Genomic DNA, 288,358 nt, shown 5'->3' on the forward strand with positions numbered 1-288,358 from the left:
AATTCGAACTTTCTTGCTGATGGCTTTAATTCACTAATGCATCTTAATGGAAAATTGATTTTTTTTTTCTCCATAGACATCACATTTACATATAAAAAATGGAAAATGATATTTTAAGGAAAGATTTGCTAACAAAATGAAAGTGGTATCTTTGATGTGTGTCCTAGGTTTCAGGATTGGGAATAATTTTCATTAAGCAAAGGGGTCATGATAATGCTGTGTCTTTTCCACTCGAAGTCTGCTGTATTGCAAGGAAGTGAGAGATAATTACTAGACATTATCTACTCTTGCTTGACAGAAAACTAACATTATGAGGTGAGGTCTCTATACTTAAAACAAAAAATTTGGGGTAATATACTCAGGTACAAATGGGATGTTGTTCGGGGAAGTTGGATGGGTTATTATATATTAAAATTGGGTTACTCCCAATTTTTCTTTGCTGCAGACCTGTCCCTCTTTGTTTCCACAGGACACTCATCACAGTAGGACCTTTCAGTGTTCTGTATCGGGGTTAAAAGTCCCACTACTGCAGCCTTTAAAATTTGTTTCCCTCCTGTAGGTGGGGCTGCCGTTCCACTGACAGCTGTGCTGTAGATGTGAGCATATGTGCTGGAGAGACAGCCTCTGTTCAACTGCTATGGGCAGCAAGTAACTACCTCCTCTAGAAAACAAAGCAATGCAAAATGACCATAGCTTTAAAATATTTTGTTTTATTAAATGTTTCAAATAACATAAATATATTAACAATTTTATGGCTGAGGTTCACACAATTTGTGGTCTGACCATTTTATCTGATTTGAGAGCTCAAAAGGTTACACCTTAACATTAGAAACTCTGTAATTAAGATTTATAACAGGAAGTTCTCTCATAGCTAACAAGGGGATAGAAATAACAGATAGAACCGCAGAAACTCTGGACAGTGGGAGAGTACGTATTTTACTATAAACTGGGGTCAGCCAAGATCATGTAAGGACAAGAAACCCAAGTGGCTTCATATGAATCCGAAAAAACAATTCATAGTTGACTTTTAAGCAATAGAGAAAAGTGGGATAGTACATCTTTAATTATTCCCCAAATATGCTTTATTTTCTGGATTTTAATTCTCTTTAAGCAAATCTGTATCACCTTCACACCAATATTTAGCATCATGAAATGGGGTGTTCACCATTTACCTTCTGGGGAATGTTATTTGCTCTGTGCTAGAATAAGGGGTCTAATTTTATCAAAGTAGTACTGAATGTTCATCCTTGCTTTCAGCGGTAGTCAATGCTGGAAGAGCAACAGCATGCTTTCAACCATGAAGTTGTAGCTTATTTACAAACAAAAGGATGCCCCCCTCCCTCTTTTCCCAGTTGCTTATTCACGATAATGACTTGATTAACAGCTATAGGTGAGGTTCCCTTTACACTGGAAAGGAGGGTATGTTTTAATTGCTTTGTGGTAAACTGAAGTGGAACAGGGCACTCAAAACAAGCACAGCCTCCCACTTCAGGATGAGGCTCCACTGCTTTTACCATGTTGTCTGGTTACTGTTGTCTGGTGCTGGAAAATGCAGCTGTATGCACGGCAGATGTACTCATGTTTCCTTAGAAAATGTAAAAGAACACATTTCTGCAGGAGGTGGGTAATGGGCCAACAACTTGTAATTTATCAGTGGGTCTGTTACCTCTCCCTCCCTACTGTGGAAAATTGTTAACATAGAACAGAGGAAGGTGGAGGGGTAAGAAATTTAATTTTTTTAGTAACAGACATGCTGATGATAAACAGCTTTGGTTGTTGTTCAAAAGGCAGTTAAAACACAGATTAATTGTAGGGATTTGTTGTGGTTTGTTTGTTTGGTTATCACCATTTAATTAAAAGAAGACACTTGTTAATTGCAAGCTTCTGCCCGTAACTGATGGTGAAATGATATTCAGTGTTTTCTTCCAGATATTTTCCCCAAGGCTTGGGTTTCTTCAGAGCACAAACAAATCCACTGAGGAGCACAAAGTAAACCACTGAATATGAGCCACTGCTTGAGGTGGAAACAAGTTCTTATGCCCAGCTCCCCATGATGACAGTCACAACTGGCACTCAAGGGCCACTGCCACATATCAGCCCTTGCACTTAGGCTTTCTGAAATATGTCTGTGCTTCAGACAATCAGCTGGAAACATCTCAGGCCACAAAAAAATGAATTAAAGATTCAAGTTCCCCTTCATGTTATATCTGTGTTAAAACAAACTAACAGCTTGATCCGCCCCAGGCAAGGCCAGAGGCTGGAGCCAGCTGCTGGCAATGCTGTGTGGGCTACAAAAGGTCTCCAGAAGAGCAGACATCATCTGCAACAACTTTGTTTTTCCAACCCAAGCAACCCCTGCTGTTTTTTAGGGGCTGAGTAGCTTTTCTGCAGCTGTTTCCTTCAGCAAAATGCTGAAGAGCCTTAAAATGTCACACCACTACTGTTCTGAATGCAGCACCTTTTTGTGTGTTCAGAAAACCAGGTCTGGATATTCTCAGGGGAGCAAAATATAAACCTCAGACTTGTGGGGACAATACAGCCGATGCATACAACTGTGAATGCCTACAGGCATATTGTGAGGAATTCCTGGCATGAGTAGGGAAGAGGAAGAAAAGCTCTCTCAGGAGAGCTGACTGATGTAGCAGCTCTGCACCTTTCACTTTTCTGAGACCCAAGCTTTTGTATATCATGTGCACAACCCAAGACTTACGATCCCCTTTAGTGTTGCCTCTCTTTGTCCATAAGGCAGGCACTTAAAAAGACTTTCAGGATAAGTGTTGAAATTATTTCCTAATGTTTGAGTGGAAGTTTGTTTCAAAGTGATCTACAGTTTTGGTTTGCTTTGTGTTTTAGCCTTTCCTATGAGGACTGCAAGCTGCCTGATGACCAGATGATGTAACTGAGGGAATTCACTCTTCCTGGAGGAATCCCTGCAGCAACCAGCCTCAGCCCCACCACGGTAGCAAATTACAATGCCACCACGTTCCCCAAAACATTGCTGTGGCAGCACTGAACAGGGAATGTTGGTCCCCAGCCCTCGAACACACAGCTCCAGGTTTCCCAGGTGGTGACATGTTGCACAGCACGCCCTGAAGCTCGAAAAAACATGCCCAACAACCAGTTTCACTACAGGAAGCAAATTTCCAAGGCAAGAGCTTCAGAAATTTGCATCTTTGTAAACTGGGTGCTTGACCTATTTAAGCACAGACCAAAAGCAGTGTGTGACAAATACAGAGGTCTGTGGCAGGCAATGCCAGAGCCATGCCATCCTGGACACCACATTTCTGCTCAGGTTCTGCTGCAGGAACCCTCTGGCAATTGCTTGGAATCAGACCTCTGGGGCATAGGGGGCAAGATTAATTCCTTGAACCTCTAGAAAGATTTCTGAACCAGCCTGAAGTGCTGAGATATAAATGCACTGTCATAATTTGCTCTTACCTTCACTACCAAAACCAAGTATAATTTCTGAGGAATTCCAGGTTTGTAAATTCTCTGCTCTTCTCAGCTCACAAAAGAGCAACTGTGTCACTTTGTTGTGTTTTTTGTGTAGCATTACTTTTTGAGACAGTTGGCATGACACAAGATTAGAGAAACTGGGTGCTGCATTGAAGACTGATGATTTTAAAAGTGCTTATTCAGTGTTATCTGAATAATAACATTTTGGTGTAGGATTTGACTCTGAAAATCTGTCAACGCAGTACATTTGTTGCTGTTGTTGCACCAGCTACTTTCAAGAAGGTTCTCTATGCCCCCACAGGAATTTATATTTCACTACAAGAAACAAGTTCTCCAACAGCCATGAGCATTGGGAAGGTCCTTGGCTTCCTTTCTAAACTACAATTTAATTATAAACTCTGAAAAATCAAATTCTGAAAATTCAAAACTGCAGGACAAAGTGCATTACCTTCACAGTTGCATGACTGTTCTTACAGAGAAGTCAAAGAATCACAGAGCTGCTTAGGTCAGAAAAGACCTTTAACATCATTAAATCCAACATTTAACCTATTCTCAAGAAAAACAAATTTCAGTCTTTTTAATGCCTCCTGACAGGAATGGCAGCAGAACAGGCCCAATGATGTTTCCTCCATGTGTGTCTCTACACTTTCTTTGCCACTGGAAATGATCAACTGCAAAGTGATTTAGCTGTAATATAAGCCCAGTATCAGGCTGGTTTTGAGCTACAGGGAGAGAGATTTCCTGCAGGGGAAAAAAAGACTCATACTTCAAAAATAATGACAGGTTTCTGTATTCTTCTTCTGATTTTTATGAAGTCTTCTCTTCATTCTCATGGTTAATACAGCATTTTTTCAACACCCTCAAAATGTCCCAAGCAAATGTGATAAATGCAAGACCAGGAATTTTTTTAATAGACTGAAACCTTAACGACATGTAGAAAAAAGACCTCTCTGTAAGAAAGACGCTTGTGAGTGAGCAGAGTTAACACAGGTGCATGAATTCTATGTGTGCCTTCAGGTGTGGCTTGAAAGCATCAGTCCTCAGCAGCAATACAAAACAAGATCTGAAAACTGTTCTGTGTTTTCGCTGGCCTTGTGTGACTTGTCTCCCCCTCCTAAGTTTTGAAAAACTGAGAAGTTGTAATCTTGTTTTTTTAGTAAGGTACCATTTCACTGAATGAGAATGAACGACGAGCTGCTTTAGGAAGACCTCTTACAGGTTAATTTCCTCAGCTGGGTCTTCTCTGGCGGCATCCTTGTCTTCAAAGGTCGTGCTTTAAATTTGCCTCTTTTGAGGAAGAAGATGGGATTAAGATAGCCTAAGGAGTAGTACATGGGAAGACAATGACTTTGGTTAATCCTTACTCTTGCACATCAGACTTTAGATGAGGGGTCTATCCCAGCTTGACCTGTTCCTTAAGCTTGAGTTATGGCTTTAAAAATTGGCTTGGTCCTATGGAAGAAAGACCATGTATTAAAGCATTAGTTAAAATTAAAAGGTGAGCATGTAACAGTGTACAATAAGTGCCAGCTGCTGTTGTAAGGAGTGGATTTTTCTGCTACTTTCAGACCCCGATGCCCACAGCTGCTGATTAGAGGAGATGGAGGTCCTTCTGGAAGAGGCTGGTTGCTGATGGATGGCTTCAGTGCCTGAGGGTGCTGGATGCCCTGAAGTAGGACAGGAACTTGTAGCAGAGGCTCACCACAAAGTACCATATGTTTCGAGCCATCTGTGACCTTGCAATGAAGATGCGCCAGATGATCACAAGGAGGGTGGTGTTGAACGCATATCGGATGTTTCTCAGCCTGGGAAAGAGGCATCTTATCAAGAAACACACAAGTAACAAGAAGCTCACCAGCCCCCTGCATTTCCTACAGGTAGTTCAGGAATAAATCCTATTTACAAGTGGCCCTTGGGCTTTTTGTTATTCCTATTTTAGTAGAGACACTGTGCTGGAGTCCTTGGTCTTGTCAAGGACTGTGCTGAAGCTGGAGCACAGTGAATAGTTCATGGTGTCGGTGGAATAGCTGTACTGGAATTCACTTGTGTTCTTCTCTCATTTCAAACCAAAGTGAAGTCATATGGAGAGGTTTTTCTTTAGGACAGTCGGTGTCCAATACTTTCTGCTTTGGTTTCATATATTTGCTATCTCTCACTTTGCAGTATTTGGGGCAGCCTAGAGAACCTCACAGGAGTTGACAAGTAAGGTTCTCTTATTTGGGTGAAACCCTGTCTTTAGAGTTGTGAAATTATACAATGATCATAAATGGTCTTCACTGTTGCAATACTGGGATATTTTATTTTTTGAGGGGAGTGGGTTAGTTTACAGCATCAATTTCAGTGCTATTACTGAATTCTTCAGATTGTAATGATCCTGTCTTATCTAATTCTCATTTTCCCAGTGCCTGACCAAGCGAAAAAAGACACCTAAAGACCTCAAGACTTGTTTCATTTTTGTAAGAGCCCTTTTAAGGTAAACTTTATCACTGCACCACAGTCCACGGTCTGAGGCAGTCAGCAGTCCATTCCTGAGGTCCCTATAAACTTCCTAAAAATGATCCATCAATGATGAACTTGTTTAGGATTCCTTGCTATGGCAAACTATCCCCTTATTCTATGTTTTTAAATACTGTTCTATGTTTGTAAATACTGACAAATCACTGTGATAAGAAATAAGTTATTTATCTACATTTTAATAATAATAATAATAATAATAATAATAATAATAATAATAATAATAATAATAATAATAATAATAATAATTTTGCAACGTAGTTAGACTTATTTTCCCCAAAATTAGCCAGAAGCTCTTCTCTTTGTCCCTGGGTGTGACTTACTTCCGTAGATGTTGCTTTGCTGCTGGAATTCCAGCCATGTCCTCATTTAGCAAGTACTTCTTAGCACCTATGCAGTAGCTCTCAATGTATTCTGACCAGTGCAGCTGGCGAACATCAAAGTTATATAACTGGGATTTAAAAACAAACAATGAAAGCTGAACACCAGAGTTCAAAACCAGTTCACTTCAAGCATCATTTCTTCATTGATCTCTGTTCCTGACAAGGCCCTCTCTCTGAAATTCTCAAAGTCCCTGAGCTCTAAGCACTGACAGACTGTGTTTCACAGCTGCTGATTAATGTCCCACCCAGCTGGGAATCTGGGCAAAGCAAGCAGAAATGGAGTGCTAGCTGGCAAAAAATAAAGGTGTTTATCTTTCAGGTGGCAACTTTTCCATAAATACTTGTATTTGTACACACACACACACACACACACACACACACACACACACACACACACACACACACAGAGAGAGAGAATCATGGAAGAAAAATGGCATTCCACACAGGCAAACAGATTCTAATGAAAACCTCCACAGAGTTTTAACATGTCACTAAAATTATGTGTAAATAAATTAACTGGACATTGGGTCAGCAGGTGCCTCTGCATCGGTGTTACTCCTAGCTGTGCTGGATTCTTTTTTGGCAGCTAGATCTACAGAAGTCCAGGAAATTGATCACTTTGTTGTTTGGCATAAACAAAATCTTGTTGCAGAGCCAACTACCCCAGTTCATTTTGGGTGCATATATTGAACAAATTGTTAGCAAATTCTCAGGCAGCTGTCTCTGAGAGCAAAGAAAGGCTTTGTCGAGAGGAAGAAGTTTTCATAAAATAGGTTGGGTTGTCAGTGACCTGAAAACATTCTCCTGTAATAAATGGAAAGCTCCTGAAATAAATAATTTCAGATTAAAATCAATTCCAATAATCTAGATATCATTTAAATGCTCCACATTACACCAAAAATAATTGCTGCAGATGAACAAAATCTGAGATTAGCAACTCATATTCAAGACATATTTACCTTTCTGTCCTCTGTGTTAAGGTGACTCATTAACATATTCATATTATCTGAAGACCAGTTCCAGGACTGGGTGGAGAAATACTGCAGGAGTGTCATAGACTTGTGCAGCCGATTGATAATCTTCATCATTCTGAAACAAAGGGGGAGCATCAGAGATGAGCAGGAAGTCTAACCTTATGTAGAAGCTGCTGGTTTGTGTTTCCGCCAATCCAGGTGAATAAACATTCCAATTCCTTCTGAGCACTGCCCTGCTACTCGCTAAGCTGAGAACTTGCCCAGCAAATCCCAACTGCTCCAGCAGAGCTCGAGCCTAGAGCTACCCAGCTTTTATTGTTGGGTACAACATGGGAGCCAACATCATTGCCACTGATGTCCACCTCACTGGTTTGACCTAAGCAAGGGTTGGAAGCTGCATCTACCTCATGTTCCACCACTGTGGAGGGAAGAGCCCATCTGGGCTGGTATGAAGTCTACACCACAAGGGTACAGTGCTGCTGTTCCCAAGGTGGGTACTTCTCTTTCTGCCACAGGAATTTTCTTCTGCTCCCAAGCCTGAGTTGTGTACTGAAGCAAAGCTCAGATTTTTGGCATTAGCACCAGTATTTGGTGACCACATCTGTAGTATGGACTCTGAGTTGAGAAGTCATTTGCTCAACTTCAGTTTTCAGACACAACCAAAGAATCACAGAGTAGTCTGGGTTGGAAGGGACCTTAAAGATCATCTTAGTTCCAACTCCTGCCATGGACAGGGACACCTTCCACTACCCCAGGTTGCTCAGAGCCCCATCCAACCTGGCCTGGAACACTTCCAGTGATGAGGCAGCCACAGCTTCTCTGGATAACCCGTGCCAGGGCATCACCACTGTCACAGGGAAGAATTTCCTCCTATATAATCTAAATGTACTTTTTTTTCAGTTTGAAACCATTCCCCCCCATCTTATGATTATGCTCCATGATAAGAGTCCCTCCTCTTCTTTCCCACTGGTCTCTTAAAGTACTGAAAAACTGTTGCCAGGTCTCCTATGTGCCTTTTCTTCTCCAGCCTCAACAGCCCTGGCTCTCCCAACCTGTCCTCATAGGAAAGACGCTCCAGCCCTCTGACCATCTTTATGGTCCTCCTCTGGACCCCCTCCAACAGCTCCATGTCTCTGCTGTCTTGCTTCAGAGGCATAACTGCTTAAGGACCTGGGAAATCTAAGTTTAGGTCCTCTGTTGTGTGTTGGCCTTTTCTTACTAATTTTTTATACAAAAGTGGATGACAGAAATGCTGTCCTACCCTGCAGGATTATTTTAGTTGTCCCAGTGGTCATGAGTAAAAAAAGCCTCTGACAGTTGTTTTAAAGTGTGATGTACAGGGCTCGGCCAATTCTGAGAGGACACCATGTCCTCTCAGACTGGGTAAGGGCAAGAGAAAACATTAAAAGGCTGATTTTTGTGGAAAAAAGAGCTGTTTTCATGCAAAATATTGAGCTGCCCATGGGGTAACACAGTTGCTGTGACAAATAAAAGGTGGCAGTCTGTGGGAGAATTGTGCTAGGCTGGCCTCTCCCCACGCATATGTGACTGCCACTGTGATAAGCACTCAGCACAGCACATCAAGACACAATGAATCCATCCGTTTAGAGCAGAACTGTGCAGCCCACCCAAAGCAACTGGAAAGAGCACTAAAATGAAAGTGGCTTTCATTTTAGAAGCAAAGCAGAACATCAGCTAAAGGAACCTTCATTCTGAATAATTATGTGCAGGTCGACTGAATGCAGTTTAATTGAACTGCTTTAAAATTATTTCAGAACAATCCTCCTGTGTAGGGCAAGCACTATGGGGCAAAGCTTTGTGAATATTTTAATACATTTAAAGAACTTGGGAAAAAGAAATGCAGCTAGATTGGAAAGATCTGAAGCTGCCCCTCAAGTGGACTCCCTGAAATCTTTAGGACTAATGCTTAGGACTAATGAAAACTGACAGAAAAAAAGAAAGGGAGAGAGAACCAACTCTTTAGTAAGTGGGAAAAAAGCTTCCCTGTGAAGGTGGAGTGGCCCTGGCAAAGGTTGCCCAGAGAAGCTGTGGCCACCCCATCCCTGGAAATGTCCAAGACCAGGTTGGATGGGGCTCTGAGCAACCTGGGATAGTGGAAGGTGTCCCTGCCCATGGCAGTGGTGGAACTGGATGATCTTAAATCTTCCTTCCAACCCAAACCAGTCTGTGATTCTACAATCTGAAGAGGTGTGTGTGAAAACTGCATTTCATGTCAACTGTCTGAGCTCAGTTGATGTGACCACATTCAAAACATTGACTAATAATTTGCACTAAGGAAAGGTCTTCTGCAAAACATCAACTGAGGAGAAACATGGCAAAGATTTCTTACAGGAAATCTCATTCTCCACTATAGAGGAACTGAGAGGAATAAATTGAGTATTAGCTCTCACTGTGGCCACAGTTCAGACATGCATTTTGTATTCTAGAAAACTGTTTAGAGCAAATATTTCTTTATTTGCTCCCCTACAGAGCCTTGCACAAGGAGATCCTCAGGTGAGACAGGACTGCCACAAAGGACTACTAAGGGTATAAAACCCTTAGAGCACATTATGCTCTAAGTCATGGATGGATGTGCAGCACTCACACGAAACCACTTAGGGTGGTTTTGCTTGATATCTGGAAATTTTTGTGAAACGAGCTTACATCTAAAAAGGCTTCTTTTTTTTATTTAATGTGGTTTACTGCCGTTAGACCACAAAGGTCTGATATTCAGGTTTCTGGGAAAAGAAGAAATGATGAGCTGCTACTGTGCCTTCTACCACATTGCAGCAATACCTCGATGAGCCGAAGTAGTGTATAAAAAGAAAAGGAGAACTATATTAAAAAAAGAGAAGACTTGGAGTACTCCCAACTTCATTGGTGAGCCATCTTTGCTGAGGCTGCAAATCTTAAAGTTCAGAAGATCATGCTGAGTTTTGTTTGACATTTAACTACAGCATTTTTTGCAGGCAGTGCCCACTGGGTAATTATGCCAATCAGCTTCATGAAAAGAAATGTCAATTGCAATGGTAGTGCCAAGATTTTACTGCTGCCCCTTTCAACAAAGATTGCAGATTCCAGCCTAATTTTTAGTTTACCTCTATTTCTAGAGTAATTCTTTCCTCCTGCATAACTGGAAGTCTTTTTAGGGACCAATCTGCCTCCAAAGCAGAATGTCAGGCATAAATCAGAGCAGCTGACATCAATACAGTGCTGGCATCCAGTTCTCATACTGCACAACAAATCCTTCTCTGTGGTGTCAGGTAAAAGAGGACCATATCTGGAGCAACGTTACTTACAAGAGGATTCCTTCCACATGGGCCATAGACATTGCTGTTCCTCCAAGCCATACCACTACCAGGGCTCAAATACCACCCGTAATGGTGAACTGCCCTCCTAAATACAATTAGAATTTAATCATACTCAGAAACAATTGCTTCCTAGATTTCAGACCAGTGCTGGAAACAGCTACTTAGGCATCTGATTTATGGGAAAAAATAATGAATTAGCTGGTATGTTCTAAACCTTGCCAAGCTCAAGTCCATATGCAAGCTCATGCCAGATAAGGGTGATCCCATTGGAAAGCTGAAGTGGTAGAGATCTGGATATAGAGAAGACAGAAGACTACCAGCCTTCGTCTGCCTTGGAAACTTCTGAAGTCTGTAAAACCGAGTTCAAAAGATGTGCTGTTCTCCAGGTGGTGGGAAGGGTGCGAACCCTAGGCTGTGATTCACTACAGCCATCCATTTCCTCATTTTCCTCAAGAGAAGGAGACGAGAAGAAACTGAAGGACTCCAGTTCTCATCACTGGTTCAAGCTCTGCTCTCCACAGGAGTGGCAGGTATGCAGGAGGCTGAGGCCACCATTCCTTACCTGGGCTTTCTCCCCGTGAGCCTCATGTACAGGTCATACAGGATGGCGGGTGCCTTGTGGCTGACTGTGATCCAGTACTGGTTAATCAAGTAGCTGGAGGTCATGTGAGCGTTGGGTGTTCGGAAGGCCTGCTCCAGGGGGTTCCTTTTGAAGGTGGACATGACGTACTGCCCTGCAAGAGAACAGGCATTTTTCACTGGCAATCACTCACTTCCAGATGGGCTGGAAGCACAGTGCAGCACGGCCCAAGTTGTTGTGCTTCACACCTCCAGCCCACAGCTCTCTGAATTGTGTCACCAGAGCTTGAACCAGGTTGTCCCTTCTGCCATGAAAACTGTCGACTCCATCTATTGTCTATTTGAAACCCAATCCTGCCTGACAATTAACACTGGCTAACAAAAACCTCTTTGTCAAAGCACCAAAGCATAAAGGAGGAAAAGCAGGAAGCTTTAAGGAACTGCAGTTCTGCTTTCACCTGCAGCAGATGTAAAAGAAATTGATAAGTGCTAACATTTCATTAGATCACTGAAAGCAAACTTTGATCTGCTACCCAAAAATAAAAATGACATTTCTAATTTTCAGTCAGATTTTCCAATGGGCTGATGTCTGAGTTAGTGTATCACTTATACAGGGTGAAAGCTTTAAAAAGACTTTATTATGTCCTTTCAAACCACATCTGACCCACACCACCAAATGTCTGCCTGTTTTCAGATGACCTCTGGATGCTCTAAGGCAGCAAACTGTCTTGCATTCTTAACTCAAAAACAAATGATAGGGTGGGAACCTTCCCTTCCCTCTGCATGTTAAGGCACAAAATATGCTGGGTCTGATTCTGAGCTCTGGCAATGGCACAGTGCCACAAAGTGGTATCTAGATGTGCATATCTGGGACATTTGCATATTGCAGAGGCTTAACAGAACTGCAGTAACTGAGTGTAAGACTATCACCCTAGGGACTGATAAACAGATGATGCTCCTAATCCTGAGTACCAGCAAGCTCCAGAAAGAAGAATATGTGGGCTTTCTTCACTTTCTAAAAAATTTATTTCAGAGTTAACGACATCAATCTGTGCTCATATTATCATTCAGTCTCTAAGCTTATGTTACAAATAGAAAATCAGATGAGAATTTGCAAGCCACAAGAAACCAGATCATCCTCAGATAAGCAGATTCCAATAGTATCATTCAGACAGGACTCTCCAGTGTCTGTGCTCAGCACATTACTGCACTTCAAGTAGTGACTTTTGCTGTACTTCTACTAAGAACACCAAACCAAAAATTTGTCACCTCTATGAGCTACTGCAATGACTTAGTGGGTAGGTGGTCCTTCCCCTCACACCTCAAGAAAAAAATGCTGCAGCAAATCCTACAACTCAAAGGCAGGTTCTGCAGGGGGAGAATTGGACACAGGTCTCACCCAGGAAGACTAACAAGAATAAACTGAATTTAATTTTTGCCACACTGAACATCATCTCCAGCCTGTTTTACGGTTTAGTTTTGAGGAGAAACTGCAAAATGTACTTCACAAAGTCAGACTAACCAGATTCACATTGCAGCAAAGCAGAATATGCTTCTTCAGTTAAAAATTTAGTTGTTTGACCACATCTTTGTAAAAGTAGGCAAAGTACTACTGAGAAATTAAGGGAAAAGCAAAACCCCAAGGCATAGCATTATTTGTAAAAGTTAAGGCCCCTTTTAACACTAGGAGTTTTTATCTGTGTCAGAGGAACTTTAGAATGAACTGCCCTGCAATGGGTGTTTCCTCCCTCCCTCCCTCCCTCCCTTCCAGCTCATTACTCAAAGTGTACTCAAAGCATCACCATCTCCACTACTTCTGTTCCGAACCCTTGGTATCCTAAGCTTAATCCAGCCTCAATTTCTCTGTTTGATTTCTCTCCCCTTGAAAAATCCCTACTCCCTCGTGTACACCTGCCACTCCTACAGCAGGTCCTGGGTGTCACCTGGCCTAACCAGATAGCCCAGGCCCATCCCTCTGCAAAACCCATTTTTGCTTTGCACTAAAATGCTCAGTCCCAGGCCAGGTGACTCCCATTCCATTCCCTGGTTTCTCAGCAGCTTCCAGACACACAGAACCCTCCATCCTGATGATCAGTCACACACCCTGACTCCTTGAACAGACTTATGTGTATTTCGCAAAAAGAAATTGGTAGGAGTCTGAATAAGGATTCAGAGTGGATGCCTGCAGTCATAACATTGTGATGCAGTAAATCCTTCCCAAACTCATTTCTTCAGCCATGCAACATCTTTAAAGGCAAAATTTTGCACTTTTAATATTCCATCCTAATTCTCTGCAGCATGCTGCTCTCAGGAAAACTGTGGCTACAACATGGAGCAGAAAGAGCTTCATAGTGTCACCCAAGGAGAAAATTTTGCCTTCAGTTCCACCACACAGCTCAGCTGCTCATGGAAGCTGCTGCTGCTGCACCCAGATGACTTCATGGCTAATTCCACAGTTATAAGCAGAGGAACAGAATAAAATCAATGAGAATGCACTAAATACATTGCTGTTTTCATCAGCAAATTTACAATGAAAAAGGGTTAACAAAAGCAAACCTCAGAAAGTGGTGCTATGGTGGCTTTTGCTGAAGTAGCAGCATGTGAAGAGCTCTGCATTCCCTCCTGTGAAAAAGCCACAGAAGATCTGACTAACCACAATATTTCATCCCTCATTAAAAAAAAAAAAAAAAAAAAAAAGGCAAGCCAGGAGCTGGATGTGATGTCTTCAGCACTCAGCCAATTGCTGAAACCTCTTCCCTGCTAGGCCATGAGATCAAATACCATGGTTAAAACATTTATTCTGTAAATGCAATTATAGTTTCATTCTCTGCTGACTTAATTTGCCATGTAAACAAAGCAAGGGGAAAAGTAAAACAAAGGTTGAGAGATGGAATAGCCAGCCTCCTGTATTTAAAGCACAAAGATATAAATGCAGGGGTAACAGAAAGTAAACCAGGCCCAGTACATCCATGAATGTAACTGTACACACTATTTCACAGTACACAGCTGAGACAAATTCTGCTGCTTGGCTTCAGCATGAGTTTTTCTCTTCAAGGGTGTCAGGATGTCTCCCTTTCTTTCACCTCTGCCTTGGAAGTACATCCACTTGAAGAAAAGTCAGCCATGAAAATAATTTGATTTTTTTCCCAACAAAACTCATGATCAAAATACAAACTGTTCTTGAAGACCACAAGTCATCTCAATGTTTTCCTCCTATAGTGCACACCTCTTAATTCTGTTCAGAATTTTCTGATGGACAAGAAAGACCACTTCACTCCCATAATATCACAGAATCCTAGAATGGTTTGGTTTGGAAGTACCCTTCACCTCACAGGACCCCCACCCAAAATACAGTTTGAATGGCAGACACTGAATGCCACCTAAATTGTGGAAACCAATTCTTCAAAGTGTAAGGAACACTATGGATGCTCTCCATTTAAATAAGACCTTACCCATTTCTCCCCAGAAGAAAGGGTTGATTCCCCCTGTTGTGCAGTTGTACACCAACAGGTTTTTTGGTCTGGAAAACAGAAAGAAGTATTATTTTGAGATGTGAAGAAACTATTTTTTAGGGATGAGATTACAAAAACAATCCATTTCAAGTAAATTCTCAGTTTAATACCAAACAAAGCTTGCATTTTTTCGTGTGGAACTAAACATGGATCGCACTTGTTTTACTTCTTCCTTCTACAGAAATCAAGAATTAATCACAGTTTTCTTGATCTAAGCATGCTTTGCCAAGGGTGTCAAATGATGAAATCAATACAGCATTTTTCTTACTGTATACCTGAAAATTGCACAATTTTTATTTGATGGATTTCTTAATAATGCTTTGAGGGGAAAACTGGTGAGCTGCTCTTCAAGGTCCTTTTAGGATCCTTATTTAGCTTACTGATGTAGCTCTACCCTCAGCTCAGAGGGCTTACTCTGTCTTTCAAAGTAAAATACTTCTGCCTTTTATTTGCCTGGGTTTGATTTCTCAGAGTTGTAAAAACCTCCAGAATAATTCATGTGGTTTATTCTCTGTAGTCCTACCTAATGATTAAAGGCCAAGCCAAAGGTTCACAGGAGAAGACTTAAATCCTTAGTATTACTTCTACATACTCTTCTCAACAATGCAAAGAAGGGAGATTTTTTTAGATCATATAACCTATAAATCCATAATATATTTACATTGTGCAGTGTTTCCCAAGGAAAACACGCAGAGCTTTTTTACCAAGAAAACTCCAGAAGACACTTGAGAAGCAACTCAATGAAAAGGAGGCCCAAAAACCACTGCGGTAAAACTCTTGGCCTTCAGAATAGGGACTTCTGAGAGGCAAGAAACAGGTATCACTTGTAGCTGTAGAGATTTCCTAACTCTAAACCCTGCCTTTATTACGTCTCCTACGCTCTCAGTCCTTGCCCACCCACAGGGAGAAAAAAACAACCAGAAAATCAATCAACCAGCCTCTTGCACTGATTTTTAATCAGTTCCTGTTTCCCTTTAAAGTGCTGGTGCAGGGAGCAAATATTCCAGGTGTGTGGCCAAAGGGAATGCTACGAAGAGGGATGCCCTCCCACCTGTGCACGGCTGTGTACCACCCAGCTGCTAGAGTCAGGTTGATGGCGACATCGACAGGAATCATGTCTGCCACTGCTTCGTTGTTGGCGATGACGGTCCGCAGGATCCCTTTGCCTGCCTGTGGGACAGGGAGACAGGGAAACAGTTACCCACTTCAGGCTGGGCTGAAATTTAACTGGCAGGACTCCAGCAGCGTGTACTGGGCACAAGCCAGCACTGTAGCAAGTACTTTTCTGTTGCAGATTATTTGGTTTCTGTGACAACAAAGATGGATCTCCCATGGATCCTGCTGTCCTGCATTTCCAGAGGATGCCTGGAAACATGATGATGTCTGTGCTGTGTACAACAAGAAAAGCTGGGACTCTTAATTTAACTCAATATGAAAGAAAATACCCAAGGAGAGAAATGTATCTGAATTTGCTGCAGTTAAGTTGTAAAGTGCATGCCTGGAAGTTACATTTTCTTAAATGACACAGGCAGACAGATGTCTGAGGATACCTCAGAGACTACAGTCACTTTGGAAAAGACACCTGTAGGATTTTTGAAAAGTTGACTACTTTTCCTTTGGATGTATGCACACTCTCCTCTTTTCCAAAGCTGTCTGTTAAGCACAAAGATACAAAGCATGGCCCCTGCCTTGAAAAGCACATCATCAACCAAAACTCATTAAAAGGAGTCAGTGCAAATACAAAGCACTGACAACCAAAAAAAAAGAAAGAGGCAAGAACAAAAAATTTTCCTCTTGCTTCAGTAGGAAGCGCATTTTTCAGGGGATCAAGCTGCCCAAAATATGTACATTTAACCTGAATGCTAATCAGGGTGTTTCCATGATGACCAATGAGGCTTTGGAGGCTCCACAGGAGATTATGGCAACAGCATGGCAGACTGGATTAGAGAGGACAAAGAAAAATAGAGAAAGGTGGGGGTGAAATGGGGTGAAGAACTTTACTTGGTGTGTCATGGATTAGGGCTCAAAAGAGCACGTAAGAGAAGAAACCCAACATGGCAGATTCATGGTTGCAATCAAGTTCTTTCTTGTATGGGAAACAATGCAGTGAAGCTAAGGAACAATGGAAAAAGCTGAGAGGATAAAAGCTCTTGTAATTTAGATCTGTGCAAATATAGAGGGAAGGACTAAATGAAGGAGCAAATGAACATTTGCTACGGATCCATCAATATTTAAAAGGTAGGGGAAAGGAAATGTACAGATTTTCTTAAATTTTTTTCATGCAATCTGAAGTTAGAATTTCATTATAAAATCGATTAAATTTTTCTACAGCAATTAAACAGGAAGCACCTAGTTGTGGAAAACCCCTTGCCTTAAGTCTGAGGAGAAAAAAAAAGTCATTATAAAAGCATTTAAGATTGCTATTAACTTGTAAAGCACATACTACTGTCTAGTGGTCACTGGTGAATTTTAAGGGACAGTGTATCCCCCCCTCTTTGGAAGGTGTTCATCTTTTGGGGTCTTTTGGTGGCTTTTCTCCTCCTCCTTTCCTCGTCTGCAATCAGATGTGTTTGTTGTATTTCACAGCTTGCAAGAAAGGGAATAACACTTCTGACTAATTTAATTTTCAGGAACTAGGACTTCTGAACAGTCCCATCTCATCTTTGGTGCATCAGTCAGAGGGATCACAGATACTGACACTAACAGTGAGATATTCCGTACATGGCTCACTCCATCCTCCTTAAACCTGTGTCATGCATTGAATTCTGCTGCCCTAAGCTGAACTATGGATAGGCTCAGACACGAAAGCTTCAACTTGCAACATCACTATGATTCTTTGTGTTCTAAGTACTGGGTTTTTTCAACGGGGAAAAAAAAGGCAAAAGGAAACAAAGGAGGCAACCAAGCTCAGCTCTGAATTTTCCACTTCTATGAACACATGCTAACTAGAGACTACTGTGTGATTAACTATCACATTTTCACACTAAAAACCTTTCTGAGGTCTTCCAAATGAGGATGTTTGATGGATCTGCTGCAAAATGTGTTCAGAGCAGGATGTGATGGTCATACACACATTAATGGTTTCAAGATTTCCTATGTTTTGCATGTAACAAAGGCTTGAGGTTTAAGTTTTTTCGGTTACTTTTTACATCAAAAATGGTTCAGTGGTACTTCCATCAGATATGGCTTGGTTTCTATTTATAGAAACTGACATTTTTCTCTTTAGTGAAACAGAAGCTACTGCAAAGTGAAGCCTCCAAAATAATTTCCTGGCCAGAGTCTGCTATTTCTGGACAGCCTCTCAGCTGAGGTGCTTTGGACAGTCACTGTCCAGATCACAAATTAAACCAGTTGTGCCCTACAGCTTCACTACCTTGCAGGGAGGAAGGTATCTATCTTTGCATGTAATAGGAAACAGCAAGACAAAATGCGTTAATTACACTCCAACGGAAATGTAATTGATTTCATTTTGTTCCTCAACCAACAAACACAGCTCCACACAGCAGCTGGAGCAACTGTAGGAGAAAGAAACATAATTAGACTATCAAGAACAACTTGGACTCCCATATTTCATTAATATTTAAAAGAAATGTGTCTATTTATGGAATGAAATTATCAGACTTACTGCAACTGAGGAAAAATGTCTTTGCAAGATTTGGAGTCCAGATTCTGCCCAAATGACATGAAAGATCATCTGAACCAAATCTGAACCTGGGGGATGTTCTCCCCGTAGGATGAGCTTGGTTAGAAGTTGAAAGTGAGTATTGGTATCGAGGGACACTTCAAATGCACAAAACCAAACCACCAAAACCACTCCCCTTTTGATTTTTTCAACATTTAATTCAAGCAAATAAAGCTACTCGTCTAATAATCACAGTTTAAAATACATTTGGCCAGGAGAACTGGTTGTACTGACACAACTTTCAGGTAATCAAACTGATGCATCACTCAGATGTTTAAGGATTCATTTTCAAACAACTCCCCACATTCAAGAACATTAATTCATGTACTTATTAATTCCCCCTTCAGAAGAAAAAAGTCTCTTGGGTCCCTAATAATAAACACTTTTCCCTTCCGGAAAACACTCCAAACAAGTTTGTCTCTACACCCTGCATCCTTGTCATTGTTTTTTGTCTTTTTGTTGGCCAACTCTCAATGTAGTTACAGACCATATTTCACCACCCAAGAGCTCAGTGTAGATGACACAAATTTCAAGGTCTCTTCTACTATACTCAAAAAAAAAAAAAAAAAAAAAAAATCTCAGAGCTTCAAACCTGGACCAAAAAATACCACCTATTTTTCAAATTTCAGTGCAAGTCTAATCTTTTTATATATAAAAAAGAAGCCATTTCCCATAGGGACCCTAGAATCTCACAATCTTTGCTCTCCATTGAGCTAACTGAGATCTAAAGATACAGGCTGCATCTGCATACAAAACTTGGCCCAAAGTTTCTTGCAAACCAGTTCTGGATAAATGGTGTGACGGACATCATTGAAAGTTATGATAAAAAAAAAAATACAAAATCAAAAGAAGTCCAAAGTAAAATTCATGTAATTACAAAAGATAGAACCTGACACATGAAAATCTAAGAACTGCAACTGCAAAATTAAGGAATTGAAAAGCATTCCTCGATCTTGATAACATCATAAAAGAACGCACAAACCAGTGCAAGATCCTGGGACTAGAACAGAGAGGCAGTACAAGCTTCTTGAGTTGTCACCAAGGAATAGAAAAATTTCTTTTTTTTGAAGAAACTGACATGATTAGAGGTCAATAATTTGTGAACAAAAATTGAATGCCTCTGAAATGTATAGATGGGGTTCACATGAAAGCATTATTTGTCCTGTGCACTCCATAACTGTAAGTTTCTATCTACACCCTACTTCAGATATAAATGAACTGTTTAAATGAGATCATATTTGGATTTTTTTCTGCTCTCCTATGATTGCAGACCACTAATTCTTTTATACACTGCACCAGGCTGATTAGAACATAGTTTTGACAAAGCAATGAAGTTGGAGATACATGAACATAAATATCTGCCTTGAGCACTACAGCAGTATGGACTGACAGAGAGGCCTAAGGCAATGATTTTAGTTCAGAAAAAAAAATTATAAGGCAGGAGAAAAGGTATGCAACTTTACTCCTTTCATATACTAATTGTAATAATTTTCATCTTACAGGAATATTTTATCAAGTTAGGAAAAAATATAGCGAATTATCCATGTGACTGGCAGAGTCTGAAATCAATACACATTACTTATGTATAGTCTGTAGAGAGAGAAATTCTGTACAAAGCAGTGGCAAGTGGAAGCCAGAATCTTTGGTATTGTGGAAGTATGACAAGTTATAGCAGTAGATTTGGAAACAATACACACAGAGACAAATGGAACAATACATACTGCTGTTTGTATTGACAGTTGTGGTAACCTGGCCTGGAAAATAAAGTTGTGTTAAAATATTCGAGCTGTGATACCCGTGAATTACCCTCATTTCAAGGAGACATCTTTTGCCTTTTCTTTGAAAATTTGGCCACATGTGTCCAAACCTTTAGTTTTTTTAGAGCTTTTAGGAAGTGCAATTCGTGTTTTAGCAAACCAACAACATGAATACTCTCTCAATGTCCTTTTTTGAGCTCAACACAAAAAGACTATCCTCTGGGTCCTATCAGCTGACAGATGTGTGTCAAGTGGGTGACATCTTTCTCACAGACTCAGAAAATTCCTGTGGCCCCTTACTACACACAGTTTATAAGTGGGGCTGTAGAGTAACATTAGAATTATCAGAATTGCTATTTTAGTAACTCAAACTCTGCTTTAAGGGGAGCTTAAATAGTAACCAGACGTACCGCAATAAATATTCCGCTGGTCCCATTGAAGTTGTCAATCCAACCCTGTGGAAAAAAAGAATGATTAGTGTTCCTTTCAATTATGTATTGCTTACAAAGGCTTCTAAATTATGACAGTAGTGTGGTGTAGACAAAGAAGGAAGGAGACACCAGTTTAGATGGATGCCAGCCCATCTGGGACAGCTGCCAGGATGCCAACCAGTAGCAGGGGATGCATTGCCTGCAATTTACTCATCAACAACAGAATCTAGGTTTGTTCTTAGAAAGCACTTCTTTCCTACTACCTGGCCTCAGGAATAAACTTGCTGAAAACAGCTGGATTAATATTTACCCTTGACAGACAATATGCAACTGTCACCAAGGGTGATTTGGTTACTCCAGCTAATTTCTAAAGTAAGGAAGAATAAAACCCCAAAACCAAACCACAACACTCCTTTTGAATCCCATCCTACTTCAGGTCAGGGAAGCTGCCAATTGTGGGAGCTAGAGTTCAGAGCAGAGATGAGCTGTTTGACCTGGAACAGGTTGTGACACCAAACAGAGCTCTTTGTCTTTGCAAGATGGGGACCTTGGCCCAGGGCCTTGGCTGTATCGCAGCCATCTCTGGCACACTGCAGGCTGCATGAAAGCCAAAGGTGACTTTGTGCTGCCTTTCCAATTTGGCTGCAATGTTAGGGCACATTTTTCCTATCGGTATATTTAGCTTAATGAATTATCTCATTCCAAAGTACAGCTCCACTTAATTACTGAGTCCCTGACATTTGTACCTCAACCACAATGCACCAGGAGTATGACTGACCCTCGGATTCCATGTTTTGAGCACCGAAACTCCCCTGGTGCGCCTGAATGGACAATCAATTGCAAGCCCAGCATTCTGCACTATAACTTCCCCATCTCTTGTTATTATTGCTTAAATGTGGTCTTTTCACAGGAGTTCTAAGGTGCTGAATAAGGCTTGCTGTTCTACTCCAGCACAGGATCTCCACCTCTTCCGCACATCTCTCTATGAACTGTGGACACCCATTTCTGAAGACACTGCTACAAGGAGGGACAGATTCCTGACAGCACCACAGCTCCAGCTGCATCCAAATGCTCTCGGTAGGGAATTGTGTATTCATGCTTACTGGGAAAGGTTCATGCCAGCTGGCTCCCACGATGGATGGCCTAATGATAGCAATGTTCAAGTTTCCTTTCTCTTGCTGAATCAGGTACTCTGACAAGGCTTTGGTGTAGGTGTAAGTGTTGGGCCACTCCCCAAGCAGCTTGGGTGTGATGTCTTGAATGATGGATTCATCCAACCACCTACAGGAAACAAGGAGAACATCATCATCCACTGCGCAGGGAGAGAAAAAGATTCAGGCAAAACAGACCAGTGAGACAGGAATCATCACCTGAAACAGAGGATAAGTTAGTGAAAGATATTTAAGGTTTGGATTTAAAAGTGCTTTGTGGGAGAAAGTTACTTTTGTCTTCAAGGTGCAAAATAAACCCTGGTGAGCTTCATGCTACAATTCAGGTACCTCTACAAACTCATTTCAGAGCAATCTCTTGCATGGGTAATGCTACACTGCAATCTGTAACATAAATATTGCCATGGTCTACAGCTCTCCCAGCCAGGAATCCAGTTCTCATCCTCAGCCAACACAATTCCTGCATACTCCCAAATATGTTTCAGGATATTCCAGGAAACCTTGAATTAGCAAGTCACGTAACAACACAAAGGTCTCAAAAGCTGGAAAAATGTCCTACAGGGATATTATTCCAACAGTGGATTTCCATCATTTGCAGGGTTAGATGTTCCTTCTAGCAGGCTTACCACAGGTTTGTTCACACAAGAAACAGCTGGTGCTTAAAAAAAAAACCAACCAAAACCAAACCACCAAAAAACCCCAAAAGAACTCTGCCAAGTTGTTTTTTATTTTTTGAAGGTATTCAAGTACCTAATCCATCAGAAGCAGTTATGCAGATAGCTTTTAAAAAGCATCCTTACCACAATGGAGCTGCATGAAGGGCCTAAGGCTCCAAAGGCTCTTCCCTGGCATAGCACCAGGACCTCACAGGTCCTGCAAGCACCTGGGTGCAAAGCATAAGAACTGCCTGTGCTTCCAAAGCCCTCACAACCAGTCCCTGACAGGCACCCAGTAGCCTGGTGTTACACCACAGAATCAAAGATTAGCTCCTATAATCCAATTTGTAATTAAGTCAATGGACTTACAGTTCAGTCTGAAGGCGTGGACTCTTCCCAGGGGCACTGCAAGGATACTGCTTCCTGCAGATCCTCACTTCACCCCTCCTTGTCTTGAATTTCAGAAAAAGGCAGAGGTCAAGGAGAGAGAAATATGATGCCGACTGTCACACCTGAAAAATTGCTTGATCCTGTCAACCTTTCAAAGACATGGTGGTTCAGGTGGCACAGCACTTTCCAGATGACTCTCATTGGGCACAGATGGGAAGTTGTTGTATGAGAAAGCACTGATTCACAGGGGAGGGCTGGATGCACCAAATCTCTCAGTTTTAGAATGCATTAAAAATCTGACAATTTGTAGTTTATTGGAATTTTTTCTTTAACTAAGAAAGCCCTATGGAGGCACAAACACCTTCCTTTGCAAGCCTGGTCCCGTGCAGCAGAAACAAGGCAGAAGAAAGCATTCAAGCATAAAATATTAACTACGCAGAGGTTACAAGCAGCACATAACATTGACATAATTTGTAAAGTCACTTAGGCAGCCACTGAACCTCAGGGTCTCAGTAAACTGGTATCGTTTGAATCTGTAGAGTAGCTAATTGCCAGCCTACCAAGAGGAGATGCCTATTTCTGTAGAGCCTGGAGGAAGACTAAGTTAATTTGGGAACTCAGGTTAAGCTGTGTGCAAATCTTTTTCCCTTCTCTTTTTTTAAATTTTCATAATAGGGGGTTACATTCTCACAAAGCAAAGACAAGTGTAAAAATACAAGCAGAGGTAATTTCCCCTTGTCCTCATCCTTCCAGAGAGGTCTCTGCATTACCTGAGGACCTGTCCCAAGGGCACCAGCCTGCCAGGTGATTTGATTGACCAACATTCCCATCAGGGAGGCAGAGATGACACTTCAGCAAGAACTGCTCTGTGACCTACTTGGAAGATTCTGGAATGGTAACTTGCAAAAGCTACTGATTCTGTTCACTGCTGCATCCAAGCGAACAATGTAAATTAAACAATTAATAACTTCTCCATTATATGCACCAAATTACTCTGCCACAGGGAAGCAAAACTTTCTGTGTTAATGGCTTTGCATTAGTAAGACTTCCTTGTAAGCAATGATGGATCTGTATTTTCTCAATAACCAACCCACAGCTTCAGCCAAGACTTTGCTGTGTGCTGTGTTCCTTACCTCAGCACACCCTTCAAAGCTGATTTCCTTCAGCTTTAGATTAAGGCAAACTATGTTTGATGCAGCAGATTATATGTTTCCCCTATTGGCCTGGCAGCACTTAGAAGTGTGACTTTTGCTTTACACAGCTTAAGCCTCAGGGTTTACTTGCAGGTTAAGTATCAGAATACTGAAACAGCAAGATGTAACAGGAGGATAAATGCAGAAAAAGAAACAGCTGGGAATCCTCCTTGAGATTTCAAGTGTATAAGTAATCATAAGCATATATCAAGTGCATGGCCAAAAGCACTGTTAAATGGACCTGTTATTGCATCCAGTTGCTCGATTATCCCTCTTAAGCACTTGCAAGAGCAGCAATACCTTAAGACAAGGGTTGGCTGTGAAGGGAATCATCCACAGCTAGCTGATGCAAAACATAATCTGTATTTCTCCCCATTTTTGAAGGCAGTTTATATTTCCTTGTCTGCTTCCCCTCCCTGCCCTTCAAAGGCAAAATTCTGATATCTGTCACTCCCCTCTCTCTGAAACCTTCTGTACCCTGATATCCACACACTATTTCTTTCACTTACATGGCAAATATTAAGGTGCATCTCAAACATTATCCTCTCTGCTTCATTTTCAAGCAATGATAAATAAATTCTTAGTGTTTTATATAAAGCAGCTGAAGTAAAAACCTCTGAGGTAGCCAAGCCCTTCTCCACACTTCTGACCAGCAATCAGACCTGTACTGCAGTCTTTCTTTAAATCTGAGCCGTCAACACTAATTGTTTCCAGAGTTGCTAGTGATGGTAAGCTTTTTAGGACAGTGAAATGGAGTCTTGACAGTGATGAACACCAAAGGATATAAAACTGAGTAAATGGGCAAAAAGATGACAGAGCAGCTTCGCTTTTAGGGAAAAGCAGTCTATCAGAACTGGTGTTAGAGGTTGCTGAGCTTAGAACTGGCAACTGTAGCTCAGAAAAAGCTCTTGAATCACAGCTCTGAAACCTCCATGTCACTGAGTAGCAGCAGGCAAAAAAAAAAAAAAAAAAAAAAAAAAAAAAAAGTAAAAGTGAAATGCTGGCCAGCATCAGGTACTGACAATGAGACCAGTGGTATAATTTTGAAGCTATTTAAATAAAACTTTGAGTGACCGCAACTGGGGTACTGCATGCAGCTCTGTCTGACCCCCATACCTCAAGGAGGGAGTAGAGTTGAAGAACAGGTAGAGAGGAAGGACAACTAACATCAGCACCAAGACAGATCCATCAGCATATTAGGAGACGGTAAAAAGGCTGAGACTCTTCAGGTTTCTGTGAGGGGAACAGAAAGGAGTATCCAGACTGGTTTTGTTACCCTAAATAACATCTCTCAGTGACACTCTTGAGGGCTAGGTAGTGGACCACAGAGCCCGCTGCTCTAATGCACTAAGATATTTCTCAAGTTTCTTATCATTTCCACTTACTAAATAAAAGATAAATGATTGATGACTACTACCTGGAAGTAAACACATCCAAGAATACGGGCTACTCGAGAAATTCAAATAGAAAAAGCAGTTTGTACTAACTTTTCTGGAGTAGTGCTTAGACAGTTAAATTATTTCTTAAGACAAACTTATTTTATTAAAAAAAAAATCAGTGTTTCTCTTAGTGGGCATTAATTAATTTAATCTTCTATTACCCTAAATCAAGAAGAATAAAAATTTTATACCAGCTCTTTATGTTAATAGATCACAGATCAGTTGCTTATATCACCCACTAGAAAATTAATGAAAACACATTAACAGTTGTGGGAAAATTCTTTTAAGGAGAATGTCTTCTAGGACCTTTATCAGCTGATTTTGTTATTCTTTCTAATTATTCTATATTTTGGTAAATTCAGTTAACCAAACTTTTTTTTGGTGTTTCATCAAAGCCCTGTATTCCTGTGCGGGTTGAGAGGACATTGCCTTATGCTGTGCCAGGAGAGGTTCAGGTGGAAATCAGGAAGATTTTCTTCACTGAAAAGGTGGCCAGGCTTTGGAAGGGGCTGCCCAAGGATGCGGTGGAGTCACCAGTTCTGTAGGTGTTCAAAACCCAACAACATGTGTCACTCTGTGCTCTGGTTTACTTGACAAGGTGGTGATCAGTCAAAGCTTGGACTCGATGATCTTAGGGGTCTTTTCCCTGAACTGTGTAAAAAAGCCTCTTTCTTACTCATCTCCATATAAGTCCAGTTAAATACCACAGGATTTCTGAAAGAAGTGGAAACAACATTGGGAAGCTGAAAAGATAAAAGAAAAAAGGTGTATGGAAAAAAATCATTTCCTACTAAGGCAGCATCAGAGCTGAGTGTTACAGAAAGCAGCAACTCCATTCGTGGAAGAAAATACACTCCTGCAGAAATTAATACTGGACTCTCATGAAATCAGAGTCTTTAGAAAACCACAAAGAAACGGCAGTAACAGCACCTCTAACAGAAATTCCACCAAATTTTGTGAACAGCTCCCAGGTCTGCCGCAGGATGAAGGGAAGCCAGCACTGGAAGGGGCAATGTGGTTCCTACTTACTCTACTAAATCAAAGAGCTTCTGGGGCTCAGCTGGGGGTGGGTAGATGATCTCCTCGATGCATTTCCGGACGCAGTTTGCATAGGCAGTGGAGATGTGGATGAAGGCCTCGAGGTTCCGCATCTGCCGGGCCAGCTCAAGGAGCCGCTGCGTGCCCATCACGTTCAGCTGCAGGGCATGTCTAAGGAATGCAGGGGGAATAAGCAAAAGGCATTTCACTGGGAAGAACATATAAAGGCTGAGCTTTATCCAAACCTCATCATGTAAAGGAAAGTCAGGGAGAGCAGGGGGCACAGTGGAGCAGAAAGTGTCACTGAAATGCAAGTGTGAAACCAGCTTTGAAAGCAACGGTGTTGGATTTGCTATTCTGGACACTGAATGTCTCTCAAATATTTTTACTCAATTTGAAGGGCCACAAGTAAGACTTCACTAATATCTCTAAATGTGACATGTTGGTCACTCTTCCCTGGAACATGTATTTCTAAGCCCTGAGGCACTGTGGTTCCTACGGTACACATTCAGTGCTCTCTCGAGGGTCCACTGCTAACCCAGAAGAACATATGGTTTCAGAAAGCAGGAAAGGGTCATTGGGCCCAGAAAAACAGATTCATAGCCTCATAGAATGGCCTGGCTTGGAAGGGACCTTAAAGATCATCCAGTCCCACTCCCTTGTCATGGGCAAGGATATCTTCCACTATCCCAGGTTTCTCAGAGCCCCATCCAACCTAGCCTGGAACACTTCCAGGGATGGGGCAGCCTCAGTTGCTCTGGGAAACCTTTGCCAGGGCCTCAGGACCCTTATAGTAAGGAATTTCCTCCTAATATCTAATCTAAACCTACTCTCATTCACTTTGAAGCAACTCATAATCAAAGAACACACCATTAGAGATAACAGCTTAAGTTCCCAAGGAATGGAGATAAGAAGTGATAAGCATAAGAGAAAGAATGTCCTGGTTAGCAAGGCTGCACTTCAAGCACTCAGCATTGCTAGAAATTGTCTTAGAGACAATCTGAAACACATCTCAGCCAGCAGACTCTGTTGCAACGCTTTGTATTGGAATAGCGACACTTTCCTGCACAGAAGGGAGAAGACTTAGGAATATGCAATCTGCTCAGCCCTGGAGTAGAAGCTTTCAAAGACATGTACAATGTTAGGAATTATGCCATCAAGCAGAGTGTACACTAAAAAAACTTAAATACATTGAAGAGAAAATGTAAATAGTCCAAAGGAATGAAATCATCAGCTGAAGAGTACAGTCAATATTTGGATCACTGTATCTAAAGCTAGAGACACTTTTCTTTTCACATGGTGCTATTAAAGTGAAGCATTTTCTGTAGATTTCTATTTTCTCCTGCCCTTCTATCAGGATGAATACTTCTACCTGAGCTACCCTTCATATAAAATTTACTTTTCCATGCACATTTCTGTTTGACTGCATCCCTTCTGAGAAGTAAAGAACAGAACTGTGTTCATAATATGGGCCTAGCATGGATTTCTGCTGAGTTGCTCAGAGTTCTTTAGCCTTCAAAGGGAATATCCCTAACACTGGCAGTTTGTTGTTTGCTTTATCATTCTTTATTTTTTTTCTATTTCTATTAAACCAGCATCTATTAATATTTCAATATAACACAATTTCTGAGATTTCTGCCCTCAAGAGTTCCATCTGGAGAACTCCCTAAATGTACTGCATGTTGATGCCAATAATTCATTTAGTGTCTCCGCTGCTACTTCTCCAGTATCTTCACAGTAATGCTTTTGCCCCCTCCTTATCTATTGGCTTTATACATTCTATTGTAATCTTCAAGCTTCTGCCATGCTGAAAAAAAAATTTTATTTGTGTCATCATCAAGTTTCTGCTCAAAATTATTAACTAAGTAGCAATATTGTGCTTCCACATTTAACTTGCTAAAACTTCTACCCATCTGATATATTTTATTATTCAGTCAGGAATAATTTGAGTTGAAGAACTTCTCATATTTTGCCTTCTAACCATCATTTTCCTTGTTCTGTGGGAGAGATTTTGACAGATCACATACAATCAGTCTTTCTTTTCTCCACTACCTGTAAGATGATGCCCTTTTAAACTTTCAGCTTCTTTCTATCTATCCTCCATACTAAAAATGTGGTTTCCCTTTGATGTTTCATGCCACTGAGACTTATTTTTAATGTTGTCCTAGGGTGACGTTAGGATGCTTGCATCCCCATTCGTATGTGCTGTTTTATGGTGGATATTATGTTCTGTGCCTTCAAGACTGGCTCTGAAGAGGGAAAGTTCTGTTTTGGCTTCTTATCAGCCACTCCCCCACAGCTGGCGGGACATACAGATGGGACAGTACATAGTGCTGCTTTTGCTTTTTTTTGGCCCTGCTTTTCGCTTTGCTCTTGCTTCGGCTTTGCTTCTGCTTGCTCTTGCTTTCTGCTTCTTATCATTAGTTAGTTTAGCTAAACAGTCCAAATTTCTTCCTGGACTGTTTCTCCTTTCTTGTTTGGACCTACTTGAACCTGCTCCGGACTGGGACCTGGGAAACACTGAGAGTTTGCACCTTGTGGCTGCAGCAGCTGCCCCAGCACTGGAGGGACTGACAACAGAGCAACCCCCCCAGGAGAGACTTTCTGAATTTGTCATCTTTTTCAGAGCGGTGAAAGAGTGGTGTCACGCGGTATTGCTCATTTTGTGTGCTGGGGCAGGGCTGTGCCTGTTAAATAAACAGGTTCTCTCCATCTCTCTCCGAGGAATTCTTCCTGAACCGATTGGGGGGAGGGGCGGTGTGGGCTTGCTTTCTGGAGGGGCCCCCTTTTTGGGGATTCTCTCCCAATTTTGCCCTAACCCAGGACAAATGTGTGTTCATTTGTGCATTGATTTAACAACACTTGTGGCTACTTACATATTGGCTCAAGATCACATCAAGATCTGCTTTCTTTCTGGTGTTTCTCTAATTAGTTGTTCTAAAAAGCAAGTAATTATGGTGGACATAGTGGACATCTCTTTAGCCTATGAGCAAATAAAGACTGATATTACGAATTGTGTTTTCAACTATGACAGCTTTAGTGTTTTTTCAGAAGACTATGAGGATCTGGCAATGCAGATCATCCACCTTGGATTGTTGAATGGATAATCTGCACAGAAGCATTTACACATCTAATCTTGTTTCAGTGGCTTATTTCTGCTGGTTTTTCTTAATGGAAAAGCCTCCCTGGACAGGCACTCCCAAGGGAACTCCTTCAGAAAAAGAGCACTTATTGTAAACCATTAATTACAGTGAGAGCTGGGTGTTTTAAAGGTTGTGATGGGCTGTTTTCTCAAACCACAGCGCACTTCCCTCCCCAGCTACTTAGTGACAAAGAAAGGTCATTAACAAGACCAGCTTTAGAGACAGACACAACACAGTTTCTCTGTCTGCAGCTCTGCCAAAACATCTCCCCGATGACCTAAACCACACTTTTCCTCACCCCAGTTTTAGGTCATACTTAACTCCCTTACAGTATTACAACCCAATCCTGCACTTCTTCCTTTTGTTCCTGTGGGACTGTGCCAAGACAACTCCCTTTTGACATGCGCGCATGAACACGCATGCGCATACACACACACACACACACACACACACACACACACACAAAACACACATGCCATACACACACGCACACACACAGAGAGCATTTTCAGAGCATACCCTTTCCATGTTCAGCACAGAACCACAGGGAGCACGAACATGGATGGGGGAATCAGCACTGCAGCCATGCAAGGGATGCTCTGGGCAGTGCCATGGTGCACTCTGATTCCGCTCAGCAAACACAGAAAAGCAGGACGTACTTGAGGGGTTCATCAAAGCGAACTGTGGCTGCACAGTGGAAGACAACATTGACCCGGGTCAGAAGCTCCTCCTCGTCTTCAGCACTGATGGCCAGCTTGGGCTGAGTGAGTTCAGCATTAATAGGCTTAATCTTCTTGTGGAAATTAGGGCAATCTTCTCGGACTCTGTCAAAGACCTTGAAGCACAAACAGAGAGAGATCAGGTACCAAAATTAGGCTGCTGAGATCGCTTTGATTAACAGCCAGTCTGATCACATCAATCAATGCAACTGGCACAAAAGAAAATTCCTGTCTGGGGAATGACACTAACATTGTGCCAGGCTCAAACCATGACAATAGTCCATTCACTTGTTCCCTCCTAAGGGAAACAGAACAAAAATATGGGTCGTAAAGCATTGCTCTGAAGAGATTAATGAATCTTCTCTGCAACCACTCATTTCCTCAGAGAGCCACCAAAATTCCTCTGTGTCCACATCTCCTGCAACTACTTGCTACTTGACCTCAAGGGCTGCCTGTAGGACCAAAACAGGAGCTAAAGAGCAAGAGGGCAGAGTATGGAGTGGGAAAGCCTGTGCAGCTTAACCCAGGCTAGATGGTTCTACAGAGGACTTGCAGGGAGGAGGGGAACTAAACAGTGTTGCTCCTCCTCCTCTTCCTCTTCCTTTGCTGCTCCTTGTCTACTGTCACTCTTTGTTCACGTCAGAGGAGTCAGTGGGGATCTGCTTTTGGGATGGAAGGATGGTGCATCCCAATCATCCCCACTGCTGAAGCTTCTGAGTGCCATCAGCAGTTTTGCATAACTGAACATGTGTGGAGCTGGTTGGCCTCTCAAGACATCTTCCAACCCTTTTCTTCCTAAAAGTATGATCCATAGCTCTCTCCAAGACACATTTCCGCAATATTATATGTGAGCCATTTCAACTGAATTAACACAAACTATTAAGTACAACAAGATCCTTTGTAAGAATTTGTGCCTGGCAGACTGCTCGGGTCCAATCCGACTAGCTATGGACCCTAGCCCTCACGATCTTACATAGGACAAAAGGCAAAAGACAAAAGGCTCTTCTCCTCTCGGGAACAAAGTCCTATTTTATTAATAGAAGACACCAGGCAGTCCAGGTGACTTCCCAGGTGGAAAAGAGGGGGTGGCCTTCTCCTGGGGGGGAAGGGGGGGGATTTTAAGCTGAGGGGAAGGGGGGCAGAGGAAGGCGGACTACAGCCAATGGGATACAAGTGAGGAGGGGCGACGGGAGGAGCAAACCAGGAAGAGACCACCAACACTGACACTTAGGGGGGGAAAGGGGAAGACCATGTAATGACAGGATACAAATAATGTGAACAGTACAAATTACCAAACACCCAGTGCAAATAACTAAATAACTATTTAGTGCAATACAACACTCCTTCCCTTTTTTTTCTTTTCTTTTCTTTTTTTTTTTTTGGAGGGGGTGTGGAGCAAAGTGACATCATGAAAGGTAGAAAGAATCAATAGAACAGAATGGCTGTGGGATCTAAAGAGGTATTATTTAGATTCCAAAGGATAATCACACCTCGAAGGTAACAAGTCTACTGTCAGGAACACATAATACTGAGAGACTTTACTGAGGGATACAAAGGACAAATCACACCACCTTTGGACACCTTTAAGACCTGTCTAGATAAGCAGTGCCAGGAAAGGCAGGGAACAGCTGGACATTGGGGAAGGAGGATCAACCAGCTGATTTTTCAGTAGCTCTGTTTTTGGGGTGTTTCCCCTCTTCTGTAGCCTATACACCAGTAACACTGAGTTTGGAAATATCTTTACTACCATGACCACTTTCTTGGAGTTTCTTCTGCCTTTGACGTGCCCAGCGCCTATGTACAGGCAGAAATTGTGTGACATAAATTAAACATAGTAAGAGATCCATAAAAGACTAAATTTATCCTAATAGCAGTTCTTTTTTTGTTTGACTAAGGGATTATCATCTTTCCGCTTATCTGACAAGCAAATCTAGATAAACCTTGAGGTTCTTAGGGATAAAGAGGTGATAAAAGAATCATTAGCCTTCTCCATTATGCACCACACTTTACACTTATTTTAAATTGCCACACAGCTGCATATCCTTCATAAACATGAAACTTCAGCCCAAGTTAGGACAAGACAAAGCCATTTCACTGTTCTGAGCTGCACCTGAGTGCACACATCTTTCATCAGTGTGGCTAGGCCTGAAAATAAATCTCTAGATAGAGTTATTAATGGGCATAGGTGCTGGTGAGAGCTGGCTGGACTGTAGGAACTGAATTCCCAGGCACTAACAGCACTAATGTCTGCAAAAAGCTTGTTTTCTAACAAGACGCTACACTGGCTCTCCAAACATGCATCATCTCCTGAGAGATGACAGCAAACCCTAATGGGACACAAAATGGAAAAGTTTCTCAGAAAACACATGTGAGATCAAAGCTATCTTGAGGGACTCTCAAAATACTCATTTGCAATTGTTCTGTTGCAAAGAGAGTGCAAAATGCCACAAAATGAGTGTTATTTTCTACTTGTTTGGCATAAATAATGCAAAGGCAGAGAAAGAATGAATCAGCCCTTGGTCCATTTCCATCACGGCATATAAATTAAGAGTAGTATTTCTGCAGTACCAGCCTTGGAGAGGTAAATTCTTCCTACATCTCCTCCTGATATTCCCACTGCAGATAATATCATCCTCTTCGGCTTCTTTGCCTGCTGCTACCATGTGTCACTCAGCTGCTGCAGCTTTTCATCCCCTCCAATGATTCACTGCATTCCTCTGAAGGATGAAGGCAATTTCCAAATGCAAGCATACAAGTCGGCACACTGCTTTGGAAACCTTCTGCACCACAGGAACATTCAGTATATTGTCACCATTAAACCAGATAACAGGAGCAGCTGTTTAATCAAAGTCTGCTGCTTCTTTTATGGAAGCGGAAGGGTTCAGACTCGTCAGTGCTTTACAGGGAAATGATGCAAGATTTAAAGGCAAAATAAATGCAGCTTATTTTATACTGCTTCCTGCAGTTCAAGGAGTACTTAATATAACGATGCTTAGTCAGAAGGTAAATTGTAATTGCATCTCTAAATTCTGATGAACTCACCAAGAGCATAAATGATAAATCCACAGTAACTGTGCGAGGCCTAAGGATTGTTCTGTCTTTTCTTTTTAGAGGCCATCGGCCAATATAAAACACAGTCAGTGGACTGGCCTCATGTACTGTTGAAATTACACGTAAAGACTGGTCAGGTCAGCAGCACTTCTGAAGGGATACAGGAATTGCTACAAAATCAGTGAAGAGAAAGGAAAGGCCTTTGACTTCAAGTTGTCCAACATTTTTATGAAACAGAGAAATCAGTAATAACGTTACTCTGATTTCAGTGTCTTTTTGAGCATACTTATGCTGCTATTCCCATTTTTAACCTCGAAACAGATGTAAGTTCAGCCTGAGTTGTGCTGCCCCTCAACAGAGGGGAGAATTTCTTATTTCTCATTTTATAATCAGGCAATTCCCATTTATAATACTAATCAAATCTCTGTGTTCTCACTATACATTGTCAAAAATGTGAAAACAGGACATCTGGAATTTCTCCCAGCATTCTAGTTGAGTGCGTCTAATGGAGACACTTTCCCTATTCCTGCCCTCCTAAGCTCTGACCTCCCTTTCCAAAGGACAGCTGCAGCTCTTGGTGTTCCCTGCTCTTACCTTAAAGGATGTAATAATTCAGAGAGGTTTCTGCCTACCAATCCTTCAATCAGAATTTTTTCCATGCCACAAAGATACAAAAACCTTAAAAAAAAGGGCAAATTGCACATCTATGGAACAGCACAGCTGAAACATAAAGGAACCACTGTGCAAAATGCCAAAGGCTTTGCGTCTTCCTCAGGAGGCATTTTCAGTGAAGCAAATACAAAGTAATGAAAAGTAGAGTGCCTAAGCCATGGTCCACTTCAAAAAACAAGCTTGCACAAGTTTAGTCTTGTCAAAGCCTTCTCAAAGGCCTGGGTAGTCCTTTCTTTTTTGGACAGTATTCCTGGATCTCCCTCTATCCCACTGCACTGGTGGGCAGTGACGACTGGTGATTGGTGACTGACTCAGAAAGTGTCAAGTTTACAAGTGGGCCGAGATAGGCAACCGTTTTTCCTTGGGTGTGTTTAATAGCTGCCAGGAACTCAGGCTTCTCTAGGAGGATTGGTAATTTACATTACAACATGAACATTTCAAGGCATAACTGTATGACAACATTTAAAGTGGAGAAAATCCAGAGGACTTTCACAAAATGAAACTCATAAATGGCAAACCAATGAGAACATTAAAGTTGAGAGAGCTCAATTTCAAAAAAAAGGAAAAAAAAAAAAAAAAGAACCAAAAGCTTCCACCTCTCATATAAAGAAATGGAAGGGATTGCTTAGCATGATTCAGGAGAATACAGGCAAGAATTGCTCTTTGTGAAAGAAATATATAATTTATCCTAATAGAGACACAGGCGAACGGATAAAATATCAGGGCAAAAATTTCTTCAAAGAAAAAGGTGTTCACTGGCTGTGTAGAGCAATTTTAAACCCAGGGTGTTTGAAATCCCTCTTCTGAAAAGAGCACTGGTGTACAAATACAGGGGAGCAGCCTGTATATAAATACACAAAATAACACCCCACAGGGTGTGCATCCATACCTTGGTGATTTCAATCAGCATCATAAATATACAAGTGATCATCACAAATTTAAACTACTGAAGACACCAAAGTCATGCAAACAACTCTTAAAAAACCACCTAATGTCTGCAGTTTAGTCCTGCTAAAAGGGTTTATCAGACTTTTGTTTGCCATTGATAAAATCCTCCAATACATTTAAGGAAGGAAGGTACACAACTATTTTAGAATTGCTGTTGCAGCAAATTTGAGATGTAACTGGGCAGCTTCAAAGTAATTAGCAAGCAATTAATCTTTAGCCTGGTAGATTTCTAGCAATAAATACCAGGATTAATCAGTCAAGTAATGTGTGAAAATGCAGATCAGGGAGCTTTAACTGGGACAGACCCTTTTCTTCCCCCCTTTTTGCACTCTCTGCCTCGTTTCCTCTTCAGAAAATAGCTTTTAAGTACAGTTCTTCTCAAGGCAAATAAAGCATAACTCATCTCATCAGTGAGGAAGCAGGCAGCAGAGCATTCCTCATTACAGAAAAACTAACGGCTTATGTTTCAATCCAGAGCTATTACTTTCCCCTGAGTAGAGTTAATGTAGTGGAAATACAGAACCCACCACCAACACCTAGTAAACAAAACAGCGGATTATTTAAAGATGAAGACTACAGAAACAAAGAGAGGGACAGAAAGTTTCAATAAAGGTCAGATAAGACTAATACATATATCCAGCTATTTGGGATATGGTTTTGAATAGCCAGCTTCCTTGAAAATTGGCAGCTGACCAAACCTGCTGTTTCCTAGCAAGAATACTTGAATTACACAGCAGTGAATCTGGAACACTTTCCAAGTCAGATATTGTGGATGGGAGTATGAGGGATTTGAGAGACATGGAAAAGCTTTTCATAGTCTCTAGTACCATCTTATATGTGGGTGGATTATGTATAGAACAAGGAGTTTTCTGATGTTTATCACAGATGTTTCTGGTGCCCCTGGGTGGTACTTTGAGATCAGCATTGGTGTTTGACAGGGAAGAATATAAGTGCAGAGAAGGAGAACAGCAACACTTGGAGCTTTTCCTACAGGAACCACTAAAAATGTTTCTTCCCACACATTTCCTAGGACTAGTTTCCTTCTAACCCTTCTCCATAACTATGCCCCAATGAGGCCATGGGTCAACAGGAGTCAATTGCCAAAGCATTTCTGTAGCAGCCACAGGGCTTGCAAGGCCTCCCTGGCAGTCAGTTGCCTAAGATAAGAAATGCCTAGTCATGATGAGTGGACCAAGAGACCTCTCTTCAGCCTCGGACCCTCATTATTCTCTCTGTAAGACCATAGGTCATATTTACCTTGACCCTTACTATTGGACTGTTTCCCAAAACCCATATACCATACATAAACCCCTGCCTCTGCCCGGTTCGGCAGAAGAGCTGTTACTGGCACCCTTCGCAGAGGCTGCCAATAAAGACACATCTGTGGAACCTCACACAGCTCTTCTCCTCTCTCATCCCTGTGTCCGCCAAGGCAGTTAGCAAGCAGAGAGTTGAAATCACTAAAGAGCTGAATTCACCAAAGAGCTGATCTCACTTCAAGAGCTGAGCTGCTTACTAAGTTTCCCTGTGGCTGGAAGCCTGCCTGAGACACCTGGACAGGTTGTGCTTAGAGGTACTTTGCTACATGGGACACTTACAGCAGCCGGGGTTGGACAGACCTCAAGAACCCAGACCATTATACATGTCAGCAGTCCCAACTGGAGTTAGATCACTGTGCCCTTGCTCAGCTCCTGCTTTGCAGAATTTATTACCACTGGCTTTGAGAATCACTGTATGGACTTGGAAACACCAGTAAGTATAAAGTTATCCAGACACAGGATCTTTATCTGCTTTTCCATACCCACTGCCTTTAATCACAGATCTTCAAAGTTTCACTGCCAGATTTGCTTGGACACCTGGGAACTTCAGGAGTGTTTGTTGAATTCCTGAGGATAACCAGACAGGACTAATGGCTAAGTCAAACACAGACTCCTACTTTTTGGAGATGTTGTTAGAAATTACCAAGAAAGACTTGGAAGGATATTTAAAGAAATTACCAAAATCTACTTTCTAATTTGAGAGCATATTAGCTGTCACACAGACACAGAGGAGGCAGCACTGTATAAAACACAGTGCTAGGATGCAATTCCAAATTTTGCTTCAAGGACAAAACATCTGGGCCATTCAGCTCCTAGGCAAGTCTTGAGATGCAGTCTTCTCAACTTGGGTCCCTCTAAAGAGCTCCTCCAAAGGAACTGCAGTCTAGGGCGGGTGTCCTGCACTTCCTCACCATGTCCTCCTGAGCCAAAAAGCAAAGAACATCACCATTAAGAGAATCGGGGTAATGTGGGCACAAAAGTGCACCTTAATTAAAAGGGTAAAGGGAGTTAGAAATCCTTTAATGTCACACACAGCAGAACAAATCAAGAAAGATGCATCAAATATTTAAAGCTACTCAAATAAAAGAGAAATTTTTCAAACATTGCAGTGAGAGGGCACTCAAGTGTAGAGAGCTGAACATCTGGGAAATGAGTACAGCAGAATAATAATTCACTCTTCTAGAATGAACTGTGCTAGAAGATTACCAGATAAAAGAACAAGTCACTGGTGTTAGTGAGGAACTAGCAAGGAGTTAGCCTGGAACCAGGGTTTTTCCGAACAGATATCCTACCTGTGGCGATGATGTCTTGGAAGGTAAGAAAGCTTTCTGGCATGAGTGAGAGCCATTTCCTGCCAGCTGGTCTCAGTGACAGAAACTCATGCTAAGAATATTGAATTTATGGATGTGTCAAACAGTACAATCAATTAAAGATGGAGGTTTTGCAGGAGGCTCCTGGAACTTCCTTCTCTAGGTGATAGAGGAGCGAATGAGGAGAGGTGCTGTGCTGGACCTTGCTCTCAGCAACCTCTTGTTCTCATCAACAGGTTAAGATGGGATTTTCTTGGAAATTCCTCCCTATGAGGATGGTAAGGTTTTAGCACATGTTGGACAGAGCTTGGAGCAAGCTGGTTCAGTGGAAGGTCCATGGAAGGGAGTGGAACTGGATGATTTTTATGCTCCCTTCCAACCTCAACCATTCAATGATTTTGTGATTTACACAATTAGGACAATTTTTCATTTCAGCATTTTTCTTTTCTGCTCACATCTGACACAAATATTTTGTCAGATATGTCATCCCACATATATTTTTGTTATCTTCATCATGACAATGTAATTTTTTGAGGGATGCTTAAAAGTAAAGCCCTAGTTGGGGTATGCCAGCCTGTTAAAAACCTGCCTTTTTTCCTTCCTATCCCTTAAGTAGGACCATATTCCCACAGTCAGGCTACGGGCAGCACACACAGTGAGAAAACAAATGGGAAAATCCCTAAGAGATTATCAGAAGTTAATGCAATTTAGAAAACTGATAGAAAGAGCAGGGACACTACTAGAAGTGAGGAGCTTGTGAACAAGAGACCAAGCCAGTAAAGAAGAAAACAGTTGATATTCTAAGAAAACATCTAAGAAAGGATGTCTTAATCATTGATTTTCTGTAGTGCCACTATTCCAAGCAAGCAAGGAAGTAAGGCAGTTACAAGTAATCCTTGATTTCCATCTAAGGAGCCTTCAGCTTAGGGAAATTAAAACTTCTTTATGAAGATAGAACCATCTGTCCAAATAGAGTCTGCTACTTACAGCACAGTCTGGCTCTGCAAGTACCCCTGCTACTGGAGACAAACTGCAACCAGTGCCTCTAATTATGGCCAGTTCTCTGCAGAATCCATAGAAACCTTTTGGATATGGTTGCAAAAGCCCCTCTAGAAAAACAGCTCAAACCTTTTCTCTGAATCCAACCTTTTTGCATGTTATTCAAAATATGCACTTTTTTTTTAAGAATGCTTGGCTCAATTAGTTCTGCCCATAGTGAACATTCTTGAAATTCACCAATTCCTGGCCATGAGTAAAAACAAAACAAAACAAAGCTATTAAAAAAACCAATTCCACTGAATTTTGTCAAATTATCTGAATGTAAGGAAAAGGCAGAGTTGTCCCAGGAAGTCTGTAGCAGCCTTTTGGCATGCAGACTCCCTTTTCCAGTTGCTTGGGTCTCATCAAGCAGGAGGTGCTGTCTTGTTTCACAACAAAGATACCTGTTGTCAGGAGGGCCATTTCGCCTCAGTCTGCGATAGTAACACGTCTACCAAGAGCAGATGTAGCTCACTTCCCTGTACAAAGATCAGAGCATTGCCACAGATGGCTCAGCCACACCCTCTGAAGTGTTTCTCCCTCTCCTGCCATTGCAGTTGCACCCCCTCAGAATGTTCTGACAGGCCTGATGGTAAAAGATAAGTCAGATGATGTTTTACACACCTGGCAAGTCTGCTCCTCTTTAAGGCAGGGAAAGATAAGTTTTGTCTGCAGTCAGGTAGGACTTTTATCTGTGTTTTGTTGTTTTTTTTGTGGTATTTTTTTTTCTGGTTTGGTTTTTTGGTTTTTGTTTTTTTTTTTTTTTTTAAACAATAGAGAAATCCAATTATTTTAGTATGGAAAGAAACACACACACACTTCAAACAGGATCAAGAAAGCCGTATCAAGTGTTCTTCAGCCAGGCTCAGGTTTTAGCTTGCTTTGGCATCTCAGAGACTACTGAAGGGTAATCAACAAGCCTAACTTGTCATCTCTGACACTCTACTAATTCTTTCAGCTAAAGCCAGAATATTAAAGCTTTCTGAGCAGAGGATTTGTGGCTCAAGATATCTTTCACACTTACATGTATTTTTCAATACATCTATCAAGAGAAAAGTTGCTTTTCTCTGTAAGTATATTTTCAACTCATACTGCTTTCCAAGGGAGACCAAAGAGGATAATCCATGCAAGCTGAACTGGAATTCATGCTCTCTGTCTTTAGCTTTCAGCTCTAGGTTGCACCAACTAATTTTATGTTATCCAGTCCATACAAGGCAGAAAAGTGAATACTTCGGCTAATTATGCTTCAGGTTTAACAAATCACTTGACCGTGTGTCACCAGAAAGAGAAATGTTTCCAACGAGGTTAAACTGTGCAGGGCCAGAAGTTGGATTTGATGATCCTTGTGGGCCCTTTCCAACTCAGGGAATTCTATGATTCTATGAACAACAAAAAGCTGTTTGTACACAAAAGCCTCCCCATCTGTCTGAGCAGAGATTACCAGTAATGAGCCTGTGTCCTTGGCTGTGGTCCCATAAGACTATAAAATATTTTAATGTTTTAATCTACTAGTGAAAAATATGTGGTTGAAGGAGTAGAGGAGAAACAAACAGAACATACCCCAACCATCCTGAGGTACTGAAATGCACCTCTCAGCTCACACAAGTAAGAAATACACAATGTTTGCAAATACTACTTGCATGAGACTATCCTATATATCCTAACTATGTATTTAACTGAGGCAAGTACAGGTCATTTCTCTACCTGTCCTGCTACAGTTGGTAGGGGCAGCCTATTGGTTTTCCAGATTCCTGGGGGGAAAAAACCAACCCAACATTTAAAGATCTGCCTCAAACTACATGGTTGTAGGATCTCTAGGGCATACAGTACAGCTACCACAGTGATAAGGTGATAAGGTATATGCAGAAGGTCCTGATGAAGCACCAAGAAATGCTTCTCCTAAGAATGAGGAAAGCTGTTAAAAAGGCCCAAGGACAACAAGCTGCAGGAGCACAAAACTAGAGTGTGACAAATGGGCTACTCTGGCACTGTGTTAGGCAGGCTATGCACAAGAGGAGAAACAGCTTGTGTTTAATTAGAATTGGGTAGAAGAGTCAAGAATAAAATAAAATTGTCTTAGTGAGTGAATATGGTAAACAATATGATGCCAGCATGAACTGGATGCTGGCAGGGCTGGTATTGTGGTGCAAAGTCTTCAAAGTCACCAGTACCCAGGCAACCATGTAAGTAAAACTATACAAATCAAGACTGCCTGAGGAACAGCACTGAAAAAATCCACCAAACTTGAGTGTGAATAAGGCAGTAATGGGACCAACTAGGAGAAAAAGTAACTGGGGACACACTGTCTGAGAGGAGTTTGGATAGAGAAAGTGATGTGCAAGTGTGGTCCAAAAACCAAACATCCAAAAATAGAAAATGTGAGAAAATGTGGAAGATATAAGATATAAAATCAGGTACAAAACAAAAGAGGACAGAGCTCTTTTTTTTTTTTTCTGGAACGTGGACACCTATAAATGGTTATGAATCTAAGTCAACAGTGATGTCAAAAAGACCTCCCTGGATAACCTGGTGAAGTTGCTATCATGTCTTCATCTGAAAAGAGCTGGTGTGAGACAGTGGAGAAAGGAGCGGTAGACTTGAAGTGGTTAGGGAGACAGAGTTATAACTCAACAGAAGTTGGATGTGATTCATAATAATTGTAATGATAATTAGGAGCTTTATAGTTGTGTGTGCTTCTAGCTTAGTTATCATTTAATTGCTGTATTGGTCTCTTCGCAGTGTATTGCTTAATTTAACATCATCATAATCTCTTAATTCAGGTTATGTCTCAAGCCTGAACCCTGAAGGGCAGAGCCAAGTTCCTAAGGTAACCTATGGCTACCTGCTTTGGCTCACCAGCCTGAAACACCAGCTCTGTCCTTCTATCAACAAGGACAGCCTTCAACCCACCTCCGGATGGATGCTCAGCCTCACACCCAGCCATTCTCAGTCTTCATCCTTCCACCAAATCACACCTGTAATTCCAAAGCACTTGTAACAGAATGAAAAAACACTAATCTCGGTGTTTTCAGATTTTTTGTGCTCAGCTCATGACATTTCTGCTTCTCACACTTGTACAGGAAAATGACAAGCCCACAGGTATGTTTTGATTGAAGAGAGATTCTGGAACTGCTTTGTGGCGTCATCCCTGAGGGCACCATGACAGCACAAACACACCTTCACCGCTGAAGTTATAATTGTGATCTTGTACTCCACTGGCCCTCCACCTTCCTCTGTGCTTTTCTTTAGCAGAACTGATTTTTGGTGTTGCCACAGCACTGAATCTCCATCTCTCTGGGACCCTTTGTACCACCCACAAGTCGGTGTGAGCAGCTGTATGGGGTGCCCAAGCAAGAAAGGAGAAATACTGCTGTGCTGCAGCTGCAGAAAATGACCTCTGAAGTAGCATGCGCCCCAGTGGTGAATGTGTGTTTTGTATTCTCCAGCAGTATCTGAGTTAATGGCAAAGTATCTCACAAACTGAGTGCTCTAACTGCACAGATAGGCTGGTTTCAGACTCATTTTCACAGCAAATTGGTTTTGAGCCACTAGGTCAGCAGAACTATGACAAAAGGACATGAAGAATGTTATTCCATGCAATTTTCCTTATGTAGAACATTTTATGGCAACTCACCCCTTTCAAATGAAAGGCATTCAGTTTTGGCATCTTCTCTCTGGGATAATAGCACAGCTATTATCTCCCCATCATTTGCCCAATTCATCACTCAGAGCATTTAAATCCTTCTAATTCAGAGAGAGTAAAAACGTACTAAATCAAGAATATCTTCCTGCCTTTTACACTGGAAGAGATGACTCTCCAGAACACTGTTTCCTTCCCTCCCACATGCCTAAAAGCATCTCTTGAAAAGGCTCAATTTATATAATAATATCTGATCATCATTCTCTGAACCAAGAAAAAAAAACAACTAATATACAACACTGACAATGCTGGAGCCATCTGTATCCCATAGGGTATGAAGATCAGTGATGTGCCACCATAAAAACAGCAGCTCAGGAGATCACCTCCAAGATTAAAGCCCGATTCCAGAAGGACACCAATCTACCTTCAGCATTGCAGACATGGAAATCTGTATTTCCTTGCATGCTGCTTAAAAGACCTTGCCAGTTTAGTTATGATTTTACCAGGACAGATTCAATTTCTGAAACATTATTGCTGGCTGTTTTGTACTTAAGGATAGCCCTTACCCCTGTAGTTTGATATCAGTTATTGTAGCTATGAATGGTTTATAGCATGTAAAGTCATTTAATGGACATTTTTACTGTAATGCCAAAGGGAAGGAGAATTTAAGTCTCAGACTGCTTAGTACTACTTTTACTAAACCCAAGTGAAACTCTGCCTTGTCTACTACATTTTTAGTAGCAGCAGCAGCAGAATATCCTGGACTACTGGTTAACATAAGAGGCTGCGAATTCTCTCCTACACTGCAGTCAGCTCTCAACTGAAAAGTTTGCCACAGTTAGGGACTTCTAAATAATCTCCTCTGAGCTGTGCTGGGTCTGCAGGCCTAGCAGACCTAAAATTGCATTTCAATCAACGTAGCAACCAAAGAAGTCCTGAAAAAATACTGCCATATAAGAAAGGGCCGCTCCACTGAACTACTTTAAGATGTCATGCTGGTTAAATTGAGATGCTAACTCCTAGCTGGTGGGATTGTTAAACACCCTGAAAATGAAACATAAGCATATCAAATGGCCGACAAGGAGCTCTTAAGAGATTACTCAGGACTGAGCAGTAGCCCACAGTTCTGGGTACTTCTTTTGAAGAGGAAAACCTGTTTCATGGGGAGAGACTTTAATCCACACACTCAGACATTGTTCAGTATTGGTCATGAAAGTCATTATCAGCACCAATAATTAAACCATGACCTTTAAGGGATAAGTATGTTTTTATCAACATTAATGGACTGAAATGAGCATAAGTGAAGAATTTGTCCAACTGTACATGTTGGTGGGGCTTCCATCCTTAATGGTTTCCACCTTCCAGCAGGCAGACACAAATGTGTGGATGCAAAGTTTCTCCTAGTGCAGAATCCTTTTTTTTTTTCATTCTGAGTTTTGAGTGTCTGGTTTTCTGGCCTCTTGTGCTCAGTTACAAATACATTAGCATTTGAAAAAGAAACAGCTTACAGAATCCCTTCCATAAGAGAGCTTTTAAAAAGCAATTTCTTTATCACCGAGAAATACTGCTGTCAAGCATCCAACAGGCAACCTTCATCATCATTCATTTTTGTGCTTGTATTATGGTCATTTTTCCTATTTCTGTTCATCAGCAAATCAGCTTGGTAGATTAATTCTTTTTTGAGAGTTGGTCTTAGTCACTGGAGTCTGTTCACCAAGAACCATCTGTTCCCCAAGATCTCCCTCCCACACACCATGGCAGAATTACGCCTACAACCAGTTTCTTCTATTAGGAAAGAAAAGACTGCAACAAGCTGGGTGACATGAGTCCCCAGGGAGACAACACACAAACTCGTAACTTTCTTCATTATTATTATTATTATTATTATAAAGCTATACCCTCTGCTCAAGGACTGACTCTGGAGGACAAATGAACCTGTGAAACTCACTTCCTCCCACTCTCTTGCTACAATACCAAAATGTCAAGACCTGTCCAAGAAGTGGGAATGGGGAAAGACTGGATCATGTTGTGGCAGCCCTTCTTGCCCCGCCAGAGCCTGGGCCCCAGTTTCATGGAGTATGTTTATGTGGGAGCTGGGGTGATGTTCCTCAAATTCTTTCCTCTGCCTCCAGCCTTTTCACAATCATGCAGAAGTCTCCTAATCTTTCTGACTCCAACTCATCCCATCTACCTTACCCAAGCAGGTGACTGGAAGAGTTTAATCAGATTAAACTGAACCAGCTAACACATCTATTATGAAGGAATCACCTCACATCAAATCCATGACATCTGCCAAATAACAGCAATGAAGAAGGAGCCCCATCCCAAGTGCAGGACACAGGCAGAAGCTGGACTGTAGCCTGTGCCAGGCATTCCAAGATCAGGATCAAGTGCACCCTTGGGTAGCTGTCACCTTTGCTTCTGTCACTCAAATTGCCAAATTGCAGTGGAGGAGAGAGCGAGTAAATGCATGCCTTGCCTTCCACAGGAAAGACTCTCTCCTGGGGAGGACTGAGAAAGGGAATTGCTGGTTTAAGGTTAAAGACAGCACTTCTCTTCCCTCGCACTGTTGTTTAGGTGCGATTTTCTGATTTTCCTTCAGTTCCTAAGGTGACCTGCTGAACCAACTCCCTGGAGGTGTGCTGCTGGCCTCAGAGAAAATCTCATATCTTAACAAAACATTAATCTTTTCAGAACAGAAATATCATTCCTTGCCACTTCCTCTTTTCAGTGCTGCAGCTCAGAAGTCCTGGCACCTTCCGGGTTTATGGGCTTGGCTGTGCCTTTGGATCTGGAATCCATCTATCCTTGCTGGCAGAATAAAAACTAATGAAAAGAAGGGAAAAGTATTGGTGAGTTAATTAAATGCAGCTCCTGTCAGAGGATGGGAGCACAAAAGCAGGTGTAGGCAGAGAAATTATTCAGGGGCACAAGAACAATCACACAGGAGCAAAGCAAAGATGTATTTGATTTGAGCCACCATATGACAAGAGCTACAAAAACTGTTTTGATGAAAGGCATAATTCAGCAAATTACATCCTCCCAGTCAGGTCTCATCGTGGTTTATAGAAGGAAGGGAGTGCTTTAAGTGTTTAATTTACAACATTATCTTATATATATGTGTATTAAAATATGTATTTTTAGCCATACAAATGCTCAGTACAGCTTAAAGCTTCATTTCATTGACTTCATTGCCTTTCCTGGTCACTGAGCTTATCTTACTTTGGGTTTATTTATTTTTAGCACAGATGTCTCACACTACTCTGGTTTCATGTTCTGCTGATTCTGCTGATGCCAGGGATTTGAACACCTATTAGTACCTGAACAATCTGCCAACAAGCAAAGAAAGCTGACTGCTTTCCTAGAGAGCACCCGCACTCCAAGGAATTCACTGCTTCCATGGGTGCACATGGAAAGCAAACTGACAAAGGATGGTCTCAAAGTTGTATCAAGTGACCAGGGAATGACACTGATTAAATGTCCTTTAACCACCAGATTAGATATTAGGCATAAGGGAGAGAAGGCTAACTAAAGGTCTCCAGACATGTATTTTGGAGCTCAAACATGTTTTTTTAATCAAATATTCCATTAATACCTACTACATAGTCTTCTTCATCAGTAAGTTCTTTATAAAGAAGAGCCACATAATTTTTCACAGGAAGAAAGAGACACATAGATTTGAAGTGACTTACCCAAGGCCACACAAGTAGAAGAATGTAGCTATTTTAAAGCCCTTTGGGAGGCAATATGCCTTCCTTAACCAAGTGCTTCTCTCCTGAGAGCTGCCTTTTGAGGGTCAAATAAACATCAACATTTTGGCACTAACTCAAAGCCTGATCTACGCTTAAAAAAAAAAAAAAAAAAAAAAAAAACCTAAACCACAAGTTTAGGCTCGGGAATATTACCTCTCTGTAACTGGACAATAAGAAATTTTGTGTAAGAAGGGCAAGACTCATTGGGATAAACAGTAGAAAACTCGGGTAACATGCTTGTGGAAAAATCTGCTCTTTTTAGTAGGTTCCATGTGCCCTCCTCTGACATTGTTCATTGCTTTTCAGTCCTGTGAGAGAGCACAGGCCGCCAGGGAGAAGCAAGGGAGAAGCACATGGGTGAGGCAGAGGAATGTCAGCCCCAGAAAGCACCCACCAGCCCTGGGAAAAGATGAAGTTAACTGGAGAATGCCTCTTGCCTCCAAGCAGGCTGGGAACACCACTCTTTCCAGCTCCAATCTTACTAAGAAAGGATACAAATAACTGCTCTGCTCTCCATGCCCTTCCTACCAACCATAAACTGCTTTTGACCAGTTCTTATCAGGGGCTAACATTTATCTGGAGTAAACTGCTCAGAGGTAGCAATCCTGATGTGTCCATGGAGTTAACAAGGATAGGAAACACAGAAATTGCCATGTGGTGATCTGGGGGTTTCATCTAAACCAAAGGAAAGCAGTAAAATCTGTCCTCAGAGTGCCACCATGATATTTTCTGAAAAATTCCTTCACCAGGATTTTTCTCCCGAGAAGCTGAGAAGCCTCAGAAAAATAAATGTAAACAATAATTATCTGATCGCCTGGACTGTGATTAGGAGAATTGTTTACCCAGCATGTGAATTGTTTTTATTAATGACCAATCCCAGTCCAGCTGTATCAGAACTCTGGTCAGTCACAGATTTTTATTATTCATTCTTGTTTTAGCCTTCTGATGTCTCCTCTCTCTTTCTTTAGTATAGTTTTAGTATATAATAATATAACGTAATGTAACATAATGTAATGTAACATAACATAATATAATATAATATATAATCTCAGCCTTCTGAGAACTTGGAGTCAATTCTCACTTCTCACCTCATCCTGGGGACCCTCACAATACCAAAACATCAGAGGACACATCTGAGAGGGACCAAGGAGTGAGTGATGTGTGACCAAAGCAGACACTGGTAAATGGAAAAAAATTGACAGAAAGCAACTAAGTAGAAAATCAAAGTAATCTTCTCTGCAATAAACAGATGAGCACAGAAGAAGCTGTATCAGCTCTTGTTTGATGCAGCACAGACCCCAAATCAGTGCTGGAATGGTACATGAAAAACACAGACAGAGTTATAGATCTCTAAAGCCCCTATTCCAGAGCTTTTCTTAGAGTCCATTTTGTGCAGACAGATGGGTAACACACAATTGGATGAAGTTAAATGTATACCACTGCTATAAACAGCAGCAAGGAGCAATGCCTCGGGATTGCTGGTGCTTGTTTTACCATGCTCACTTCGGCAGGAGGTTAATTTTTATCACAAATATAAGCAAGGCTTCAGTTTAGCCACATCTTTGGGCCTCTAGCACAAAAATGTTTGGTCTTACAAGAGTTGCTCAGCCATCCCCCGTTCTTATTCCAAATAAGCAATCCATCACATTCTCTAAAATCTGGATCCTCCCAAGAAAATTAACATTACATTTAATTTTGACAAATTACATACCAGTGCATTTCTTCTGCAACTGATTCTATCCAGCACAACGGGTAATTTCACAGCATGTATTTTTGTGTAAAAGTTGGGACTTCTACCTGAATTATTTGCTTTCTCCTACTCTTACTAGAGAAATGTTCACCTTTGAATCAAAACCAGTATACAGATCCACAGGAACACAGAAACATATCCCATGTGCACCTACTTCAGGTTATGCCCTGCTATTTAAAATACACAATGGCACACACAGAGAGTTAATATCACATACAACTGGCTTCTCAGTTAAATGGAAAATTTAACATGAGAGATTTTGGTTTTCAGCCTGGTTTCCTAGGAAACATTTCATCTACTGTTGGTGGAGGCTACAGGTTGACAGTCAAGTCCACAATTTCTTTTGTTCCCAGTCCATCAGTTTGATTTCTTTTGTCATCTGGTCTTCCCTACTGAAATACATCTTATACAGGGGAAAGGTTCCTAAATGCATGCAAAATAATCAGTATTTCCCAAACAGCCTCCCTAAAAGAGAGACACAAAGTGATTAAAGAAGAATAAATGATATGAAGTTATTTGAATTAATTTAAAATGTGATATCCAGATTTGTATATGTTGAGTCTGCACAATGTTGATAAATATCTGCTAGAGATAATCTACAATTTTACTATTTATCCCTAACAAACAGATGGGCTTCTGCACTGCCATTTACGAGAGCATAAACAGATTCTGAAAAAAAAAATGAAACAAGGAAGAATTTAGGAATATGTGCACTGGTTTTTAAGCAAATGTGCCGTTACTTATGTGAGATTTTATAACCCTTTAGAACACATGCATTTTCTAAAATTAAAGCATTACAGACAACTAGGGCTGCAGAAAATCTATCCCCAGTGACACTGCTCTTTGAAGACAAGAGACAAAACACACTGGAGTATGTACAGGAGAGAAAACAGGTCCCAACCCCACAGACAGGCACTGACCTGGGCATGGTGCATTAGTCTGGAAAGTTCCTGGCTTTGTTTCTCACGAAAAAAAGTGATTGCCCCAAAGAAATAGAAGGCAGCTGGATATTTTCAAGCATGCAGAAATGAAGCCTTACTTGCAGTGCTTAATGAAATTATGCTGACTCAACGATGTATCACTGCTTCTGTTGTCACTCACATTTCTGCTCGCTCTTTGTGTCTTGGCAGGGAAAAATATGGACAACTGTAGTGCTTCCCTTCTTCTTCCCTGGTGGAAGGAGATTGAATCCCTCCCCTCTTCCCAGGACATTCACATGAGCTCAGGACTGCAGTATTTTTGCAGCTCCTCTACCTGTTCCAAACCCACTGTAGTGGGAGAAGGCTGGTATGGCTCTTTTTAAGGATGCTATTAATAACATCCTTCAGACACCAGAGAAAATTCCTAGGAGCTATTTCCTTTATGCCCATGGAATGCCCAGTCTCCTTCCTCAGCTGTTTTCATCATAAAAAATGGGCATACAAGCAGATATTGTTTTTATGGAGGTTTTTTGTTTAACAGACAACATTTCCAGTGTCTTTCCATCATACTTAAAGCGACTCCTTCAGCTCATGAACCCAGAAATCATTAAGGCAGAGAGGAGAGATTAAAGACTGTGCTTTATGTTAGTAACTGGTGATGACCGAGGCCTAATAACTTCAAAACTGGAGCAAGACCTGCCCTTGTGAAATGGCCTCCTTGATTCCCACAGAGCAACACTTACTCCATGAATTCTTCCTTTAGACATCCATAATTTAGGACTACAAGGATAAAGGTGAAACTTTTCCAATCATGTCATTGAAACAGGAATGCCAGAACACCATAAGGGCTCACCTTTCTCTCCTCAGCTAAACTACCTGAAGATAATACATCATTATGAAAAAACTGTGGGTAGCACAAGAGAAGTACAATTTTTTGGTACTAATCAACACTGAAATTGTTGGAGAAATAAAAAGCCGTCATTTCACTTAAAGCCTGCAGCAAAATTCCCCTAGTTGATAGTGAACATTGCAAAGGTTAATTTATTTTATGCATATCCATTCTCAGCACGACACACCTTCTGTCCAAGGATGTGAACATATTTGCAGTGTACCTCAGGAGATGGAGTATGTCCATCAACAAATTCCACTGTTTATTTATGGTTAATATTTTATAGCAATAAACATTACATACATTCCTATTTGATTAGGTAACAATCTGAGGCCAACACCTTCCCTTTTGAGGCTCCCAGTAAAACGATAACCTTTGAAACACATCAGCTGCCTGATGTAAAAACTGAGAACTGTCTCCATCAAACAACTCAATAACTGATCAATATCTTTATGACTACGACTTCTCATCATGGAGACACATGGAGATATCCCCACTAAGCCACTTCAGTAAGATACAACCAGATGTGGGGTTAGCTCAGCATGTCAAGACACTGATTTGGGGAAGTTCTGTTGGGAAGTCTTCCCAGCTGGACAAATCCCAAACCACAGAGCATTTTCCTGGTTGGTATCCATGGGCTGCATGGCTAATATTCCTGCAGTGCACTTCAGCTATGAAAAGAAAAGGAGAATAAATAGTTAATCCCAGTTGGGAAAAGGACAGACACTCAGGAAAAAGAGGCTTGTATTATGCTGAGAGGCAGCAAAGATATACAGAGCGGTATGGAATAAAAAACTTTGCTTCCTAAAGGGAGATGGCCTTTAAGATCACCTGGTTTAGTGAAAGGCATCTCAGCATGGCAGAGGGTTGGAATGAGATGAGCTTGAAGGCTCTTCCAAACCAAACCATCCCATGATGTGAAGATGGGACTGAGCAGATCATGGCTCAAGGATCTGCAGATCATTTAACAGATATGAGCAGTAGAGCTGCACATTGGATTTGGGGCAGAGCCGACTTGGAAAAGATGCAGCTACAATTGCTGCTGATTGGGCAATGTTCTGACCAAAATCTTCCCTGGAGATTTCTGGGGTTAGTGGAAAGTGGGGAAATGGGCCACTAGGTCCCAAGGCAGCAAATCCTGTCTGTCAGAAAGAAACAGAAGAATTTCCATTTCCAAATGGAAGACAGAGGAAGGGCAGAAAGAATGATCATCTTCCAAGCTTCAAAAGGAAGGGCGGAAGGGCAGAATTTTGGAAGGATGACAAAATTTTTTACTGCTTCCATGCCCTATGGAAGCTCAAGGCCTCCATGCTGCTAAGGATGGTTACCATCCTCTCACTCAAGGTACTGTGCACATAAAAAATCTGATAGGGAAGAATCTAATTACCATTCCCTAAAGGCTCAAAGACTCTCCATTGATATAACTCCATCAAAATCATACAGGCACTACATTAACAATTCTGAATTGCAGCAAACTTGATTTATTCTGTATTCGTTTCCTGTTCAGGCTGCAGTACAGAATCCTGATGCCCTTTGGACATCCCAACAGAACCCAGCCTATTGTCTTTGATCAGTCTGTATTTCTTCTCACCATGAAACAGAAACAATCAAAATCAGTACTCAGGATTTGTGGAGACAACAATCTTTTAAAGGATAAGGTTAAATGGGTTAAAAATATTAGAACGAGACTCATAGCTACATGCAACAATGAATTTTTAGCACATATAAGCGTTCACATACAAGAATCCCCCCAAATTCCATGCCTTGATCTCTTGTGCATTCTTTCTTAGTGTAAATCCTTTAAAAAGATTAGATTTAAAGAAGTATGTATTGGATGCTAGGAAGAGATGCTAAAGCAATATTTTGGCAGGTGTTCATGAAGTGATTAAAATCTTCTATTTATTCTACACAGATATAAAAATGATGGTAATTTATTAATTTATTTTGCTAATTGATATGAAATAGTAAGGACTAAAATTTTAAATTGGTGGAAAGACAGAAATCAGAATCTGATTGTCCTTTCTTCATTGGACAAAGCAAGAGCCCCATGCAGAGAAAATCCCATCCTTGAGGAACCTGTACAGTGACAACATGAAGGAGATGGATGAATCTAAAAGGATGGAGAAGAAAAAGTCTTATCTCTCAGTCTTTTGAGCAAGTCTGTATTTTCCCTGCTTATCTTTCTGCATAACTCCCAGTGATGTTATACCTCCTGCTCCAAATTCTTACCTACAATTCTTACCTGTAGGTTTCGTTTGCAAGCTACTTCTACATTTCAACACACTTATTATGACATTAATAGTTTTGTGTATATTTATTTATTCTTCTCTGCCCTTTCTGGAAAATAAAACCAAACAAACAAACCCATACCCGCTAAAACAAACCAGCCAAACAAAATGCCCTGAACAAACCAACCAAACAAAAAACCCCAAACCTATCTCAGCCTTTCTACTACCTTGACACCTACAAAATAGCAAACTCTATTTTCACAGAGGGAACCTTTGGATGTCTCAGAGAAGGCATGTTTAGGCCTTACCTCTCAAAAAGATGCATCACTTTCCCAATACCACATATGTGGAGAGACTGTGACATGGGAAGTAGTCAAGTAACAATGACATTTTATAAGAAGAAGTTACAAGCCCCACCTCCATGTTCTTAAAAAATTGGGTAACTTGGATAGTGTACCTGGAAAGCTGAGTTGCACCTTGGGCATGAAGTTTGGTAGAGAAATCAGCTAGCAAGAGCATATTTGAACAAGCAGTCACATGAATGAGCTCCCAAACACATCTCTGGCAGCACAATGTGGAATTCTGTGGCTGTGTTAGAACTTCTACCCACAGCATGGGAATAGATTTCACAGCTTAGTATTCTAGCTAGGGAAGACGAACCCTGCTCTTACAGGTTTTCGGATTAAAAAAAATCAGGACTCATGAGACAGAAGTTCCTTGCTTGCTTTCTGCTGATACAGGTCAAATAAACCTTGCTCCAGGAAAATGCCTAAGTAGGTATTTTATTTAAAACACATTTGTTGAAATGGGAACTCACTGCAAATTTTGTAGGAGCTTCTGACACACTTCATCTGTAAGCTGCACATCTGGTTTATTCCACATTAAAAGAGGGAAAACAATTTTCATTTATTTAACAGAAGGGGTAACTGAATAATCTAGATATTTAAACAGTTGTCCTGAAGGAAGAATATAAAGTTTTGATGTATCTCATATCTTCTCGAGACCTTTTTCAGCTTTTTCATGGGCCTCCTTTAGGCACTGGAAGGGCTATGTCCTTCTTAACCTGCCCCCTGGGTGGTTGAAATCCCTCATGAAGACTAGGGACTGTGAACATGAATATTAAGTGCTGTTAATGGCACTGCCTCTGTTTTAATCCCTTTGCTGTCAGCCACTCACTTGCTTCACTATCTCCAAGTGCAGTAATTCCTGTGACTTAAAACACCCCGCCAGGACATGCTGAAGCAGCTGGAAGAACTTATCTCACTAAGGTTTGTTTAGGGAGTGATCTCTGGAACACAGAAACTTCCTTGTAATGAACACAGCCCAGCAGAGGCAGAACAGTAAAAGCCAAAGGATGTATAAAAAGACTAAGAAAGCTACCAGCACTCAGGAGCTCAGAGATCCAGATCCTGTTTCCCTTCTCTAGCTTCCTAAGTTAGATATGACTTCTGACAGCACTGCCAGTTACCAGCAGAGCCTGTGGCATAAAGAATGCACTACAACCTGGAGATTTTTTTCCTTTTTTAAGGTACTAGACAAAGTAAGTTCCCAGACAAATTCTTAGGGAATTCTGCTTATAAGTGACCTCCAGGCAAAGCATGAACCATTAAACCCTTGCAGTCTGAATGTCCAGCCAGGTTTCTTTTCCCCACCTTGACTGTAACATCCTTATATCTGATGGAGACAATGCTGAAAGCTTTGCCATTGACCAGGTAAATGATGCCCATGGCTTTCCCTTCATGAACAGATTCAGTCATTTCAGTCATTTCATACCAGGACCGACTGGTCCAGCTAAGTGTACCAAGGGTAAATCATAAAATCATGGAAGGGTTTAGGCTGGAAGTGACTTTAAAGATCAGGGATCCAGGGGCAGCCACAGCTTCTCTGAACTTTCTGTGCCAGGGGCACATTACCCTAAAAGGGAAGAATTTCTTTCCAATATCCAATCTAAACCTATTCTGTTGCAGTTTGAAACCATTCCCCCTTGTCCTGTCACTCCAGGTCCTTGGCAATAGAGTCCCTCCATCTTTCTTGCAGGCTCCCTTCAGGTACTAGAAGGCTGTAATTAGGTCACCTCTTTTCCAAATCTATGCTGACCTTCAAGTCATCTTCGTTTCCTTCATGTACCCAGAAAGGTGTAAAGAAAATTCACAACATGATTTCCTTTTTCAGGGACAAGAGTGAAGCTGCCTGGTCTGCAGCTACCTGAACTGACCATCTTGCCCCTTCTGACAAAAAGTGAAGCATTTGCCCTTTTTTTTTTTCCAGCCATTAGTGTTCTCTAGAATGTAGAAATCCTAAAGGTATTGGAATACATAGTTCTTCATGCTCTCTTTACCCCCCTGGCAAAGAAATTTCCTGCAAAACATATCCACACACATAGTTCTCGTCAAGTCAGCTTCCTAGAGATCAAAGCAAGGGCAGCAGCTTGGGAACTGCCCACATCCAAGGAGGAGTCAACCATCAGGGAGACAGCGTGCCTCTAGGCATGGATACAGAACAGTAAGGAGCACATCAGCTTTCTGAACAGGTTATTCCTTTCTGCAAGCAACCTCCCCAAGCAGAAATCTAGCGATTAAAATGTTTTTCCCTCCTCCACCACTGAGAATTTTGTCACGCTTTGTATGGAAATGCCCTTCCCACTGCTGAAATTATCCGTGGGTGGATACTTCAGGTGCTTAATTCCTTGGGTGTGGGCACACATACAATGCTAGAAGCAGCACAATTGTATTCACTTGGTCTTCTGAAACATGAGCTTATCACTTGAAGAATGATAAACCCCTTTCTTACCCTCCTGTGTCCCTACTGATGCATTCTCACAGACTGCTTTATACCTGAAGATCTTGAATAATGAGTGAGGTACTTCTAAAAAAGGTTTAAAGAGGTCAGACTGAGAGCTGTTACAGAAAGTATCATGAAACTTTTGAGTGGAGGTGTAATTACCCATACTTACAGTGTGTGTGTCTTAGCAGATTTTGATACATCTTTAATAAATAAAATATTAATATAAACTTCAGACAAGTACAGAGCTCTTGGGACACCCTAACTTTTCAAGATGTATTCATTAAAAAAAAAGAGAATCTAAATAACTTATTCTTGCTTCATCCAAAGGGGAAATTTTCAATGTCGTGGAAAAAACTGGCCACTGACTAGAAATTTTTACTGTAATTTAGAGCTCTAGTTCTGCAATTATAAAAATAAAAAACTGAAGTAGTTAAAAAAGTAAATTTTTACTTTAGAAGAGTATTTTGGGGTTTGGGGATTTCTTCCCCCTCTTTTTAGGGCCCTGGGGTTACAGCTCTACCAAAGCAGTCAAGGTAATTCAAGAAAAAAGTCCATTTTGCTTGCCCTTACCCATATTTTCTTTGCCAGAAAAACATATGGGAGGCATTTTTTTCCCCTCCCAACTAGGAAGGTACTGACTGCTCATTGTAAACATTTTATTATACAGATGAAGTACTCATAGTATTATACACAATTGTAATCCCAGTAATGCCCAGCTTGGAGCCAGATCCAGGCTCCTGTTTTGCTGAGCTCAGCAGTAGATTGAAGGCTTGAAAACACATTTTAGTGTTTGGCAGATACAAAACCAACGTAACAGACCCTTGTTCCTAAACTAAGCTATGAAATCCCACTTTTAGGATGAGATGGCAACACAAGGAGACAACTGGCAGAATAGACAAGAAAGATGAGAAGACGACACAAAAGAATGGAGATCAAAAGTACACACAGATTTAGTATCAAAGGTTTGTTCGGTTTTTAAACAACCCACAGTCAGTGCTTGCTTTTGTTATTCATATTTGCCATTTCTACTGCATCAGTGCCCAGAAGTCCCATCCAGACATCCCACGCACAGTCCCTGCTTTTAAATCTTGATGCAATCAGACACTGACTATCCCAAAGTTTCATGTATGAGGAGATAACTCTAAGTTTTCTCTCTCATCTAAATCATATAAATAATAAGCCACAACACTTGGCAAAACTCACCCAATTCAGATTGTAATAACACAAGGCAAGTTTCTATTAACTCTTCAGTGGCACCCACTTCAACACAATCCCCTTGAATTTAGGATAAGCACAAGACTGATGCACCACTAAAGACACACCGACCTTCTTCAAAGAAAATAAGTGAAAGCTTATAGTAACTGAACATATGTAGGGTCAAAAACCTGTCTAGTAATAATTTTCAACAGAGTGAATAAAGCATGCCTCGATTTTAAAAATATTTAGCTAGACTAGTAACCCTTTCCCTTCACCAACTCAAAATCAAACACAACTCAGGCCAGAGCAGCAGGCTCTGGACAACCACCTCCACAGTCCAGAGTGCAGCAGTGAATCATCCCTGTTCCCAGAATTAATAGGGTTTCCCTTTGCAGAGTCAGACCAGCTCATTCTGGGAGTCTGGCTGCAGTCAGTTTGTGCTGTTTACAGTCACACCATCATTCACATTCAACTACAAATGGAAGAGCTGTTTCGTTTCAAGAAGCAAAATTAATTTACAACACTAATAATACTCTCACTACCAGCCACCTTAAAAGAAAACAAAAGGCCTAATACAAACCTCCAGAAAATTACCAAAGCCCAGTTTTCAGGCTTGGGTTCCTTGGCACAATTCAGACATTTTGATTTATGCATGCAAGGATGCGAGTCAGAACCTCAGAGTTTTTTAAAGCAATCTCCCTAATATATTTGGCAGGTCTTATGGCTCTGGTAAATGTAATAAAAACAGTAGGTTGGATTTGTCAGAGTAAACTGCAGTCAAAGGTGACCTCCAGACAACTTTTAAGCTATGTGTTCCTCTGGAAGACGGATTTTAGGATCAATTGTGGGACATCCAGAACATCAAAAGCTCTGGATTGTGAGTATCAAGATGCACCCCTGTGTCACAAACAAGAGCTCTCTCGGAGGCCCAAACAATCAGAGTACTCCCCTCACTTCTCCCCAGTATTTCAACAACTTGTTTATCAGTGCACTGGCCAGGGATCAGGTTTTGAAAGGGAAGTAAAAACAGGAGTTTAAAGATTCTGCCCCACTCTCTTTAGGATTTCTTCTTAAACTGCTATGTTTTGTTGACAACAAAATTTATTTCTTTGCAGGGTGTCTCACTCAACCCACTACATAGCGTCTTCTGAAAAAACTGGTCCTAGGTTTCATTATTCAGTCACAGTCTGCTGCTACAGAAGAAAAAAATACTGGTAAGGAAAGCCAGAATACAATTTAGGAAAACAGAACAGCTTTCTTAAAAAAAAATTATGGAAGAAACAGCTGAGGATAGAATGGAATAAAATCAGACACAAAGGATAAAATTTAAGTTAATTTGAGTTAACTTTACATTGTGAAGAGCCAGTTCTGCTCTTTGGGTGCTGACTGATGGCTCCATTGCCAACCCACTCCTGAAGAAGATGAGCCTGTGTTCTTAGCTATGATTTTCAGGCCCTCAGAAGGTGTCTGAGGTCAGATGCCCTCATTTAGCTCCTATGCCAAGCAGAGAACCCACGTCGACAGATGAGCTGCAGTACACGAGCAGATTCGCTGGTGCCCACAGTGGTTCTGAAGTGCAACAGTCCAAAAAAGAATTTGTGTGAACTCGCCCACATCAAGAGCCAAGTCTCAGCCTCCAGCAAAATGACAAACATTGTTTAAAAACATGTTTGCTGAAGGCCTTGCTGGTGAACGGGTCACTTGGCAAAACTGTGAACATAAGGCATGCTGTGCAGCTGCCTAAAAGCTCAGCTCTCCTGTGTGCCTGAGCAAAATCAGGATCCAGGAGAAATCAGCAGCTTACAAAGGATGCCCAACAGGACCTCTCTAATGATGTTGCTCCGTGGCCTTGCTGCCAGCAAAAGCTGCTGGGAAACTGCTCTTATTTCTGCTACTGATGTAAAACTCTCAAGCCTGCAAAGGAGAGCTTTTCTCTTCAATACTCTTCGCTCTTTTCCCTTCCTCTTTGAAAATGCCAAGCTGAACTCCTCCATCCCTCTCAGCACACTCCCCCACTTTCTTGACTTTTTCCTTTAGGCTATGTGGACAGCAATAGTGGTGATGCTAGAAGTTTTCTCCTGACAAGGACACTTGGAAAGATGATTGGCTAAAAGTAAATTTTGTGCATTAGAGAATCTAAAGCTTCCCTTTAGTCATATGAAAAAAATTCTAACATTAGGATACTACTTCCATCTCCAACTTGACACACAGGGCTGAGTTCAGAGGCAGTCACACGGGAAAAGAGGTGGATGAGAGCAGTACCAATAAAGGCGGATGGTCAGCACTACCAATAAAACAATTACTTCTTGGGCTTAGTAGCTTGCAAACCCAGAAACTGTCTAGCTTGCTTATGCTCCAAGGCTAGAAGCAGACAGTATTGGTTTCTCAGATTTAGAAGAATGATGAACTTCAGTATCAAACACTTTTCCCTGTGTTTAAGATGCTATCATCTGAAGTTGAGATACTGGCAGGGAAATCAAACTCATATATGTAATTATCCAGAACAAAAAGAAAATCACCAGAATGACACAGAATTAAAAGGATGGCTTGTAAACTACTTATGTGGGCCCATCACCTCTTTGAAATCTACCTTTCAGGAGACATTCAACCAAAGCTAAATGAAGTTACCAAGAGAAATTCCACTGATTCCAGGAACTGGGCCTTGGCTGCAAACCTGAAAATACACAGGCAGAAATGCAAATTCAAGTAATGTTATGAAAATCCTTTAAAGCTGTGACTCAACTGCAATGTAGTTTGCTAACTTCCTTACGAGAGTCCCTCTTTCTTCTGTATGACGCCCTTGTACATTGAAGAAAAATTATTGCAAAGTTACAGGCTGTGTCTCAAAATATCACTGCTTATGGAGCACCTAAAATGCATTTCATTTTACAGATGGCAGGAAATGCAGCTTAACTGCAACCTCTACACTGTTTCTGGCAAGAGAAAATCTTATTGTTGATAGTACTGCATGCTCATTTGCTTCAAGGGCTGAACTTGTATTTTGTCATTTATGAGCTGGTGGAATCTTCACTGCAGAATCTTCACTAACACACAAATCCCTTGGGATACCCACCACTAAATAAAACAAAAATAGCTAGCTTGAAAGACAGTGCCCTTATGCATATGTGTGCATTTGTGTCTATATAAATGTGTAGGTGTTAACTGGGCTGCAGAGCACAGTGCTTTTGTGCTGGCTGCATAAAAGCTTGTCTGTAACATTTCTTGGACCATATGAGTCTCTGACCATAAGAGTTGTCAGACAGCAGCATACTATTAACCACCGTATCTTTACAGATTTAGCAGAATAACTGAATATTAATATTTAAACATATGCATGTCTCTTGTCAGATATGTTATGTGAAACTGAGAAAATTCTCCTTTCTTTTCAGCTTTTTTTAAAGTTTACTGCATGAGCATCACATGTGTCAGCATACAGTCGGCTAGGGATTTTTCTGGAATGCTTCTATTTGAGGCTCTGTATTCTCTTCTGGAGGTGTTGCTGTTTAGATCACCATCTACTTGACATCACAAAGTGATTTTAAGGGGAAAAAAACCCAGACAAACAAAAATCCCCTTCTGAAATCTGACTGATTCATCATGATGCCAGTCCAGGCCACAAAAAAGCTGCATGAAACCAAGTAAAGATAAAAGTGAGGGGCAGCTTGTACAGATTGCTCTGCAGGTGGTGGGTATGTGTGCAGAATGACATGAAGACAGAAACCATTAACCCCCTTGCTTTTACAGCTGAGCAAGCAGGCACAGAGAAAGCTGAGCTGTACAAAATGATCTTGCTTTACCCTTCATACAAGGCACATTTTCTGTACGCACACCTTGTGAGAATCAAGACTCTGCTGAGCTGGCAGCTGCTGCCAGGCAGGTGACCCCTGGTTGATGTTGGACTACCCTGATTCATGCTGGGTTTCTCTTTCCAGGGGAATTGACGTGTCAGGTTTTGACACCAAAACATTTTTCTTCACAGAATGATGAACACACTTGAAATTAATTGAGAAGCATTTTTGCTCTTAATGAATTACTAATTTCAGAATAATCCACCTAATTCCTACAATTTCATATCATACTGTGCTCTTGTTTTTCATTTAGAATCTTATGTCGTTGAAACATTCTTAATTCCTTGGTGATTTACTGTGTATCTTTGTACAACTGGAGGAAACTGAAAACTGCAGTCTGTTTTAAAAGAATTGACTTTACTACTGTGAATACCTGCAAGAACAGAAGGACTGAAGACAGTTTGCAAAGATGGAGCATTACACTGTGACCTCTCCTTGACAGCAATAAAACAGGTTTGAATTCTGTACTATCTGGCAGAGCTTGTGACCTGGAGACAAATGGCATTCCCAAGGCTTGCCTGGGTTTCACCAGCATTGTTTCTTTTAATAAAAGACAATGTATGACACCATTAGGTCATAATCCTTTCTAGAGCTTCCAGTACTCCAAGTTCTGTTTTTAAGGGGCCAGATCAGAGGAACCATGCTGATAACACCCCAGAACTGCATCTCTAAGTGATCAGAGACTGATGTTTTAGGGAGAGAGTCATGCGGGAGTACAAGGAGAAGCTATGCAATATAAGGGGGACAGCTTCTTGCAGAGATGCCTTTGGGAAGAGCACAAGTCTTAAGAGGAGTGGCTTAGAGAGCTGGGTTTGTTTAGCCTGGAAAAAAGAAGGCTCAGGGGGCACCTCATGGCTCTCTACAACTACCTGAAAGGAGGTTTTAACAAAGTAGTGGCCAGTCTTTTCTCCCAGGTAATAAGTGATAGAATGAAAGGCAACGGTCTCGAGTTGTATCAGGGAAGGGTTAGATTGGATATCAGGAAAAAATTTTTCACCAAAGGGTTATCAAGCATTGAAACAGGCTGGGAGTGGTTAAGTCACCATTCCTATAGGGATTTAAAAGATGTGAAGATGTGATGCTTAGAAGTATTGTTTAGTGGTGGACTTGGCAGTTCTGGGTTAACAGCTAGGCTGATGGTAAGAGTTTTTTTGCCAAGATAACTAACTGATTCTATATGACTCTATGATTCTACAACTCATTGGTTCTGCAAACACTCAAAGATAAAAAAAAATATTATTTCAGTCCTGGCCTTGAACACTTCAACGGATAGGGCGTGTACAGAATCAGAGAATCAGTTAGGTTGGAAAAGATCTCTGAGATCACTGAGTCCAGCCTATGACCTAGCACCACCGTGTTCCATCAACTTAAAAACTTCACTAACCTGATCCAAGTACAAGTCCCTCTACAGTGGTCACAGCAAATTTCAGGGATGCCGTTCCAGATGGAGTGACACTGCACCGGTTTGGAATGGAGTGCCTTTATTGTTTATGGTGATGAGTGAGGGGGTGAAGTCATAGGAAGTAGGGAAAGATATTTCTGGAATGATCTGCTGAAATTTACAGGGTCTTGCTGGATATTTACTGATAAACACAGCACATTTCACAAGGAAATACTGAATAGACAAAGGTCTCTGAGAGCATTGCCCATCTCAATGTGCAGCTCCAGACAAAGCTTTACAGGGAAGAGAAGGTCTGTCTGTAGCATCCACTTTAACTAGAAGGGTTGACTGTGGCTGGACAACGGGAAAAAGCAGCAGCATTTTACAGTCACACCCAATTCCCATTTTCAGCAGCCTCATTCACAGCCTCCCCATTTTCTCTCTGAATTATCAGAGACATTAATAAGAGCCTTTTCCACTCCCTACTTTGTCTGATCTTTCTAATTAGGAATACTGAACAAATATATCTGAGAAACAGCCTGGCAGCAGCAAGCACCCTTGGCTCACTGCATGCAGGGCATGGAAAATGTTCTGCTCTCCCAGGGACAACGGGAAAGCTACAATCAGTGACTCAGCATTAGCCCAGTAACTTCTCTCCAGGGAATCCAAGACAACCCCTTCACGCATTCCTGCCTATTTCTGTGCACAGAGGGATCAGACAGCAAAAAATGCTCCTTGAAGCAATTCCCTACCTCTGATAAAGACATCTCTCCCATCAACTAACAATTACACAGCCCTGTCAACCTTTGCCTGACGATCCACATCTCTGGCCACATCCAGGCAGCAGCCCATACTAAAATCCGGGGCTTTTTGTGGAACAGCTGTGTTCTGTGCAAGACAGACATGGCATTTCATTAAGCTTGATTCCCTTAGGGACTTGCTGCTGAAAAACAGAACATCTCCTTTCATAAACAGGCAAGGACACCATGCTTGTTTTGGATTTGATGGTGAGATAATTGAGTATCTGTTCATTATACATTGACTATTAATGCACTAATGCACCTGCATGTAAAACTAATTTTACTAAGGAAAGCAGCCTTATATTAAATTTCAATGTCTATTCAGCTACAGAATGCAGTCAAAGAATTCTGATGCCCAAACTATTTTCTGTATTTTACTTTCCATGTTAGATTCAGAAGTTGAAAAATTCTAAGTAACCAACTGCTGAAAAGCACAAACTAAGTTATTTTGCCCGATCACACTGTAACACCCTTTTGTAACCCACAGCTTCTCTTCTATTTAACAGGAGTCATCTTCCAGCAGATTTACATGTACACACTGTGAAGAAGACAGGACAAAAATGTGACACCTCAGTGTTCTAACCACTGTAGATGTAATAATAAAACCCACACAAATTTCACAGAGATATATGAAAAGGGATCAAAATTCTAGGCAAGTTCTTTCAAAATATTTTTAAGTACTACCAAAAATCAGGCATCCCCAGAGGACATTTCCTGAAGAACTTAAACATTATGCAACTAATTTTAACCAATCTGCTTCACTCTGATCTTACTTCATCCCAAATACCCATTTTATCTCTTTGCTTAGAATATTTAGAAGTTGGCAACCTGTATTTCTCTCTTCATTTGGTTCTTGGAATGCTTACTTTCCGGATGTGCAAACAAGAAAATCCAGAAGCCAATACTTAGTCAAAGCTAAATGTACAAGAAGGAGTTACTTGCAAAAGGAATGTGTCATGGGGCAGTAGAGAAGAAATAAAGTATGCTCTCCTAAACTCAAATACAAATACTATTCTGCATTAAATCAGTAGTTTGTGGGGAAAAGGAGTAATTATTCACTAGAGTTTAGAAATTATAAAGGTACACGTAAATAGCACACATAAATAAAGAGAAAGGGTTTTATTCTGAAGCTTCCTGTACTTAGTCCAATAGATCTCATCAGAGATCATAACAGAAATTTCACATGCAAATGTCGTCTGAAAACTTGGAACAAAGTTTTGCTGCATTTTTATTTGTTATAAACCTCAGGGATTTCCTGAACTGGAGCATGCAAACCAGAACAGTAAAAGAAAGGGCAGTCTCTAGATTGTGAGCAACTAGAAAAGACCTGCAAAAACATTAAGAATAATACTTCCTGCCGTCTTTGTTTGTCATTAAATTAACATCTAGTGGAATTAACAGTTTCATTTTTAGAAAAAAAAAATCTCCAAGGGTGTCAACATTTGTACATGACAAACACCTTTGAGGAGCAGGGTTTCTGCCTTAGGCAAGGGTTTTTAAAATGTAATTAAAAAGTAATTTTAAAATGATCAGCATCAGAAAGACACCTTCTTCCTAAGAGTACCTGGATGACTTGTGAAAGCTTTTTTTCTTCCCAAGGCTGCAGCAGCCTAACTCAAAGCTCTTTTCTTCATTTGAAACACACTGGAGCAGGCTGCCAAAGGTTCAAGCAGAGGTTATCATGTCCTGTTTGCTGTTGGCAAGTCTAAAACTGCTGAAACATGCTAGGAAGAAAAATAGGTACATCTAATACAGCTGCAACAATAAAACAGCTACTAGGGAACCCCACCTAGAGCTAATAATACCTCCAAGTTCTGCTGCCCATCTGAAAAGATAAGCCAGCAGCATTTATACATAAAATGCAAATAGCCCTTACAGAAGTCTTGATAAATACCTAGGTTTATAATTTCCTCAAGTGTTTTAAAACACAAAAGGCAAAACCACACCACACTTGGGATTTTTTCACATCATCCATTGTGATGAAAGCTGGGGGTGGACTTGGCAGTGTGAGGTTAAGGGTTGGACTCAAAGACCTTGAGGATCTTTTCCAACCTAAATCATTCTATGACAGACTTGCAAAAAGCAACTAATGTGACTGCTTCCTTTTACATTACACACAAATTTTCCTGAATATGAAAACAATCTACCCTCTGTTAAAAACACACCAAAAACCAAACTAACTCTGTTCTTGGAAATACGTAAGGTTTTCCTAGCCTAATGCCTCAAAACATTAAAAGGAAAAAACATGTCTTCTGCCAGACCTACTTGGCTCAAAGTCACTTATTTTACTTCTAACTTCTGCAGAAGGAAAAGGATTCTTCCAGTCAAGACTTGTTCAAACATTTACACCAATACTCCATAAAGATATGCTGACATTTCTCAGGTTAATTCCTAGTAATTCCTTGCCTGCTAGGGCCGGATCTGTCCCTTCCTCTCATTTCACATCAGCTATGTACAAATTCACACCAGCATTAGGCATGAGCTTGAACTCTGGCATTTATCATAGCTGGAGGAGTTCTGAGCAAGTTCACAACCTCACCACTGGCTTAAGATCCAGAGGATCTTGAGAGCCTCAGGCCAAGTCAGTGTCTCCTTACAAATGTTTACATTAAATACAGCAAAGGGCTTTGACATCCTTCTTGTCACTATAGATTTTTTCACTGGGATGGCAAACTAAACAGGATCAAGACACACAGGTGGAGGCCACACAAAACAGGAAATAAAAAGATTACATTGTTACAGTGTAAAATGCTGTGGCAGCCATCAAAATCAGACATATACAGGTTTATTCATGTACAATTCTTTTGGCTGTCTGTTTTAAACACAGGAAAAATACACAACTGTTACAGCAGAAGTCAGCATTTTGCTCCTCATGAACTGAGTAAAACAGAAGCCCTTTGCTTCACCCAGCTAAATGGATTTCAGATTAGATTCCAGAATAAACCATATGAACTTACCTTACATTTCAACATGTTGGCCACTCTCTCTTGCATTGACTGTCCAGCCTTTGGCCTGACAAGAATATAAACTGCTTTTACTTCAGGGCTGGAGCGCAAAAGTTTTTCCACCAGTACTTTGCCCATGAAACCTGTAGCTCCTGTGATAAGTACGGTCTTCCCATTGTAGTAAGCTGAGACTGAAGACATGGCGCTTTCTTGTTCTGCCCCTTCCCGCAGCAGGTACCTGAGAAAATGCAGAAATAAAGCTTTGAAGGCTTTTGGGATTACCTTTTCAGTCACCTAGGTAAACTCAAATTAGTTTGGTCAGTGGCAATTTTAAAAACAATTTTTTAAAAAAAGGCTTTATTGTGAAAATAAACTACAAAAATCTGAGAAGCTTCAAAAAATCAAGCTCAGCCTTATCCTCTACGTGACACCACAGCTGCACACAGAGGTCAAACACAGCTCGTGCTGTCCAAGGCTTCCAGCAGGAGATGCTCACTGCAGTGCTGAATAGTGTTTATCTGCTACTGTGAAGTAGCAGCCATGAAGATACCCAGCTTTTCCTACAAGACAAAGGAGGGAGAAATTCCCTCACAAACACTGCTGTGTTTTCCACTTCAATTCTACTGTGCCTACAGCATTCCTTATCAGCCATCACTTATCAACACGCTCAGTCTTTTCCTGTTGCCTTGGCTTGGAATAACACCATGAAGAAGCTTGTCTTCATGGAAGACAGTGCAGTGACACTGCCCTGCACAACTGCAATACCATGTGCAGGTCACAACCCTTCATGAGCTGTTAAGGCCAGAATTCATCCCAGTTCACTCTAAGGAGTGTAGACATGATAGGCTTCCCTTTGGAGATCCACCGATGTGGACCAGGCTCCCACATGACACGTCCCAGTTAAATGTTTTAATAAGATGCAATGGTTTCAGGCGTGAATGTTCCCAGCCATCCTGATTCAAACTCTTAAGTTGATTAGATGCAAACAAAGCTGGACTGAATCCTCTTAGAAAAGCCCTTCTTCCCCTATTAGCCTAATAGAGGCAAACCAGCCATCTTTGAAGTGGGGCAGACCACAGCAAGCACAAAACACACACTGAAAGGAAAAGGCTCATGAAAAATACCAGTAAATGTTTTGAAAAAAGCCTACTGAATTTGAAACAAAAAGAAACAAGAATAGTAGAATGCTGCCAATCATGTATTCAAGAACCAGAACAATGATCTTCAAGTATCCCAGAAAAACTCCTCTAGCAGAAACTCCAGAGACACAAACTAGGGAGTCAAGCCAAACAAAATATTACTTTTCTTTCCCAGTGTTGCCCGGGACCACGGCACTCAGCATCAAACAAGTAAAAATCCCCAAATTTCTTTATCCATGAGAAATCATCAGGTGTAGAATCCAGTTTAGAAAGTGGGTCAAGCAGAATAACCTCTCAGGGACATTATTTTACAAACTAATAGCTGTGGGTATTCTGGCTCAGTGAATTTGATTATTAGCCTACTTTCAGATGTTGTCAAGATTATAACTTAGATGAATACTGAAGGCTCATATAGGCCTATTAAAAAACTGTCCTTATTAAAGAGCTGGCCACCTGGGAAGTTAAATCAACAGGTTAAAACTATTGGATAATTGACTTATAACAAAATGTCATGTCTTGTTCCGGTTCAGAAAAACTGACTCATACTGGAAGACAAGAACTTGCAGGGCCTGGGAGCATGTGAAAAATGCATAGGGCCAGAAGAAGGTTGTAGTTTAGCCAGATGAAAGCAAAAGATCTCAGAAACTTGGCATGACACATGGCCTGCAATGTAGAAAAACGAAGGAGAGAAGTCCTTAGTCACTAGAGGCCAAACCAATCCCAGTGAACAACAGGAAACAAAAAGATAAAATATAAGGACCACTTCCAGCTACGAATTGAATTGGTAGCCAGAAGATCATATCTGCACAAAAAATGGAACAATTATAAAGTACTTAACACCACAAACATGGAGGTTACCAGAGGAGTTACTCTCCTTCCCAAACTTCAGAAGTAGAGGGTATTTGCAATCTCCATCACTAAGTACTACTGCTTTGCCTTAAGAGTTGTAGACTGTGGGAACCCAGGAAATTCCTCTAGCTGCCCTGGAGGGCTCGAGACCCGGCCCAGGGGGCTCAGAGACCTTGGCACAGAGCCCAAGACCCCCGTGCCTTTGATTTAGCCCTTGGAAAAAACAATTACCAACCTTTATATGAAGGATTACAAGCCACAACAGATAAAGTAGAATGATAGTGAATTTATCACAGGGCGATTTTGGGGTTTTTAGAATGGGGATTCAGGGGGCAAGACGGAGGAATCTGGGTGTGCCCAGCCTTTCTCTTTCTTCCTAGCCTCCATCTTCTGGGTGATGTTGGCACTTCTAGACTGGTTTAGAGTAGAAGCTCACTGTCTAACACAGATGATAGGTATTGGAAAGTAATCGTAAACATTGTAGTTTTTAGTATAAAAAGACAACACCACCCCGAGGGGCAGGCAGAGTGCCTTGGACTGTCTTGCTGAGTGGACCTCAGCTGGACAGGAGAAAAACTTTTATAGATAAGATACAATAAACAACCTTGAGACCGAGAACTGAAGAGCTCTGACTCCTCTGAGCGACAGGCTGGGAAAAGAGACTTGTACGTATATTGTGGTCACTCTAACCAGCAGAGATTCTGAGAGTAGACTACTGCACAAATTACTGTGAAATACTTCCACGTGCGGACATCAATTTATTATGTTGTTTCATTTGGGTTCCCGGCTTCAGTTATCTAAAAAGGGCTTCATTTGTTGTGGCCAGATGTTCAATGCCTGCTAGAATAGTAAAGTAAATAAATCACCCTACTTTGAAGTGTCCCTATAATTAACCATGCAGCCATGTTTCACTAAGCATTTCTGACAAGGACTACATGTACATAACTGACAGGTCTTCTCCATCTAGTCTGGGACCATTTTGAATGTCTAAGTCCAAAAAAACCCAAAAATTTCATCTCCCAAGCCATTCTTGTATGATGAAAATGGAAGTACCAAACCTAGCCACTGAAAAAACAAACTTTCAAGGCAATCTGCTGTTACTATTGATTACTGGCTTATCCTCCTAGGGTTAAAAGAAAAGGGAAGAAAAACCCCATCCTTTCTATTTTCCATAATAAAGCAGTCCAAGTTAGGCAGCATAGAGTTAGTAGGGCAAATTTCAGAGCTGGATCCAGTTACTCAGCCTCACCTACAATAAAAAGCCATGAAGAATGAGATGAGATGGTGTTTGCCTGTTATGGGAGCAGATTCATGTCTATTTGCAGTACATTTATTTTTCTATTTCTTAAATGAGCTTCAGAAGAAATTATAAAAATCTTGCACCTATCTGATGCCATGTTAATTATCAGGAAAGAAAATATGTGGATTTGTTTAATGCACACAAACAAATTCATGTTTTGAGATCATGACACAAAAGCCAGAATGCTGCAATTTGGTATGTTTAGACAGATCCCTGAATCTCCACTGGTCAAGCAAATTTAAAGAGGCTTTTATTACATTCCAGGTTCAAAGGCAGATTCCAATTTATATTCAGGATTGCTAAAATATTTTCCTTTCAACCTAATCTTGAATTTTTGATTTTGTACAACTATTTTGGATTTTTTTTATATTTTTAAGAGTGTGATTGATTTTTTTTCTGTTTTTATTGATTTTACTTGGCCTTTGTAAAGAAAGTACTGAAGTATGGAGATTTTAAGGAACCAGAGGATTTCTGAGGTCAAAGGGTGTGACCCAAGTAATGCCTGCTACCCTGACCCTTTGGAGGTCTACTTCAAACCAGAGAGAACTACATGCATGCCTTTTTGGCTTTTTATACTCAAATTGTTTCCTGCAGAAGGTTGTGCTTGGCCTTTCATCTTAAGGAATAAATAGCCAATACTGAGTTCTGACTATTTTCCAGTCAATTAAACTACAAGGCATTAAGTGCCTGGTAGAACTACTTGAACTATGGTCAGAAGTTGCAGAGAGACAACCCTTAGTGAGGTAAAGAAGGATAAAAACTATTTCATAGGCTGAGGTTCCTGGCTCTTCCAAATCTGACTGGAGGTGACAAAGCCACTGAATTGTGGAGAAAAGCCCATGCAAGAGCTTCCTGAAGCCCAGTTCAAGTAAGTATATACAGGCAACTCAGATGCTTTAGGCACTAATTGGAGCAGGAAAATAATCTCTGATGCCACCTGAATTACTGAGCGTAGCATCTTTGCAGCAGCACAAATCTCTCTGATGCTGACTCATCTCCAGGCAGAGCATGAAAAAGCTACAAGCCAGGAATCCCACTGAGCCAGGAACCCCAATGAGGACCTCTGCAGACAGAAGTGCACAAGCGTTCTGAGGGTACTGCTGCCTCTCACAGTCTCCTCCGGACCAAACAGAAGGACAAGCCACAGTGCTGTGTTACAAACAAAGCTACGATCTTGTGCCAAAGGACAAGCAAAGGGAAAAGTGGAAATCCTAATCCTACCAACCTAATACTTCCCTCCTGCAAAAGACAACCCCCGTATCCTCAGCTGAGTAGCACAGGAGAGCTTCCCCCACCAAGAACAGGCACAACCAAGCTGATAATCAACAGAACAACAACTCTATGTCCTCATCTTTCATTCAACTACTCTGTGTCATTATCTTCATGGTATTTTGGTGACGCAAATCTGCATCCAGATTGCAATGGTGTGATGCAGAGTTGGCTGCTACCAGAGCCAGAGGGGTGGTAAGGGAAATGTGGACCTGAACCTCACTGAACGCTGCCACTGCCACTGCCCATGGCAGCCCGATGGCTGCAGGGGGTCAAGGAGGGGCAAGCAAAAGGGAGGATGCGGAATGGAAGAGGTGAATATGTCAGTATGGTTTGGATCACTGCCCTGTTCAAACAGGTTTGGATCACTGCCCTGTTCAAACAGGACAGCAGCCATTTCAGAACCTTATATGTTGAGATATTTGTCTTTTCAACTCAACTGCATAAAATAAAAAAAAAAATAGTTTTGTGCAAGAGCAAAGGACCATATGCCTATAAATGTACATCCAGATTCAAAAATGGTCTTTCTGACATCTCCTTGTATTTAGACTAGTTCTGATGAGCTTTTTCTTGCACAATTTTATGCAGGGATGTAATTTCCATAAAGAAGAGTATCAGCTTCTTCAGACAAGTCTTTCAGACATCATATTCAATGTAATGAACCGGCTTCAACCAAAATTACACTTAACGACAAGCAATAGGTTTTGGAAAAAAGCTACAGACAGCAAGAGTCCTTTGAAACAAAATAACGTTTGGCCACTTTCTGAAAATAAATTTTTCATCTTGGGTGAAAATATCCAATCATACATAAGACAGTTTTCTTTAATCAGGATTTTAGAAAAGTTATAATCAACCTGGAACACGCAGAGAAAGAAAAATTCCTGTTGCTTCAGAGACCTTGTATAGCTGAGGTCAGAAAAAGCGATATAAAGTGGTCACAGACTATTTCTGTGTCATCAATTTAATTCATCAGTCTATTAATTATTTTATGAGTTTTAAATGGACTGAACACTGGGGATACCTGAATAATACATCTTCATAAAATTATTTTCTCTTTTACATTTTGTCCCAGGGTGTATTACAGAGACTCTCCAAAGTAGGCAAGTAATTATAATACATAAAAGAAATTATTTCCAATACGTGTTTTTTGCCTGAAAGCATTTATTGCTTGTTTAATCATCAGAAAATAAATACACACCATGCATGCTAGAAATAGCTGAAATAGTGACTTGTTTTACATCATACCGACTTAACTCCTGGCTCCTCAGTAACAGCAGAAAAAGGTCACTCTGCTCCTTTGATTTTATTTTCTGGGCCAAACTCAGGACCACAGAAGTTCCAGTGTAATGACCAATGTTTCAACAAGGATTAACATGAATTAACTTAGATTTGAGCCTTTGGATTTAAAATATTTCCTGCATTTTCAGTAAGAAGCAACAATGAATCAGTGCAGAAAATGGCTGTATTTCAACACTGCACACCATTTGTGACAACAGCACTGCTGACACTAACAAGCAGAAAGTACCAGCAAGGAGCACTGAAGTTACATAATGCATTTCCAAAGGTCTTTAGGCACAAAAAGATTTGTGTAGCCTATGAAGCCAGGGAGATTTTACTAGTGACAGAAAATGAAGCAAAGAGAATAATAAAACGGCCGTTCTACAGAAAAATTAAAAGTTCCTTACAGTTTGTTTAACTTCCACAGTTATTTATCATCACCTAACACTAACAACAAAGATAAAACTCCTCTCATTTAGCTACAGAATTAAAAGGAAGGTCATAATCCACCCTTTGTACAGGCACTATAGAAGCTAATGCAGTATAAAGAAAAAAACCCCTGTGATTCTAAGATGGGCACATTTACAGCCAGATTGAACTCCTGATGACAATCCTCTTTGCAAAAGAGATTTTGCTTCAAGCAATTTACACCAAATATAAATGTTGTTGTTAGAAGCCTGAAGGTTAAATCACTTTTCTCCAGCTAATACATTTCAAATCATTTTTTTGTTTGCTAACACTAGCAATTCACATCCGTAACAGCATCCCCAAGTAGCAACACTCAAGGAGAAACTCATTTCTCCCAGAAACCCTTCATGCCTTGAAAAACCACACCAGTTTTGCAATCCATTGTAATTTATAGCAGTTAAATCTAAAGAGACACGGAAGTGTGACAGCATAATTAAGAGCTGGAGACAACAAGCAGCATGCACAGCCAGATCCTGCAAACTGCTGAATGCTACATGACAGGCAGACAGACATGGAAAACTCTGGGAATTGTGGCTGCTGGGTGAAAGACCTGCCCTCAGGACAGATATGGGCAAAAGCTGAAACTTACAGCTTAAGCATTACTTACACAGCTTCACAGATGTTCTGGCCCTCCCCAAGTAGTACAAAGTGTTTGACCACCATGAAGAGAGAGAGAAAAAAAGAAGAAAAGAGAAGGGCCACTGATGGAACATAATACAGGAGGAGCCTCTTGATTTTTTAGTGAAACCTGTTTAGTCTATGATTTTTTCTCCAAAATTAAGGAAAACAGGCCTGCAAATATTTTAGAGCTGAGATGACGCAATGACGTTGAGGACATACCCACACGTGTCATGTATGATTTTAAAGAACAAATATTTTTCAGTAGCCCAAATATCAATGTATTCTGCCTCAACCTCATTTAATTATCCACCTGGTAAGAACAGCAGCTACCAGAGACTTCAAAGGTGCAGCTTCTGCAGGCTCCTTTCTGCAACACATAGTCCAGCATATGTATCCACTCTTCCCCCCCCCCCCCCCCCCCCGCTTTTTTTTTTTTAGCTAGTTGTTGCAAAGCCATTGAGCAGGTTACAGGATCAAAGCATAGATCAGAACTATAAGGGGGTTTTTGCTTTGCCTCAGCATAATTAAAGGCCGACATCCTACACCAAAGCTTTTCTGCAAGCAATCCTTTCCCTTATCATTTCCCCAATTCACACTTCACAGCCATTTTCCTCTTGCTATTTCTCCTAGGATCTCTATAATCAGCAGTCCTGTCCCAAAACCCTAAATCAAAATCCCTGCCATACACACTGCACACCAATCATTCTGCACCTCAGTACTGCACAAGGGAGGTCTAAGTGAGGTCAGGATAACAGGCTTGTCTGGCAAATTTATTTTATTTTAGACATCTCATTTGATAAGTTCTTAGAACCATCCAGCAGCTAACATATTAACAAAGATTTTCTGTCCTTTTCCACTACTCGTCCTTGTCCCCCATCAAAAAAAAAAACAGCACCAGCATTTATGACGTTGTGATTTTTTTTCTCTGAAATGATTATCAACCATCCTCATAGACATCAATTTCTTGCTAATATCCCATCTAAACCTACTCTCTGTCAGCCTAAGGCCATTTCCCCTTGTCACTATCTACCCACATGGAAAGTCCCCCTCCAGGCTTCTTATAGGCCCCCTTCATGTACTGAAAAGCAGCTTTAAGGTCACTCCAGATCCTTCTCTTCTCCAGGCTAAAGAATCCCAATTCTCTCAGCCTTTCCTCACAGCAGATCTGCTCCATCCCTCTGATCATCTTGGTGGCTATTCTGCACTAGCTACTGCAGCTCCCTGTCCTTCGCTGGGCCCAGGGCCGGAGGCAGCTCTGCAGGGGAGGGTCTCACCTGAGCACGGCAGAGGGGCAGAATCCCCCTTTCTCTTCCCCTGCTGCCCACGCTGGGGGCTCAGCCCAGCACGGGGGGGGGGGGGGGGGGGGGGGGGGGGGGGGGGGTGGGGAGGGAGGGTGTCACTGCCCACCCACACATTGCAGAGATACATTGAGCTTTGCAGCCACCAACACCCTCCAGTCTCTCTCTCCGGTGATCTTTAAGATCTTTTTCAACCTAAATGATTCTGTGGCTGAGCCAATTTAAGAATACTCACATACAATTTGAGGATAATCAGTGGCTGAGGTGTTTCAGTGGTTTTTTTGTCAAGCCCCACTTTTGGAAAAGTCCAACTAGCACAGCTGCTCTGAAGGACAGCAGCTGCAGGATTGCTCCCTCTCCAGCATTTCCACATTCAAGCACTCATGGAAAACTATCCCATAATGGCCCCAAAAAGGACTGGGGGCCTAAAAACTACCTGCATTTCTGTAACAAATGGAAATGCAGTGGGGATTGACAACAGCAGTGCAAATACTAATGTGATTACAGCAACCACATTCTTCACAAAGGCACTGTCATGATATAAAGAAGAACAGTCTTCATTCAAGATTTAGAGTCACCAGCAATATTCATACAAGTAAACCAGTATCACTGATCATTATCTAGTAAGTAATCTAGTAATTTATGCCATGGAATGATGGAGAGACTGCCTTCCTAAGATTTTTTCTACTGTCACTCCATCCAGCGCTCCTGTCAGGTAAATATCCAAGCACAACGCTCCAAAGTCTTAATGAAATCAACTGAAACTGAATTTCTATACTTTCATAAGAAAACATTAAAAAAAACCCTGCAGAAACCAACAAAAGAAGAAACTGAGGACAATGTACAGGAATGCAGTCAAAATGATGACCCTCCAAATGACCATGCATTTAAAAACAAACAATTATCTAATTGACATAACCTTTCTATTTTTACAACTTTTTTCCCACAGCTATGTCCAGTGGAAGATGTAAATAGAAAAGGCAAGTTGCTTTGTATTCCAGCGCAGATCCATCACTATAAATGTGTATTTTTGTTTGTATTAAGCTTCAAGACAAATGTAAAATAATTAATAATTGGCTGAATAATACAAGCTGAAAGAAAGCAAGACAGCTGCAGGTGACTGCACTAAGAAGTCCTGTAACAGCAAGCAAAAATGATGTTTCAGACCTTGGATCTCAGATCCAACAGAATGGAAAGAATCACCTGCTGTGTTCAGACACAGATTTAAACTTAACTAAGTAACTAATTATTTTTCTTTCCACCAGGAAGTGAAGCTAAGCAGTCTGAGTAGTTGTATATTGGGGTTTTATTAAGAAGTACAGTCTACAAACCTACTCTTGTCTTGGAGCTGAAAGACAAAAATGCTTGAAATATTTCCCACCAGAAGAGTCTTAAAAGGATGACCAGATTAATGTGAGAATCTATACAATTAATTTCATAGCAAAGCATATATATAGACATATACCTTCAAACCCAAAGATTTAAGATACATGCATGTTGGGGTTTTTTTAATTGACCTGAAAGAGAACATTATCAATGGAAAGAGCACAGCTTTGCCTTTTCCCTCATCATTGACTCAAACCTTAGGCTAAATACAAACAAAAGGCTTTTTTTTTTTTTTTTTTTTTTTTTTAAATTTTGTTTTCCCAACATTTCTCTATCTTTCAGGCTTTGAGCATTTGATGGCATCTGGCAAAGTTGTTCTGTCCAGAGCAGGACTGAACCCTGAGTGGGGAAGAAGTGTGACCATAGCCTATTCCAGGAAGTCCACAGGGAATTTTACACTGGTTATTGCACACTGCTTGCTGGCTTATTCTACAGCAAGCTGGGAAATCAGCACCTGTGACCAGCTCTCCAGTAATTCCCTGTATCCCCTGTTTTGTTGAAGGCAGTTCGGGCACTACTGAAATCAGAACCACAACACACTGACGGATTTGCTGTTGGAGTCCCTGGCAGTGGAATAACGAGGCAGCACAAAGTGCAGAGACTAGGGCAGCTTCAGTAACAGACCTGAGGCAAGTCCAGCCTTGGTGTCGCTTTATAATGACTCTCACTGTGCAGATATGATGAACTGACGAACACCTCACTCCCCCTTTGGAAAAGCAAGAAATCACAGTGACGAGAATCTAGGAAGCTGCTTTCTCCTACTAGGATCCAGAGTTGGAGTGCTGGGAAGGGGCAATGGAGACACTGGTATAGGGATGGGGGCTTCTGGAGAGAAAGAAAAAGGAAGCAGCAAAAAAATTAGACTTTATATGTATAATGTAGAAGAATTAAAAAGTGTACAAATTCTTAAGATATGAGCCAGTGAGATACAAGGCACATTTCAGATTATGCATATTTCTGCCTCCCATTACCCCTCATAACTCTGAGTAGACTTTTCCCACTGCTTTGTCTGACTGCCCCTCTCTGGATTCACTCCCAACCTCTTTAATCCTTGATCTAGTGCTTTTATCAAGAGAATCATGGAGTTACACGCACAGGTGATCCCTGCTGCTCTTCCTAAGGATGTGGGATAGCTCAGGGCCAGGGAATGAAAGCTTAAGAGATGACATGTCCAGCAAAACTACTGGTTTCACTTCAGCTCCTTTTAACAGCAAACACTATCCTAAGAGTTTGCAAGTTTTGTTTTTCACTGGGCTCTCAAGCACAGCATGCAGGCCTTCTTCTCTGGAAACTCTGACAGGGAATACAGAAGCGTTATGAGTTTGTTGCAATAATGCTGGGGAAAGAATGGGAAGTTGTTTGTTGTGGGGGAAAGGAAAGTGTCCAGGACTTGGTGAGGGGGGAAGGTGGACAACTCAAAGAGCGATTGGGCTGGAGCGCCAACCAATCACTCGACGCCCTGGGGAAATGATTGGTCCAGGATGAACAACAGTAAGGACCAATCAAAGCGCCCGAATTCCACCAATCGGTGCACGGATCCAAAACTCACCAATCCTGGACTGGGACCTGTTATAAAAAGGGGAGTTTTGTGTCCTTGGCGTTCTTCCTCTTTTTGTGTCCGTGTTTGTTAGTGTAAGAACCCAGCGTGCGCTTGGGACACTGTTTTGGATTTTGAGCTCTTGTGTGAGGATCTGGCCTTATCCTGGATTCTCTGTTCTCTCTGACTTTTTAAATAAACGAGAGCCTTTTTCAACCGTTTTCTGAAATTTGGCCTTGTTCATTTCCGTAACAGAAGCATCCCAACTAAGAACCTTAGTGGCCATATGAAAGCAAGCCAGGTGTTAATGGAAAGCTCCAAGGTAGCTGCTAGGATTTCCAGAGCAAAGCACTGTTTGATCAAAGCAGAAAACTGAAGGAAACCCACTGAGCATAGACAGGGTGAACATGTCTTGGATGCTGCGATTGCAAAACGTACCTTTGGAAAAAAAAAAAAAAAAAAAAAAAAGAAAATAAAGAGACCAGCAAGGAGGAGAGTTTGTAGGACTCAGTGATTAGTATCTGAGTCAGGGTGTTTGGGAAGAACTTTCCATTCAGCTTCTACCAGGAGGCACCTTACAGTGAACTGGGAGTGCCAATCCAAGAGATCTCCTCACCGCGCTACACCCAGAATTACTCACAGCAGCTTCAAACTTCAAGTAGTTCTGAGATCTCTAAACACACAAAGCCAAACTACTCCTGGGAGATATCCTGGCAATCTGCAACACGGATGAAGTAGAAAAGGAGCTCTTCCAGAAAACAATTTCCTCAACACTGAAACCAATAGATGAACAAAATTAAAAACTACCTATAAGGGTCTCTTCACATGCTCTGGAATATTCACCTTTCTCAGGGAATCTGCCAGCAGGCCTGCTGTGGATAGCTGGCAACACAGTCTGCTAGCACGGGTGCTGATCAAAGCAGGCTTTGGTCAAGCAAGACATAGTTCACTAGGAAATGGACCCAGAGCCTCTCAATTCTTGGCATCTGACAGCCACTGCCACAATATTTTATGACAGATTTTAAAAATTTTTGACAGATTCTAAAGAAGATATCAACAAAACACAGAAACCACGGTGTTATTTGCAATGTATTCTAAATGTATTAAAATTTCTTTTTCTAACCAGCAGCTCTTCCCTTATTTGAAACTCAGCTAGGAGTATACAGAACTCATTCGACTGAGAACCTTTTCATAAAATCTTTCACCAGTAACACAGTTTATCCCTCCCTCCTGCTGCTAAAAATGCTTTTTTAAATGCAGTACTGTATTTGTGCGATCCTTGTTTTATACGCCATAATTAATGATCTCTGAAATACCCCAAACAAACAATGTAAACATGTATTTTATTACTCCCATTATCAGAAACACAGCCATTTAAGGGGCTGGTAATGAATTAATGATGCAGTGCCAACCAAACATCTTCCTGGTGTTTTGGAGAGTTGTGTTAAATTCCATGAGATTGTTTAAGTCACATTACTACAGGGATCAGAATCAACATCCATTTCACAAGCCAAAGAGCATAACAGCAAGAAAGACCATATATACTGTAAGATACATTGATTTCATCAAAGTTGTTGTTACAGTATTACAATTTTATCATTATCAACCACATATGTTAATTTTAAGAACTATTTTGTTGTTGTTGTTTTGATTTTTGGTGGGTTCTGGTTTGCTGCTAGTTTTTTGTTTTTTGTTTTTTTTTTTTTTGCCATGCAGTTACTCCTCTCACTCAAGAGCAAAAAGAAAAAATTGTGGATTCAGGAGGGAAATGATAACTATAGGTGGATGAAGCCAAACTGGAAGACCAAAATCATATCCTTCCAAATTAGATTTTCTCACAAACTGCAAGGAAAACACACCTCTAAAATCTCCTTGGTTTCTGTGGAAAACAGGCATCATAGCCTGCAGATTTTTCTGCCTTAAGTTCTCCAAGAAACACAAACATTTACTCTTCAGATAAAGGGAAATGAGCAGGAAGAAGAAACTAAAGAGAATTCCCTGAAGTAAGTGAAAGCTGCATTAAGGAACTTTTCCTCTTCACATCATCAGCTCTGAATAATGAGGCAGTAGAGAACTCTGCAGCACTGGGAGCCTTTGAAACACACTTCTCCAGAAAGAAGAGACAATAAAATGCCAATAGAAAATGCCTCTTGCCTGGCACACACTGGCACAGTAAAAACTTTTCCTCCTTTTGCACATAAAGGGACCAATTATTTTCTTCCCCCCTTCTCCAATATTTAGAAGACAAGCTGATGAGAGATGACAAGGCACATTTACAGAAGTTCAAAAAAAACCAGCACTGAATAAAACATAAGTGCAGCATCAGAAAAGGATGGTCAGACTGCACCAATGTCATTTAATACTGTGCACTGAAATTCAAGCAGAGATCAAAAGAAGAAATTCAATAATGATTTGGTTCTAAACATCTGAAAAAAGTCTGAATTAAGTTTAAAGTACTTGAATAATCCTGTTGTAATCAGTGCCAGATTCAAGTTAGTGTACAGGTTTGTCTTAATCACAAACTTCCTTCTCACCATAAGCAGATCTGCATTCAAAATGTGCATGTTCTTATAGAGAATAAAGTTTTTTTATTACTTTTTAATATATTTAACAATATCTTAATTATCTGATAAAGAAAAGTATCCACAAAGTTTGCTGCTGGCTGACCCACCCTTGAATCTTATCCTAGCCTGATCTATAAAATAAAGGATAAATAAAATAAAGAAATCCTTCTAATTTCTAGAGAATCCCACATGGTCCTAGTAAAATCAACTCAGTTTAAATTTTGAAATAATTTTAAACTTGAAAATGAGGTATGTGTGCTGACTTCAGAGGCCTCAGGAAGCCCAATCCCATGAACAATCCAATGTCAATCCCTGCAGCCTATCTGATGGTAGTGCCTCTAGAGGGACTAGTATGTGCATGCCCTGAAAACTCACAGGACCACACAAAGTTGGTATATTAGCATAGCTTCATGGACCACAGAGAGGTATCAAAATAAATATGCTTCCTGATTATTCTCTTTTTTAAGCCTTTTCTATTCTTGCAGGGACAGAAAATTGCTATGTGTTAATGTGAAGGTATTTAGGACCCATCTAAAGGGAAGAATTTATCCATATCATTTGAGTAATTTTTTTTTCCAAGAAATGATGCTCTCTTTAACTTGTGTATGACCTCATGATCTTGGAGACAAAGCCCACAGTCTGAAGATAGAAATACCAAGCAAGTGGTACTAGTTCTGAAGCACTAGCCCCATCACAAGAAGATGCACAAAGCAGACACATTCTATCTTAAACAAAACTCTCTGTTCTGTGTATTTTAAACTTTGATACTCAGAACAAGCCACATCTCCCTCTCTTAATTAATTTGTGCCAAACAAAATACAAAAGATCTGCATCTTAAGCAAGGTCTCTTAACTCCCTGGATCTCTGCAATCACAGTATCAGTCTGTCCTCAGCCCAAACCCTGGAAATGCTGTGAAAATAAACATTAAGTGACTTGGTGAAGCAACTTGAACAAATCCCTGCTCGTCTGAACAGTAGCCAAAAGGCTCGTGCTGGTGTCACCAACTGAATTATTGTCCGCATTCTCCAGGCCTTCTGACATTTGTTGGCTATCCCTCATCTTGGATTTCGTCCTGCTAATCTTAGGTCCAGATAAGAGTCCTATTAGGAAGGGGTGACATGAGGTACACACAGATTGCCAGGCAGGAAAGTTGCTTCCAAAATACACAGCTCAGTTGGGCAAGGACGTAAAAAGTAGCATGTAACCCCACTAGGCTTGCCACAAGAAAGACAAAAAAAAAGTTTTGTTATTAACAGCCAAAACATACACTGACCTTGACAGAGTAGTCTTCAAGGCAGGATTAGTGGTGCAATACAGAGACATAAAATCTTCACACAGATGAGAGCTCTCACTCAACTATACCTCTTAGGAAAGTAGTAGGTGTTAGTACATGGTAGCAGCAACAATATTTTTTCTACAGTTTAATAGCATAAAGCAACTTCTCTGTTGTCATGAGAGCAAAGAAAAAAACAAAGGAGGAGAGGTGTTTCACTCTGCTCAAAATTTTAGTTCTTGTGCTATTTATTTCCCTCCCTCCCTCCCACTGCCCCCCCCCCCACCAGTACACAACAGCCTGAAACTCAGCCTATTTGATTTTTCCTGGCTGAGTACTCACAGTCTACAGAGATCCTCTGTTAAAATTGTTGCTAGTTCTCTTTCTTGACCCTTTTCCAACACGATGAGAAGAGAAAAAATGTGGCAGTCAGAGAAACAGTAGAACCCAAGTATGCCTGTTTTATCTGAAAGGTGTTTGAAGCCACAGTAAGCAGTGCACCAAGATGGCCCTAATTTGCACTGGAAGCCAGTGTAGGTTTTGGGAGATTGCCACCACATCCATCATAGCTTTTGCCACAACTGAACGCACACCAAGAAACCTGTATTTTAACAACTGAATGGCAGAGATGTCCTGCAAGACAGTCCTTAATGACCAGAAGGGGAAAAAAAATGTCTGGGAATGCAGCGTGAGCCTTTTGACACAAGGAAGTTTAAGCATAGATACAAGAAGAAGATGGTAGGTGATTTGTGCTGGGGGGGAAAAAAATCTTGTTTAGATGATACTCAGGAATTGTTTGATCTAGCTGCAATCTCCTAGAAACAGTGGATAAAATGGTTGCTCTCAAGACATACAAACTGAAGGGCTGAAAAAAAAATGCATAGAGTGATCCTGTCCTGTGTACCCCAACTTCAAAGAATATAAATAGATTGAGACTAAGGAGTCTGGATGATCCATTTCCTACAATTTAAAGTCAGGCATTTTTGTAGATTTTCAAGTCCTTCAGTAAACTTCAGCGTTCAAATTCAGGTTAGAAAGTCACAGTGTTTAGCAGGACAGAAAGAACTTAATGTAAGTTTTTCACAGAACAAGTAGATAATCTTAGAAACAGTGACAGAAGATGAAAACTATTATCTATGACCAAGAAGTCAAATTATGAACTCAAGGAAGAGTACATAATAGACACCTTTGCACTGCCAGGCTTCCCAGCTGGCTGTGGGACATCAGGCTTGCCAGGTGCCAAACACTCCATAAAAGCAGCGATGCCCACAGATGACAATGAAATTCTTAGATCATCTTTACACTACAGAAATAATTTTCTTATAGCAGGTTGATTCTTCCAGATTTAGACTACCTGTAGCTTAACTCCGAGACAGAGCCTGGGCCAATTAATTTATTAAATATGTACATTCATAAGCCTTAATTTCAATATTCTTCAGGTCTGACAACAAGCCTAAGACAATCAATGCAGTGTATTCACAGGGGAAACTCATCCCAATCCTCTGCTGCTTTTATGAAATCCAAAACGCACTATGCTTAAACAGAGAGGTTGGCAGTAGCTTTAAGGTTTTCTAGAAATTCTTACCTTTAGCAACTCAGGCCATGTTTTTCTGGTCCCTTTACATGTGCAGGAATAAATCTCATGGGATCATGTTGTGAATTAAACAAATACACTGGACTGGTTTATGATGTGGCTTGGGAAAGAGCTGTGTCAGCACTGCTGAGGGTGTTGCGAAGCAGCAGTGGGATGAGAGGCAGGAACAGGAAAGAGCAACAATTTGCTGGTCCTGTATCACTGCCAAAGCTTTCCCACAGTGAAACACTGGCCTTCCAGCAGGAACATTTAATGCACCTTTTTTCTGCAAGTACTCCAGTGTTACTGTTTGACAATTATAATAGTTACAGCAACTTTCCCCAGGATTTGCATGATGCCTCAAACAATTTCAGACTATTTCTCCATCTCCTTGTGGATGTTTTGCCAATACTCTGCTAATTCTCCTTCAAATTCTTCCTTTTCTTTCCCCTTATTTACAGAATCATAACTTTGTTTAGTATGGAAAAGATCTTTAAGTCCAACCTGTAGTTTCATCTTCTGAACTGGGAAACAGATCCTCTATGGCCACAAAGCAAGAAGCAATAAAGAAATCCCTGATAGCTACCATCAGCCTAAATCCATCCCTTCTATGAGAGGGTCACAGCTGGTAGTGGAGAAGTGAAGACCAAGGATCACTTAAAAGGGAAAATCCCATCCCAACACTGAAGAGGAGGTCTAGTATCACTTACAGGACAAGGATTTAGGAACGTGACTCACCTGAAAAAATCAGCTGTCACCAAACTTTATCTGCAAGCAGTTAGTTTAGTCCAGAAAGTTAGCCAAACTCTCAGATAACATGGGAACATTTATTGCATAGTGGGGGGATCAGCTAGCCCCTCCTTTCTGTTTGCTGCAAGGGAGGTACTGGGGGGTCTGATATAGAAGCCATTAGTTATTAGGAAATAAAACAGCTCTAAGGACACATGCAATCAGGGCAGACCATGTAGTCATGATGCACCACAAAACACACAAAAAGAATTGCAACATCTACAGACAAGTTCACACTACAGCCAGGTGAGCTTTTTGTTTGACAGCTATTTCTAGAAGACATACCCTGCTCTTTCCACAATAGGTTTAGCATTTTTCAATTTCAGCTGAATTGAAAGGTAAGTTACTTTATCACAGAACAACTCCAGCATAGCTCAGGTTTCAGCCTGTGAGAACTACTGTGGACACAATATAATCTCTTAAAACAATTTGACACTCCTTTCCTAATGCCTAGGAAAAACAGCCCCTTTACTCCAGAGTTTATTTTATCTTTGCTTTCACTGAAATAGCTTAATGCTTTCATGTTCTTCTCCACATATCAGAGCAAACAGATCTCAGGCTGTAAGTCTTCCCTATGCCCTATCTTAGAGCAAAATCTTTCAGTTCAGCAAGAAAGCAGAAAAAACCCAGGATAAAAATAAAAATTCCTTTCTCTCCCCATAGAGAATATACTTATCTCAGCTGTATCCAACATATTTTCTTGAAAAGCATTGTAAAGTCCAAGTAAAAAAAGAATGTTTTACTCATGCAACTTGCCCTCCCACTAACAAAGGACAATATTGACACTGTCAAGATATACAAGAAGAGCTTGCTGCTGTTACTGGAAGGACCTTAAACCAAAATCCTAAACAAAAAGACTGAGCAGCTTTTCACCTCCTACCAAAACCAGCCTCCCTTGACTCCCAGGGCATTGTAGGGAGGAAGGTGGAAGAAAAGGGCACACAACCTATTGAAAAGAAAGATCTTCTCTACCCTGTGTCTCTTCTCTGTTGGCACCAGCGCAAGGAACCTCCTCACTCCAAGACCCAGCAAAGGGCCCTTGTTTCCAAGGAGGCTTCCGAGATCTGCTGCAATGCTGGACCACCCAAACACAGCTGTGGATTGAGGTACCAGCCCTGAGCTTCCTGCACTTCATTATTCCCTGCCCACTGAAAACTTCCATTTCCCTTGCTGGAGTCACTTTAGCCCACAGGCTAAAAACTAATCAAGTAATAGTTTGATTATCTTTGTAGCATGACACCTCAAATGAGCTAACTGGAGTTTCCCCCACCCCCGTAATATTGTGACTACTAGGGCAGGTGTTTTAGAGACTCTCAATGAAGTGAGAAATTTGTGTAAGCTTCTATGGAGGCCTTTCCTCCCTGTAAAATTACATAAAAAGCATCCCAATTAAATTCTATTTCACATGAATAAATACCTCTTTCACAGAAGTATTTGTTGCAGAATAACAGCTGATGGCTATTGTAAAGCCAATGGATGAAGCACACCTGCTGATCTGGAGATCTTCATGGCAAAGATGAATTAAACATAAACTTTATAAAGGGTTGCATAAAAGTCCCGCTTTTCTCTCTCATTATAGAACCTACTTGCCATCTCAATAAGCTTCCAGAAACAATGTATTTTACTTTCCCTTTTCTACCCAGAACAGCAAGTGTGTCATAGTTTCCCTTTGAGAGCACACAAAACCATCCTCCTTTTCTTACACACGTGACAACAATCCCCCTTTGTCACAACCTACATCTATTATCACTATCAGCTGTGCCTCTTGACAGGCTGTATCTCCCAGCAGAGACACCCTCATGCAAAATCCTGGCATGTGCTGTTCCTCCACTCTGCCAGTGTCCTCAGGATGCAGAGCAGGAGGTGCATCAGTATCACTCGTGAGGCAAAATGCTTGGGCAGTGACCCCAGCTCAACAGTGATCAATTCAGAGAGATCTCTGACTTGCCATTCCCAGGACTCATTCAAAGTGGCGGGGGAAGACCAAATGTCAAAATTGGTCCTTAAAAAAAACCCAACACCATCCTTTTGAAAAACAAGATTTGTCATAACCCTCCATCCCAGCACAGAAGTGAGAATTTTTTTTTTTTTTAATTCCTATCCAGCATAAAGATAAATGCTGAAGTTGGGGAGAATTCCCTGAGGGAAGGAAACAGCAAATTTTAAATCTGCTCTGGTTATTCCTCCTCCTCATTTCTTCTCAATCAGTTTGCTATGTCTTCTACTATTAAACTGTTTCACATCTATCATTCCCAGTCAAATCTTTTTGTTTAAGCTGTCCTTTAGAAACTCTCACAGATTTGCTGACTTTATTTGCTGACTTTATCAGAGCGAGATGAGGCACAGAATTACAGTCCTCCCTCAGAGGGAAGCATCACAATGCCTTTGCCTAAACAGATTCATCTTCATTTCATATTTCAGCAGCTTAGGGGTTTCTCCTGACTGTTCACCATATAGCACCATCTGCTTTTTTCTCAGCCATCCCTGCTCCTCACCATCATGCCACAAAGGTGGACTTCATTTTATTACCTTATGTGAATCCTTGCTTTCTTTGGACTGCCTGTGTAGAAAGTAAAAATTGTCTTAGGCTGCTCATAAAACCCATTCTGTCAGAGTGGGATATCACCAGTTACACAGGCTGGAGAATCTTAGGGCAGGACATGATCCAGGCACTGCACTCTTCTAGCACTGCACAATCACAGAAGGAAAAGTAGTCAGAACCGCAAAGAGATTAAGGTAGAAGTCTTCACCTTGGAAGTAAAAAAAAACCCCAACCAACCAAACCTTCACAAGCTTTTTTAAAACCACTTCAGGTTTCCTGCAACTTGAAGGTCAAATGAGTCTCCCCATTTTTCAAGCTGCTTTAGATCAACTCCACGTGAAAATCTCTATATTTAAAATACAACACTTTAAATAGTATATTATTAGGTCTTCTTTTTCTACTTATCACTATTTTTTTTTCTCCATTTTCCCTTCTCCTTCCCTTTGTTTATGCACTGTGGCAAATCACATCCTATACTCCAGTATAATTAAATCTTTAAAAAAATCTGATGAAGTAACAGCTGGTTTTGCCCACTTAGAAGAGAATAAGTCATTATTTGCAAAAATGCCAAACACAGACACATGAGATGTGAGAAAACCAGGGTTCCATCAGTTAGTTCTTTTTTTTTGCTGCTAAATTACCTAAATCCTGATGTACATTCACAGGTATTTGGATAGAAACTGTAACTTCAGTAGAGGAAATTCTCTTAATTTCTGCTACGTCTGTGTAGAAAATATAAATTTGTAAGTCTGCACTCTAGACTGCTCAGGTGTCTGTGTCTCATAGAGGAATCTGATGGAGAAAACTGTCACCCTGGTACAGGACGATTGCACTGGTTGCGAAGCATCTAAGGGACCAGAAAGAATTTGTTGATGTCATTGGAAGTAAACAATCTGGTATTTTGGGAATGCCATGGAGACTGAGAGCAGACCCAAGGACAATAACAGACATATGTCAAGACCATCTTCAGGATGGGCAAGGAGAAAGTAACTTCCAGAGCTGGCATTCAGTTCTGCTTGCTGTAAATGGTATGCTGGCCTCTGGCAAGTATCTCCAAATACAGGCCTTAAAACAGCCTTCATTAGCACTAATGAAGATGAAAATAAAAAATAAAACTCAATACAAACAATCCTGTAGCTTAGGCAAAAACAACTTAGACATTATAGACAGACATAAATACAGATAATTTTTCGAGATAGCTAATTTTTCCAAGCTAAATAAAGAACTCTATTCAGAAAGAAAAAAAAAATTCTTAAAAACCAATGAGTTACACAGAGTTATGCAACTTCTTTATGGGCTTTTTTTTGGTGTGTGTGTACTAATCAAACACCTGAATTCTGAGTATAACAATTTCTGGTTTTGAACAATAGATTACTATGGAGCCCAATAATTATTTTGGCCAGAAAGGCTTTCCTGAGATGTCTCAAGTCACCTGCTTCAACCTGCTCCTCAGGAAACAATTCCTTTTCATTGAGGGAATGCTGTCTGCTTAATGAACACCAAAACCAAATATTTTTATATTTCCCACATTGGGAAAGCCTCCAAATAGCTACTGAATGACTAAAACCAGGGAGTGTCCAAGCAGGGAGACTGATTCAGAAAAAAAGGCTTTGTTTCGGCTTTCTGGAAGCCACAGCCTGTGAGCTGGCTTATTTTACTCCTTTTACCCTGGGAGCAGATTTTTACACCTTTCTGAAGTGTTCTTTTATCAGAATGAAAACCCCAAACATAATCTTACTACTCCAGTGATATTTCCCAAAAAATTTCTGTAGGAAGCTGGGATGAACAGCGGCTGTGTTCCATGCACAGCCAAGGGCTGTTCCTGCTGGCTGCTAATGTCACTCTAGGTCAGTAATGTGGACAGCGCAAATTAAAAAAAAGCAAAAAAACAACGGAAAGAGACTGTGACTCTCCTTGTTGGACGCCCCTCTTTCTGCCCACTGAAAATATGAGGAGCAAGAAGTATTTGGCCCTTAACTTTGAGGTCTCAGATGCAAGAGCAGTGACTACATAATACTACTTTACTGTTACTGACACTAGCTCCAAAAAGGGCCAAAAAGTGAAAAGAGTACAAAAAGTAAGAAATAAATCAGCACCTAGAGCAGAGAAATTATTAGAGATGAATGAGTGTTTCAGATATCATATAAATAAAAGAAACTGTTTAATTGAAGAAGTTCTGGTGTGTGAACAAAACAAAAGCAAAAGGTATTGGTCAGGAAGTTGTTTTTTGAGAGGGTGTCTTGCGAAGTTCTTAAGGAAAAATACCTTCCTGACAACCAAAAGATAAATAAATTTTGTCTTTGTTTTGTGGAATATTTATTACTTGTCTTCATCACTCGCTGTCTTTCCATGATGCTTGTGCTGCTCTTTTTCTCCTTTTCTGCAGATCTCTTTCCTTCTCCCTGGAGTGCTTTTTCCCTTAGCTCTGAAATTTATTTCTTAAAGAAATACAGAGGATCTGCTGCTTCCCTAGAGCATTCTCAGAGGCAGCTGTAAAGGACTTTCAATGGAATGATGCTTCCTGGGTCATCCACCTGACCTGGCCTTTTATACTTTTCTTCATTAAGTCAAACCAGAAAAGACGTAACATTTAAAAGCCCTGTAAAGTGGGAAACCTGCATGGCTAAAACTTAGAATTCTTGGATTCTTTTTAGAAGACTGCAGAGAAATGATACCATAATATAACTGCCTGAATAGCTATGGTAGAGTTGAATTAATTTACTTTAAAATGTATGAAATGCATCTTTGCTGCTAAGTGAGTTATTTCATATAACCCTGCAGCTTTTGACTTTCACCCTCTGACTTTCTCACATAAAAGTAACGTTAATGAATAAGGGAAGGTATGTCCATTTGCATTCAGAACTGTTAAAGGTATAGGACAGCTGGTAGTATTTATTCCAATATGCACAGTAATAATTAATTTAACTTCATTATACAGCTTTTGGTTCAAGAATGGTCTCTGGTAGACTAGACCAAACAACAACTGAACTTAATTTCTAGTCATTGCATTGCTTCTGGACAACCTTTCACAAAGTCAAACCCAGAAAAGCTTTATGATTTTTACTAACCTCTCCCGCATATTATTCTTTTCTAATCCAAGCCATACATAGCAGTTTCCAGCTCAGTGCATCATTGTAAGGTGGAGAAATAGTGCTGTATTTAATTTAGATTTCTTAATCTAACAAAAGAGTAAGGAATTTGATCAAAGGAGATAGAAATCACATGGGGGAAAAAAGGAGCAGAAAAAAACTGCTCTGGTGGATTTCATTCTTCTATAATGTTCATTCAGTGCCTAGTAATTCAGGATGGAATATGGATGCACCTGGGTTTGGGTGCATTTCCTCTGATGTAATAGGAACAGTGTAAAGCAAGAAACTTCTAACAAACCGTATGCAAAACAATTTTAGTTGTTGCTCAGTTATGAGAAAAACCTTGTTCTTAGCTGCTCAAATAAAGAAACTGAAAACAGCTGTTCAAGTTGCTGAAGATGGTGAGTAATTGCTGAGTGAAGTTATAGTGGCAATTGACAAAATCAGACTGTATCCTGCAGGCTGGAGCTGTGGCAGGGAGGTTTAGGCTGGCTATCAGGAAAAGGTTCTTCCCCCAGAGAGTGGTGGGGCACTGAACAGGCTCCTCAGGGAATGGTCACAACCCCACGGCTGCCAGAGTTCCAGGAGAGTTTGGACAGTGCTCTCAGGCACAGGGTGGGATTGCTAGGGTGTCTGTGCAGGGCCAGGAGTTGGACTGGATGGTCCTTCAGAGTCCGTTACAACTCTGGATATTTTACAATTCTAAGGTTCTAAGGTGGGATTCCAGAGAAAACTGAAGGAGGAACAAACCTGAAGTGAAAAGCAGAGGACAAGGCATTGTTGATGGAGCAGTTTAACACACCAGCTGTGTCCTCCAGGGAGCTGTGAACAGAGTGTGCAGAAGGTCATGTGGCAAGAGGAGAGGAAAGGACAGGGTGACTATGAGTTCAGCCAGAGCTTGCTGAGGACTAAAAGCAGCTCGTGGTTTAAGGGAGGACAAGTAAAGGCACTGACCTCTGAGGAGTCTTCAGAAAAGAAAAGCTGTTTTCTGTGCACTTGAAATACTGATTTTCTAACTGTACCAGGATAACCAGTTAAAGAGCCTGTGCTGCAAAGTTAATAACCTCAAAGGATATAATTAAGAACCCAGCTTCTAAGCATGTTAGATCGCTCTGGAGGCAGGAAAATGGAGCAGGGTGATAGCATGACTCACGACTTTCCACTATTAGTTATGACAAATCTGTAGCTGTAGAGGCTGAGACTCACATAACTTCCTTCTTCCAAATTCAAAACTGAAAGAGTCAAAATTGCCAGTGCAGCTGCACACTATGTGAACTGGTTTGTCCATTCTTTCCCCAAAACCCCAGTTAGTTTAGACAGGTAACAACAGAAATCACTGTTAAAGTGCAACCTACACTTCATCATCATCTGAAACAGGATTTCCTCACCTATTCTGGTTAACATGCCACAGACAAGCCATCTTAAAAAAAGCCTTACCTGCTGCTCTTCGTACCCAAAGAGGCTCTTGGTACTCACACAGAGCTTGTACACAAACAGATTTCATCTAATTTAAGAGTGGCAAAATAAAAATCTGTATATCTTAAATATTAAAGCACACTGACATCAGAATGATGTTTCCTTCAAATCCCTCACACAGCATAAAATCTGTTCTTAGGCTGCCTCTCCAGTGAGGGATGATGGGATGAATCTTGGCTGAGTGTTGGGAAGGGAAACTTGCTGTGCAGAATTAAGCACTTAATAGTGCATTAAGTCCAGGGAGGGGGCAGGAAGCATGGAAGGGTAAGGAACACAGGATACATGCTGGAGAGACACATAACAGACATAAAGCAAGTGGTTAATAGCATTCACCTGGAAACTAGATTAATTAGATTTAAGAAGCCTGATATTTACTGCCAGTGAAGCTGCTCTGGAGGCACTGAACTCCTCCCAGAGCTACGCTACAGGCAGGTCTAGGAACACTTTTGATTCAATCAGTCCAACTAATCCAAGACTAGATTTACAGTTCTTCTTATTCACAAGTCAGAAAGGCATCTAGTTAGAAAGAGAATTTGCTGGATAACCACTGGCAGAACCTGTACAAGGCTCAGACTGTCTTCACTTGCACTGAGAAACCAGGCTTTTTCTGTGTCACCAAGTATATACTAAAAATACTGGTTTTATTTTTTTGGCACTGTTATGGGAACATTTTTCTTTAAGGCCCAGCTCATTTATGGTTTTATATGGGAACAGTTAAATAGGGAGCTCTTTGAAAATCCTGATACAATATTAATATTTAATCCTTAAGTAAACCCATTAGACCTTGCTCCTCTGTTCTCAAGCTTCGAATCTACCAAAGGCAGCAACAGAAATTACAAAGTTCTGTTCTAATTCCTAAGAAAACAAAGGAGCTCCTCCACAGGCCAGGTGTTTAGCAAGCACATTTGAAGACAGCAATACACATTGACATGAACAGAGGTTACACCCACACACACACACACTTGTGGACTCAGGGGATGAGAGCAGGAGTCAGAATTCACTGCAAAGGTTTGGGTGGCAGCAGCATGTTTAAGTCAGTGAGGTACTGCTTTTACAACTACTTTCTGACATACAAAAATGGTCAGCTTTTAAAGAAATACTTCAAATATTGGAAAGTTTAAAAATTGACTTGTTTCATAACAGTGCAATATTTACCATTTCAATGTCATCTGGGCATATATTCTCAATCTTTCATTGAACTTTTCTACTCCAAACATCTCTACAAAGTAAAATACTCATTACTTCATTAAAATAATCTTCTTGCTGTGTCTAGAAAGGGATAGAATTAGGATAAAAGCCTATGACTTGCCTATCACTTTTAATTATTTCATAGCTGGGTGCTTTTTGTATTTCTCATTGATTAAATCAGAAGAGTAAAAGTAACTTTATAAAGTTTTCCATTCTTAAAATATATTGATTTCTCTGACATAAAAGTCAGAGCTATTAAAACGTTGATCTGATGTACTTTCCATTCAGAGGAGCTTTCCAAACTTGTTTGTGCAAAGGAACATCTGTTCAGGCAGGGCAGCTTTCCAAATCTGCTCATGTATCTCGCTGCCCTAACAGCTATGCTGCCATCTGCCACCAAAGCTGCAAATGATGAGGAAGCTCATGAGGGAAAGTAGTTCCTATCGTACAGCCACTCGTGGACAATTCTCAACTGTAACTGCTAAATATTGGCAATGCTTTCTCTCCCAGTCCCAGATGGTAAAAGATATAAAACCCAAAAAAATCCTGGCTCTGATGCAGACATTGGCAAAGGACTGCTCTTTCCAACAGAAGCGAGGGTTCAGGCCCTAACTCCAAGCAACCTGACCATCCTGTCACCATCAGAGGCACCTCCTCATTTGATCACAACAGCCTGGAAAAAAAGGCATGGATTTGCCTATTTTTAAGTACAAGAAATCTTTGTTGCCCAAGACATCTTATGTGTCACAGAAGGTGTTACCCCCTTCTCTTCATCAAGAGAACGAGGTAACACCCTCACCTCCCCCCATGGTCCAGGAGCCTTCTCTCCACACACCTTTGACTGTTCCTGTCAGAGGATGCACTTGTTTTGCCAAGCACCAGCTGCACTCTTCAGAAATCTGATGTCACCAAAAGTGACTGAATTACTGCCACTCTCTGCCATGAATCTCTGCCACCCCTCCCAGAGCAGGGTAAGGCACATCCCAAGTCACTGCATGGGAGTGACCATCATGTTGACTGTTGTGTCACTGGCCAGTTTTAAAATCTTTCACACAAATAAAAATGATTTAATATGTCCCCTTGCTGCTGGCAGCCCTGCCTCCTCTGACTGCATACCTGTAACCTTCCTCCTTCTCTCCCAGCTATTAGGCTTTTTTTACCTGTTTCAGCTCAAAACATGGTGAGGTATGGAGCAGAAGTAGCAGGAAGCATCCAAGAGTCCTGAGTAACTGCAGAGCTAAGAAGGAAAGCACAAAGCTCTCTGGCAGTGAACAATAAATATTCTAAAATATTTCTAGATTACAGGAAGAAAGGAAAAAAGAGAGATGAAAGCTGACCTTGCTTCTTCAACTCAATCAGCAGATTGCAGCTAGAGAGGAGGGCATGTTTGTTTCCAAACAATCAAATGCAACAAGAACACATGATTCTGCAACTACCATTCTTAACAGCACTCTTCACACAATGCTCTTCTGTCACACACTAAAACAAGATCCTTTGTTTTTACTAATAAAAAACCAAAACACCAGTGTAAGAAAACAACAAGCCAACCCCCAAAAAATTCCTTCTTTCCACAACAAAACAAAAATGCCCGCAGGCAATCCCAATATTGTCAGTACTCTTAAAGACATGATACACTCACCAAAGCAGAAGAGTAAGAAATGTGTTTACCAAACCTGTTTATCTCTAGCATCCAAACTACCAGCCAAAGGGAGAACATCCTGAAATCACCCTGAAGCAACAGAGGACTGTAGGGATAACCTGGTCTAGCTGTGATCAATCTGCTTCCAACACCAGGAGTGCTAAAATCCCCTCCAGACAGCACTGCTCTTCAATTAATTAACATTGCTCCTTTAACTCATGTGCCAGCTGACACTCTGGATGTCCCTTTGAAGCTCTCAGCTCATACCATGCTGCTGTGCTGCCAGACTAAGGTGCCTCACAGATGTATCCCTACCTGACCTCTTTGCTCTCTTTTTTTTTAACATCTCTATCTAACAGCAATCTCCTCGCACAAGGGAAAGACAGCACCAGCAAAAGCAACAGGCTTGAAGCAAACTTATTCGGCTGCTTGCCCCAAGCCAAGCAGAGCAGAGGATTTGAATGCTGGGGCAGGCATTTTGGATCTGCGTGAAGAAGAACTCCAGGTGGCAAGCAAACAGATGTGATTTGAAAGAGAGAACACAAATACAAGTATGTGCAACATTTAGGGCTGCAGAAGACTTAAGAGCTGTGGGCAGTACTTCTTATTTGACCATTTTACATTCAGGGAAATGGGTCCTTGCAACATGGAGACATTTCTCTTCCTCACCAGGAAGACTCTTAATTTTCAATTAGTCAACCATATTTTGACTAGATGAAGCTGTTACAGTATGAAAGGTTCAAATCAGAATTCATGCCTCAGCCATTTCCTGTGCCTACCTGTTGATTGTCAGCTTGCCCTATTCACCAGCAACACCAAAGAGCAGAGTTCTGTAAAGACAACTTTAAAAAACCATTAATACACACAAAAAAACCACCCCAAAACTTGTCAGCTTCTGCCAGGAACTTGTCCAGGAACCTGTCAAGACAACAAGGGGATGGGGGGGGATGTTTCCTCCTCTTTCCATTGTCAGAACATATTTTGTCAGCAATTCAGAGAAAGTTTAAATAACACAAAACTTCTTTTTGCTTTGTCACAACTTAGTTTGAATCAGTGTTCTGATGAGGAAGAGTGTGTGACTACAGGAGAAAATTCTGCCTACTAGAAGTCCTACCACATGGGTACTATGGCAATGAGACAGCAACCTAAGATTCTCCCAAGGAGAACAAATGCAGCTTGGTTAGGGGAAATGCAACCAGAAGAAAAGATCAAATCCATAGCATTAATATTATTAGAAACTGCCAAACAACTGAGTTTTACTCAGTGCTGGTACATAAAGGGTTTTGAAAAACATGTCATTTCCTTTCTCAAGTCTATGATATTTTTAGATAAATCTATTAGAATTTTGGTGGTTTTCTCATAACAAAATGCAAGAGAGAAGGCTTGTTTCATTTCTGGAATATACAATTAGGAGGAGTTTTCCTATGCTAAAGGCTGCATTCCAGTTGGCAGCAGCGTAAGAAGTCAGTGTGTTAAGCTTAAGATAATGTCTACTGTCTTATCAACAGCACGGTGGAAAGAGGCAGTAAAGTTTGTCATTACAGGTCAGCCCCTCATCCTGAGCTGTCCCCTACTTGATCCACCTGGAATCAGGTATCTCAGCTATTGTGCCTAATCTAGATGGATATAATCTGATTTTGCTACACAGACTGAAGTGCTTTGTACCCACTGCAAACTGATACTCCACCAAAACTGACCTAGGACCTTCTTCCTAGTTTGATTCCTTTAACAGGAACCAGTGCTCTCCTGACAAGAAAGCAGGAGGAATCCCAAGCAAAAGTGAGAGGGAGATGAAGCTTTGCAAGAAAAAAAGGGTGTAGGAGCAGGAAGGCATCTGTGATGCACTCTGTAATGAAACATCACTGAGGTGCAGGAAGTGAGACATACGCTCCAATTCCCAGCTGTCTGACAAACGTGTTTCCAGCCCTGAGGCTTAGGACTGTTTCAAAAGCAGCTGACTGGCAATACAGGAAGTTCTCCTAAGGTGAGGAGAATTTTTCCAGGACTGACCAAAGACTAGAACCGATGCTCCTTATTACCTGCTGGGAAGAGTCAGGTCTACAGTCTTGATTTAACGCAAAACCTGGGTGATGTATTTACTAGAGCAGCCACAACATTGTCCTGGTGTGGAAGGAAGACACCCCAACACATAATGCTACCACAAGACTTGGTATCAGCTCCTCAAGCAGAAATTGAGAGGCAAACCAGAGAAAATCTTAGTCACAATCTCACCTGCAAATCCAAGACAGACAAGCAACTGAATTGTCACTGCTGCCTCTGTTAAATGAACAGATACATGTCATAGGTTTAGTACTTCAGGGTGATGAGCAGACTTTCAAAAGGACAGAGAACCATAATTTTTTAGTTCAAAATTTAGAAAGTAAAACAGCTTTGCTTTAAGTATTATCACTCTGGTTTATCACTTGGGGAGAGCGGGGCTGACAACCTAGATAGTTTAACCAGAACAGTTTTCCTCCTCAAATTCACAGGCCAGTAATTTTTCCTCTCTGATTTTTCAGACAGCAGTGAATTCTAATGGCAAATAATCTTTATACAACAACTCAACTGCACCTTTACCAGTGTAATCTGCCCAGAGATGATCTGTTTTCTTTCAAGTTTCAAAATACCGTAGAAAAGCAACTAGTCCTTGCTTAGGAAAGAAAAAGAGAACTTTTAGAAACAGCTTGTTTTTGTTCTGCCCAGCCCCCACCTGCACTGCAGACAAAATTCAGGAGCAGAACTGGGGAAGCTGGCCCAGAATGAGGGATAAAAATGTTTCCAGCCACCCACATCTGAGTTGCAATGTGCTCCCCTCCTCCTTGCCAGATGGGTGTGAAAAATCAAAATGTGAACTAACTGCTCGGGTTCTAGCTTCTCTCTCCCAATCCACAAAGGAATGCAGCCTCCTTGTTTATCTTCAGGCTTTTCTTACATGCCAGTGAATGTGTTGTGGTGTAGCAAGGTGGAGGACACTTAATAAATGCACTATTATCTGCAATCTTTACAAAATGCTATCAAGAGGAGGCCTCTCCCTTTCTGCATCTCCTGTGTTAATGGAACATTCTGTTAAACAATGGAAAATTTAGAAACTATACAACTGCTTGTGCTATTTTAGCTTCTTGGAATAACAAGCTTATATTACATATGTGCCTTCAACACTAGTTTAAGACTGCAGAGACTCCAAAGATGCAACAATTTTAATAATAACTTTAAAAATGCTCTTGATTCCAAGAGTATTACTCTTAAGTATCATTAACACAGCCTCAGTGACATTTTCTGTTGGACATAAACAACCAGAGAAAAGAAGGACAAGACTTCCCTCCCCTGGAACAAGATGAAGTGTTACAGGGACCTATCTAGAGACACTGATTTTGCCTTTTACACTGCAGCCTATGACTGCATACCCCACAGAAGAAACTCATTTTTCATGTAGCTTTCACTGACAGAGCTACCGGAAAATGAACTGTCTGCTCCCAATTGTTACATTCTTCAAATTCTCTTAGCCTCCTACAAGAAAAGGCCAGGAGAATTGGGATTGTTCAGCCTGGAGAAGACTTTGAGGTGACCTCAGTGGAGCCTTCTGGTACCTGAAGGAGATGACATGAAAGATGGAGAGAGACTACTGACAAGGGCCTGGAGTGACAGGACAAGGGGGAATGGCTTCAAAATGACAGAAAATAGGTTTAGATTAGACAGTAAGAAAAAATTCTTCCCTGTGAGGGTGATGAGGCCCTGGAAGAGAAGCTGAGGCTGCCTCATCCCTGGAAACATTCAAGGCCAGGTTGGTGAGGCTTGGAGAACCTGGCCTAGTGGAAGGTGTCCCTGCCCATGGCAGGAGACTGGAACAAGAGATGATCTTTAAGGTCTTTTCCAACCAAAACCATTCTATGATTCTTTTTTTCCATATCTAGTATCTGGGAAGCATCTGCTGAGCAAAGCAGATGGCTGGCTAGAGACCCTCAGAATAATACAACAGTTCTCCCAACAGTGTTCTCACTTGGCATTACAGGATTCCACAACCTGTATTTGGTAACAAGAGCAGCATTTCCCCAGGAGGCTGCAGTAAGAAGGGGCTGCTGGAAGCAGGTTCCCTGGCTGCATTGCTTCTCCATGCCATCACGCCTTTGACACAAACCTGACTAAACCCTTTACATTACATGAGCAAGGGAATGGTCCCTGATTGTGACACTGCCCTCAAAAGCTCCAGAGAGGCACAAAGAGTACTCCAGAGCTCACCTGCAGTTCATCTAACTTGTTTGGTCTGCACATATCTTGCTGTCTTTATTACATCCTCCAGTGTTTCACAGGTGCGACAAATTATGTTAGGAACTTTGCCTTATCATGGGTGTGTGCTGCTGCACTCCCAGGATGTGAATACAGAGAAAGGCAATTTTTTTTCTAAGCAATCCCAAGGTGGGCTTTTTAATGTAGTTTATAGTGCACTGCCCGGTGAAGACATCCTTGTCTTGCTGGTATGCAAGGATGAGCAGTTTCTTTCTGACAGCTATATCTAGATCACCTTCTCTTTTCATGGAAAAGCAGGATAACAAACCCCTGCATCACACAAGGATTATAGTTCCCATTTAAGAGCTGCCTTGGGGCTCTTGCCTCAAGGAACAGCTGTTACCCTCACCTATCCTAGCAGGCCTCTGTACTGCAGAATTCACTTGGCAAAAGGAAGGCACTGTGGCATGGAAAATGTAAGCAACGAGTACATCAAATCTGCAGATTACCATTTTGAGGCCAATACAGTTGGCTGTGATGACGGCAGCTGATAAACCAAGAGTTTTAAAACCATGTGTAGCAACCAGTGATTCTTATGGAATGGCAGAGGATGACGAGATGAAGTGTTTATCACTTTGTTATTGCTGTTGCCTGACCTCAAGAGGGAAAAAAGGGTGGAAGAATATATTACAGGTATCTGATACAAGATGCAAAAGCCTTCCCACCTTACAGCTCCAACAAACTTAATTTTTAATTACAGTCTTATTACTAGATTGATCAGATTGGAGAGGAAAAAGAAAAAGAGTTGGCAGGCAGAGGTTTTTATACTAACACATATCTACTGATATTTTAAGAAAAAAGGACAGAGAAAACAACAGGAAAAATGTCAACTAAGTGCACAGTGTTCATTAAACATAAATGGGCTTTTTCTAAATGAGGACCTTTAACTTGTAGGTCTTTCTTAGAAGAAATAGAACGTACAGCTCCAACCTTGTTGCTACTAAATTTTTCAGTGATTTAAGAAGTTCCCCTTGGTATTCCTACAGTTTGGTATTCTGTAGGCATTTGGGCTTCAGTGCCTAACAGATGGAGATAACTGCGAACCAGGTAATTTCCTTTGTGTGATTTAAGACTGCAATTTCTTTATAGATACATTTATAGGAATGAAACTATCCCTTCCAGGGGTGAAAAGGTGCAGGTCTCAGTCTAAGAACCCATACAAATCTAACAAACAAGGAGGTTCCATCATGGCTGGCAGAAAACAACAACCTGTTTTTTATCAGAGAAACAGTGGTTTTCATTCAAATCTATTTCATTCAAATCTATCTGTTTCAGAAAGTTTACCTGCTTGGTTGAGAAAGCTACAGAAAACCCTGGTTTCCAATTCACTTTACTAAATTGTTGCCATAATCCCAGAACTCATTATTTAAGTCTGCATCAACATAAAGCAATGAAATAGTTCTTGACCAAAAAAAGCCCAACTGTACCTGGAAGGAAGTTTTGACAGTGAAAGTATGCATATATGCATATCTGGAAGAAAATATATTCCAATTAGTTCTACTTAAAACATTACAGCAGGAACAATAATTTATGTATAGCAGTTTTGTAATTAATTATGTCTACGTATCTGACACACCCAGTGTGACACAGTATATGAACTTCTGTAATAAGCTACCTGGGGGGAAAAAAAAAGGCATACCTCTAAATATCATGCATGTATTTGTAATCTTCTTTTGCTGATAGGAAAACATGCATGGAAATGAAAAATCTGTTTCAATGTTTGCTATTAAAAATTTAAAAAGAGGCATAAGCTAGCAATCTATAATATACTATCTTCTGCTTATTTTAGGATATTGGAGTGGAGGGGGAAGCAAAGGAAAAACTTTCTGTAGATCTCATTTATGGAAAATGAGGCATTACATAAAAAGCCAACCACAGCAGAATTCCTTCTATTTCTCAGATACCTTGAAATGCTTCTAGGAAACCACATTAGGAGTTATTTCAAGAAAGATTTATGACTTGTTAAAAACTTCTAATTAAGCTTCCTACTCTTCCATGGTATTTCTGTGAAACATCTTTAAACAGCATTGAGCAAATGCCTCCAGCTATCCCTGTCTGGCTGCTTTTCAGCTACCATCTTTCCAGCTCCTGTGGAAAAGGAACTTAGTTTATCTCCCTGAAGTTTAAAAAGCCCTCACTCCTTTTCCCTTCCCACAGGTGGATAGGTGATGGAAACAGCTGAATTCTTACCATCTCCAGCTCATGGATTTGTTAGGTGCACGTACTACACGCGAATGACAATAAAACTCCAGTTAGTAGCATTTGACCTGAAAAATCAGTGGCTTTGTAGCAAGAAGAGCCAGGAAAGGAGCAGCTGCTCAGTTTTCTCTGCTGGAAATCCCTCTTTGCATAGTTTACAATGAAGTTGTTCTCAGCCTGACACTATCAAATTAGCAGGCAACAAACACTATTCTTTCCGGACATCCTCTTCTGGTTTCCTGCCACTGATCGAGGTCCCTGATAATGGCCACAGAGACTCCTGGGGGGGTCTATAAATCACTGCCAAAATCTGCAGGTTGAAGAGAGAGAGAGAGAGATAGTGTAATACAGGTAATATATTGGAATGTCCACAAAGATATTGTAATTTCCACAAATCAAAAGAGGTTCAGAAACACTGCTTATGCCAATTCTACAAATTTACTGCTTGGGAAAGGAAGGGGTTCATACTGTGCACCACACCAGGTGCTGAGACTGGAAGGCAGGAGAGTAACATGAGGTCCCAGGCTGAGGATTTTACAGATGGTGGTACCTTCTGCTGTTTTCATGTCATCCTAGCTTGCGGCAGCATGAAACACATAAAACAGTCAGTAAATTGAGTAGATGACAAGTCTTGGTACTTATCTGAATTTTCCTGAATTTTCCTTTAGGTTTGATGCTGTAATTCAAGACTGCTCTCATGTTACCACTCCTACATACTTTATCTAAACCTAGCCTCACACCTTTAAGCTTTCATGTCGGCATTTATCAATAAATAAATAAAAAAATACTCTTAATTTTTCTATATTGGTAGATACACAGCTTAAAGAAAAATTTAAAATCAGAGTTCAATAAAAAAGAAAAACTCCCAGAAAGCTAAACAAACAGCTACCATTAAATATAAACATAGTCATATTATTAGGCTGAGAGAGAGGTCACAACAACCCTGATGTATTAGTACCACTGAGATCCAAGATGAAGTTCCTGTGGTGTTCCTGTTGTCAGATGGGGTGTACTTCTCTTTAAGCCTGTCATGTTGGGATGCTGCATACACATTAAGAACTATTGTTTTCCATCAGAAAGGTAAAATACCATGTCTGCTAGAAGTCAAGGCACTTATTACCGCATAATGCTTGGTGGAAAAAAAAAGAAGAAAAAAAGAAAAAAATATTCCTTCTCTTCTTTCCTTTTTCTTTCTGCGGTGAAAATTCTTCAAAAGATGGTAAAAGAAGGCATTCTTGCTCATCTTTCCTTATGCTTATCAGTACAAACAAGATAATCCCTTAGTAAATAAATAAAATGTTTCAGGAAACACATGACATACAAAAAATACAGAACAAACCCAAATGAAAAAAGGTGTATACACCTTTTCTGATTTATTCACCTTTGACTTTGCAGCAAGTACATTTCCATCCCTGAGATCTGCTAGAGGGAAGAACATGCTGAAGGATAATGGGACAGTTAAAGATTTATCAAGATTTTAAAAAAGAGAGACAAAGCAGTATGCATGAAAGAAGACAAAAGCAGTAAGCAAGCTTGATCAGGGAGTCATGATTGTACTGTGTTTAAGAGGTACATTTATCACCAATTCCAAAGATCATTAATTTTAACAGCTGTTCAACTGAGCCAAATACCTTTAGACTTAAAAAAAGGTTAGTGCCCTGGCTGGGATGTAAAAAAATCCCACCTTCCATCATCTTACAGATGTTAGACGAATCAGGAAAGAGGTGCTGATCTTACATGGAGGGCACATACGTATGGTCATAAACTCACAGAATGGTTTATGTTGGAAGAGACCTTAAAGCCCATCTCATTCAATCCCCTGCTATGCGCGGAGACACCTTCCACTAGCCCAGGTTGCTCAGAGCCCCATCCAGCCTGGCCTTGGACACTTCCAGGGATGGGGCAGCCACAGCTTCTCTGGGAACCTGTGCTAGGGCCTCAGCACTTCCACAGGAAGAATTTCTTCCTGATATCCAATCTAAACCTGCTCTCTGCCAGTGTGAAGAGATCGTCCTGTCACTCCAGACTCTTGTCAAGAGTCTCTCTCCATCTCTACTATAGACTCCCTTCAGGCACTGGAAGGTCCCGATGAAGTCACCTCAAAGCCTTCTCTCTCCAGGCTGAACAATCCCAACTCCCTCAGCCTTTCCTCCCAGCAGAGCTGCCCCATCCCTCTGGTCACTGTGGTCCCTCCTCTGGACTTGCACCAATAGGTCCATATCCTTCCTGTGTTGGGGACCCCATATTCTCTATTCAAGTTTGCAGCATTACTGTGCTTCTGTTGGTGGATAGTCAGTAATTCCTAAAGACTTCCTTAATTATTTGTAATTACTATTTTTATCAGTATTGGTATTCAAAGATGCTACTGCATATTCACAGCAAGATGCAAGAGACACCTAGCAGCTCTTGGCTGCAGTGTCCTTCCAGGAAGACTAACACAGTTCCAGGAGTAAAACAACCCCCACAATCCTTTTAAATATTTGAAAAAGGACAACAATAACAACAAAAAAAAATCTTAAATTATGCCAAAACCTGTAATTTCAGCTTTTGACACCATGCCCTTCCCATGAAAAAAACAAAAATATATTTAATGCACATGCCAAAGATCAGGAATGACCCTCACAGCTCTCTGCTCCAGAGAGCCTCGAGGGCTGAGGTCACAGCGTCCCATAAGCTGAGGCTCCCAGTTTTTATCCCTTTCCCTCTCCATGACAAACACCTTATTGTCCTGGGCCAGGTGCTGCCCATAGAGCAGCAGTGTTTAGGCACTGCAGATCCTTCAGAGACAGGCAGAAATGTGACAGAGCACAACATCTGCAAAAGTTGTTTTATTGGAATTTTTCCAACTAGACCTGATTATCAGATCCCCTTCTGCCATATATGTAAATTGATTGGCTGAAGATGTAAAACACAGCGCTTGGGTTTCTGGCCAAGTGTCAAAACAGTTTCAAAGGCACAATTTTGAATAACAGTGACAAGGTGGTTGTTTTGGTTCTCCCTGGCACTTAGGGGGAGCAGGTCTTAGTCAAATGCATGACAAAAAAATTGTCCAATGTTCATAAATTCAGAAACAGTTCAGAGCTAAAAGTCAGAAAGACAGCATGACAAAGTTAATAAATTCTCAAGCCATCCTGAAAACTGACTTTCCTAAGAAATTTTTCCTTCTGCACAGTTCCACTCAGAATTAGCAAAATACAAATTTCTACCTTTTCCATCTCTATTCTGAGCCTGACTTATGAAATGAATTTTGAACAGTAGCTTAAAAAAACTTTTGAGTTTTCTGAAAGTAAGCCTGTTAAGAGATGACTATGTTCCATAATGGTATTAGGTTTTAGCTGTTATCATGAATCAAAGAAATTATACTGGGAGTGCTTGGCTCCAAAGCCAGTTAGAAATTAGGGAGATGGTGCTGCCCTTTCCAATTTTCAAATGCATATTTATCAGGTCTTGTGCACCTTTTACAGTCCAGTGAAGATTTAATTATAAAAGATACAGACATAGAGCTTAGTGAAGTGGCATCTTCAGCCTCTGTTTCCTTATCTTCTCAAAAACAGCTTTGAGAGTCAAGCACATGGATTTTGCAGAGTGCTGCACTCTCATCCCCCATTTTTATCAGCTGTTCAGCTTTGAATAGCAGTTCGGTATTCACCATGTCAGCAGTATTGCCCTCCAGCAGCTCCATCCCCAGCCAAACCTCAAAAGAATCACTTCTTCCTGCCAACCACTTTGGGTGGAGGCTTAGCTTCCAGCACCCAGACACAGAAGGTGCTACTGACAGGAGCACAACTGATGTTCTCGACCCACCCAGTTCTTCTCATCTCAGAGCAGTACCCAGAAACAGCTGCAAAGATCTGCAGTGGCTTAGGAGAAGAGCCACTTGTGCTCTGGCAGGATTTTTAGGGCACAACTGGAAAGCATCTTCTCACAGCGAGAACTTTTGCCTCGGAGGGAAATGCTCAGTGTAAGCTGGCTTCTTTTAACACCATTCCACTATGTGGTCCGTGGCACCTGAAGTTTAGCAGCTCCACAAGCATGAAGCAGAAATTCCTCTTGGCTGTCAAGTATTTGTTTGACTCAGATCACACTGAAGCACATTTAGCATGACTGGGATAAAAGAGGTTTTACTTTAATGTACTGCTTAGCAAGAGGGGAAAAACCCTATAAACAATCAAGAAGCCAACCACATCCAAAACTAGATTTAATTATAAATTAGAAAGGACAATTGAGTAGCTCTTTATGCAGGCACAAATCAAGAGAGGAGATTCAATGGTTCACCAGAGACTCCCCAAGATACATAATTTTGTAATTAATGACACTGTTTTCTGTACTTTAGGGTACAATGTGTATCACCTCTCCCGGTGTGAAACACAAGTTTTGTTTTGTGGTTTTATTTAAGCACACTGTTGACCACAACTAGAGGAAAAGAAATTATGCATTTATATGTCATCTAAATGAATGGTTTTTGAGAAGTCTTTCAAATCTCCCAACTAGCAAATCAAGTCTGGTAAAGTAATTCAAGCATGCTGTAGGCCATACCTACATAACAACATGCCATTTCTTGGAGTAAACCAAACCAAACCAGAAAAACCTCATCATCAGGTTAAATAACTGTTTCCACTAGAAGATCCCCTCAGAAGCAAAAGGGTGAGCAGGAACAAGCTTCTCTCAGGAAGGCTGGTGAAGACTTTGAGGCATGAAGCGCAAGGAGTCTTCCAAGTGCATCATGAAGTTGTAAGCTCAGCACTAATAAAAGCTCACACAAGTAGAAGATGAAGAAGTAAGGCAATTCATATGGGGCTAAAGCCTTCAGTGGCCTGTATTTTGAGTAGTACTGAATTCCCACAGCTGTTGCACCAAAACTGCAGCATCCCTTAGCCAGCTTGGCCATACCTTCTTTCTCCTAGGAGTGCATGTCGTTTAATTATTTCTGGACAGACTGCAATAATCTGTAAGACAGGTGATGTTATACACAGCTGCTGTAAATGCCCCTTAACTGTCAGGATGGCTTTTCACTTCAAGTACAATTTTCTGATTTCTTTTAAAAGAAAGAATAAATCCAAATTTCTTACATCTAGAATTCATGCTAGAGCTTATTTTTTTTAAGCTTCCTATGAGCATAAACAGGTTATTTAAAAATATTACAGAAATTAGTCTGTTGTCAGGAAACCTTGAAAACAATTACAGAGAAATTTTATAACACTAATTTTTGGAATATACTCTGCTTGCCTGACTACATTTCATAAATTAGAAATAGGTTTCATTGGCCTCATCTGAAAAATCACTGTTAAGAGTTTTATAACGAACAAGCTCATAAGAGAATTACAAGGACATAATGTGTGCCATAACACAGTAAAGAATAAGACAGGCTGACTTCCTTAAAGTCATGAATTTGTAAAGTTTTCCTGATCAGGACAGCATCTGAAGTACTTTTTTCAACTTGACACAAATGATAATATTCTAAAATGTTATCACTTCGAAGAGATTTAGGACTATCTGCACCTGTTTAGATAATAGGACTTTAGCTGAATATGAATCACAGAAGACACAAAATATTCAAAAACCCAAGATGCATAAATGCAAAATATTAAGAAATAAAATATAACACTGTCTTTAACTCTTATGATAATTAAGTGAACTTCAGATCTTTACACTTCACTATAAGATGCAGACTGTAAGTACCTGCACAAGTCTGCATGAAAAGAACAGTCATTGGATTGTTATTGTTGTTATGCATGCCATATTTCCTTTCCCTTCCCTGCTGATGAATACCCATCTGCGTTCACTTAGAGGAAACCTGTCAGACAGCAATATTAAGATGTTCCAAAATATTTAGTTTCACTTAGCCTGTGGCAAGTAATCAAAAGAAAGATCACAGCACTACATGCCCATCCAAATTTGCAACTAAAAACCATTACACTCTATGATACTTTTAATGAAAATTAAAATGCAAATGAATCGTTTTGTAAATCAAAATGCTACATATTAGATGTGGAAGTCCTTGCAAGAGAGACAGTAAACATTCCCTACTCAAGAGAACAAAAATCAACAAAATAAACCCCTTAGGAGATGCTTATGTATAGGACTGCTAGATCTTAAACTAAAGTTCACCATGACTGCATTGAGACATAATTGCAGGAGCTCTAACATTAAATAAGATTAAATCACCAGCAGCTAAATGGTGTTTATTAGATTGTAAAACTGCACAATGCCCACAGTCCCACACATAAAGCCACATAAAGTTAATCTGGTGTAAAATGGCAACTACACAGACCAAATTTGCTAAAAGGTGTTTGGAGATATAGTACTAAAATCTGAAGTTTACAGATTATTGCCATATGAGGCTAGGGAAAAACTTGTTTTATTTTCCTTTCCATCTTCAGCAATATCAAAAGAGAACCTCAAAATTAAAACTGAGGAAAACCAGGGGTTGTAAGATGACTGATAAATTAAAATTCTTGCTTATGCATGAACCAGTTGGTTCTCTTGTCACCCCTTTTTACTTCTAAAATACAAGCACCTGAAGTCTACGGAGCAAAAGAGCACTTGGACTGCATATCAACAAAATTTGGTATTCTAGTAAAAGTTTTGAGCAGACAACCATGGACACAAAGCACACTGTGCCCAAACAAAACAAGGTGCTTGAATGTTCCTCAACCAAACAAACCAGAAAGATCAAATTGAAAACTACAGAGTTCAGCCAGACCTTGTCACCATCTTTTTGGGTGAGCTGTGATTTTATTTTGCATCAAGAAAAGCCAAAAGTTAAACAGAGAAAATTAAAATGGTTACATTTTCTGGCAAGTTTGGTACCCATAGCACAACAATTTTTGCAGTAAGTAAACACCTATGTGATTTTTGTGCCTTCTTCCTTCAACTAAGTAAAAGAAAGAAACACTGCCCTGCTCATAAGCAAACTGAATTGTATGGAGAAAGCTGAATCTAGAAGAACCAGCAGACATCATCCAACACATCATATATGGGTTTTAGCTGTAGCTAAAATCTTTTACAGACTATGCCCATATTACAGTACTACCACTGTGAGCAATACCAGAACAATACTTGCAGTAATATTTTTGAACAGCCAGCTCCTGGACCCCTTGATTACATGTGAATTTTGCTCTTCTAGCCTCAATTACTGCAGTGAGAAGACTAAAGCTCAGGAATGCAAACAGATTTCCTCATTTGTCCAATTATTTTCTTATTCAGTGCCTTCTCATGGTTTTTGAGGACATGATTTATGTTTCCTGCATAGCAAAGCTTGGCAAAACTAGTGCCATTTGAGGATAACAGAATCTAAGGAGAATCATCCCTGAAGATAAATCAAAGTGCCTGTGAGTCAGGCACAGAGGAATGGTTCCAAGGTTACCCACTCCCAACTCATCTGCTCAGTTTATAGGCTTCATGGAACAAAACTAAATTTAAAGCGGGCAAATTTAAAAAGAAAAGTGACAGTCCTTCATAGTTGTATTTACACTGCATTTTGTAACACTTTTTAGCAAGAAAATGAAGCATTTTCAACAAATTTTAAAAAATCCTAAACTGATACAGTTGACAAGCCTCATATCTGAATGAAAACCACTTACTTGAGTTATTAAATAAACTTACATTCAGCATGATAATGCATTTCCCTTTCAGTGTGCAGCAGACAGGAAATAATACCCTCTGGCATTTGGAGTATACACAAGGCAGTTTTAAGACATTAGATCTACGCAAGTAACTACCACATAGGAGAGTACACTCCCTTTACTGAGCCTTTAAATTATTCTGGCTCCTAAAAACATGCTGAATGCCTTCACAATTAGGAAATTTACTAAGACAGTATAACACAGAAAGCCAAAGACAGCTTTGCCTTCAAACTTGGCCAAACCGTGTTTCTACAGTTTGTAGCACTTGCAGCATGCAGACTGACTCCAACCCCTGGCAGGAGGCCACAGAAATGCAGGCTGCTGTTCTGGTAATGCCTTGTGGTTTGGGTTTTTGCCGTTGCTTAGCAGTTATGAAAACAAACCACTTGACAAGGCCAGAATTCATGACAAAGTGTGGCAAGCAGAGCAAAACTTACATATAGAGCCCTACCTTTTGAAGTACCAGCTAAGGCCTTAAAAAGAAAGTGGCTGTAGTCATGATACTAAGGTTACAAATAATGTATTGCCTAGTACAAAATCAGAACAAACCTTGACACTTTTTTGTTCCCCTAAGTTATCCCACATTGAAGCACAAAAAAAATTTCTCTAGTTACCAAGTTCTCTGCAATTCTAGTTTATTTAAACACCTTTTTAAACCATGAAAAAACTAAACCAAAAGTCTTCAGTGACCATAACCAATGCACATCACTCATTCTGCTGGAATTCCATTGCAGATAAAATCAATAATAATAATAATAATCATCATCATCATCATCTAAAAACAACATCAAAATATTAAATTACACCATCCAAGTTATTCCAGCACAAACACGAAAGATAAACTCTGCACTAGAGTAGCGGAAAGAAGTGAGAGATCAAGGTTTTGAGGGCACATGTTAAGCTTTCAGGTCATGAAGAAAGTGAGCATTCCATACCCAACATGTTACACGTAGGTTCGGCTGGGAAGCAAAACCTGGCTTGCAGCACAGTCCCATATAACACTGACTCTCCAACTCTACCAATTCACCATCAGCAGTAGCCTGGAACCAGAGAGAAACCATCTACAAAGACAGTATTTTAAAGAGAAGCCAATGAACTGAGTCTTACATGTGAAGCATGAGACTCAATAGGCCTGTGTCAGAAGTGCCTCACAGGCTTTGGGACCCACATTCACACATAAAAAGTTTTGCCTACAAATGCCATTTTATACTTTGTAATCTCATGCTAGTGTTCATATAAAATTTCCATTAGGAACAACATTCCAAAATCAGAACAGACTGTATGCTTGTCATATGTATGAAGTTCATGCTGACTCTTGGGTTAAGTAGCTTGTAACCAGCTTAACTACAAGATTTAGAGGCACTGGTGTGTTTCCAATAAGTCTCAGGTGGCCTCATAGTGATGACACTAGTCACACATCAACCAGCTTTGTTTTAAATATGCTTGGGTTCAAAAAACCATCTGTGCAATGAGATGCTACCTGATGATAAAGCTTTAGCCATGCTTCACTCCTCCTCTCCAGAGACACAAGTGGTCTTACCTCTACCCTACATGTTTTTATGGCATAACAAAGTCTTCATTGCTTTCAGTTTAGGGCACCAAGCACCCAAAGAGAGGTATTAGCAGGGCTCTTCTGCAGGGGCAATTTCAGGAGAGGGGCAACTAAGTTACAACCTGAAGTAGAGATGAGTCTGTTCTCAGAACCCCATGAAAAATAAAGAGAAATGGTGGGATCATGTTAACACCATGACTTTGGTACAAGTGGCCCAAAAACACTTCCCACCTATTCTATGGAAAGAAAGGCCCTTCAGTGAACTCTATTTATATCACATCTCAAGAGCCTTGAATCTCTTAAATAAAATCCAGTCTAAAGTCTAAGCACAAAGTGGAATTTAAAATTAGCAAGCTACTTACCACATGACAAACAGACCCAAGAAATCCAGGTAACACTACAATTTATTTCAAAGCTATGTGACTGCAAACTCAGCTCAGAATTCCCAGCTGGGCTGCTCAGAGAAGAAAGAGCAGATCATATCCAAGAAACTAAACCTGATTTATGCTTTTGTTTTCTTAACAATGACCCTCAGCTTCTTGAGCAAAATGCAATTACACATGATTGATTGCACTCTTACCTTAGCTACTGTCACTCTGTAGTTCTTAAGTTCATTTCATAAATGCTCATGCACAACCTATGGGGTTTAACCAGAATCAGGTTTGTATATGCTAATTCCTATGTGCTTGTGGGTTTATGCATGTAGTCCAACAATGAGATTTGCTGGCTGCAGTCACAAAGTTCACTTTCAGGAAGGATACCCAAGAAGAAGACAGGTACTGACCTTCCCATCCTGTCTTCTCAGATACCCTCTGAGCATACCCTTACTTCTGACTGCTGCTCCTGCTTCTGGACTGAATACAAAAATGAACATGCACATATTCCTAATACATGAATAATATAACTTATACAATAAATGTCTGCCAGAACATTTTCTCTTTGAAATGTATTTTCAAGATATTCCACATGTAAATAATTTCCCTTTTTTTGAATACCTCTTCTGAAATCTATACTAGGTCATAATTAACCCCCCAATATATCCAGCAGATGCAAAGACATTTCTAACAAGAACCTTTCCAGTAAAACAAACACAGTGAACATTGATGCTTAAATTAAGCTACAATAAACATATTAAATCTAGAAACTGAAAAACTGTGTTCACATCCAAAAACAACTTCCTGGAAATCTGAATTCTTAAAAATAAAATTGTTCTGGTGAAATGAAAATTGAGGCTTGGTAGGGGATGAATAGGAAAATTATTTATTTCATTTGACATTGGAAGTTCATTGCTAAATACAGATATAATTTACTACATATAAGATCAATGGCAACTTTTGTAATAACAGTCATGGCTTGGAGGGATAGAGGGAAATGTTGCTATAGCAATACCAACCATAAGATGAAAATCCAAATCTATTCAGAGCATCATTTCTACATTACATTGTTTTTATAGCAAAGCCCTTTAGCGCAGAAGAGTGCAGTAAATCAAAAGTAACACCAATTTTCATCACACAGACATAGTCTGGGCAAGTATTTCACAGAAATATCCTGAATAAGGAAACTATGACCACACATCAAGTAAAATTTGGTTCAGTTTAGTACTTTCATTCAGTTAATGTCAAATAAAGTCAAGAATTTAAATCCAGGCTTTTCTAAGCCAACTTCTCAGAAGTTGATTCAGAAAACTAAATACTTAGGGGTGGCCTGGGTGCTTCCCCCTGTTCTCTACACAATCCCAAGCAGCCTAAATGAGATCTGATCCTCCTTAAACTGGCTTGACTTAGGTCTGCAGGGTTTCTTGGCTCAGGCAGTAAGTGAAAGAAATAAAACTGGTTTGGAACTGGAATCAGCCCTAAAGTGAATACAGGCACATTTGCATGTTCCTACCCCTGATGCAGCCAGAATCAATGTTTATCTGAGAGCCAGATAAAACACAAAGGATGACCAACATACCATTGCAACACCTTTTCCTTGCCGGCCTCAAGGGAGGGAATTCCCACCCACAGGTTTCTGGCAATGGGTTTGGGGAACCAGGACTTAGGGTGTTTCTTTCTAGCTTGTCAAAGGTTGACCCCATTCTGTCCTGGATTACTGATAAAATCATACTTCCAATTATCCTGGCTTTTAGCTGACTACTTTTTCACCTTTCCATGAGCTGGCCTCTTCAATTAAATCTTGCAGCATTCGCAATCAATCATAGATTTAAAACAAGGATCAACTCAATTGAAAACAATCATCAACACCGATCTGTGAAAACAGATCTATTATGATTCTGACAGCTGATTTTCCCACGTCTCTCTCTCTCTTACTTTTGAAAATTAAGTTTCAAAAACAAATTTCTATATATTTCTACAGTTTCTAGAACACCTACAAAGACAGAAGCAATGACTACAGTACACATAATGCTCAACAAATATTTCAAATTAAGAAACTATGATGAAATACAAATTACCTGGCTTCCAATGGTCCTGTGAACATTGTGGTGTTTATTCCCAAGGTGTGTCAAAAGAGTAGAAAATTTGAAAATGGCTAGGCAATATAAACCCACATCTCACACAGAGTTAAGGACTCCTAGTACATGGATATATTTCAAGATGACAGTAAGGAGGAAATCTTTATAGAAGGACTTACATTGTCCACCATTTCAGATTCACCCTCGTGGACAGGAATGTCACAGCTGTACAAAATTCTTCCTCTGCATTGCTCATCCCTGATGTTGTGGGCAGAATCACAGAAAAACACAAAAAACCCTGGTGCAATTCTTTGCAGATCAGCAGTTTGATTCTCTGCTTGGGGAAGGACTCTCATCAGTACTAGATGAGTTCTGCCACAGCTTGGTCCAGCTGAGTCTCAAAAACACCGAAGGAAAAACTCCACCACCTCTCTGGGTGGCATGTTGAAAGTCTTGCGCTACTCAGTAGTGAAAAACGTTTTCCTAATGACCAGTCTGAAATCCCAACTTCTCCTAATGGCCAGCCTGAGCTACAATTTATGACAGTTGTTCCTTGTTTTAACTATCTGCCACAAACAAGAGTTCATTTCCATAGCCATTAGAATTCGTCTTTAAGAAGCTACAGGCTCCTATAAGATGGCCTTTTCTTTTGGGCAAAGTGAAACAGCCCAAGGACCCTAATCTCTCCTCATTACTTATGGTTCTTGTGGCTCAGAATCACCTTGGTAATCCTCTCTCCATTTTCTAAACATCGTGCTTTGCATTTGAGGAACCTTGGAACTAACTGAAGAACCAGAGGACTCAGCAATGCTGAGAAGGACAAATACTTCCCCAGATCTGCTGGCCACGGAGACCACCATGCTGTCTGCCTTATTTGCAATGAAAATGCATCACTAGCTCATCTCCGACTTGGCAGCAATCATCACATCCCATAGCATTCCCACAAATGTTCTCTTCAGCCAGCTGCCTTCCAGGCTACATTGCTGCAAGGAGTCGATCTGCACAGGCACAGAAATTCATGTTTATTCTCACTGAACTTCAAGAGCTGTTAGCTAAATCTCAGGCTTCCCAAGACCCAGCTGAATTACGTTTCTACCACTTCATGCACTGAACTCATACCAATTTAATGTGATCTATAACTTTTCTCTGGGTGCATTCCATCCCACCATCTAAGTAACTAACAGAGGTGACATAACTGGCCCAATCCCTTACAGGCCACTTGCTATCTGTCTCCAGTGAAACACTGAGCTATGGAAGACTACACTTTGAACTCCAATACCCATGCAATTTTCAATTAATCTAACAATCTATATACTTCCTCAGTGAGAGATGATAATAAAAACTGGAGTCAAGAAAGTCACAGGATGGTTTGGGTTGGAAGGCCCTTAAAGACCAGCCAGTTCCAACCCCCCTGCCATGGGCAAAGACACCTTCCACTAGACCAGGTTGCTAAAAGTTCCATCCCTGGATTGGGCATTCAAAACTTCTCTGGGCAACCTGTGCCAGCGACTCACCACCCTCACAGCAAAGAATTTACCCACCAATATGCCCATATCTACATATTTGGTCATTTACTCACAAAAGGCATTCTGGTTCATCAAATACTTCTTGCCCCTGCTACATTTGGGTCAACTATTCTTGATTATCTTCTCATTCTTCTCACATTTGAAAACAGATTCCCTGGAGACATGATATATAACATTTCTGGGGATTGCAGAAGGCTGACTAGTCCTGAACTACCCTTCTTTCTCTCCTTAAAAAGATGGGTGTAATAAATAAAGCCTTTCCCTAGTTTTCAGGAACCTCTCTGATATATTTCCATGGAGAACTGCAACTGCAGAATTGCAATTGCATCATTTATGTCTTTCAGCATCCTAGCATAAATCCCATCCAGCCTGACAGATCTGAACATAGCCTGCTTTTAAAAATAGTTTTGAGTAGTAAAATATTCTGTTTCCTGTGCTGCACTGCTTATTTAAGTTCTCCTAGGCAAGCTTTGCTTTTGTACAAAATTGTGTTTGGAACAAGAACGTATCATGACTCTTTCCTGGTGGGACAAATTGCAAGACAGGCCACCTCCTGCCCATGCACTCAAACCCACACTGCTTGGGCTCTGAGGACACAGCATTTATCCCCACCCCACCCTTGTAAGACTGGAGAGGGCTCTACCCTCAAGCTCCATGAGCCTCTATCTACCAAAAAGTGCTTCTCACAACTAGTCAGTGACATTAAAGAGAAGAGAACCCAAATATTCAGAGCACTAGCCTCAAAATACTGAGGGAGAAGAACAGAGAGCCAAGAAATACTCACAGCAGAAAGAAAACTTTCAACTTCGTTACTTCCCTTCAAAGTAACTGAAGGAATGAAGAAAAAGAGTAACTCACCTTTCTGACACATGATGTTAAACTTACTTAACAGGACTGAAATTAGTAGATTCCACTTGGATTCTGCTAGGATATGGTTACTCCAGGGGTGAAACCCAGTGAGACTCCTCTTCACTGATATTAAAAAATCTCACTGCTGCCTTGGCAGATCTGCCAAGCTGACTTCCTAAATGCTCAGTGCAAGATTGCTACCCTTTCATCTGCCTTTACCAGGGACCCGCAATCTGCTGCAGACTCATCACTACTTGTTTCTGAGTTGATAAAGAGGAGGACCCAAATACTGTCTAATGGCAGCATTTCCAGACCTCTTCAGACAAAGCCCTCTGTGCAGATGCCAATTCTCAGTACTCAGAACAAAAGAAGGAAAGCTGTTTTCACTGTATGCAGTTTTTGAACACTACTCCCTACTCCAAGTGTTTAGACAACACACTCTGCTACAGAATCCCAGGATGGCTCAGGCTGGAAGGGACACAATGGAGCAGCTGGTCCCACCTCCCTGCTCCAGCAGGGCCATCCCAGAGCACCGGGCACAGGATTGTGTCCAGAGGGGTCTGGAATATCCCCAGTGAGGAGACTCCACACCCTCTCTGGACAATCTGTTCACAGCTCGGTCACTGCCCAGGGAAGAAGTTCTGCCTCCTGCCCAGGTGGAACCTCCTGGGCTCAGTCCCTGCCCGTTCCTCTGGTGCCATTGCTGGGGCCCCTGAAGCAGAGCCTGGGCCCTGCTCGGAGCCCTCCCTGCAGACAGGGACACCCAGGGCTGAGGGCCCCTCTCAGCTGGGGCTCCTCTCGAGGCTGGACAGCCCCAGCTCCCTCAGCCTTTCCCTGCCAGAGATGCTCCAGGCCCTAAATCATCTCCACAGCCTCTACTGGCCCCGCTCCAGGAGCTCCATGTCCCTGCTGTCCTGAGGAGCCCAGGACTGGACACAGCACTGCAGATGTGCCACACAGGGCAAAGTAGAGTTAGTCTCATGTTTTTTGTAACAGTGAAGCGGGAAACAAATGCAGAACACTGCCTTGTTCCTCTTCATTCAGCCTATGTCATGCTAGCAGACCTCTGTATCTGATTTCAAATCTACCATGTTTACCTAATTTTCACATACTTTTTACCACTATCACTCATGTGCTTTGCTATGTTCCCTTTGCTTTCCAGTACTAATGCCACACTCTTACAAAGAAAATGCACATCTCCAATGAGTGTGCAAGTAAACACTAAGTGCAAAATTAATAGGATCACTAATATCAATGTTTTCTGGCAGAAAACATTCTCAAGAGAATAGAGACCACACTACCTGTGGCCCAGCATATCTTGTTCTTGTAGTATACAGTACTGGTGGAGAAATATTAGTAGAACTTTCATGTTCATGCTAAAACATCAGAAGGTATGTTCGCCTGCTAACAATACACCAGCTATTTATTTGCATTAAAAAAATTATTTAATCAATGAAGAAAAACTCAGAGAAAAACCTCTAAAAAAATCCCAAAACCAAAACAAAACAACAAAAAACCAAAACAACAACAGAAAAGCCAAACAGACAAACAAAAAAAACATCCACAAAGAGTTCTACAGTTGTAGACGTCCAACTTAAGAATAGGAGGACAGCGAAAAGAGAAAATTGATATATTTTACCCTAACAGTGCACTCAGATCAGTATTTGCTCTTTAAAGGAATGAAGGTAAATTTCCATAAAGTATGAAAAATATGGCATTTTAAAAAGCTAAGGCAATGAAATATGACCTTGTCATCATGGAATTAATTATCCTTCTTGTATTTTCCCAGACTTAATCTTCCTGATTAAGCACCTTCCTTTCAAAGCAATTATCAAACAGATGCAATACCTCTACTAGTGCAAGTGGAACTTTCTTGTTTGCTAAGATTTTTGCACAGCACTGTACAGAATAAAAACCTATCTACTTACAGGACACTCCAGTGAAAATCTTTAAATGATTTTAAAGAAGTTGCAGCTAGCAATTATGAGCACTTTAGATAAAAAGCATCTCTGACAGGATATTGGGCACTATACTCCGCATGGGAAGGACATAAGGTTGCACGTAGCAGGTAGGATTTTTGAAGTCTAAAAGACAGAAAAAAAAGAAAAAATAAGAGTAAGGAAGTGCCCATTTTATTTTATAAATGAATCAGTAGTACTGAGTGATATTTTTACAGAGCTGCATGGAACAAAACACCAAATGCTGCCAATGCTACTCTAGAGTGATAATATAGTCAACACACTGCAAATTATATATTTAGAGTAAAAATCCATATGCGGACTTGCATGCATTTCACAAAACCAAATCCTACTGTCTTAATAAATTCCAACGATCAGATGTAATAAATTTAGCCAACTCTTCTTACCCAGGAGACAAAGTACAAGTTTCCTGCTCTGTATCTAGGAAATGCTATGAGACCTACTTCTAGAATTCCACTTTTTATTTAAGGGCCCACAGTCACAATCACATTAGTCATGCTCAGTGTAGGTGTATGTAGAAACTAAGAGAACTACTCTCTTTGAAAGCACCTTGTTATTTAATGAAAGACTTATAGTATTGTGACTGTTTTAAGATTTTGAACACATGAACCTCAGATCAGAAACAAGTTCCTATGAAGGGTTCCAGATCACCTTACTTCATCTCCCAGAACAAGACTTACCTAGGCTGCCAGGGAAATTAAATGTTAGTGACATGCAGAGAAGTTGGGTTTTGATAAATGCAGATTAGGTCACTTCAGAAGGCAAGAACTTCCCCTTCTCCAAGGATGCAATCTATGGTCAGCAATGGAATCTCTGGCATTGTGTATTATTTTTGCTTTTTTTCAATGTGCTTGGCTAATTTTTAACATTAAATACCAACGGCTAGATGTGCCAACCTATAACCTTTAGACTGGAAGTTTAAAATCATATTGAATGTCAAGAGCAAAGCAACCTGTCCTTCTGTGTACATCAAAACCCTGGGCTGGGGGAATTCTGGCCTTCCAGAAATGTGACAAATGTGTTCTATATTAATGCAACTTCAGCCTGTTGATGATTCACCAGCAGAGGGGTGACTATTAAAACACAAATATTCATTACTTGAAAATCCATGCTGCTGTAAATGTAGCACTGACAGGCAAAAGTTTCCAAGAGGAACCTGAGAATTAATACACACATCCCCTGTCCAAGTGGAATAGTATGAGGAACTAATGCCTCTGTAGGCTGTGATTGACTTGCTGTCAGATCAGAGTTTAGTTTTGCATATGTGGTTGGTTCAACAGTATTACTGTGTTGGCAGAGTCCAGAGATCTCATCTTTAAAATCTGGGTGGGGTGCCATCACATCATTTTGGAAGCACACAGTTCCACCATCTCCTCAATCTGCTTGCTGGGAACTCTTTGTGGACAAGTTTATCAGCTGTAAGCAATGCCTTGAAAAGTCAGTTCTTGAAAAACCCTTAGCCAGCCAAAGGAACAGGCTTTCCCCTTGGTGGAAAATTCAGCGGTCCCAATGGCAGAAACAAAACCTCAGCTGTGTATGGGCCAATACAAACATCCAGCAGACAAAAATGCTGGGCCGAAACACTTGAGGCCTCATTTATGGAACATTCCAGTACCAGGAACTGATACTTCTCCACAAATCAGCTGATTTGGAACCTGTAGCAAACAGCAGAATGCCAGATTTGAGACAGGTGCCTGTAAAGCCCTGATTTTAGTGTGAATACAGACAGCTTTAGAACATAGTGGAGATGAGTTCAATACTACTCTTAGTCAAAGAGACACAGCTAACAGTCTGCCTGACAATACAGAGGAATGAGGGGTCAGAAATAGCCCAGAACAAAGGTGAGGGGATACACCTCCGGCAGGAAATGAGGCTTTGTGGTAACAACCTGAGCTCTCTCAGCTTAGTGAAGTGGCAGCAGAACTAGGTGAGGGAACAAACCAAAATGCCTGGTAAAGGACACAAAGACTAGGAAACATGGGGAATGAAAAAATGTTAACTGAGAAATGAATCAAGGACCCAGCATTTCCTATCAAATCACTGTGTTGTTTAGGGTACCCTGAAACCTTAAATTCAAGTACAGCAGAAACCCACTGGCTGCTTTGAGGATGCACAGGCCAAGGCAGTAGCCACTGAACATAAATGTAAGAATAAAGGAAAATTAAAACCATAGCTAGACACTGTTATGGCAAATGTTACTGGTTATCTGCAGAACCACAAAGCTTTTCCACTGAACTGGCAGGTCTGAGTACTGAATCTAGGTGCATGATTCGATGGTTATTTTGCTACACACAACAGAGCATGGCATAAACACCCTGGTACCCCCTGAGCTCCTCACCCTATCCTCTCGGTAAGTGTCATCAACTTTATTTCAGATGCAAAGAAAGGCACAAAGAAATGCAGAGGGGATCACTGACATTTTGTTACATACTAGGAATGTATTGCTCTGGAGTGTCTAAGATTGCAGCAATGAGGACTCAAAAGGAGTCACTGGTAGAAACCAGTATCATTCAATGTCTGTTAACATCTTGACCTGGAATTTCACTTCTTCCTGCAACAGGGCTCCACAGGGAAGTAGAAGCAGAACCACATCAAAGCAATAATGTACATTACTGGAGAAAGGATCAAGGAGGATGTAAAGAGCTAGGCTGAAAAGTTCCAGCTGCACTCACAGGAATAAAGAAGAATCTACTGCACACACTGCATGGCTATCAGAGCTCCGAGGCATCATAAACAAATCTTTTACCACAAAAGCAAGCAGGTTGTTTCTCTGCAGTCTGCAGGGTGGTAAGTAGAGCCACAAGGATGCAGTTATACAGCTGAGGTTAACTAAGGGTGTAATTCTGTCTGTCACATTCAATTTAGGAATGTGAATACATTTCATTTGAGTCTGAGTGTCTTACTAATGGCACGGAGAGCAATAGCTGTTATGAACAAAAAAGGTACCGTTTTTTTTTTAAGAGAAGGAGCTGCAGAGGAGTTTTCAGTTGGGCTAGGAATTGATCGCTGGCCAAGAGTTCTTTGTTAGTGAAATGTTGGAATCACCCCTTAAGTATCCTTAAGTACCGCCGTTTAACGCTCTGTTGTAGAGAATTCTTGTTTTTCAGAACCACCCTAGCCTGGTGCCAGGAGGATGACAACCTCCCCTCCGACGGTGGGGAGAGGGAGAAATTTGCATCTCAGGAGGCATGCAAATTTATCTCAAACCCAAACTGCACTGGGACGGGACCTTCACCAAATCCTGGAAAATACCCCAAAAAAGACGAGCCAAAGCAGAATTGAGAAGTCAGGGTGGTGTCTGGACATCAAGGCTGTGATCCGGAGCCGGCAGAGATGCTTGAAAACCTCGGTCACTCCTCGCCCCAACTAGAAATGATGCCAGTCGGACCCAGGACCCCCTGGACTGATAACCCAAACTGAGAAACCTGGGTATACCCCCACTGGCCTTGCGAGGACAGGACTCCCGGCTCTGGCCCCTAGGGGACAGAGCTGCAAATCCTCCTCTTCTGAGTCACTGCTGGAAGCGGTGGCAGAACTCTGCAGATCTGCCAAAACCCCATTTTGAGCTGATCACTTTAATAAAGGCATTAAATGGAGGAAAATCACCTGCCCTGTTCATTTCATAGCCTTAGCCTCTTCAAAACTTTTTTGTCCAACAAAGGCATTGAGTCCTTTACAGCAACGACATTTAATTCAATAGCCAAAGGCAATCCAGAAGCAGTCCTGAACTGCGATGTTCTCCTTGACTTAAAGCTAGAAGCAATGAATAAGCTGATGTCAGTATATGCATCAGTTTTACTAAGGGCTCATTCTGTAACAAAATTTCACCCTCAAAATTGTCCTTAAAATAAGGTTTAAACAGAGTCATGCCATACATTTCAGACCAACAGATACCAAAAATAAAAGAGCTCTGTGAGCATGTACTACATCAGAAAGTGCTTTAGGTCAGGGAGGCAACTCCTTTTATCTCTCTGCCCCCCACACTTTCCCTCACAACAGAGCACTTCTGAAACTCCTCCATTATATACCCACAGCTCACGCATGGGACTGGAGAAGAAATATATTAATTTCTGTCCTTACAGAGAAGATTTTTAAAAAGACCATATGTTAGTCAACAAGCAGAGACAGGTGGTAAAAGCAGGTGGTTTTGAAAGGATTTTCAGCAGTCCCTGGCTCCACCATCCCAGAAGCTCCACAGGGTACTGGCAGAAGAAGTGGCTCCTTTCCTTTTCTTTCCTTTCCTAACTCCAGAAAAGCAGCAGCTGATCTTGCTGATTGCCACAAAGGCAGGAAAGGACAGGAAAAACTCACTCATGTTCTTCATCCCACCTCCAAACTGCTTTTGCCTCTCCGCAGAAGCCCAGCTGAACACAAGACACTGCTCAAGGCTGAGTAGCCAGCTGCCCATCTGCCAAGAGACACAAACCCACCCCCATGTTTACTGGTCCCAGCCAGGCCCAGAGTGGGCAGAGCTCCTGAGATTGGCAGTCACTCACCATAGACCATGACCACTTTGCTTCTGACCACACCTGAGGATGGTACCTAAGAGAGCATCACGGCAGGCTCCAGTGCTGAACCCTGGCATACACCCTTGCCCCCAGGCCAGGGCCCTGCTCAAAGCACCAGCACCTGTTTCAGAAGGCCCGAGTGATGAAGAAGGCATCTTAGATGCTGCAACCCCACACAGCCAGACTATGACAAATGGTGAATGACTTCACATCACAGAGCAATATGGCAATGGGAGCAAAGCTCACTGAAGCACAGCTATTCATTCACATTACACCTCAAAACAGACAAAGTGGGCAAAAAAACATTATTTCATGTGTAAATAGTAGCAGTGACAGAAAAATATATTTCCAATGAGCGTCGTGTGTTTGGCCAAAGCAATATTGATTGCTATACATGCAACTTTCTCTAAGTTACTGCTACTTATGCTCAGGGAACAAGAACCCACTGAAAACAAAGAGTAGAAAGCACGAGCGTCATGCTGTCGTTTTGGGCACACTGTTTCAGCTGGAGCACAGCACCAGCTCCAGTCACCTGTAACTCTCCTCTGAGCTATCACTGCTGAACACCTTATCATGCCTAAAATGATGAGTCACACCATTTCTTATTCTGCTGATGAATCATGGTGCCACCTCTGGCTACTATCAAAACTGCCTGTAACCATCTCAGCCGTTAACTCCACAGTACACTCATTCCAAAGAACCTTTCAGAACACTGCTCTGCTCTGCTCTATTAAAACCCACATATTTTGTGAGTAAATAAAGAATCTCTCTTTCAGCATGTACTAAAGTGTAGAGTAGGAACTACACTCCTGAAAGGCCTGGTACTTTTCCTACACAGCACCTCTATTTTTCAGATTTTCCTCAAAAAGAGGAGTGACTGGCTCAATATCAACATAAGACTTATTCTTGCTTTACATTTCTTAAAACAATACAACTGCATAGCTTTGTAAAAACCTTTTTCTTGTTGTTTATCTATCCCACTGTTTACGAAATTGCAGTCAATTAACACTTCTGTAATTTCATCCACAATATCAAGGTAGTTTCTGAAGGAATATTCTAGAGAGGGTTGTAACACAATAGTGTAATTATATTCAGCAGCCCCAAAATAAGAAAAGGAATTTTTGAACCATCTACAGCAAAATAAATCCCCCTTTCATTACATTAAATCAGGGAGCCTTTCTTTCCTTCAAACAATTAGGTTTATGGCTTCTTTCAGGAATGTAAAACAGAAAACAAGCACACAAACAAACCAAAAAAAGAAGCTGGTAGTCCCGCCAGTCCCAATTTTATACAGCACTGCAGAACAGTACTGAAAACTGAGTCTGCTACAAAGGTAAACACAAGCCATTCAAAACTGGAATCAAAACCTGGTATTTGTTTACAGAGAACATCCCATGGTAAAATTGCTTCTTGCCTTTGGACACAATAAAACATGGATCAGGGCTTGGACAAAGGCACGGCCAAAAGTTGGCTTTAGAAATTATATTGTAAGCATCCAGGTTTGTGACCAGTCCTGCCATTCTTGAATACATCAATCAGTCATTAAGTTTTATATTTTTTCTGTTAACCCCACAAGACAACCACCTGCTACACAAAGCAGATATGGAAGATGGATACTGGTATAGAGAGTTAAAAATTAATTGAAGTATGAGGAAAATCTATTATAACTGTATTTTATGGGCACAGTTGCACCACAATTACATTGTGGAAGGAAAAAACTTTGGAGTCAAACACAACAGCATATTTTTGAGGCACAACATACCTCTTTCTGTGAGCATGAGTGGAAGAATAGAGCCCCATGCAATTTCCAGCCACTTCAAACTCCCTAAGCAGGGGTACACACAAAGAGAAACAGATTCAAGCAATTCCTGCAAAACACAGCTAATATAAGTCTAGAACAGAACACAATATAACTGAATTACAGATATTTTTGTCAAACCTTCAATATGCCTTATGCTTTAACAACAAATATAGTCACAGATTTGAGGGAGAAAGGGTCTCCAGTTTTTAGTAATTATCAACAGAACACTAATTACATACCCACTATTATTATTTCACTATGTAAAGACCTGGTTTGCTGTAATTTTAACACTATATGTCACTCAAGGACAGCTAAAGAAAGCCTTAAAGCACTATGAAAATAAGAATTTAAAAAATACAAAAAACTCAACAGACAAAACATCTGCCTCAGCTGGCATTAAAAATGGGAAACACAGGCTTACCATTCAAAAACTGAATGGAAAAGAACTGTAATAAAAGAAAAAGAATTTGCTGTAGTCTTATCTTGAAGGACATAGTTCCCTCTTTGACTCAGTTCATCAGACCCCTGAAGGGTATGTCTACACAAGTGACTGGAGACAGGCAGGCACCTCTCCTCCCTCTCCAGACCGGCCAGATAGGAGTCAAATTAAACCCAGAGGCCACGCAGAAGCATCAGCACAGCACCAAGTGAGCTCGTGATGCTGAACATCCCCTGCTGCGAGGAGAAGCAGCACACTCTTCCCCCAAGCGCACGATCTCCGCCGATTCCTCACTGCGTTTTAGTCAGGCGTTGAGTCACACCCAGGAATTCATCCAACTCAAAACCAGGCCAAGAGCAACAACAAGAGCAGATTTGCATTTGGCCAGGAGTAATAATCCCATCCCAAGCCGGAGGCTGGGAATGAGTAGCCAGAGGTGAGGCAGTCAGGCAGACCCCCTGGTCAGGCAGGAGCCCACATTTAGGAAGCAAGGTTTGGGGAGTGCCAGTGCAACTCCACACAGGCACAGATGAAGAGCTCCCAAACGAGGACTGCCTTCGTGAAATAGCTGCCTGAGCCAGGGAAGTCAACGTCCTTCAGATTATCCTTATTTCTAGACACATCTGGTGATGCCTGACTCTTTCCATGACCCACTCCTAATAATTTAGATAATTTTAATCTTGCTGGATAATATTCAAACTTCCATTTCTTAAGCCTCCTTTGTGGATGCGACCCTTCAGGAAACAATGCTTTAATTTTTCATAGTGATAATGTGAAATAATGCATTATTATAGGACAATGCTAATTTTATCCCCTGCAGCTGTTATTCCCAATATTTTCTTCCAAACATACCAAAACCAAAAAACATAGTAAGATATGAACCAGTCCCCAGATGATTTGGTACTCATCAATACACCCCACTGAGTTGCTCACCTGATCTGTCCCTTCTAAAGGTCAAAGTAATTTGCTAAAAGTAAAGTAATTTGGGGAAAAACCTGGCAAAATCTTCAGAACTAGGAGCTTTCTATGTGAAATGTATGGGGAAAAAAAAAAAAGCTTTTTTCCAATGACAGTCTAATTCTGCAGGCTGCTCCTCTAGAGCAAGGATCTACACTCCACCACAGGACTCAAAATCGTCAGTATCCAGAAGATTTCTGAAGAAAATGACCACTTGTTTGTGTTCTCCACTGCACCAAGTAGCCAAATTACAGTTTCTGTGCCTTGGGTAAAACTGCCAACAGTCCCTGACACAATCCTCCTGCCATGTCATCATCCATGTTTCTCTCCCTGCCAGCCCTCCCACACCTTCCCAAGTCACCGACCTCCCCAAGATTCAGGTTTGTCAGATCTGAACTGACTTTGGGGAAGGTACAAGAAGCTTATCAGTCAAAGCTGCTTCCAGTAACAGAGCCACAAACTTTGTGCCTCTGTTAACAGGCCATTTCCTATTACTTTCCTAGTAGCTGATCTCTAGATTTTTTTTTCCCCGGCTGACATGCTTTGGGTTCTATTTACTCAGCCTTTTCTCACATGGTCTTCAAGATGTTTTAAAACTACATTTCCCCACCACTAATTTAAACAAGCCTTGACAGGGATTAAACTTGAATCCCGAATTGGAAAAACTGAAGAATTTGCAGCTTTATTACTATATCAGATTCATCCTCAAACATACTCTAAATACAGTAGAAGGCTGGCCTTAATCTGCTATTCTTTCATGTTCAATTCAGATACCTTTGAGTCAATGCATCCCCACCCCCCGCAATTTCTTCATCCCCAGTTCTCATCACCCATGTACTGAAATTTATGATGACTTTAACTTAGAAAAAAAACCCAAAACACAAAGGAAACATATTACAACACTATTGTTATGCAGAAACAAGTTGTCACAACACCACAATAGATCTAGACGTTAAAGCACTCCATTGCAGCAGGGATTTTACAACTTCACTAAAGCAACTATCAATTTTTAAACTATGTAGTTCCTTCAAAGAGAAGACGAATCCCTAACTCAGTACTGAACAGAACTTGGATTTTTCTAGTAAAGATCATTACAGCTAAGCAGGAAACTGTGATGCTTTTGACACAGCAGCACAAATCAAAATAAAGTCCAGTAGCAAATCTCTGTGCCACCAGCTTCTTAACAAGTGGGAATGAAGGTTCCCAGAATGCCAGCATGCACAGAAAGTTACACTCTAAACTAACAAGCCAAAACAATATGAGCTTTGGTATTAAAAGTTTCTGAAAGGCCTTGCATTTTGTTATGTTTCTGGGATCATCTAATAGTTCAATTGTACACTTGTTTTAATACAAATTCAAGTGAACCAGGATTAGAGATGATATGGCTTTTGGAACACATTTTTCTAGCCTAAAAATGATCTTCAGAGATAGCAAACTTTCAGGCTAAATAAAGATGCAAAACTAGCCTTTTGACTGAATTTATAGTTTTACTAGTTCCCCCTAACAAGATAATAGTCTGTCATTAGTTATTTGTTTCTCTAGCTATGCCCTTAAAAGGCTCCAAGGCAAACACAAAAAACCATATTGTTCTCAGTAACATTACTGTAAAGGACTGTATAAGACAAGACAAGGTCACATTCTCTAGTTCCCAGAGACCGAGGATATCCTTACACGATCCAAAATTTGTGTTTGTGGTGCCCTGTGGGTGGGGGGTAGCAGGGATATCCAGTCCTTTCCCAATCAAGAGACAGAAAACATCACCAAGTCTCTGAGTAAGGCTCTTTCCTCATATGATTAAAACTCTATGGCTATCTAACACCACACTTCTATTAAAAAAAAAACCAAAAAAACCGTATGGGCCTAAGAGCAAGAAAACAAAAAAGCAACCCTCCCCCAAAAATTAGATTAGATCTTCCTTTATTTTGAACCGTATCGTGTCCACGATTTACCCTCAGCCAACTCTGCGGCGAGGCAGGGCGGGAGCCGTTCGCCACACCCTCTCCTCATTCACAGGGTCTCACCCCAGCGTCAACTCACCCAAGCAAGAGCCGAACCACCAGCAGGGCCGGGGCTGCCGCTGCCCCTGGGGCACCGCCAGGTGCCAGGGGCTCGACCAGGCCGCTCCCGGCTCCCTGGCCGCGGTACCTGCCCGGCAAGATCCCGCTGGAGGCCCCCGGCCCCGTGGCAGCCGCTGCAGCCGGCCCGGCCCCGCCGCCTCCCGAGCATCCTCCCTCTTCCTGCGTCGCCTCCTCCTCTCCCTCGCCCCCCAAACCATCTTCTACCTTCTTGGGTGTTTTGAGGGGTTTTTTTTTTTTTTCTTTTCTTCCCTCCGCCGTGCCCCAGCGGATTGTTACCTTCAACTGCCGCTTTTCCGACCAATTCCTGTTTCCAAATCGCTGTCCCCCACCTTCCCCAGCATGCAAGCAACTCCCGGCAAAGAAGAGGCGGAGGAAAAGAGAAAAAGCAAGCAAGCGAGCAAGAAAATAAAACCCAAAAACAAACAAACAAACAAAACCCCCAAACCAAAACAACAACAACGAAAAAAAAAACCCCAACAATAAAAAAAAAAAACGGGAAAAAAACCAAATAAAGCCCACCCAAATAAAATTAACAAACCTTCCGTGGCGCTCCGGGTGTGACAGTGTGTATCTGTGTATCCGGCCGGGGAGGGAGGCGGCCAGCAGCAGCGCCGGCCCCGCTGCTCCGAGCCGGACCGGGGGAGGATGCGCGCCCACCCGGGGTGCGGACTGGTACCGGCTGGCTCAGCGCCACGGGCTCTGCAGCAGAATCCGCCAGGCACCGCCAGGGCGGGAGAGCAGCCCCCCCCCCCCCCCCCCCAGCAGCGCTCGGCCCCGCGTGTGCCCTTGAACCCCGCCTCAGGCCGCCCCTTCCTCCGCAGCTGCTGCCACCGTCGCCCCTGAACTGTGGGGCACAGGCGCGTTCGGCGGCCTGGCCGCTTCCCGCCGCGGCCGTGCCGCAGGGGGTGCGGGCACGCCGCGTCAGCCCTGCAGGGAACCAGCAAGGCAGGCGATAAAAGGTTCCCTCTCTCCTCTCCCTTCTTCCTCCCGGAGGGCTCCCCTCCTTACGTGCTGTCGGGGCTCCTCCGCCGCCTCCAGGCTCGCCAGGGCCGGAGCGAGTGGCGGCAGGGGCGGCTCCTCCTCAGCGCGTCCCCGAACCCCTTCCCCACCCTCGTCCTCCCCCGCTCCGCCTGCGCCGGCGTGAGCCGGCTGTCGGGAATGCGGGAAGCGTAGTCGGGCTGTGCTGGAGCCCCGCAGGCATCCAGTGGAGGGCGGAGGAGCCCCAAAAGCTCCTAAATCCATGGTGAAGGGGCAGGGCGAGTGGTCCCTCGGGTGCCCTCCAAGGTTATTACACCTCCTTACCCTCTTCAACTTACAGCAGAATTTACGGCTGCGATTAAAATGATCAGGAAGAATGTTGTGCACAGAAACAGTGTTATAAAATAGGCATATTAAGTTAACTACGCAAATTGTCTTGTAAGCGTTAAGGAAAAACCGAGATTTTCAGCATACCTGTTCAGCCTGGAAGACCTGCTTTTAACACCAATATTCATTTTCTCTCTTCAGCAATAGATGGTACACCCTCTGATCTTTTCAACTTGGCATCAGAATCAACAAGATGTGACATTTTTATAGTCTCTTATTACACTTGCAGTATGTATGAGCATTAATAAATTTTACAAGGTTGTGTTTATTTCATTATTTCCTTCCATTTATTAGTGCTGGGAAAAAGCCAGCCCGGGAGAGACTGGGTAAGCTGCTCACTGATTAATGAATCCGTATGAGAGCTATCAGCAGAACACCCCACACAAAGGGATTAAGTACTGCAGCCACAGCTGCAGCTCCCCCACCTCGAGCTCCTTGCTTGGGGAAGTTATAGGCTACAAGTGCCTGCCACTTTCACATGAGACCTACCAGTTCCTGTTGGCACATCTGGGCATGATCTAAGGCTAGGTGGAATCTCCAAAGCCTCATTTCACTTCATTCTGCCAGGTGTCCTTACAGTACTTGTGCCAGTCGCCTTCATGTGACACAGGACATAGGGCTCTAAGACGCAGGTGGACCACAAAAATCCAACCAGGACACAAGGTCTATGTCACCTGCTCTCTACATTACACCTATGGATTGGAGTAGGGTCATACAGAGCTGAGCAGGTGATTCATCCCACAGAAATGGGTGGGATGTAGGGAACTTTGCCTTCATAATTCATACAGATGGAAGAAAAGCTTCTGCCTTCTCCAATACCCAGGTGCTGTTCCAAAGGTTTGGAGCACTCAACAGGAGAGTGGAAACTCTGTTTCAATTTCCTTTTTGCATTTACAGGGAAAAACAACCTACAGTTTCTTTTACAGTTTGACTCTGTGATCTTAAGGATCTTTTCCAATCTCAGTGATTCTGTGATTCCAGCAAAGGAGTTTCAGATTTCATTCACTGGAAGTGTAGCAGGAGGATATTTGCAAGGAAAGAAACCACAGGAAGTGGTTCTACCGGAGGAGGCCCCAGCTGTCTGCAGAGAGTGACTGATGGTTGCTGGGATGTTTCTGAGTAAAGAGAGTTTTGGTTGCCTGCATCACAGGCGTATTCTTTAACATAAACATCTGCCTTGACAGGCTGGCCAGGCCTCTGTCAAGACTGAAAAGGCCATACCTGAACTGATGGTGACTGACACCAAAATGAGGAACAAGTAGACAAAGACGTGACTTAAAAGAATAGTCAGTGAGGGATGGCTTTGTTCAAGGACCATGATCTTGCACTTTGAAAACTAACCAGAAGGGAAATTTTTGGGAAGCTCAGAATGAGACAGAACTATTGTATTATCTTTCAGGACACCAAATAGAGAGCTTAATAAGCAACAGTTCCTTCAGAAAGTCTTCCAAGAGACTTTGTATAGGAGACATACAAATCTGCAAACTTAGTGAAATTCCTTTGGGAAATTCCCAAAAAGCAGCCAGGCTAGAAGAACAGTTCCCAGCTAAGAACTAATTAAGACATTAAATTGCTCACGTGTCAGAGTTGGTTCACGACAGCTTCCCAGAAATCTCTAGGGATAAAAAATGCTGAGAACATAATTTGACTGAGGAAATGAAGAAACAACAGGGAATTGCGCCAACCTGAGGAGGCTGCCCTTTGAACCCAGGAAATGAAAGTAGCAGTGAAGCTCTCAAATGTGTCAAGGGCTAGGGAGAAAGTGGAGGCTTCAGCTTGAGAAGCGGTAATAATCTGTCTGAAATCTTGTGGGAGTCTGTAGGAAAAAACCTGTTACATGCTTTTTTGGAATGAGATGGACAAGGACAAACTGCATGAGAAGAGCACAGAGTCAAAACATCTGCAGTTTCCTCTAAAGAAGACTGCAAGTGATTTCATATACTGGGAAATACGCTACAGGTCCTCAAAACTCACTCTGGAGCATCTATTTTTTTGTTGTTGTTTTTATTTTGTTTAATTAAAAGATAAGCTTTCCTTAGCTCCTTCCCAGATGTCAGTTTCTCTTCGAATTCTTGCCAATGCAAGCAATTCAATCTTGGTGAGGCACTCACTCTGAGCAAAGCAATCATTTATCCATTAAGCATCCAGAGGGGAAAAGAAATATAACAGAAAACATGCAAAAGTGATTAACCTTGGCTTTTCCCCCAGAAATTTATACCTGTATCTTTACAAAGTAGCGGCTTGACCTATGAGATTTCTCTTTCATGAGGCTGACAAAAAAAAAAAAAAAAAAAAGTCAAATGCAATAACTATTAAGTTTATTCTATGCAGAAAATCATGTCTCTATTAAAATGATTTTAACACCTACCACTCACTCCTACTCATGGCTGCCCAGCTTCAACAATCTAAGCAGTTGAATTGAAATATTTTCTACATAATGCTTGTTAAGCAATAAAATGTTAAAGGGACACTGTTATCTCTATGGCTCCCAAACCCCACTTCTTATATTTCTGATTTAGCAAGTCAGCTTGCCCTTTAATCTTTTCACCAATGTGATTGTTCCTCTGGATTTGGAAAGGGTATATCTTCTGCAGTTTTTAGATGCCTCAGACTAAATGATTCCATTATTTTATAATACAGACCAAATGAAGGAAGCTGAACCATAATGGAAGATGTTGATGATTTTTGAATCATCTATCAGACAAAAAATGGAGTAACATACATTGAAGAGTCATAAAAGAGTCAAACTCTGAACAGAATATTAGTTGCCACATATTGCAAACATGTTTTAAAAAATAATTTTGCTACTGATAAATATTTATTTATTTTTCCTTGTGAAAGGGAGAGAAGTAATGTGGAATTAAGTAGTGTGGCATTTATTTTCTTAATACAAGGAATTCACATTTCACAGTTTCACTTTTTTTCCAATGATGTGTTTGCCTTCAGCCAAGGTACAGGTGAAGATTAGGGACTCTAAGAAAATTAAACCTGCAATTAATGCAATTAATATTTAAAAGTAAGAAGATGTTATTAACACATCTTGTCATCTGTCAGCCTGATCAAGTTGTATCAAACTTGGTGTTTATGATGAAGGAAAATCATTTGTATGCATGGAAAGCTGCCAAAGAGTCTTTGGGCAGGCTGATTTCTTAAATAACAGTAATTTAACCCACTTACAGCTTCCTCATGTGAACCTAATACCTGAGGAGAAAGAAAAGGTGGCAAGTTGTTGAGTGGAAAAAAAAAAAAAAAAAAAAAAAAGACCAATGTTGATTTTTTAAAAAAAGGATCCCACTGGTGCAAGTATGCACAGAAGGGCAGAAGGGGTTGGGCTCTGCTCCCAGGGAACAATGGACAGGCAAGAGGAAACAGCCTCAAGTTGCACCAGGGGAGGTTTAGATTGGATAATAGGGAAAATTTCCTCACTGAAATGGGTATCGAGCATTGGCACAGGCTGTCCAGGGCTGTAGTGGAGTCACCATCCCTGAAGTGTTAAAAAAATGTAGATGTGGCGCTTGAGGACATGCATTAGTGGTGGACTTGGCAGTGCTGGGTTTAAGGTTGGACTGATGGTTTTTACAGGTCCTTTCCAACCAAAACAATTCCAAAATTCTGTGATTTGATATTCATTGCCTCTTTTCGTCAATTAAGTGGTAGCACTGAGTACTGAGTAACCAGCAGTGGAATGTCAGTGCTGCAAATAATTAGTTAAATATCTTATGTTTTCAAGTCAAATTCTGCCTAAACAAATAACAGTGTGTGCATGTCTGAAGTGCCTCACATCTCAAAATGCCAAGCCACTTTGCATTAAGTGATTGATGCCAGACACAAATAGGCTTCTTGTCACAAGAGCCTTAATCTTTTTTTTTTTTAACCACAGACCTTACAATGCTTGTACTGTAATCTTTCAACTTTTTAATGGGAATCGACAGGTAGATTGGTTATTTCCTGATTGGCTGATCTCTAAACCTGTAAATCTACACTGGTGAGCAGTTTTCTGCTATGGCAATTTTTTTATTCTTTTAATCTGCATCCAAAACAGTTCAATCTGGAAACAGGGCAGAAATGTGACCTGACAACATCCCAGTATTTCCAGTGTTTAAGTAATGAAACTGAGCTTCCAAAACCTTACAGAAGTCTAGGCAAAACCCAGTTCTTGGGTATGCATTTAGAAGACTTTTTCATTTTTATTGGATTTTCCCTTCCTGGAATACAAATAGAGAAATAGTACCATGAGAGAATGACGAGTAGTATTTTGCAGAAAGTCAGAAATGCATACTACATTTTATGAAGGCACTCGACTTTTTTATATGAGACCATGCTATCCATTATTCCCTACTGACGTCTGGTCTATGATATTCCAGATATTCCTCAAGAATACTGGAGAAAATGTGGACACCTTGGCAACTCCTCTAAAGACAGCACAAACTCAGTTTATTAATAAAATTACTACAGAAAATTGTATCATCATAATAATCAGCTAAAATATTCAGGTTGTTATTTCTACATCTCATTTGGTAGTATTAACTTTTTACAAGTGTAGATGTTTTGTCTTTTTTGCAGTTGGATAGCACAGGCTCTTCCTTTGGGTATTTTCAATTCCTTACTGACATTTCTTCCTGATACAATCCTTGCTATAAACTGTCTTTACATGGTGGGGAGTTTCAGCATTTCAGCAAGAGAATCACAGTGTGGCAGAGTCTTATTTTTCTGTTAGAAGCAGACTTAAACACCAAACGGCTCATAAATATTATCAATTATTAAATTTTGGGCTCCAAAACACTTAAAAAGTTCCAGAACAAATGACTGTGCCATGTATAGGAGTTCACCTACCCCTGGCCACTGCCCACCTTCTAGAAGCACAGGCTGTGTGATCTCAGCAAGCTTTGAAAGAAGATTTTTTTTTTCTGAGTTTTTTTTTCATTTTGTGCAATATAAGAAAAGACTGAAGTGAAATTGAGGCAGCAACAATGAGAAAAAAAGAGAATCAAGAGAAAAAACAACAACATGGATGTAGTATATGGTATAGATAATTCAAGCTATATAGGTGTATAAAATATTATAAAGATCCAACATCTGCTTCCGACTACCATAACCCGAAGGCAGAGTTCTTTTCTATTCAAACAGTTCCTGGACATCATCCAGATAAAATCAGGTTTTCTACTGGTCTGGCTGGGAGCGAAGTCTATGCAAGTATTTCCGGACAACAACGTTCAGATAGCATTGAGTCCATTAACGTGTGAATGGGACCTTCCTGGGCAATAAGTACCAATTTCCCAGGAATGCCAGAGACTCATGAGGGCCTGCACCTGGAGAGATTGCATCAAAACCAGGGACATCCCTGTTACATGTGAAAGAAGGCTACCCCGGAAAGCTCAGACGAGCCATTTGGACTTCTGGACTTACTTTTGTATATGTTTGAATCTGTATAGTCCCAGTTATACATATGAAGGGACATACAGTAGTCTGCTGTCATTTCTGCCTCAGGCAGAATAAATGGTATATATGCCGGCTGTGAGAGGCAATCGGGGTGAACCGCCTCGGAGACGCTGACACTCTGTCAGATGAATCCAGGGTTCACCCAGCGCCGACTCCCGGGGTTGACGCTGTCTTAGCTGTGGTGGTTTTTTGCAATTCTATTTTTTGTTGTCGATCTAATAAATTTTTATAAATTTTTTTTAAAAATTTGGCTACCAATCTGATAATTTACAACAATGGAAAATAACCTTAAGTTATGATATTGTAAAGTCAGAAGTCAACTCGGCAACAGTTAGGGTGATCCTGTTTAAATAGTACAGGGCAATAGTTTCCCAATGGATCGTCAGCTGCACAGCAAGCAGTCCCATTATCTGCGTGCATGGGGCTGGTAGGCTTTTAGGAAAGGCAGGACCTGGGGGGTAGGCTTCTCAAGAAGATTTATAGAATTCCTTTTTCTCTGGAGACCTCTGTTCCCAGCATTTGCCCAATCTAATTCATCAGGAAAAAAGACAGGAACATGTTTGAGCAGATCACCATCCTTCTGTTAAAAAGTAATCTAAATGAGTGAAAAGATGTGTATTTTATGAAAGCTGCACTTTCTGACATCCTCAAGCTGTGTGGAGAACTTAACAAAATAGAACCCCGTAATAGCAAATGATTCAACCTAAGAAATCAAATTTTCAGGCAGCCTAAATTGCCCTGATGAGCTTCCTTCAAGCATTGTTTCCACTGATGGAAGATATTCAGATCACAGTTAACACATCTGAACTAAGATAGCCATAGTTTAACAAAAAGGAACCTTAAATTACCGATTATGCAAGAGAGCAGAAATGAGTTGTCAGAAAGAATCAGGATCAAAGGTTTTTCAGTTTTCATTTTTTCAAAATTCAAAAAAACCCTCAGCTATTTTAGCTATTCCTCTTTCAAAGGGCTGTGATTGTGAACTGGCAAAAATAAAAATGAGAACCACAACAAAAAGAAGACACCAAATGCAACTGAGACAAAGATCAGAGAACTCAAGTACCTGTGGTAATCTGGGCAGTTGGACTAAGATGTTGAAAGATAACTGGATAGTTTTGTTTTGTTCTTTCAACTACCACATAACAGCAAGACTGTGAAAAAAGAATATCTGTATAAAAACATTTAAACACATACACGACCTTCTGAGTGCAAAGATACAATAGCTAGATATTAATAATTATTTCTCATATGTGACCCAGGATCTATTTTCTTTTAGTCTGGTAGGAATATTTTATCATATCAATAGATTATTTTGCCTTCAGAAAATCTCCCTGATGGCTTACAGTGATAGTCCATTTCAAACAGGCTGCTTCATTCTCTTCTATGCTGCTGTATTTAGTTACTACAGCATGGCATGATCTGGGGTAGCCAATACTGCATTTATAAATAATAACAATTTATTGAAGTATGAGATTATTCATTTCCATCTCAGGCCACCATGTGCACACATGAAGTTACAGAGCACTGAGCCCAAAATACCTCAGAAGGTCATGTGTGTGTGTGTCTGTATTTTCACCAATTCCATTGTCTACTAAATCCTTCCACCTCTTCAGCTTCCAGTGATGTGATCAAATCAGTGATGAGCTTTGTTCCTCAAGCCCTTGTTTTGACTACCATGTGTTGAAATATTCTGCCAACAGAAGCTGATAGAATGGCACATCCAGTCCAAACTTGTGGGCAGTACAGCAAGGTACTTCCATAAAGCCATTTTCATAAGGCAAGAAGAGAGAAATGCATCAACCTCCTCTATGCATAAATACTCTCTTAGCAAGTGCTTTTTGGGCAGTCAGGATGTTTCACTCTTCCACTGGAAACACCTTCACTGATAATTGTGGTGATTGTCAGGCTCTACCATTTTTACTCTGCAAGCATGGCCCTCAGAAGGTTTCTGAGTAGGTAAGTCTGGATTGAGTTTTAGCTCTTAAAAAAAAAAAAAAAAAAAAAAAAAAAAAAAAAAAGATAAAAAAAAGAAAAATGAAACAAAAAGGAACGCCAAGGTTCTTGTGTGATTTTGTGATTGGTCACTGAGAATGGTCATTTTTCTCACATGAAAAGTTATTGGTTCATGTGAAAAAGAAAGAAAGCTTGAGAGAATGGTAAATTTGCTTTTCTAAATTATAAAGAAGTGCAGAGAGAGGAAATCAACTTTCAGAAATTACAAATAACAAGTATAGAAAGCAATGAAACCAACAAAGCCATAATCTACTGATTTCATTACTCATGTCATTAAAAAAATTATAAAGAAAAAATATATTTGAAATTAAAATTTGAGAAGATTTGTTGTTGTTTGTTGCTCTTTTTGAGTTTAGAAGTCTTTATATAATGTATTCTAGACAGCAGAGGCAATTTAAGCAATCTGGGCTTTTTGATGGATTACTTTTCCTGCTTCTGAATTAACTTGATTAAAGAGATCAGATTTCATAGTAAAGATGAATGTATGTCCAAATTTTGGGAGGGGAGACAGTGCTGGAGCTGAATTATTCCATCATATCCAAGAGGATGCTTGGAGGAAAAAAATCACAAAAACCTCCAGGAAACATTGTTTGTGTGTGGAGTAGGAAAGGTGAAGGCTTAGTTTAATTAAAAGATTTAATGGGGGGAGAGGTTGAAGAGATCCACAGAAGATGATAGGCAGCACCAGGGATGCCTGGAAGATTTCTGGATTATCTGACATGGACAGAGCATCCCATCTCTATCCACTCCTTTTTCAAACAACACCTAAGCTAAGCTTTGCAATACATGGCTTAGAAACTACGCCCCTTGAAACCTGCAATTCAGGAAGCTAAGTGCTCTCCTTGCTGAATTTATGAGGTCTGATGTAAAAAGGAGAGTTATTTATCATCCAGCTTTGAAAGAAGCTGGAGAAAACAATTCCCTCCCCCTTTCCCTTCAGATAGAAAATGCATTGCATGATTAAGCCTCCCTGTTTAGAGCAGGATCTGAAGGCAGCAAGGCTGAAGAAAAGAAAAATGGATGTTGAGCAATCTCACAGGTGTCACTCAAACCCCTCTTTATAGCAGCAAGCTCTAAGTCTTCAGGACAAGTGCAAATGTCTGACATTTATTGGACCTGCAAAGTTGTTTAAAAAGCATTGTTTGAATGTTCATCAATGTTAGGTGGAAGGGAAGGGAAATCCTTATGGAGGTAGGATGACAGCTTTCCACCTTGAGGGGGACATTTACTTGGCAGCAGGAGCCTCTCTTTTCCTGAGCTCTTTGCAATCCTTATCCATACCAGTCATCTGGCTTTGAAACCTCCAGTCATCATAATTCACTCTATTTCTAGCATGACATTTTCTTCAGCAAAATTTCATGCGGCTTCTGTGGCATGTTATTTTTACTTTTGTGAATATTAATAAGATTTTCCCGAAGGGAACGGGGAAAAATTAAAAAAAAAAAAAATAATAATTTGACCAATTGAACTCCTGAGAAAAACAGAAAGGAATAAAACAAACAAAAAAATCAATAAAAACAGCTCTAGATTTTAAATTTAAAAAAAATTCCTAATCTACTTTACGATAAGATCATCCTAGCATTTTGAAATGTTAATATGGAGGAGTAGAGAATTAGGGTCATGTTGGCAATGGAAGACATGGGTAACTAAGAGAGAGGTTGTTAAGATGCTTAGTATGAAATTTGTCTTTCTTCATTCATACTAATTTCAAGGTTAAATTTACATGCAAAAAACAATCCCACTGCTAAACACTTACTATTACCATTGTGTTCTGGTTTGAAAGAAAAACCAGTGAGAGACTCCAAGTCAGAAATACAATTTATCAGGAAAAGGGAAAAGGAAACCAAAATACATGTGATAGTACAAAAGAAAAGCCACTGACAAAGTCATTACGCAACCTGACACCCTCTTGGTCAGGGTGTTGGTAGCAGTCCAATTGGATTGGTGGCTGAAGTCCTCCAGGACTGGCAGATGTGGTTCTGTTGGAGCAGTGATCCTGTAGAAAAGAGTGTATTCTTCCTCTGAAGATCCAGTGGAAAAGGTAGCCATTCCTCTGGGAATCCAGTGGAAAGACTTGTTCTGTCTCAAATCCCAGAGTATATCCAGGTGGGGATGCTTAGCTCCTTCCCCCTGGGCGGAGCATTTCACAATGGGCTGATATCATTCTATTAATCATGTGGTGTGTCCATTAAACAGAAATGACTCCTTGAGGGAGTTATCTCTGAGTCAGGAGGAAAGACATTGATGGGCCTATTAACAGGAGATAAGGATAAAACAATGCCCCTCCTGGTTTCAACAGCTCTTGAGGATGGGAATAGAATACATCTTTACATTGTAACCTAGGACACATTGCTTCAGTAAAAATGTGAAAGTTCAGGGGACATATGTGGAATATTGCAATCCAGGGAGGAAAGGAAGAAAAAAATAACATAATGCTCTTGGGGTTTCTGAGGAAAAAGAAAGAGCACTCTTGCCATGACTTTAAACTGCAGTGAAAATACATGCTGTCTACTAATCACTGCAAAATTCCAAGACATTTGAAAAAGATCTAAAACATTCTGGATAAATCAGCATTATTCAGTGTTCTACAGAAAAGCAAAAATGCATGTACACAACACTGACTTGTAATTGTGCACCAATTGTGCATCAGGTGGTGCAGCATTAACTCTGTTTAGTAACAATTCTGCCAGAATCACTTCTCTGGGGGAGATGTACTTCTCAAGCCTTCTGCTCCTTCCAACACAGCACTTCTGACAGGGGATGGGGAATTTCTTTCCTAGGTGATGTGCTACCAGTGTTTGGTACTGCAAACTGACATTGCTGTGATGAAAATATACTCTTGGGGGTTTGTGTGCTGACATAATGAACTGCTCCTAAAATGTATTTTCTTAGTATTACCCAAAACTTTGATCATTCTTGAGTACAGAAGAACCTTTTATATAGTGAATGATGAGGCAAAGTACCCAGTTGCTTGACTGTTGTACATTAACTATGATCTCTTCACTTTGTTTGATTCAAGCCTCAGCTTCTCCCAATAGAAAATGAATATATTAAAATCTGTCAGCCTCATACATACGGCAGGAGAACTAATCAATCTGCTTTTACAGGAATCCCGAGAGACTAGGAATTTTTGTAGCTGTTTATTTCTAGAAATTTTTTCATCTTCATCTACCTACCATTTTTCAAACATGTTGCTCTAGCTTTCCAGAAACATTTTTTTTTAAGCTGCAGATCATTTAAAGCAGAGGAAAGGTCTAAAAATACTCTCAATGTGTGAATATAGTCACTCAAAGTTTGTATTCTTAGTTGTATTCACTAAAGCCATAGCACTTCAGGAATGATGTAAAAATAAACATGAAGACTTGCAGACATTTTTCTGACATGCACTTTTTCTGATATGTAAAAACTGTGAGCCTTTACTGCTGTATTAGCTAAAACTGTACACCTGGGTACAGTTAAATATAAGGATGTAAAGGTCTGTTGGATCAAGGTCCACATTCTTTTTGAAAACAGTTGTTGCTATAAATAAGTAAGATTTCTTCCATCTTATAAGAAGTAAGTCTGTGCATATATCCAAGCAAGCAGGTTTTCAGCTTTTTGCAAAAATATCTTGTTTATATCATTCTTTCTGAAATTCCAAGGAATTTGCCCAGGAGACAGTATATCTTTGTGGAAATGCACATCCCAGCAGGGCCCTAAGGAAAGATAGGTAAAAATTGTGTTATGATTTCAGTGGAAATGTTAACAATAGCTAAATCTTGAACATGACTTTTAGAAGTAGGACTTTGAAATCTCTGCCTAGTGGTAGATTTGGCAGCTTGAAAAAGGGGACAGCTTATAAAAAATGCTTCAAACTCATTATTAAATGTATAGAGGAAAAATACTTACATCAATTAAATCAATTTTTAAAAAGAGGCATGAAAAACCATAATTGGGCACAAGATGCCCAAATATCTTGATAACAGGCTCAAAATAAAGAAGCTTTTGAAATCTTGCTGTGAGTTCAATGGAAGCAAAGCAAATTAAACATACCACTTGAGGGATGATGTTTGGCCATACATTTTGGGAACTTCCAGCTACCACAAACTGCATCACATTCTCAGAGCCTAATTTAATACTTTGGACTGGGGTATCTTCTGCCCTTGGAGCCCCATTATTCTGGATTCTTTAAGAAGGGCACTTTCATTCTCTAGATTAATATTTTAATGGGGTTTTTTTTCCTAATTGTGCTGCTTGTTCCTGTGAGTTAGATTGCCTGGAAGCAAAATTTGTGTGACTCAATCATTTGTAGAATCTAAATAGAGATGGAGAGAGGGGAAGGAAGTGGCATGAATAAAATATAAAAATAAAATGCATTGCTTTGTCTGACCTGCTTTAAATGCCAGATTAATGTCTGCTTGATTTAGTTTTGGGTTTTTTTCTGTTGTTCATCTAACAAATGGTTTCATAGCACTGTGTTGAACACAGTTTAATTTTACCACTGAAGCCCTGGATCCCAATAGGGGTCATTAGTACTACGACATGAGCTGTAAAAGCTCAATAGCTTGAACACAAATCTTTTTCAAGAGAAAAGATTTCATGTGCATTGCTCCTGAATTAATTTAACTCTAAAGCACCTTCTCTAAATTGGAATATGGTTCCTATTCATTTCTTGAGCTATTGTGTTTAAATAAAAGCTTCCTTATGGTCCATTTAGTTTTACTACCTGTACCATTAGCTGGGGTAAGTGGCATTGTCACCAGGATTCACACACGAGATTGTCAGATATGCCTAAATAGAACAGCAGTAAAACAAGTTGAGTCCTGGCCTTCATCTGCAGCCACCTGATCTCATCTCCTAATTTCTCTTCAGCCACTCCTGATGCCTCTTAACACACACTGACTTTGTAAGGAAATACATTTGTCACTTACAGAACACTGAGGAAATAGCAAGGTCACCTTAACTATACATATTTCAAAGAGAGTTCAGAGGTGCTTACAATGTGTTGTAAAAAAATGACAAGTCAAGGGAGCAGCTCATGCAAGTGTTTGTGATGTTCTGTGTCTGATCTGAGTAAGGCCAGATGAGAGAGAACAAACAAATGAGAAGAACAGAATAGGATAACCCTCATCTCTGCCAGTATTAATTAGATGAATAAGAATTTGCACTGAGATAATCTGTGAGCATGTTGTTTATTCTCAGGAACAGAGAAGGATGGGGATCATATGGGGGTTGTGTGTGTGTATTAAATTTCTGGGAAGTGCAGATTGTGATTAGAGTGAATGATTAGGACAGTAATTAATACAGCTAGGCTTCTTCCTCCTCCTCCAATGGGCAGCTTTAGCCAGAGCAAACCTGTCTTTACAGAGCCCTTCTTCAGTTCCTGAAAAGAGGGAGGCTCATCCAGGGTCTGACACAGCACATCCCTTCAGTCCTAAAAGGCACACTGGGACAATTTTTCCTCAACCATAAAGCAATAATCTAATCCTGTATTCCATGGGTACCCCTAAGTGTGCTGCAAGGCATACCTCAGAGCAGCAAACGTTTTCACAGTGTATTTGAATTCAGCTTACAGGATTTTTCTCTTGCAGTAAGAGATTGTTAAGGACTGCAACAAAAAGAAATTGAAAGTCACTGCTCTGGATGCAGCCTAATAAGATTGTCCTTGAGGATCCAAAGTTAGATGCTGGGAAAAAGCCTTATATGCTGTTTTCCCTTTTCAAAGCTGTGCAAATGTGAGATTTATTCCACTGAATGAGCTCTGTGAAAACTTAGATCTTCCTGCAGCATTGCACTGCCTGGTCTGACACACCTACATAGCAGTTCTAGGATGCACCCAATTACCAATGCCTTGCTCTGTACTCTGATTTCAGCTTATTGCCTACACTGCTTTGGCACATTTTCTCTCTGCTTTTATTTTTCCTCTCAAAACGATTCTTTGCTTCCCTCTACTGGTCATAGTGAATTATAGCAGCACAAAATGCTACCGAAGCAGAATGGTAACATCCAACCCTCACTTGAATAACGTGCAAAGCAACTATACGAATATTCCCCTGTGTTCTTTTTCTTTTCTTGAGCACCTTTTAATGACAGTCAAATTCTTTCAGCAGAACACTGAGGTGACCATACTGCTGCTGCATAGTTATCAGAAGCGATATTGGGAAGTGCTGGAGCAGAGCACAGCTCCTTTGAAATATATGAAAATTTATAGTGGTATTGTGCAATTGGGTTTGGGGAGATTTATTTTCAATTTTGCTTTGTTGTGTATCCAGATTTATTCTGTTGATAATGCAGGAGGACATCCATGCATGTCCATTTCTCTATTTCTTCCTAAAGATAAGGAAAATATATCAGAGGTGTTAATTCACCTTATTCACCAGCAGGGAGGAGTGGAGACACAGTGTAGACAAGGGATTCACCAGTGAACTGCTTTCTCCATCCCGAGGCCCTGAAGGTGCACCCAGGAAATGCTAATGAGAGATGAAGAGGGTGTAACAACTCCCTGACTCTGGTTAACGAAGTCCCAGCCCAGACAGATCAGTAACCTGGCTCTGCCAGTTTTTGCAGTGAGCTCTGATAAGCCTGGATGTAGCAAGATACATCAGCTGAGGAAACAAAGGCACCTTTCCCCTTGCTGGGTCTGTGTTTGCAGAGCACAAAGCACGTCAGAACACGTGGTGGCTGTGGCTTGTTCTGTGGAAGCAGGAGGATGAATGGAAGGCTGTGTTTCAGGGTATGTCTGCTTTGGAAACCATCCAGCCACCCAAAAAACGGCCCCAAACAGAAACAGGAGGTGTTCACGCTACCTGGTTAGTAGCTAGGTCATGTTAAATAACAGTGATCAGGCAAACCCCTATATTATCAGAGGTTAAAAGCTTGAGCTATCACAATTAATTTAATATTGTTGATGGGTGGTGAGAGAAGAAGTTGTGCCTCATATCTAAAATTATATTCAGGAGATTGTAGGTTTTTTCAACAATAACTCTCAGCCTAAAGAACAGGAACAGCAAGATCACATGAGCTGACTGTATTGCCTGTTGTATGATTACCAGGAATGGATTTGATGCATGCTATCACTAAGCAGCACCAAGCAATGACAAGTAACTGGTTTTGGAATGTTTTGGCTGACAAGGAAGAGATGAAGAGTTTTAAAATTATTTTAGCAGGGGATGTAAAGGGTGCTATGTCTCTCTCTCTCTCTTTTTTTTTTTTTTTCTTTTCTTTTCTTTTTTTTTTTTAATATTTAAAATAGTATTTTCAGTTTATCTGGTCTGTTCCTTTCTTAGCAGGGACATTCTATGCAAAGATGATGCTTGTCATTATCCATACCTGTTATATCACCCTGGTTGGTGATATCCCACAATAAACTCCAGAGGGTGTTCCAGAAAGAAAGCTCTCAGACATCTCAGTAGGCTGCTGAACTTTTTTACTTTCCTGATTTGAGCTTCGTACCTGAAGCATGGAAGAAGACAGATGTGACCAGCTTCTTTACAGGATTTGTGTGTGAGGAGGGTAAGAAGAAAGAGGGAATGACAAAATGCCCACAAAATTATAATAACAGGAAAGCCCCACAGAGCATGTAGAAAAGCCCTCAGAGAAATGGGAAAGGTGAAGATGTTAAGAAGCATGAATTGCTCAGGGACTGGCAGGAGGAGACTGTTGAACAGAACACAGGCTCCATGCAGCCTGTGAAGGAAAAGCTGACATACAAGAAAAGGTTTTCTATAAGGGATGTGCTGTTCTCTCTCTTCTCCTGCACCAGATTACATCACAGGTGGCTGACTAACGCATCAGTGCTAGTGTCAGATCTCATTAGACTTTTATCCCTCACTGTAGGACCTCTTCTTTGCTCCTGGGGTTCCCCAGGAGCCACAGGCGCTCTACAGCCTTTCTCCAGAGCTGCCTTTGGAGTCCAGGGCTGAGGAAGGACATGGCATGTGCCAGCTGTAGGACTTTATGGCAGCTCAATAAATGCTCAGAAGATTAATCAGAATCAAATCCTTCAATGCTGAGCACAGAGCCCAATGCTGGCTAGATCCCAGAGGTGTCTCCAGATGTTCCTCAGTGCTCTTGTCCTGGAGGAAAAAGTCTTCATGATGTCTCTGTAGGCCTATAAAGCGTTGACCTGAGATCACTGGAAAGCTGAGAGAATATTTTCATGTGGCCACAGTCTCTGAGCTGTAGAGGGGCTGGAAAAATACAAGAGGATCCCGATGCAGTTTTGGGGCAGGAGCAATAGAGTATGCTGCTGACCAAAAGATTCTCACCCAGTGAGGCACTGCCAGAATGATGAGCACGGTGGCACTTCTCCTAGTTCAGGAACAACCTAAAGTTGGAAAGAAGCCCTGGAAGAGGAACTGCACAGAGGTGGGGGCAGGAGAAAAACCAGTATTCCTGCTGAGTGAACCTTGACATTCAGGACTTGCCTGACCTTCAAACTAGGTGAAATACCACTGAGAAGTAAGTCTCAAAAAAACTATCCTGTACTCCAGAAAAACTCACACTTCCTCTGCACAGCCTCAGTGCAGTGATTGAAATAAAACCATGCTTGCAGCAGTCAGATAAGGCTTTCAGCTGCAAGGCTGGAGAATGCCAGGTCTGCTCACCTGGCACAAGTGTCTAGTACATGACGTCCAGATCTGTGGAGATACATACAGGACCTTGCTTTTAAAAGGAGACTCCTAAAATTGCCTTTGGAGCAACAACAACATAAAGATATATGTCACCAACATGACATGTTTTATGAAAAATCCTTTCCTGAGGATTTTTTCCTCCTGAGAAGCTGAGAGGCCTCAGGAACAAACTGTAAACAATTCTTATCTGCTGCTGTAGAATGCAACAGGTGGATCTGTGATTGGTCTCATCTGGTTGTTTCTAATTAAGGGCCAGTCACAGTCCAGCTGTCCAGACTGTCTCAGTCAGAGACAAGCCTTTGTCATTCATTCCTTTTCTATTCTTAGCTAGTCTTCTGATGAAATCCTTTCTTCTATTCTTTTAGTATAGTTTTTATTGTAATATATATCATAAAATAATAAATCAAGCTTTCTGAAACATGGAGTCAAGATTCTCGTCTCATCCCTCATCTTAAGACCCCTGCGAACATTGTCACAGATATATTTTCTTTTTTTTTTTTTTAATGGAGATTAGTAGCATCATGTACTGTACTATCTTCTCCTGCTTAGTTTATAGCTAGACAGAAGACAAAATAAGATCTTATGCCACCAAATAGAATGGAAAGAAACGTATTGGAGCATGAAAGTGAGTTTTGAGCTTGTTAGTCTGATAATTAGAAGACTATTCTTCATCTTCATACTTCTGGGAATATTAGAAAAATAATCCAAGCCAATACAGCAGAAATAAACATTAGGCTTGTGCTTATGTAAAGTAAAATATGTGCATTAAACAAAGACAGACATTACTTTATCATTTGTTATAAAAAGACCAAGCTTCAGTATTAACTGAAAGAAACTGGACAAGTAATGAAATTTCAGTGACAGATCTATCTCTGCTTTTAATAACAGTGTCCCACACCCACCCCTACCCCACCACATAACAAGTGATGAACAAGATGAGTGATAATCACTTGTAAAAGCTCTGGAAGTGAAACCAACACAATTACATCAGTTGTGATTTCCAGATGCCTGGTGGATGCTAACAGGCAAGGCCTGACACAGCCCAAAGTTTAAAAGTGCCAGCTGCTCCCAGAATAGCTTCAGCAGGAGTTTCCTTAGAAAGGTATCCAGGAACAACCTTCTCCTTGCAAGGGATAAGTAACTCTGAAATGCAAATGCCAGGGCAAGCACAACAGAGTCATGCTGAAGATTGGATGAACTCCCTTGTCAGCAAAAAGGGGGGAAAAAAGAACAAGGAGGTGTGAGAAACAAAAAGCTGCTAAATGATCAAGATGTGAGATAAAGACTTTTCTGCTTCAAGTATCCTTGTTTCTGCAAAACCATCCCAGTCTCCCTGCCACTGGCAATCAGAGTCAATTTATTCAAATACTAATCTTATAAACAGAAATGGAAAATTAAAACCACGATGATTGTAAATAGCTAGGGTGCAGCCAGTTGAAACATATGAAACACTAACACACTCTAATTTTCTGAAAAAAAATCATAGAAATTCCAATTTTAGCACAAAATTATTCCTTTTAGAATTGCTTACAATGTAACCAGTGGGTGAGAAACTATTCCTTGAACTAATTTTTAAGTGAAAGAACAGTCCTGACCCTGATGCCTCAAGGAGCTATAAAAACTGCTAAATAATAGTCAGAATCTGCAAAACCAAGTACATCTGTCATTAATTCATAGCCCAGCAATGGTACTTGGAAAAAAAAAAAAAAAAGAAAAAAATGAAAGAGAAAAGGACTAAGACATGAAATGAGAAGCCACATAACCTGATGAAATCCGTATGTTCAGCTAGAGAACTTTACAGTCTCTTCATGTCACTCAGCCTGCCATTGTGTCAGATGAGCCTACACAACAGCAGTGCTGTCAGCTACCAAAACCAACATAGGTCTCAGCATCTGTATTTATTTTGATTGTTTAAGTGTCTCTCTTTCTCAGAGACCTTGTTCTTCTGCAATTGTCTTTCATTTCCAGAGCTATCAGGGATGCATCAAGGGTGCAGAGGTGTGCATCCAGCTCAGGGCAGACACACACTTTAGACAGCATGAGCAGAGATTCAACTCACTGATAGCACTTACCCAGGGCACCCAATTTGCCAAAGAAAACCGCTGCTCTTAGGATGGATTGCACTGGGTTTGCGTGGCCAGGTTTTGGTAGCAGTGAGACTGCACCAGTGGCTTCTGTGGGAGCTAATGAAATTTCTCCCATATCCAGGACAGTCAATTTCAGCTGGCTTCAGGATGAACCCATTGCTGGCCAAGGCTGAGCCTATCAGGGATGGTGGGATGATGCATTTAGAAGGGGAAAAATGCTGCTGTGCAACATCAATTGCAGCTGGAGAGAGGGCTGAGAACATGTGAGAGGAACAGCCCTGCAGGCACCCAGGTCAGAGCAGAAGGAGGGGCAAGAGGTGCTCCTGCAGCTGAGGCTTCTCTGCAGCCCATCGAAGGCAGAGAGGTGCAGAGATCCACCTGCAGTTCATGGAGGAGCCCACGCTGGAGCAGGGGCATGCCCAAAGGATGCTTGACCTGTGGTAAGCCCACACTGGGGCAGGTTTGTTCCAAGACTGTGACCCTGTGAAGGACCCACTGTGGAGCAGCGTGTTCCTGAAGGAGTGACCCTGTGGAAGGGACCCACTCTGGAACAGTTTGTGTAGAACTGCAACCATTGGGAAGTACTCACATTGGAGAAGTTCCCAGAGGACTGTCTCCCTTGGCAGAGACCCTGCACTGGAGCAGGGGAAGAGTGTGAGAAGTCCTTCTCCTGAGAAGAGAGGAGTGGCAGAGACAATGTGTGAGGGACTGACCACAACCCTCTCTCCTCATCTCCCTATACTGTGGAGAGTTTTGTGGAGACGTGGCTTGAAGAGAAGGGACATGATAAAATACAGCTGGTAAAACAATAGGCCTTTAGCAGAAGGCCTTGGGCAAGGCCACAGTATCCTTGAGCAAGAAGTTATACGATAACGGGATGCAGAAGCAGAGACTAGCTAATGAGGGGAGAAAACACAGGCATCCTGAGTATGTGATAGCAAAGGTTGAGCTGACCTTTTATAGCGAACCAATAGTGAGCTTTAGTTTTGCAATATGTATGAGCCTTATTATCATTGTTATAAGAGCACGCATGTTAAATCAATAAACTGAGACTTGTTGATCATCATCGGATGTGCTTGTCTCCCGTCGACTCCGTCACTATACTGCTGCAGCCAAGGAGCTAGAGAAGATCAGGAGAGAAGCTGAGCCAGGGAAGAAGGGAGGGGTGGGAGTAAGATGTTTATAAAATTTTGTTTTGTTATTATCCTAAGTTGATTTGATTGGTAATAAATTCAGGAGAAATAAATTTCACAGAGAACTGTGGGAGGGACCCCACAACACAGCAAGGGAAGGACTCCTCTCCCTGAGCAGTGAAAGATCTCATATGATGAAGTGACCAAATCCCCAGACCCTGAGTTGTCGGTGGGAAGGAGGGAGAGGCTGAAGAAAAAACGTGTTTTTATGGGCTTATTTTACTTCTCATTATCCTCCTCTGATTTTGTTAGTAATACATTCACTTTGTGCTTTTAAGCTGAGTCTGTTTTGCCCTTGGAGTGTTTTTCTCACGGTCCTTATGTCAACTAAGGAAGCCTTCATTCAGTTTTTCTCTCTTCTGCTCAGCTGTGCTAGGGGAGGGTGAGGAAATTACTTTCGTGGGTGCCTGGCACTGGGCCAGCATCAAACCATGACAGCCTGAGATTAGGTCTAAGCCTAAATGTGGAATTTGCCTTAGGCTTGGGCTTGGGCTTGCCCACATAATTTTGCCACCCAAAAATCAGAGAGGGACTTTAATAGGGCATTCCCTGCTCAGAGAGGTACATTGATTTGCTATTTTTGCCACATAATTCTGGTTTTATCTTATCCCTTCCAAGGATTTTTTTTTAAGTTCTTGGTTGCAAAGTGAAGACAGATGAGCCACTGAGTTTCAGCTAATTTACTAAATTAGTGAAGCTGAGAAGCTCTAAGAGTGGAGCTGAGAAGCTGTTTGGTGATGATTGCTACAGTGAGCTCTTGATGGTACCACATCAGAATGGCTATAAATGAACTCCACGCTTGTTTATCTCGTACATAAAATTTGCCTACTGTCTCTGTCCCTCTGGGAGCCTCTCAGGAGCCCCCGGCCAGCCTCAGGTTGGCAGACACCGGGGAAGCAACCCCGACACAGCCGACAGCAGGGAGACACTCTCGTGCCCCGAGGCTGCTGAGGGCAGCCAGGCCAGTCGCCTTTGCAGCAGAAGAGACACTGGAGACATCGGAGGAAGATAAAGGGCCGACTCTTAGCAGGGGTTAATCCAAGGTTTTATTCAGGAGCTGTGGGAGCTCCTACACCTCAGGGAACCTCCTGCTTAGAGCCTCGGGAGATGTGCCAAGGTTACATTTAAAGGGAGGTGGAAACCAAAAGTAGATAACATTTTACCAACCAATAAATGACCCTAAGGGACGGATACTGGGGGATAGACATTTAGGACAGCGTATAGGGCAAGTCTCGGGGGGCTGACCCCTAGCCTCGGGCTAATCACTCAACGTCTTGGACCGAAGCTTCTAGATGGAGGGTGAAGCAGCAAGCTGTCGGGGGGAAGCTTGTCTTCCCCCTTTCGCCCGGCAAGCAACCAGCACACTGCTTGCAGCAGAAGCACTCTCGGGTCTCACCCGAGACAGCGCCTAGGGATACAGCCCCACGCTATTGTGAAGGCAGCTCCCTGCATCAGACGGGGCTCACAGCAACAGCCAACCGAAAGAAAGACAGCTGACTCCAGCCGAGGGTATAATCAGACTTTCATGGCTCTAATAAATTTTCCCGGTTGGAGCCCCAACCCCAGAAATGCAGCAGCTTTTAAGGGGGCAGGGGAAACAGGGGAGGAAACTACTTCTGGACAAATGGGAAACCAGAGGGGAGTGGGATGCAGGGATTGACATTAGGGACAGCCCAACGGGAATAGATCGAGGGAGGGGTCCTGGTTCCTGATCCAATCACTCGACGCTCCAGCTAGAAGTTTCTAGAGGGAAGGGAGGGAGTGCCAAGTGACAGACAGGGCACCAGGGAAGGATCAAAGGAAAGATTCATAAGGCTGGGGGGGGAGCAAGGATGACAGGCAGTGGGGAGGAGGGCAGAATGAACTAGGCTTGAACCATTGCAACTAAGGGGGGGAAACAGGACAATCCAACATACAAACTGAGAGGGGAACAGAACAACCTAACACAACACAACAGGAGGGGATGGGATGCTGAGTGATTGACAGAGAGCCAGGATGGGGATTTGGGGATGATCTCATCAAGGGAGAGGGATTACATAGGTAAAGGAAAAGGGGTACAATCTGGGATAAACTATTTGGGAAAAATACAGGGATACAAAAACCAAACTACTTCAGAGTATTACAAAGTATAAAAACACACTACAACGGCCAACCAGCAAGTAAGCCTAAATAACATCATGAGAGAACTACTAAGCCTGAGATGTACCTCTGGAGACTGCCTAGTCCAAAGCCCTGCTTGAAGCAGAGTCAGCCAGGCCAGGTTGCCACTAAGATCTTGAATCCTGTTTCAAATATCCCCAAGGAAGGAGACTCCATGACCTCTCTGGAAAATCTGTGCCTGTGCTCAATCACTCTTGGAGTAAAAGCACTTTTCTCTTCAGTTGAAATGCATTTTCTTTTTTTCTTTTTCTTGCAATTTGTGTTGATTGTCTCCTGCCCATCAGTGGACAACCCTGAGAAGAGCCTGGTTCTTAGCTGCTTTGCCGTGCTGGCAAAGCTCCTCCTAACGCAGCCCAGGGAATCTTTGCCCTGCATGGCTGCAAGTGCCCATTGCTGTCTTCTGTTGTTCTTGTTAAGCATGACCGCCAATGGTTTTCTGCAAAGCTGCTGTTCCTGTGAGCAGCCCACAGCCTGAAGTGGTGCATGGGGGGAAGGCAGGGGATGGGCACAGGAGCTTCTCTGTCCTCCTTTCCCCTTTGGGGTGGCCGAGAAGTTTCCATGCTCCTCCTTTTTGGGGGTGCCTGGAGGTGTCCACCTTCCTCTCCCCCATGGGGGAGGCCTGGGTGGTCTCCATCCTCATTTGCCCTATGGAGGATGGGGAACCTTCATCCACTCTCCTCTTTCAGGTGGCTTGGGTGTCCCTGCCTCCTCCCCTTTTGGGAGAGGGATGGAGGGGGTCTGCATTTGTCCTTAACTTTGGCTGGGTGGAGGGTATGGGGGGAGCAGGTGATTCTCCATTGTCCTCTCCTCTGGGGGGACCAGGGATTTCCCCATCCTCACCTCACCTTTGTGGTTGCCAGGAGGTCTCATCCTCCTCTCACCTAGGGGGAGGGCTCAGGAGTCTCCCCGCTCTTTTCCCCTATGTGGGACCGGGGCACAGATCGGAGCAGTGACTGCCAATTCTCCAAGGGCTGAGACACATTTTCCCCAGAAGCCAGATGCCCATTTTTACAAAGGAAACATTTTCAGTTTCATTTTCTTCCTGTAGTGGAAGAAGAAATATCACAGCTACTATTGTAAGTAAAACAAAAGCATTTCAGGTATGTTTATTAAATAGAAAATTCTACTCAGGCCGTAGCCCCACTCTTTTTACAAGGTTTCCTTTCAATGCAGTGTGGCATTTGCTCAAGTAGGAACTGCTGTGTGATGCTTCCCAAGCTGTATTTTTTCTTTAGAATGCAACTGTCTCCAGACTGGAGGATATTTAACAAAATGATAGGTAAATTTGTTTTGTCTCATGTAAGGTATGGAATGTCAGAGCAATGGAAAGAACTGGTACAAGCAGGATATGATGTTGGACAACCAGACAAAAAAAAATGTGACTCTTTTTCACTGGGCAGCAATAAACAACACACTGGAGCTGGTGAATTGAGCTGGGAGTCCCTGTGACAGTAACAAAGTACTCTGCCACTGTTATCTACAATGACTGTTGCTTTTGTACTTGACGACACAGGAGTTCTTGAGAAGAAAAGGGTAGAATTCAAATTTTAATGCACTCACCTTTGTGAAGATGTCACTGAAATGAAAAGATAGCCTGGTTTCTTTATATATGAAATCATGTAGAACATGAAATAATGACATTTTCCAGGTTTGTTTTTTTAAACAAACTGTCTTGTTTTAAAAGGAAAGGTGTCTGCTAAGGAAGGTGGAAATCTTCCCAGAATGGAAAGAAGACCCCTCCCTACAAATCATTATAACTTCAAAAATTATGGGTCTCCCAAGCAAAATTGCAGAATTAGGAGTAACAGTTGTTTAGTATAAAATATGTACAGAAGAGAACAGAACAAGCAACAAGACAAAGACAGGAGTTTTCCCCCCGCTGGGCGCTGTTTGCCCTTTGGTGCAATGATGAGCAACTCCGGCAGGGGGCGCTGGTGGCTGCAGGGGCAGGGGCCAGGGCCAGGGCCACTGCCCGTCTGAAGCGGCAGGGCCAGAGTGACTGGGGCCGACAAGTGGCGCTCCCATGCACGCTCGGACCCTCATGCTTGGCACTTGGCAGCAGTGGCCTGGACAAAAGGGAACGAAGTGAGCAATTCCCCCAGGCACTCAGGTGATAGCAGAGACTGCCCAGGCTCCAGGTGGCACACCACGCACCAGCTCTGCATTCCCGAGCTCCAGGGAGGCCAGAAAATCAGGTAGATTTGCCAAATGCACAAAAGTTCCCGCAGCAGCCACACAACCAACTGCCCTGATGCGCTGGCAGAAGGGAAGCGGGCAGTGTTACACCACAGTCACTGAATTCCAGGATTGAACCAAGATTATTTTGCTCTGGGTAGACGCAAAGGAGAAAATATCAACCACATAATTTCAAGAGGTAAAAAGCACACAAAAGTTTACTGGCAAACTATAGAAAATTAAGGAGCATTGCCAAAAGAGTAAACACAACCTAACATCACTTATCACAGCATAGACTTAGCCCATTGAACATAGAAAACCTTTAAACTCATTCAATGTTACAGTCCATGAGACAGGAGAAAAACAGGAAAGATAAGAAAAACAGACATATATTTACTGAGTCTTTGTAGGGAGGAACCCAAACCTGACCCCAAGATTCAAGGTGGGGGCCTCAGCGGTGCCCAGAACAGAGGGGGGGTTACTGCCCTGGCCGTGCTGCCCACACTATTGCTGACACAGGCCAGGATGCCATTGTCCTTCTTGCCACCTGGGCATACCTGGGCTTGTGTTCGGCAGCTCTTGGCCAACACCCCTAGGTCTTTTTCTGTGGGGCAACTGGAAATTGCACAGAACGGTCAGAGAAATGTGCAGAGTTTAGTAACACCCCCAGGGTGCCCAGCCTGACTGAGGCACTCTTGGGCCACTTTGGTAACAAGACATGTCAGCCCAGTCGCCCTTAAGAGCTCCTTGGCCGCCTAAAGTACCAGCCCGAAGCACTGCAGGGGGATGTTGTGACCCAAGTGCAGGTTTAAACTATTTCCTTGTACACTGGTTCCCACTCTTCCAGAACGTTTGGGTTTATTTAGCAAAGCGCCTTTGCCCCCGCGTTCCTGGCGGAGCTCGCAGCGCCCGGTTCCAGCCGAATCCTGAGCGCGAGCACCGGGACAGGGGGCGGAGCTGTGCCCCACGCACTGCTCGGCCACCAATGGGGAGCCGTAGAATAGGCAGGGTGGGCGGGGATTGGCTGGGGCCGTTGAGCGGGGCGGGGCTCGGAGGGGCCGATCAGGGCTGAGGGGCCATTGGTGCGGCAGAGTCGGAGCGGCAGTGGCCAGAGCGGCCCCGGGGAACCGGCTCCAGCGAGGGAGGGACCAACCCCTGGCAAGGGATGGACCTCCAGCGAGAGAGGAAGCAATCCCTGGCAATGGATTGACTGACCCCGGGCGAGGGAGAGCCTCAGTGAGTGGCCCCTAATGAGTCCCCCTCGCAGCGTGGTCTGGTCTCCTGTGCCCAGTACCCAGATATCTGCTGACGGGGAATAAGCTAGTACACGTAGGGAACATCTGGAACAGGACTCCCATGCTGACATATGGGGCTGCTGGCATTTATTCCCTTTCGGTCACTCTCCAGGTACATTATTGAGTTTTGATCTGGATGCAGTGTCTGGTTTCTTACACAGCTGTTGCTGAATCCTTTTGCACAAAGGATAGTGGAATGTTTTACTGGCATTTACTTTTTGGTGTTCCTCACTTTCCAAGGCATTTTGGAATCCAAATGAAGCTTATGTACATTGGAAATAAGTATGTAGGGAATAGACACAAATATTCCTTGTGTGACATACTCCTTAATGAGGTTTTTTAGAGAAAGCAACTGTATAACAGCAATACCCATTTGTTTTAAATTAACACACAAAAAACAGATCAAAATAAAAGGACAAGGAGCTGAATCTAGTTACCAACTGTCCGGCCTCCGCACAGAAATAGGATGACACCCCTGCTAGGAAGGTCTTCCTTGGAATACAATGCACACTGAGCAATCTTCTGAAATTATAGTGTGACTGTTCTTAGAGTCTTTAATAACCATTGTGTAGCCAGAGGAACATGTATGCTCTCACCTTCCTCACTGGTTCAGTTGAAACAAAAATAGAAAGTGATCTATGTAATCTTTTAGAATAAGGTACAGCACTTCTATCTCTTATAATTAGTAAAACTATTGATCTTATAGGCACCACACCATCAGTGGAAAAGTACTGGTTGATAGCAATTGTCAGTGGACTGTTGCTGGTATTTGACAAGATAGTTTTACCTGTTCAAGCTCCATTAACCCAAGGGACTTGAACAAAATGTGTGATGTGAACTGTTAGAAAGGGTACTATAGTTGTCACTAACTTGTTTCTATAGTTACTAGGGTTTGGGGGAGAGAGTCTAAATTCAGTTTTGTGAGGAGAAAAACTCAACCTAATAAAGCCTGATGGGTACAGCAGAGTCTAATGGAACATTTGGAAAAGTGCCTCAGGGTATTTAACTGGGAGGATGAGGAGAGAGAATTCATTTCATGAGCCCTTGATGGAGCTTCTGTGTATTCTGTGCATACCCATATTAAATAAAAGCTGTATTAATGCAGGGTCACTAACACTCCATTTTTTCTTCATATTTTAAGTGCTGTGAATAAATACGAAATCAATGGACTTCAAGCCTGAATCATTACCCATGTGCTTTGGTGTGACAATGTTTGCAGGGGTCTTAAGATGAGGGAAGAGACGAGAATCTTGACTCCATGTTTCAGAAGGCTTGGTGTATTATTTTATGATATATATTTTATTAAAAACTATAATAAAAGAATAGAAGAAAGGATTTCATCAGAAGGCTAGCTAAGAATAGAAAAGGAATGAATAACAAAGGCTCTTATCTGACTGAGACAGTCTGGACAGTCTCAGTCTCTGAGACAGTCTGGACTTTGATTGGCTATTAATTAGAAACAACCAGATGAGACCAATCACAGATCCACCTGTTGCATTCCGCAGCAGCAGATAAGAATTGTTTACAGTTTGTTCCTGAGGCCTCTCAGCTTCTCAGGAGGAAAAAATCCTCAGGAAAGGTTTTTTCATAGAACATGTTGATGACACTTTGGTTTACAAATGCTTCTTGCTTCCATTTCTCACCTACCATCATTTCTGACAACTGGATTTCTCTCCTGTGGTGTGCCAATATCTTGGGATATGCAGTGGCCACGTTTGCATTGATTAAAGGCTACTTCTTCCCTGCTGGTGCCAAAGACTGGTATGTAAATTTTAGTAATGAGAGAATACTAGGTATCAGAGATGAAAATTGTTAAATAAAATTAGAGCATATAAATTGAATGACAGAATATATTTCAGTGGCACACGGAGCTAGGCCAGTTTATGGCAGTGGTTTGCTTCACTAGCACCATCGGCTGTGTATGATGCTGCTCATGGCACTGGCAGCCTCACTGTCACAGACAGACCTGCAAAGGAGGTTTGATTGTTGGTTGCTTGTCAAGAGATGAACGGTGGAAATGAAGTCCAGAACCTTAAACAAAAGTTTGTGAAAACTCTTACAAATTAGTGCCATTTTCAGCACCTCACAGTATGGAGCTTGATTGTGGCCAACTGAGTTTTATTTTGATACGGAAACCAGCCTTTGTGAAGCTACTGAGCTGAGCTGGTAGCCTGGGGTAGAGTTATTTTTTTTCATAGTAGCTGCTATGAGTGTCCTTTTGGATTGGAGCTGAGACAGTGTTGCTATTACAGGGATGTTTTCACTATTGCTGAGCAATGTTTACACAGCATCAAGGCCTTTTCTGCATGTCCCTACACCCACCAGGGAGTCTGCTGGGTGAGCACAAGGAGTTGGGTGGGGACACTGCTTATCCCAGGTGACCCAAGGAATATCCCAGGTTCTATGGCATCATGTTCAGCACATAAAGCTGGAGGAAGAAGGAAGTGGGGGATGTTAGGAGCGATGGTATTTGTCTTTCCAAGTCACCATTACATGTGAAGGAGTCCTACTTTCCTGGAGATAGCTGAACATCTGCCTGTAGGTGGCAGGTGGGGAATAGATTCCTTATTTTGCTGTTTGCGTCCATCATTTTTCCTTTACCTATTAAACCTCATTTATTCAAGCCGTGAGTTTTATCCTTTTCATGATCCCCTCCCCCATCCCACTGTGGGGGAGTGAGCAAGCAGCTTTGTGAAGCAGCTTTGTGGGGCTGAGTTGCCATCTGGGGTTAAACCATGGCAGTCCTTTTTGGTGCGTGACATGGAGCTTGAAGGGTTTGAGATAAGAGCAACTTTGGCTGGAATGTGCAGGATTGGATTTCTAGCTGTTGGTGCTGTTGAGTTGTCAGGCTCCTGTGCTTGCCATGGGGCTCATTAGGGATTTCCTTTTGATTTTGCTGCTGGCTGTAGTGCTTCTCCTGTTGCTGTGCTGTGCCTCGGGACATGGATAACAGCCATGGTGACACATCTGGGCTGACAGGTGGCCAGGGGTTGGAACTCCAGTGTGAGCTTGGGTCAAGGGAACTGTGACCAGCAGATGAGCTCACATGGGAACAGGTCACCCCCAGACATCAGTGGCTGGGAATAAGCCCATGGCAGAGCAGGATGCCCTCTCAGAGCATCTGTAGCCGTGTTGTATCCATGCCCAAGAAGGGTTTGTGGCCCAAGGAAAAACCTGAAGCCTCTGTGGCTGTGGATAAGGCTATGCTCAGCAGGTACCCCTTGAAACATTAGTGCCTGTGGATGGGGTTGTGCTTTAGCACCTCAGAGCCCTGGCCATGGATAAACCCCTGGCAGAGCAGTTACAACCTTGGGGGTACTGCAGCTACGGGTATGGCCGCATCCACTTCTTTAGTGTGGATGGAAAATTTAATTTCCTATCACTTGTGTAAAATCATGTTTGTAAAAAGGGAAGGTTATAAATTCTTAGTTTTGGGGCAAATAAACTACTGCTAATTTTGCTTCATCTATTTCTTTTTTTGTCACATGGTTATCTTTCTGAGTGATTAAAGGATACAAAAGGAGCTCTTGAAAAATGTTAATTTCAAGAGCTCCTTGGAATTCTGTTTTCCAAGGTGAAACAAATTAAAAGAAAGATGGATCATAGTATTAATTATGAAGCTTGTAACCAGCTTGGTAGTTATGTTCAAGCTAAGAGACTTTTTTTTTTTAATTATGGCACATAAACATATGGTTGCTTTTTAGAGTAGGTAGAAAAGTGTGTAAATTGAAAAGTGTTTTGGAGAAGCAGCTGAATGCACTGATCTTCGTGGCGGGTTTGTAGGAGTTGTGTTGGTGAGTGTGTGTTTTGGTTTTGTTGCAGTCATCCTGGTCTGGGCAGGAGAAAAAGGCTCCCTTCAAACCTAGAAAACAAATGTATCTTGTAGCTGGGCTTTGCTTCAGAGCTGGATCCACACACATCCTTTTCTTATGTAGCCTTGGTAATTGCACTGCCCTTTTGCTGTTAATGCCAAGGTTATTTAAATATTGCGAGATAACCTAGACTCTTAAATCATGGTCGCCTTGCACAGCACAGTGTAGTCGCTTCTGTTCTCTGAGAAGTCTTGAATATTTTCTGGAAGAAATTGCCCCTTCAAGACCAATAAAAACCCCATTTTAGTCTGTTCTGTAAGCTTCATCCTAACATAAGCAGTGTGTAAGCAGTGCTCCAAGCAGTGTCCCACTAATGTCACCCTTGAAAACGGGAATCTGAAGGACCATCAGCTTGCTCATCTTCATGCCTGGGTCACTTTGTTGTATGCCTATCAGAGGATTTTTTGGGTGTATATTGGATTACCTTTGTCCTGGTATTTCCTGTTGACACTCTGTGGTCAATATCTGCGGTTATTGATACTCTCTGGTCAATATCACCTATGAAGTTTGAAGATCACCTATCCAATCTCTGTATTATGGTGGGAATTTCAAATATCAAAGTGTTAGTATTTGCAAAGCGGTACTTATTTAGCTCAGGTTAAATAAAACATAATGGGAAAACACAGCAAAATCTTCTGGTCATTGCTTAGAGCAGTTAGCAAAGTAGTTTGGTTGGATTATTGTAGGAAGAAAAGTTACAAATGCTCTCTTGAAGAGGGCATAAGAGGCTGAGTTACTTCCAGATTGCTTTAGATCTACTTAGGGAACAAAATACATCTCAGTGTTGTAGTGTATAACTTGTTCAATTTACAGATGAAATGGAGTGAGGACAGGGGAACTTGCAATACCTCTGGGAAGGGAGGATGTCTTCACACATGCCACCTCTGGCATTTCTGAGATCAGGGCTCCACCTTTGCAGCATAAGGGTGGTTGTAATGGAATGGGATTGCTCAGTTCCAGTTTTACTCTGACAGTGGGAATGATAATAGAAGAATGGGCTGATGCCTTGTGGTAGCATCCAAACTATTTTCTGCTTTCAATTACCATTCTGAGGTTCTGATTGTGTGTTAACCTAGAGCTGCACTGCCTCAATTGGTTCTCTTCCATTATGCAGAGTCTTTACTCAAGGTTGAAAGTGATGGCCATTCTAGATAAAACTGGAATAACATATTTTTTTCTACTTTCCTTCATACAGAATAAAGAAGTCTAAATGTGTATGTCAAATCAAAATCTTGCTTCATTTTTAGATGATGGATAGGGGTCTACTTTATGGCTATTGGAAAGGCAAATAAAAAATAATTTTTCATTTCTGCTATCCAGAAAAATTCATATGTTTTCCACTAAAAATGTAAATAAATTTGTAGTCAACAGAAATGTAAAATACGTGTTGCATACTCCTACCAAAGTATAAATTAAAACAACAAAAAGTACATGTTGCAAATGCTACCTTTCTATCAAGTTCCAAGCCCATAGGTCCACATATGCTCTCATGGTGCCATAGGTAAAAATGCAAAGAATTGTGCTACACAAGACTGTCCAGCACAAAAAGCAGGTGTTCCCATGTCCAGGAAATTCACTGACATTGGCAATGCAGAAAGAGGAAGAGGAATATCTCCACACCTGGATTCCTTCTGGCAAGAGTGTGCATCGGTGCCAGAGCCTTGGACACAGCTGCAGGACTGGAGAGGGAGGGAGCCTTTGGACAGGACTGCCTGTGCCCTCAGATCCATGGACATCTGTAAGGTAGGAATAATTCCCGGTCCATAAGCTTAATAGAAGTGGAAACCTTTCTTTAGAGTATAGTCAGGTTTTATAATAATTTTGCTCTCAGGTTAGAATAGCTTGAGCCTGGAGAGCCAATAGTATAAATGTTCAGATGTCTGCCAACCAGTAATATACATAATCAATTCTCTTGTAGCAACATCTGCTTTTTTTTCCTAAGACAAGTGCTTGCAGAACAATTTCTTCTTCAAAGCCCCTTACTTCAACTACCTATTTCATATTAGACACTTGGCTACATCTCTCCAGCCTAGACTGAATGGCCTTCTTTGTTCTCTTATTCCAAATTCTCTTTGTTTTCCTTCCCCCCAGGTATCAGCAGAAGCTGCTCATCCCTGAGCATGCGGCTTCACCAGGAAAATCCAGAAAGCAGAAATGGGGGCCAAGCATGTTGCAGAAGATGTTTCTTGCAGCCAGACACAGAGCAGCAATGTCCAGGAGCTGTCACCTCCTAGTCCACGGCTTGAAGGATGCTGTGGTGCTGCCAGGCATGAAGACCATTAGTGTTATGCTGCACAAGATCCCGCAGAAGAAAAAGAAAAGGTGTTGTTCCCATGTGCAGTGAAGTCCCTGGCATAAGCATTTGAGGAGCAGGATGAGGAAGGTCACCAGCCTTGGAAAATGTCGTCAAGAGCCTTCAGCCCTGCCAGAGCCTTGGTGAGAGCTGTGAGACTGCAGACGCAGGAAGCCCTTTGGACAAGCATCCCTGCTCTCTCAGAGCCACGGGCATGAGACAAACACCCTCATCCCTGAGAATGCAGACGGGCAGGCAAAGCCTGAAAGCAGAGCTATGAGTCCAGCCTATAGCAGAAAGGCAATCACAGAAGAATGTGTGCCAGGAGCAAATATCATGGAGCTGGCAATTTCCAGTCCATGGCTCAGAGGAAATTGCAGTTGTGCCATGGGGGAAGTGCCTTGGTGTGGTGCTGGACAAGATCCTCCAGCCACAAAGCAGCAGCGTTCCCATGTCTAGCTCAGTTACTGAAGCAGGCAGTGCAGGAGCAGGAAGAGGAAGATCTTCCCACTTGGGATCTTTCTGGCAAGAATGTCCATTGGTTCCAGGGCCTTGGTGACAGCTGAAGGACTGGAGAGGGAGGAAGCCTTTGGACAGGCATCCCTGCTCCCTCAGAGCCACCGATTTTAGAGGAAAATACTCATCTCTGAGGATGTAGATGGTCAGGAAATACCCTGAAGTAAAACGGGGTGCACATCCCTCTCCAAGATGGTGTTCCCTGAGGCAAGGTTCCTTGCAGGACGTGTGCCAGAGCCCTTTTTGTTCAGCCTACATTTCTCAGGACACTCTGTCACTTCCAGTGGAGAATCCCCTGTGCTTTCTGGCAGAAAAGATTCACATGAGACCATGGAAATTCCTCCATCTGCAGGAAGCTCCCCCATGATGGCTTCCAACTACCAGGAATATGTTTACCAATCTTCCTAGTAGCATTACTGTTAAATAAATTAGAATTTTCTCAGAGAAATGTCAGATGTTCCCATTGTTTTGGATTTGACTGGGCTTCCTTTCTTCCCAGACACTGGCACGCTGATGGGATTGGATGCAGGGTGGGAATGCTGTGTATAACAGGTAGAGAGTTTGGTTGTTGCTAATCAAGGTTTGCCCTCTACGAGGATTCTGCAGGGTCCTAGAAGCCACTCAACATCCCATGCTCTGCCATCGAGGAGGTGACAAAATAACCTTCTGAATGCATGTCCGGGACAGCCAAATGGACTTCCCAGAGGGGTATTCCAGACCACAGGATGTCCTGCTGAGTCTAACAACTGGGGAAGTTGTTAGACTCAGGAGAGGCTGGTCCCTGGTGGGATTGACTGGGCATCAGGTAGGGGGTGCGGAGCACTTGTGTTGGGCATCACTGCTGTGTCCTAGGCTTTGGTCCTCTGGCTCATTTCTCCCCTTCTTCTTCTTTGTCTTCCTCCTTTTTGTTTGTCTTCACCTTCCTGGTTTTCTTCTCCTCCTTCTTTTCCTTCTAGGTCTTATTCTCAGTCTTTCTTCTCATTTATCTTTTTTCTCTTTTTTTTTCTAATTTTTTTCATTCTTTGTTTGTTGTGGTGTGATGTCATGGTTTGCCCCAGATACCCGGGTTTCTCCCTGTAGATTTCTTCCCCAGGTGTGTCAATCACCTCTCCTTTACACACCCTGACCCCTGCTGAGCACTGTCTGTCAGTCGTGGCATTCCAGAAAGGCATTGAATGATTGGCAGAATTCAAAAGATGCCTTCCACCCCTGGAGGACATTGGACCATCCAGGTGTCATTTGCCTCTTAAGACTTCCCCCCGCTACCTGGTTGGCAGCACCCTGTGGCCCTTCCCTCCCCGTCTCCCCGGGGTTAAAAGTAACAGCAAGCACATGGTTTAGGACATTCTCTTGGAGCTGTTGATGCATTCAGAGGCCTGTGGGCTAGGAATAAAGCTCTGTATCAAAACCCTCCATCAGAACTGACTCCTTTTCCTTCACCTCGCCTTAAAGCTTCTCCACCAAGGTAAAACTGAGCTCCTGCAAGTCTGGACTTGTCTCTACGTGCCCAGCTGTGGCATCCAGCTAGCCAAAGGCATCTCTGAGGTGAAATCACCACAGTTGCTGCCTTTTGGTCAAGCAGCAAGGGCCAAACAAGCCCAGTCACTTCCCGTTCTGGCAATACTGGTCATTATTCCAATATTTGTTTTTATTTATCTTTTTTACTTTTTAATTTTTTTTTCCTTATTTTCTTCTTCTGGAGCAGTAAATCAGGATGTTGATGAAGGTCTCTGGTTCTGTTCCCAACAGGGCAGCCATTTGGTGCAGCCCATGAATATGACATCGGAGTCAGTGTAGGTGTAGGACAGATCCTTGTTGCCTGCTTCTTCCCCTCTCCCCACTCCCCACTGCCACCAGCACGCCCTGGGCAATGAGGGGCTTCCAGACTAAGCAAGGGCAGCATGAACATGCAGCAGCTCAAGGATCCACTCCCTGCATACTTCCCAGGGTAGGGCTGCCCAGGGCCTTGGCATGGACAGAGGGTCTCCCTTCGCTGCTCAGTCTGACTCTCCTGCCCCAGCTTTGCTCAGTTGGATTCAGGTTCCTCCCATGAAGGACACTGCCCACACAGATCCTGGTTCTGATTCCCTGGATCCACAGCACTGTTTTTCCTGGATTTAGCCAGGGCTTTCCCTGTGTAAGGGGCTGGGGTATGCAGGGGGGAGTGTGTTGGGCTTTCCCTGGCCATTGTTAATGGTTTCAAGCCCCCAAGGGCTCTTATGTCTTCCTTTTCCCCAACAGTATCCTTCTGTCCCCTCCTTTCCGACATTTGCTGCCGTCACTTCATCCCCCTTGTCCCTGCCGCTCCTTCCTCCGCAGGAGGGGCCTCCTCAAACTCTTTCTCTGCTCCAGCATGGAGGCTGAGCCCACTGGAGCATGTCCAACTATCTGAGAGTCCCTTCTGGCATCTGCACATCCCTGCACAGTTCCTTTGGATGCTGCCTTCCCCTGGGGAGGTGTCCTTGTCTATAACAATGTGTGAAATGAAAATATAGAGATGATTGAAAAAATGGATGTTTTAATGGAAGCGTTGCCCTTATAGTTCTCATAGAGACCCCACAAAAAGTAGTTTTCTTTCAGGTTCTTGTGGCTTTATTTAGGAAATTATATTAAATAGATACACCTTAATAAACAAGCCTAGGGCAAAGCATTAATTTTGACTATGGTGGTTATTCTACAGTAACTTCTCCTGTGAGCAGTCATCCAAGTCTCTGACTCTGGCAAAAGACTGATAGTCCAGAAGAAAGCACGGATCTTCCCATTTGCAAATGGAGATGTTTTTCCAGAATAATTTTTTCAGGTTATATTTTTTCCAGACAAGGAGTGCTTTGTTCTCTGGAACTCAGGAAACTGCCACAGCTGTAAATACCGACTGATTTGCAGTTAGGAGTTGCAAGCAGCATTACCTAATGGCCCAGTGCAGGGCCGTAGAATTCAAATCTCCCCCAAGCTGATTCCCTATTGCACCTTTGGAACTGTAATAACTGTAACTGTGTAATAGCAACACAATAAGGTTAGGAACAGACATCATAAAATAGCAAAACATTATAGAAGGATAACATAGCTAAAGGGGTATATGACTTATAATAAAAGATTCACTAGAGAAGCATATGGACAAAAGTGGTTTTGCAGTAAATAATGCTGCTTCAAGAAAATGTTAAAGAAAATATACAGGTGTTAGCAAGGTACTTCTAAAATCAGCTTTCATCTTTGTTAAAAAAACAAACCCAGGATAACCTAGTGATTTCATGTACTACATGATCTCACATATAAAGAAACTAGGCTATCTTTACATTTCAGTGACATCTTCACAAAGGTGAATTCTACCCTTTTCTTCTCAAGCAGCGCATTCCTTTGTCTTCAAGTACAAAAGCAACACAGTCATTATAGGTAACAGTGGCAGAGTATGTTGTTACTTGACGGAGTCAATGGGAGACAAGCACATCTGATGATGATCAACAAGTCTCGGTTTATTGATTTAACATGTGTGCTCTTATAACAATAATAATAAGGCTCATACATATTGCAAAAATAAAGCTCATTATTGGTTCGCTATAAAAGGTCAGCTCCGCCTTTGTTGCCACATACTCAGGATGCCTGTGATTTTCTCCACCCTAGCTAGTTTCTGCTTCTGCATCCTGTTATCGTATAACTTCTTGCTCAAGGATACTGTGGCCTTGCCCAAGGCCTCTTGCTCAAGGGTTATTGCTTTACTAGCTGTATTTTATCATGTCCCTTCTCTTCAAGTCACATCTCCACAAAACTCTCCACACTTCCCCCGTTTTCTTTTTGAGCAAGAAGATTTGTCTGCCAGGTTTTTTCTATCATTCGACTGACCATATTCTGAATGCAATTAAAAATACAAGGCAAAATAAGCAAAAGCATCAAAATCACGCCCAGTATCCCTATGGCATATGTTACAAGGCTCCTTAGCCATGGTCCAAGTCCCAGGCTTTTAAGCCATTCGTCAATTCCTAGTCCTTCCTCTTCTTTGAGACTGTGAAGTCCCTGTTGTAATTCTTTTATTTTAGCATGAATTGATACAGAGTGATCGGACAAATTCATGCAACACATACCTTCAAATTCTTCACATCCATGCCCATGTGCTAAAAGCAAAAAATCTATAGTGGCCCTATTTTGTAAAACAGCATGATTAACACTTAGCACATCTGCAGTTAGCATATCTAGAATTTCTGATGTCTTATTCAACTCACCCTTGGCCCAACACCCCAATTGCTTTGCTAAGTTCATAGCTTTATTTGCAGCTCCTCCTGGCAAGATAGTTGAAATTATCACTTGTTTTAACTCACTCCAAAACTGTGGGATTCTTATCTGATTGCAATTTAGGTCGTGCAAGCTGCGTCTCTGCCTGCTTGAATTTCGGCTCAATTGCATCAATAGAGACACACTGGGGTGAAACAATGACAATTTTCCCAAATAGCAAGGTCCTCCCTGTGGCTTGGCTGGTATACCATTCCAAGCTCTGTCTGCACAAATTAAAAATATCCCTGTGGGTAATTTCTTCGGGGCCGTGATGTTACTGCCGTTGCATCGGCTATAAAGCTGCTCATGCACTGTACCTGACTCCAGGGATGAATCTAGGGTAGCTCATTTCCCTCTATTCTGATTAAGATCCTGGGAGTCTAAGGGCTCAAAACTGATCCAATTGCCCTTTGAGGTGTTAGTCATACTGGCATTTCCACTTCCAAAAAGATCCAACTCCTCAGGAGGAGAGTGCAAGGTGGTATTACGTGACAAAATTATTTGACATTGACGGTAACCATCATCAAGAGCGCCAGCTTGTGTAGGGTCTGTAGGGTCTGTAACCATCAAAAGGTTTTTGCACAAGGTTTGATTATCAGACCACAAAACTCCTTGGGGGACCACACAGGCAGGTCCACCAAGCACGTTCGAAAGGGGTTAGTAACTCCTCCTAAGCTAAGACAAAGCGATGATTGATTAGTTTGATTAGCAAGCGTTATCCATATATTGTCTCTTGGCTGATTAAAGCGCGTTACTCCTATTACCCCAGCTATCACTGCACTAAGCAACACAACAAAAACAAGCTTCATTTTTCTCTCTTATTTTTCTTCTTTTTCCTTTTAACCTTCGGCGTCCCTAACCATTGTAATTTTAGATCCTGTAGATTTCTTAAGCATTGATCCAATTCTTCATCAGGATCCCCTTTAATGGGCCCTACTACAGAATGCTGTGTTAAGGGCACCAACTTCCTACACCTTGCAGAAGCAATATAGGACCTACTTTGAGCTTTAACCCTTTTTACAATATGATATAATTCCCACCAATAATAAGCCAAAATCTTCTGTTCAGGCACTTCAAAAAGATTTAAAGCCGAACCTATGTCCAATCCTGTTTGTTCCCTCAGCTCTCTCTGCCAATTTTCAAAATGATGCTCATATGAACACCTGTTACACCACAATTGGCGAACTAAAGACTGTTCTATCCAATATCTCTTACCTCAGCCCCCACAATACAATGCCACCCAAGCAGCACAACATGAACAATTACAATCAAGACAGTTCTGGCCCGCTGGGCCCCTTATGTAAAAAGATGACAGTGATTCAATAGTTTCAGTCAGTTCCTTAGTAGTCTGGCAGCGTATCACAGCCCTGTCGATTGCCTTTGAGTGTCCCTTCAGCTGTATCAGTAGTGGCTGTAGGATCACTGGCAGCTTCTCCTCTAGTCGCTTCTTGTCCACTTCTGTCAGATTGCCCACCAACCACTGCATTAAGAACAGGTTTAGTCCACTTTGCAGGTACCCACACAACTCCTGTAGGGGTAGAAACACAAAGATATCCCCTTCTCCAAAACAGGACCTTAGCAGGATCCTTCCACAACCCTGTCTTGGGGTCCCTGTATCTTACCTATACTTCTTTTTCCTGCTCAGTAACCTCACTTGACTTGCAATGCAGTTCTGCTGGGGGTTGTCCTGCGTCCCCAAATACACACAAATGATTGATCACAAACAAACTTTTTAACAACCTTGCCTGGGGGTCGGTCACCCCTTCATGTTTGGCTAAATACCTTTCCAGGGTACCATTAGCCCTTTCAATAATGGCTTGTCCTGTTGGGGAATTTGGGATGCTTGTAATATGTTAAATCCCCCAATTCTTTAAAAATTTCTCTATCCTCTGACTGATATAAGCAGGACCATTATCTGTCTTAATTCTTTTTGCTGTCCGCATTAGTGCAAAGCAACTGTACAAATGTCTTTCCACATGTATTGCTTTTTCTCCTGTCTGTGCCATTGCCCAAATATATTTGCTGTAGGTATCAATAGACACATGCACATATTTTAGCCTACCAAAACTGGACACACGCGTAACATCCATTTGCCTTAACTCCTTTGATTGCAAGCCTCGCGGGTTTACTCCTATGCCTAGACCACCTCCCCCATTGTGGTGGCTGCAAATTGGACAGGCCCTAACAATAGCTTTTGCTTCCGCCAGTGTCACCTTGAACTCTCGAGTTAGGCCCTTTGCATTTTGGTGAAACATTGAGTGAGCTTCCCTTGCTAGCTGTTGGCTTGACATGGGCGTGCTCTGCACCGTAGCAACCAATCTATCTGCTCTATCGTTCCCTTCCCCTAGACCAACATTCCACTTGTGGCTTCTAACATGAATCACAGCATAAGCATGCTCCCTTGATCTTGTAGCCTTTTTCAGCTTTTTTCAGCTGTACTAGCAATTCGTACAGTCTTTGATTTTGTACCTCCTTTATGGCGGCATCTTCAATTCTAGCTACAACCCCAGCAACATACAAAGAGTCTGTTACAATATTCAGTGGTCCTTTAAGCTGTGATATTGCCCATACTACTGCCAAAAGTTCCATGGTATGTAAACTGTCCACTGCCTCTGCCTGTAAGATCTGATGTTTCCATGATCCTTTCTCCTGCCAAGTTATTGCAGCAGTTCTTGACTTCCTGCCAGCATCTGTAAATGCAGTAATAGCATCTGCAATAGGGGAACTTTCTCACTTCGGGCGAGTAATCCAGTCCCATTCCCCTATCCACTGAACTGGAGCCGGTCGAAGCTTTCCTGTTTCAATAGGACAGCATGCACCTAAAATTGCCTCCTGTAGTTCTTCTGAATTGTTCAGGTACCAGTCTAAGGTATCTTTTTTCATTGGTATCCTGATTACTGCTGGTTCAGTTCCCGCTACTTGTAACATTCTCTCCCTGCCTTTCTTTATTAAGTCTGCTAACATTTCGATTTTTTGAAAAAGAGTTTTACTTTGTTGTAATGCGTGGGAAATCCATTCCAATACACTTATCTCCCCAGTTTTCTTTTGCAACTGAGATAATGCACTGAGAAGGTATTTGGGACCGTTCCGAGTGGTTAAGTCTATTGCCAACTCCGGATCACGCCGATGGACCTGTCTTTGGGTAACACAGTCCATTATTTGCTGAAGGGCGTTTTTCTGTTCAGGAGTAACACGGATTGGACACGTCGGGTCTGTACCCTTAAGAAGCAGATGTATTTCATCCAATAATTCGTTTGGTATCCCAACAATTGGTTTTAACCACCCAATAGTTTCTGAGCCTCATTCAAAGTTGTAAGCTTTGTCTGCAGCTGCAACTTTTGGGGTTTAACTATCTGTTCGGACATGGACCATCCCAAGTATTTCCATGGAGCCGTTGTCTGAATTTTCTCAGGGGCTATAACAAGAGAGTACTGTGCTAGTGTGGTCCATATTTCCTGAATTTGCTCTTCTGTGAAAGGTGTGGGTTGTGCAAACAGTACATCATACATATAGTGATAAATTACTGTGCTTGGCCACTGTTTCCTTAAAGGTTGTAATGCAGAGTCAACATAGATTTGACATAAGGTAGGGCTATTGCGCATGCCTTGTGGCAATACAGTCCACTCAAACCTTTGATCAGGCCCTTCCGTATTAATGGCAGGTAGCATAAATGCAAATCGCCTCATGTCCTGTGGATGAAGTGCAATAGTGAAAAAACAATCCTTTAGGTCAATAATTAGTAATGGCCAGTCCTTTGGAATCATTGCAGGGCTAGGTAATCCTGGCTGTAACGCACCCATGGCTTCCATTTGATCATTAACAGTGCGCAAATCGTGGAGCAGTCTATATTTCCCAGATTTCCTCTTTATCATGAAAAATTGGAGTATTCCAGGGACTAGTAGATAGCCGCAGGTGTGCCTGCTCAAATTGTTCCGTTACCAATTGATGAGCATGTTGAAGACTTTCCTCTTTTAAAGGCCATTGCTTAACCCATGCTGGGGTGTTAATCGTCCAGGTAATGGGAATCGGGAAAGTCCAAGCAATGGCTATTACCCCAAAGGGTGTTCATTGGTTAAGACCACTCCCAACTGAGCCAAGATGTCCCGCCCTATGGGGCACTGCACGGTAGGCAGCAATTGCACTATTGAAAAAATAGTTGTTAGCTGTTTTCCATCTATGTGAACCCAGAGAGAAGGAGAACGACTCGCCAGGGTTAAACCTCCAACCCCGGTCACTGTGGTGGCTGCTGGTTGCAAGGGCCAGTGTTGAGGCCAACAACTAGGGCTAATAATGCTAGAGTCCACTCCAGTGTCTAGCAAGCCTGAGAACGACCTTTTCTGTCCTTGAAATTCCACTTCCACTCTTTTCCTGGATCTCTCAGAAAGATTCAGAGTCAGCAAGGTGAGACCTCCAGTGGACCCAAAACCCTTTTCTCCCCTCTCTTGTCCTTTTATTGCTTGTAATCCCTTAGTCATTTGCTCCAGTGGCACAAGCTGAGCAATTCTCTGTCCTTTATTAATTTGAAGTGGTGGAAAAGGGGTATGCACCATAACCATAATTTCTCCTGTCCGGTCCACATCAATGACACCAGGTAAAACAAATAATCCAAGCATAGACGCAGACGACCCCCCTAAGAGCAAAGCACCCACCATTCGACCCTGTATAACAACAGGTCCCTGAATCCCCGTCGAGATTTTTTGTGGGTGTGGAGTCATCAGCGTAACTTCTACTGCGGCTGCCAAGTCCAGGCCGAGGCTTCCTGTGGTGGCGGGTTGGAGACAGGGGAGGTTGGTAGTGCTGCAGCGACGACTTGTGTCGGAACGCAGCCACTGCAATTTGCGCTCCTGGTGGAGTTTCCCGACTTCCGCCAACAAGCACCCGTATTGTGAGTATTCGAGCGGCATTTCTGGCACCAGATCCCTGTTGCTTGGCATTCCCGACGCATGTGACCCATGCCTCCGCATCAGTAACATCTCATGCTATTTCCTATCGGAGCCGGGGTAAGTGCAGCTGACGCTTGAAGGGGTGCAAGGGCAGCCCACACCTGATTCTGAGAAGCCTTTGCTTGTTCTTGTAACCCTAATCCCAGCTGTTTGATAGCATCTACCAAAAAGGCTTGTGATCCTACCGGCATCTGTGCCATTCTTTCTAGTGCTTCTTCTATGGTCCAGTTTGCACCTAGTGTATTAATCACACTCCTTGTAGCTGAATTACAATTATGAAGAGCACATTGTTTCAACAAGGCCCCTCTCATATACTCCGGTACCCCTGCCTTTTCAATCGCAGCAGCAGCTTTATCTATAAATGAACTGAACGATTCCTCCTGGCCCTGCTTAATTCCCATATACATGGGCACTCCTCCCAGTTCCTTCACTCTATCTATTGCCAATCTTACCAACCTCATCGCCTCTCGGCACTTGTCTGGTCCAATCAGAGCCAGTGCTTTGGTGCAAAGAAATGCTCCTAAACCCATAAGCTCATCCACAGTCACCCCATGGAGAGGGTCTCCTGGCTGCCGCTGTATCACTACACACTCATTAACAATCGCCTGCCAATGTGCATTAAATAAAAGTTGTTGATGCTGAGTAAAAATCAACTTCACTATCCCTCTGCAATCAGCAGGCAAAAGCACCTGAGTATTCCAAACATAATCCAACATCTGTCTCGCTGGTTCACTCATTACCCCAAACTGACTAACAGTAGATCGCAATTGTGATAACAATTTCCAATCGAGAGCAGTGATTGTTGCTAGTAATCCTCCATCAGCCTGTGCCTGGAAGGTCACCGGGCATGCTAGCTGGGTTGCCACACTAACTGTACCATCATCCCCTCTCTCCAAGCCATCTTTCGCCAGCGCAGCCCAAGCCTCCCTTCGCTCCCTGGAAACGGCCTCCGCTAGGTCGCTTTCCACCCCAGGGATCGGCTCATTACTCTGCGGGAATTCAGCAGTGGGTGCTCTCGGCCATGGTTCCTGCTCTTTGGGGGGTGCAGAAGGCTCACTAGCAACCTCAGGACCGGCTCTGGTAGAAGGCGGTGGTGGAGGCGGCAGGACCACCTTTGTGAACACAGGGGGTAACGGAGTGGTATGATCCTGATCACTCCCATAACTCCTATTCTTGGTGTGAGCGACGGATGCCTGCTCAGCTGCTTTCTTTTCTGCCTGATGCTGCAGAAGCTTATTGCGTACCACCCTCCAAAGCTTTCCCAACTTTCTAGCCGTCTTATCGTCCTCTAATGTAGCCTCCCATAATAAATCCCCAAGTTTACGCCACTCTGTCAACTCATGTACAGTATGAGGATTTGCAAAGACTCCCTTGGCGTACCCATATGCTAAAAGCCCCGGTAAATCCTTTTGTAAATCTATCCCCTTAACCTGTCGCTTTTGTAAAAAAGTGGTAAATAAATCATATGCTGCTTGCCTTTCCATACCTAATTCGTCAGCGCTGTTGCAGCCCCTCAAGGTCTTGGCAGCACATATTGGCCAGGCTCGCACGGCACGTCTTAACTCCTCTTTTTCGTGCTTTTTTGCCGTCCCAGCTGCTTCGGGACCCGACCCGGTCGTCGCTCGTCTGTGGTGTCTGGCAAGGATCACGTCGAGGTCACCATTTGACGGAGTCGACAGTAGACAAGCACATCTGATGATGATCAACAAGTCTCGGTTTATTGATTTAACATGTGTGCTCTTATAACAATAATAATAAGGCTCATACATATTGCAAAAATAAAGCTCATTATTGGTTCGCTATAAAAGGTCAGCTCCGCCTTTGTTGCCACATACTCAGGATGCCTGTGATTTTCTCCACCCTAGCTAGTTTCTGCTTCTGCATCCTGTTATCGTATAACTTCTTGCTCAAGGATACTGTGGCCTTGCCCAAGGCCTCTTGCTCAAGGGTTATTGCTTTACTAGCTGTATTTTATCATGTCCCTTCTCTTCAAGCCACATCTCCACAGTTACTGTCACAGGGACTCCCAGCTCACTTCACCAGCTCCTGACTGTTGTTTTTTGCTGACCAGCGAAGGGGACTCACATTTTCTTTGTCTGGTTGTCCAACATCATATCCTGCTTCTACCAGTTCTTTCCATTGCTCTGGAATTCCATTCCATTAAATAAGAAAAAAGAAAATCAATTTACTTATAATTTTTTCAATATTCTCCAGTCTGGAGACAGTTGCATCCTAAAGAAAAAATACAGCTCAGGAAGCATCACCCAGCTGTGGTATTCACATGCCCTCTGCTCAGACAGAAGCTGTGAGAGAAGCAGAGAAATGAATGATCAAAACCATTCTTATCTTGTTTGCTGCTCCTGTGTTTGTGCCCCTATGGAATGTGTTCTGGTGATTGTTTACCCAAGGTGATTGCTTGATTAGATTCTGGTGATGGTATTTTGATTCATTGACCAATTGGAACCATGTGTGTATGTCGGGACTCTCAGGCAGAGAGTCACGGTTTTTTGAGTAGTTAGTCATAAACAGTATAGTATAGTATAGTATAGTATAGTATAGTATAGTATAGTATAGTATAGTATCTCTCTTTAATATAGTTGTTATGTAATGTAATATAATTTTAATAAAGCTAGTGTTCAGCATTCTAAAGCCTTGAAATCAGATGCCAAAAATTTCCCAGACATTGGGGTCACCTGATTTCACTATACCCCGTAGTTCCTACTAGAGCAACTGCCACATTGTATTCAATGGAAGCCTTGTAAAAAGAGTGGGGCTATGGCATGAGGAGTAGAATTTTCTATTTAAACAAACCTGCTTGAAATGCTATTTACAATAGCAGCTGTACATGATAATTCTTCTTCCACTACAGGGAGAAAATGAAACTACTAACGTTTCCTTTGTAAAAATATCCAACCTGGCTGACATTTGAGGACACTCCCATCTATTTCAACACTTCACATACTCAAACATGTACTTACTGTGTAGCCTTGGCAATATCACAGGTGCTGGGCTCTTCAGCAATGGTATATCGGCCTGGGAGACATTTAGGTCTGTGGACACTGTGGCTGCTGTGCATATGAGGTCGATGAGGCCTACAGCAATGGCTTTTACGTTGTTGGTTAACAAAACAATTATTAACCATTGTTATTTATTGTCCACACACCACACACACCTTTCTCTTTACCAGAAGCACTCACTGTGCATCTCAGGTTCTGTAAATACAAATGAAAATGTTAATTCAAAGCACAGTTAAAAACACCTGGCAAGAGACTAATCCTTTTATTTGTGGAGGACAGCAGAGATGTGGTCAAGGTGCATCAGGACAAATTACAGAGGGTTCAGCACCCTGCAGAGCTGGCTGCCGACACAACAACCTCACCCACAACCTATGGCCTTGGGGCCTGCCAAGGGACCGCGGCCACGCTCCGCACCTCCGGTCCGGCCAGCACCGGGTCCCAACCCAGCTCCAGCCTCAGCACTGCCTGTGGGCTCCCCGCTTACTGCTGGGCCGCTGCCCGCCATCCCAGTGGCCTCGCAGCTTCCTGCTCCAGCTTTCTGGGCATGGGTGCCAGGAAAGCCCCGGAGGACCGTCTTTGAGCTGCCCTGGCCGCTTGGGCAGGCAGATCGGTGGCTCCCAGGCTTGTTCAGTTGTGCCTGAAATGGCTCCTTCCCTGTTATGGCGGGAACCACACTGAAAAACTACATCCTACTCTTCCTTAAGGAGGTCCGAGTGGTCTCTGTCCTCATCTGCCCTATGGGGAACAGGGGAACCTTAGCCCACTCTCCCTCTCGGGGCAGCTTGGGGGTCTCTGCCTCTTCCCCTTTTGGAGGAGGAATGGAGGGGGTTGGCGTTTGTCCTTAACTTTGGCCATGGGAAAGGGGGAGCAAGGATGGGAGGTTCTCCATCCTCTTCTCTTTTAGGGGGACCAGGGGCTTCCCCATCCTCTCCTCGCCTTTGCAGTTGCCAGGAGGTCTCATCCTCCTCTTGCCTCAAAGGAGGGCTCGGGGGTCTCCCCGCTCCTTTCCCCTGTGGGAGACCGGGCCACCTCTGCCCACCACTCCCCTGTGTGATGGCTGGCGTTGTCACTGCCCTCCTCTCCCATGGGGAGAGACAGGGCTTTGTGATTTGTTTGCATTTTCATCGCAGGTGGCTCGTTCGGAGAGCATCAATCAAAGCTTTCGATGTGTTGCTAAGCTGCATTTCTGCCAATTTTATTTTGTTTGGTGCCCATGGGTATGTTCGAGGGGTCTCCATTCCTCATGCCATGGGGAATGCTTGGGAGTGACTCTCGGGGGAGGGGGGTCGGAAGTGTCCCTGTCCCTCTCATCCCACAGGATCATCGGGAGTTTCTCCAACCTCCATACCTTTGCTGCTCCGGGGGTGGTCTCGGTCCCCCTCTGCTTTCGGGAGACCCTCTATGTCCATCCCCCTCTGATATGGGAGGAGCCGGCATTGTGTCTGTGCCCCTCTGATGTAAGGGGACAGGGAATAGTGGCTGTCCCCCTTCTGCTTTGGTGGGGCTGGTGTGAGCTCTCAGTCCCCCTCTGATTTGAGGGGCCAGCACGGATTCCATCCTCTTCCAGTTAGAGGGGCCAGGGGTAGTCTCTGCCCCTACTGATTTGTAGGGGCCAGCATGGGCTTTGTTCCCCTCTGATTTTGAGGACAAACCCACCCTGGCTCCATCCCCCTCTGATTTGGCGGAGCCAGCTCTTTGTTCCCTCCGATTTGTGGGGGACGGGTGATGTTGCCGTCCTTGCAGCCGCCGGCCATTCTCCGTCCTACTTAACTTTGCTGGGCTGAGGGTGGTCTCCGTCCCCCTCCAATTTAGGGGGTAGTCTCTGCCCCCCACCGATTTGGGGGCACCAGCCCCAGCTCCATCCCCTTCCGATTTTGAGGGGGCCGGCTCTGTCTCCATCCCCCTACGATTTTGGGGGGCTGGCTCTGTCTCCTGTTATGAGTAGAAAAGTTGCCCATTTTTTTAAAAGGTTTCAGAGTTCACAGGTTGGGCCAGTTGCTGCCAGGTATTCTGGCTTCCTGCTGGGCAGGTTTGCCCCAGAGCAGGCAGCATGGGGCCGGATAGCTCAGTCCTTTGGGGACAGACTGTCTGAGTACCCAAGCCGTTCTTAGCCGCAGGCAACCTTAGCAAGCTTAAGGGATATCAGCTCTTTAGTGAATATCAGCTCTTTTATAATTTCAGCTCTTTTCTTGCTAAGGCGCCCAGGCTAGCTGGGAGGCAGAAGTGAGAGAGGAGAAGACTCGTCCTGGCGTTCCACAGTGATGGTTTTACTGGGGGTGTGTGAAGGATTCCAGCGATGGCTCTTCTAACCAGAATGGGCTAAACCAGCCCATTATATAGGGCAAAAGGGGATCAGAAATTGTCCAATAGCAGGGGTTAAGGAGAAGTGAGCTATAGGGTTACAGAGAGATAAGCTGGGGTCTGAAAGGCAGAAGAGAGGGGCTTCTTTTGCTCTTTCACCGTGACTTGGCATTTTAAGCCTCTTGCCTCCACCGGGCCCTAGGAAGCCTGGAGCTTGCAACAGCCAGGGTGGAGTTCTAACTGTTTGTTGTTGATGGTTTCATGTTGTAATCATGTTGTAATCATGTTGTTAATAGTTTTTCATTAACTACCTGTTGTTGATGGTTGAGAATTCCTCTTTTTGTTGAATAACACCCTGCCTCCTGGAGGATGGAACCCTGGACGGTGAGGAGGAGGGGACAAGGGGGTTGGCATGCAAACGAGGAAACCCCTCACCAAACCTAGCAAAAACCCCTGAAAACAAGCAGCCCACACAAAATTTAGAGATCGAAGTGATGTCTAGATGTGAGGAACAGAATCCAGTGTCCGCTGAGACCCTTTTTACCTTTCACCCTAACCTAAAAAGACATCGGCTAGAAAGAGGACCCCAAATGTCGAACCAAAATACTGGGAATCTCCTGGTGCTCTCCTGAGGATGGAAGCCCCAGCTCTGCCTGCAGACCAGCAGACAAAGCTGCACTTTTCCTCCTCCTCTGTGCCACTCCTGGAAGCAGCAGTGGTGTAAGCGCGACCCATCAGTTCTTCCCATCTGAGCTGATTTTTAATAAAGGCATTAAAAAGGAGAAAGACCTCCTGCCCTTTTTATTTCATCTCAATGTCCCCTGCGATTTTGGGGCGCCCGGCTCTGGCTCCATCCCCCTCCGATTTGGGGGGCCGGCGCAGGTGTCTGGTAGCGGCAGTGGCACGAAGGGGTGCACTGGTGGCTTGTGGCACCAGCAGCTCCGCTCCCACCTCCCTCCCAAGCAGCCTTGCATACCCCCCTGTCAAAAATAGGTTAGAAACTGTTGTAAAATAGTTAATAATTGTTAAACATGTACTGTTAAAAAGTTTTGGTTGTTGTATTGTAAAAGGGGTTAAAAGAGAAGTTATAAGAAATACAGTACTCAACCGGTGGGCCCTGCAAGCTTTAGGTCTTATAATTGTTAGGAAAATAAATCCACAAATATCAGAGGTTTATGTCCAAAAAAGAAGACAGAGGAGTCCTTTTACTTTATTAGAATAAAGGGAGAAGCCATAGGGCATTCCACTGGGGTCTCTCAAATTTTTGGAGGATGCAGCCCCTTTTTTATCCTGATTTCCTGGCTGTATTTCCCTTCTCTCTTTCCCCATTGGCTGAGGTACTTGAGAGGTACAAACTTCCTGATACACCTGATACTGAAGATTACCCTCTAATGTATAACCCTCCCTTTTAATTTTTAATTCTTACAGAATTTAGGGTTTTTCTTTCCCATTGTTTCCTTCATCTTTCAATATCTGATTTCATTTATCAGCAAACCTAAAGTTTATTTGTAAAAGCAAACATTTTTTTCCATTCATCAGTCAGTGGAATCCTTCCCATTGTTTATCTCCCAGTGCTAGTTTTATCTACCAGCAGACCCAGAGCTTGTTTATAAAGACAAATCCGCTATTCCTCTCATAATAAAAGCTGAAATCACTTTAGCTCCAGGAGTGTGTTCCCTTTTATAACACCCCTAGTCCAGGGCTGCTGGGTCGAGGTGCTGAGTGGCAGAAGCAGCCCCAAGGCTCCAATGTGGTGGGCCCAAGGGCTGCTGCGTGCCTGCCCCACTGCTCCATCCCCATGCAGCTCGCCTCTGCCCTCACCACTCTCTTGCTGGCGCTGAGCCTGCATTGTGCCCTTGGTGGCCGCCAGCAGCAGCTGGGCAGGAGCCCTTTGCAAGTGACCAGCGCTTTCTGGCTTCTCTTCCCGGAGTACCCACATGTGATATGCTGGTATTTGTCCAAGCACCCTGTGGACAGGCCAGCGCTGGAAGAGATCTTGTGCCACCCTTGGGTGCAGGGCAAGCGTAGTTGATGCCTTGTTGGAGCTTCTGCAGCACCCAGTTACCGAGTCCCATGCAGGACTGAGGACCCAAAAAATAAAACAACAAAAAATCTATTCCAGGGTTTCAAGACTGCAACCTCAACTAAGAAAACTCATGGGAAAAGGGATAATCAGAGTGTTCCCTTCAGGCTTTGTCAAGCTTTCAATGCCTTTTCTCCATGATGGTAGTTTTGTGTCTTCAAGCACAGCCTGTAGTACAGGCAGGAAGGGCTTTAACAAGGCAAGAATCAACACGGTGAAACAGCAGCTGCCCTTTCACACTGATGTGGCCACTTGGGGTCACCTGAAGTGACACATGGGCCCATGTGTGCATTCCAAGGGTAAGGACAGAGATTTTGCTCTACTGCCAAAGCTGTGAGAAGAACCAGAAGCATAAAAACATCATTTCAGGTCAAGCCCTGATGAACTCTTCCTCTTTCTTTGCCTCAAATCAGCAGCAGGCAAATGCAGTCGGGTCTGTGTTGATTCAGGGGACAGCAGCATCCAAAGGAGCTGTGCAGGGATGCACAGGTGCCAAAAGGGACTCTAGGAAGGATGAACACGTTCCAGAGGGCTCAGCCTCCATGCTGGTGCAGGGAAAGTGAATGAGAAGACCCCCCATAATGGATGAAGGAGCCCTGTCACTATAGGACACGCAACAACATGATGTGGACTCACTGATCTTTCCAAGGTAAAAAAGGGACCTTTATTTTTCTGACTCCAACATTTATAGATTTCCAAAAGTGACAGTGGATTGGAGGGTGAAAGTGCCACCTCTCCAATGACACTGGACAAACCAACAGTCCATCAAGTGTCTCCGCCTCCATAAAAGAATGCAAAACGATAAGTTATTTACATAAGGTGTGTGGGAAAGTTTGTTAAAAGAATGTTTACATCAGAAGGCTTAGAAATTCTTAAAAAGTCAGGGTGACATCTCATCCTTCTCTGTTAAAAAAAAAAATAAAAAAGAAAGAAAAAATGAGCAGTATGAAAAAAGAAACACGAACAAGGTTCAGTGTCCATTTGTGGAAGAGTCATTGGAGTGATCACTCGCGTCGTCTACATCTGAGTTATCACTCGATGATTCACCCACTTGATGCCTTTCAGGTTGGTCACAGTTTCCATTTTGCCCATCAGCCAGATTCTTGTCTCTGAGGTCACAAGCAGGGCGAACACACTTCAAAGATACCCAGCGTTCCCCTGTATCTGTGGATATGCAAGCATACCTGCACCCCAAAGCGATAAGGTCATAGGGACCTTCTCACTGTTTTGTGACTAAATTTCACATCCAAACCTTCGCTCTATGCTGATGTGCCCCACCCGCAGCCTGCAACGAGAGATGATGACTCAAAATGGCAGGATTATTTGAGGTCTGTGGCACCGTAAGATGACTGATGGTGTACAAAGGTTTTGCCAACCGACGGTGTGGGGTTTCACCCTGCATTCCTCGTTTTTGTTTTTTCTACAATAGCTTGACCAGTTGGAGAATGAGGGATACCGAACCTGTGTGACACACCCCACAACTGCAGGAACTGCCACACCTTTTGCAATGTATAAGCAGGACCATTGTTGGTTTTCACAGCAGAAGGTATGCCCAGAGCGGCAAGGCCTGCCTCCAGTGGGCAGGGACATCACGGGCCTTTTCTGCAGTGTGAGCAGAAGCCCACATCGCAGAGGAGAACATGTCCACCATGACATGCACATACTTGAGCCGGCCAAACTTGGCAATCTGGGTGACATCGGTCTGCCAAAGCTCCAAGGCCTTAAGGCCTCCGGGGTTTACCCCTGCCAGTAAAGGTGAAGCAAGCGCGTGGCAGTCATCACCTGACTTGACGATGTCACAAGCCTCACTTGGCATCAGCTGAAACTGCTTCTGCAGGGTATGTGCATTCTGATGGAAAAACCCATGCAATGCCTTGGCCTGCGCGAGTGTATCAGGCTGAGGTGCTACTACCCATGCTGGGTCAGCCAACTTGTCAGCCCTCACGTTACCTTCCACTATAAACCCTGGCAAATTGGTGTGTGACTCCTCACATGCAGAACACAGAACGGATGAACCCCAGCCTGAATGGCACACCACAAGGTCTTCAGTAAATGAAACAAGGCAGGATTACTGATCTCCTTCAAAACTGAATGACCCAATCACTATGCAATGTTGGCCACATAGGCAGAATCCGTGACCAAATTGAAAGGTTCCTGGGAAAATTTCTCAAATGCCATGACAGCAGCCTTCAATTCAACCAATTGGGCTGACCCATCCTCATGACCTTCCAGAACCTGCCACTCAGATCTGTCCCTCCAAGTAACAATGGCCTTCCCTGTTTTCCCTGAATCGTCAGTGAAGACGGTGGGTCCTTGCATGGGTTCCTGACTATTTTTGGGCCACAAGGAGATTTGTGTGAATTTTGCCATATGCAGAATTTTGCCTATGGCTGGGCAGATAATAAGTGATCTGCCTTGAAAAGTTTTCCAGAGCACTCTGGAGAGATACACTGTTTGCAAAGCTCCAGTCAAAATCCTCCCGCTGTACTGGGAGTATGATCTTTGCAGGATCTGCACCCATCAATTGCAAACACCATTGCCAGTATTTGATTATCAAGCGAACAATCAGCTCAGACAATGGGGTTGCTGTCTTCTGTGGCTGATGGGGCAGGAAAACCCATTCCAGGATGTACAAGGAATGGGACCATTTGTCACTCCATTGGCCAATGATGCCTGTGGGATGCAAATCTGGAGTGGTGATGAACACAGTGACATCAATGGAGGGATCAATGCGGTAAACTTGGAAAGCAGAAGCAGCTCGCTGAAGAACCTCCAGTACCTGATGTGCCTCAGGGGTCAATGTGCAAGGCAACTTTAGATCGAGTCTCCTTTCAACAAATCATACAGAGGAGACAGTTATGCATCAGTTAGTCCCAAGTACAGATGTAACCAAGTGATGACATCTACCAATTTCTGAGCATCATTCAGTGTCTTCACAGAATGCACAAATTGCACCTCCTAGTGACGGACTGTCCATTCCAGAATTTTGACCCCCAAATACTTCCAAGGCGGTTGTTGTTGCACCTTTTCTGGAGCCACCTGCTGTCTGTGAGCATGCAAAGTATCAAGCAACTGAGGCTGAATCCTCAGCAGCTCGTCCTGGGTGGAGGACCCCATGAAAATTTCCATATAATGATACAGATGTACATCAGGAAACTGCTTGTGAACTCCAGTCAAGGCACAGGCCACATGCCATTGGCATATGGCAGGCATGCTGTGCATGCCCTGGGGAAGAGTCCTCCACTGATATCTCTGTGCGGGCTCAGCGTTGTTAATTGCTGGCACCAAGAAGGCAAATTTTGGTCTGTCATTGGGATGCAAAGAAATTGTAAAAAAACAATCTTTCAAATCCACAATGAGGACCTGCCAGTCTGTGGGAAGCCTGGTCGGCGATGGCATGCCTGCCTGCAATTTTCCATGCTTTCCATTATGACATTGACCTTTCAGAGGTCTTGTAACAACCTTCTTTTCCCAGATTTCTTCTTTATGCAGAAGACAGGAGTTTTCCAGGGACTGGTAGAAGGCTCCAGGTGACCCTGGTCCAACTGCTCCTGCACCAGATTTCAAAGGGCAACCAATTTATCTTGAGGGAGGGGCCACTGGTTCTCCCAGATGGGTTTGTCCACCAGCCACCATACAGGAGGTGTAGGACACCCTGCACCCTTCATTGCAGTGGCCTCCATCAAAAACCTGTCCCGATGAGCACGTCCCACACAGACAGAACATCCCTTCCCCAGAGGTTACCAGGAGTAGAAGCAATATGAGCATGACACCTAATCGTGGCCATCTGTACCTCTGAGTTCGCAACCAGCACGGGCCGCTGGCTCATGTAACACTGCACTGTTCCTCCCAGTCCCGTGACAGGCATCTCCACCAGATTCAGGGGCCACTCCAGGGGCCAGGCGACTAGGGAGAGAACTGTGACATCCAAACCACTGTCAAGAAGCCCGTGGAGGTGGATCTCCAATGGCAACGCACCAGGGATGGACAGGGTACACAGCATCTCAGGACGTTCTTTGGTCAGGACAGCAGTCCAGTGAACTTGAGGCAGCCCAGCGGATCCAAAGCTGCCAGCTCCATGCAACCGGACAGCTGTCCTGCACACAGAGGACTTAAAAGGCACAAGTTGAGCAATTTGTGTCCCTTTTGCGATTGTGACAGGGGGGTGGGTATGGAGACCATGACACAAATCTGCCTTGTGAAATCTGCATCAATGAGCCCCATGTGCACAATGATGCCCTGAAGGGTGGCACTAAACCTCCCCATAAGGAGAGCACTCATGCCCTCACCCAAGGGACCAAAGGCATCCAGGGGAACTTTGTGCATTTGGTCAGATTCTAAAACAACTGTTGCTGCTGTGCAGACATCAACACCTGCTGAGCCGTGGGTGCTGGCTGCAAGTTGGCAAAGCAGACCTCCATTGGCTCCAGGGTCTGGAGAGAAGCTTGTGTCTAGGCACGTCTCCCTTTTGTGCTCCACTTCCCGTTTCCTGAGCCCGACAAAACTTGGCCATTAACATGAACAGTTGCCTTGCAGACATTTTTCATATGGTTTGGCCTTCCACACTGACCACACAAAACCGTGGGAATTTTGACTTTCTGTGCTTTCTTTCCCCATTTTTTGCTGGCCTGAGCATTCCCCTGCTGTCGCTGCCTGCCCTGTGGCACTGCCCAGACTGGCTGCACAGCAGTAGCCAAGGCAGCCATCTTCTGAACTGAGGGGCCTGTGTTTGCACAGGCCTCTGCCATCTGGGGGACAGTAGGATCACTAGGAAGGGCCTCTATGATCCTCTTACAATCATCATTGCAATTACTTCTCACAAGGTTTGCAATCAAAAGTCTCCTTGCCTCAAGATCTGCCAATTGCCTCTCCACAGAGACAGTCAGGCTCTCTGTAAATTTCATGAAAGGCTCATCAGTCTCCAGGACAATGATCGCAAACAGCTGCCTTGGATGAGTCATTTCCAGGGTCCAAAACATTGCTGCAACACCTATAGTCTGGCACTGGTCAAGCACAAGAGGATCGAAGCCAGCTTGCCCCAGAGGATCACCATAATTGCCTGTGCCCAACAGCATGTCATTGCCAATAACATGCCTGGGATAGAGCCCATTTGGACTCAAAAACATAGAATTCCACAGGGTAAAAAAGAACAGGTGCCACAACACAGATGTCGTAAGGTGTCAGCACATCAACAGTAATCACTCGTAGCATCTGCGTAACTTCAGCAGACCCCACACCACGTTGAGCAACCATAGCATGGAGTTCCTTCGCTGTCTTAATAGAGGTTGATGGGTGTTATGAGTAACACCCCTGAGCACAGGGAAAACCTGGGGACCACCTGGTAAGGTTGCAGCACCTGTTGAGTCCCGTCCCGTGGGCCCCACAGGGACAACAGCAGATGCCTGACTGCGAAGCAATTCAACACCACTTGATACCGTGCCCCCTGCAGCATTAGCAGAGCTAGAGGAACCTCCTCCGCGATTCTGCAAACGTTGCGAGAAGTCAGACTCTACCATGTCCTCAACTTTAGCTTGGACTTCTCGCCAGAGTTGCCCATGTTCCTTTGGACGTACCTGGCATGAAGGGAGTGTCCACAAAGCCGAAGAGGAGGGTCCAAGGACCTGGGAACCCACTGGTCTCTCGCTGTCCGCATCAGCATTCGCTCTAAAGGTGAACACCTCAGCGCCCTGTCGCGCCGCAGCCCTGGCATCCGCGGGAGGTATGGGCAGCGGGGCCAAACCAGCCGGCAGCTGATCTGCTTGGGAGATCACTGCTACTCCTTTCACTATGGTAAGGTGGAGAAATTTGTATGCACTGGGTATGGGAAGGTTTATAGTATTTTCCTAGGGGCTGTGGTCAAGGGGACCAGAGGAGGCAATTGCCTTTTTGGTAGATCCCTGCAGTTCCTTGCTTGGCAAAGGTAGGATCATGTTTCCCTCAGCAGGTGCAGGATTCTGTCAGTGCTAAAATAAGAACTCAGAGAAAGCAGCTGATCCTGTGGGATGGAGGACAACCCCTCCCTCCCTAATTTACTGTGTCCAGCGTAGGACCACAATGGTCAGACCTTAATTACTGTCTGGTGGGGTCTTCTCTTTGTTTCCAGTATATTCATTCCTGTCTTACACGCTTCCACTCCCCACATCTCATGTTCTTTCATCATTTTGAAATCTTCACACACTGCTGGAGCAAGGTTTGCCACCTGGAAAGGCTGCCAGGGCTGGATGTGCATGGGAACATCTGGGGTAAGAAGCTGCCTGGTGGCCCAGGACCCCCTGTCCCAGCCACCTTCATTTCAGAGTAGAGGGGGACGTTGCCCTCAGCAGCCCTGTACAGGGGTAACTGAGAGCCCTTGGCTAGGAGAGCTGAAAGTGGGGCCGGGATGGAGGCAGCAGATGCAAGTGCTTTCTGCTGATCATCTCACTGGACTGCTGCAGAACAAGGTGCCAATGCCAGAACTTCCCCACAGTTTTCCTTCAGCTGCTGGTGGCATAACCAAGGAGCATCACAAAAACGCTGAGGTGCTGCTCCCACTGGGTTTGTGCCAGACCAGCACCCTCAGTTGAGTTTATAGAATGATAAATCACAGCTTCTTCAAAGCATCCCCCCTCCCACCCTTTCCATGCAGTTTTGCTTCCCAGAGGTGCATCCTGCATGGTTCCCCTGTGCTGGGAAATGAGACTATCCAGCTGCAAAGATTCATTAGCAGAAACACTTTCTACCATTAAAAATGCGCCGTTGAGTGAGACAGGGCTCTGTGCCTTGGGGAGAGAACTGCCAGGCAGCCAGGCATGTGGTTTTACAAAAATTGGCGATACAACTTGAAGCAGTTTAGGTTTTTGCCATTCAACTGCAATGTCCCCTTTAGAGCACTTGTCCTTTGGAGCTGGATAGAAATAGACTCTCCCCCTGGTCTGCAGCTATTCTTTTGTGTTGGCAGTGGCTCTAATTATGCACCAATGAACCTTAATTAAAACAATTCTTGTATAACTGCACATGCAGACAATGCAGCTGAACAAATGGCTTGACAAATATATATTTTTTAAGGCAAAAACACACATCAAATCCTGAATTAGAAAGTCAGATTGTAAATTGCTGTAGATTTTTAGCCCTTTGTTCTTAAAATGATTGAACACAAGTAGTGGCTAAATACCCTGAATGCTCCCAAAACCTTGGTTAAATTAGGTTTCTTAGCTGCTGAGGCCAAAAGATCTTATTTGTTTAGGAAAAGGGAATCATGGAGCATCCTTAACTGTAACATTTGTCAGGCTGCTCTAGAGGGGGTACCAGAATGGTGGGCCCAGGTAGAGACACCTATCGCCGGCCAAGGGCTATGTACAAAGCACGAACGGGACGGGACTGCTGTGGAACGTGCCTTGAGCTGTTTTATTTTTCAGCATCAGTCTCATTTTATGGTTAGGACAATGGGAAGATGCCAGCAGCTCACACCCCAAGCAGCAGACAAAGAACTTAAGGTTACAACTTACTTTATAACTTTTTTGACCAATCACACAAAGCAGAAGCATATTTACAGTGGTTCCATCCAACCACTATAAGCACACGTACCTTTGGTTCAAACAATGCTTGCTTATTTCAAGTACAATGCCTGCTTGTAAGCCTTAAAAGACAATGCACAGAGCTCCATTATTAAGCTTCAAACTTCCTAATATCTTGCTAGATCAGCTTTTCTGCAGCTTAGGAAGTTATCCTAGACAAGCGTTAATACATGGACCATTGTTCTACTCATCCTTGCTTTTCTACTTTTTAAGTAATTTTTCTGCTGACCAAACTCATGGCTATTGCTTAGCCCTAATCACAGTTCTGTTGTCTCTGAGGCCTGCCTTTTGCAGCTTTCCCAAAACCCTCTAATTTTATGGATTCCCACAACACCAAGTTCCCCTTCTGGAGGATGGGTGATTTTGTGCAAATTGCTGGATTATTTGGTGATCCCTGCTGCCATCTGCCTTGCTGTTTGTCCAGAAAACACTCCCTAAAGCTGGGATTGTCCATCATGTTATGCCATAGGCTGCAGCTTGCACCTTGTAAGCAGTAATGCAGCCAACAGATGATGCTTGCACACACAGCTGCTCCAGGTTTCTTCCCAAAATGCCACACAAGCTTTCTGCAATTCAGGATCCAATTTTTATTTTTCCTATTTTTAGGGAGCTGCTGCAAACAGCAAAGTTTTTACCTTAATTTCTCTGAGTCGAATAATTCTCTGGGACTGCTGGTGTCTGGGCCAAATTCTTGCCAAAGATATTCCATATATCCACTTTGGCCCTTTTACAAAGTTTGATGTAGAGGAAATAAGTTGGACTATGAAAAATTCCAGGCTCTTCATCACTAATTTGTCCTCCGGTGAAAAAAAACCCCAAACACCTTGAGACAGTGCAGCAAGGGAAAAATATTAAGAACTAGCACCGAATTCAGATTTCCCAGCTGTTTGCAAAATGTGTTAGTTGGGGGGTGCGGGGAGACAGTATTTCAAATCCTTTAATGTATATTGACTTTCTGGTGGTTCAGCTTTGTGCTGCTGAAGGCTTGCCTTTCTGTAAATGATCAAACAGGCTCTAGGCATAGAGCTTTGTGGGAAAATATTCTGCCTTGTGAATACAGCAAATAAAAGCAGAGCTAATTAAGCATGTCAATCATGCCCACATAAATTAGTTACTAACATGTTCCCTGGGTTGCTGGCACTGGCTGTGGTGGGCAGGGGGATTTGCAGGATCCCTGTGCCCAGGGATTTACGGGAGCCCCGTGCCCATGCAAGGTGTCTGCTGTGAGGGACTGTGTGGGAGATGACATGAATAGGGCAGTAGGATGACCCTGGCGTGGTGGTTGGGACCTGAGGGTAGGATGCAGGGTGGCAGATGCTGAAGCATCTCAAGCCAGGGATGGGGACAAAGATTACTCAGACACCACATGGCTCTATTTGCAAAGGGATGTGACCCCATTCATCACTTTCTGAAGCAAATGGAAACACCTCTCTGGAATAGAATGGTTTGGGATTTGTCCCAGAGTAAATCTAGTAAAAGGATGTAGCTCTGGATTAAAACACATTCCCAGGAGAAGGGACTGGAGCTGCCCTACTTGCTCCTTGCAGTCCAGGCTCAGTCCTGCAGCCTCCTGAGATGCCCAGCAGATATTGGGGGACTCAAGAGTGTTTGATGAGACTTTGTGGGAATGTTGAACATTTCACAGCAGGCATGGAAGCAAGCAGACTGCACAGTGGAGAAAACAAGCAAGGCTTGGCCTGTCTCAGGGCAGAACTCAGGATAAGTGGCCTGGTGTGACAAAGAGAGAAAGAGGAATGAAAAACTTTTTGCAAATGAGTTAAGAAAAAATGTGTTTTGGCAGCTGGACATCCCTGTCCTATGCAGGAGGGCCCAGGGGGGTCCTGTAAGCTGCCCCACCTCTCCATCTCCCTCTCACCCCCAGAAACTCTGCACAGACACAGCAAGACCTTGAAAAGCATCTGAAGGGATCCAACTCGCTTTTCATTAAGGAGAACAGAATGAGCAGCTGGATGGATCCCAGAGGGGGGCACAGGGATGGCAACAGAAGCAAGAGAAGGCTCTGGGCTCCACAGCCACATGAAGGTGCTTCTGGAGAGCAAAGGTTGGGTGGGAACCCACAGACAACAGGCTACAAAATGACAAATGCTGAGCTATTCCAGATATTTTTATTTTTAAATAAATAGAAAATAAAAATTGTCCTCATCTCTTGCAAGATCTGGGGCCATGAGGTTAAAGAGCACATTTTATCACTCCCACTTGTTTGAAAGCAAGAGTCTGCAGGCATCTTCTGAGAGCAGAGCTCACTGTTCCGAATGCACTAAGCTGACCTTTGCTGCACCAAGCCCAGGAATTGCCAGCTCACCAGGACTTGGGTCCAGGCTGTAGGCTGTCTTCTGCAGTCAATGCTGCACCCTTTTCTGCTTGGAAAGTACCTCCTTTGGCTCTGGTAGCAACTCATACTCCTTCTTGGTGCTGGGCCAATGGGCAGCCACAAACAGGAGTAGCCCCAGCATGGATGAGGAGGCCTGTGATGAAATGGTTGGACCATTCCCCTTTCTGGCTTCAGTCTGTGCTGCCTGGACACTTCATTTGTTGTTTCACACCTTGCTCACAGGCCAGGAAAGCTGATGGTTTTTGCTAGGACACAGTGTGAGCACTGGGGACAAGCTGCACTACAGCTATGCATCTAAAATGACTTTTTTCCCTTGCCTGCCATGAGTGAAGGATTTTTCTATCACAAACTCTTGGGTACTAATAGACCATCTGGTAGCAGTGGAAGGAGTAGCAGAGCAATTTCCAGTAGCTTTGGGGAAATTCAGTTCTATTAAAATTAAATAACCACAGGAGCTTGTTCACAAATTTTTGTCAACTGAAGCTCAGAATACACAAGGAAGAGACTTCCCAGAAACTTCCTTCAACCATAGATCCCAAGAGAAGAGGATCCAGCTCTGCAGTGTCAAGATCCATGCATCTGCATAGAATTTAAAAGGCATCAAGTTCATTGCAAATCAAGTTGTCAGGCAGGAACCCCAGTATTTCCATCCCTCCTACAGCAGTGTCCACACTGTCATTAATGCAGGCCTCTACCCTTCCCACCTCCTGTTGAAGTCATTAAAGAAGTGCCAAACATGCCAGCATGGATATGTCACCCTCACCCTGCGCCTCCTGGTGCCCTCAAAAAAATTCCTGGTGCCTTCAGCAGAATTCCATGAATGAGCAGAGAAGAGGAGCCTGGGGAAGGTACTCACAGGCTCTTTAGTGTTGAGTCCCAGACCAAGGATCTGCAGCCCACATCTACTAGCTGAAGGAAACACCCGAGGAGGAAATATGTCCTCCAGAGGTACCTGCTCTTCACAGGCAGGTGGCAGCAATGTTCCTCTGGCTATGCCGAGATCTGAAAATCTGCGGTTCTGGAACAGATATTTTGGGTCACCCTGAGGAAGATATTTAATCCCCCTATGTTTCGATTCCCCAAGTGAAAGACAGAAATAGAAGCACTGCCTTCCTTCCAACAGAGTAAGTGTATTAAAGATTGCAAGGTGATGGCAGTCCTGGAAGGGCCTCAATGGAAGAGATTCATTTGAATTTATTTGTTGGGCATTACTCACTCAGCCTGGCGTTTTAATCTTCTTCTCTTCTCCATCATTGTAACCTAAATTTCCTTGAGCTGTCTCACCAGAACTCAGTGCTGGTTGAATCCCCACCTCGTTTGAGAGATTTCTCCAATTTCTCCTTTAGCAGATGATGTGGTTTATGCTAGCCCTCATCCTTCCTCTCAGTCTATCCCAGGAGAGCTGCAAAAGCTCCCTCCGCAGCGAGCACCAGTGGTGTATCTGGGAGCTTGTGCAACTTCTTGGGATAATCCCTCTTCTGTTTTTCCAGTCTAGTGATGTGTGGTTCACAGCCTTTTCCAGACCTGCTGCACTGCCTTGTGCTGGGGTCTTGGAGGGAACCTTTCCACCAAAGCATCAGCAGCCTGCTACTCCCCTTGGCTCCCTTGGGATGTTTTAGTCTGGGCAGAGGTGCCTGGGCACCCCTTGTTCTTGCAGGCAGGAGGCCTGTGTTTCACAGAGGTGCAGCTGGCAAGCTGGGCAAGCAGCATCACAGAATCAGGGAATGGGTTGGATTGGGTTGGGAGGGACCTAAAAAATCATCCAGTTCCAGGACACCTTTCCCCACACCAGGTCACCCAAAACTTCATCTAGCCTGGCATCAGACAGTTCCAGGGGTGGAACATCCATCATTTCAGTGCTATGTTTAGATTCTTCTTGGTCTGTTAACTTCCATTGGACATGATATTCCACTCATTATTCAAGTGTAGATCAAAAATGACATTTCCTGACTATTAAAAATACTGAAAGTCACTGCTGTTTTAATAAAGAAAACCAAATAAAAGTCATTACTCTGAAAATATTCACTCTACAAATTTAAGGAGATGCTGTCAGGTTTGGTAAACATCAAATATGATGACTCTTATTCTCCTGCATTTCTCTGCAAATTTCCAGCAATTCTGTGTGTCCTTGCCTTGATAAAAAGCAATAGCATAGGTTGCCTAGAGATGCTGTGCATGTTCCACTTCTGGAATTGTTCAAGACCAGGCTGGACGGAGCTCTGAGCAATCTGGTCTAATGGAAGGAGTCCCTGCCCATGGCAGGGTGTTGGAACTGGATTATCTTTAAGGTCCCTTCCAACCCAAACTTTTCCATGATTCTATGAGAATGTCCCAGGTAGCCTTCCAAGAGAAGCAGATGGTAACAAGTAATAGAATGGGACATGTCACCACAGGAACATTAAGTTTCTTTCACTTTGGAAGTCTTCTGGGTGGAGTCTACTCCAGTAACAGAGCACAATCCTTTTAATTTAATCAAAGCTGCAAATACACTCTAGAGGAACATGCACACATCTCCTAAAAAAACTCAGCAATAAAAAAATGCACCTTGACCCACACAGACAGCCCTTGTTTGAGGAGGTCTCCATCCTGATGAAAACAAATCTACCAGGTGTAAAATTAAAGGGATTATTTTTAAGCATTTATGGACACATTACATGACCTGTGCCATGCTGTGAGAAGGGATAGCAAAGAGGTTATTTGTAAAACAAGGAGGTATTTGTAAATAGCAGGGGGTCAATTGTCACCCCAGCTTGTGGTGACAAACTCCTGTTTGTGTCAGCCACTTAACGGGGATATTGAAGTCTAAGTCCAGTCAAGGATTAAAGGTCAAGTTCACCTAGCCTTGTGGTAATGTGGCCTCCAGCCGGGGTTCAGGGTGTCCCCAGTGGGCTGCAATGGATCCAGATAGCAGAATCACAGAATCACAGGATTTCTAGTTTGGAAGAGACCTTTAGGATCATCGAGTCCAACCCATGCTCCAACACCTCAACTAGAACATGGCACCAAGCGCCACATCCAGAACTGGATGCAATACTCAAGGTGTGGCCTCACCAGTGCTGAGTACAGGGGAAGAATGACCTCCCTTCTCCTGCTGGCCACGCTATTCCTGATACTAGCCAGGATGCCATTGGCCTTCTTGGCCACTTGGGCACCCTGCTGGCTCATGTTCCATTGACTGTCAACCAGCACCCCCAGGTCCCTTTCCTCCTGAGCACTGTCCAGCCACACTGTCCCCAGCCTATAACGTTGCAGGGGCTTATTGTGGCCAAAGTGCAGGACTCGGTACTTGGACTTATTGAACTGCATCCCATTGGATTCTGCCCATTCATCCAACCGTTCCAGGTCCCTCTGCAAAGCCCTCTGTCCCTCTAACAAATCGACACACGCTCCCAGCTTAGTGTCATCTGCAAATTTGCTAATGAAAGACTCTAAAACCTCATCCATATCATCAATAAAAATATTAAACAGAACTGGCTCTAGCACAGACCCCTGAGGGACACCAATGGTGACTGGCTGCCAGCTGAATGCAGCACCATTCTCTTGGCCCGGCCATCCAGCCAGTTCCTAACCCAGCAAAGAGTGCTCCTATCCAAGCCACGGGCTGCCAGCTTGTCTAGGAGTATGCTGTGGGAGACAGTGTCAAAGGCCTTGCTGATATCCAAATAAACAACATCTACAGCCTTCCCTGCATCCACTAGGCAGGTTACCTGGTCATAAAAAGTGACGAGGTTGGTTAAACATGACCTACCCCTCCTAAACCCATGCTGACTGGGTCTGATACCCTAGCCATCCTGTAAATTCTGTGTGATGGCACTTAATATAAACTGTTCCATTATTTTGCCAGGTACTGAGGTCAGGCTGACTGGCCTATAATTACTAGGATCCTCCTTTGCACCCTTTTTGTGAATGGGTATCACATTGGCCAGCTTCCAGTCGTCCGGAACCTCACCAGTGCGCCAGGACTGTTGGTAAATGATGGAGAGTGGCTTTGCAAGCTCATTTGCCAGCTCCCTCATTACCCTGGGGTGGATCCTGTCTGGTCCCATAGATTTATGAACATCCAAGCATTTCAGTAGTTCTTTGACTGCCTCCTCTTGAGTAATGGGGGGACCATTCTGCTCCCTGACACCATCAACCACTCCAAGTGGGCAGGTGTCTTGAGGGCAGGTCCTCTTCCCACTAAAAATTGAGGCAAAGTAGACGTTAAGCCCTTCTGCCTTCTCCTCATCTGCCGATACTAAGATACTAAGCTCAGTCCTGCTTGGCACAGGCTGTCCACCTGTCTGAGTTCCCCAGCAGTTCTTAGCCGCAGGCAACATTAGCAAGCTTAAGCGATATCAGCTCTTTTAGTGATTATCACCTCATTGTGATTTCAGCTCTTAGCTTGCTAGGTGCCACAGGCAGGCAGATGCAGGGAGAGAGAGGAGAAGGCTGTGTGACGTTCCATAGCGATGAAGTCCTCTGTGAAGGTTCTCAGTGACAGCTCTTCTAACAAACTGGGCAACAGTTGGGGTTTTTATAGGTTACAGGGGTTTTAGAAATTGTCCAATAGGAGGGTCAAAGGAAAGTGACCTATAGTCTTACAGAGAGATAAGCAATGGTCCAAAGGTGGAAAAGAGGGGCTTCTAAGGTCCAGTCATCATGACTAGGCATTTCCTATCTTAGGCTGCTGAACGCCAGGGAGCCCTTGCAGGGTCTGGGCCTGCTACATTGTGAGACAGCTGTATCTGAAGGTTTTGGGACAATTCAGACAGCAGTGAGGTAGATTTAAATAAATTAAAGAACTTTTTGGCATTTCAACAAGAAGGAGCATTTTCAGCTTTCAGTATAGGATGAGGTGAGGAGGGCAGATTGGAAATATTTGCACATATGATATTAAAGCACACATGAATCACCTTTTTGTGAGGCAGATACAAAGACACAAGACTTGGCTTATCTCTAACTTAGGACATAGCTAAAAAAATAATAGAGATTTTTAACATATTTTTGAAGAACTCTCTAAAGCTAATGGCAGTTGAAAGACAGATGAAGTAGCTATTTTATCTGGCAAGCTTCCATGCAAAATTTCCTGCTGATGCTGGCTCAGACAGATGGAGATTTGAGAGGAGGGGGAAGAACAAAGTGCCATAGGGCTTTATTGGATGAGCCTTGAAAGGTTTCTGCAAGCTTCTATTGCAAGGTTCATGAACGTTGTGCTTCTTAACTTCAGTTTTGCTCTGTGTTTTAACCCTGCATTATCTCCTGTGGTCCAGATGACACATTTTACACATCTTTAGAAAATCCAATGGGATGTTCTTCAAACAACGTGTGACTTTGCACTAGTGAGCGAAGAAACTCGATGGTTTTACCTCAATTGATATAAGTTTTTCAATGTTGCTATAAGAAGTGCTTTTCTGTGAAATGTCTACTTTGGTTAGATCATGCAAATTTAGTGCTGGCTGGTGCTTCCATAAGATGAAGAGTACGAATAACTCCTGAATGTTTCATGATTTGTGTCTGCATTAGTCAGAAATGGTAAATTGAGCTCCAAACTGTAGAAATTTAGCAAAAGGAGTTGGACACTCAGAGGATAAAAATAGAAAAAAATGCTTTTGAAGGATTTTTCCTTCCTAGTGCTGGTGTGTAGACAAGTTGCCTAAAAGGTATGAAACTGGAATAATCTATTGAGGAGACATGTTTGGGTTGTGCTGCTGAAGCAATTCCTGATTTGCAGTGCATTTAAAACTATAGCGTTTTCTTTATTTACCCTTTTTTTTTCCCTTCAGAAAAGAACTGAAAGCCCCATGTCACCCAAGATCTCTGGTAAACTGTCATACAGAAGACAGCCATGGTCCTCATCCACCTCAGGCTTGATGTGCACCAGAATCTTCCCATCTCCCACAGGACCTGAGCACTGCCCTAGAAAAGCTGTGAAGGGGAAAGTGTCAGCAAAGGTGCTTCAACTTGGATTCTTCATTTCTCTTTTGCCTTTATCTTTTATATTGTCCATAGCTAGCTGCCTTGCCCTCTTTCATGCAATTGGCCATCCCATGAAAGATCCTAAAAAATTCAAATACAGTATTCATTGAATCATTGAATCATGGAATGGTTTAAGTTAGAAGGGACCATAAAAATCATCTTCTTCGGATCTCTTGCCATAGACAGGAACACCTTCCACTCAACCATGTTGCTCAGAGCCCTGTTCAGCCTGGTCTTGAACACTTCCAGGGATGGGGCAAACACAGCTTCTCTGGGGAACACCGTGCCAGTGTTGTTTCTGTTACCAGTGTGCACTAATTTTCTTCCACCTTTCCCAAGTACTAAGGGATCTGGGCTTGGGCCACATTATTTTAGGAGTGGGAAATGACCAAATTTCTCTATGTTCCAGCTTAGCACGTGAAAAATGAGTTTTTTCCCTGTACTGAGGAATTCAGGTGTTCTTTGCTTTTGAATATTTTTTTTTTTTTTTTTTTTTTTAGGGAGATGAATGGAAATCATATCCTGCTGTTCACCCAACTCTGAAGCTCATGGAGATATTTTACAGCTCCAAGAAAATGAATGGTTATAATTTTTAAAACTACCATTTCTCCAAATTCCAGCTGGTTCCTTGGTTCCTTTCTCTGGTGCATTCCTCCAGCAAGAGGAGGGGGAGAGGCCATCCATAAGCAAACAAAGCCCTTTTCCCAGTAGCTCAGATGCCAACTCTCCTTCTCTTTGGCATCCGGAGCAGGCTGTCTGCTTCAGACTGAAAGTTGTATCACCAGACTCTCATTTCAGCCTTGCCACCTGACATGTTATGACAAACTTTTAACTTTGGATCAGCAGTGCATGGAAACTTCTTTGGGAGCAGAATGGCACAGGCAGTGAGATCCAGCTCCTGCCACAGGGGTGTCAGTACCTCTGAGCCCCACACCCATCCCAGCCATAGCTCCTGGGGAGGGAATGACCTGGGATGCTTCAAATGGCCTAAGCAGACCTGAGGCAAATGTGCTACCTCCAACAAGTGCAAGACTGGGAGCTAAGAAGTGAAGCTGGGTGGCATTTTTCAAGATATAGGTGCTTATAGTTTGCAGGACTTTGATTTATAAAACCAAGACTGTCTAAGAACCCAAAAAGAGGATGTTGGAATTGGAAACTTCCCATTCAGATCAGATAGTTAACAAGGGCATGGGCTCTGCTGGTTTATCTGTGCCTATTACTCCTGGTGGTGGAGGGCAAATACAAGATAATTCTGGAAAAATTCCCAGAAATGAGTCTACATTTCAGAGTAGCTGAAGACAGCTACACTTCAGCTGGTGAGAGCTGAGGAGCAAGAGCTGCTGCAGACTTCATGGTCTCATTGGCTTGTTTTGTAGTTATCTCCTCGCTGCTCTCTATCCATTTAGGCACACCTGAGTGATACCAAAAAAGGCTTTTGACAACAAGCTGTCTCTGCTTTCCCAGCTGCCCTGTGCATTGCTGTGGGTTTTTTGTGGATGTATTGTGCCCTGAGGAGATGGTCACCGCTAACAAGCACCCATCCATGCTGAGCTCATCCCGCTCCCTGCCATTGCTCTATCACAAAAAGGGACTGAGCAGGTGAAAGCAGCCTTTGAACCAGCTCTGTGACTCCAGGGTGCGCTTGGGAGATGACCCACCATGGTCCCTTCCAACCTTCCCCATTCTGTGGTTCTCTGCATCCATGAGTACTCAATACTTCTGAAAACCTGCATGAATTAGCCTTGACCTGAGAGTACAACTTCAGTAATTACAGCAGGTCAGTACTGAGGGAAAGCAGTGTGACCCAGCCAGAGTCCCACAGCTGAGACCTCTTCATCCCTCCACTAGAACTGTCTTACCCATGTCTGACCACAATCTGAGAGCGAGTTGTCGCAGGCCAAATCCAGGCCAGGGAGTGCACTTGGCACAATACCTGGGTCACTGGGTGACGCCCAGACAGAGCTCAGCCCCTGGACATGTTCAGCACAAATGTCTTTCTGAAGATCACCCATGGGCTGTGGGTAGCTGTGTGCTGCAAACTCCTCTACCTGTGTGCAGTGTGAGAAGGATGGGTTGGTCATGGCCAAGTTTCAATGACCACCCACAGGAAAAATCTCATGGCCTTGTTGCTCTCTGAATTTTCAGGAAGGAAAAAACCCTAAACACTGCCTGTAGGTAAGGTTTAACTTTAGATCTTCTCCTGAGGCAACTCAGAGAAAGACTTAGATGGAGTCAGCTCCAGAGCAAGCAGGGTTGATGCCAGCTTGCCTGTGTCTGGACCATTTCATGGGCAGAGTAGGCAGATAAGATGTCCAGAAAAGTAACTATTGGCTCAGCTGCCACCATCAGCACCGAGTGCTTTGGCTGTCCTGCTCTCCCTGCCCTACTCATGCTGTGTGGGCTCCTTGCTGCTCCTTCCATCAGGCCCTTGGGAAGGAGGGACAGCTGACGTTGCTGGATGGCTCACATGTCCTTGCATCAGGAAAAAGGCTGTGTTACCCAGGAGAAGAATTCATGCTGACAAAAAGGGGGAAAATGAAATCCTGCTCTCTCAGTGCTCCCAAATCCATTCTGCAGCAACGGCAGCATCATTACAACACTGCTGGCTTCCTCATAGCCACTGAGTTATCTTCTGGTTTAATTGTATTGTGGGGTTTTCTGTGATCCATTTGTTTTAATTGAATATTCCTTGTGTCTGGTTCAATTTTTCCACCAACCTCAGTCCCAAGACAGGCCTTCAGTCTTCTAATGAGGTCAAGAAGTTATTGTGAAATTCAGAGCAAATAGGAAAAAAGAAATCCTGGTGACAGGTCACTCACAATTTTAAAGATCAAGAGCCATCCCTTTCTGGCAGGCTGCTTTTTTCTCCCACAAAGAGGGTGGGAGATAACATAGTGGAAGATCCCTCCCCTGAACTGATAAAAGGGGGTTTAATTTACCAGCATGGTCTTGGCACTGCAGAACAACATTAGAATGATGACTCCCCTCATGCTCAATGCACTTCCAAACCTAACTTAGAAACTTTAAAAAAATGACCTGAGGATTCATTATCCAATGGATGAAAAAGAAGACAAACAGCACATATCTCTTGAAGTTTCCCTTATTTTATACCCACAAATAGTTTGTCTGATGCACTATCTTCCATCAACAAATAAAAAGTGTCATTTTCTTGAGGTGTCTCCTGTTTTCAGAGGAAAAGAAAAAACAAAAAGGAAATTATCACCTCTGTAGATGGGAAAGCAGAGGCAGAAAGAGGGCAAGAGAACTCTTCTGTAGAGCTGGAACAGGATCACATCGCTGATTATCACGGCAGTATTTTTATCACAAGTCCTGTAACTTTGAGGGTGGACTAGCTAATGGTTCAATTAGCAGGGAAAATATCTATATTGTTGCTTGAAATGTGCTGGGCAAATCTGTCATTCATTTTGTTATATATCTGTGTGTCTATACCAGGAGTCAAGTTTAGAAAATCCTTTTTGTTTACCAAGATTCTTTGCATTAAAAGAAACAAAACAAAATAAAACACCTTCACTGGCTCCTTCCCTAAGCTCTAGAATTCAGGGCAGTGAAGGATGGACTTTGTCATCATTAACACAGAAAAAAAAACCCCAACATTTTTTTTAGTCTCATTCTCTGAAAGAAAACAATTTGCTCTTTATTTAAGGCTGTTCTGCCTTTCTTTTTTTTCAGATTTTCCTTAAAAACTCCAGCATCCTTTGCCCAGCGTTAACCACGCTTGCTGGAAGCATTGAGCTCTCAGCAGTAATTACATCCATGAGTGTTGTGTCATTTAGTTTTAAACAGGAAAGGCAGGAGTAAGTACCTACTGGAAGGAGCAAGTCTTGGGAAAAGCCTTTGGAAATGGATATATAAAAAAACCCCAAAGACCTGAAATCCCCATCACAGGATCCATGGGTGGTTGGTGCGCCGGCAATTGGCTGAGAAGGGCTCACCAGCAGTTCCTGGGAATGGTCTACTGGTGGGACATATCCATCAACTTCTCCTGATAGTAAGGCCCTGGAAAAATGCTAAGATAAAACTCTGAAATGTTAAGCCTTCTGTTTTACCTGCGTAAGTAGTATAATTGCTGGATGTGATGATTGTTTAGTAATTAAAATAATTATTGTATAGTCATAAGAAGAACAATGAGAAACTGTATGTTCCTAGTCCAAGGTGGCTATGCTTGGCTGAAATCTATGTATACTATAGAACAATGTAAGTTTAATAATTAACATGAAAGTAAGATAACGACAGAATATAAAAGCATATCCATCCCGAACCTATTTTGGAGTCAGATTTGGGTTTGTACCCCTGACACCCAGAGCTCTTCAATAAAAACACCTGCATATAATCATTTCTCATGATTATGTGTTCCTGAACGCTAACACTCCAACCATACAAATTTTAAGAACTCATTAATGTTAGAAATTATTCAAACAGGAGAAAAGACAAACAACAGCCAACATTTGGTGTGATTTTGATTGCTCCAATTTCAGAAATAGAAAGGAAGGGACTTTGGTAGTGTACAAATCTCAAAACTTCTTGAGGTCAGAGGTTGTCTCCTCTCTGTCTGCAGGACAACTGATTGGAGAGAAGCAAGGAGAGATTTTTATTTGTGATGTTTTGCATTTAACGATAATGGGAGGTGGTACAAAGTGAGACCTGAAAGGTGGTGGCTCTTTGGTGGTGACTGAAGCTCTCTGACAGCTGTTAACCCCCCCTTCATTGGGGTTTTGAGTTGGGCCAGGGAAACAAATGTCTGTGTGCTAATCCTGTTAGAGAGAGAGGATTACCCTGGGTATCTGTAAGCAGGAATCTGTACCCCTAGGCCTTAGTAGCACTGTCTTCTTAGCCAGAGCCTCCTGCTGTGTATGAATATCCCATCACAGAATCACAGAAGATCCTGAGTTGGATGGGTCTCACAGGAATCATCAAATGCCCCACACAGGATTAAACCCACAACCCTGGTATCTTTAGCACTATGTTCCAACCAGCTGAGACAGTCTCAGAGTCAACACTGAGCCCACAAGCAGAGCAATATCTTCCCATGGCGCTGCCCAGACCAACTCAAGCTGGTGATGGCACAGGCGGCATCAGCTCACTGAGGTTACTGTGTCATCGCTGTCAGAGCAAGGAGGAGAGAGGTCACCCTGTGCTCACCGCAGCTCTGCCTCAGGACTGACTGCCAAAATGGAGTCATGCCATGCATGCCATCATCTGCATGGCAAAGAGAGGGCATGAAAACCCACTGAGGAAACTGTCATCTCCTCCCCAAAGTCTTCCTTGCAAGCTGGGTCATTGTCAGCCACTTTGGGAAGACTGCGTTTGCTGCCCATCAGCTGCACTGTGTCTCACAGGAATTTAAATACCCCAAGTTTGGGTTGATCCTGAGCAAAGGGCAGTAAAGAGAAAGGGAGAAGGCTGTGCTGCAGGGCAGGTGGATCCAGGCAAAGCCGATTTGGGGAGCAGGCTTGTCTTACAGCATTTAATTTTCCACTACTAAAACAGTATGTCAACACATTTCAAGTATCTTCCTAAGTCCCAGTAGCCTGCTTGAAAGTGCTATGTCTTTATTAGACCATTGACGGTCCTTCTGAAATGTTGTCACAATCTGCTCATACAAGCGGGGGTTGTGGTGGTTCATTAACTGGTCTCAGAGTGCAAAAAACAACACAGAAGGGGATTTCAGTATTAATCAAAATACACCTTTATTGAGTGCCCACAGCAAATGAGATAGAAGGATTTAGAAAAGAGAATAAAGGAGAGAGAGAGAGAAAGAGGGGAAAGGGATATAGCTACCAGACATAAAGACAAAATCCTCATGGACCAGCCAATAGATCCACCTTGTCACATTGGGGAGAATCTTGAAGTCTTGGTTAACTCAGGGGTCTATTATAGACCTCCTCCGAGGGGGGAACAGGTACAATTAAGAGTAAGTCTATTGAAAATGGGTACAGTCCATGATCCAAAACAGGATAAGTCAGTTTCAGCAGTGAGTGGGACCCATTTTTTCAAGACTGGTTTCTATGGGAAACCAGTTTTGGACCAGCGAACATACCTGGGCAAACATTTCGCTTTGATCAGACCAGGCCCCCTGTGTTAGAATTAGAGGGGTCTCAGTCTCAGTCCTTGGGAGGGGGCTTCAATCTCCATCCATCATGGTGGTCGTGAGGCAGATGAGGGATTTTCCATGGGGGATCACCAAAGTTACCCCAGAAAGTTCATTTGGCCAAGAGGTAGGAAAATTCATGGGCTATTGTCATGAAGCAGATACAAGCATATTGGTCAAATCATTGCTTGGCAGACTCTGCTCCCTCGAAGCAGTATATCATGGCGGCACTCTAAACACAGCTGCAAACAATCACTTGGCGAGCATCCACATCAACCAGGCCAGAACTCCAGTCAGGGTCCTCAGGGTCCCAGTCTCTGTCCTTGCGACTGTTGTGAAGCAAATGAGGGAAACTTCAGACCGTCTCTTACAAATGTAAGTCTCACTGGCTGCATCCAAACCATGTGCTTGAAGAACATTCCTAATTAACGCAGATTGGACCTTTGGGGAAGAAGGGGCTACAAAGCATTTCCTAAAGCATTTTCTACTCCAATTTCATTGTGAGGAAATACACCTGAAGGATGATGCAGGGATTAGGATTGAGACAAATACGTTTGGTGGGTCAATTTTACTTTGAGAGTTTGAGAAACACAGGAAGCCCAAGTGATGATCCCAGATGGCTTAACACAGAGGTTTCACCCTCACAGAAATACAAGGGCCTTAAAACCACTGTTAATTTGCTGATATCTTTCATTTTACTCCTTTCAATCCCACCTCTTTTTATTTTCTCCATAATTTTCTTTACAGATATTAATTACCATTGATTTAAGTTTTTCTTCCTGGGTCTTCTTTGGTTTTGCAATTATTTGCAGCGACGTCACTTTCTACCCTTTTGTAGTCATTTCTGCATCAGTAGGCATGGCTACTACCTGCATCCTTTTGATCACCTGCTGAAAGAATTGCACTCAGCAAGGTGTCATGCATGGTAAAAAGATTAGAGTTGCTATAGCACAGAAGAGGACAAATAATATTCGTTTAACCCAGAGATTGCCAGGTATCCATGACAATGTGTCCCATTCCCATTCTTTCCACCTTTGGACTGGTACACGAGCTAACTTGATTTCCTTTGTTATTTGTTTGACCACTTTTCCGTTGCCATCTCTTTGCAAACAGCAGTTTGAAGATTTTAATTTTCCACAAACTCCTCCTTCTGCTAATAGATAATCTTATACCATCCAATGCTGAAATAGTGCATTCCTCATTTGAGTGGATTGGTGGTCAAGAAGGTCAAGAGCCATAGCTGTTTGGCTGGTTATTATTTCAAAGACAGCTTGTAACCTAAATATCCCATTCAAATTATAAATGGGTTCTCTGTCACCTCATATTAATTCATAAGGATTCTAAGTGGCTGGTCCATAGTGCAGTATCATTTTTTTCTGATGGCCATTCATCTTTTCCCCGTTTTGGGGAAGCAAGGGCTGCATCAACAGATTGCTTTCATTAATTAAATCATCATAGATTTTGATTCCTAAGTGATTTCCCTGAACTTGTGGTAAATCTAATATGGCCCATATAACATCCCTGAGGATTTTGGAGGTAAGCTGTGATTCTCATGTTGGCTGCAATGCCAATGATGTCTTCAAAGCCCATGTTCCATTAGCAAAGGGGCCTTCCCACCCTCTGTCATCAACTGGTGGGTCAAAAGACAGCTCATTTCCTGGCCCTAGTGGTCCTCCAACAGTAGTTGCCCCACCCTAAGAGTTACAACGTTTTTATTTCCAAGCCCCCCTGCAGGATTCCCAGCCACATTTACGTATGCAATCTTTTTGCTTGGATTTGGAGAAGAACTCACTGAAAAGGTCTCAAGTTCCATTCTGGTGTTGACATTTGCACTGATAATCACAAACAACAGATGTTCTACTTGGGGAACTTTCTCTGAGGCAGCTTAAAAATAGGTGGTCAAAAACCCCCTTGTCCCTCCCCATTGCTTTACAGCCTTCAAAATCTTTTTGGTATTTATGGTAGAAACACCTTAGCCAGCTACCATTAGTGAGCTTCACAGGCATTTGATTGCATTTGCTTGATATTTGGAACAACTGCAAGGAGGGTAATTGGGAGTCCAGACCCAGTTGTTTAAACCCAAAGATAAAGTCAAATCACAAACGCTTTTCCTACGTAGACATCCCCTGTCCTATTAAGGCAATAAATGCCTGATTCAGAAGAATGAAGTCACCATGGACTTTATTCTTTGTCCCCAAATCCTGTCCCCTTATGGACCTCAATTAGGGTATCGACCATTTAGATTCCACTGAGCTAGTCACACATTGCAACTCATCAGATGCTTCTGGCCCTCTGCAGACCCAACAACAGCTGAGGTTGAAAGCTTTGGCTGCTTCTTCTTCTAAGGCTGGAAATGGATTCTTCCATTCCTGGCCTAAATTGAGCTGACAATATAAAAGTAGAATTAGTAGGGAAAATATTCTAATAGTGTATTCTAATGACCTAGTCTAATTTTCACCTTGTCTTTCACACCACCTGTGTGGCCAGTGAATGCACAGAAACCACCTAAGATAAAGAAAACAATGACAGCAAGTAGTAGCCCCCCAGTGAGTGGAGATTCTAAAGGAGGGATGTCCATAACGACTATTTCAGCAGACGGTTTGTGGCTAGGTACACGTGGCTTGCCCCAGTGTAAACACATTGGCTGCTGCTTCAGACCATTCCTGTGGAGTGACAGTCAGAGCCTGCTGTCCTACTTTTCTAGTTGAGATGTCCAAATCTCTGGGGCCTAAGAGACCTTGACCCCAAAGAGTGATGAGTCTGGGGGTCAGCTATCTTGATGGCTGCTTCTGTGGTCAGTAACACTTCGAAAGTTCCACACCACTTTGCCACCAGTGGTGCGTCTTTCCACTCCTTAAGCAGGACTAAATCTCCTGGTTGGATGCTATGAACAGTCCAAAGGCAGGGGCTATGACAGCTGAGCTTCCTGTTGAAGGCATTTCACAAGAGACAGTATCCTGGCCACATATTACTATAAATATACATCACTTATCTCTACGCCCCACTAGGCTGAGAATTACCTGGGTGACAAATTCCAAAAAATAATTCAAAGGAAGAGAACTGATTCTCTCTTCTGGGTCTGGCCTTAATTCTTGCCAAAGCCAACGACAAAAGCCCTACCCATGGTGTCTTGGTGGCTATTATCAGCTTCAAAAGGTGTTTCTTTATTTCTCTCTTCATTTTTTTTTTTCCTACCTGACACAAACTCTGTTGGGTCCAGGGGATATGGAGGATCCATTGTTTTCTAAAGCAGCCATAATCCTTTGAAGGATCTTTCCTGTAAAATGAGTTCTGTTGCTTCTACAGTCCTGTATCTTGGAATAATTTGTTCAAAAAATACCTTAACAGGTGATGCTGTAGCTGCTGAAGCAGTTGGGAATGCTTCTGGCTACCTTGTTAGCTGATATACTATTACCAGAAAATATTTAAGCCTTCCCAGTTGGGACATCTCAGTAAAATCCACTTGGCATCTTTAAAAGGGACATACAGCCCAAGGCCTCCCTCCCCTGGCAGCTTTCTTTGTAACTCTCTTATTGGCTTCAGCACGAATCAAGCAAACTTCAACAGCTGCTTTTGCCAGACTAAAAAGACCTACTGCAAAATACATCTTGAGGAAGGCTTCTGCCAATCCTCCAGAATTCCAAAGACTCCCTTCATGGAGTTGTTCTAGTACTTGTACGGCCAAAGCTTCTGGTCTCCATTGTTTGCCATTCCTTGTAAACCAATTATTCCCTTTTTTTCTCTGCCTCGCTCTTTTAAATTATTTCCAGCTCCTCTGGTGGAAAAGACAATTTCTCTGGCAGTGATTGAGTCACTGGGAACAAAGGGAGGGTCTTGGAAAGTTCTGGCAAAAGTATTCCTTTCTGAGTTTCTTCATCCACCAGTCAATTGCCTATTGCCTCCTCTGAGTACCTTGCCTGATGCCCCCTAATGTACATCATTGCCCCCCTTTTTGGTAAAGTCACCACCTCCTAGACAGGAGTAATTAGGCTCTTATGCACTAATGTATTTTCCCCTGCTGTTTAATAAACCTCTTGCCTCCCATAGATTTCTAAACGTGTGTACTACTCCACATGCCTGCTTAGAATCAATACGAATGTTAATTCACAGGCTCTTACAGGCACATCCAGCTCCACAGACTGAGCTGACCATGTGGGCAGCAACATCCTCCCTTCTTCTAATTCCCTCCCCTTAATAATAGCATCTTCTGTAACTCCCCTTCTACTACCTGTGAAGGCTCATTTATGAACACATTTTCTCCCTTAGGCCAGGGGGTGTCTCCTAAATTTTCCCTAGCCCAGGCCTGGAGATCTATCACTTGAATGCAGTCATGGGTGTCTTCTCAGCCCCCCTCTCCAGGACTGTTCAAAGTCCTTGCTTAACAGGAGGCTGGGTTAAACCCTTCCCCACTTCTCAATCCTAAATCCTTCTGTTCCATTCAATAAATTTTAGACTGTATTAACCAAGCCCTGGTCAGACACTTAGAGGCTTTTTCACTTCACAAAACTTTATTTGATGTGAGAATTTCATAAGTCTCATAAAACATTCTCCTGCCATCAGTTTTCGTGGTTTGGTTACTACTAAAGCCACAGCTGCACAATTTTGTAGACAATGAGGCCAGCCTCCTGGCCTCTGGGTTTAACATCTTAGAAAAGTAGGCAACAGGCTGACATGCAATCCATTGTTCCCATAGTAAAATTATTTTAATGTTCTCCTGTTTAACATTCACATAAAATTCAAATTCTTTTTCCCTGACCAGAAGGGCTAGGGCATGAGCTTCAGTTCATCTACTTTTTTTTTCCCCTAACACTTTAAAATTCTGCGCTCCTTCTGTTGTCCCTTCATGCAGTTTCTTAACTGGTAGGACAGGAGTATTCTAGGGAGACATGCACGGCTCCAAAAGGCTTGCCTTTAACAGGGACTCAGTAATAGGCTGCAACCCCTTATTTCCCTGCCTTGGAAAGAGGGTACTGCTTTTTAGACGACACTTATCCTGGTTGCTTCAAAGTAATTTGGAAAGGCTTCACAGCTAATTTTTCAGATTTCCCTGGGACTGCCCACACTCGTGAGTTTACCGCAGCATAGGCTCACTCAGACATTTGACACAAAGTTACAATAGGGTTAGTTCCTGTATCACTTTTTACAATGTTATTTTTAATTCCCAATGTAGCGAACAAATCTCTTCCCAGTAACTTATAATTACAAGTAGAAACAAACAGAAATTCATGCATTTTAAACCTAACCCCAACATGTACTAATCATGGCTGAAAGAAACACATTCCCACCTCTTTTCCACTTACCCCCTGAAGAATTAAAGAACTTGGCAATTTTTCCCTTTAAGGGATAAAATTCAAAGTGGATTGAGAGGCCCCTGTGTCTACCAGGAAAACACCTCCTCCCATTCCGGACCCACCCTAAATGTTATCAACAGCTCCAGTGTGGTGGGTCCCTGGTATAACTGGAACCCCTGACCCCCCAAAAATCCATCTCCATTCATTGCTGGACTTGATCCTCCCGAGGATCCAGTTGTTTCTGCGGGCAAGCTTGCTTTCGGTGTCCTTGCAGATAGTACACTGATTCCTTCCAAGGTGCTGTTTGGATGGGCTCTCCCCTTCTGAGAAGGGAATGCCTCTGCCCCGTCCTCGAGGCCAAACTCATCCCTTCTGTCCCGGGGGCCCTCTTGGGCCCTGTGATTTATCACTCCACAGCAGTAGGAACATTGCCATCACCTTTGCATTTACCTTTTCCTCATCCCTTCTTACATACACTTGCTGTATCTTTCTAACTAGTTCATCCAGGAGCTTTATTCTGCCCTTTCTTTAGCCCCCAGCCCCACTACTGCCTGTGGGTGCTCAGTCTCGCACAGTTCAAAATCATTTGTTTCTCCAGTGACCCAAATAAAATCCTTAAAAGAAAATCCTAATCCTACCATGTGCAATTTGCATTTTCCAGATATTCTTTGCTCCTCCTCTTTGTGCTCACCATCTTTGTCATACGCCATATGCTAGAGCCAGTCCCCATCCTGCCACAGTGTCCAAACGTGGCCCCTGCCGGCACACTCAGCGAACACAGTTGGCAGCACCACAGGCAGCTGGGGTGTCCGGCAGCTTCGTGGGGGCCAGGATGTCTAGCAGCCTCATGGGGCATGGGGGCCACTGCCATCCCTGCCTGGCGGGGGCGGTGGGGTCAGGTACTGCTTTGTAAAAAAGCCACGGGGGCTTGCTCCTAGCCAGATTGCTAGATCCTTGCAGGATCAGGGTGTCCCAGGCAAGCAATATCGGGATAGCACAGCCTTCAAGAGGCTGGGTATCTGAACCCTAGCTCCTGTACAGCTGTGGCCATCCTTAGCAAGCTTAGTGATTGTCAGCTTTTAGTGATATCAGCTCTTTCATAGTTTCAGCTCTTTTTAGCTTGCTAAGGGGCTCTGGCTGATCGTGGCTTTCAGAAGAGCAGACTGGAGAGAGATGAGAAGGCAGCCTCGGCTAGTTCCACAGTGGTTTATTTTAAAGGGTCTGTGAAGGGGTTCCGACGACATCTCTTCTAACAGAATGGGCCAAGGTAGCCCCTTTTATAGGGTTAGGGGGGTTTGGGAACTGACCAATTGTAAGGGTTAGGGAAAATAGGGGGTCACAGAAAGATAAGAAGGCCTTGGAGGACCTAAGTGAAGATTTCTGATTTAGTTCCTATGACTTGGCATTTCCGTATCTCTAAGCTTATGTCCGCCATGGGGCTGTAGCTAGCCCCATGTCTGCTACAATGCTGGGTGCTGAGCCCTGGCTGCCCCACAACCCCATCCTGGGCCCGCACCTCCCCACAAGCCCCAAGCCCATGCTCTCAGTCCTGCACTTCTGTGCCTGGTCCTGCCGCTTCCTACCATAAAGAAACACCTCTTCATCCTGACTTCCTTGTTTTCACTGCCCTGAGAGCTGGGGATAAGAAGAACCTGAAGCTGAATCAGCTGGCAAATTTTGATTATAAATGCATTCTGCTACTACTATGCCTTAACCATATTCCACCACATTCCACTTCAACAAATCCTTTCCGAACACACCTCCACCATCTGTCCCCTGTTGCCGAGACCCTTTCTCAACTCCCCTTATTGCTCCTCGGTCATGGATTGTCCTTAACTACCTCTGGGCGAAGGTACAAACTACCTCACTATTCTCCCAAGGGATTCTTCAGAGATCTTTCTGGATAGTCATCCCTTTTGCCAGGACCTATTGCTGGCTTTACTTATGCAAACCTCTATGGGTGCCCTCTCAGGTTTACTCCCCAAAAATCCCATTGATTTGTGACATTTTCAGTGGTCCTTCCCTGTGGACTCTTCATGAGCCTCTAGTCCACTACTCGTCTATCTTGAGTGGACACTATTCGGTACTCAACCAATTGCCCAATGCCGGCTGCCACCAAGGGAACTGATCACCAAGGCTGGGTGAGGGGCACCTTGAGCTCCCACTCACTGCCATGGGATGGTGGAAGGACCCCAGATGAGTGCTCATTTTCTTTGGAAAATTAATTCCTGATGCCAGAGGTTTTTGTCCCAAAAAGAGACAGAGGAGACCTGTAACTTTATTGGAATAAAGGGAGAGGCCATGGGCCATTTCCCATGGGGTCTTTTCAAGTGGTTGGGGGTACAGCCCCACTTTTAAGTTTCCTACTGCATCACCTTCTTTGCCCCATTGGCTGAGGTAATCAGCCAGTACAGGCTTCCCGAATCGCCTACTCTATGCCCCACTCTAATATGCACTCTCCCTTTTGCTATAGAAAAAAAAGAAAAATAAACTCTTCCTAATTCTATGAAGTCTCTGTTATTTTGCTCTGGCTTCAGGAATTTGACACAGCTTTGGCTGAGCAACAGTCTGTGTTGATTAGTAACAGCTTCTAGAACTAAGAATTTCTTCTATTACTTTACTAGCCATAAGCGGAAAAAAACCTGCAACAGATGTGACAAGTTTGGGCATCGGACCAGCGCATGTAAATCAAAATACAAGAGATGGACCCCCCCTTGGGAAACCTTAAAACGAGCACGAAATGACACAAATGCTCCGTCACAACCAGGCGGCTGCCTGGACATCTTCAACTCCGCAACACCAGGATCTGCAGAAGTGGACGTGGAGAAAGCAGTAGATATCACTTTGACAAACACCAATGTAGAGGTCATACCATCAACAGCAAACAGACTGTTGGGCTATGGACTTGGTGCTCTACTGATAGGAAGATTATCCACATCAAAACAAGGCACTATTTTTTACTTAGACTGATTGATGCAGATTATTTAGGCAATATTGGGATAATGGTGCAGGCTTGAATGCTACCTATCCATATTCCAAAAGGCACTAGACTGGCACAGTTAATTCCCTTTGAGGCCAAGGTTCTGAAACAGGGGATCATGCATAGGGGGGATGAAGGTTTTGGGTCAACAGGAACCCCTCAGGTAATGTTTATGCTACCATTATCAGGAGCAAAACCAACTAAACCCATTACTTTTCAGCACCCTGATGGAGGAACTCTCACGACAAATGCTGCATTGCTGGACACAGGTTCAGATGTCGCCATTGTTCCCTCGTTTGCATGGCCTGCAAAATGGCCTCTGAACACTTTGGGAACACCTGTTATGGGGGTGGGAGGTGTGCAAATGACTTGAATCAGTAAAACACTCTTAACAGTATGGGTTGATGAGGATGCACATGTTTGGGCTCAGGTGATATCTTACGTGATGATTACAATCTGGCTGTGGGGACAAGACGTATTGAGCCAGATGGGTTTCTGTCTCACCAATGAGGGTTTTTAGCAGTGGGCATTGAGGGGCAGCCAACCCTAAAATGAAAATGGTTAACAGAAACACCAATCTGGGTTGGTCAATGGCCGCTGTCTAAAGAAAAGCTTGCCCATGTTAATGAACTGGTTGATGAACAATTGGAAAGGGGGCATATAGTACCTTTTCTGAGCCCCTGGAACACACCCATTTTTACAATTTCTAAAAAATTAGGAAAATGGAGATTATTACATGACCTTCTAATGGTTAATGCTGTAATGCTGGATATGGGAGCCCTGCAGCCTGACCTACCCTCACCATCAATGTTACCTGTCGATTGGCAACTGTTGATTATTGATTTAAAAGATTGGTTTTTCACAATCCCCCTGCATGAGGATGACAGTGAGAAGTTTGCCTTATCAATGCCATCCATTAACAAAGCAGAGGCAGTGAAAAAGCATCAATGGGTTGTATTGCCACAAGGGTTGCAAAATTCTCCCATGATGTGCCAACTGTATGTTTGTTGCCTGGGCATCTGCCCCACTGAGAAAACAGTACTCAAAGTATCTTACCTATCACGACATGGATAATATTACAGGAGGAGAACAGAACACCTGGATACAGCAATTCTGCTACCTGCCTTACCTACAATCTGAAGGCAGGCCTTCAGATTGCCCTGGAAAAAGTCCAACAAGCCCTATGGAAATATTTGGGTATGCTTATCACTGAAGCCCAAATTTGGCCCCAAAAATTAACTATTTGTACAGAAGTTTGGATCTTGACAGATGACCCCCAAAAAGTTAATTGGGGACATACAGTGGATTTGTAGCACCTGTGGCATTTCTAATGAAGACTGTGAGCCCCTAATGACATTATTGAAAGGGGGAAATCAGACCAATTACACACACAAAGTAACTGAAAAATAGAAGGCTTTGACTCAAATTGCCACTAAATTGGGTAATTCCTTTGCAGATCATTGATCCCCTAATTTACAATTGTCTGTGGCCATGCTGAAAAAAGAAAAGCACATGATGGCTACCCTAATGCAGTGGGATAGCCAGGCTAATCAGCTACTAAAAATCCTGGAATGGGTGTTTTTACCATGTAATTTGAATGAATACTTGACCACGCGAATGGAAGCTATAGCAAAAATTGTGAACAAGGCACAAAAACGGACACTGGAAATTGCAGGAATGGAGCCCCAAAGTATTCTTCTCCCACTAACAAAAGATGTGACGATGTTCGCAAGGGTCTTAGGATGAGGGAAGAGACGAGAATCTTGACTCCATGTTTCAGAAGGCTTGATTTATTATTTTATGATATATATTATAATAAAAACTATACTAAAAGAATAGAAGAAAGGATTTCGTCAGAAGACTAGCTAAGAATAGAATAGGAATGAATGACAAAGGCTTGTCTCTGACCAAGACAGTCTGGACAACTGGACTGTGATTGGCCATTAATTAGAAACAACCAGATGAGACCAATCACAGATCCACCTGTTGCATTCCACAGCAGCAGATAAGAATTGTTTACAGTTTGTTCCTGCGGCCTCTCAGCAACTCAGGAGGAAAAAATCCTAAGGAAAGGATTTTTCATAAAACAGGTCAGTGATGGTAGATGATACATAATATAGACTGCTTTCAGCACTCTATCCTGTGGGCTCAGCCCATCCTTTTTAATTTGTGGAGACAGGGCATAGACTGTAATTCCAACTAAGTCATTTGGTGGTCCTTGTTACTTAGGAAAACGAACCATGTTTGCTGCTAGCATGTGTGAAATACTGAATCAGACTATTTGGACAGTGGGACATAGCAAGAGAACTGAAAGAGCAATCACAAGATTAAGACCTGATTGTGACAATCGTGTAGAGTTTTGGGATGCTCCAGCACAAAAATTAGTATTATTCCTTACTCAAGGTTTTGCTGCTTATCAAGCTTTGGCTACTCTTTATAAGTTAGTTTGCTGGATGGTCAAACAAGTAAAGGTAACTTCAGCTATTTTAAATCAGATGCTCACTGACATAGATGCTATTAGACATGGCACACTGCAAAATAGAGCCGCTATAGATTTTTTGTCATTAGCACATGGGCACAAGTGTGAGGAGTTTGAAGGAATGTGTTGTATGAACCTCTCTGACCATTCTGCAGCCATTCACAGGAAACTCAAACAACTACAAGATAACACAAAGAAATTTATTGCGAATGAGTGGGGTTTGGATGAATGGTTTAAGGGATGGGAAAGACCTGGATGGTTGAAAAATCTCGTAAAGGGAGCTTTGTTATTACTAGTAGCCATTATTATATTGCTTTGTGTTATTCCACGCATCATGAAATTGGTGAGCCTCTTGGTAGAAAATACGGTGGAAAGGGTCTGGCTGGTGCAAGAAGAAGAAGAAGGGGGAATTGTGGCAATGTATCTGAACCGCTTAGACTACAGGGTGCACCAGCCATCCAGCCGTGGAACTGTTCTTCTCAGAATTTTCTCAGGGCCTTCTGGAAGTCATCAAGGTTACTAAGGCAAAAGCTATGCTAAAATAAGAGAGGAGAAGCTGAGAAACCAAATTCCAAGACCACAAGAACTCCATAATGGGGGGCGGCAAAGCACCTGGACTGTAACCGAACACATCTTCTGAGAGGTGCACGCAGAATGCGTGGACAAGACAAATGCACCAATAAGAAATGCGTGACTAGCATATACAGAGAGTTAGAATGTGGAAGTGCATCATGTAAACAATAAATGGCTTCTACTGAATCCTCTTGGTCCCTTGTCCAGGAGTCCTGAATTTCCCACAAGTGATACTTACTAAAAGGGCTCTGATTTTAATGCTAGAGTTACTGTCTATACGATGATTCATGGGAATGGTTCTTTTAAATCCTTCCGTTGCTGACATCATCAGTTTCATCTTTTCCTGATTGTACTGGTGGCTATACATTAGTTATGAATAGAAGGGAATGAGTTTTAGGGATATGTTGCAAGTAAGCAGATGGGTAGCTCTGCTTCCATTTCAATTGTCGAAGAAGAGCTCAGATTATTTTTGGCCCTTTGATAGACTCTGACTAGATTAGCATTTGTCTTTGATTAACCCCCTAAATTTTAAGCTACTAGGCTTGACCAATGAATGGAAAGGGGAAAGTCACAGAGCTTCGGTGGTTCCCTTGTCAGCAATTGCTCAGGAGCAGGGAGATTTCTGTCCTCAAGTTTGTTACTTCAGTTAGCAGATGATGCTTACGCCAAAAGGAGGTGAGAAGGTTGCTTCCTTAAATGGTCAAATAATTCTTCCTGCTAGTTGTGACTCTTTTGTATTACTGGTTTTGTATTACTGGAGTTTGTTCCAGAAAGTTGGATTAAATTGCATGCATCCACATTTGGGGGAAACAGAGTATTTAGCCAATAGAATGTAGGCTTTTCTCAAATGGATTTTGTCTTAATGGACCAGACGCTTAAAACACAGTAATTCCAGCTAGTTCCAATTCCACTTCTAGGCTATACAAACGGAATGGTAAACCTGCGCCAGTAGGGAGGGACATTTAATTGGACTTTCTCCTTTTTAGAGAAAAGCTAATGAAAAAGTTTCACCAGAATCAAAGCGGGCTATGAAACAAGAAGAGTGTCATGAGAAGAGGCCAATCCTATCCTCTTAGTATTGCTAGCTGTGATTGGACTTCAATGAAATGTGTCAACTCTGTGTTCCTGGGTATCACATCAGTAACAGGTACTTCAGCTGCTGTGCTTCTCTCCTAAAGCTAAGAACAGAATCCAAATAATTGTGATTCCAAGGTCCCAATTCACCGTGTGATGCTGACAGGCGAAAAAGGAGTGGAAGGTGCACCAGTAAATGAACTTGAATGGCCTATCTAAATCAGCGGCCACTGATTTCCTGAAGGCTTAAACAGGTCAGTTGCCCCTATTTTTCTTGGGATTCTTTTAATCCATGGTCATGTTTTTCTTGGGATTCTTTTAATCTTTCCCCATTAGTTCTGCTTCTGCTCTCAATCCTCTGCTGACCTTTAAAGCATCTCAATAGCCTGGAAATGTGTTGACTTTATTTATCACCTCATTATTCCCTTCAAAGCGTTGTTTGCCTCAAGTCTCATTTTTGCTGATTTTCTGCTAGTTCATTGTCAGATGGCAGCAGGTGTTTTGTAAGAGCAAGAGCACAATCCTATAGCTTGCTTTTCTATTGATTTGGCCTGTCTAGAAAATGGAATGACTGAACATTTCCGACAGGATTTTCTCTCCCCATTATGTTTCACCAGAAGGGCAGATGCAAATCGTCTACCTAAACTCTTGGCGCTGAAGAAACTTGCAGTTGCATATAGGTAGAACCTTCCAAAAGGAAGGCCTTGTAAAACCATGGCTGAGGCCCGTTACATTGGCTAAGTAGAAAAGGACTATGGGAAAGCGAGGCAGCTGAATTAGAGGTAGATCAACAAGTTCTACAACCATCGCATGTTCACAGCGTGGTGTATGGCGGTTGGTTGAATTATGTTTGTTGTGGCTTAAAGCTATGCAACTGACAAAGGCCTGACTGCTTCAAAAGCCTGGCTTTTGCAATAAAGCGGCTCTCCTTTGCACCTGCCTGGGGACTCAGCGTCACTACAGACCCTCACACCCAGTTTGCCAAGGAGATGATGAGTAAGAATGTTGCAGAGCTGCTGTGTGCATATTAAAGGAATGGCAGAGAGTGAAGCGGTGGACATTTCCGGGGATTAGTACAATGCTGCTGCATTGGTGCCAGTTTAGTCAGTTTTCAATCAGTGGCATTTCTGTCTAGAAGTACCCTGCCCAGAGTCTTTCTAGCATTTGATGCCATTTCCTTACTGTCATTTTAATACCTTCCTTCAGTTTAAAGGATGATGCAATCTTTCACATTTTGAAGATCCCTGTTAGGAAACACTATGCCAGAGGAGTCATCGCTCCCTTTTCTTTTGCCTCCTTTGTAATTTTTATAGACTCATTTCACATTTCTGCTAATGGCAATAAGAATACTGAGACTACTTAGCAGGGATGGCGCTCTCAGCTGCTTTCCTCTTTCCTACTGCTTCATACTGTATGCGACTTAATGGCCTCGTTTTGCAATCAGCATTTTGCTGTGGTTTGCTAAAAAACTGGCATGCACTGCCAACTCACAACTTGTGTGTTGGCATTTCAAGAGTTTTGATGGATTCCTTTCTGAGATTGCCATGCACTGGACTTTCACAGTCACAAGGACTTTATCTTCCGTCGGTTGTATTTCAGTATTTAATACTCTTGCCTGGAATGTAGGCAGTATACCAGCAAGCCTAAATTCCCTGCAAGCCCTGTCTTCCCAAAGGACCATTAAAAAAGATTGCTTTTCCCCTCTGGCTAATCTGCCAGTATTTTGATGGAGAATTTGGCACCTTAAATGAACCTCTTAGAAGGGATCTCATCACAGACAATATCTCAGGCTTTCTTGAAATATGGCTCCTTTGGATCCTAATTCCATTTGGAGTGCATTTAAGATTTTTTTTCACTGAAGGCATTCAACAATGCCTCTTCTCTTATAAAATGTGATGTGTGTGACAAAGATGGATGCCCATGAAAGGTTATACACATACCAAAGGTGTCCAGTAGTCAATCCTGTTTTGGGAATTGCAGGGATTTTTGGAACCCAAGCAACTTGATTAAGTAGGGAAGTAATTACCTTTACTTTCCCAGACTGAGTGAATGTAACAACAAGACCCTATGTCATGCAGACTCCTGGAAATTTGCTAGGTTTAACTGGCAGGGATTTTTAAAGTCAGCGGAGGGCCACAATTGTCACCCAGCCTTTTCAATAGTGGCCACTGGAGGGCAGCCAATCCTCAAATTTAGCTGGACTACCGATACCCCCTATATGGATTGATCAGCAGCCACTGCCAAAGGAAAAGCTGCTCAAGGTTCAAGAGTTGGTTCAAGAAAAACTTGAGGGTGGTCATATAAGACCATCAACTAGCCCATGGAACACGCCTATTTTTACAATTCCAAAAAAGAGTGGGGAAGGGAAGTTGTTGCATGACCTTAGAGCAGTCAACTTAGTAATGCAGAGTATGGGAGCATTACAACCTGGACTCCCATCCCCTTTTATGTTACCTGAGTCCTGGGATTTATTGATCTCAAAGACTGTTTTTTCACTACACCCTAAGGATACCAGTCATTTTGCTTTCTCAATCCCCTCCTTCAACAAAGCAGAACCCTACAAGAGATATGAATGGATATTTTTGCCACAAGGGATGTGTAACTTGCCCACTATGTGCCAGGTTTATGTAGCCTGGGCATTAGAGCCAGTACAGCAGCAATTTCCTAACTGTATCATATATCATTACATGGATGATATCTTAGTGGCATGACAGCAATTGGACTTTGAAAATGTTTTAAGCAAGCATGAAAACTATTCTAGAAGACAGAGAGTTGAAAATTGCCCCTGGAAAGGTACAGTGTTCAGTTCGGTGGCACATTGATCAACCTGTAGTGAAACTTCAGAAGATTACCATTACTACCGAGATAAAAACTATACATGATGTTCATAAATTAGTAGGAGATATACAATAGATTAGAACTATTTGTGGAATAACTAATGAAGAACTTGAACCATTAATACAGCTGCTAGGAACGTCATCCCAGGCAGACGAGCGCTGATCTCTGGACCAGACGAAACAACAGGCCTTGGAACACATAACCTCAAAGGTTGCCACAGCACATGTGCATCACCTGATCGAAGGTGTCCCCGTTCAACTGATGATCATCAACCATAGCAAGGAGGGCGACCAGTGTGCCAAACATCCTTTTGCATTAATTTGTCAGTGGACAGAGACTTGGGGCTAATCCTTTAACCATTCTGAAGTGGATATTTCTACTGTGCAACGGCCTAGAACAATTACCACTTGCCTAGTACTATTTGCTCAATTAATCCTGAAAGGCAGAGGGAGGATACTAAAATTTGGGGACAGGAACCATACGCGACTGCAGTACCTTTAGCCAATTAGTATTTAGAATGGGGAATAAGCATTCTGTACCTTTACAAATAGCCCTTACTGATTATGGTGGAAGAGTTTACAATACCTATCCGCGACATTGTGTGATGTCCTTGTTAGAGCAGCAGCGGCTGGAGGACAAACCATGGCAATCTGAGTGTCCGGTACTAGGACTACCAATCTTTACAGATGCAGGCAAATGGTCTAAAAGGGCTGCTTGTATGTAGCAGCAGAAGGGTTCATGAAATCAGCATATAATTCCTGGGGAGGTAGGAGATACATTGCAAACCTTGGAGTTGAAGGCAGTTATATGGGCCTTTGAGAACTGGAATGATCAGGTTATTAACATTATTTCTGATTCACTTTACATGGTTGGCTGTGTACAACGCCTCGAAAGGGGAGTAGTTAAGGAAGTTAATAGCAAACATTTGTATTCACTTTTAAGCCAACTACTGAGAAATTTGAACCAACGCCGACAGGAGTATTTCATTACTCATGTTCTCAGTCATCAAAATCTCCCTGGCCAGTCTGAAGGTAACGCTTGAGCTGATCAGTTGGTAGCTGCTGTCTGGCCAATGCCAACCTCCGATAAATTTCAACAAGCAAAAAATTCTCATGTCTTTTTACATCAATCTGCAAAGTTATTGGCTAAACAATTTGGTATCCCTCTTTCTGATGCACCTGGCACTGTACAATCCTGCCCAGATTGTCAAAGGGATGGCCTGGGCTTAGGCCCTGGTATTAACCCAAGAGGTACCCAACCTCTGCAATTATGGCAAATGGATGTAACACACGCAGCAGAATTTGACCAGAAGAAGTTTGTGCATGTTTGTATTGATACTTACTCTTGTGTTATATGGGCTACCCCTTTAACAGGTGAGACAGCACGTCATGTTGAGAAACATTTGTACAACTGCTTTGCAGTGTTGGGAGTCCCTTTAGCCATCAAGACGGATAATGGTCCTTCTTATTGTTCTTTAAAGTTTCAACGTTTCTGCAACTTATGGGGTATTCAGCATGATACCGGTATTCCACACAACCCTACAGGTCAGGCAATTTTTGAGAGAGCCCATCAGACGTTCAAGGGCATGCTGCAAAAACAAAAAGAGGGAATGATAGGGTTGTCCCCAGAAGAAAGGACAGCTAAGGCTATCTTTGTACTTAATTATCTCAGAACAACAGGAGATAGGCATGAAGCACCTATTCTTGTGCATCAGGCCCTCATACTAGGCCAAGTGAGGAATTACCTGTTGGTATTCAAGTCATGTTTAAAAGCCCAGAAACAGGGACGTGGGAATGGTCAGCAACAGTGCAATTAATGGGGAGAGGTTACATGTGCTTACTTATAGATAAGGGAATTCACTGGATTCCAGCTAAGTGGGTGAAACCTTACCTAAAGTCACACCTGCCAGCTAATGCTCTGTCCAGAAGCAGAACGTTGGCGACAACACCCACTCCAGACACAGCTGAACCCGAAACTCCAGAACCTGATGGTTGAACAACGTTTGACATTTTTTCCACAGCTATTAACAGATGCTGGCCAACTACCTGGACCTGGGGTTACGGTAACCAGTAACGATAGCTTACTGCCACTTCCGATATGGGTCTTAAACCAAATTGAATGATCTTGTTCTGTTCGTGGCTATTTTTGCAAACCATGGATCAGTGTCCAGTGTGTTAAATGAAGTGTTAAACTGAAGAGGTGGTGACAAGTCCATCAGGAAAATAATCTCTTTATAGCTCGCAGGAAAAAGCAAAAATTTAGCTCTACTAATTTAGTTTTCAATAGATGTTTTAGTATACTTAATACACTTAATGTTGAGCGCACATTAGAAATATTTTTAGGGCCTAGTCATAGAAGACCATCTCCCCCTGAACCCCTTTGAGGGATATTTTTACAACATTGGAATTTTAACCAGGATTTAGCCCTTATTGAAACTCAGGATCAACAAAGTTTGCTTTGGATTCAATTTCAATTGACAAAACAGGCAATAGCAAATCAAATTGTATTGCAAAGTCAGATTACAGCTGCAGCGTGTGGGAGAGGAATAGTAGTGCCACAGCAGCATCACGTTTCTGACAGTCAGTGGGACGAGGCCAAAGAATATCGGCTAAAGCGTAAACGTGACCAGAAAAGGTGGCGACAATGGCAACTGTCCCGCAAATAGTGTTGATGATAATCATTACGATAATAGGAAAAATACAGGGATTGCATAACACTGATCAGCAAACAAACATGTGGGTTACATGGGCTAATCAAACAGGGCAGGAATCAATTTGCTTATCATTGGCTACACCTTCTGATCCTTTTCGTACTTGATCAGTTGGAGTTCCATTAGATTCTATGGAAGATTTTGGACCTTAGACTAAAGCCACGGTGCACAAAAATTTAAATGATGCTTGATCAACTTGGTGCACGGTCCAATGGTGGAATATTCAGGGCGGACCAACCTCTGCAAATTGGTGAGACACTTTTGGGATTTCAATGAACCCCATGGGAGCACAAGCTTTTACAATTGCCCAGGGACTGAATATCACCAACTTGGAGCCACAGGAGCTAGACATCCTGGGTTCTATGCCAGGCAATTACTGTCTATTTTTTGGGTATTATTCTGTAGGCTCAGATTTGTTTAGCATAAAAGAGGGATGACCAAAAAATGATAGCACCTGGACATCCCCTGGCTCCTCATGGTACTACAATATCACAGATTATTGTAACAATTGGATAAGGCCTTTATTAACAGAGTAAGGTGCAGCTAAAATGCTACCTCCTGGGGTTTTCTTCATTTGTGGGGGTGGAGCCTGGCCTGCAGTGTCCCAGAAAGCGTTGGGAGGGCCATGCTATTTTGGCAAACTAACATTATTTGCCCCTAACAACCACCAGATGCTTAATATCAGTCCCAAGTCCCAGTGCTCAAGACATAGAGCGCATCAGTTGGGCCCTGAATGTAGAGATGAGGTACAACTATGGGACTCACCATCAGTTATATTTCAGGCATCATTTTTCATGCCAGGAGTAGCCTCAGCACAGGCCCTCACGCAATTAAGGCAGCTAGTATGTTGGGCAGGGAAACAAGTTAACATCACGTCCACAGTGCTAGATGAACTCATCACTGGTGTTGATAGCATACGCCATGCTGTGTTGCAAAATAGGGCTGCCATAGATTTTTTATTGCTAGCACAAGGGCACGGGTGTGAAGATTTTGAAGTGATGTGTTGCATGAACACCTCTGATCACTCTGAATCAATTCACAAGAAACTTTCGCAACTTAAAGAAAACATGAAGAAACTTACAGTAGTTAATAACTCTTTTGATGAGTGTTTAAAATCTTGGGGCATTACTGGTTGGCTTAAAGACAGTTCGCTTTGGCACTATGGTTTTTTGCATTATTTTAGTAATTTTGCTTATTGTACCCTGCTTATTGTACCCCTTAGAGTGTGTGCAAAGAATAACTGAATGTGCTATGAATTCAGTCTGGCTTGTGCAAAACCAAGACAGGGGAATTGTTGAGAGTTTTTTGCAGGACAATGGACAAATGCAACATATGCACAATCCAGCCTTCTTAGAAACTGAGTAAGGTCACCATGCCCTTGAAGGACGCGAAAGGAGAAGAACACACTCAAAAGCAGACAGTTCAGGATGCAAAGGCAGACAAGAAAACCTCAGTGAGACTCATGAAAGAGGAGGACTAACTAAACTTAAATTTAAAATGCGTGCGTAAAAAGGATTTAACCAATCATGTATTAGCTTGAGGCGTGAACAATAGAGAATAGTATAAATACGGCTTGCTTTTTGTAATAAATCGGCTTCACTTGATCATATTGATCGTGGTGTGATGTCGCATTAATGATCTTCCGCTCTACCGTATTTCAAATGTTTGCGTAATAAAATGGTGATTCTTGCACATATTCACAGTGGTAATTTCAGGTACTGAAACACCAGCTCTGCTCAAGGCAAATCTGAAATTGATTGTAGCATTTTTCCACGATTCTTAGCGGGAGAACTGAGACACTTCTAGCTTTCAAGGCAAGCTGTTTGACAGTATCCTCAAAAAGGCTCAGGCTTCTGGATGAAAAGGTGAAAAAACTGGGGTGAATGAGGGAAATTTCACTTCTGGTTTTTGTCATAGATTCAGCCAGATGATCAACAATCATTAGTTTAATGAGGTACCAGAGTAGTCTTTCACTCTCACAGATCCCCAAAGGCTTAAACCATCCAGCAGCTTCTTCCTTGCAACAAGTGCCACAGCCAAACACCAGGCCTGGCTGTCAATTTCTCCTTGCAGCCTACAAACTCGGCCAAATGTACCAATGATTTTCACTTTCCTTCTCCACTACATGGACAAGCACATCCTCTCTGTGTCACTGAGTCCTTAGTGAAACCAAACCACGGTTCACCTTCAAACAACTCAGTGTGCCAGGACAGAAAGCTTTCATTGACCTGTCCCCTTGCCTTTTCCTTGCAGCCTTTTCTTTTCAGAGCATGCACCGAGGCATTGCACTTTGCTTCTCAGCTGAGTGCATTGTCATATTGCTGGAGTCCCACGCGTCCATCTCCTTCTTGCACAAAGTGCTTCTGTAGAAACATGTTGATGTGATGTGCTTTCCTGCTCAGCTATTCACACCGTCACATTCTGTGACCTGCTTGCAGTCTGAATCCAAACATAGAAGTTTCTGGCTATGTCTCATACACACAGATGTGCCCAGATGAAAAGGTTGCTTGGACCTTGCCACTTACGTTCGAGAACATCCATTCACTCCACAATCAAGAGACAGCTTTCTTTCCTTTACATCCTGCAAACTTCACACAGGCACAGACACACACATGAGAGAGCTATGCACTTTCTTTCTTTCTCAGCTGCACTCACCTATTTCCCACCTTGACCTCGCTACCATTTGTCTCTTGACCTTGCTGTGGATGGACATTTCCTGTTAAGATACCCATTGTGTTGCCTATCCCTCCCCCACATTGCCTCGCCTTTCCTACCCAACTTTTCATTTCCTTATCATTCCTGAACATTCCTTTCCTTTCCTTTGCTTTCCTGACCCATGCATGTCCTTCCCTTGCCCTTCATACCAATCCAGTGCCTTGCATTGACTTGCTCACCTATCCTTCTTTTCCTTCCCATATGTCCACCTCCAATCTTTCATTTCCTTCTCCTTCTAGGACTCTTCTTGTCTTGCCTGCCTCTCCTTTGTGTTGCCTGGCAAAGCCACCACTTGTCTTGCCTTGCCCTTGAAGCCCTCCCTTGCCTTGCATTACCTTGCTCACCAGTCCCCCACCTGGAATTAAACACCTCTCTTTTTGTGGAATTTCTTCCACTTGCATTTCCCTGCCTGCTTCTCCTAGGATTCTCCAGGCTTTCACTGGCTTTTTTTCTCAAGGTCCCAGTGTTTCAGGAGCATGTGAGAGCAAGCCTGGAGGAGGTCATGTGCAAGCACACTCACCTATCTGTCCTGACAGCTTTCTTCTGACATCTATCCTTCCATATCTTGAATTTTGGACACAAAATTCTTCTTTTACCTTTGGGCTTCAGGACCAGAATGACAGTTCTTTTGCATACAAAGGAAAGCAAGCAAGACAAGTGTCTTAGGTGCAGATTAGAGATGGCCCATGCAAGATCAAGGCTGGACAGAGCGGTCTGTCCTGGCCACTTTTGTGTACCAGCAACCTGTGAATGCACCTGCCACTTGCCTTGCTTTGGCAACCCAACAGTTTCCTTGCCTTGCCCTGCTGATTCTCTGTTACTTTGCATTCCCTTGCATGCCCATGCCCCACATATGACCTGCCCTCCATTTTCCTACAGGGCTTTGCCTTGCCTAGCCCTTCCTGTTACCATTACTTCCTATGCCCAGCCTTGCCTCTAATTTCTGGGTCTTCTCTCACCTACTACTCCATTTGCTTTCCTCTCACGGCTTCAGCTTGCCAATGTCCTGGTTTGAAAAGGAAGTGAGTTTTTTGGGAGTTTGTGGTCAAACCAATCAGTGCTGAAATTTGAATGTTGGCACCTGGTGTGGCCACTGAGGACATGGATATGCCTCTGAGAACACAGGGGTTAAGAGCAGAGAACTCCAGGGGAAGCTCTCTTGGTTCTGGTCCATGAAAAAGGTCAGACCTCCCCTGCCCAGCTGCGGGCTGGGTGCTGAAGGGGAAGCCATGTGGCTGGGTGAGGTAGGCTGGGGCCTTGGACAAAGAAGGGAGGTGAAGTCCCCTTCAGGATGGAAGGGTGGAGGAACACTGAGAGGTATCAGGCAACCGGGCAGCCCCCCCCCAGGAGAGACAGAGAGGGAAAGAGCCTGTGCCTGTGCTTGTGCCACCTTGAAATTTGATAACATGTGCAGGCAGCATGGCAAGAAGGAAAGGGGGGGGGGGGGTGTGTGTGCAGGGGTAGGGCAGTCATGGGAGTTTTGGGCAGGCAGAGCCCGAGATTTTAACCCTTTTCTTGGATGATGGAAACCTTACAAATACTGGTCCTCCTGGATCTGAATAAGAAGAGAGATAGAGATGAAATAGGAGGAAATGGGCAAGTGTGATGAAAGTCCATGCAAGTGAAAGATGTCCGAAGAAGTTGAGAAGAATCCTAGGTGGGAGGAGATGATGGAGTGGCCTTTGGCTGGACTTTTCTTGTATAGCCATGGACAGAACCATTTTTTTTTTCCTGTGACACAGAGACTGCATTTAGGGGGAGGCAATGGCTTAGAGCCAAGAGAGTGCAGTGACATTATGTGAAGGAGTGTGTGAACAGAGATGATGGGTGAGGAGGGTGGTAGGGCCCTTGATCTTCGATGAAGAAGATCTCTGTTCTCGAGACCCCTCGGCCCCAGGGGGTGAATCTGGGGGGAGACTAGTGTCCCTAAAGTGAGAAACTGTTGCTTTTTCGGAACTGAGCAAACAATCCTTAAAAAGGTGAACCATAGAAGCAGCCCTGGCCCATGTGCAATGGTGAGAACACTGGACATGGAAGGAAGAGGTCACGATGGCAAATGTTCTCCAGGCGGTGCCACGTGTGACATGGAAACACAAGAGGTTTCAAGTGTGTTTCCTGGGGAAGCCTATGGTACAAGAGGCACTTCTCTCTTCTTGATGAACACAGAATTGATTATCTGAAGGGTGGTGATGGACTGAGAGTTGGTGATCAGAGGGGTGGTAACTGAATTGAGAATCCAAGGTTTTGTCTTACTGTGATGTATTGGAAATTTGGTGGGGGGAGGAGGAATGTTTTGGAAGGTTTTCATTCTGAGTTCTGCGTGTTTCTTTTCTATATTGTAAATTAATAAAGTTTTTTTTCCTTTATCCCTAAGCTGGAGCCTGCTTTGCTCTATTTCTGGTCACATCTCACAGTAGATGCCAGGGAGAATATATTTTCATGGGGGCACTGGCATTGCACCAGCGTCAAACCATGACAGCCAGCCTCTCCCTTGACTTGCCTACAATTGCCTACACTTCCTTTGCATTGCCTTACTTGCATGGAAGGCAAGGCAAAGAGTGGTAGACAAGGCAAAGCAAAGCCAGGAAGTTTTTTGTAGGGCTAGGCTAGGCAGACATAGGCAAGCAAGCAAAGCTAGGATAGGCTAGGAAAACTAGGCATGGTACTGGAGGCAAGGCCAAGCCAAGTGACTTGGAGGGCCTTTCCTTGGCCTCTCCTTGGGAAGTAAAAGATATGGCAGCAGTGTTGGTAGGGCAGCTGATAAGATATTATGGGGAGCTAGAGTCCAACAAGACATTTCTGTCCAGGCCCCTTCTGTGTAGGAGCCATTGTTGGACAGAGTCAGTACTGGACATGGTGTGCAACTTTTGCTTGGTAAGTTCCTGAGCAAAAATAGCAATGCTTTCTCATGGGAAGGAAAGAACTTAGCCTCAGAGTTGGAGGTGCAGCTAAGAAGCTGTGTTGTGCAGCTTGAGGGCAGCAGCAACTTTCTATCCTGGCATATTTGGTTTGGAAGCACTGACTCAATTCATACAATCATGGAGTCAGTATCTTGAAGATCCTAAACCACTTCAAAATGTCCAGCAGCTGCTCTCAAAGAAAAATATCCTATAACAAAAAAGACAGTTCTGGCCATAACAGTCCCTTTGCAGTCTGTCAACTAAACGAAACACACTAGTGATTCACACATTCCTTCTCATCGAGATATATATCATCAGCACATTCTCTCAAAGTGGCAGAGACTATCGTTACAGCCAAGTGTTTTCAGCTGCATTTCTGACTGACAGAGGTGCCAGGACAGAAGGCATTTGCCAACCTACCCTCTTTCTTGTGCAAACTGACATTGGCAGCGCAAATATTTTCACATTATTTCATTGTTGATGTGTCCAAGCAGCTAGAGGTCACGCAGGTGGAAGTGTCAAGACAGAAGATGTTCTCAAAATACTTCCTTTTCTAAAAAGCTTTTAAACTCCACACAATGCTCTCTATCTTCTTTCCCAGATAGACCTGCCGTCCCTTTTCCACTCTCACGTCTTTGTTGCAAATGTCCAGCAGCTGTATGCATAGAAAAAGACTCTAGAAATAAAAGCGAGCCTTGGGCTGCACTTTCTGCCTGCCCCACGTAAGCCACATCAAAATCACCAGTGTACTCTGTCCTTCCTTCTCCAATTGCATTCTCTGGATCTCGGAACCTAAAGGTAGGCACAGTTGTTTCCACAAAAGGGTTGGAAGAGGCATAGGTAGCAGCACAAGTAGCTTTCACTGAACTTTAATCCTTACCACTGCCACCCTGAGTTCAGTTGGTAGGCCAGTAACAGCCACGCTCCTTTTACAGCCGGTAGGCTGCAGCAACCAGCCCACTGCACTGTGGCTTCGTTCTTCGACTCTTGTAACCAGTCCTGCTTTTACTCTCACGGAGGGGAACAGGCATCTATTTCTTGCACAGATCATTGTGGCAGCAGCGAAGGGCTCTAGCACACTGCTTCTGCCAAAAGACGCTCAGGCCAGGAACTTACATTCTCAGCACTACCTAGCCCCGTATTCTGTGTCTCTTGTAGTCCGAATCACACCAGAAAGCATTTCAGAGAGGGAAAATGTGCCAGGACAACAAGCTTGAGTGTACCCCTGAAACTGGTGGAAATTTGGATTTGCACCACATTCAAGGGGCAGTCCTCTTTCCTATGCAACCTGCAAACCGCTGTCAGATAGCAGTGCTCTCTGCCCTCTTCTTCTTACCTTGAAGTACCGATGCACACATTACAGCCTCACAAGGACAAAAGATCCAGAGAGATGTCACTGTGCATTTGTGCAGCACAGATGCTGAAAAGTGGCAAGGCTGAATGCCTTCGCTGAGCTTCAGTTCTGTGCAGATCACAGAATGAAGCGGCAGAGTACCGGGACGTTGTGCCCAGCGCACCTCATTGCGGAAGTCGAGAAAGAGCTCGTTCACAGTCAGGTGAGAATACGCTTGTAGCCATAGAACTTTCTAATCCAATGGACAGTCGCCAGAGAGTATGTTTTGCTTTTCTAACCTGTCACCTTTACTTCTTTCTACTGCAGTGTGGATACTTTTGCCCAATAAGGTCTGATTACATGTACACATATATGTCTCTATGATAATAGCTAAACTCTCAGCTTATTCTATTACAATCACATGGCCACATTACTATACTATAAAACCCTTCCTTATCTTATCTAATACACTTTCTTGCTTACTTAAGGCCTATTCTTACTTATAACTATAGAAACATAAGTTGATGATTTCTCTGTTCAGTGTCTGTGTACCTTGCTTTCACATCAGTCTAGGTTTCTTCTAAGGCTGCAAATCAAACCCCTTTGAGTCTGTGAAGATTTCTATCTTTCCGATTCTCACACCTCCTCCAATTCTCTCCGGAAATTCCAACTGGAGTGTTTTCCAGTGTCTTCATAAGTGGGCTTTTTCTGGCTAGATCATGCAAACACTGCCCGTCTAAGGAAAAATCAAATGTCCCAGCTATGGAACATGTAGACAGAGGTTTGTGTGTCATCAATGAGATGTGTGTGCTCACACACGTGCAGTGAGAGCAGAGCAGTGTTATGGGGAGGGCTGTGGCTTGCAGACAGAGATGATACACATTCCAAAGGTCCTTGTGACAAACAGCCTGCTTTATTGTTCAGGGCTTACATTTTTAGGCAGTTCAAAACTCCTGGCTCTAGACAGCTCCTTTGGTCTGATCCTCACACAGACCAACTCCTAATGAGATATCTGCAGCACAAGCTGGAGGCTGATAGGTCCCTGCAGGTCCTGGGCTATCAAGCCAGGGACTCCAACAGCATGGAGCGGAGACTGGAAACACTGATGCAGAGCAATGTAATAGCAACCCTCAACCACAACCAAGAAGAAAAAGTATTCCTCAGTCAAATGTTTGGACAGTAAGGCAGAGACACATAAAGAAAGGAAAATCTCCTGCAGAACAGTTGGGATTATGCAAAGAGTGGCCTCTTATTAGATTATTAGCCTTCATAGGGGCAATTCATTCCCTTTTTGGAATAACTTTGCCTTTCCCACAAATTTATAGCTTCTTGGAGAGAAGGAAAAAGTATTGAAAGGGCACATTTCAGTAGCACAGCAATTTCTTGCTTTATGTATTAATCTTTCCACGAATGAAACAAGTGTAGAATGGTTGAAGAGGGAAGACTTTGCATGGGTAGGGTGTTGTCTGGAAGCCGATACTGCAATGGGTTTGTTACTGGCATGAGAAGCATCTGTGTCATCGGAGACCTAATAGCAACCTAGTTGTCAATGATGGGTAACTTCAGCTGGATTAAAACCACAGGAGTGCAGATGTCTGAGTGAGGAAAGCAACCATTATTTTTATAGTTGAGGTTATTATTAGGCAAAGGGTAAAGATACAAATGAAAAGTAGACATTTGCTACACTTCACGGTGTACCTTCATACAAGTCAGTCCTATAGAAGAGAGAAATTCGCTTCTGGGAACATTGCAGGATTTGAATGCAGAGTCACACTCACCTTTTGTTTCTTTGTTGTCTGCTTGGCATGGAACAGGCTGCTTTGAAGAGGGAAGTGCCTAACAGACATTTCACTTTACAAACACATAGACTTCCCTCCTCTTCTGAGACCTCAGCACAGAGCCCTTATTAGCATGGTAGTTTCCTTCCATTAGAAGGGAAACTCATCTAGCCAGGCTTCATCACCCGCTGCATCTTTTGGGGTAGTTCTTGGAAGAAAATAGATAGCAACTTTTCCACTCCACATGATTAATGTTTCATTCTCTTCCTAATGTACTTCAGGGAACAAGCTACCAATTCCCTACTGTTTCTATGAAAAGGCATGAAGCTAGTAACTAAATTCCCATTGATATAGTAAGGAATCAAAATCTTTTATGCCTACAAACACGGCCTGATGTTATGAAAAGTATGGATTGTCAAGGCTGGAAGAAGATCTGTATGAAAAGGGAGAAAACCCAGAAGCATGCAGGGATTTTCAAGTATGAAAGGGAAAACGACATGAAATTGTCGACAGAAAGAAATTGAAAGAGGGAGGAGGGAGGAGGAGGCACAAGCTGCCTTTGAGGCAGCTGACACAAGGACAGTCAGCCTCATGAGCAAACGAGAAAACCAAAAGAAACTTCACAGCAATCTCATCAAAACCTTAGTGGACAAATGTGCAAACCCATTTGTCCATTTATTATGTGTATAATATATATAGAGATGTTCTTCATTCTGACAGAATTTTCAGGTAGCAAGCTAGTGTATGGCACCTGGAAGCAATGATGTATTGGAAATGGCCAACATGCAGAACATGCTTCATCCTGAATGGTACCGTAGCAGAATCACAGAATCATAGAATGGCCAGGGTTGAAAAAGACCTTAAAGGCTATCTAGCTCCAACCCTCTGACATGGGCAGGGACACCTTTTACTTGCCCAAGTTGCTCAGAGCCCCATCCAGTCTGGCCTTGAACACCAGGTAGGGGTGTCCGTAACTTCTCTGGGAAAGCTGTGCCAGTGTCTCACCACCCTCACAGGAAGAATTTCTTCCTAGTATCTAATTGAAACCTGCCCTCTTTCGCTTTGCAGCCATTGCCCATTGTCCTGTCTCCATAGTTCCTAATGAAGAGCTCCTGTCCTGCTTCCCTTCAGATACCGGAAGGTGCTGGTAGGTCTCCATGCAATCTTCTCTCCACCAGGGTAAACAGCCCTAATTCTCTCAGCCTGTGGGATGTGCTCAAGTCCTGAACACTGAACTGCAGTATTGAGCGATGATTTTTTGAATCCTTTGAAGGCATTTTCTTTTTCAGCCTCAAATTAGGCTAAATAGCTTTGACTTGTGAGTAATGCAAGTGAGCAACAGAAATCACTGCCCTGCCTTGCCTTTTCTTCAGCTCCTTTCCATGGGAGTCTTGGTGAAAACAATGCAGCTGGTGAGAGAGTGGGCACACCATCATTCTTAAAGAGCTTTGCACAGTAAACGTAGAGGAAGATTCAATATTGCAATGCAGATAATAGATGCAGCTCAATGGACTGTGCTGGTGGAAATCCAATACTAGTCTAGTATTTTGAATCCAAATAATTCCTCCCAATCAGTCCCAACAGGATTGTTTGGCTTTGAATCTGAGCACGTGGACAGTAGTGGATGGTCCACAGGTTAAAAACAGTGTAGATTTTTCTCCTTTTCTTTCATTGATGGCTCAGAGACTGAAAAGGCAGCTACAAAATGGTAAGTACATCCCTCCAGATTCAAAAATTGTTCTTCTTAATTTGCATCTCCACCAAAACAACAGATGGTTAGAACTAAATTACCAATGGGAATTTTATAGTTTCTCAGAAATGAAACAGGAACTGGCCAATGGGCCTTAGCAGTAGCTACAAGTTTTTCAGCACAAGGCATCTCAAAAGTATTTTAACCTTACAGTACTTTTCTGTCTTATGCTTTCATCTCAAGGATGCAGGCAAAAACAAACAAACAAACAAAAAAACACCACCCAAAAAACCAAACCCCCACCAAATAGATAATAAGCAAAATCAGTGACATATATAGAAACAGATCCCATGGTTTTTAACTTCCAAACTTGTCTTCTCAACACACTCTCTAAAATGGAATTGTGTCCCTATCTGCCTTGAAACATTTTGCAGGAAAAAGCACTCTAAGGTCCTAATAGGTGTTTTGTTCAAAAATCACTTCTGGTTTTCTGGCCATAAGCAGAGTAACATTGCTGCACCAGCAGCTGGCCAAAGGAGGTAGGAAGAGTAATCTTCATCCACAGCACTGGGGCTAAAGAAATTTCCACAGAAAATTACATGCCCTATTACTTGTTCATGTGTTGGGTTGAACGTTCAGAATCTGTTTCCATTTTTCCCATTCATAGAATGTTCTATTTCACAGAATGCCAGCCCCTCAAATATCAGTCCTGTCAGAACAGCCCGCCATAGGGGGCTGTCATATGGGGATCTGCTAATGGCCACTGACTCTTACCCAGTATAGTGCTTGTCACCGTTGCCGATCAAGAACTTCTGAATAGTTTTGATTCATGCTCTTTGAGGGGTTGAAAGCAAGAAAAGAATGACTAGACATTTCTAGGATCAAATCCCCTGATGGAATAAAAATAGGAGCATAATAAATGTATCCATTGTTCTAAGAAGGGAGATGAAGGGTCCAAAAGACTACTTGCATACTTCCTGGTCTAAATCCCTTATTATCTGGCAAATTGCAAAAGATTCCTGGCTTTTGCCAAAATGCAAATCAGATTAAAATGTGAAGCCTTACAGTTTACTGGATAGAAAACTTCATCATCCATTTTTAAATCTTTGAGATTGTCATGTACTTCCTATTAATACCCTGAGGTTTAGAGCTGTAATTCAGAGAGAAGAGAATGCTATTTTGAATTCATTCTATTAAATCATCTTGTCGGCACTCTCTCCTCTTGGTTTTCACTTCTGAAACTCTGTACGGAAGAGTGCATTAATGCATAGAACACTGCATCAATTCTTTACAACAGTTTCCCCTGTTACTCTTCTTTCAAGGCAAACCTATAAAAATCCACACTTTCTTACCCCACCACTTCTAAAATTCTATTGAGAAGCAAAAAAACCCCCATCAAACAACTAAATCTCTGCTCCAATTTGTATTTAAAAAGCAGTCCATTAACTGCTTTCTTAGCGGATTCCTTAGCTTGTATTAATATGGCAACCTTTTCTTGCTCTTCTGGATTAGAACCAAATTCTTAAAGCGTATAAAGAAACATAGGTTTACTGTATCTGATTCTTAGATACAGAAGTCCAGCAAGGAGTTCAGACCTCAAAAGAAGTGTCTGTACAACAAGATTCAGCACAACGTTGAGATATATTAGCTATTTTTCAAGAAGAGCAGCCAAACTGAAACTTTTCAGACTTCTATACTATCACGGATGCCTGCTTCCAGAACCTGACCTTCGTTGCTGGAAACTAGCTGCAATATTACTGTAAACAATGCTGTGAATGTAGGACATCGTCATTCTTCTCTTCCATTGAAAACCTCAAGTGGAGTCGCGTCACTTCTCTTCAAAATTCTGTATTTCCTTGCAAATTGGTAAAATAATGATAAATAAAGTATTCTGTTCATACAGTTTAAACCTAATGTTCAAAATGAAAAAAAAAATCCATTCAGATATGGTCTGCAATAATACAGCAGAGAGAAGAGGAAGCAGACTGGCCTACAAAATAAAGAAGTGAAGCAGAATTTGGGAATTTGGAAGACCTTATGATGAATTATTCAAACAAATAAATAAATAAAATATAACCTACCCAAATTCAATCAGTGATGCACAGACAGGGAAAAGGAACTAATTGCTACTAATATTTCTTTCATTCTCAGACAAGAAGTTCAATGATCCTCTTGAATGCACGGAAGATTCTTGGAAAGGCCAGCAGCCTTCTTCTTCACAACATATTCCTCAGAACTCCAGGAGAAAAATCATTTGAGCTGTGAGGATCTTTCTCTCTGTAAAACTCTCAGAGCATAGCCAATATTCTATTCCTTTAGGGATCCTGAGCTGTGAGGATCTTTCTCTCTGTAAAACTCCCAGAGCATAGCCAATATTCTATTTCTTTAGGGATCCTTGCCTCCCTGGGGGAGTGGTGGATAGTCTACAGCCCCGGTACATCAGCCAGAAACTCTGCCTTATTTCCCATGGCTACTGCAGCAAGGACATCATCTACACTGGCTTTCTAGCCAAAATAGATGCAAGGCACAACAAAGAACATAGCCAAAACCTTGAGCACAGCTTATGGGTTTTGAATGAAAAATCTCAGGATGGCAATACTGGATCTTCTGATCCAAACCATCAGGAAACATTTCTTTAGAGGTATTGGGAAAGATGAAAGTTTGACAAGAAAGTCTCACAGATATGTATGCTTGGCAAAAAGATTTTCAATGTGGAGTCTAAAGAAAGAATAGAGTTGGAAGCAAGTTTTGATCTAGAAGAGAAGAATTGCTGAGCCAGTCTTACTGGATAACCAAGGAGGCAAAGGGTATGTTAGTTAGAAGGGGGTTTTATGACTTAGAGCAAAGGATAAACCCAGTCCAGACAAGAAGATGTTTTTACCAAGCAGGAAGATAGTACAGGCAAACAAGCCTGCTGATGTGGCAAGCAGAAAAATGGTCTCCAAATTTTCCTACGCCAAGAAAACTGAAAAACAACTTTCAGCTTCAACTGTAATGTACTGACTTTTAGTGATTGGAGAACAGTAACATGAATATGTTAATTAGAGTAGTTATGATAGGCTATAGATAATAGTTAAGGTATAGATTGGTTCTACTGTTTGAAGATGCTGAGCAAAGTATATAATGCAATGTAACCAAAACCAAAGTGTATCCAGGCCTGCCTGCAGCTGGAGCTGACAGCTGTAGGCACAGGCTCTGTTGCCCACTACCCTGGACTGCTGCAACGTCTTGGATGGAATAAACTGCATTTTGGAGAACCGCCAGGAGAACCGCATCCCTCATTTAGGCTTTTACATGGAGGTGAAAAAAACTTTTGTGTATTGTACAAAAGAATAGGTATGTAATCCAGAGTTGCATGACCCAATATTTCCACTGAACTGGAACAATTTCTATCAATATTATTGATCCACTTCTTTTCAGTGCGCTTGGTAAAAACCGTAAAATATAAATTTAAAAAATTATTGGATGCGTTCTAAGTACTACGGATTAGTTAAGGTGTTGGTTTTTCATGGCTTGGTTTTTGGTGGGGAGGGAAGAAGCCAGCCACAGAAGTGACTTTTTCTGGAAAGCTCCTAGAGGCTTCCTCCATGCCTGGCAAAGTGAATCCCTGCTTGGCACTAAGAACAGACATGCTTCAATTACAGAAGCTGGTAGCACCTCGGTGATATATTTCAGAAGGAAATCAAAACTGCAGCCAGTTATCTTTGAAGTTTGTAAATTTTTAGGTTGGCACCTCTTCTGGTTTGAAAGCAAAGCCAAAGAGACACTCTGTTGCAGTGTGTGTTTATTATTGTACTGCAGTTCTAGTAGTCCGTTTTATAATCCTTAGTATTTTGTGCTGTTATAGCATATGTTATTATTAATGGATTGTTCCTTTACCCCCTGTATTGTTGGGTTTTGCCCTAGCTGTCCGTCTCCCCAAAGACCTGCCCTTTTGTTCCCTGTTCCACCTCCCATTGAACATCAACCCCTCCCCAAGCCTGCCCCTTTCTCTAGAAACTTCCCTATCAATTTGTACCCTTGGAAACCCCATTGGTTTGTTCAAGTTATTCTCCTGCCCTGTAGTCCCCCTACTGGTTTAAACATTGTATTCCCCGCCTTGTGTTCCACCCCCAGTTTCTCCCACTTGGTTAAAGGTTGTATCCTCTCCTGGGACCTCCCCTCATTTCTTAGTTGATGTATGCCTTTGAGTCAGTGTCTTTCTGTCCTTGACCCTCCAGGGAGTAAACTGGAAAACATACAGAAGACCTCTCCCTGTTCCTTGTCCCTGCCCTCAGCGCAGTTCTATCCCCAAGGCAGTCCACCTGTGCCGTAGAGCATCTGTGCCCTACAGCTGCAGCCCGGATTCGACAGCTTTCTTGGGGCGGCCCACTCTCGCTGTCGGTGTCGGGAGCTAGTCGGGCTGAAGAAATCTGGCACCGCAGCAAGACTCCAAGTCAGAAATCCAGTTTGTTAGGAAAAGGGGGAAAAACCCAAATCCATGCAAGAATACAAAAGAAAAACCACTGACAGAGTCAGAATAGAAGCTGACGTCCTGCTAGTTAGGGTGGTGGTAGCAGTTTGGATGAAATGGTCTTGTTGAAATGGTGATTCTGTAGAAACCATCTGGTTGCTCTTTTCCTCTGGAAAACCATTGGCTAAGGGTGGCCGTTCCTCTGGCAATGCAGTGGAAAGACTGCTTGTCGTGTCCCAAAACCCAGATTATATCCAGGTGGGGATGCTTAGCTCCTCCTCCCTGGGCAGAGCATCTCCCAATGGGCTGATATCCTTCTGAGTCATGCTATGGGTCCTTGATTACCCATTAAACAGAAATAGCTCCTGGAGGGAGTTATCTCTGAGTCATGTGGCAAGACATTGATGGGCCCATTAACAGGAGGTAAGGAAAAAACAATGCCACCGCTGGTTTCAGCAGTTCTTGAGGGTGGGAATAGAATGCATTTTTATATTGTAAGCTAGGACAATACAGGATGCAGGTTTTTGCATTTGCTGGAAGTTTGTATGGATTTGAAAAGTATCCTCATAGCAGAGGCACAAAAGTATTCTCATACCCCTTTTAATCATCTTCAAATGAAGCAATTCTCCCAATAACCTAACACATGAATGACTTGCAAGTAAGTTGAAGGAACACGCCAAAGATAAGTAGTGTTCAACTGCAGAGAATTGTTTAGGGACGTCATACCCTAATATTTTAAATCAGAAAGCATGGATGGACGGGTCTTTTTTCCCTAGTTGACTACAGAACCATCGGTCCTTTGCAGGGGGGTGTTTGGATTTAGGATGAGACTGGCAACTAAGAGCATGGCTACATAGAAGGTGCTACTTTTAGACCAGAACATTCAACTACTTAAAGGCAGATAGGAGAGTAGCTGATTAGTGACAGCTCCGACAGGAAGAGTCTGCGGCTTACCCCGTGGGAACAATAGTAGCACATTTCAATTTTAGAAAACCATTCATTTCAGAGGACCAAGCATCAGCAAAAATAAAAGGTCAAGTAAAGACATCCTAGTGCTCTTCTTATCAGAAGCATGTTTCTCCATATGAGAGTATTTAGGAAAGAACAGTGCGTTCATAAGGAAAGGTGTGCCAGTTACAAAACCTGGAGAACAAGGCAAGACAAACTTATACCATATACATCCTCCAATGTAAAATGAAGACATAATCATTTCAATCTCCCGTGGAATTAATTGCATTTTATTTGCTATTTTCATTTCAGCTGCTAAGAAATGATTTTTCAAGACTGAATTTTATGAATTCTACAGATCTATCTTTTTGAATGTCTTCATACCCATATTGAACACTGAGGTAACCAAGAGCACGGCAGTGGAAGGAAACCTTGTCCATCTCCCCCTCCTTGTAGCTTTAGGCCAGTGAGAGATCACTGAAGTCGGTCACTTCATTTGAGATAAATAGCTTTACCAAGAGAGAATATTATCCAGCCTTGATCTTTCCTTTTGGAGCTGATCCACTTTGTAGTCATCAGTTCTTGACTCAGTTGGGGAGAAAAAATGGCATTATGGCCATGGATGTTAGAGTGCGCTGATGGGCAATGAAGTTCTCATCTTCAGGTCCTTGCTTCAGTAAATATTCCAAATTCATCAGAAAGAAAATTCAAAGGCCAGTAATCCCCACTCAAATCAAGCAGGTGCTCTCATCTGTTAGGGGAATAGCCAGCCAGTACATTATTGTCTAGTTAGGGGGCAATAATTTTGGAAATCATTGAATTTTTTGTATTGCAAGTGAATGGTCAACACATTTATTACTGGATAAGGTAAAATCATGTCTTCTGCATCCTTTCAGAGAGCAAGCTTACCTGTATCTAAAGCTGCTCAGCTCCATGATGGGATGCTTTGTCTTCAAAGGGAACTCTAGTCTTTGTCCTTTTGGATTGCTTCCATAGCTTTTCACTCACTCTTCAGGTACCTGTTAAAATGTCCTCTTATCCTGTGCAAATTTTTATGGGCATAGTCACTGAATTGGTAAGTATTCCATTAAGTCCACAGGCCCTCTTGAGATGGATGCACAGGTCTCAAGGGTGTTAGCAGATGTTATTCTGAGGCCACTCCTGATCATGTTTGACGGATCATGGTGACTGAGAAAAGTGCGCAAAGACTGGATGAAAGCAAATGTCACCCATCTTCAAAAAAGGCAACTAGGAGGACTCAGAAAAGCACAAGCCAGCCAGCCTCATTTTGATCCCCAGGAAGTTAGTTGATGGAGTAGCTATTCATGGAAAGCATTGCCAGGCACATGAAGGAGGACAAAATAATGTAGTCAGCATGGATTTACCAGGGGAAATTTGTGCTTGACAACTTTTTAAACTCCTCTGGTGAATGAACTTGCCTGGTAGATGAAGAGAATATCGTCTTCCTGGACTTCAGGGAAGTTTTTGACATTTATCGACATCGCAGCTCACATACCTACGGGAAGGAATAGTGTAAAGAGCAGGGAACCAGTGTCTTTTCAATGATGCTCAGTGAAAAGACAAGAGGCAGTGGGCACACACTGAAATACAGGAGATAGCCTCTGAACATCACAAACTGATTTTTTACTGTGACGGTGACTGAACTATGGCACAGAGTGTCCAGAAGATGGTGGAGTCTGGATCATTGAAGACATTAAAAGTAGGCACAAATATAATCTGGGCAACAGGCTCTATGTGGGAGCTCAGCACATCACTCCTGATGTCCAGAGCTACCGAGAGAACCCATGGGGGGGCTCGGGAGTCTTGGAATGTTGCCAAAAGCACTTGGTGGCTTGATTTTGATCCATCTAGGGATGTGCCACCGATGTATGAGGAAATGAAACCTGTGAGAATCACTCGGGTGTAAATGGTGAAGGGAAGATATCATTATAGGGTGAATCACAACTTTTGGGGTTTTGGTACAGGGGGTTTGTAGAGACAAGATGGAGGAATCAGGGCGTGCCACCAGGCTCTTTTTTCTTCTTCCTGTCTTCCATCTTCTGCAGTGGTGTTGGCATTTGGGGATTGGTCTAGGGTGAGGGTGTACTTAGTGACGAGGGTGATAGGTATTGGGGACAAAAGGTAAATATGATATACGTAGTTTTTGTTATAAAAGTTGCAACCGCCTTGGGGGTGGGCAGAGTGCCTTTGGCTGTCGTGCTGGTCAGATCCTTCGGGCAGAGAAAGGACTTTTTAGATAAGAAATAATAAACAATTCTGAAGACCAAAAAAACCTAGCGTCCAGACTCATCTTTTGAAGCCCAGCGTGCAAGAACCATCCTAAGCGTGTGTGGGAGCAGAGACAAACAGCCGAACCCTATACCTCTAGGTATCTTGGTTGAAGCAGGGGGATTGGACTTGGTGAGCCCCACAGACCCCTTCCATCCTCATTCATTCTCTGCTAGTGAATTCTCTTACAGATGCATTTAAAGGACTGGCATGACAAAGCTCTGTGCAGAGCGAGATTCAAATTGACATGGGATTTAAGTTCCTTAAGTAATGTTCAAGAAGAATGTAAAACTCCGGGATAACTGTCTCTTCCATAACTGAATCCCTTTCATGAGAAAATTCCCCAGCTATAGAAAGATCTTCTAAGACGCATGCTTAAGACTGACACTGGCTGAGCAAATTTCTCCCTATGTGTGTCTAAGACCAGTTAGGATCTTCACCAAAAGTGTTGTCAATGTAGTCACTGAAGGCATGTTTTTAAGAAGCGACAACTTACATCAGAATGACAAATATCGGTCCACAAAATGCATTACTGTATGGGAATTATCTATTTGGATTCCAAATAAAAATAAAGAGTTGGTCTTTATTTAACTATTTCATTGCAATATTCAGAAGGGAAGAAAAGGACCTATGTCCTTAACTTTCTTAACTCTAACAAAGATTTAAAACATTCCTTGTAAAAAGCGTATCTTAATTATCAGTCTATGAAACAATTTTAGTTGGGAAAAAAGTTCTACAATTGTGTAGATAGTTGCAAAGAAGCCAAGTTTATAGGAAAGAAACAAAAACAGAGAAAAAGAGTCATCTTGAGTCTACTAGCTAGTTCTAGAAGTAGTCTGCTAGAAAAAGGAAACCCCAGTTGAATTTCAAATGTATTCATGCACTTGATTCAGTAACTGGTCAATGTAAAAACCAATCCTTTCGTACAACTTCCCCCAGCAACAAAAACTCCAACAGGTTGACACCACCATCATGCCTGTCCCAGACATATTGAAAAGAGAAATGATGATTTTCTTGAAAATCTATTTGCGGAAAAGTTGCAAGGCATTGGAGGGATTCTCCACATTCTCATTCCTTCATGTATCTTGAAAGCATATTTGATAAAATATGCAACAAAGCATATGATTTACAAGGTAGAGTAAAATGGATCACTTAGGAATTGATCTCTTTTGAACATGAAACTTCATATCCACTCTCTGTGAAGTTTCTAAAAAAAAATGATGGAGCTGAGGCATGAATCTGCCACTATGAGGGTTAAGCAAACATAGACACTCCCCTTCACATGCCTCCCCTTCTGCACACACCTAGGCACGCACAGAGATCAGCATAGCAGATCATGAACACCTTGGAAAAGACTGAAATGCTAAATGCCTCTCTTTGTGGGCAAAATAGCTGTTACACTATTTCAAATATCTGGTACTAAAATTCTGTTTAATATCCACCTCATATTTAAAACACAGCTTTTGATTGAATTCTGTTTGCAGAATATTTTCCTTTCATTTGTTCCTTTAAAATTACTGAGTTCTATGTCTAGGAATATTTTCTTCTACAAATAGAAAAAATTAGATGATGTCTTTTCAGAAGAAAACATTGGTTTAGACAATTTTAAACCATCATGGTATGGAAGAATTTATTTGTCCCTCACTAAGGTGGAATAAGTATTTTGATCATAGATCATTTACAGTGAAATACTTGACATTTTTAAGATGCTTTCCATCAATTTTGATCCTCATTGCTTATTCATTGTAAAGAGTAATTTTTCAGTGCATGGAAAGTGTGTGTGGTACACCTACATTAGTTCAAACAACCATTCCGACAAATGGCCAGGCTGAACTACAGTAAATAATGTCCTGAAGGACATTTTGCCGCCTTCTTTGGCACTTCATGAAATCCTAATGATTGGGATGAAGTGTTGAAATACAGAGATTTTGTCTCAGAGAGTGTCCCATGTTGAAATCCATCCCATGTGTTTGATGTTGTAGTTCTTATCGCTTTTAAAATTTGATATCTTCTGCATAGTTTTCATGAAGCTTTCTGTTACAGTAGTGAAAATCACAGAGAAATGCAATTTTGTACAACGTTGAACTTACCCCAAGAGTTGAGAGAAAATTTGCTCCTATACTTCAATCTGAGTTTCTTCTATATTCAAGCTTTGTTTATCTACCATCAGGGGTCGCATTCGTTGCTGTTCAAAGCCCCATCCAAGCTGACCTTGAATACGCTCAGGGATGCGACATCCACAACTTCTCTGGGCAACCTGTTCCAGCGTTCCAGCACCCCAACAGCAAAAAATGTCTTCCTTTCATCTAATCTAGATCAGAAATACTAAATCTAGGCATATGAACTTTGAGGAGAGGTTTGAAATTCTTTTGATTTGAAACACATTTGATAGGAATACTAACTTACAGATGACTGAAATATGTTGATGGCCATTTGAGATTGACACTTTTTTGAAAAATTGCATGGAATTGAAAATTAAAACCAGTAAAATTAAAAACTTCTTGCCTTTTTCTTTTTTCTCTGATATTCAAAATTGCATAGGTCAGATATCTGTGCTTCATGCAGATCTCTCAGATACTCTCAGACAAAAGCTTTTCTTTCAGACTAAATTGCAGATTAGGTAGAACGCTAGTACTAGTGAAGGTTTTTCTGGGCATAGGGGGATTTGTGTGCACAAAAGGTTTTATCCAAACTGGAAAATTCAACCCAGCTGCGTTCTGTTCATCATTCTTACTGCATCAGGCCTGAAGATTCTGTGAAAAGTATCCTGTGGAACTTGAACACAGCTCCTGTGAAACAGATGAGAGGTGATGGGGAAGTTGAGGGAGAGAATAAAGAGCATATGGCCCAGTACAGGCACCAGAATGTACTTTTTCATGTGGTCCACAGCCCGAACAATTGTTTAGCACCATTTGAAGGCTGTGTCTGACAAACAGGGCTGAAGCAGGTCTTCAAAATATCCGGTAGATCAAAATCCTTTGAAGCAAATGACCCTGGCCAGTCACCTTGCTGCTGATAATTCACCCTCCATACCAGCTGATCAGGCCTAGCAATGCTGCTGCAAAAGTATTGTGAAAAAGGTAGGCACATTTTCACAGAAGCAGGGGGAAATGCCCTTGGATGATGATTCCAAGGGATAACTTGATGGAGCAAGTTAGGTACCTTTATCTACTGTGCAATTTTGAAGTTGGTGAGTTCACCATCTGTAAGCATCACTTTAAAAAAAGAAATGTTTGATCCACAAAACAATATTTCCTATGTCTTGTCTACCTGCTTCATTTCAGCCAATGAATAGGCTATGTTCCATCAGCAAAGTGTTCATGATCCTATGCTTCTTTAAACTGTGATAATTCTTTACTTTTTTCTAAATCAGACACTGTCTATTCCTAAGATTCAGATGTCCATGGTAGGGGTGTAATTAAGTTCACTGTTAAAAAATATCCTTCTTGTTATCTTTTTAATAAATTACTGACATGTAACATCAGTCTGAGAGCTGAAAGAAACCCCCTCATTTGCTGTTTGCCAAGTATCATCTATGTGATACAAATTCTACTTGATAAATCACACCCATACATTGCCATATCATACTACTAGTAATGCCTTCACAATTTTTTCTTCATCGTTAGGGATTTTGGCAAAGTGAATGATTGGAACACAAGCAAGGGCATTTGTTCAAGATGCTCCAGAAAGAGCTGTGGTCTGTTCTCTACTTTGCTGCCTATGTTAGCAGGAAGCTGCAAAAAAAAAAAAAAAAAAGAAAAATAACTAGGAAGAGTGTTATTTTTAGTCTAAGTTTGGAAATGAGGTTTGGAATACCCTGGTACATGACAAGGTGCTCTTTGAATATATGGCATCTTAAGGGGAAAAGTCAGCTTTAAAGAGGTTTTGAGAGGTTTTGCTTCTGGGGGAAAAAAAAAAAAAAAATTGAGGTATCTAAGGTCTTTAGCCATACCGCTTGGAAGATTGATTCAAAACACAGTTTCTTCATCTAGGAAGGACAAAGGACCATAGATGCAACTCACTTCAAAATGGAGTTATGTAGGTTTCTGGTTGGGATTTACTGGACATCATTTCTTGTAAAGTCGAGGGACTGCAGTTAGCTCTCCAATAATTTCCTTCCCTGAAATTCATCTGCATTTGCTCCTTTCTCCAGCGTTCCCATTTCTTAGTGCTGGTATACTCCATCTATGCATTAGAATATTCAGCTAGAGTGTGTGTCTGATATTTTCTAGTTAAAATTGGCTGGAGCACAATGGATAGTTCCAGTTGCTTGTATAGAGTAGTCCTTTTTTGACAAGTTTTCTTTCGACAATGTTTAAGCAGCAGTAGCAAATAGGAAGTACAACTTGCGGCAGGGAAAGACACTTCTGCTTGCTCAAGTTTCCTGTAGTCAAATAGATGCCAAAAGGCTTTTCATTGTACTACTACTGTCTTGTAGGAATACTTGATCTAATCCTACCTTTGATAAAATTACTAATGGGCTACTTTTCCACAAGGCAGAACATTTTTCTTTTAATAATATGGTTTTTGTAAGTTGGAAACATGAACTTGTGCACCAGTCAGGTGGAATGTACTCCTCCTTCTTCATAAGTTTCACAACCTTATTTAGAAAATATTGACTCTGTGTAACTTCAAAAGAAGAATTCTGAGCATCTTCATTCTATAAGTGTAATTTTTTTTCTACCATGCTGTTCTTGTTTTCTATGGAACTCATTTTTACCAATAAAAATATTTTCCCCTGACACCTATGGAAAATACCTGTTTACTCAATGTTGCAGCCTCAGTACATTGTTTAGAGTTATTTCAACATGGTCCCAAGCATATCCGACAGCTAGACAGCAGAGGTTAGCAACAGTGAATGGGAATAACTTCTGAACCATTTCAGTAGATTTCCCAGGAAGGGCTTGCTTTCTGCCCCTACAAATTTTCCCAGAGATATTGTCTGGTTAACAGTTGCATCAAAAGAGTATTTTTGCACAAACCTTGGGCCAAGCTCTGTCTCAGATTTACTAGTGAATGCAAAGAGGGTGAAAGCGCTGCTTCAAAGCCCTCTGTGCGCTTTCTGTACCAAAAGGGAGGTGACCCCAGCAATAACTTTTTGATCTCTCTTCAAAACACGAGGCATGTCACCACCTCATTCATCTTTTTCTGGGACTCATAGCATCTAAAGACCAAGAAGCCCTCTTGCTTGCTAAAGTGTGTTCAGCAAAAAACCCTTGTCCCATCAGCAAATTTGAACACAACTGCATTCGAGTCAATTCCAATGCTGGCAGGGCAATACTCTACCCCAGCAGTTACATGCCACTGTTAGAAGACTGTGTAAAAATCTTTGTGTACAAAGTAATCAGAGGGAAAAATAGAATTGGGAAGAACTGCACATTGTTCTGGAAAAAGCCTCCTGCCACAGTCTTACAGACGTCATTTTCTGGTATCATTTTTGAGAGTTGGAGCTCTTTTAAATTTTGTACAAGATAAAATCCTGCTGGACCTTGAAGTTTCCCTACTAGAAGTACAGCCATTTCTTAGTAGAATAGAAGTAAGCCATTTGAATATGTACAAATGGCCTTTCAAAATACATATGCTATAGCCCACTGTGAAAGGAATTAGCTATAAAAATAGAAATTCAAAGGTTTAAAAAGGTTTTGAATAAAGTAAGTCTAAGGTGATAGAAGAAGAAGAAAACAGCAGTTTTCTTCTTCTGCTGAAAAAACAACTCCGAGGACATTGTACTCTACAGGTGTATTATATCACTTTCTGAAAAACTGAGTAGGTTTGCTATTTCAAAAGGTTTTCATTAGGAAGGAAGAGATTCCTTTGGAAAAAAAAACTTCAAATTGACTTGCATGAATGTTATGACACTTCACCAATCATGAAGAAAAATTCTCATCACTTGATATGGAAATCATGACGGTAACGGAGACAAGGATGTCTAAGCCGTGCCATCAGGAACATAAAAAAGCTATAGAATGCTGGTAAGACTGAGCTCCTGAACTAGTCAGAAGAGAACGCAACCAAAACATTTTCCTTTAAGAGTCTTCAGGATGAACAGCAGATCAAATGTTTTCCTGTGAAGTATTTATGAATAGAATTAACCTTCAAAAGAACATTGTTTTCAAAAACCTGTGTCCAGTATCTCTTAGAATGATACAGAGTTCTTATTACTAGAAAAAAGAAAAGCACTTTTTTCCAAACTGTTGTGCACTTTTAAACGATCTACAATAAAAAGAGTACTTTTTCATGCTGGGCATGATGTTCATTACAAAAAAGCCTTGTCGCATGTTTGGTACTCTAGTGTCTTGATTAGCATAGTTTTTTATTCATCTAACAAGTTTCACATTGACTATTTTTCACCTTGAAATAGTGGCGTCTTTGTACTTATGCAGCATCCATGAAGAATTTCTTGGGTGTCATTTTGTACTCGATCCTAAACGGCAGGTTCTGCATTCTGCCATCCGTCTGGCTTTCCCGTTTGATGCAGCTTCTGAGAGGTCTTTGCAGAATTGAGGATTACCTGCAAGAATGATGCTAAATGCATGCATTTTACTCCTTGGTTAATGCAAAACTGTTCTTCCTTTACAGCACAATAATAATAGGAAAAGAATGATGGTGGATTCAATTCTTACAGTAATACAAAGAGGACTATTATCATCATTAGAAACCAAGCAAGTCATATTTATTGCTCATGCAGTACAAGCACTAATGCAAATTACCCTGTAAATTCAAAACGAATCTGTATCACAGGAGAGGATTGAATGCTTCTATTGATATTTTGCTTAAAGCAGAAAATTAATTCTTTAGACAGCCAACTCATAATTGCAACCTAACTTTCAACTACAGCTTTCAAACATTGGAAACATGTCTGTTTATAAAACAATACAGTACAGTACACAAGACCAAATCAGGTCATAGACATTCAAATGAAAGAAAAGATCAAAGGACAGATTAATTCCCATCTGCAAGCCTTCAAGAGCGTACAGGTCAAAAGTCCCCAGAAAACTTGGCCAGTGGCACAAATTCTCGATGTTGGCACCAGCAGAAGCAGCTGCTCTCTTTATAGGATGCAATCTTGCTTACATCACCCTTCAAAGCAATCTTCTGTCCCCCTGCCCAATACGCCTTCTGCTCTACTCCTTGGACTTCCCGTTTGCATTTCTACAGAGTCCTGCAAACTGACTCAAAGTTCAGGTAATAGATTTCCAAGATTTAGAAATATTGTGTTAAGTCTATTTCTTTCGTATTTCATCCCGTCTAAGCATACTGTAACTTTCTGAAGTGAAATATGTCGAGTATGTCACGTGTAGTTTACATGTTAGTTCTGCTTGACATTAAAACTTCTCACAGACCCCTGGGATGCCTTACTGCAAAAATATATAGCTGCAAAGAGTGGTTGCGCAAAGTTAGAAGGGCCAGAAAACCATGTAATCAACCTAACAGTAGAGGCTTGCATTTCTGAATATAATCTTGCACCATCTAAAGTCAAAATAGAATATTGAAATGATTTTCATCTAATAATGAGCATGGGGAAGAAAGAATCCAGATAGGCTTTTTTTTTTTTTTTTTGAAACAGTTCCAGGAAATACATGGCCTTAACTTGGAAGTATAGCATTAAATATTTTTATACAGCATGAGTTCTCATTACCTAATCATATGATTTGTAGAACTGAATTGGAAAGCAGGAAATAAACAAAGAAAAATATTCAAGCTATAAAAGATTTGAGTTTAAAATTTTCTTTGTATTTCTGATTAAAACGATGTGGTAGCCAAATGGTCACCCATTATTTTAAAAAGCATCTGGACATAAAAAATGGATAAATTTCGGCAGGACTTGGATGTCAGGTATTCCTGAAAAGCTTTATTTCTCTGCTTCCCAACCCTGATTCAATCCCCTTAAACGCAGCTGTATTTCAGATGCTCAGTGAAACTGTCCATGTAATGCATATAGTTTACAAATAATCTGCAGAAAAAGCTAGCTAGATTTAAAGATCTTTTTCTGTAAATGGCATTCAACTGATTTCTACAAACACACAGCTGGGATTTCTGCTGTCTTCTTCAGGCCACTTCCTGCAGAGACCTCTCCATTAAATCTGTCTCATTCTACTAAGAATGCTTCTGGTGATTCAAAGTCAGCACTGGGATTGTCCAACTGCATGGAATTACTGTCTGCTAGAGCTGCACACTGAGGGCTTCTGTGTGCAGCATCATGTGAGCCCTGCTAATGTCACCCTGTTGGTATAAACTGAGCTAAGTGGACCTTAAGGGACAAGATTGTGCACTGATTTTGTAATAGAAATTAGGGACTAAGAAGGAGGCGGGAGGATTTCAATGTTTCTGCCCCCAGCTGAAGCAACACTAAATCTCGGTCTTTATCTGAAAAACGAGGTGAATTAACCCGTTTGGCATTCATATGCCAAAAAGGTCAGTAATACACTCAGAACTGTCAAAAGAGTAACAATTCCAATCATTACTTTCTAAAAAGAATTCCTTTGAAGAAGTCAAGAAGAAAGATGGAACCTGCAAATATCCTACCCTGAGAATCATTCTGTTGATCTGCACAGGTTTCTTATTATATTCCCATCTAATGCATTGGACATGTGTGCTTGTGATGACACAAATACTTGCAAAGCTTACCAGATAAATCACGTTCTCTTCAAACAGCAAAGCATTTCTTGATGGTTGCATTTGCTAATTCCATTTAGACTCAATGTTCTTAAAGGTCTTTTCCGACCAGAGTTCCAACCATCATTCTCTAAGTGGCACATCCTGATTGTCCTGGTTTAGGGCAAATTTGGCAGAAAACCTCAAAAAGCCCCACCCTCCCCCACCCGAAAGCCCACCAACACGGCCCCTCCCCTCCACTGGTTTGGGGAAAATTTCCTAGGAGAAAAGTGGGAAAAAGCTCTTTATTTAACAGGCAAAGAACTCCCAAGCACAAAAAACGAACAATACCAGATGACAAAACTCATTTGCCGCACTGAAGAGATGACAAATCAGAAAGTCTCTCCTGTGGGTGCTCGCTCTGTTATCAATCCCTCTGGCAATGGGGAAGGCTGCTGCCCAGAGTAGACCCCAGTAGGCCACAAAGTGCAACTTCCCAGTGCTTCTCAGGTCCCAGTCCAGGAGCTGATTCGAAACGTTCCAAGAAAAGGGAAAGGAAAAAAAAAAACCAGTCCAGGGAAAACTCTGCCTCAGCCAGCTAAACCAGCTAAAAAGCAAATGAGTGCTCTGTTCTGCTCCGTCAGTGCCCAGACAACACAGTGCAGCGCAGAATGTGGAAGAGTGTTGCTTTCTAAGGAGTGCAGCCTCTGATAACAAACTCCGTGCTTCTTCTTCTCCCCACCTTTGCTCTCAGAACTAGTCTTAAAGGCAGAGAATATCATATCCAGCATTAACAGAACAGATGACTGGGGATACAAGCATCATAAAGTCACCCAAGGACACTGCTCTATTGAGATATGTCACCAGACTATGCTAAGACCAAGTTTTGGAACTGCTCATTAAAATTCTACTATCACAGTGAAGCTGAGGAGGAAACACAGCTCACTACAGTTACCTTGGAGCATGCCAGTGCTTCCTTTCAATCACAATGTTCTTCATTTTTATGTCCCTGACATCACAGGCATAATGAAACATCCTTTGTGCAGGAAGGAAGATAATATTCTTCTCATTTATACTGATGGGTAAGCTGACATGCAAAGCAGTTAATTCAAAGTGAAAGAGCAATAAAGCCAATAGTAAAACCACAGTTTTGTTTACTCCCCTAAATCCTTACTATCCCAAAATACAAGAAGAGCTGTAAAAGCTTGTGGCTACCTAATTTTTTCCTATACCTACATGGTGGGGTAAGGGATAAACAATCCCAAACAATGGTAATCCACCACAAAGCATTCTTGCCATCATATTCAGGTTTTGCATAGCGAGCTCTTCCTCCTGATAAAGTTATTCCATCCCAATACTTTGGGGAGTATCTTAGAGGGCTGGGTGTTGTTTTGTTTGAAAGCATCTTGATCATTCAGGAACCCAGTAGCAAGGACAAAGTTTAAAAGAAGATAGTGCTATGCGTTGATATTCATATATGACAGACCTATTTCTACAACGCAGAAGGCTGACCTAATGCTTCACGACAACATGGCTGAAGTGGCATCCTGGTCCCCATAGGTTTTTCTCTTTACTTTTAGCTGCTTTCGTACCAGATTATTGAGCTGAACTAGCTCAAAAAGGAATCAGATAAGTGCCAGAGCTTTCAAACAAGAAAAAAACCAAACCAGATGCAAAATGGTGATTTGTAAGTGCATTTGAAAACAGAAGTTTTTTGTACTTCTCATAGGTACATGGCATTCTCTAGAATGATATTGCCCAAACGCTTTGAGTTTGGTTTTGGTTTTTTATTTTTCCTCAATTCTAAATGTTATGCATTCTTTTTGGCCATTTTAGTAAACAGATTTTCTCATCCATGTGAAAGACAGTCCGAAGTTCCCCGCGTTTGCCTCACAACCGACCCCAGGACAGACATCGGGACACTGAGGACCCTGATCGGAATGCTGGCCTGCTGGTGGTGGAGGAATGCCAGAAATCCTGAGCCCCATGAGCAGAATTCTGGCCTGCCAAGTGATTGTTGGCAGCTGTGTCTACAGTGACTGCTTCTAGCAGGGCTTGCCAAGGGGCGACGCAACCTATATGCTTGCACCTGTTTGGCGAAAAACAGCCCAGGAATTTTCCCACCTCTTGGCCAGATGAACTTGTTGGGGAAACTGTGGTAGCTGTCCCATGGAAAATCCTTCATCTGCTCCACTACCACCGTGAGGGACGGAGATTGAAGCCCCCCTCCCAAGGACTGAGGCTGAGACCCCCGTAATTCTGATCCAGGGGTGCTGGCCTGACTGAAGCAGAATGCCTGCTAAGTGTTGCCTGCAGATGTGTTTGCTGGACCTAGACTGGTTTCCCATAGAAACCAGTCCTGAAACAATAGCTCCCACTCACTGCTGATATTAACTTCGCCTGCTGAGAACATGGACTCTCTGTACCTGTCTTCAATACCATTTTCCCCCTCAGCAATTTCAATAGACTTGCTTTTTATTGTATCTGCTCCCCCTCAGCCATTTCTAGATCTGTTTCCCCCCTCAGCAATGGACTATAATAGAACCTTGAGATAACCAGGACTTTGAGATCTCCCCTAGGAGAACTCCATCAGCTGCACTGCGAGGACTTCAACTCTCTCCATTTGGTAGCTATACTCCCTCTCTCTTTCTCCCCCTCTTTTCTATTCCTTTCCTCTCCCTAATTCCTTTAAGGCATTTGCTGTGGTCATTCTATAAAGGTGCATTTGTTTTGAGTGATACTGCAATCCCCTTTCCATCTTGTCTTTTGCCCTCCGAGATCAGTTAAGTGACCATCACCATACCCTTTGTATGAGGGGATCAGAACAATATGTTCTTTCCAGCTGAAATTGGTTCTAGTCAATAGAAGCACACTGGTAGGTAAAAGTAGACTACAAAAGATAATATTCAGAATGTATTTCCCATGTCTTCCCATTCAAGCAAGTGAAGAAAGCAGACAGATCTTCAGATAACATGCTTTGCAAATTGAAAGGAATCTTCTTTGAGGCAACTGTGAAACTCACGCAATGAAATGCCGTTCCGACAGATGAAAGGGTCACATATGATGTCAAATCTATTCTTTTAATGTTTGAATGGAACAAGATTTCTTGAAGTACAACCCTACAAAATGAAGGTGAATTTGCAGAAGCAATTGAACTGGGTCTCCTTTAGAAACACAATGTTTTCTAATTAAACTGAGCATTCAGGAAGGCAACCTTGAAATCAAAAGGATTTAGAAACATACAACTACCAAGACTGGCAGTTCATTATCTTGAACAGTCTCTTTAAGATAAGATTTATTTTAACTTCCACTTGTAGTAGGTCTGAAGACATTAGGAATGATGCAATATGAAAAAACAAAAACAAAACAACTTTCTCAAAAAGCTTTGAGAAACCAGAGAAATGATGATTTTTAGTGGTTAGGTAGTCCTTTAAAATTTGTCTTGGGGGAAAGAGATAAAAAAGTGACTGAGATCAAATGACTGTGGAGTATATTCCAAAACAGTAATGAAGAATGTAAGGGGCAAGAGCCAGTTAGAAAAATACTATGCTGGCTTCATCTGTTGAAAGCATTCCAGAATGGTTGAAATTATGAATCATATCTTGTGGGATTAAAAAAAAAAAAAAAAAAAGAGGAAGAAAACAGAAGGAAAAAAATATTTTGAACATATTTTTCCATTCCAATATGGTATAATGGCTTTATTTCATTTTGTTCCTATGACCGGTTAATAGCTTATGAAGTGTTTAGCAATAGAGAGTGAGAGTCTTCACACTAACCATACCATTTGGATGGGTCTCTTTTACTTTCTAGAGCAGCAGATATGGTTTAGCAGTCCACAATTCAGTCCCCAAAAGTGAGTAAGTGTGGCAGATTTAACCTAACTGCCCAGTCCACCAGAATGCCTAATTATCTTGAAAAATGCTTTGCTCTATCTCATGATCTGGACATGTCTCTCTAGCTCCACTTTGAGCTTCTTGATCTTTCATCTACAGGATGAGATCCAACTTAGCTTAGCAAGGATATAGCCTTTCCAAACCATATCTTTTACCTTCTGTATTCTTACAAGTACATTTCTACCGCAGGGACCAGTTTGGAAGATCCTAGTTGTTTTATTCCTTAGATTATGTTGCTGCATTAATTAGCTCTTCTTTGACGTTTTTTCCCTGCTCAAGTATAGGGTCAGTGCCTAAATGATTGTGATGCTAACTCCTTATGATCTATTCTGCAGGCTTACAGAGTATGCAGCAAAGTTTTCTCTTCTTCTGAGGACATTCTACTCTTTTGATGAGAAATGCTGAAGGTCTGACTTCAGTTGCAAAGGTATCTGATTGACAGATTGCAAAATTGTTAAGTCTAGTAACAGCAGGAAAAGCGTGCTCTTGCTCTGTATGTAAATGTCGTGTCAGCTGCTGTTGGGATAAAAATTATGAGCATAAGCAAAGATATCTGCATGGATAGAAAAGAAACAAAGAAGATATTTGCTGTGATTTCTGCACTAAGGAGCAAGAAGAAGCATGAAGCGCTAATTTCAGTGGCTAAGACAGTATCATCCTTGGGCCACTTCTCTTCAACATCTTTTGAACCACTTGGACTCGGCACTTGAAGGAATATTAAGCAAGTTTGCCAGAGACACTACATTGGGAGGAGCTGTCAACTAACTCCCTTGAGGCCAGTGAGACGCTGCAGAGAGATCTTGACAAATAAGAGAGATGGGCAATTATGGCTGGCCGGGAGTCTATGCACAAATCACGAAAGGGGCGGGACTGCTGGGGAAGGCGTCCCAAGCTGTTGTATTTTCCAACATCAGTCTCATGACATGGTTATGACAGTGGGAAGATGCCAGCAGCTCACGTCCCCAGCAGCAGAAAAAGAACTTCATGTTACAACTTACTTGAAAAGTTTTTTGACCAATCCCACAAAGCAAAAAGCATATTGACACTAGTTCTAGCCGGTCCCTAGAAGCACACATAACTTTGGTTCAAAGAACGCTTGCTTCTTTTGAATAAAAGACCTGCTTGTAAGCCTTAAGATAGAATGCACAGAGCTCCATTATAAAGCTTAGAACTTCCTAACATCTGGCTAGATCTACTTTGCTGTAGCTTAGGGAGTTCTTCTGGTCAAGCATTAATACACAGGCCCTTGTTCTATTTGTCCGTACTTCTCTACTTCTTCTATAATTTTTCTGCTGACAAACCTTATGACTACTGCTTAGCTCCAACCACAGGTCTGCTGTCTCTGAGGCCTGCATTTTGCAGCTTTCCCAAAATCCTCTGTTTTCAAGGATTCCCACAGGCAATCCCCAACCTTAGGGAGTTGTGTGATGGCAAGTGCTGGATTTAGCACCTGGAACAGGGCAATCCTGCTGTGTGTGTGTATAGAGTAGGGAGCCAGAGGCTGGAGAGAAGCACTGCAGAAAGGAAGCCAGGCTCCTGGCCAATGGCAAGCTAAATGTGCATCAGCAGTGCCCTGGCAGCCAGGAGGGCCAAGCCTGTCCTGGGGTGCACCAGGCACAGTACCGCCAGCTGGGCAAGACAGGGCATTGTCCTGCTCTGCTCTGCTCTGCTCTGTACTGGGGCAGCCTCACCTTGAGTGCTTGGGGGCAGTTTTGGGTACCACAATGAAAAAAGACATGAAGGTATCAGAAAGTTCTCAAATGAGGTTTACAAGGACAGAACTGGAAGAAATGGTATGCAGCTGAGTCACGGGAGGGTCAGGTCCGGTATCAGGAAAAAGTTTTTTAACCAGAGGATGGCTGGGCACTGGAAGAGTCTCTCCAGGGAGTGGTCACAGCATCACACCTATCTTGAGTTCAAGAACCTTTGGGACATTGCTCTCAGGCATCCGGTGTGATGCTTGAGGAAGGTCCCATGCAGGGCCAGAAGTTGGACTTGATGCTCCTGACGGGCCCCTTCCAATTCAACTGATTCCACGACTCTATGGTTCTGTCCTGGCCACTCAAGGTGTATTGCTTGATCTCACCAGATTTTGACCTGCTCTTGTTGGTCAGAATTTGTCACTACTGCCTAATGATATTTACCACAAAAGACAAAGTGCCTTTTCTCAATTTTCTCAAGAAAGTTGAACATGCACCCTAGAATCCTAAAAAAGTCTTTTCCTTGAAACAACACTGTCTCCTGCCCAGTATTCTTTCCAGATTTTAAGGAGAAAGAAGGCAAAATGAGGGGATGTATTGCAACGAAGCACTGTCAATTTTCCGGACCTTTAGGGGTATATTTGCACTTCCACTATTCTTTTCTATAAAATCACGGTTTTGTAGAGCATGTCATTTTCTAGCAAGACACAGTTTTGCAACTGAGCCCATCAGGCTCTGTGAGAATATATTGTCAAAAGCACAAAACATATGAATAGGCAGTGGCAAGTGAGGGGAAAAAGCAGTATGGGAAGCAGCTCCGTGATCCTACAGTAAGACAAGAAGGAGGTGGAGGTGTTCCAGTTGACAGAGCAAAGAATCCCCCGCAGTCCCTGGAGACATCCTAGTGAAGCAGGTTGTCTCCCAGCAGTCCCTAGAGAACCATGGAAGAACACATACCTACAGTGCAGCTGGTGGAGGGCTCCATGCCACAGCAGGTGAAAGTGCCTTGAAGGAAGCTGCAGCTTGTGGAGGGAGGGCCAGAAAACCATCCTTGACCTCTTCTTTAGCGGAAGAGTATGTGCAAATGTTCAACTGCTGCTAACTCGAATCTATCCTCTTTCCAGTTCTTTTTGCAGGTAAGTAGGACAATACAAGAATTAGAAGCCTAAATTGTTTTGCTTGAGGCTCCCATTCTCTCTGCCACTCCCTTAAAATTTACTTTGAGATGAAATAAAACTCATGATCAAGTTCCTAAGGCTTGATGGTCAGGCTTCTCAGAAAACAGGGAGTGCAAAGAACTCTTATCACTGTCATTTTTTTGCATAGAACTAAAAAAGTTAAATTACTGTTTTCTAAGAACTTACGGAAATCAACTGGTAGAGGTGGTGAGAGTGAAGAGTATAATTAAGCTGGAAAGAGAATATCATGTAGCTACCCCATCTGCATATAAGTTTTTTACCAGGAACTCTGGACTTTTAAACAGACTTGGGACACAATAGTTATCTCTGGGAATGTTTTAGTATGTATAGAACATTCATCTTTAAATAGCTCGATCTGTTTTACCCTCATGAGTTACTATTTAATTTTTTTTGAGGAGAAATATTTGTGATTCAGATCATTTCAAGTTCTGAAGCATTTCAGTTTTTTAGAGTTTTTGCTGTCTCCTGAGGGCAGGAAAATAGTCTTGGAACCAATACTGAAAGAAACTTGGTGGAAAAATTAGTTTTCCTCATTCTTTTCTGTCTATTCTAAGAGGCACAAGAGCAAAACCACTGCTATGAGTCTGAGTTGCCTTACCACTCATGGATGACAACCTTGTAGTGAGTAGTCTATTATTTGCACACATTTCTGATGCTGGTTGTTAGCTGTTGTGCAGAAAGATCTGTAAACTATTTTCACAGAAAGACATTGCTGAATTGCTTCACTTATCTCTGAAGCAGAGAACTAAGCTGGCACTCTACTTCTGAGATCTTCCTGTGCTCGCCCCCAAACCCGTTTCCCTCAAATGCAATTTACTTTCAACCAAAGCACTTCATTACTTCATGAGGTAATCTCTTGTTCTTAATGTTTGGGGGATTGTTTTAAAAGGGTAAGAACATATTCTAGTAAGCAGGTAGAACGTCTGTCTTAAGTAGTAGACATCACTTGGCTTTGGTTCATGCACCATAACAACAGCAAGGAATGTCGTTTACAATCAATAGATGGATTGGGGAAACCGGCCACAAGTTTAGGAATCTTTCTCCAATTAATTGTGCTTTAAAATTTGGCTCTTAGCATTTCAAGTGTGTTTTTATTAAAACAATCAACTGTTTATTACCTGTACCACAATGAAGCACAATCGGCAGTGCTTGTGCATCCTTCACCAATTCCAAGAAGAAGAATGGTCTGAGCCTCCAGTGTAGCTCAGGGAGTCTGTCATCAAGCCAGAGTCCTCCAGGCATCTTCTCAACCTGGAGAAGAGCAGACTCTGAGCAAATGTTAGAGCAGTCCTCCAGGATCTGAAGGCAGCCTAGCAAAAGGAGGCAGATGAGCTACACAAGGGCATGGAGCGATAGGAAAAGTGTTGATGGCTTTAAAACCTGAAGAGTATATGTTTCCTTTGGGTATTGGGAAGAAATTCCTTGCCAGGAGGCTGGTGAGACACTGGAACATGATGTGGGTGACCCATTCCTGGAAGTGTTCAAGGCCAGCTTGAATGGGTCTTTGAGCTTAAGGCGGCCTAGTGGAAGGTGTCCCTGCCAATGACATGGGGGGTGAATTGAGGTGAATTTTAAGGTCCCTTCCAATCCAAACCATTCTGTTATTCTGTGGTAATAGTCATTCTGTGCAGTAGCAGTAACTAGCTGAAGATAGAAAAAACAGACTATTGATTCTGAGAAACTGCCATCCAGTTTAACTATTTTGGACTCACATAGAAGTTCCTTTTAGCATTATTATATGTAGGAACAGTCTCAGCACTTAAATATCATCCACACAAATATTTTATAATTTTTAAGGTTTCAGATATTTGGGAATGATCTTTCTTTCTTTTTTCTTTCTTTCTTTCTTTCTTTCTTTCTTTCTTTCTTTCTTTCTTTCTTTCTTTCTTTCTTTCTTTCTTTCTTTCTTTCTTTCTTTCTTTCTTTCTTTCCTTCTTTCCTTCTTTCCTTCTTTCCTTCTTTCCTTCTTTCCTTCTTTCCTTCTTTCCTTCTTTCCTTTTTCTCTTCCTTTCTTCCTCCTTTCCCTTCCTTCCTCCATCCCTCCCTCCCTCCCTACACTGTGATTTCAGTTAGTAAAATGTGAAGTAATTTCAGTAATTGACTCTTACCTGAATATCATTTCGAAGCTTAGAAATGGATCAAGAAGAAAATTGTGTGAAGACAGAGCATTTAAAAGATATTAGTATGAGATTTAGAGGTAGCTCTTGAAAATTCAAAAAGACAGCATTGAAATGATGCAACGGATGATTTTAATGGATTTTTTTTTTGTATTTCTGTGATACCAATTCGGATCTCAATTTTTTCACCTTCGAAAAATACATCTTGAAAATTGTTACTTTGAAAACCAAGAATATTTCCAAAACAAGGAAATGCATTGATGCAGATGAATATATCATCTTCTAAATAGTCATCATCTAGTCCAAAGGATTCTCCGCACACAGTAAGCTTTATGGAGGTTTCTATTCTCACACAAACACAGAAGAATTTTTCAACTGACTAGAAAATCTGTAAAAACAAATGAACATTTGAAATAAAAAATCAATAAAGAGCAGGAAATTATATGCATCCACTCTTACGATATGTTGGTTACTGAATATTGCCTCTGGTTTGTGGGTGAGTACACTTCCCATTCACACACACAGATACACCCCCACACCCACACACAGATGTATAATTGTGGGTCTCAAAGAAGGGATTATCTTTTTTCGATTCAACAGGCATTGCTTCTCAAAGTCAAGGCGTATTCTTCTTGGATTCTCCTATTGCCTGGATTTAATACCTACAAGGTAATGTCTCTATTTGCACGGGGGAGGAGGGGACATGGAGAGCGGCGATTTGAAAACAACTAGAAGCTTAAATATGAAAAAGATTACCTCTGGAATCCATAGCAGAGGCAAAATATGAGGCCATAATCAGGGGCTGTTTGCTATGCTGGGAAAGTTTCTTCCCGAGAGAATTTGTGAAAAAGATTTTCAGAAAGATGCAGCACTCCCTGGCCAATCTTACTTTTTCTTTTCTCCTCGGAGACGGTAAGAACTCGAGTACCTTCATGAAAAACGTCGTGGGACGCTTGCTGTGCTGGCACAGTTTCTTTTTGAGAGATAGCATGAAAAAGCTTTTCGCTAAGGTGTTGGCGGCAAGAGACGCAGAAGATGGGCATACACAGCTCCCCGAAGGTAGGTGCTGGTCCCGGGCGTCTTTCGGCAGAAGCCGCGGTCCGGAGCACACAGCGACCAGCAGAAAGCTCTGTGAGTGAAAAAGCCGCTTCTTCGCCTCCGAGAGCCGGAGAGCTTGGCAGATGCTGAGACGCGAAGAACGAAGCCGCACAGCACCCGGGTTAAGTACGCAGCTCTGTAACTTAGGGAAGATAATAACTAACCACCTTGCAACAGTTTAAACATACTCTACCAAAAGTAGGGAAAAAGTTCCTGGACAACTTTCTTTTGCATCTCTCAAAACCTTATGAAGTACTCCCTGGCCAATCTTAATTTTTTCTTTTTTCCAGGATATGGTAAGTGCTAGTGTAGCATAATAAAAACCTTCGAGGGACGCTTGCTGTGCTGGCACAGTTTCTTTTTGAGAAAATGCGTGGAAAAGCTTTTCGCTAAGGTGTAGGCGGCAAGAGACGCAGAAGGCGGGCATGCGCAGCTCTCCAAAGGTAGGTGCCGGTCCCGGGCGTCTTTCGGCTGATGCTGCCATCTGTAGGGAACCGCGACCGGCAGAAAGCTCTGTGCGCGAAAACGCCGCTTCTTCAACTCTGGGAGCCGGAGAGCTAGGCAGATGCTGAGACGCCACGAACGAAGCCGTAGAGCACCGAAATTCAGTGCGCAGCTCTCAAATTGAGAGAAGACAGGAACTAACAACTTTCCAACAGTTTATTCTTTCATTACCATAATTAGGAAAACAGTTCTTGGACAACTTTCTTTTGCATCCTTCTAAACCTAATGCAGCACTCCCTGGCTAATCTTGCTTTTTCTTTTCTCCAGGAGTTGGAAAGAACTCGACTACCATCATGGAAAACGTCGTGGGACGCTTGCTGTGCTGGCACAGTTTCTTTTTGAGAAAATGCGTTGAAAAACTTTTTCGCTAAGCTGTAAGCAGCAAGAGAAGCAGAGGACGGGCATACGCAGCTCTCCAAAGGTAGGTGCCGGTCCCAGGTGTCTTTCGGCAGAAGCCGCGGTTTGGAGGGAACCATGACCGGCAGAAAGCTCTGTGCGCGAAAAAGCCGCTTCTTCGCCTCCGGGAGCCGGAGAGCTGGGCAGATGCTGAGACGCCACGAACGAGCCGTACAGCACCGGGATTGAGTGCGCAGCTCTCAAACTGAGAGAAGACAGGAACTAACCACTTTCCAACAGTTTAATCTTTCATTACCATAACTAGGGAAAAAGTTATTGGACAAGTTTCTTTTGAATCCTTCTAAACCTAATGCAGCACTCCCTGGCCAATCTTACTTTTTCTTTTCTCCAGGCGTTAAAAAAAACACGACTACCTTCATGAAAAACGTCGTAGGACGTTTGCTGATCTGGCACAGTTTCTTTTTGAGAAAATGCTTTGAAAAACTTTTTCGCTAAGCTGTAAGCGGCAAGAGACGCAGAAGACGGGCATGCACAGCTGTCAGAAGGTAGGTGCCGGTCCCGGGCGACTTTCGGAAGAAGCCGCGGTTTGGAGGGAACCATGACCGGCAGAAAGCTCTGTGCGCGAAAATGCCGCTTCTTCGCCTCAGGGAGCCGGAGAGCTCGGCAGATGCTGAGACGCGAAGAACGAAGCCGTACAGCCCCGGGATTGAGTGCGCAGCTTTCAAACTGAGACAAGGCAGGAACTAACCACTTTCCAAGTGTTTAAACTTCCATTACCAGAACTAGGGAAAAAGTTCTTGGACAACTTTCTTTTGCATCCTTCTAAACCTAATGCAGCACTCCCTGGCTAATCTTGCTTTTTCTTTTCTCCAGCAGTTGGAAAGAACTCGACTACCTTCATGGAAAACGTCGTGGGACGCTTGATGTGCTGGCACAGTTTCTTTTTGAGAAAATGCTTAGAAAAGCTTTTTGCTAAGGTGTAGGCGGCAAGAGACGCAGAAGATGGGCATACGCAGCTCTCCAAAGGTAGGTGCGGCTCCCGGGCGTCTTTCGGCAGATGCTGCTGTCTGTAGGGAACCGCAACCGGCAGAAAGCTCTGTGCGCGAAAGTGCCGCTTCTTCAACTCCAGGAGCTGGAGAGCTCGGCAGATGCTGAGACACCACGAACGAAGCCGTACAGCACTGAAATTCAGTGCACAGCTCTCAAATTGAGAGAAGACAGGAGCTAACAACTTTCCAACAGTTTATTCTTTCATTACCATAACTAGGGAAAAAGGTCTTGGACAACTTTCTTTTGCATCCTTCTAAACCTAATGCAGCACTCCCTGGACAATCTTACTTATTCCTTTCTCCAGGAGATAAAAAAAAACTCCACTACCTTCATGAAAAACGTCGTAGGACGTTTGCTGATCTGGCACAGTTTCTTTTTGAGAAAATGCCTTGAAAAACTTTTTCGCTAAGTTGTAGGATGCAAGAGACGCAGAGGACGGGCATACGCAGCTCTCCAAAGGTAGGTGCCGGTCCCAGGTGTCTTTCGGCAGAAGCCGCGGTTTGGAGGGAACCATGACCGGCAGAAAGCTCTGTGCGCGAAAAAGCCGCTTCTTTGCCTCCGGGAGCCGGAGAGCTCGGCAGATGCTGAGACGCCACGAACGAGCCGTACAGCACCGGGATTGAGTGCGCAGCTCTCAAACTGAGAGAAGAACGGAACTAACCACTTTCCAACAGTTTAATCTTTCATTACCATAACTAGGGAAAAAGTTATTGGACAAGTTTCTTTTGCATCCTTCTAAACCTAATGCAGCACTCCCTGGCCAATCTTACTTTTTCTTTTCTCCAGGCGTTAAAAAAAACACGACTACCTTCATGAAAAACGTCGTAGGACGTTTGCTGATCTGGCACAGTTTCTTTTTGAGAAAATGCTTTGAAAAACTTTTTCGCTAAGGTGTAGGATGCAAGAGACGCAGAAGACGCGCATACGCAGCTCTCCAAAGGTAGGTGCCGGTCCCAGGTGTCTTTCGGCAGAAGCCGCGGTTTGTAGGGAACCGCGACGGGCAGAAAGCTCTGTGCGCGAAAAAGCCGCTTCTTCCCCTCCGGGAGCCGGAGAGCTCGGCAGATGCTGAGACGCCACGAACGAAGCCGTACAGCACCGGGATTGAGTGCGCAGCTTTCAAACTGAGAGAATACAAGAACTAACGACTTTCCAAGTGTTTAAACTTCCATTACCATAAGTTGGAAAAAGTTCTTGGACAACTTTCTTTTGCTTCCTTCTAAACCTAATGCAACACTCCGTGGCCAATCTTTTTCTTTTCCTCTCGGAGATGGTAAGAACTCGACTACAATCATGGAAAACGTCGTGGGTCGCTTGCTGTGCTGGCACAGTTTCTTTTTGAGAAAATGCTTAGAAAAGCTTTTCGATAAGGTGTAGGCGGCAAGAGACGCAGAAGACGGGCATATGCAGCTCTCCAAAGGTAGGTGCCAGTCCCGAGTGTCTTTCGGCAGATGCTGCTGTCTGTAGGGAACCGCAACCGGCAGAAAGGTCTGTGCGCGAAAGTGCCGCTTCTTCAACTCCAGGAGCTGGAGAGCTCGGCAGATTCTGAGACACCACGAACGAAGCCGTACAGCCCTGAAATTCAGTGCGCAGCTCTCAAATTGAGAGAAGACAGGAGCTAACAACTTTCCAACAGTTTATTCTTTCATTACCATAACTAGGGAAAAAGGTCTTGGACAACTTTCTTTTGCATCCTTCTAAACCTAATGCAGCACTCCCTGGACAATCTTACTTATTCCTTTCTCCAGGAGATAAAAATAACTCCACTACCTTCATGAAAAACGTCGTAGGACGTTTGCTGATCTGGCACAGTTTCTTTTTGAGAAAATGCCTTGAAAAACTTTTTCGCTAAGTTGTAGGATGCAAGAGACGCAGAAGACGCGCATACGCAGCTCTCCAAAGGTAGGTGCCGGTCCCAGGTGTCTTTCGGCAGAAGCCGCGGTCTGTCGGGAACCGCGACCGGCAGAAAGCTCTGTGCGCGAAAAAGCCGCTTCTTCCCCTCTGGGAGCCGGAGAGCTCGGCAGATGCTGAGACGCCACGAACAAAGCCGTACAGCACCGGGATTGAGTGCGCAGCTTTCAAACTGAGAGAATACAAGAACTAACGACTTTCCAACAGTTTAAACTTCCATTACCATAAGTTGGAAAAAAGTTCTTGGACAACTTTCTTTTGCATCCTTCTAAACCTAATGCAGCACTCCGTGGCCAATCTTTTTCTTTTCCTCTCGGAGATGGTAAGAACTCGACTACAATCATGGAAAACGTCGTGGGTCGCTTGCTGTGCTGGCACAGTTTCTTTTTGAGAAAATGCGTGGAAAAGCTTTTCGCTAAGGTGTAGGCGGCAAGAGACGCAGAAGGCGGGCATGCGCAGCTCTCCAAAGGTAGGTGCCGGTCCCGGGCGTCTTTCGGCTGATGCTGCCATCTGTAGGGAACCGCGACCGGCAGAAAGCTCTGTGCGCGAAAACGCCGCTTCTTCAACTCTGGGAGCCGGAGAGCTAGGCAGATGCTGAGACGCCACGAACGAAGCCGTAGAGCACCGAAATTCAGTGCGCAGCTCTCAAATTGAGAGAAGACAGGAACTAACAACTTTCCAACAGTTTATTCTTTCATTACCATAATTAGGAAAACAGTTCTTGGACAACTTTCTTTTGCATCCTTCTAAACCTAATGCAGCACTCCCTGGCTAATCTTGCTTTTTCTTTTCTCCAGGAGTTGGAAAGAGCTCGACTATCATCATGGAAAACGTCGTGGGACGCTTGCTGTGCTGGCACAGTTTATTTTTGAGAAAATGCGTCGAAAATCTTTTTCGCTAAGCTGTAGGCGGCAAGAGACGCAGAAGACGGGCATACGCAGCTCTCCAAAGGTAGGTGCTGGTCCCGGGCGGCTTTCGGCAGATGCTGCGGTCTGGAGGGAACCGCGACGGGCAGAAAGCTCTGTGCGCGAAAACGCCGCTTCTTCGCATACGGGAGCCAGAGAGCTCGGCAGATGCTGAGACGCCACGAACGAAGCCGTACAGCACCGGGATTGAGTGCGCAGCTTTCAAACTGAGAGAATACAAGAACTAACGACTTTCCAACAGTTTAAACTTCCATTACCATAAGTTGGAAAAAAGTTCTTGGACAACTTTCTTTTGCTTCCTTCTAAACCTAATGCAGCACTCCGTGGCCAATCTTTTTCTTTTCCTCTCGGAGATGGTAAGAACTCGACTACAATCATGGAAAACGTCGTGGGTCGCTTGCTGTGCTGGCACAGTTTCTTTTTGAGAAAATGCGTGGAAAAGCTTTTCGCTAAGGTGTAGGCGGCAAGAGACGCAGAAGGCGGGCATGCGCAGCTCTCCAAAGGTAGGTGCCGGTCCCGGGCGTCTTTCGGCTGATGCTGCCGTCTGTAGGGAACCGCGACCGGCAGAAAGCTCTGTGCGCGAAAACGCCGCTTCTTCAACTCTGGGAGCCGGAGAGCTAGGCAGATGCTGAGACGCCACGAACGAAGCCGTAGAGCACCGAAATTCAGTGCGCAGCTCTCAAATTGAGAGAAGACAGGAACTAACAACTTTCCAACAGTTTATTCTTTCGCCATAATTAGGAAAACAGTTCTTGGACAACTTTCTTTTGCATCCTTCTAAACCTAATGCAGCACTCCCTGGCTAATCTTGCTTTTTCTTTTCTCCAGGAGTTGGAAAGAGCTCGACTACCATCATGGAAAACGTCGTGGGACGCTTGCTGTGCTGGCACAGTTTCTTTTTGAGAAAATGCGTTGAAAAACTTTTTCGCTAAGCTGTAAGCAGCAAGAGAAGCAGAGGACGGGCATACGCAGCTCTCCAAAGGTAGGTGCCGGTCCCAGGTGGCTTTCGGCAGAAGCCGCGGTTTGGAGGGAACCATGACCGGCAGAAAGCTCTGTGCGCGAAAAAGCCGCTTCTTTGCCTCTGGGAGCCGGAGAGCTCGGCAGATGCTGAGACGCCACGAACGAGCCGTACAGCACCGGGATTGAGTGCGCAGCTCTCAAACTGAGAGAAGACAGGAACTAACCATTTTCCAACAGTTTAATCTTTCATTACCATAAGTAGGGAAAAAGTTCTTGGACAAGTTTCTTTTGCATCCTTCTAAACCTAATGCAGCACTCCCTGGCCAATCTTACTTTTTCTTTTCTCCAGGCGTTAAAAAAAACACGACTACCTTCATGAAAAACGTCGTAGGACGTTTGCTGATCTGGCACAGTTTCTTTTTGAGAAAATGCTTTGAAAAACTTTTTCGCTAAGCTGTAAGCGGCAAGAGACGCAGAAGACGGGCATGCACAGCTGTCAGAAGGTAGGTGCCGGTCCCGGGCGACTTTCGGCAGAAGCCGCGGTTTGGAGGGAACCATGACCGGCAGAAAGCTCTGTGCGCGAAAATGCCGCTTCTTCGCCTGCGGCAGCCGGAGAGCTCGGCAGATGCTGAGACGCGAAGAACGAAGCCGTACAGCCCCGGGATTGAGTGCGCAGCTTTCAAACTGAGACAAGACAGGAACTAACCACTTTCCAAGTGTTTAAACTTCCATTACCAGAACTAGGGAAAAAGTTCTTGGACAACTTTCTTTTGCATCCTTCTAAACCTAATGCAGCACTCCCTGGCTAATCTTGCTTTTTCTTTTTCCGGCAGTTGGAAAGGACTCGACTACCTTCATGGAAAACGTCGTGGGACGCTTGATGTGCTGGCACAGTTTCTTTTTGAGAAAATGCTTAGAAAAGCTTTTCGATAAGGTGTAGGCGGCAAGAGACGCAGAAGACGGGCATATGCAGCTCTCCAAAGGTAGGCGCCGGTCCCGAGCGTCTTTCGGCAGATGCTGCTGTCTGTAGGGAACCGTGACCGGCAGAAAGCTCTGTGCGCGAAAGTGCCGCTTCTTCAACTCCAGGAGCTGGAGAGCTCGGCAGATTCTGAGACACCACGAACGAAGCCGTACAGCACTGAAATTCAGTGCGCAGCTCTCAAATTGAGAGAAGACAGGAGCTAACAACTTTCCAACAGTTTATTCTTTCATTACCATAACTAGGGAAAAAGGTCTTGGACAACTTTCTTTTGCATCCTTCTAAACCTAATGCAGCACTCCCTGGACAATCTTACTTATTCCTTTCTCCAGGAGATAAAAATAACTCCACTACCTTCATGAAAAACGTCGTAGGACGTTTGCTGATCTGGCACAGTTTCTTTTTGAGAAAATGCTTTGAAAAACTTTTTCGCTAAGGTGTAGGATGCAAGAGACGCAGAAGACGCGCATACGCAGCTCTCTGAAGGTAGGTGCCGGTCCCAGGTGTCTTTCGGCAGAAGCCGCGGTCTGTAGGGAACCGCGACCGGCAGAAAGCTCTGGGCGCGAAAAAGCCGCTTCTTCCCCTCCGGGAGCCGGAGAGCTCGGCAGATGCTGAGACGCCACGAACAAAGCCGTACAGCACCGGGATTGAGTGCGCAGCTTTCAAACTGAGAGAATACAAGAACTAACGACTTTCCAACAGTTTAAACTTCCATTACCATAAGTTGGAAAAAAGTTCTTGGACAACTTTCTTTTGCATCCTTCTAAACCTAATGCAGCACTCCGTGGCCAATCTTTTTCTTTTCCTCTCGGAGATGGTAAGAACTCGACTACAATCATGGAAAACGTCGTGGGACGCTTGCTGTGCTGGCACAGTTTCTTTTTGAGAAAATGCGTGGAAAAGCTTTTCGCTAAGGTGTAGGCGGCAAGAGACGCAGAAGGCGGGCATGCGCAGCTCTCCAAAGGTAGGTGCCGGTCCCGGGCGTCTTTCGGCAGATGCTGCGGTCTGGAGGGAACCGCGACCGGCAGAAAGCTCTGTGCGCGAAAACGCCGCTTCTTCGCATACGGGAGCCGGAGAGCTCGGCAGATGCTGAGACGCCATGAACGAAGCCGTACAGCACCGGGATTGAGTGTGCAGCTCTCAAACTGAGAGAAGACAGGAACTAACCACTTTCCAACAGTTTAATCTTTCATTACCATAACTAGGGAAAAAGTTCTTGGACAAGTTTCTTTTGCATCCTTCTAAAACTTATGCAGCACCTCCCTGGACAATCTTACTTTTTCTTTTCTCCAGGCGATAAAAAAAACTCGACTACATCCATGAAAAACGTCGTAGGACGTTTGCTGATCTGGCACAGTTTCTTTTTGAGAAAATGCTTTGAAAAACTTTTTCGCTAAGCTGTAAGCGGCAAGAGACGCAGAAGATGGGCATGCGCAGCTGTCAGAAGGTAGGTGCCGGTCCCAGGCGTCTTTCGGAGGAAGCCGCGGTTTGGAGGGAACCATGACCGGCAGAAAGCTCTGCGCGCGAAAAAGCCGCTTCTTCGCCTCAGGGAGCCAGAGAGCTCGGCAGATGCTGAGACGCCATGAACGAAGCCGTACAGCACCGAAATTCAGTGCGCAGCTCTCTAACTGAGAGAAGACAGGAACTAACCACTTTCTAACAGTTCAATCTTTCATTACCACTAGTAGGAAAAAAGTTCTTGGACAACTTTCTTTTGCATCCTTCTAAACCAAATGCAGCACTCCATGGCTAATCTTGCTTTTTCTTTTCTCCAGCAGTTGGAAAGAACTCGACTACCTTCATGGAAAACGTCGTGGGTCGCTTGCTGTGCTGGCACAGTTTCTTTTTGAGAAAATGCTTAGAAAAGCTTTTCGCTAAGGTGTAGGCGGCAAGAGACGCAGAAGATGGGCATACGCAGCTCTCCAAAGGTAGATGCCGGTCCTGGGCGTCTTTTGGCAGATGCTGCGGTCTGGAGGGAACCGCGACCGGCAGAAAGCTCTGTGCGCGAAAACGCCGCTTCTTCAACTCCGGGAGCTGGAGAGCTCGGCAGATGCTGTGACGCCACGAACGAAGCCGTACAGCACTGAAATTTTTTTGTGCAGCTTTCAAACTGAGAGAAGACAGGAACTAACAACTTTCCAACAGTTTATTCTTTCATTACCATAACTAGGGAAAAAAGTCTTGGACAAGTTTCTTTTGCATCCTTCTAAACCTTATGCAGCACTCCCTGGCCAATCTTACTTATTCCTTTCACCAGGAGATAAAAATAACTCCACTACCTTCATGAAAAACGTCGTAGGATGTTTGCTGATCTGGCACAGTTTCTTTTTGAGAAAATGCTTTGAAAAACTTTTTCGCTAAGCTGTAGGCGGCAAGAGACGCAGAAGACGGGCATACGCAGCTCTCTGAAGGTAGGTGCCGGTCCCGGGCGTCTTTCGGCAGATGCTGCGGTCTGTAGGGAACCGCGACGGGCAGAAAGCTATGTGCACGAAAAGCCGCTTCTTCCCCTCCGGGAGCCGGAGAGCTCGGCAGAGGCTGAGACGCGAAGAACGAAGCCGTACAGCACCGAAATTCAGTGCGCAGCTCTGAAACTGAGAGAAGACACGAACTAACCACTTTCCAACAGTTTAATCTTTCATTACCACTAGTAGGAGAAAAGTCCTTGGACAAGTTTCTTTTGCATCCTTCTAAACCTTATGCAGCACTCCCTGGCTAATCTTGCTTTTTCTTTTCTCCAGGAGCTGGAAAGAACTCGACTAACTTCATGGAAAACGTCGTGGGACGCTTGCTGTGCTGGCACAGTTTCTTTTTGAGAAAATGCGTTGAAAAGCTTTTCGCTAAGGTGTAGGATGCAAGAGAAGCAGAAGACGGGCATACGCAGCTCTCCAAAGGTAGGTGCCGGTCCCAGGTGTCTTTCGGCAGAAGCTGCGGTCTGGACGGACCCGCGACGGGCAGAAAGCTCTGTGCGCGAAAACGCCGCTTCTTCGCCTGCGGGAGCCGAAGAGCTCGGCAGATGCTGAGACGCCATGAACGAAGCCGTACAGCACCGAAATTTTGTGCGCAGCTCTTAAATTGAGAGAAGACAGGAACTAACCTTTTTCCTACAGTTTAATCTTTCATTACCATAAGTAGGGAAAAAGGTCTTGGACAACTTTCTTTTGCATCCTTCTAAACCTTATGCAGCACTCCCTGGACAATCTTACTTATTCCTTTCTCCAGGAGATAAAAATAACTCCACTACCTTTATGAAAAACGTCGTAGGACGTTTGCTGATCTGGCACAGTTTCTTTTTGAGAAAATGCGTTGAAAAACTTTTTCGCTAAGGTGTAGGATGCAAGAGACGCAGAAGATGGGCATGCACAGCTGTCAGAAGGTAGGTGCCGGTCCCGGGCGACTTTCGACAGAAGCCGCGTTTTGGAGGGAACCATGACCGGCAGAAAGCTCTGCGCGCGAAAAAGCCGCTTCTTTGCCTCCGGGAGCCGGAGAGCTCGGCAGATGCTGAGACGCGAAGTACGAAGTTGTACAGCACCGAAATTCAGTGCGCAGCTTTCAAACGGAGAGAAGACTGGAAATAACCACTTTCCAACAGTTTAATCTTTCATTACCATAAGTAGGGAAAAAGTTCTTGGACAAGTTTCTTTTGCATCCTTCTAAACCTAATGCAGCACTCCCTGGCCAATCTTACTTTTTCTTTTCTCCAGGCGTTAAAAAAAACACGACTACATCCATGAAAAACGTCGTAGGACGTTTGCTGATCTGGCACAGTTTCTTTTTGAGAAAATGCTTTGAAAAACTTTTTTGCTAAGCTGTAAGCGGCAAGAGAAGCAGAAGACGGGCATGCGCAGCTATCAGAAGGTAGGTACTGGTCCCAGGCGTCTTTCGGAAGAAGCCGCGGATTGGAGGGAACCATGACCGGCAGAAAGCTCTGTGCGTGAATAAGCCGATTCTTCCCCTCCGGGAGCCAGAGAGCTCGGCAGATGCTGAGACGCCACGAACGAAGCCGTACAGCCCCGGGATTGAGTGCGCATCTTTCAAGCTGAGACAAGGCAGGAACTAACCACTTTCCAAGTGTTTAAACTTCCATTACCATAACTAGGGTAAAAGTTCCTGGACAACTTTCTTTTGCATCCTTCTAAACCTTATGCAGCACTCCCTGGCCAATCTTACTTTTTCTTTTCTCCAGGACATAAAAATAACTCCACTACCTTCATGAAAAACGTCGTAGGACGTTTGCAGATCTGGCACAGTTTCTTTTTGAGAAAATGCGTCGAAAAATTTTTTCGCTAAGCCGTAGGTGGCAAGAGACGCAGAAGACGCGCATACGCAGCTCTCTGAAGGTAGGTGCCGGTCCCGGGCGTCTTTTGGCAGAAGACGCGGTCCGGAGGGAACCACGACGGGCAGAAAGCTCTGAGCGCGAAAAAGCCGCTTCTTCGCCTCGGGAGCCAGAGAGTTCGGCAGATGCTGAGACGCCACGAACGAAGCCGTACAGCACCGAAATTCAGTGCGCAGCTCTCAAACTGAGAGAAGACAGGAACTAACCACTTTCCAACAGTTCAATCTTTCATTACCACTAGTAGGAAAAAAGTTCTTGGACAACTTTCTTTTGCATCCTTCTAAACCAAATGCAGCACTCCATGGCTAATCTTGCTTTTTCTTTTCTCCAGCAGTTGGAAAGAACTCGACTACCTTCATGGAAAACGTCGTGGGTCGCTTGCTGTGCTGGCACAGTTTCTTTTTGAGAAAATGATTGGAAAAGCTTTTCGCTAAGGTGTAGGCGGCAAGAGACGCAGAAGATGGGCATACGCAGCTCTCCAAAGGTAGATGCCGGTCCCGGGCGTCTTTCGGCAGATGCTGCGGTCTGGAGGGAACCGCAACGGGCAGAAAGCTCTGTGCGCGAAAACGCTGCTTCTTCCCCTCCGGGAACTGGAGAGCTCGGCAGATGCTGAGACGCCACGAACGAAGCCGTACAGCACTGAAATTTTGTGCGCAGCTTTCAAACTGAGAGAAGACAGGAACTAACAACTTTCCAACAGTTTATTCTTTCATTACCATAACAAGGGAAAAAGTTCTTGGACAACCTTCTTTTGCATCCTTCTAAACCTTATGCAGCACTCCCTGGCCAATTTTACATTTCTTTTCCCCAGAAGATGGGAAGAACTCGACTACCTTCATGAAAAATATTGTAGGACGTTTGCTGATCTGGCACAGTTTCTTTTTGAGAAAATGCGTTGAAAAACTTTTTCGCTAAGCTGTAAGCAGCAAGAGGAGCAGAGGACGGGCATACGCAGCTCTCCAAAGGTAGGTGCCGGTCCCAGGTGTCTTTCGGCAGAAGCCACGGTTTGGAGGGAACCATGACCGGCAGAAAGCTATGTGCACGAAAAGCCGCTTCTTCCCCTCCGGGAGCCGGAGAGCTCGGCAGAGGCTGAGACGCGAAGAACGAAGCCGTACAGCACCGAAATTCAGTGCGCAGCTCTGAAACTGAGAGAAGACACGAACTAACCACTTTCCAACAGTTTAATCTTTCATTACCACTAGTAGGAGAAAAGTCCTTGGACAAGTTTCTTTTGCATCCTTCTAAACCTTATGCAGCACTCCCTGGCTAATCTTGCTTTTTCTTTTCTCCAGGAGCTGGAAAGAACTCGACTAACTTCATGGAAAACGTCGTGGGACGCTTGCTGTGCTGGCACAGTTTCTTTTTGAGAAAATGCGTTGAAAAGCTTTTCGCTAAGGTGTAGGATGCAAGAGAAGCAGAAGACGGGCATACGCAGCTCTCCAAAGGTAGGTGCCGGTCCCAGGTGTCTTTCGGCAGAAGCTGCGGTCTGGACGGACCCGCGACGGGCAGAAAGCTCTGTGCGCGAAAACGCCGCTTCTTCACCTGCGGGAGCCGAAGAGCTCGGCAGATGCTGAGACGCCATGAACGAAGCCGTACAGCACCGAAATTTTGTGCGCAGCTCTTAAATTGAGAGAAGACAGGAACTAACCTTTTTCCTACAGTTTAATCTTTCATTACCATAAGTAGGGAAAAAGGTCTTGGACAACTTTCTTTTGCATCCTTCTAAACCTTATGCAGCACTCCCTGGACAATCTTACTTATTCCTTTCTCCAGGAGATAAAAATAACTCCACTACCTTTATGAAAAACGTCGTAGGACGTTTGCTGATCTGGCACAGTTTCTTTTTGAGAAAATGCGTTGAAAAACTTTTTCGCTAAGGTGTAGGATGCAAGAGACGCAGAAGATGGGCATGCACAGCTGTCAGAAGGTAGGTGCCGGTCCCGGGCGACTTTCGACAGAAGCCGCGTTTTGGAGGGAACCATGACCGGCAGAAAGCTCTGCGCGTGAAAAAGCCGCTTCTTCGCCTGCAGGAGCCGGAGAGCTCGGCAGATGCTGAGACGCGAAGTACGAAGTTGTACAGCACCGAAATTCAGTGCGCAGCTTTCAAACGGAGAGAAGACTGGAAATAACCACTTTCCAACAGTTTAATCTTTCATTACCATAAGTAGGGAAAAAGTTCTTGGACAAGTTTCTTTTGCATCCTTCTAAACCTAATGCAGCACTCCCTGGCCAATCTTACTTTTTCTTTTCTCCAGACGTTAAAAAAAACACGACTACATCCATGAAAAACGTCGTAGGACGTTTGCTGATCTGGCACAGTTTCTTTTTGAGAAAATGCTTTGAAAAACTTTTTTGCTAAGCTGTAAGCGGCAAGAGAAGCAGAAGACGGGCATGCGCAGCTATCAGAAGGTAGGTACTGGTCCCAGGCGTCTTTCGGAAGAAGCCGCGGATTGGAGGGAACCATGACCGGCAGAAAGCTCTGTGCGTGAATAAGCCGATTCTTCCCCTCCGGGAGCCAGAGAGCTCGGCAGATGCTGAGACGCGAAGAACGAAGCCGTACAGCCCCGGGATTGAGTGCGCATCTTTCAAACTGAGACAAGGCAGGAACTAACCACTTTCCAAGTGTTTAAACTTCCATTACCATAACTAGGGTAAAAGTTCCTGGACAACTTTCTTTTGCATCCTTCTAAACCTTATGCAGCACTCCCTGGCCAATCTTACTTTTTCTTTTCTCCAGGACATAAAAATAACTCCACTACCTTCATGAAAAACGTCGTAGGACGTTTGCAGATCTGGCACAGTTTCTTTTTGAGAAAATGCGTCGAAAAATTTTTTCGCTAAGCCGTAGGTGGCAAGAGACGCAGAAGACGCGCATACGCAGCTCTCTGAAGGTAGGTGCCGGTCCCGGGCGTCTTTTGGCAGAAGACGCGGTCCGGAGGGAACCACGACGGGCAGAAAGCTCTGAGCGCGAAAAAGCCGCTTCTTCGCCTCAGGGAGCCAGAGAGTTCGGCAGATGCTGAGACGCCACGAACGAAGCCGTACAGCACCAAAATTCAGTGCGCAGCTCTCAAACTGAGAGAAGACAGGAACTAACCACTTTCCAACAGTTCAATCTTTCATTACCACTAGTAGGAAAAAAGTTCTTGGACAACTTTCTTTTGCATCCTTCTAAACCAAATGCAGCACTCCATGGCTAATCTTGCTTTTTCTTTTCTCCAGCAGTTGGAAAGAACTCGACTACCTTCATGGAAAACGTCGTGGGTCGCTTGCTGTGCTGGCACAGTTTCTTTTTGAGAAAATGATTGGAAAAGCTTTTCGCTAAGGTGTAGGCGGCAAGAGACGCAGAAGATGGGCATACGCAGCTCTCCAAAGGTAGATGCCGGTCCCGGGCGTCTTTTGGCAGATGCTGCGGTCTGGAGGGAACCGCAACGGGCAGAAAGCTCTGTGCGCGAAAACGCTGCTTCTTCCCCTCCGGGAACTGGAGAGCTCGGCAGATGCTGAGACGCCACGAACGAAGCCGTACAGCACTGAAATTTTGTGCGCAGCTTTCAAACTGAGAGAAGACAGGAACTAACAACTTTCCAACAGTTTATTCTTTCATTACCATAACAAGGGAAAAAGTTCTTGGACAACCTTCTTTTGCAACCTTCTAAACCTTATGCAGCACTCCCTGGCCAATTTTACATTTCTTTTCCCCAGAAGATGGGAAGAACTCGACTACCTTCATGAAAAATATTGTAGGACGTTTGCTGATCTGGCACAGTTTCTTTTTGAGAAAATGCGTTGAAAAACTTTTTCGCTAAGCTGTAAGCAGCAAGAGGAGCAGAGGACGGGCATACGCAGCTCTCCAAAGGTAGGTGCCGGTCCCAGGTGTCTTTCGGCAGAAGCCACGGTTTGGAGGGAACCATGACCGGCAGAAAGCTATGTGCACGAAAAGCCGCTTCTTCCCCTCCGGGAGCCGGAGAGCTCGGCAGAGGCTGAGACGCGAAGAACGAAGCCGTACAGCACCGAAATTCAGTGCGCAGCTCTGAAACTGAGAGAAGACACGAACTAACCACTTTCCAACAGTTTAATCTTTCATTACCACTAGTAGGAGAAAAGTCCTTGGACAAGTTTCTTTTGCATCCTTCTAAACCTTATGCAGCACTCCCTGGCTAATCTTGCTTTTTCTTTTCTCCAGGAGCTGGAAAGAACTCGACTAACTTCATGGAAAACGTCGTGGGACGCTTGCTGTGCTGGCACAGTTTCTTTTTGAGAAAATGCGTTGAAAAGCTTTTCGCTAAGGTGTAGGATGCAAGAGAAGCAGAAGACGGGCATACGCAGCTCTCCAAAGGTAGGTGCCGGTCCCAGGTGTCTTTCGGCAGAAGCTGCGGTCTGGACGGACCCGCGACGGGCAGAAAGCTCTGTGCGCGAAAACGCCGCTTCTTCGCCTGCGGGAGCCGAAGAGCTCGGCAGATGCTGAGACGCCATGAACGAAGCCGTACAGCACCGAAATTTTGTGCGCAGCTCTTAAATTGAGAGAAGACAGGAACTAACCTTTTTCCTACAGTTTAATCTTTCATTACCATAAGTAGGGAAAAAGGTCTTGGACAACTTTCTTTTGCATCCTTCTAAACCTTATGCAGCACTCCCTGGACAATCTTACTTATTCCTTTCTCCAGGAGATAAAAATAACTCCACTACCTTTATGAAAAACGTCGTAGGACGTTTGCTGATCTGGCACAGTTTCTTTTTGAGAAAATGCGTTGAAAAACTTTTTCGCTAAGGTGTAGGATGCAAGAGACGCAGAAGATGGGCATGCACAGCTGTCAGAAGGTAGGTGCCGGTCCCGGGCGACTTTCGACAGAAGCCGCGTTTTGGAGGGAACCATGACCGGCAGAAAGCTCTGCGCGTGAAAAAGCCGCTTCTTCGCCTGCAGGAGCCGGAGAGCTCGGCAGATGCTGAGACGCGAAGTACGAAGTTGTACAGCACCGAAATTCAGTGCGCAGCTTTCAAACGGAGAGAAGACTGGAAATAACCACTTTCCAACAGTTTAATCTTTCATTACCATAAGTAGGGAAAAAGTTCTTGGACAAGTTTCTTTTGCATCCTTCTAAACCTAATGCAGCACTCCCTGGCCAATCTTACTTTTTCTTTTCTCCAGGCGTTAAAAAAAACACGACTACATCCATGAAAAACGTCGTAGGACGTTTGCTGATCTGGCACAGTTTCTTTTTGAGAAAATGCTTTGAAAAACTTTTTTGCTAAGCTGTAAGCGGCAAGAGAAGCAGAAGACGGGCATGCGCAGCTATCAGAAGGTAGGTACTGGTCCCAGGCGTCTTTCGGAAGAAGCCGCGGATTGGAGGGAACCATGACCGGCAGAAAGCTCTGTGCGTGAATAAGCCGATTCTTCCCCTCCGGGAGCCAGAGAGCTCGGCAGATGCTGAGACGCGAAGAACGAAGCCGTACAGCCCCGGGATTGAGTGCGCATCTTTCAAGCTGAGACAAGGCAGGAACTAACCACTTTCCAAGTGTTTAAACTTCCATTACCATAACTAGGGTAAAAGTTCCTGGACAACTTTCTTTTGCATCCTTCTAAACCTAATGCAGCACTCCCTGGCCAATCTTACTTTTTCTTTTCTCCAGGACATAAAAATAACTCCACTACCTTCATGAAAAACGTCGTAGGACGTTTGCAGATCTGGCACAGTTTCTTTTTGAGAAAATGCGTCGAAAAATTTTTTCGCTAAGCCGTAGGTGGCAAGAGACGCAGAAGACGCGCATACGCAGCTCTCTGAAGGTAGGTGCCGGTCCCGGGCGTCTTTTGGCAGAAGACGCGGTCCGGAGGGAACCACGACGGGCAGAAAGCTCTGAGCGCGAAAAAGCCGCTTCTTCGCCTCAGGGAGCCAGAGAGTTCGGCAGATGCTGAGACGCCACGAACGAAGCCGTACAGCACCGAAATTCAGTGCGCAGCTCTCAAACTGAGAGAAGACAGGAACTAACCACTTTCCAACAGTTCAATCTTTCATTACCACTAGTAGGAAAAAAGTTCTTGGACAACTTTCTTTTGCATCCTTCTAAACCAAATGCAGCACTCCATGGCTAATCTTGCTTTTTCTTTTCTCCAGCAGTTGGAAAGAACTCGACTACCTTCATGGAAAACGTCGTGGGTCGCTTGCTGTGCTGGCACAGTTTCTTTTTGAGAAAATGATTGGAAAAGCTTTTCGCTAAGGTGTAGGCGGCAAGAGACGCAGAAGATGGGCATACGCAGCTCTCCAAAGGTAGATGCCGGTCCCGGGCGTCTTTTGGCAGATGCTGCGGTCTGGAGGGAACCGCAACGGGCAGAAAGCTCTGTGCGCGAAAACGCTGCTTCTTCCCCTCCGGGAACTGGAGAGCTCGGCAGATGCTGAGACGCCACGAACGAAGCCGTACAGCACTGAAATTTTGTGCGCAGCTTTCAAACTGAGAGAAGACAGGAACTAACAACTTTCCAACAGTTTATTCTTTCATTACCATAACAAGGGAAAAAGTTCTTGGACAACCTTCTTTTGCAACCTTCTAAACCTTATGCAGCACTCCCTGGCCAATTTTACATTTCTTTTCCCCAGAAGATGGGAAGAACTCGACTACCTTCATGAAAAATATTGTAGGACGTTTGCTGATCTGGCACAGTTTCTTTTTGAGAAAATGCGTTGAAAAACTTTTTCGCTAAGCTGTAAGCAGCAAGAGGAGCAGAGGACGGGCATACGCAGCTCTCCAAAGGTAGGTGCCGGTCCCAGGTGTCTTTCGGCAGAAGCCACGGTTTGGAGGGAACCATGACCGGCAGAAAGCTATGTGCACGAAAAGCCGCTTCTTCCCCTCCGGGAGCCGGAGAGCTCGGCAGAGGCTGAGACGCGAAGAACGAAGCCGTACAGCACCGAAATTCAGTGCGCAGCTCTGAAACTGAGAGAAGACACGAACTAACCACTTTCCAACAGTTTAATCTTTCATTACCACTAGTAGGAGAAAAGTCCTTGGACAAGTTTCTTTTGCATCCTTCTAAACCTTATGCAGCACTCCCTGGCTAATCTTGCTTTTTCTTTTCTCCAGGAGCTGGAAAGAACTCGACTAACTTCATGGAAAACGTCGTGGGACGCTTGCTGTGCTGGCACAGTTTCTTTTTGAGAAAATGCGTTGAAAAGCTTTTCGCTAAGGTGTAGGATGCAAGAGAAGCAGAAGACGGGCATACGCAGCTCTCCAAAGGTAGGTGCCGGTCCCAGGTGTCTTTCGGCAGAAGCTGCGGTCTGGACAGACCCGCGACGGGCAGAAAGCTCTGTGCGCGAAAACGCTGCTTCTTCGCCTGCGGGAGCCGAAGAGCTCGGCAGATGCTGAGACGCCATGAACGAAGCCGTACAGCACCGAAATTTTGTGCGCAGCTCTTAAATTGAGAGAAGACAGGAACTAACCTTTTTCCTACAGTTTAATCTTTCATTACCATAAGTAGGGAAAAAGGTCTTGGACAACTTTCTTTTGCATCCTTCTAAACCTTATGCAGCACTCCCTGGACAATCTTACTTATTCCTTTCTCCAGGAGATAAAAATAACTCCACTACCTTTATGAAAAACGTCGTAGGACGTTTGCTGATCTGGCACAGTTTCTTTTTGAGAAAATGCGTTGAAAAACTTTTTCGCTAAGGTGTAGGATGCAAGAGACGCAGAAGATGGGCATGCACAGCTGTCAGAAGGTAGGTGCCGGTCCCGGGCGACTTTCGACAGAAGCCGCGTTTTGGAGGGAACCATGACCGGCAGAAAGCTCTGCGCGTGAAAAAGCCGCTTCTTCGCCTGCAGGAGCCGGAGAGCTCGGCAGATGCTGAGACGCGAAGTACGAAGTTGTACAGCACCGAAATTCAGTGCGCAGCTTTCAAACGGAGAGAAGACTGGAAATAACCACTTTCCAACAGTTTAATCTTTCATTACCATAAGTAGGGAAAAAGTTCTTGGACAAGTTTCTTTTGCATCCTTCTAAACCTAATGCAGCACTCCCTGGCCAATCTTACTTTTTCTTTTCTCCAGACGTTAAAAAAAACACGACTACATCCATGAAAAACGTCGTAGGACGTTTGCTGATCTGGCACAGTTTCTTTTTGAGAAAATGCTTTGAAAAACTTTTTTGCTAAGCTGTAAGCGGCAAGAGAAGCAGAAGACGGGCATGCGCAGCTATCAGAAGGTAGGTACTGGTCCCAGGTGTCTTTCGGAAGAAGCCGTGGATTGGAGGGAACCATGACCGGCAGAAAGCTCTGTGCGTGAATAAGCCGATTCTTCCCCTCCGGGAGCCAGAGAGCTCGGCAGATGCTGAGACGCGAAGAACGAAGCCGTACAGCCCCGGGATTGAGTGCGCATCTTTCAAACTGAGACAAGGCAGGAACTAACCACTTTCCAAGTGTTTAAACTTCCATTACCATAACTAGGGTAAAAGTTCCTGGACAACTTTCTTTTGCATCCTTCTAAACCTTATGCAGCACTCCCTGGCCAATCTTACTTTTTCTTTTCTCCAGGACATAAAAATAACTCCACTACCTTCATGAAAAACGTCGTAGGACGTTTGCAGATCTGGCACAGTTTCTTTTTGAGAAAATGCGTCGAAAAATTTTTTCGCTAAGCCGTAGGTGGCAAGAGACGCAGAAGACGCGCATACGCAGCTCTCTGAAGGTAGGTGCCGGTCCCGGGCGTCTTTTGGCAGAAGACGCGGTCCGGAGGGAACCACGACGGGCAGAAAGCTCTGAGCGCGAAAAAGCCGCTTCTTCGCCTCAGGGAGCCAGAGAGTTCGGCAGATGCTGAGACGCCACGAACGAAGCCGTACAGCACCGAAATTCAGTGCGCAGCTCTCAAACTGAGAGAAGACAGGAACTAACCACTTTCCAACAGTTCAATCTTTCATTACCACTAGTAGGAAAAAAGTTCTTGGACAACTTTCTTTTGCATCCTTCTAAACCAAATGCAGCACTCCATGGCTAATCTTGCTTTTTCTTTTCTCCAGCAGTTGGAAAGAACTCGACTACCTTCATGGAAAACGTCGTGGGTCGCTTGCTGTGCTGGCACAGTTTCTTTTTGAGAAAATGATTGGAAAAGCTTTTCGCTAAGGTGTAGGCGGCAAGAGACGCAGAAGATGGGCATACGCAGCTCTCCAAAGGTAGATGCCGGTCCCGGGCGTCTTTCGGCAGATGCTGCGGTCTGGAGGGAACCGCGACGGGCAGAAAGCTCTGTGCGCGAAAACGCTGCTTCTTCCCCTCCGGGAACTGGAGAGCTCGGCAGATGCTGAGACGCCACGAACGAAGCCGTACAGCACTGAAATTTTGTGCGCAGCTTTCAAACTGAGAGAAGACAGGAACTAACAACTTTCCAACAGTTTATTCTTTCATTACCATAACAAGGGAAAAAGTTCTTGGACAACCTTCTTTTGCAACCTTCTAAACCTTATGCAGCACTCCCTGGCCAATTTTACATTTCTTTTCCCCAGAAGATGGGAAGAACTCGACTACCTTCATGAAAAATATTGTAGGACGTTTGCTGATCTGGCACAGTTTCTTTTTGAGAAAATGCGTTGAAAAACTTTTTCGCTAAGCTGTAAGCAGCAAGAGGAGCAGAGGACGGGCATACGCAGCTCTCCAAAGGTAGGTGCTGGTCCCAGGTGTCTTTCGGCAGAAGCCACGGTTTGGAGGGAACCATGACCGGCAGAAAGCTATGTGCACGAAAAGCCGCTTCTTCCCCTCCGGGAGCCGGAGAGCTCAGCAGAGGCTGAGACGCGAAGAACGAAGCCGTACAGCACCGAAATTCAGTGCGCAGCTCTGAAACTGAGAGAAGACACGAACTAACCACTTTCCAACAGTTTAATCTTTCATTACCACTAGTAGGAGAAAAGTCCTTGGACAAGTTTCTTTTGCATCCTTCTAAACCTTATGCAGCACTCCCTGGCTAATCTTGCTTTTTCTTTTCTCCAGGAGCTGGAAAGAACTCGACTAACTTCATGGAAAACGTCGTGGGACGCTTGCTGTGCTGGCACAGTTTCTTTTTGAGAAAATGCGTTGAAAAGCTTTTCGCTAAGGTGTAGGATGCAAGAGAAGCAGAAGACGGGCATACGCAGCTCTCCAAAGGTAGGTGCCGGTCCCAGGTGTCTTTCGGCAGAAGCTGCGGTCTGGACGGACCCGCGACGGGCAGAAAGCTCTGTGCGCGAAAACGCCGCTTCTTCGCCTGCGGGAGCCGAAGAGCTCGGCAGATGCTGAGACGCCATGAACGAAGCCGTACAGCACCGAAATTTTGTGCGCAGCTCTTAAATTGAGAGAAGACAGGAACTAACCTTTTTCCTACAGTTTAATCTTTCATTACCATAAGTAGGGAAAAAGGTCTTGGACAACTTTCTTTTGCATCCTTCTAAACCTTATGCAGCACTCCCTGGACAATCTTACTTATTCCTTTCTCCAGGAGATAAAAATAACTCCACTACCTTTATGAAAAACGTCGTAGGACGTTTGCTGATCTGGCACAGTTTCTTTTTGAGAAAATGCGTTGAAAAACTTTTTCGCTAAGGTGTAGGATGCAAGAGACGCAGAAGATGGGCATGCACAGCTGTCAGAAGGTAGGTGCCGGTCCCGGGCGACTTTCGACAGAAGCCGCGTTTTGGAGGGAACCATGACCGGCAGAAAGCTCTGCGCGTGAAAAAGCCGCTTCTTCGCCTGCAGGAGCCGGAGAGCTCGGCAGATGCTGAGACGCGAAGTACGAAGTTGTACAGCACCGAAATTCAGTGCGCAGCTTTCAAACGGAGAGAAGACTGGAAATAACCACTTTCCAACAGTTTAATCTTTCATTACCATAAGTAGGGAAAAAGTTCTTGGACAAGTTTCTTTTGCATCCTTCTAAACCTAATGCAGCACTCCCTGGCCAATCTTACTTTTTCTTTTCTCCAGACGTTAAAAAAAACACGACTACATCCATGAAAAACGTCGTAGGACGTTTGCTGATCTGGCACAGTTTCTTTTTGAGAAAATGCTTTGAAAGACTTCTTTGCTAAGCTGTAAGCGGCAAGAGAAGCAGAAGACGGGCATGCGCAGCTATCAGAAGGTAGGTACTGGTCCCAGGCGTCTTTCGGAAGAAGCCGCGGATTGGAGGGAACCATGACCGGCAGAAAGCTCTGTGCGTGAATAAGCCGATTCTTCCCCTCCGGGAGCCAGAGAGCTCGGCAGATGCTGAGACGCGAAGAACGAAGCCGTACAGCCCCGGGATTGAGTGCGCATCTTTCAAACTGAGACAAGGCAGGAACTAACCACTTTCCAAGTGTTTAAACTTCCATTACCATAACTAGGGTAAAAGTTCCTGGACAACTTTCTTTTGCATCCTTCTAAACCTTATGCAGCACTCCCTGGCCAATCTTACTTTTTCTTTTCTCCAGGACATAAAAATAACTCCACTACCTTCATGAAAAACGTCGTAGGACGTTTGCAGATCTGGCACAGTTTCTTTTTGAGAAAATGCGTCGAAAAATTTTTTCGCTAAGCCGTAGGTGGCAAGAGACGCAGAAGACGCGCATACGCAGCTCTCTGAAGGTAGGTGCTGGTCCCGGGCGTCTTTTGGCAGAAGACGCGGTCCGGAGGGAACCACGACGGGCAGAAAGCTCTGAGCGCGAAAAAGCCGCTTCTTCGCCTCAGGGAGCCAGAGAGTTCGGCAGATGCTGAGACGCCACGAACGAAGCCGTACAGCACCGAAATTCAGTGCGCAGCTCTCAAACTGAGAGAAGACAGGAACTAACCACTTTCCAACAGTTCAATCTTTCATTACCACTAGTAGGAAAAAAGTTCTTGGACAACTTTCTTTTGCATCCTTCTAAACCAAATGCAGCACTCCATGGCTAATCTTGCTTTTTCTTTTCTCCAGCAGTTGGAAAGAACTCGACTACCTTCATGGAAAACGTCGTGGGTCGCTTGCTGTGCTGGCACAGTTTCTTTTTGAGAAAATGATTGGAAAAGCTTTTCGCTAAGGTGTAGGCGGCAAGAGACGCAGAAGATGGGCATACGCAGCTCTCCAAAGGTAGATGCCGGTCCCGGGCGTCTTTTGGCAGATGCTGCGGTCTGGAGGGAACCGCAACGGGCATAAAGCTCTGTGCGCGAAAACGCTGCTTCTTCCCCTCCGGGAACTGGAGAGCTCGGCAGATGCTGAGACGCCACGAACGAAGCCGTACAGCACTGAAATTTTGTGCGCAGCTTTCAAACTGAGAGAAGACAGGAACTAACAACTTTCCAACAGTTTATTCTTTCATTACCATAACAAGGGAAAAAGTTCTTGGACAACCTTCTTTTGCAACCTTCTAAACCTTATGCAGCACTCCCTGGCCAATTTTACATTTCTTTTCCCCAGAAGATGGGAAGAACTCGACTACCTTCATGAAAAATATTGTAGGACGTTTGCTGATCTGGCACAGTTTCTTTTTGAGAAAATGCGTTGAAAAACTTTTTCGCTAAGCTGTAAGCAGCAAGAGGAGCAGAGGACGGGCATACGCAGCTCTCCAAAGGTAGGTGCCGGTCCCAGGTGTCTTTCAGCAGAAGCCACGGTTTGGAGGGAACCATGACCGGCAGAAAGCTATGTGCACGAAAAGCCGCTTCTTCCCCTCCGGGAGCCGGAGAGCTCGGCAGAGGCTGAGACGCGAAGAACGAAGCCGTACAGCACCGAAATTCAGTGCGCAGCTCTGAAACTGAGAGAAGACACGAACTAACCACTTTCCAACAGTTTAATCTTTCATTACCACTAGTAGGAGAAAAGTCCTTGGACAAGTTTCTTTTGCATCCTTCTAAACCTTATGCAGCACTCCCTGGCTAATCTTGCTTTTTCTTTTCTCCAGGAGCTGGAAAGAACTCGACTAACTTCATGGAAAACGTCGTGGGACGCTTGCTGTGCTGGCACAGTTTCTTTTTGAGAAAATGCGTTGAAAAGCTTTTCGCTAAGGTGTAGGATGCAAGAGAAGCAGAAGACGGGCATACGCAGCTCTCCAAAGGTAGGTGCCGGTCCCAGGTGTCTTTCGGCAGAAGCTGCGGTCTGGACGGACCCGCGACGGGCAGAAAGCTCTGTGCGCGAAAACGCCGCTTCTTCGCCTGCGGGAGCCGAAGAGCTCGGCAGATGCTGAGACGCCATGAACGAAGCCGTACAGCACCGAAATTTTGTGCGCAGCTCTTAAATTGAGAGAAGACAGGAACTAACCTTTTTCCTACAGTTTAATCTTTCATTACCATAAGTAGGGAAAAAGGTCTTGGACAACTTTCTTTTGCATCCTTCTAAACCTTATGCAGCACTCCCTGGACAATCTTACTTATTCCTTTCTCCAGGAGATAAAAATAACTCCACTACCTTTATGAAAAACGTCGTAGGACGTTTGCTGATCTGGCACAGTTTCTTTTTGAGAAAATGCGTTGAAAAACTTTTTCGCTAAGGTGTAGGATGCAAGAGACGCAGAAGATGGGCATGCACAGCTGTCAGAAGGTAGGTGCCGGTCCCGGGCGACTTTCGACAGAAGCCGCGTTTTGGAGGGAACCATGACCGGCAGAAAGCTCTGCGCGTGAAAAAGCCGCTTCTTCGCCTGCAGGAGCCGGAGAGCTCGGCAGATGCTGAGACGCGAAGTACGAAGTTGTACAGCACCGAAATTCAGTGCGCAGCTTTCAAACGGAGAGAAGACTGGAAATAACCACTTTCCAACAGTTTAATCTTTCATTACCATAAGTAGGGAAAAAGTTCTTGGACAAGTTTCTTTTGCATCCTTCTAAACCTAATGCAGCACTCCCTGGCCAATCTTACTTTTTCTTTTCTCCAGACGTTAAAAAAAACACGACTACATCCATGAAAAACGTCGTAGGACGTTTGCTGATCTGGCACAGTTTCTTTTTGAGAAAATGCTTTGAAAAACTTCTTTGCTAAGCTGTAAGCGGCAAGAGAAGCAGAAGACGGGCATGCGCAGCTATCAGAAGGTAGGTACTGGTCCCAGGCGTCTTTCGGAAGAAGCCGCGGATTGGAGGGAACCATGACCGGCAGAAAGCTCTGTGCGTGAATAAGCCGATTCTTCCCCTCCGGGAGCCAGAGAGCTCGGCAGATGCTGAGACGCGAAGAACGAAGCCGTACAGCCCCGGGATTGAGTGCGCATCTTTCAAACTGAGACAAGGCAGGAACTAACCACTTTCCAAGTGTTTAAACTTCCATTACCATAACTAGGGTAAAAGTTCCTGGACAACTTTCTTTTGCATCCTTCTAAACCTTATGCAGCACTCCCTGGCCAATCTTACTTTTTCTTTTCTCCAGGACATAAAAATAACTCCACTACCTTCATGAAAAACGTCGTAGGACGTTTGCAGATCTGGCACAGTTTCTTTTTGAGAAAATGCGTCGAAAAATTTTTTCGCTAAGCCGTAGGTGGCAAGAGACGCAGAAGACGCGCATACGCAGCTCTCTGAAGGTAGGTGCCGGTCCCGGGCGTCTTTTGGCAGAAGACGCGGTCCGGAGGGAACCACGACGGGCAGAAAGCTCTGAGCGCGAAAAAGCCGCTTCTTCGCCTCAGGGAGCCAGAGAGTTCGGCAGATGCTGAGACGCCACGAACGAAGCCGTACAGCACCGAAATTCAGTGCGCAGCTCTCAAACTGAGAGAAGACAGGAACTAACCACTTTCCAACAGTTCAATCTTTCATTACCACTAGTAGGAAAAAAGTTCTTGGACAAGTTTCTTTTGCATCCTTCTAAACCAAATGCAGCACTCCATGGCTAATCTTGCTTTTTCTTTTCTCCAGCAGTTGGAAAGAACTCGACTACCTTCATGGAAAACGTCGTGGGTCGCTTGCTGTGCTGGCACAGTTTCTTTTTGAGAAAATGATTGGAAAAGCTTTTCGCTAAGGTGTAGGCGGCAAGAGACGCAGAAGATGGGCATACGCAGCTCTCCAAAGGTAGATGCCGGTCCCGGGCGTCTTTCGGCAGATGCTGCGGTCTGGAGGGAACCGCGACGGGCAGAAAGCTCTGTGCGCAAAAACGCTGCTTCTTCCCCTCCGGGAACTGGAGAGCTCGGCAGATGCTGAGACGCCACGAACGAAGCCGTACAGCACTGAAATTTTGTGCGCAGCTTTCAAACTGAGAGAAGACAGGAACTAACAACTTTCCAACAGTTTATTCTTTCATTACCATAACAAGGGAAAAAGTTCTTGGACAACCTTCTTTTGCAACCTTCTAAACCTTATGCAGCACTCCCTGGCCAATTTTACATTTCTTTTCCCCAGAAGATGGGAAGAACTCGACTACCTTCATGAAAAATATTGTAGGACGTTTGCTGATCTGGCACAGTTTCTTTTTGAGAAAATGCGTTGAAAAACTTTTTCGCTAAGCTGTAAGCAGCAAGAGGAGCAGAGGACGGGCATACGCAGCTCTCCAAAGGTAGGTGCCGGTCCCAGGTGTCTTTCGGCAGAAGCCACGGTTTGGAGGGAACCATGACCGGCAGAAAGCTATGTGCACGAAAAGCCGCTTCTTCCCCTCCGGGAGCCGGAGAGCTCGGCAGAGGCTGAGACGCGAAGAACGAAGCCGTACAGCACCGAAATTCAGTGCGCAGCTCTGAAACTGAGAGAAGACACGAACTAACCACTTTCCAACAGTTTAATCTTTCATTACCACTAGTAGGAGAAAAGTCCTTGGACAAGTTTCTTTTGCATCCTTCTAAACCTTATGCAGCACTCCCTGGCTAATCTTGCTTTTTCTTTTCTCCAGGAGCTGGAAAGAACTCGACTAACTTCATGGAAAACGTCGTGGGACGCTTGCTGTGCTGGCACAGTTTCTTTTTGAGAAAATGCGTTGAAAAGCTTTTCGCTAAGGTGTAGGATGCAAGAGAAGCAGAAGACGGGCATACGCAGCTCTCCAAAGGTAGGTGCCGGTCCCAGGTGTCTTTCGGCAGAAGCTGCGGTCTGGACGGACCCGCGACGGGCAGAAAGCTCTGTGCGCGAAAACGCCGCTTCTTCGCCTGCGGGAGCCGAAGAGCTCGGCAGATGCTGAGACGCCATGAACGAAGCCGTACAGCACCGAAATTTTGTGCGCAGCTCTTAAATTGAGAGAAGACAGGAACTAACCTTTTTCCTACAGTTTAATCTTTCATTACCATAAGTAGGGAAAAAGGTCTTGGACAACTTTCTTTTGCATCCTTCTAAACCTTATGCAGCACTCCCTGGACAATCTTACTTATTCCTTTCTCCAGGAGATAAAAATAACTCCACTACCTTTATGAAAAACGTCGTAGGACGTTTGCTGATCTGGCACAGTTTCTTTTTGAGAAAATGCGTTGAAAAACTTTTTCGCTAAGGTGTAGGATGCAAGAGACGCAGAAGATGGGCATGCACAGCTGTCAGAAGGTAGGTGCCGGTCCCGGGCGACTTTCGACAGAAGCCGCGTTTTGGAGGGAACCATGACCGGCAGAAAGCTCTGCGCGTGAAAAAGCCGCTTCTTCGCCTGCAGGAGCCGGAGAGCTCGGCAGATGCTGAGACGCGAAGTACGAAGTTGTACAGCACCGAAATTCAGTGCGCAGCTTTCAAACGGAGAGAAGACTGGAAATAACCACTTTCCAACAGTTTAATCTTTCATTACCATAAGTAGGGAAAAAGTTCTTGGACAAGTTTCTTTTGCATCCTTCTAAACCTAATGCAGCACTCCCTGGCCAATCTTACTTTTTCTTTTCTCCAGGCGTTAAAAAAAACACGACTACATCCATGAAAAACGTCGTAGGACGTTTGCTGATCTGGCACAGTTTCTTTTTGAGAAAATGCTTTGAAAAACTTTTTTGCTAAGCTGTAAGCGGCAAGAGAAGCAGAAGACGGGCATGCGCAGCTATCAGAAGGTAGGTACTGGTCCCAGGCGTCTTTCGGAAGAAGCCGCGGATTGGAGGGAACCATGACCGGCAGAAAGCTCTGTGCGTGAATAAGCCGATTCTTCCCCTCCGGGAGCCAGAGAGCTCGGCAGATGCTGAGACGCGAAGAACGAAGCCGTACAGCCCCGGGATTGAGTGCGCATCTTTCAAACTGAGACAAGGCAGGAACTAACCACTTTCCAAGTGTTTAAACTTCCATTACCATAACTAGGGTAAAAGTTCCTGGACAACTTTCTTTTGCATCCTTCTAAACCTTATGCAGCACTCCCTGGCCAATCTTACTTTTTCTTTTCTCCAGGACATAAAAATAACTCCACTACCTTCATGAAAAACGTCGTAGGACGTTTGCAGATCTGGCACAGTTTCTTTTTGAGAAAATGCGTCGAAAAATTTTTTCGCTAAGCCGTAGGTGGCAAGAGACGCAGAAGACGCGCATACGCAGCTCTCTGAAGGTAGGTGCTGGTCCCGGGCGTCTTTTGGCAGAAGACGCGGTCCGGAGGGAACCACGACGGGCAGAAAGCTCTGAGCGCGAAAAAGCCGCTTCTTCGCCTCAGGGAGCCAGAGAGTTCGGCAGATGCTGAGACGCCACGAACGAAGCCGTACAGCACCGAAATTCAGTGCGCAGCTCTCAAACTGAGAGAAGACAGGAACTAACCACTTTCCAACAGTTCAATCTTTCATTACCACTAGTAGGAAAAAAGTTCTTGGACAACTTTCTTTTGCATCCTTCTAAACCAAATGCAGCACTCCATGGCTAATCTTGCTTTTTCTTTTCTCCAGCAGTTGGAAAGAACTCGACTACCTTCATGGAAAACGTCGTGGGTCGCTTGCTGTGCTGGCACAGTTTCTTTTTGAGAAAATGATTGGAAAAGCTTTTCGCTAAGGTGTAGGCGGCAAGAGACGCAGAAGATGGGCATACGCAGCTCTCCAAAGGTAGATGCCGGTCCCGGGCGTCTTTCGGCAGATGCTGCGGTCTGGAGGGAACCGCGACCGGCAGAAAGCTCTGTGCGCGAAAACGCCGCTTCTTCCTTCATCTCCGGTAGCCCGAGAGCTCGGCAGATGCTGAGACGCCACGAACGAAGCCGTACAGCACTGAAATTTTGTGCGCAGCTTTCAAACTGAGAGAAGACAGGAACTAACAACTTTCCAACAGTTTATTCTTTCATTACCATAACTAGGGAAAAAGGTCTTGGACAACTTTCTTTTGCGTCCTTCTATATCTTATGCAGCATTCCATGGCCAATCTTACTTTTTCTTTTCTCCAGGCGTTAAAAAAAACTCGACTACCTTCATGAAAAACGTCGTAGGACGTTTGCTGATCTGGCACAGTTTCTTTTTGAGAAAATGCTTTGAAAAACTTTTTCGCCAAGCTGTAAGCAGCAAGAGACGCAGAAGAGAGGCATACGCAGCTCTCTGAAGGTAGGTACCGGTCCCGGGCGTCTTTTGGCAGAAGACGCGGTCTGTAGGGAACCACGACGGGCAGAAAGCTCTGGGCGCGAAAAAGCCGCTTCTTCGCCTCAGGGAGCCAGAGAGCTCGGCAGATGCTGAGACGCGAAGAACGAAGCCGTACAGCACCGGGATTGAGTGCGCAGCTCTCAAACTGAGAGAAGACGATAATTACCACTTTCCAAGTGTTTAAACTTCCATTACCATATGTAGGAAAAAAGTTCTTTGAACCATTCTTTTGCATCCTTCTAAACCTATTGCAGCACTCCGTGGCCAATCTTTTTCCTTTCTCCTCGGAGATGGTAAGAACTCAAGTAGCTTCATGGAAAACGTCGTGGGACGCTTTCTGTGCTGGCACAGTTTCTTTTTGAGAAAATGCGTGGAAAAGCTTTTTCGCTAAGGTTTAGGATGCAAGAGACGCAGAAGACTGGCATACGCAGCTCTCCAAAGGTAGCTGCTGGTCCCCGGTGTCTTTCAGCAGAAGCTGCGGTCTGGAGGGAACCGCAACGGGCAGAAAGCTCTGTGTGCGAAAACGCCGCTTCTTCGCCTGCGGGAGCCGGAGAGCTCGGCAGATGCTGAGACGCGAAGAACGAAGCTGTACAGCACCAGGATTGAGTGCGCAGCTTTCAAACTGAGAGAAGACAGGAACTAACCACTTTCCAACAGTTTAAACTTCCATTACCATAACTAGGGAAAAAGTTCTTGGACAACCTTCTTTTGCATCCTTCTAAACCTTATGCAGCACTCCCTGGCCAATCTTACTTTATCTTTTCTCCTGAAGATGGGAAGAACTCCACTACCTTCATGAAAAACATTGTAGGACGTTTGCTGATCTGGCACAGTTTCTTTTTCAGAAAATGCGTTGAAAAACTTTTTCGCTAAGCTGTAGGCGGCAAGAGAAGCAGAAGACGGACATACGCGGCTCTCCAAAGGTAGGTGCCGGTCCCGGGTGTCTTTCGGCGGAAGCCGCGGATTGGAGGGAACCATGACCCGCAGAAAGCTCTGTGCGCGAAAAAGCCGATTCTTTGCCTCAGGGAGCCGGAGAGCTCGGCAGATGCTGAGACGCGAAGAACGAAGTTGTACAGCACCGAAATTCAGTGCGCAGCTTTCAAACTGAGACAAGACAGGAACTAACCACTTTCCAACAGTTTAAACTTCCATTACCATTAGTAGGAAAAAAGTTCTTGGACAACTTTCTTTTGCAGCCTTCTAAACCTTATGCAGCACTCCCTGGCCAATCTTATTTTTCTTTTCTCCAGGACATAAAAATAACTCCACTACCTTCATGAAAAACGTCGTAGGACGTTTGCTGATCTGGCACAGTTTCTTTTTGAGAAAATGTGTTGAAAAATTTTTTCGCTAAGGTGTAGGCGGCAAGAGACACAGAAGACGTGCATACGCAGCTCTCTGAAGGTAGGTGCCGTTCCCGGGCGACTTTCGGAAGAAGCCGCGGTTTGGAGGGAACCATGACCGGCAGAAAGCTCTGTGCGCGAAAAAGCCGCTTCTTCGCCTCCGGCAGCCTGAGAGCTCAGCAGATGCTGAGACGCGTAGAATGAAGCCATACAGCACCGGGATTAAGTGCGCAGCTCTCAAACTGAGAGAAGAGAGGAACTAACCACTTTCCAACTGTTGCCCGTTCCGAGTAGAAAGACACAAAACAACAAAGTTGTTTTATGCGGTGCTTTATTGAGTGCTCTGGGGACCTGAGGACTACCGTCCAAAGTCAGAGCCCCCTTTTGCCGCAGAATTTACAGGGTTTATATATCTTTCTTAACATGATTGCTTCATTTACTCTATGTGCATTGCTAAGCATCTTTAACCAACGTCATGATACACCCAACATCTCCCTGCATGCTTTTAGAGATAGCATGCAGAGATTTATTAGGTACACCATGACATCCGTTACTCAGCCAAAAGGTGCATTCCATAGATAAGGTTTAGTACATTCTCTAGATAATACATCCTCCGATCTACCATGCACTAAAGCACTAAAGTTCACTTAAAGTTTACTGGGCCTACTGCGGCCTTAGCATAACTACTGCTACTCATGCTAATTTTATTATATTTCACTAATCTAGGCATCTTTTAACTAGAATATAATTTTCAATTATTTCTGCAACACAACAGTTTAAACTTCCATTACCATAACTAGGGAAAAAGTTCTTGGACAATATTCTTTTGCATCCTTCTAAAACTTATGCAGCACTCCTTGGACAATCTTACTTTTTCTTTTCTCCAGGAGATGAAAATAACTCCACTACCTTCATGAAAGACGTCGTAGGATGTTTGCTGATCTGGCACAGTTTCTTTTTGAGAAAATGCGTTGAAAAATTTTTTCGCTAAGGTGTAGGCAGCAAGAGACACAGAAGACGGGCATACGCAGCTGTCCAAAGGTAGGTGCCGGTCCAGGGCGTATTTCGGCAGAAGCTGCGGTCTGGAGGGAACCGCGTCCTGCAGAAAGCACTGTGCATGAAAAAGCCGCTTCTTCGCCTGCGGCAGCCGGAGAGCTCGGCAGATGCTGAAACGCCATGAACAATGCCGCAACGCACCGAAATTCAGTGCGCAGCTCTCAAACTGAGAGAAGACAGGAAATAACCACTTTCCAACATTTTAAACTTACATTACCATAACTAGGGAAAAAGATCTTTGAAAACTTCCTTTTGCAGCCTTCTAAACCACATGCAGCACTCGCTATCCAATCTTATTTTTCATTTCTCCGGAAGATAAAATAACTCGACTACCTTCATGAAAAACGTCGTAGGACGCTTGCTGATCTGGCACAGTTTCTTTTTAAGAAAATGCGTGTAAAAACATTTTCGCTAAGGTGTAGGCGGCAAGAGACGCAGAAGGCGGGCATACGCAGCTCTCCAAAGGTAGGTGCTGGTCCAGGGCGTCTTTTGGCAGAAGCTGCGGTCTGGAGCGAACTGCGGCGGGCAGAAAGCTCTGTGCACGAAAAAGCCGCTTCTTCGCCTGCGGGAGCCGGAGAGCTCGGCAGATGCTGATATGCTAAGAACGAAGCCGTACAGCACCGAAATTCAGTGCGCAGCTCTCAAACTGAGAGAAGACGATAATTAACCACTTTCCAACAGTTTAAGGTTACATTACCAGAACTAGGGAAAAAGTTCTTGGACAACATTCTTTTGCATCCTTCTAAACCTTATGAAACACTCCCTGGCCAGTCTTACTATTTCTTTTCTCCAGGAGATAAAATAAGTCGACTACCTTCATGGAAAACGTCGTAGGACGCCTGGTGGTCTGGCACAGTTTCTTTTTAAGAAAATGCGCGTAAAAACTTCTTCGCTAAGGTGTAGGCGGCAAGAGTCGCAGAAGACGCGCATACGCAGCCCTCCAAAGGTAGGTGCCGTGCCGTCGTCTTTCGGCAGAAGCTGCGGTCTGGCGGGAACCGCAACGGGCAGAAAGCTCTGAGCGCGAAAACGCCGCTTCTTCGCCTCTGGGAGCCAGAGAGCTCGGCAGATGCTGAGACGCGAAGAACGAAGTGGTACAGCAGCGGAATTGAGTGCACAGCTTTCAAACTGAGAGAAGACAAGAACTTACCACTTTCCAACAGTTTAAACTTCCATTACCATAAGTAAGAATAAAGCTCTTGGACAACTTTCTTTTGCATCCTTCTAAACCTAATGCAGCACTCCCTGGCCAATCTTTTTCTTTTCTCCAGGAGATGGAAAGAACTCCACTACCTTCATGAAAAACATCGTGGGACTCTTGCTGTGCTGGAAAAGTTCCTTTTTGAGAAAATGCGTGGAAAAGCTTTTCGCTAAGGTGTAGGCGGCAAGAGAGGCAGAAGATGGGCATACGCAGCTCTCCAAAGGTAGGTGCCAGTCCCGGGCGTCTTTCGGCAGAAGCCGTGGTCTGGACGGAACCGCGACCAGCAGAAAGCTCTGTGCGTAAAAAAGCCGCTTCTTCGCCTCCGGGAGCCGGAGAGCTCGGCAGATGCTGAGACGCCACGAACAAAGCCGTCCAGCACCGGGATTGAGTGCGCAGCACTCAAACTGAGAGATTACGATAATTACATCTTTCCAACAGTTTAAACTTCCATTAACATAGGTAGGAAAAAAGTTCTTGGACAACTTTCTTTTGCATCCTTCTAAACCATATGCAGCACTCCCTCGCCAATCTTTCTTTTTCTTTTCTCCAGGAAATAAAAAAACTCGACTACCTTCATGAAAAACGTCGAGGGACGCCTGCTGATCTGGCACAGTTTCTTTTTCAGAAAATGCGTGTAAAAACTTTTTCCACATCCAGAAAGATGGTGGAGTCTGGATCATTGAAGGCATTAAAAGCAGGCACAAATATAATCTGGGAAACAGGCTCTATGTGGGAGCTCAGCACATCACTCCTGATGTCCAGAGCTACCGAGAGAACCCATGAGGGGCTCGGGAGTCTTGGAATGTTGCCAAAAGCACTTGGTGGCTTGATTTTGATCCATCTAGGGATATGCCACCGATGTATGAGGAAATGGAACCTGTGAGAATCACTCGGGTGTAAATGGTGAAGGGAAGATATCATGATAGGGTGAATCACAACTTTTGGGGTTTTGGTACAGGGGGATTGTAGAGACAAGATGGAGGAATCAGGGCGTGCCACCAGGCTCTTCTTTCTTCTTCCTGTCTTCCATCTTCTGCAGTGGTGTTGGCATTTGGGGATTGGTCTAGGGTGAGGGTGTACTTAGTGACGAGGGTGATAGGTATTGGGGACGAAAGGTAAATATGATATACTAAGTTTTTGTTATAAAAGTTGCGACCGCCTTGGGGGTGGGCAGAGTGTGCCTTTGGCTGCCGTGCTGGTCAGATCCTTCCGGCAGAGAAAGGACTTTTTAGATAAGAAATAATAAACAATTCTGAAGACCGAAAAAACCTAGCGTCCAGACTCATCTTGTGAAGCCCAGCGTGCAAGAACCATCCTAAGTGTGTGTGGGAGCAGAGACAAACAGCCGAACGCCATACCTCTAGGTATCCTGGTTGAAGCAGGGGGATTGGACTTGGTGAGCCCCACAGACCCCTTCCACCCTCATTCATTCTCTGCTAGTGAATTCTCTTACAGATGCATTTCAAGGACTGGCATGACAAAGCTCTGTGCAGAGCGAGATTCAAATGGACATGGGATTTAAGTTCCTTAAGTAATGTTCAAGAAGAATGTAAAACTCCGGGATAACTGTCTCTTCCATAACTGAATCCCTTTCATGAGAAAATTCCCCAGCCATAGAAAGATCTTCTAAGACGCATGCTTAGAAGACTGACACTGGCTGAGCAAATTTCTCCCTATGTGTGTCTAAGACCAGTTAGGATCTTCACCGAAAGTGTTGTCAACGTAGTCACTGAAGGCATGTTTTTAAGAAGCGACAACTTACATCAGAATGACAAATATCGGTCCACAAAATCTATTACTGTATGGGAATTATCTACTTGGATTCCAAATCAAAATAAAGAGTTGGTCTTTATTTAACTATTTCATTGCAATATTCAGAAGGGAAGAAAAGGACCTATGTCCTTAACTTTCTTAACTCTAACAAAGATTTAAAACATTCCTTGTAAAAAGCGTATCTTAATTATCAGTCTATGAAACAATTTTAGTTGGGAAAAAAGTTCTACAATTGTGTAGATAGTTGCAAAGAAGCCAAGAAAATAGGAAAGAAACAAAAACAGAGAAAAAGAGTAATCTTGAGTCTACTAGCTAGTTCTAGAAGTAGTCTGCTAGAAAAAGGAAACCCCAGTTGAATTTCAAATGTGTTCATGCACTTGATTCAGTAACTGGTCAATGTAAAAACCAATCCTTTCGTACAACTTCCCCCAGCAACAAAAACTCCAACAGGTTGACACCACCATCATGCCTGTCCCAGACATATTGAAAAGAGAAATGATGATTTTCTTGAAAATCGATTTGCGGAAAAGTTGCAAGGCATTGGAGGGATTCTCCACATTCTCATTCCTCCATGTAGCGTGAAAGCATATTTGATAAAACATGCAACAAAGCATATTTTATCAATATCAACAAAGTGATTTACAAGGTAGAGTAAAATGGATGACTTAGGAATTGATCTCTTTTGAACATGAAACTTCATATCCACTCTCTGTGAAGTTTCGAAAAAAAAATGATGGAGCTGAGGCATGAATCTGCCACTACGAGGATTAAACAAACATAGACACTCCCCTTCACATGCACCCCCTTCCGCACACACCTAGGCACGCACAGAGATCAGCATAGCAGATCATGAACACCTTGGAAAAGACTGAAATGCTAAATGCCTCTCTTTGTGGGCAAAAGAGCTGGTACACTATTTCAAATATCTGGTACTAAAATTCTGTTTAATAGCTACCTCATATTTAAAACACAGCTTTTCATTGAATTCTGTTTGCAGAATATTTTCCTTTCATTTGTTCCTTTAAAATTACTGAGTTCTATGTCTAGGAATATTTTCTTCTACAAATAGAAAGAATTAGATGATGTCTTTTCAGAAGAAAACATTGGTTTATACAATTTTAAACCATCATGGTATGGAAGAATTTATTTGTCCCTCACTAAGGTGGAATAAGTATTTTGATCATAGATCATTTACAGTGAAATACTTGACATTTTTAAGATGCTTTCAATCAATTTTGATCCTCATTGCTTATTCATTGTAAACAGTAATTTTCAGTGCATGGAAAGTGTGTGTGGTACATCAACATTAGTTCAAACACCAATTCCAACTAATGGCCAGGCTGAACTACAGTAAATAATGTCCTGAAGGACATTTTGCCGCCTTCTTTGGCACTTCATGAAATCCTAATGATTGGGATGAAGTGTTGAAATACAGAGATTTTCTCTCAGAGAGTGTCCCATGTTGAAACCCATCCCAGGTGTTTGATGTTGTAGTTCTTATCGCTTTTAAAAGTTGATATCTTCTGCACAGTTTTCATGAAGCTTTCTGTTACAGTAGTGAAAATCACAGAGAAATGGAATTTTGTACAACTTTGAACTTACCCCAAGAGCTGAGAGAAAATTTGCTCCTATAGTTCAATCTGAGTTTCTTCTATATTCAAGCTTTGTTTATCTATCATCAAGGGTCGCATTCGTTGCTGTTCAAAGCCCCATCCAAGCTGACCTTGAACACGCTCAGGGATGGGACATCCACAACTTCTCTGGGCAACCTGTTCCAGCGTTCCCGCACCCCAACAGCAAAAAATATCTTCCTTTCATCTAATCACAAATACTAAATCTAGGCATATGAACTTTGAGGAAAGGTTTGAAATTCTTTTGATTTGAAACACATTTGATAGGAATACTAACTTAGAGATGACTGAAATATGTTGATGGCCATTTGAGATTGACACTTTTTGAAAAAGTGCATGGAATTGAAAATTAAAACCAGTAAAATTTAAACTTCTTGCCATTTTCTTTTTCCTCTGATATTCAAAATTGCATAGGTCAGATATCTGTGCTTCATGCAGATCTCTCAGATACTCTCAGACAAAAGCTTTTCTTTCAGACTAAATTGCAGATTAGGTAGAACACTAGTACTAGTGAAGGTTTTTCTGGGCATAGGGGCATTTGTGTGCACAAAAGGTTTTATCCAAACTGGAAAATTCATCCCAGCTGCGTTCTGTTCATCATTCTTACTGCATCAGGCCTGAAGATTCTGTGAAAAGTATCCTGTGGACCTGGAACATAGCTCATGTGAAAGAGATGAGAGGTGATGGAGAAGTTGAGGGAGAGAATAAAGAGCATATGGCCCAGTACAGGCACCAGAAAGTACTTTTTCATGTGGTCCACAGCCCGAGCAATTGTTTAGCACCATTTGAAGGCTGTGTCTGACAAACAGGGCTGAAGCAGGTCTTCAAAATATCCGGTAGATCAAAATCCATTGAAGCAAATGACCCTGGCCAGTCACCTTGCTGCTGATAATTCACCCTCCATACCAGCTGATCAGGCCTCGCAATGCTGCTGCAAAAGTATTGTGAAAAAGGTAGGCACATTTTCACAGAGGCAGGGGGAAATGCCCTTGGATGATGATTCCAAGGGATAACTTGATGGAGCAAGTTAGATACCCTTATCTACTGTGCAATATCGAAGTTGGTGAGTTCACCATCTGTAAGCATCACTTTAAAAAAAGAAATGTTTGATCCACAAAACAATATTTCCTATGTCCTGTCAACCTGCTTCATTTTGGCCAATGAATAGGCTATGTTCCATCAGCAAATTGTTCATGATCATATGCTTCTTTAAACTGTGATAATTCTTTATTTTTTCTAAATCAGACACTGTCTATTCCTAAGATTCAGATGTCCATGGTAGGGGTGTAATTAAGTTCACTGTTTAAAAATATCCTTCTTGTTATCTTTTGTTTAAATTACTGACATGTAACATCAGTCTGAGAGCTGAAAGAAACCCCTTCATTTGCTGTTTGCCAAGTATCATCT

General features: G+C 43.0%; 1 protein-coding gene and 1 long non-coding RNA gene across 4 annotated transcripts; both read right to left on the reverse strand.

The window, feature by feature from the left end:
• Positions 1-690: 690 nt before the first annotated feature.
• LOC132327226 (fatty acyl-CoA reductase 1-like) lies at positions 691-125,447 on the reverse strand. Of its 3 annotated transcripts, none has more exons than XM_059846181.1 (12): positions 125,355-125,447; positions 64,831-65,056; positions 30,287-30,462; positions 26,476-26,655; positions 21,703-21,880; positions 20,579-20,623; positions 15,781-15,899; positions 14,670-14,737; positions 11,201-11,372; positions 7,313-7,442; positions 6,294-6,421; positions 691-5,261 (listed from the first exon to the last, which is right to left on the reverse strand). In XM_059846181.1, exons 2-12 carry the CDS (start codon positions 65,017-65,019, stop codon positions 5,099-5,101), a joined length of 1,548 nt encoding a protein of 515 aa, XP_059702164.1. In that variant the 5' UTR covers positions 65,020-65,056; positions 125,355-125,447; the 3' UTR covers positions 691-5,098. The 3 variants fall into 3 exon arrangements, with proteins under 3 accessions (XP_059702164.1, XP_059702163.1, XP_059702165.1); XM_059846180.1 differs by lacking the exon at positions 125,355-125,447 and adding an exon at positions 124,885-125,068; XM_059846182.1 differs by lacking the exon at positions 125,355-125,447 and adding an exon at positions 92,877-92,975.
• A 34,488-nt stretch (positions 125,448-159,935) lies between these two features.
• LOC132327227 (uncharacterized) lies at positions 159,936-168,573 on the reverse strand. Its single transcript, XR_009486495.1, has 2 exons — positions 168,059-168,573; positions 159,936-163,157 (listed from the first exon to the last, which is right to left on the reverse strand). It is a non-coding gene; the product is annotated as an uncharacterized LOC132327227 (long non-coding RNA).
• Between the last annotated feature and the right edge of the window lie 119,785 nt (positions 168,574-288,358).

Source organism: Haemorhous mexicanus, chromosome 5, assembly GCF_027477595.1.
Source record: "Haemorhous mexicanus isolate bHaeMex1 chromosome 5, bHaeMex1.pri, whole genome shotgun sequence".
NCBI lineage: Eukaryota > Metazoa > Chordata > Aves > Passeriformes > Fringillidae > Haemorhous > Haemorhous mexicanus.

Bases quoted from the DNA above. Each gene is read 5' to 3' on its own strand.
- LOC132327226 (XM_059846181.1), bottom strand. From the start codon at position 65,019: ATGTCTTCAGTCTCAGCTTACTACAATGGGAAGACCGTACTTATCACA. The intron at 7,443-11,200 runs GTAAGGAATGGT...CCTTTGTTTCAG, and splicing joins CTCACGGGGAGAAAGCCCAG to AATGATGAAGATTATCAATC. The intron at 6,422-7,312 runs GTAAATATGTCT...TTTAAATCCCAG, and splicing joins TTAACACAGAGGACAGAAAG to TTATATAACTTTGATGTTCG.